This window comes from Rhinatrema bivittatum, chromosome 13 (genome assembly GCF_901001135.1).
Source record: "Rhinatrema bivittatum chromosome 13, aRhiBiv1.1, whole genome shotgun sequence".
Lineage (NCBI taxonomy): Eukaryota > Metazoa > Chordata > Amphibia > Gymnophiona > Rhinatrematidae > Rhinatrema > Rhinatrema bivittatum.
The window spans coordinates 17,799,362-18,087,719 of NC_042627.1; the positions used below are offsets into that span (position 1 = coordinate 17,799,362).

Sequence of the window (288,358 nt, forward strand, 5' to 3'; positions counted from 1 at the left end):
CCGCAAAGTGTGCCTGCGGCCATTCGGCAAACTGCATCAACCTACCGAATAAGATCTGTGTTGGGAGGCACCTCGCTGCTCCACTTGCTTATCTCAGACCCCTGGATGAACTGACAGAGTGAACATCTAAGTTTACAGCTTTTCATGTCTTAAGAAGCATGTCTTGCCAGAAGTATTAAAAATTGTTCTTTAGAATCAATTTTATTCCGGGAATGTATCCCGTGATAGCTCTCAATTTCATTTTTGTGTCTTGAGATTATCTATATACATTTATATACACACACTATACATCTATATCTATCTATACTATGATCCTTCTTACCACCTTCAAGAAAATTAAATAGGTTCACTGTGAATCCTATTTTCCTAGTAATCCTCATTGACATATAGAAAGATTAAAGCAAACACACATGAGCAACAGCAATGCCAGGAATTATAACACAGGAGCAGGGCGCCACCTCTCTGCAGAACAACTTTCAATTTGGTAAAAATATCTGCTCTTCAATTCACATTAAGTCACATGCTCCGTAAAACGAAACTATTTTACTTCCTCCTTTTAGGAGACACAGTATTTGTGGTAGGGGTTCCCTAACTGTGATTTTGAACTCAAAAGCAAGCCTCAGAAAACGGTCAGGCGATTCTTAAGCTGAAGATCCACCATAACTAGGAAATTCACAAGTAAGTGTAGAAAATATTTTTTTACATAAACAGCACCAATACATATAAAAGCTGCAGAAACCATAGCCCCTACACATTTGGATTTCATAGTTTTTTTTTTTTGTGGATTCTATAGCTCAAAAGTAGCTTGAGAAGGCAGCTATTTGGACACTATGGATTTTAAATCTCTCAAACATGATCCTCACATTTTTTGCAATCTAATCCCTCCTGAAACACGACTGTTACCAATCCTGGGACAGATAGCCACAAACACTTAACAAAAGGGGAGAAGGAAATAAATCGCACAGAACAGTGATCACAAATTATTTTCCACATTGGATTACTTTCAAACGATGACATGAAGCAGAGGCTGGCCATGATCTTGGGTAGGAGAGTGTAGGCTCAGGGGGTGCCTGCTGTTGCACTGTTCTTGGGGTGGGAGTTGGTATGGGCATCTGTGGCTGGCCTTTTGGACATGCACTTCCCTCACATTCTTCATCCTGTGGTACTCAGTCCTGCTCCAAACAAGGAGGGAAAGGAATCTGCTGTCACTGATGCTGCAGACATCGGTCGCACTTTCATCCCCATCCAAGAGCCCTGCAAAAGACCCAATGCGCAGATTTCTCCTCTCCATGTAGCCTTAGTGTGTGTACCTCTCGCTCCTGGTCACAAAGCCCCTTTCCTGTGCAGGGATGGGAAGAGGAGGCTGAGGCAGTCCGGGGTGGAAAGAGATAGTGATGGTGGTGGCCTGAACAGGAGGGGTGTATATGTGGCAGAGGCTGATCAGGACTTGGGGTGGAGGGCAGGAAATGGCAACAATTTAATCTGAAGTAAGATTTTTAATGGTGCAATATCTGATTAGTGTAGGCCCAGCATGCAAACAGCTGGGTACAGTGATATAGAATGTTCATTCAAATGAAAGTACAGGGACTTGCCCAATGCTCAGAGTAAGAAGAAAAGGCACACAACCCCCAAGAGGATTTGAGACTACCTATATAGTCTAACATCTAGTCCACAACTTATTCCTAAAGCAGTAAGAAACCAAATTCCATTTCATTGCTTTACTGCAAACTCTGCTTTAGAAATAGTTGGCAATTTGGAGATCTTTACTGCCAAAAAAAAAAATGGCTGTGAAGTGAAGCCAAATACATTATTATAAATAAGATGCATAGTTTACAATGCAAGCATAAGAGACCAAATTTGAAAGTACCCCAATCAACAGCAGCTCAGTGGTGCCATGACAACTTGGGTTTAGCTCCCAATAGGTCTTCATTTTTTTTTTTTAAGTTTATTGAAAATGTTTAACAAGTTCACCTCACAACAGAACCTCAACGAGGCTAGCAAATGAAATATTCCATGTACAAATGTAAAACCCCTACACCCCCCCCAAAAAAAATGTTATAAAGGTATAAAGACACAAAATCAAACAAAAATAGAAATATAAATGCCCATCATCAATGGAAATCTAAGGTAAGTAATGAGAATAAATAGTTCACGTTGAGCCAGCCCTCATAGGGTTGCCATGTCTTATGGAACCTTTCTAAAATTTCTTGCTGAAGAGCAGTAAGAAACTTCATATAGTATATTCTATACAGACGTTTATGTATAATCTCCAAAGGAGGACTCTCAAGTTGTTTCCAATAGGCCAAGGAAATTCATGCTGCAATAAAAACTTGCGAGACCTGAATCTGAAGTGGCCCCGATAACACTGGAATAGGAATGCTCAACAAAAACAAATACTGAGGATCTTTAGAACTCATAGTCAACAATCTCCATAATCTATTGAATGAGCATACCCCAAACCTTCTGGATTCAGGGCACTCCCACCAGATATGAAAGAAAGTACCTATGGCCCCACATAATCTCAAACTATCTGGCTGAAGTCTTGGATAAATTCTGTGAAGATACGCAGGTGTCAAATACCATCTATACATATAGAATAACTTGTAACCATTCTGTACCAATAAAGATGATTATAGAGTATTTTCCAACTGCTAAAAAACAGAGATTCTATGATGTTTCCTCTAGAGGATATTCCAAATCCATCTCCCAAGATACCAAAATGCCTTGGTTTATTAGGCAGGTCCCCAAGCAGTCCAGCAGTTTTATGATTTTTTTTTTTAGCCATCCTCGCCCAATACTCTTTAAATATGGATTTACCCTTATTCAATCCAAAGAAACCTTATTAGATTTATTGTAATGATGTAATTGCAGGTAAGGGTATTTATCTCTATCAGATAGACCATATGTCCTTTGGAAGTCATCAAAACTCATGGTTTTATTATTCCCCCAAACCTGACTAAGACACCATATTCCCATAGCCTCCCAACTCTGGAAGCCTAAGTCAACAGCAAGGGGGGAAACCTTTATTGTGTCTCAATGGTGAGCTAAAAAAAGAAATCCCTCTTTCCCATCAAAGATCCCATCCAACGATCCCAAAATCTGAGGGTCAAATGGGTAAATGGAGAAAACATTCCAGAAAATATCCGTAGATGTCTGGGAAGCCAAAACGGATATCTAGCAGGTATTTCTCCTATAAAAGTCTACTCTGAGTACCAACTGTTTCTGATCAGTCTTCAAGTGCCAATCCACCAAAGCTGTGAATTGGGCCGATATAAACATTTTTTAAAATCAGGAACCCCCCAAGCCACCTGCATGTTTTGATGTTTATCAGTAAGCGGTACCCTTGAGACCACTTCACCATAACTAAAAATACATTTTTGCAATTTCTTCGATAGGCAACTGGGATAGCAATGGGGAGCGTTTGGCAAAGATAATGCAAACAAGGTAGGATATACATCTTTATGGTAGCTATCTGACCTAGCCATGATATTCCATACTGGCCCCAAATATCAAGATCATTAAAAAGATTAGAAACTTAATAGAGGGTAATTCAATTGAAAACGTTCACTAATATCCGCACTCAATATGACTCCCAAGTATCATAATTTATCCTTGAAGCAAGTCATCAGGAACATGGATATCTAGTAACTGATATATCCATGTTGATTTTGAAGCCAGAAGCAGTACAGTGGAGCAAGAACTGATCTCCAAATAATAGCCAAGTCACCAAGGAGATACAGGAATGTAAAGTCAGTCCCAAAATTCAAAGTTTTTTCAAATATACAATTATTTAATTCATCAAAGCGGCAACTCCATTGCTCTAAAGACACAAGAATTTTTCAACACCGGGTCCCCCGACACGGAGCGTTTCGGGCAAGGCTCTCCTTGCCCGAAACGCTGTCAAGATGTAAAAATTTAAAGTTTTGAATGCCACAAAGAAACTACTGTTCCCCCTCGACGCAGCCGCGTTTGGCGAAACACGGGTCCGTGTCAGGGGACAATTATACAATTATTTAATTAAAATGAATTAAATAATTGTATATTTGAAAAAACTTTGAATTTTGGGACTGACTTTATATTCCTGTATCTCCTTGGTGACTTGATTTTGAAGCCAGAGACATGACAAAACCAGTCAAATTCTCCAATTAGGACCTCAGACGACTATCATCGGCAAATAAAGAAAAACTACACTGCTTTCCTCCTATGGGTATATTCATGATCTTCATACTCTTCCTGACTCTCTCTACAAAGTGTTCCATTGCCAGGGTAAACAACAGAGTGGATAGAGGACACACCCGTCTCAATTCCCTTCCTACTGTAAAATTATGGGAGCATCCCCCGTTAATCTTGATGCAGGCCTCCAGGGAATCGTAACTTTCAAATCCAGGAAAGGAAGTTCTCAGTCCCATCTTCTCCCTACCCCCTGCCCATACTCCCCTCCCTCTTCCCCTCTCCTTGCCATCCCCTAAATCCTTTATCCTACTTTTCCCTTTTTTATGTTGCTTATTGCTCTGTTAGAGCCAAAGCAACTTCTGTACGCTGGCTGACTGCTAGCACATGCTTCTCTGGCACAGTGGCAAATGGCCGCTGTACCGGCCACTTCAAGCCCCACCCCTCCCCTCCCCTTTCTATGGGCCCGGCCCTTCTGCACATAAAAGGGGTTACGTGTATGGCCAGGTCTCTATAAAAATGTGTGCGGCGCACGCGTGGCCAATTAAAAATTTACCTGATAAGCTTCATAACTTGGAAATCAGTTTCTGGGGAAAAAAATAGAGAAGTGGTAACTTTCAAAGTGACGCACGTGTGCGCGTTTGCTGGTGCGTGCACATAGATGCACCGATTTTATAATATGCATGCCTTTTATGTGCGCATGTTATAAAATTGGCTACCAGTGCGTAAATGCATGCACGATTTCATATTGATGCACACGTGTGTGTAAATACTGTCTCAAGCGCAAGCAGGGGGCATTTTAATAGATGCGCGTGGCAACGCATTAGGCCTATTTCCCAGTTCACCCCAGTAAGAGAGAGGACTTCCTAAACCCCCTACCTAACTAGCCTCCCTTTTACCTTACTAACCCCGATCCTTAAAACCCCACTAACTACCCTTTTTAAAAAATCTACTTACATGCAGTCCAAAGCAGAAGCAAGATACGCAGTTGTGGGATTCCAGCATGCACTAGTGCGCGTAATTGACTGCATGGTGCAGTCCCAGTCCGCCCATGTCCCGGCCACACCATGCCCATTTTTCGGCAAACTTTATCCATGTACCAGGAGATACATGCATGACTGCAGGCCTTTTAAAATCCATGTGGTGCGTACCCATGCAAGTCACATGCATGAGTACGCATATCCTCCTGGTTTTGCTGTACGCAACCCATTTAAAATCTAATTCTTAGTCTCCAACTTTGTTGTTCAGGTTTCAGACAGCTTGGAAGAATTAAATCCTCCTATGTCCATTATTAACCCGTGGCCAATTAGGGTGATTATTGCGGTTGGGAATGGAATCAGGTGTGTCTGAAAACTAAAATGAAATTCCTGCAGATTTAAGAATTGGGAGTGCCTTGGAAGCCATCTTGATTTTTTAAGTCCTCCCATTAATAGTGAATGCTAATCTGAAAGGGAAAAGCCATATCTGCTATTTTCCTTTCTTAGGGTTATAGTCACATCTTTTAGATTATTATTTTTTTTTGTATAGTAGGGGGATAGATCGCCATAAACAAACAACCACATTATGACCCTTCCAGCTCATTTTTCCAGCCTTCCTAGTGGCACTGAATACTTTTGTCCTTCACACTGAACTGATGAAAACATGCAATATCTCTAGGAATATTTCTCAGCGGGACCTATAGTTTTGTGTTTGCAGTTTGGCACATCATTACCATCAGAAGCACCTGCTGACTGTAGAGTCTTACAAATCTGTTGAACCACAGCATCAGGATTATCCTTTAATTCTGGAATGCCTCAGAAACAGAGGCTGCACCTCCTCGATTTTCTAGATCCTCCAACTTTTTGAAACCTCTCAAGGTTGCTGCTTCCAAATCTGCAATCTTGCTTTACAGCTGGGAAACCAACATTCCCTGATCCTCCACATGGTTTTCAACCTCCTCTGTTTGCCAGACGAACTCAGTAAGATTGCTGTGTAGCTCAACTGTTTGTACGATGTCAGCTTTCATTGATGTATTATTTATATCATGAAACCATTTATCAAAATCTTTGCATGAAAGGCCATCGAAATGTAGTTCATTTGATAGAGATATAGCAGATCGTTGTACCTCTGTAGTCTCAGCCTGTGCAGTGGAAGCCGCTATCTTATCTTGTTCCTCAGTAAGGATGCTGTAACTCCCGTAGGAATATTGTCTCAAGTCAATTGATTCCTTTCTTGACAACAAATATAAAAATGATCAGAAGGCAAAGAAAAGGATCTGAAGTTTGAGCTAGTTCTGATAGTGTAAAAGCATAGATTAGGTTGGATGCTGGGAAGAGTAGATCCCTCACACCACCATCTAGGTCGTGACATCACCTCCTCCCCCAATAGGTCTCCATTTTTCAACTGGAAAGTCTGCAATGACAGTGACCACAGCACCTCAAGGAAAGGTGTCCCTACAATAGGCAAATCTCAAACTGATCTATGGCCTTTTTTGTTGAAATCATCATTTAGGCCTAGCATTTATTACAGTGAAATTAACTAGACCTTTTCATTTTCATCTTTCACTCCAATGCCTTTCCCTCTGGCTCTCAAAAATACCATGCTGACCTCTAACATTCTCGCACAATGATTTCCTGTGGTTTAGCACATGACTTTATAAATACTTCCAATGATGTCCAGCCAGACACCAAGGGGTCAATATTCAAGCTATTCGGCTAAACGTTGACTTTTAAATATCCCTGGCAATTATCTTTCTAAATTTTATCTGGATAAGTGATTATCCAGCTAAAATTAGACTGAAGAAGTAGGGGTATTTTGGGGCAAAGCTGAGATAGCAGATTATTGGATATTATTCAGCTATGTCTAAATGTGAGCAGGTGGTTTAAAAGTATCTGGGAACATGTCCACAAGATTGAACCCCTAATCACCTTTAAAGATTTAGGAGGCACTGGTGGGGCAGAAGGACAAGAGTGGACTTATTAGGTGTAGGAGGGGACGGAGGAGGGTATCTGATTGCTGTGGCCCTTGCATTATTTATTTATTTTTTACTTGAGGGGACTGGGAAGAGGGGGAGTAAGCTGTTTTGGATCTAGAGACCCACAACTTTAATAATCATTTTGGGGATCTCTGAATGGGGTGGAGAGGAGGTGGAAATCGGGTCATGAGGCCTACTTAAGTCCCCTCCCCCATAATCATTGCTAAACCAGCTATATTCTTTGATTATTGCTGGTTAAGTTAAAGTTATACCCAGATAACTTTGCAACCAAACTGGTGATATTAAAATCTAGCCGGGTAGGTTCACCAAGATAACTTTATTTGGTGATATTCAGCAGGACATTTATCCTACTGAATATCATGGATAACTTATCTGGCTAATTTTAGCCAAGTTAGCTAGCCGTTGGAGGCTTATTTGAATATTGGCCTACAAGACTTTTTGCCCCCCACCTTTCTTTAGAAAAAAGAAATCTCTTAGCCATAACCCTCATCCCAAGAACAGACCTTTCCCCAAAATAGACTTACTAGCAGAGAGATCATTAAGGAATATTAAGATACAAAAGGACAGTCCCCATTAAAAACAGACAATCAGACAGTATCATATGGAGAGGTAGAAATTTATTAGAATATAAACATTCAGAATATGTGAAACATGGGGGAGAAAACCCAACATATACAGATACTTACTGTAAGAATATGCCTGAGGTATTTTATCGACAGTCTTGGTTACCCAAGTGATACATGGGTTATATTTTACAGAATTAAAAAGTCCAGCCACAGCCCTGACTATTCTTTGGTTAAAATGTGCAGGAATGTGTTTGATGCAGAGGAGTAAAAGGCATCCTACACACTAAGATGGGGCTCTTTCAGCACACATTTCAACAGTTTGCATGAAATGTGTTCAAATGATGGTTTTTTTTCCCCCCACTTCAGTGTTGTAGTATGGTCAATGTCAAGCGTCAGTCGAGTAAGTTAGACTTTTTTGGTATTAGTTAATAAAAAAAAATCAATCTATAATTTTGACCTTTGTTAATACAGAGTTCTGCTACACGCTAGGAAATACAGAGTTCTGTATCATTATGAATACAGTCCACAGATTCCAAGAGCCATGAAGGTTGGCTCATCATTAAACAAATGTACAGTATCAAACGCATGGCCAGCTTCTATTAAATTCATTTACCTACTCTTGGACTTAATGTGTTAATTTGTTTGTGACTGGTTTTTATGCATTTGCACATTCTTGATTACAGCATATATAAATTAATATACTCCCCCCCCCCTCTAAAGAATCATACCAGTTCCCTGACAGCACAAAAAGAATGCACAGCTTAAAAATCCACACAGGGCTGTCTCTTCAAATGTCCTTCCAAGCCATTTATGTCAATGGCGAATTGCCTGACTATCTGCAACCTACAGTGAATAACTGTAGAATACTACGTTTTAAAGACCCAGCACTATATGTTGCCTATGTTAAGAAAAAAAAAAATAAGTGCATCCCATCTATATCATCAAGTTGCACTCAACTTAGTTCTCCACACTTCATATGTTAAAGGAAAACAGCACTTCAGGGGATGCCTTTAAAAAACGTCTTGGGGTATTTTAATTTTTTTATAGGTAAAAAAAAAAAAAAGAAAAAACTGTTTATTCCCCCCCCTTTTGTTTTCTTTCATTTAATGTGCACTATTTTTCAATTTAGTGGGCACTATTTGTACTGTAATAGTGTGCACTAACAACAGAATGCACTAAATAAAAAATGGTGCGCACTAAATGAACAATTAAAAAAAAAACAATTTCATGAATTTATTTTATTTTTGTTTAGAAACAATATATGTTAAAAATGAAAGCACATCCCTAGTATTTAGTACTTCTCCCCCCAAGAAAAACTAATTTTGACCTATTTTATGAAGGCAATAAAGCCCTCCAAGAAAGCTGGTTGCACTTAAAACATACAGGTTGCTTGAAGTGTGAAGGCACTTGAGTTTTGCCCCAAGGTGTGTGTATGGACGATGTAACCAGAAAACTTGTTGGGGGTTATTGCTTTCATGCAAATAGGACCTAATGAGGCTGCACTGCCAAATATAATAGTTTTTACAAGGTAGACAGTCTGCACAACATTACAGTGGTCACCCCTGAGAACAGTGATGAAAAAGGCTGTTACTAACGAGTACAAAACCTTATGCTTTCAGATAAGGGCATGTGAGAGCCAATTTAAATATCCTTTAAAAAACATAGTACTTGTTCTACTTATACAAACTCACTTAAAACTGAAATTAGTAAATTAACATAAACACTGAATTCAGATGCTATACTTCATGTAAATTACCTGAGTGCTTGAAACTCTTTTTGTGAGATCATCAATATGGATCAGGTTAGCATGGTGATCATAGTAATTGCAAGTTTTAAAGAAAAAATGAGAACGTTATCCTTCTACAGCATTACAAAAAAGCCAGGGTAGCATATGGGAAGCCTGGGTTGGAGACGCAAACTGCCTCCTCCCATCTCTAGCCAGCTTAAATATGGAGATCATTCTATCAAACCCCAAAAAGGTAGGCATTTCTGGTATCATTGCTTAGCAAGACTATTGGCCCGCGCTAACATACTTGTTCTCACAATTCCTGAGAGCATGCAGCACTTGATTCTGGGTTTCTGAAAGAGCCTTGGTTCAATGCCTCTGGCACACAGCCATCACCTTGTTGCAAATCACTTAGACCAGGAAGAGAGGAGGTAATGGGGAAGAAAGGTAGAGCTACAAAACATGGTCCTATGATGCATCTGCACAGAACCCTTTTCTCAAATATAACAGCAGTGGTGACAGGTGGTCTCAACTGGACCCAGAAAGATAAGATGAGGATAAAATGAAGCAAGTCAACAAAGCAAGCTGTGGAGGCTTTTGATCAAAACTGAAAAGTGTCTCTTCACTTTTCAAAATGGTAATGTCTCATAGCACATTCAAAGTGTTTTATGCAACAAATATGCTCACAATTTACTCACAAATACAACAGTATCTAAGAAATTCAACGCATACTTCCATGACAAACTCTAGTCTTTGGCCACTGTGTGAAATCGAGTGCACACTTAGATATGCCAATGACTTGACCTTGATGCATCCTGCTAATCATTCCCACAGGCCTTTAAAATTGCCTTCAGTGCTCTCATCACATGTATGTCAAATATAAAAATATCTCCAATAGTTTCAACAATACCCAAACTGACAGCTGTATAAATATATATATATATTTATATCTTGAATTACTTGAAAACTAGAGGCCTCACTAAGTCTGTCATAAGTGAGTTACTGGTCAACTCCAAATGTCTGCTTGTGGATTTGCAACCAGTAAAATGTCTGCTTGTGCTGGTCATGGAAATTGAGCAGTGGTTACAGCTACTTAACTCTCCCTGGACCTATATGCTCTCTAAACCACTAGGGGCAGCCATCCTCTGAAAAATCCCAGAATGCTACACTTCAGACAGAACAGAGGCCGTTCAGAAAAAATGAAAACCCCCTGAGTACCACACATTTTGTATACCTGAACCTTTTCCATGAAAATAACCTAATAAAGTGGGAAACATTTCCAAAAAGTGTAACCAGCTGGAAATAGTAATCAAACTATTAGTTCGTTTTTGAGAGACAGTAGATAGTTCTACCTGCTGGTGAAGCTATCAAACATGTATACGATTGGCCCACACAATATACTATTAGTGATGATCCTAGCATCATTACCATTGTATGTCCATCATACCAACTTGATGTTCCTAGCAAGGTGGGCAAATGGGAACCAGTTGAGATGATGCCATTTGCAGTTTTTTGGTAACAGAACATTTCCCAAGATAGCTGCTTAAAAAATTAGCATGGATATAGCACCTTTCACCCAAACTGTTACTTAACCCAGTCACATAAAGACAGTTACATCCGGAGTGGATATTCTGGTAACTAATTTAGCACTTGTGGCATACTATGTGAAAGTTTAACAAAAAGGACAGAGGTACAGGAATAATGCTTCTAAAACTAAGACATTACAACTGGGTAAACTAAGGAATAGTAAGATACAGTCACTTGTCCAAAGGTCCCATGGTCAGTAGCAGAATGGAGATTGAACTCCCTTTGTGCCTAATTTTGTACTTTACTACTACATTGAGCTTTCTAGGGTAGCAAATTGTAACATTCTCCTCCAGTGATGCAAAAACCAGGGTGCGCATCTGCTAGGATTACTCTACTCATCAATAAGATGACTTTCTGTCCAGTTGGTGAATTAGCTGAGAGTTCCAGCAAGCTCCAAAAAAAGAGAAACTTACTGGGACATCACGGCAGCTTAAGATAGAAAAAGCAAAGCTTCAAAATACTGTTTGGAAGACAGTATAAACATGAATGAAGCATCTCTATGCAGTCCTCAGAAAGGCACTGATTTTCAGAGAAACATTATGCCACCAGTTCTGATCAGTATGTGGCCTCGTTTTCTGCCATTCTGCTTCTGTGAATGCGATGGATAAGCACAAACTCATCATGATTTCCTTCAACGATGCATGCACAAAGCTGACGCTCCATCTCTGCTGGAGAGATTTCTCACTTCTTCCGTATGCACGGTTTTGGACAAAACAAACATTTTGGATCCTCTTCAGAGAATTAAAAAGGGGGACAACAGATTTTTGGGACAGTCCAGTTTTTTCAATTTATTTTTTTTTTCATGTTTAGTTCTCTTTGATAATTTAATGATCTAGGTCAGGCATTTCCTCAATGCTACAGTGGGATGAAGCCAACATCAACAAGAACTGCCTTTTCCCCATCACGGTGAAAGTCTTTACTGGTTGACTTTTTGAAAATATTGTCTAATGCACATTAAATGGCGTTTTATTAGCCCGCATTAGAACTGGGTTCATACAATATAACAAGGTGTAAATAACATACTACCTCAGCTCTGCGATATGAAACAAATACTCATGTGCTGGAGTTAGGGCCATTCCAGATTCTGCTACAACTTAGCTCTACCTTAGACAGGTCAGAAATCCACTGTTGCCTGATTTGCTTGACCCTACTTGTGCTTCCACTAAAAGCTTGAACAGCTTCCACCAGAGGCATCAAACATATGGCCTATGAAGTCTTTTACAGGCCCCATGGAACACCTTCTTTTCTCCACCCATCCTGTGGATTATTTTTCAGAACGTAGGCCAGTCCTGGTCCCGACTGTGGCAGAAGACTGAAGGAATACGGATCAAGGTTGAAGCTAACGCAAGATCCTAGGCTCGGGGTGCGGAGTCGCATGCGTTAGGATAGCTCCTCTGGCCCGAGCTCCTTCACAACCTGCTGTCGCTCTCAGGTCTGGGAGGAAGAATTTCTTAAGCAGCGACAGACAAATTCTCATCTTTGCAGCGGGTGATTTGGCTTCTAGACATGTCAACAGCTGCAAAGATGAAAATTAGTCTGTCACTGCTTAAACTCCCCCTCACCTTCCTGCAGCTCCATCCCAAACCTTCTGCTTTACCTTAGTGCTGCTGAACTCACACCAAGAAGTAGGGAAGATGGATGGAGGAACTTTATACTGTTAATTCTCTAAGCCATTGTTCTTAATTACAGATGTGGGCTTCTGTAGAAGGCAAAGCTGAAGAACTCAAACAAGAGCAAATAAAAATATGACAATCCATGATGGTTGCCCATTACATAATGGTCTTATTTTTAAATAATCGAGCTGGGAAAACTGTATCTACAACTTGGAAAGGGGGGGAACCACATTCATTGTAATGGAAACTTCTTACACAAGTGAGCAGGAAAAATAAACCCCAAGTATCATAGATGAGTGATATTTTTGTTTACAAATATATAAAACTAACTTGTGCTGGTGCTGTCGAATGTGATTTGGTTTGACTACTGCAGTGCAGGGATAAAGGAACAGAGTCTATAACATCAATCGCATCCGTGATGGTTCACTGCATCACTGTATTCCAATCGCAGAGAAGTGCTTTAAGTTCTGGGAATACATTTATGTAATACTTCCTTGAATCGACTGATCAAATAAAATGTCTGCCTTTGATGGCTACTGAGCCCTCACATCTGGTGTCTACATAAGAAAGCCACTGAAGACAGATGAAAATACTAAGTTGCAAACCACATTTTCTGCAGGCTTCACGACAAGCGAGTCCCAGTGATTTACTCCTGCTTACTAGAGGATGACCATTATATAAAGATTTGAGAAGCTATTCTGCATCCAAACTGACGACATGAGGATAAGCTTGCTATGTCCATGATAAAACAGTGCAGACACTTGTTTACTTATATTTTTTGTATAAAAACCAGAAAAACAAATGATTTAAGCTCTATATCCTTTGAGCTTTCAGCATGAGGAAATGGATTTCCACCCCAGTGAGTATTTCAGCCACTGCATCCCACAGTATTTTCTGTGCAAAGACTGCTGACTCTTAAATTGGCAGTGCTATTTTCTTCAACAAGTCAACTTGTTGGCTTCTCTCCTCCTGCAAATCCAATTCCTTTTCTTATTAGTGTGATAGTTCCCAGAATATATGGTCTCTTCTTAACTCTGTCATTTTCATCTGTATATGCATCAGGTGTTGCTGATATCCATTGCTTAAGACACCACGATAGCACCCAACTTTCATCAAACCTATTGTGATAGGTCTGGCTTAGCCAGCAGGCACTTTGAAAACCACACTTAAGGCTACATTTCCAATAGGGCACCTAACTGCAAAGCTATGCGCATACTATTAAGCCCACACAAAACAAGATCATCTTCAAACAAATGGTACCACCTAAACTGAATCTGAAAATTGGGTTATGTTGTTAAACGTATGCACGTAGGAGAAACCCAAAATGGGGGTGTATAGTTAGGCACATCAGTGGCATGGTATCTATGCACGTACCTTTTGAAAACATACAGTACACTTGGCACATCTAAACGCCCACCTCAAATGCCTCTAATTTTATGTAGCCAAGTCTATGCGTGTTACAAAAATACCCATGTATTTTCAGACGGCAACTCTAGTTTTACTCCTGGAAAAGGCAATGGAATTTTTTTTTTTTTTTTTTTTACTCTATAGACACAGAATGGGAGAAAAGCCTTTGAAAACGTAGTTGTTTAACACTTACGTCAGCACAGGAAGGAAACAGAAACCAGAAATAAAAAAGCATTTATGCGGAGGCTCTTGTCCTGGGCTGGGGATAAAATGAAGCAGTGTCTGAGAGTAGGAGCAGCGGAGTTTGAGCCTTTGGGAAAAGCAGCAACACCACCAATCATCATCAAGAAACGAAGACTTTAGAAACGATGATTATTCCACAGTATTAGATTTTCTTTGGTGCTACAAAGAAAAAAAGGTCAGCAAAACACCCACCCTCCACACACATACATTTATATATATATATAATTTTTTTCCCCCTCCTAAAGGTTTAAAATTATGCAAATATGTCCAAGAAGAAGTAAACATGAAGCATAAAATCTGAGGTATTTTCTGTGGTATCACACAGCCTCATGCAGCTATGGATACTGGTGGAGGGCTCACCACCGAGGAAGAGTCCTGAGGTCAGTGGGAGTCGCAATGCTTCTTGGCATTTCTAGCAAGCGCCGATGACATTGGAGAACAGTGGACATGAAGAGTGCTCGGATCGGTCTCTCTCAGGCTGTTTTTAGGAGCCTTGAAGCCTTGTGCTCTCCTCATGAAAACAGTGTTATGAAAAGAAACACCCCCTCCCCCCCCCAAAAAACCAAAACACATTCCCCCATGGTAGTTTTCTTCAAATATTGATAGCTTCAAAAAGTTTCTTTTAGCTTAAAATAAACAGAGGGATGGAAGGAGAATATAAAGAGATGGGGGATGCTGCTAACCTAACTGCATGTCACTAAGTGGTTATCAATTCTACCTTTGGTTTCTGACTTCCCATCTAATGCCTTCTGGTGCACCAAGGCTACACTGTACAGAGCTGCAAGTTAAGGAACGTGGTAACAGGCTGCCTTGTTAGGATACCATTGAGTTAAGAGTGGCAACACCAGAATAATACCCATTACTCTATATAAGCCTTGAATTTAACTATCACACCAATATCCCAGTAGGAGTTTCCTGGCTACATCAGTAAAATGATACCAAGTACTGGTCTTAAAATCATCTACTGAACCACAAGCCCTACAAGAGAGGGAAACAGAAGTTGGCATGTAGCAGACACGGACAGTCCTGAGCAAGAAGTCTCTTCCTGGGGGCTTCTCACTGACTTGCTGATTCCACTTCTCAGGATGAAGCCAATCAAAACTCAGTGCCTGTAGGGGGATGCAGATCTGATGCAGAGATGCATTACCCCCTTTTCCATCCATGGGAGAAGGGTTTCTGCATCAGTAATGCACAGTTACTGAGCGTACAGCAGAAACAGAAATGATTATTCTTGTCACTTGTGATGCAAAACCATCTATACACTTCATGGACATCACTTGAATACAAGCAAAAAAAATACAAAAAAACCCTTTAATGCAGCAGTACTTCCCTAGAATGTTCAAAATAGCAGCTTGTCTGTTTCTTGGATGAATCAATTCCTCTTGTTTTACGTTCAAACAGTTTATTATTTGTGAGGGCGATTTTTAAAGGCATTTATAGGGTTAAACCAGTGCTTTACCTACATAACCGATGCCTTTGAAAACTGCTTCACCTGTATGCGCATACATTTACATGCATACAGCGAGAGGTGGGTCAGGAGCAGAGCTGGGGTGGGTTGAGGAGTTACATGCATGCTTTTAAATTTCCAAAAGAATGTGCTTAAATTCTGCCAGAAGAGTACCCACACAAATAGCAGGTGCAAGTCTGCGCAGGTAGTTTTCAGATTCAGTTTGCAAAGGAAACAGTTTCCTTTTGAAAAATGATGTAACGTCTGCGGCTAAAAGTACCCGCAGACTTTACTCTTCCCTGCACAGTCTTTAAATTGTCCCCTACAAGCTACCGTATTTTTTTTTTTTTATGGCCCTGTTTCAAAAAAATATCTCCCCCCACCGTTTCCACTTTTCAAGTTCTCCATTCATACTCTTCATGCGTGAGAGGAGCTTTCAAACATTAAACCATATAGCTTTTTGAAGAATTAAATCAAAAGCTGAACGAAAATCAGTCTTAATTTTACCCAAAGAATAAAAAACGTGTTTGTTAGTACTACTGCTTTAAAGGATGCACTCGTTTGCCAAGGATTACATTTTGAGCTCTTTTGCAAATTGGGCTCTTCCAGTTGTGGCTTCCATTTTCTCTTCAGTATAGCAGCACTAGGACAGGCTCATGGGAATACTGAACAAGACTGATCACCAAATGAAGCGTCCTTCTGAATTCTGAAGACAGAATTGCTTGTGAAACTAATGAAGGTGATTTAACTAAGAACATCTTCCCTCCACCTGCAAGGGACATAGTCTCAAATCAGCCCTGGTGACTAGAAGGTCAAGATTTTAATGCCCCCGAGTCAAAACCTCTCCTGCCCACTCTGGAGGGCAGAGAAAGCACAATGTGTATTTGCCCGTTCAAACCACTGCAGCCAATCATAAGCATTGTCACCACAATAAAATGTAAAGCGAATCTTAGTACAGACAAGCCTGTGAAAGGGCCCCTGATTCTACAATATCTGGCATCAAACAACTTAAAAAAACATAATAGTTTCAATAAAACACAATAAAATCTCTGAAATGCCCTGAGGCGACTGGATTGTCAATACTCTACTAATAGGTGAGGTAAGACACCCACTGGGCTACTGTTCACAGTCCCTAGCCCTCCCCCCGCCTCCCCCCCCCCCCCCAACCCCCAAAAACAATCACAATGCATCAGTCATGTTTTCCAGGCATCCAGGCCTTAGAGAGTATACTATCCCTGATTGAGTACAGCTGCCATCTGTACCAGGAACATAGCAGTGGCAGCTGTCAAACCAGTCAAACAGACCTTTCCCAAAAGCAGCTCACAGTTCCATAGGGCTCAGCTGCCCACACTGGCTGGCGATCCCTGATCACAATTCCACCCCTGTCCATCCTGGGAAGTCCAGGATTCCCGCGGCCCCCCCCCCCCCCCCCCCCCCCCCCCCAAAATCAAAGTTTACCTCCTGCCAATAAAGCAAACAGCCTAAACTGTAGCAGACAGGAATGCTTTTCAGGGTCCCTAAGCATCAAGCAAACCCAGGAGAGGCTTCAGGTAAATGAGAAGCCCTCGGCGTACATGTAGGAGGGTATTTGACAACCCTGAACCTCTACAATGTCAACATCGCGCCTGTGTTATTAAATGTAAAGGGTTGCTTTTTTTTTTTTTTCTCTCTCTCTCACACGAATACTGTCAGAGGACCAGTCAATGCAAAATGCCTCTGTGGATTTAGTTAGGGCCCAGATGTTAAATTTCACTGGAGGCTCTTCACACCCCCCCCCCCACCCCACCCCCAAAAAAAAAATAACAGCCCAAGGAAAAGGTCTTGGGCAATTGTCTGAGCGAGTTCCTGGAGATGAGGTAATGTGTGTACCGCCTTGCTTGGCTCTCCCTCTCTATGTCCCAGAGGAAGTGGCTTCCTGATGTCCGTTAGAGAGACCAGCTGGTAGAGGGCTCAGCACCGACTGCACCCTTTGAAGAGGTAGAGCTCTGAGAGCAATGGGAGCCGCCGCTGCTGCTACTGCTGCTGCTGCTACTTTGGCTGCTGGATGCTCCGATTAGTTGGACCACAGGTTTCTGAGCAAAGAGCACTCCTGCAAGGCAAGCAAAAAAAACCAAAAAAGGACTGTACTACAATAAAAATGGAAAAAGCATTTTTTTTGTTTTGTTTTGTTTCTAAGCATTTTAATGAACATAAAGCTTGTTAAAGCTTACGGTGCCAGATGGGACAGCAATAGAAATGCAAGTCCTAGGCCGACCCGGAGGTAAGTTCAGCGGGGGTACCAAAAGTGCAGGCATCTCGCAAAATGTCCTATCAGCAAAGTTACACACAGCACCCCATCTATCGCACAAGTGCTGTCGTGTGATACTGGGTCAGTGCTAAAAAGACAGAGCTGTCTGAAAAGGACTAAAAGCCTTTACTGAGCTTGCCCGAGTGTTCTTAAGTTGCTCCAGCCCTGCTGCTCCCCTCAGATCTGAAGGCAGAGCTGTGTCTAGAGGAGAACAATTCCAGAAACGGGACCTGGTGACGTGCTGCCTTCAAAGAACACCTGTTACAGGTAAGCAACGTTGCTTTCTCGGAAGACAAGCAGTTCACCAGTCCCCCAAGTGGCATTCCCTAGCTAAGGGAGTGTTATTTATTTTTAATTTAGACATTTTATATACTGTAATTCCATGTAGAGTTCACAACGGGTCATTCATAGTAATAACTCGGCAAACAAACTATGGTTGGTTACATAAGGCAAGCGTACGGAAAACTATAACGAAATGCCTTTTTTGTTTTCCCCAGTGAGCGTGGCGCTTGTGATCAACACTATTTAGAAACTTTGATATTATTTGTATGTATTTTATGTTTAATCTGTTATGTATTGTGTTTTATTAATACAGCTTGTTTCTAAATTGTAAACCATTTTGGGTTACCTTTTTTTCTTTATAGGGAAGGCAGACAGTATCTAAGCCTAAACAGAAATAGGAAAAAAAAACAAAGGGGGGGGGGGGGGGGGGGGGGGGGGGGGGGGAGAAGGAGGAGGAAACGAACTCTACCAAGATTACCAAAGCATAAGAAACCCAGGTGTTTCTTGCTCTTTTTAAATATATTTTATGTTTGACTTTTATAAAAGGGAAGACAACCTGAATCAGTATAAGTGGCCCTAGGGGGAAAGAGTTGGGCTCTATCCCCGAGCGGCCATGGAGAACGGATAATTCATACCTGCTAGTAACGTGTGGATTGAACTCCACATTGTAGCCTTGCAAATCTCCTAATCAGGCCAACTCGTGCTGCTAGGGCCCCAACACGTCCCTCTAATGTCAAGCCTGCCTAGCCATAACAAGAGGAGAGGTAATCTCTTATCCATGGTCTATTTTGTCCCCGACATCCCAGGCTCATTTGTGTCAAACCAAACAAGCTGAGTGGGTGTTTATGTTTTAGTCTATAGAAGGTAGAAAGTGACAACTTTCTTGCAGCCCAAAGACTGAAGGGCCTGGGTCTACTTTGAAGAAATGCGGCCCTTGAAAAATAGTTGGAAGGAACAATTGACTTGAACTTTTTTTTATTTTTCAGGGATTTATTTAAGGCTCTTATGTCTAGGACAGAATCCTCAAGCTTTTTATGGGGACCAGGAAGAATGTGGAGTAAACAGAACAAAGTGGAACAGATGCTCTGCATGAAAGAAAGGATTTTCAACCTGGGCAGGTTTGGGTGTCGAATGAGCACTAATGTTCTTCTGGAAAGCCAAGTTGGAGGGATGTAATCTGTAACCATCCTTTGCTATCCAGAGGACCCAGATCAATGGTTTACCAAATATCTCAGCCTCCCTTCTAGAAAGAGAGACTCCAGAACGGAGTCTGGAATACCAGCTATCTGCTTTGGCTCCAGTCATAAACCCGATCCTGGTTTTGACTGGATGGTTGTATGGGGCTTAGAGTATCTCTAATCACAATGGGAAGGCCTTGAAGCCCATTGTCTGGGACAAGCAGTCAGCAAAGCTCTGGTTCCGAGGCAATCCAATGTGAAACATCAGGAATGTGGAAGGTGGTTCAGAAATGGCAGGGATTAGGGTTTGAAGTGTGCTGCCTCCTTGACTGTATCTCTGAAGAAATTATCCCCCCACTGCATGCCATGTCTATGAGCCTTTTCTGTATGACTTTCCTGATGTCTGCAGGCATCAATCAGTGTTCATAGCAGATGCTTTTGTTGCAGTCTCAAAAGCACAATTGTTCATATGGACCAAATACTTTTGGCATGCCTCAATAGTCTCCAATAGCTTGAGGAACTGGGTGAATTTGAGCCGCTTCCAAGATGCTGCGCATCATGTTGATTTAGCAGGATTGGAGTACAGCATTCTGTAATGCTTCATCCTAAAAATGTGCAGATCCTAGAATCCCATCCTGGGGAAACAGAGGTATGAGTTCTTGCTTTCCAGGCCCTTTTTATTGTGGATTTAACAACGGTGCTCTTGTGTGGTAGCTAGGGCTTATCAAATCTTTGGTCTGCCTGGACACAGTACTTGCTGTTCACCTTCTTACTAACAGGAAATATAATGTGCACAGCATATACCATCCTCTTTTGTACATCCTGAAAGGCACTCACTCTTTGGGGGAATTCAGTTATTTGAGGATAAGAGTTAGAACCCTGGGCTCAGTCTTTACGTCCAACTCAAAAGGAATAGCTTTAACCATCTAGCTTTTATGTGAGAATTTTGCTTTGATAGTTTAAAAAGTTTAGTTTTAATATTATTTTTATGATTTTATATGATATTTTATAGATTTTAAGTATAGGTATGATACAAGACATGGGTTTTGTTTTTTAAATTTTTACACTGTATTAGATGTTTTAGAACGGCACTGTTAATTTTTATATTGTAATCATTGGGTGCCTTATTTTAAACCATGTAATGGTCCGTACTTATACGACTGTCTCTAAAAGCTTAAAAATAAATAAAATAAATCTTCTAAATGAGAGAGAAAGGACCTTATCTTTAGGAGATCTATTCTCTGCCTATAGCAGAGACGGGCTCTGAATGAAGGTCAGAAGCGTATTTCTCTTCGGAACAAAACTTTTGACATGTAAGCTGTAGGATTGTTTAGACTCTGATTCAGAAAGTCTGAGAGAGAGCCAACACTGGAGCCAAAGAAGCATGAAACCTAAACATTGTTTCCTGGGGCATCGAGGCTAACCAAGGCTTTCCACTCTGAACCCCTCATGGCTTTGACTCTGTTCAGATTTCTCAAAAACAGGCTTTGAGCACTAAACCTACACTGATACCAGCATGCTGGGTACTAAGGGGTAGGCTGTGTGACACATCAAGGAGCATCAAACTCCTCGTTTAAATTTTGACACACTTGATGCACCGAGCAAGTGCCTCCTCCGATCCTTCTGTCCATCTGTCTCAAAGATTGCATATGATAGTATAGGGCCTGGCCTCACAGGGAAACTTGTCCTCCACAGTTCTTCGGAGATCAGTGCCAAAGACTTCTGAATAGACCTCTAGATACTGATACATTGACAACTTAGCATGGGAGGCTAAGCTCACCTCATGGCTACTATGGATGGTGTGAAAGCCCCTTCACCTATATGCTCACAAAACCATGCATTGAAGAAGTGCCCCGTTTGCCTTCTCAGTTCCATGCACAAGTGTACAAAGCCCTTGTCTCAGCTGGAGCTAGACTTGTCTCAGGCTACTGGGCCTATCCTCTGGCTGAGGAACCAGAAGTTAAGGTGCCCTTTGAGATGGCTTCAGCACCAGCATTCATGCATTTCTTTCTTCTGTGTGTCAAACTTTTGCCATCAAGCGCTTCATGAAATGGGACTTTTCTTTTGGCAAACTAGGTGAGCAGCCTAATCTTCTAGCCCCAAACTGCTGAGGCGTTGTGTCCTTGCTGCAAACATTTATGGCACACTTTGTTATAGGCAGTCATGTTTATACTTGGGGCACATCTTGAAGACTGCTTCTCTGACATGGTGAAAAAAAAATGTCATGTTTTGTGAAAGTTATATTTTATGATTTGATGATATTCACCTGACTCAGAAAAATAAAAGACAATTGGTTCTTACCTGCTAATTTTCATTCCAGTAGTACTAAGGATCAGTCCAGAGAAGTGGGTTGTGTATCCCTACCAGCAGATAGGATCTGGACTGATCCTGTACGTACTGGGAAGGTTTGTTTTTTTTTAGGAATGGAGAAAAACGTGAAGAAGCAGGACCTCTAAAGCGGACACCATTGACGCCTTCAATAGACAAAAATGAACTGAGGGGATCAGAGGGGCCGCAGCACAGCAGGAAATCCCATACATGCATGTTAAATACACCGAGTGCAATCATGCAACTTCACTTGTGTGACTACAGTGAGCTGCTGGTCTTCAGGAAAAAAAACCCAATAAAAACATTTGGGATTAAAGTAAGGCCCAGTCTTACCATTTTACTGTCGACTGGGATGCAGACCACAAAGGAAAGGACTGAGCTCATCAATATAATGATAGTCAGAAAGTACCAAATTTCAGGCACTATTGAACTGGGTTAGTTTGCACTAGAGACATGACAGTGAAACTGTACAACATTTTTGTAATGCAATAATTTTTTGTAAATTTATTTTATTACCTATTTTCTTTTTTACTTTGTGCAACTGACCAAACCATAACAACGAGGAACGCTCACTAGTCAGGAAGTATCCATTGAGACTTATACTTAGTGATGCCTCTCTGGCCAGCAGGCATCATTGCTGTACTACCAGCTATTTTTCTTCCCTTCTCAGATTTAAATGTCACCTCCGCTAGCATTCTGATTTTGTAAATTATTTACCTTTGATTAGTACAAGGTTACATTTGTTTCCCTCTCTCATCTTCTCATACCTACATTTATGCATACTGTGGTCTTTGTCACAATGTCACACACACATATATGAATGTTAAGCATAATAAGCAATAGATCTGAGAGGTATATATGAGATTTGTACAATTATTCATGTGCTTCCATGCACACAAACGCATGCCTCAAGGGAACACACCCACTATAATCCTGCTAGCTTCTGCAAGCATGAGTGACTTCATGTGTTTGCTGTTATGAGAAATCCTTACCAGGATGGATTACTGTAATGTACACAATATCAGGATTGTATGGTTCACCAGGTGAGGAGGTTGCAGCTAATTCAAAATACAGCAGCCAAATTTTTGTTAGTGCAAAAAAATCTCCTTTGGTCTCTCTCTTATTTATAGAGCTACACTGACTCCTTATCAACTATAGAATTAGATTTAAAATACTCTATTTTTTTCATAAAGCTGTGGCCTCTGGGGAACCACAGTTCCTGCTCAGTCATGTGTGTGCTTATCAGCCTACTCCTTTATTGAGGATATATGGAACAGTATGCAATAGTGATCAGAAAGGAATAGAATTATCTAAATTTCACAAGCATTTAAAAACCTGGTTCTTTTCACAGGTTTACGAGTTGTAACCAATTTAGGTTAACTAGGTTAACTTGGTTTTTAATATTTTTTCTGTTGTAGTAGTTTGAAAACTGTATTGTAATTGTTTGATTTAAATATAATGTATTTTAGTTGTGTCACTTTGTCTATATAGTATATTGGATTGTATCATAAACCACTCTGATGAAATTATTGAAGGGTGGTCAATCAAACTGAATAAATAATAAAGCAAATTGGTTTACCTGTAAACAGAGTTCTCCATAGACAGCAAGATAAATTAGCCAAAGCATGGGTAACACCATTCGACGCTGCTAATATTGACCAAGCTCTCAGAGCTCAGTAAAAGTCTTACTGAGTATATGCGGGAGTTCCTTGTGTGTTGCCTCATTAGCCACTCAATCTTTTCACAAGGCAAGATAGTCAAGGATATGAACAGGATGAAATCGGTCTAGAGAGTGGCTACTAAAGTGGTCAGTGGTCTTTGTAATAAAGCATATGAGTACTGACAAAGATCGAAATATGTATACCCTAGAGGAAAGGCAAGATAGGGGAGATATGACAGAGACATTCAAATATCTCAAAGGTTTCCAGTGGAAAGGAGGCTCTAGAACAAGGGGTCATGAGAGGAGGGTGAAAGGGGGTAGATTCAGGAGTCATCTTAGGGAATATTTCTTTACAGAGTTGGTGATGGATGCATGGAATAGCCTCCCAATGGAAGTGGTGGAGACAAAAACAGTATCAGAATTCAAGAAAGAATGGGATAAAGACATGGGATATCTAAATGCTAAATAAGATGGATAGGTAGACTGGATGTACCATACAGTCTTTTTCTGCCATCATGTTTATTTTTCTGTCAACTCTCCAGGGAGGTGGCAGGTATTTCTATTTATTTAGTTATTTTAAATACTTATACCCTGCTCAATCCAAGGTCCTTGGTAGCTTACAATAAAACTTGTAATATACATAAACATAAATTTAAAATAAAATAAATTAAGGATAAAAACCACTAAAACATAAAAAGTAAAATAAAATAAAACAAGATAAAATATAATAAAGAATAAGAACAGACAAAATATGTTGCTTTGCTATGTTATATAAAATTACGTAAGTATCCTGAAAGCCTCTGAGAAAAAGGAAAGTTTTAAGCTGTTTCCTAAATGATTTTAAACAAGTTTCTTTCCTTAAAGGCTCAGGCAGGCTATCCCACAGTGTCAGAGCCATTGTTAAAAAATATTCTTTTGATTTCGTTAATCTGGTTAGCCGAGTATTTGGAATATCAAGTATTTTATCTGCTGACTGCAGTGCTCTCACAGGATAAGTTTTCAGTAATGAGCTAATACTTAATGCAGAATCATTATTTAGTGCTTTAAACACTATCAGAATTTTAAAATGGATTTTCCAAGCAATTGGAAGCCACTGCAATGGAGTAGAGAAATACTTTGAGTCTTAGTGAGGATACGGGCTGCAAAGTTCTGAACCATCTGCAGAGACTTTATCGTATAATGAGGTAGACCAAGAAAGAGTGAATTATAGTACTCTAAACCATTAAGCACCAGGGCCTGTAAAATCAAATCTCCAAATACTGTTTAATTTTTCTCAAAATACATATTTTTTTACATCATCTTTAATGTATAGTTTTAAAGAGATTGGCATCCAGCAATATACCCAAAGTTTTTACTTTTTTGACAAAAGGGATGTTAAATCCTTCAAAATGAAAAGTTAATGGAAACGTTAAAGATGGGCGTTGACTCAATCTAATCTCAGTTTTGTTGATATTAAGAGACAACTTATTGTGGTGAAGCCACCTCTTTACACATTCAAATATATAGATTAAAAAGCCCCAAAGTTGTGCTCACATCAGGATGCACTTGAAAAAACAGTGATTATCATCAGCATAAAAAGAATAATCTAACTTTAGATCAGATAGTTTTCAAATTGGTTTCAAACAGATGTTAAATAAAGATAGAAATGAAACCAAGATAAAACTGAACCAGCAATACCTATTTCCGGTAACCATTGAGTAAGGATATTGTGGTCAATATTATAGAAGGCTGATGACAAGTCCAATAGGACAAAAATAAATTCTTTACCTTGGTCAAGGCCTCTGATCAAGCTGTCTAGATTAGATCTGAGAAGGTTTTCTGTTGAGTGTTTAGGCCTAAAGCTCAACCAAAATTTTTGAAGTTGTTTATAGGCCATGGCCTCAAATCACTTTGGCTATGAAAGTGTTGATAGAAATAGGTCTATAATTAATATAATATCTCTCCTCAGCTTCTCGTGGTGCCAAGAATCCTATGACGCCTTGCTCTTGCACTGCCTGACTGTGCAGAGAGGCTCTGGGGTCTTAACCCACAGTACCCGAAAATAATCCACTTAGACGTGCTGAAAAGCAGAATATAAATCAAATTCAATTAATTAATTGCATGGTGTCTTCCGCAGTGCTTCCATCTTCCTGGCAGGGTACTGCCGCACTCTTGGGGACATCCAACCAGAACTGTAACAGTTGGAAGCATCATGATTCCAGTTCAGATAGAAATATCAGATAGAATGTGTGTCTCTGTGGCTGACATATGATACTCACAAAGCACAGGCCATAAGCTTTTTGGCCTTGGATTTCTCCATTTCCTTTTAAAAAGACTGAAAAGTTCTGATGAGGGGCTTCTGAGACAGCAGTAAGAGAAAATATGTTTGCAATGAGGCAGTAAACAAGGCCAAAATAAAAAATATTGAGAGAAACTGGGAACATGCCCGTGCTTGGACGAAGGAAAACAGAGGGACTCACAAGGCAGCACACACATATGGAAATCTTTATTGCACCCCGAGAGCTGGGTCCACGTCTGCATGGTCAGATGATGCCACCCACACATTATAGCTGATTCATGCAATACCAAGGGTGTGGATTTGAACAACATGTACAAGTCTATGGCAGTTTCCTGCTTTTATAGGAATAATTATATCTTAATGTTGTCTGTTTCATACCTGTGTACATTGTGCCGTTGATCTCAATAGACATATTAATGCTCCCAATGCTTCCAGGTGATGCACTAACTGCTGCTTCCGATCTATCTTCTGCTGGAAAAAAGAAAGTTAAGAATTCAATTTTGGAAAAAATAGGCAAGCACAAAATGGCATAGAGGCAAGCTAGGAAGCTCTTAATTACAGTATCACTGACACTTACATGATACAGTTCTGTGATTTAAATAAACTCACCAACTTTTAAATGCATGTCTTGTCAGCTGGACTGCTGTATTATGTGACACAGGCATGTATGCAGTGCTGCCACTTTTGTAAGAGAGGTTATGATTATATTCCAGTCCCTCTCAGTAGCACAAGCTATAACTGAGCCCATTCATCACAGGCAGAAACAGAAACCTAAAGCCAGCATACCAAGTCCATCCTGCCTCCGGGATCTGAGTTAGCACAGCAGCAAGGCCACTATGTAGCTAATGGCACATTCTCTTAAATATTCCCTTTCCTCGCCCAGAAAGCAATGACACAGAAAAAAACATCTTATATCTTCTCCAGGGTGCACTGATTTGGTCATGAACCTGTGTGTGGAAACAGTCATGTGGTCAGATCACCATTTGAGCTCTCATCTTTACAACCAGGGCTTCTGAAAAGCCAGTCAATATAGATGAGAATACCAGCTGTGGCATTATGGATCTATTTAAGTTCAACAAAGCATGGCACGGCCTTGGATGCTTTGTTTTCTCGAGCTTTTTGAGTACGACCCTGGCAAAAGGTAGCTCCCACGAAATCTGGAACAGAGTGACAGAAGCACCAGCAAGTGCTGTGGTTTAACCAAGAAAGTTTGGAAAAAGTGGGAAATGCAGCAATTCGAATGGCTGGCGCAAAACCCACACTCCTCTCAGTACAGGGCTGAGTTCGGAAAGAGACATGAATTTATGATCTAGAGAAAAGAATTTTTTTTTTTTCAATCTCGTATTCAGGCCTCTAAACCGCCCACTGGAGGTTTTCACTGTAATGCAACATCTTTTAAGTACTTCAGACTTGGTTGCTGGTGGGGACTGGATTATCAAGGCTCCTCTGATTTTGGTGAGACCAAGGTGCAAAGCCCGGGTGGAAAGCTGTTTATTCAAGGCTCTGAGGATCTAATGTGTCATATGCAAATATCACCCCCAATATGGTCGGAATTTCAACATGTTTCTAAAGCTGAAACGTGTATCATGATTAAGATGAAATCTTTTGGTTTTATGTTGGATGACTGTTCTTACTGGGTTCTTTACAGTTTTAGGCAAACGTTGGCAGCAGGGCTGAGTGATTTGTTAATCTTTTTCTCACGGAAGGAATGGTTCTTGAGAAGCTGAAGCAAGCTGCAGTTTGACCTCTACCCAAGAAGTGCACATCCGATCCTGTTTCTCTAATTATAGTCCGGGATCTATATGCTCTATTGCAAAGGTTTTAGAAAAACTGCTCTGGTTCAGTTGGGCAAATTCATAACTGAATATATCAGTGTAGGTTCAGGACTGGTCACAGTATGGAAAGGCTGTTGCTGATTCTTAATGATTTTTTATTAAGAGAAATGGAGCTGGGTGGATTGATTAATCTGGATGTCCTCAATATTTCATCCGCCTTCAGTAGAGTAGCCATATTTATCAGATATTTTGTTTTAATATTCCACTTTTTGGCACTTCAAAGTGGATTACATTCAATTACTGCAAGGTAGGTTGTCCAGTTTAGGTATAGGAGGGACTTGCTCCATTGGTTTCAGTCTTTTCTTTCTGGCTGATAGCAGCAAGTTTGTACTGGGAAAAATAGTTCTTCCTGGCAGTTGATTCAGGCTGGGGCTCCACAGGGTTCTGCCTTATCCATATCCTCAGTTCTGTTTAACATTTATCTTCAACCCCTGTCAGGTATTAGATAACTTTGGCCTGCAATATAAGGTCTATGCAGATGACTCAGCTCTATTTTCCTGTAAGTGGTAACCCCTTGGTGACTTTTGGCTTTATCTCATAATCTCTTTAGGATATAAGTCCATGTGAGTCGTTTCCTTCCACCGGACAGTTGTATGGTATAAAACTAGAGAGAAGAACCATTATGTAGCTGTCGCAGACATTTAGAAGTTCTAACTGATGCCAAGCTGTCTTTAAACCCCAGATATGGGCCATGTTAAAGATATGCTTTCTTTAAGTTGAGAATGTTATGTCCGCTTAGATTTATTTTAGCAATGGAAGACTTTTGTACAGTAGTACAGACTTTTGTAGTCTCTCCTCTGGACTACTGTAATTCTCTCTGTTGGTCTTCCTCAGTGCTGCATGAGGGTTTTACAGCTACTTCAAAATTCAGCGGCTCGCGTGGTTCTGGATAGGCTAGAGAGCATTCGACAAATATTGCAACAGTTGCACTGGCTGCCCACTGGTCAAAAAATCAAGTTTAAGATCTTGTGTCAGGTTTATAGAGAGGGACCTGCATTTCTAACTAGGTTGTTAATGCCATACTCCCCTCTTAGGACACTGCGGTCCTCCCATGGGTGTCTACTAGCTTGTTCCATCTATTAAGCAGTCCATTTAAAGGATACACAGAGTCATGCCTTTCTCTGAGGCTGGGCCGCTAATGTTGAATTCTTTGCCAGCAGATTTGCAGGCCACAATTATAGTATCTTTAGGAAAAAGTTCAAGGCTTTGCTATTTCGGGCAGCTTTTCTAAATGGTTGATTGTTAGATGGGCTTATAAGCTCAAGTAGGATATTACGTGCATGTGTTATTTCATTGTCTGTTAGTTCTTGTTCATTTTAAGTTCCATCACTCTACTTTCACATTTGTTTTAGAAAGATTTGATTCACTAAAATCTATTCTATACATTTTGGTGAGGGGTAGCAACTTAGTGGTCAGAGTAGCAGACAGAGCCAGGGAAGACCGGATTCAAATTCTACTTCTTCCACTGATGCTCCTCATAATCTTGGGCAAGTCACTTAACCCTCCATTGCTTCAGATACAAACTTAGGGGATCATTTATACAGTTACATAGGAATGACAGCAGATAAAGACCAAATGATCTGCCTAGTTTGCCCAGCAATTTGCTTATGGCAGTAACTGCAATTCTGTGCACATTATCCCCATGCAGAAATATTACACCATCCTTCAAGCCTTCAGGGATGCACAGGTTTTCTCCCGTTCTGTGTCTATGAGAAAAATGCATTGTAAATAAGGTGCTCAGATTGTAAGCACTCTCATCGAACAACCAACAAATAGGTGTGAGCTAAATCCAAATAATAATAATAATATTGTGATGAGATGATAAATAAAGCAAAGTTGCTTACCAGTAACAGATGTCTGAAGACAGCAGATAAGTGGATCTCTCTGCTGAGCAGACATTTGTTTAGAGCTTTTAAGGCCTAAAGGCCTTTTTTGTACATGCATTGGAGCTTCCAAAATGCTGTGGCTCCACTGTGCTCCTCAGCTCCGACAACAGAGCTTTTACTAGAGAAGAACTGCTCCAAAAGAGGAGGAAAGGTCTATGTGATTGGTGCACTGCTATCTTCAAAGAACACCTGTTACAAGTAAGCAACTTTGCATTCTCTGAACACAAACGGGTCACCAAATTCACACAAGTGGGATTCCCTAGTTAAGGGTTATCTTCAACAAAAAGGGCAAAATGCTAAAACAATACTGTGTAGACCTGCTGAGTTATCTGTGGATAACTTTCACTTGACCTTGGAACTGGATCTGAGGTTGTGGAAGTGAATCTGTAGACCTTGATCTTGGGACTGGACTTGCTGTGAGTACTGAGCCCGATTCTGCTTGCTCATATTTGAACTTAGGCTTGTCCATGCTCCATGCCCTGAAGAATCATATTTATTTACAAGAATTTAACCACACTCATACAAAAAATGTTCAAGTGCAGTACAATAAAATACATGCACAAATTAAAAATTACAAGAGTAGAGACCTGACAAAAAACACACAACAAAACAGGCAAAACCTGGTCTGCACTGCTCATAAGAAAGTGCTGTCTTAAGAGGTTTCATTATTAAACGCCTGTGCGAATAAATAGGTTTTCAAGAACTTTTTGAAGGACTTCAGAGAGGGTATGGACCACAGCTGTTCTGGAAAAGACTTACAGAGTAGCAGCTCAGCCATGGAAAAGGCTTTCTTGCGACATCCAGATGGGCTAGCTCTGGAGAAGGGACCTCTAAAAAACATTTTTGTGCACCGATCCTAAGGAGCGTGAAGACATATACATGCAGTACAGAATTGATCCAAGGAATTGAGTCATTATGCAGAAGTCTATGAGTTAGTGACGCCAGTTTCAGTTGAATCCACCACTCGACTGGCAACCAATGCAAGGATGACAAAATAGGGGTAATAGTATTTAATCCAGGGCTGCGGAGCTGTGCACAATCTGCAATGCTCAAATAGCACAGGTAGAGAAATCCGCATACAAAGAATTACAGTAATCCAGACCAATCAGAACGATAGCCTGGAGAAGTCAAAGTCCTATGGCTCCAGGAGTGCCCTAAGTCACCTAAGCATACGTAACTTATAAAAGGATGATTTTACAATAGACTTCATTGCAGGCGTTGATTGAAATATTAGAATCAATGATTAGACCTAAATTTTGCATTTGATATACAACTGGAATGCTAAGACTATTGAATTGAAACAATGAACAAATCTCTATCTCTATCTATATATACACACACCCACACAAAAAGCTTGTGTCGGCCAATCACACTATCATATCTGCGGCCGCCAGGTGGCACCATGAACAGTGGAAAGTGCACTGTGCAAAGACAATGTGCTCTGTCTGCCAGACCTGTCTCTTAGGCACACACAAACATGGGCTCTTCTCTGTTAGGCCAATGCAATAATAAAACAGTCTGCTGGTTTTCAGCAGTTTTAATACTCGTTTTAAAATTCTTTTTTGACACTTCTGATGCAGTAAGCTAATGCTATGCAAATGCACTGGGAGTTAAAAAAAAAAAAAAAGCATGTTGAATGTAAAATGTAGTTTCAGCACAAGCTGAATGCACATTTTAACTCGGGAAGGGGACGTCTCAGACAATGCAGTCCCATGAGCTGCTGCTGCCGCCACTTATGCAGGTAAATATAAATTTACCCTTTCTAAGTGGCGGCGGTAAACATAAGTCTAGACATTTTATATTTTTAAAAAATGTTTTTAAAGGTTTTTAAGTGCCAGTGCAGTAGCACTGGAAACTTGACTCAATCTCTGACTAAGGAATTAAGTTTTCAGTGCTAAGAAAGCCTGCATTTGGCCAGCACAGCTCTCTGCCTCAGGGAGTACTGTTTTGCTTCATGCCCTCATATGCATGGGATTTCCATGCGAGGGTGCTAAGCAGTGCTCCCATTTCAGAACGCTCATTTCTTGAGTGTAAAACTCCTTGCTGCATCAGTTGGCCTGGCTCAGCCCGATCACTGAAGAAATAAGAATACAAATTGGTCAGGCAAAATCATTAAAAGCCCCTGGGCCAGATGGCTTCAGTGGCAAATTCTATAAAATCCTGCGGGATGCGCTTCCTAGCATATTTGTTAAGGTTTTTCCAGCCTTGATGGAAAAAGGGTCTTACCCTCTGGGGAAGAACTTGGCACAAATTGCTGTTATTCTTAAAAAAGGTAAAGATGAAAGTTCACCAGCATCCTACCAGCCCATCTCTCTCCAATTTTGAAGAAAAGTTGCTAGCCAAGATTTGGGCTGACTGATTAATTATCTTGGTTAAAAGAACTGCTAAACATGACCAGTTGGGTTTTGTGTGGGGGAGATTTGCCTTGACAAATGTCCGCCTAGTGATGGCGCAATGTCTCAATGCAGACGACAAAGAAACTTTTCTGGTGGTTAGCTTCGACACTGAAAAAGCATTTGATAGGGTTGAGTTGGATTACTTATTTAAAGTTCTGGCCAGATCGGGTCTGGATGGCCAGTTTAGACAGGTGATTAATTTATTCTATTCTAATCCCACAACCTATGTCACAACTAACCAGTCCAGGTTAGAGACTTTCAATATTGAAAGGGGTACTAGGCAGAGTTGTCCCCTGTTTCCATTGTTGTTCTCGATATTTTTGGAACCTTTCCCAGGTACACTTCAGGAGTGTGAGGATGTACAAGGCATGCAACTGGGGACTTACATAGAAACATAGAAACATAGAAATGACGGCAGAAGAAGACCGAATGGCCCATCCAGTCTGCCCAGCAAGCCTCACACATTTTTTCTCTCATTCTTATCTGTTACTCTTAGCTCCTTGTTCTATTCCCCTTCCACCCCCACCATTAATGTAGAGAGCAGTGATGGAGCTGCATGCAAGTGAAATATCTAGCTTGATTAGTTAGGGGTAGTAGGGGCAGTAACCGCCGCGATAAGCAAGCTACACCCATGCTTATTTGTTTTACCTAGACTATGTTGTACAGCTCTTGTTGGTTTTTTTTTTTCTTCTCCCCTGCTGTAGAAGCAGAGAGCCATGCTGGATATGCATTGAAAGTGAAGTATCAGGCACATTTGGTTGGGGTAGTAACCGCCGTAACAAGCCAGCTACTCCTCGCTTTGTGATTGCGAATCCTTTTTTTTTCTTCACCCCTGTCGTTGAAGCTATGCAGGATATGCGTGAAGCATCAGTTTTTTGTTTTTGTTTTTGTTTTTTTTTTCCCCCTGCAGTTGAAGCAGAGAGCTATGCTGGAAATGCGTGATGTATCAGTCTTTCTCCCATGCCGATGCAGCAGAGAACCATGCTGGATATGCATGGAAAGTGAAGTATCAGGCACATTTGGTTTGGGGTAGTAACCGCCGTAACAAGCCAGCTACTCCCCGCGTTTTGAGTGCGAACCCTTTTTCTTCTCCTTTGCCGTTGTAGCAGAGAGCTCTGCTGGATGTGTGAAGTATCAGTTATTCTTCTCCCCTGTCATTGAAGCAGAGAGCTATGCTGTATATGCATTGAAAGTGAAGTATCAGGCATATTTGGTTTGGGGTAGTAACCGCCGTAACAAGCCAGCTACTCCCCTCTTTGTGAGTGCAAATCCTTTTTTCCATTACCTCTTGCTGTTGAAGCTTAGAGCGATGTAGGAGTCACAGTAAGCATGTGTATGTTTATTTAATAAGGGTATTGTGTCAATAGCCATCATTCTGGCGAGTCACCCACTCTTCATTGGCGGCCTCTTGACTTTATGGATCCGCAGTGTTTATCCCACGCCCCTTTGAAGTCTTTCACAGTTCTGGTCTTCACCACTTCCTCCGGAAGGGCATTCCAGGCATCCACCACCCTCTCCGTGAAGAAATACTTCCTGACATTGGTTCTGAATCTTCCTCCCTGGAGCCTCAAATCGTGACCCCTGGTTCTGCTGATTATTTTCCTACGGAAGAGGTTTGTCATTGTTTTTGGATCATTAAAACCTTTCAAGTATCTGAAAGTCTGTATCATATCACCTCTGCTCCTCCTCTCCTCCAGGGTGTACATATTTAGATTCTTCAATCTCTCCTCGTACGTCATCCTATGAAGATCCTCCACCTTCCTGGTCGCCCTTCTCTGTACCGCTTCCATCTTGTCTTTGTCTTTTTGTAGATACGGTCTCCAGAACTGAACACAGTACTCCAGGTGAGGCCTCACCAAGGACCTGTACAAGGGAATAATCACTTCCCTTTTCTTACTCGATATTCCTCTCTCTATGCAGCCCAGCATTCTTCTGGCTTTTGCTATCGCCTTGTCGCATTGTTTCGCTGTCTTCACATCATTAGACACTATCACCCCAAGGTCCCTCTCCTGCTCCGTGCACATCAGCCTTTCCCCCCCCATCGAGTACAGTTCATTCGGATTTCCACTCCCCATATGCATGACTTTGCACTTCTTGGCATTGAATCTCAGCTGCCATATCTTCGACCACTCTTCCAGTTTCCTTAGATCCCGTCTCATTCTCTCCACTCCTTCCGGCGTGTCCACTCTGTTGCATATCTTAGTGTCATCCGCAAAAAGACAAACCTTACCTTCTATCCCGTCTGCAATGTCGCTCACAAAGATATTGAACAGGACCGGTCCCAACACCGATCCTTGCGGCACACCACTTAAAACCGCTCTCTCTTCAGAGAAGGCTCCATTTACCATCACACATTGTTTTCTGTCCGTCAACCAATTTGCAACCCAGGTCACCACATCGGCACTCACTCCCAAGCTTCTCGTTTTATTCACCAGTCTCCTGTGCGGAACCGTATCAAAAGCTTTGCTGAAATCCAAGTAGATGACATCTAGTGCTCTTCCTTGATCCAATTCCTTGGTTACCCAGTCAAAAAAGTCAATCAAATTTGTCTGACAGGATCTTCCCCTGGTGAATCCATGCTGCCTCTGGTCCATCAATTCTCCAGACTGTAGATAGTTGACTATTCTCTCTTTCAGCAGTGACTCCATTACTTTTCCCACCACCGAAGTGAGGCTAACCGGTCTGTAGTTGCCTGCCTCTTCCCTGTTCCCACTCTTGTGAAGCGGGACCACCACCGCTCTTCTCCAATCACTCGGCACCACTCCCGTTTCTAGGGATCTATTGAACAGGTCACACAGCGGACCCGCCAGAACCTCTCTGAGTTCCCTCAATATCCTTGGATGAATCCCATCAGGCCCCATGGCTTTGTCCACTTTCAGGTTCTTTAGTTCTTCCCACACATTTTCTACTGTAAAAGGATTTTCATCTATTCCCCTTCCCTCCAGTTTCTTGTTGTTTAGAGATGGTCCTTCTCCAGGGTCTTCTTTAGTGAACACAGAGCTGAAGTATTCGTTTAATATTTCTGCCATTTCTTCGTCTCTCTCTACACATTGATCATTACCACCTTTCAATTTCACTATACCACTTTGGACCTTTCTCTTTTCGCTGATGTATCTGAAAAATGTTTTGTCACCATTTTTTATCTCCTTGGCAATCCTCTCTTCCGCTTGACTCTTTGCCAACTTGATTAATTTCTTTGTCTCCCTCAGTTGATACAAATATTCTTCTTTGTGCTCCTCCCTTTGGGATCCTTTATATTTCTTGAATGCTGTTCTTTTAGCTTTAATTTTGTCAGCCACCTCCATTGAGAACCAGATAGGTTTCAGTTTTCTTTTGCTTTTCTTTACATTTCTAACATATAGAGCAGTTGCCTTGGTGATTGCTCCTTTAGATTGGTCCACTGCTGATCCACATCTCTCTCGTTCTCCCATCCTTTAAGTTCTTCCTCCAGGTAGTTCCCCATTTCCTCAAAGTCTGTGTTTTTGAACTGTAAAACTCGGGTCTTTGTGGTTCTTTTCCCTATTCTTTTAGTGATATTAAACCATACCGTTTGATGATCACTGCTGTTTTTGCTGATCACTGCAGTTTTTGCTGATGATATCTTGGTGTTCCTCACTAATCCAGTGTCTTCTTTAGCATGCATGTTGGAGCTTTTTTTCCACCTTTGGGTATTTTCAGGCCTAAGATTGAATATGGATAAATCTGAAGCTTTGGCTTTGCAGAACTGTTGGGGTCGGGACTTTCCACTCAAATGGGCAGATGAGGTTTTTACATATTTAGGTTTATTTATATCAACCAGCCAATCTTTATCACCTTAATTTTGATCACCTTATAGCCCATAGTAAAGGGCAGTTTCAATCGTGGCAGGGCTTGCCTATTTCATTGGTGGGACGAACACATCTATATAAAATGCTGATTTTTTCCCCGTTGGCTATATGTACTTCAACAATTACTGCTCAAATTGCTGAAGAGAGATCTAGCACGGCTGGATTCTTTGATCGTGAAATTTATTTGGCAGGAGAAGAAATCCCATATTCCTCTTAAAACCTGACTGGGGTCAGGGTGGTCCTAGCATTACCAGAGTTAGCAGAATATAATTTTGCCAGTCTTTTACGGGTTCTGCGAGATTGGCTCTAAAGTAAATCTGCTTGCATAAATTTAGACAGGGATAGATCAAGAGTACAATTCTTAGATTTAAACTATGTCTTACATGCTTCTCCAACAAAACTTCCTAAAGGGATGGCTAGTTGTGTTCTGAATGCCCCTCTTATATGGGCTTGGAAACGTTTGACTACCTTGTATCAGCAGTTTCATCCACAGTCAATTGTTACCCCTTCAGGGGAATTTGGACTTTGCCCCTGGAAGTCACTTTAAAAATTCTGGGGAATAGACAGAGAGGGGAATTACTCAACTTTATCTGAGGATGGTGTGCTGCTTTCTTTTTCTACCTTGAAGGACACTTATGTGTTGTCCAACACAAGTTACTTCTATTTTCAACTGAATCATTACAGTGCCTCCTTGTTGAGACAAGATCTGACCTATGCTTTTTTAGATGCTATAGAAGATCTTTTTTGTCCAGAATATAGCAAGAGATCTCTATCCAGACTGCAAAAATTGCTGCGGCGACAGGCTCCCAAGGTCAGACTGGTGACCATAGCCAATCGGTCACAAGATGATGGACTTGACATTACAGACCCCAAATTTCGCCACATCAAGGAGCTGTCTGGAAATGTTTCCTTGTGTGAACTTCATCACAAGTTTTTGTGACTTGCAAATCTCTCTCCAATTCGAGCTTATTGGGCTGGCATAGCAAAATCAGACTTGTGTATGCTGCCAATTGGAAGCCGGTACCTTATTTCACGTCTTTTGGTCGTGTCTGAATTCCCAACACTTTTGGGCTCTGCTAACAGGTTATGTATCCAAACTTCTGGGTTATATGCTTCCATTTTGCCCAAAGGTAGTTCTCTTTGAACATTTTCCTCCACGGACCTTTAAAAATAAAGGGGATGCCATTTTCTTTAGAAAGGCCTGACTGCTGGGTAAAAAAAGCTATTTTGTTGGCCTGGAGGGAACCCACAGATCCATCTCTTTGGCAGTGGCTCAATCTATAATATGATATATTACAAACTGACCACAGAGCGTCTTTAATATTATTTAAGAGGCAAAGATCTTTTTTGGCAACATGGAACTCTTATTTTCAATCACTTTCTAAGAGCACAAGAAGTTTAGTGCTAAACTCTGCAACATTATGTCTATTTGGCAACTGGGATGGGGAGATAATGGGAGGGAGGAGTTATGGGGTTCACAGCTGATAGTTTGAGAACCCCATTATTACAGAATGCCACAGCTAGAATCCTTACCGGCCACAAAAAAAAAAAACCGGATCACATCACCCCTGTACTAAAAGAACTGCACTGGCTACCTGTAGAAAAAAAGAATTGAATACAAAGTACTAACCATCTTTCACAACTCAATATACAACAGTGAAAGTGCCAGCCTAAACACATAATACAAAAACACAATACTCAACGCAACACTAGATCAACAAACAAAGCCCAGCTAGACATCCCATCAGTCACAACCGCCAAACTTACCACTGTAAGAAAAAGAGCAATCTCAATAGCCGGACCACGTCTCTGGAATACCCTAGCGGAAAACCTAAGACTACAAAACACAAAAATATTTAGAAAACTACTCAAAACCTGGCTATTCAGACAAGCCTTCAAAGATGGGATAGGGTAAACAATTCAATGTTACCCTGCCCTACCCTATAAAAATAATCACTGTCAAACACTTAAGTACCTTATAACTCTACCTACCCTTTATACTTATTATAACCAGTTCTCATTGTAACCAGTAGTTTTTCACTTGTAAAATATACTCAATATGATGCAGCACTTCGCTGTGAAACCTCTAAAATTAGCTGATATAATTACTAAATCATACCCCCATCGTTATTAATGTAGATGGTAAGACTGTTCACGTAAACTCTTGTTATACCTTCTCCCACAGTTATTAATGTAAACCGTTTGACCGTTCATGTAAACCGTTGTTATACCTGTAAACCGGAGTGAAGACCTGCGCCAAACTTCGGTATATAAAAACATACAAATAAATAAATAAAATAAATAAATTGTATTTCATTGGTTGCGGGGTATGTAAGCATCCAGTGCACTTCGCTTTGTTATTGTTAATTACAAAATAAAAATATATTGAGCATAATTTCTTACTGCCTGCACCCTCCAAAGTTTGGAGGGTGCAGGCAGTACATGTAGCAGATGAGGTACATATATATTGCTGATCTGAGCTATAATTACAAGAACATGTTGAGCGTCATAGAAATGATTTGGAATCTGATCATTTGGTTGGCGGAAATCTGCAGCAGACAAATGTTTATGTGGGCCTAATAATAAAATTCCCTCCCAACTGACTTTGCCCAGTGATCACAGTAACTATTCTGCACCATGGGCCACAAACTTCAGCAATGTGGGCTCTGAGTCTGCCCAACAGATATTGCTATTGCATGATAGTTAGAATCCCTTCCGTAGCATCTCCAGCCCTAACTGGCTCAAGCAGCAGCCTAGAAATCAGACTCAGATTCTCTACATGGCACTGCACAGCACTGCTACTGAATCTCCAGGCTGGTCCCTTTTTTTCAATCTTAAATGACTCACAAGAGGCATAGTCCTGTAGTTCAAAAATAGATTCATATCAATTAAAACTACCTCCCTCCCCCCAAAAAAAAAAATAAATTCCAGGTCTCATGCTTTATAATTTTGTAGTTTGCAAAATATGGCTCCAAGTTTCTGTTTGTGGGATCTCATTACATGGCTTGTTTGCCAAGATGACAGTCTTGGGGACGTTATACGGAAGATAGCACTCCTGATGATGAAGGAAGGTAACAGTCAAGGCAGTAATGTTGCTGAGCAATCAAGGCTCCCAAAACCGTGCTTTTCTTCTGCTTTGCAGCACTCCACGGGAGCTTCCTTGCCTGACAACAGAAGAGAGCAGTTGGGAAGGACCGGGACAAAAAGTACTAAGATCCATCTTCCAATTTGACGCTGCTGGTTTCAATTATACTTCCCAAACAGGAGGGCCCACGGGTAATGACCACTGGGGAGAGTAATAGAATTATTTACTTACAACAGCCCTTCAATCCTTGGCCTCTCGGCTACCTCTGCAGACAGTGCCAACTGTGATGGTGATTTTAGTGACAAAGCTTTGCCCACTGAAAAATATGTACTCGTGGTTTCAATCCAGCTTCCAGTGGATAGATGTCCGCATCGTTATTACCACCATCAAAACTGGCGCAACTTGCTGGCAGCCTCAATGGGAGACTCTTTCAGCAAATACAGCATTTGTAAGCTGGAAGTCACAGAACAGGTCTCATTTTGTCAAACTGACATTTATCTAATACTGATCAAACATCTTTACTGCCTGAAAGTCATGTAATCAAACTGAAACTTGCTCATGGGGTTGCCAAGTCTCACTTGCTTTGTTTACTGTTCAAAAATAATGAAAAGATGGCAGCCCTGTTAGTTTAAGAAAGTCTGCAGTTATCTTGCTGCCTTTTACTAAGTACAGTAGGTCAGCATTGTACTAGATGAACTTTGTTCATGAAAGAAAGGAGAAATGTATTCTTACTTACTTGAAAATATCCTCTCTTTGAATAGTCAGACCAGTCCAGAAAATTGGGTTATGAAGATAGAGACTAAAAGGTTTGCTGATGTCACCTCTTATAAACATTTGTGCTGACTTCAGCCTGCCAGTATTACCTGTAACAAAGGGTAGTGCTGAATACAGCTCCCAAAAACTCTAGGGTCTGAGATTGTTTCAAATTGCTTCTGGAAAAATTCACCACCCAATAGAGATCCTGCAACAATACTATTATCTGGTTGGTGGCTGTGACACTCTCCCATTCTGACTTCACTCTTACAAGCCAATCATCTAGACACGGATGCGTCAAAATCCCATCCTTCCGCAGAGCGGCCGCCACCACAACCATAACTTTTAAGAAGCTCCTGGGAGCCATGGCCAAACCAAAGGGCAGAGCAGCTCATTGGAAATATTCCCCAGCCCTGCAAAACGAAGAAACCTTTGATGGCACTCCCTGATTGGAATGTGTAGGTAGGCTTCTGTCGGATCCAAGGACATCAGAAATTCCCCCTGCCATGACGACAGACTTCAACATCTCCATTTGGAAATGAGACACCCTCAAGGTCTTATTGACCTGCTTCAAATTCCAAAATAGGATAGAAGGAGCATTGCAGACAAGCATCCTACAGCATGGGATGCTTGTCTACCATCTACAGGAGACAGAGAATACTGGCATACTGAGATCAGTACGGATGCTTATAAGGGGTGACATCAGCAAATGTTTTGGTCTCTGTCTCTATCTGCTGATCGGTGAGCATAACCCATTCATCTGGACTGGTCTGACTGGGTAAGGAAAAAGTGTTTAGTGCACACAAGATGGCAGAACTCTCACAGACACCTGTGGCTGCTTGGCTAGCTAATGTTAAAAGCTAGAATCACAGATCTGGCCAAGTTAAAATCCTATAATGCACGAAGAACTGCCCACGTGCCCCATAAAAATACCACATTCCTATCTGCAGCTGGAATAAAAAGAAAGTCAAGCTCTCTCATTAAAGAGATCTGAAGGTCTAGGAATGAGAAGCCAGCTGTTAACAGGACGGCAATCATTCTTAAGATTCCAGCAATAAGTGTTGTTTATAGCTTCAGTTTAATTATAATATGGTCCTGAGGCAGAGCATGCCAGGTCCCCGTGCTTTATAATCAGCATTGGAAACGACTTTCATTTCAATAGTGTGACCTTTAAGGATTCAAGGTTTCACCTAATTGTAACTCCAGCTCCACAGTCTCCAAGGTTAACCAACACCTCCCAAGACTCAAACTGATCCAATTAATAGAAGGTATAGAAAAAGAAGGCTCCTGACAATCACCCATTGCAAACAGATACGGAAAGGAGATCCTTATCATATGATGCTAAACTGTTGTAACTGGGGCTTTTAGATGACAAACCAGTTACTAACAGGACTGCAGAGAGGTTATCCTACAAGTCCAAATCAAGACTATACAGCTTATCTTCCTTCAGCAGACTATTAAAATTATTTTAAATGACAACTTGGTGTTTAAAGTACATAGGACACAGTAGAAAAATACTCAGCTTTTTGCAAAAGCATACAGAGTTAAGCCTGCTTTGTTAAATCTCCCATGCACAAGTTTTAGATAGCTTTGGGAGATTTCTATACATGGAAGTAAGGATCAAAGAAGTTGGAGGTAATGCCATTTTATTGGACTAACAATACATCTGTGACAAGCTTGCATGAGTTATCCTTTCATCTGGTCAATTCTTTGCTCAAAATATAAATCACTCAGGGTGCCTTATAGTTATGATAGCGCCTAAAAGGAAACATTCAGATTGATTATAACAAGGAGATTACTGTCCCTTTGCCCCTAAGGATACAACACAGGATATCGTTCTCTTTAGAGAGCTGTCTGGGACAGTCACCTTTTCCTCTTGCTTGCACCATGTGGTAGGCCTCTCCGAATTTGGTATCACGTTTCCAGGAAGGATCTATGCTCCTAGCACTTTGTAGGCAGAGTAAGAACCTAAGAAATTGCTATGCTGGGTCAGACCAAGGGTCCATCAAGCCCAGCATCCTGTTTCCAACAGAGGCCAAACCAGGCCACAAGAACCTGGCAAGTACCCAAACTCCAAGAAGATCCCATGCTACTGATGCAATTAATAGCAGTGGCTATTCCCTAACAGGCCAATTCAGTAAAGTCCGCGGGAGAGCGGATGAACGCCCGCTCTCCCGGCGGACGAACCGGCCCTTCACCGGTGCACGCGATTCTGTATTTAAATTAGGTGACGAGGTAAAAACGGGGAAAAGGAGGCGCTTGGGACACTAGCGCGTCCCTAGCGCCTCCTTTTTGACAGGAGCGGCGGCTATCAGCGGGATTGACAGCCGACGCTCAATTTTGCCGGCGTCGGTTCTTGAGCCCGCTGACAGCCACGGGCTCGGAACCAGGACGCCGGCAAAATTGAGCATCTGGTGTCGGCCCGACAGCCGCGGGCCGAATTCAAAAATTTTTTTTTTTTTTACTTTTCGGGACCTCCGACTTAATATCACTATGATATTAAGTCGGAGGGTGCACAGAAAAGCAGTTTTTACTGCTTTTCTGTGCATTTTCCCGGCGCCGGAAGAAATTAGCGCCGACCTTTGGGTCGGCGCTAATTTCTAAAAGTAAAATGTGCGGCTAGGCTGCCTGCACATTTTACTTTCTGTATCCCGCAAGCATACCTAATAGGGCCATCAACATGCATTTGCTTGTTGAGGGCGCTATTAGGTGCCGCGGGTTGGACGCGAGTTTTCCTCCCCTTACTGAATAAGGGGTAAGGGAAAACGCGCGTCCAAGAGCAGGCTAACAGTGCACTCCATCGGAGCGCACTGTACTGTGTCGGCCTGTAAGTAAAACTTGATTAATAGCTGTTAATGGACTTCTCCTCCAAGAACTTATCCAAACCTTTTTTGAACCCAGCTACACTAATTGCACTAACCACATCCTCTGGCAACAAATTCCAGAGCTTAATTGTGCGTTGAGTGAAAAGCAGAGCGTGCAGCTTGCATGGAAAACAGCTCACCTTTGCCATTGATTCTGAGCTTCATGGGGATCTGTCTGGCCATGCTGAGCAGGTTATGTTGGAATGCCTGCTGGAGCAGACGTTGCTCTTCCTCGCTCACACGGGATGCTCTCTTTTCAGGTGGTTCGCCAGACTCCAACCTCTCTCTCAGCTGTTCCAGCGTGGCCATCCTCGCTGCCACAGCTGCCTGCTGGCTGGCCAGGGCCACAGGTACACTCATACGGCTTGGTACAGACACCATCAGTGGGGCTCCTTCTCCTTTAAAAAAAAAAAAAGGGAGGATTGGCAGTACAGTCCAACTTTCAAACAGCTGTATGGACAGGGCAGATTTAGTGTTTTTATATTAACATTTCAGGTTAGCTTTTAAAGTTAAATTTCCATATTTATTTTAGTTGGCTTTCCATCAGCATCCATGCAGCACATTCAGTATCATATTGAGATAACTATATAAAAAAATCTCAACAGCTACTACACACACACAGCATATATTTTAACACATCTGCGCAGGCAGTTCATACTTGATAAAACACTATACATGTTCAGAGACAGAACTGAATGTAGAGTAGAATCTTAGCATTAACGATAACAAAACTTTAAAACAAGACGGTACAAAGACTGCAACAGTGAATATTTGCTATTCTATAATAATATGCAACAGGAACTTTCTTCTTGGCTTTATGGAGCAACTTAGAAGGAAACAGAGCTGAAAAAAAAAAAAAAAAAGGGAAGTTGCTATTTTGAAAATGCTACTAGCATTGCTGCTTTCCGTGAACTGACAGGGTGGTCACACTGCAGGCAAATGTAAACAATTCTGCTGGCTGGATGAACACTGCCAGGAGTGTGGTCCCAGAAGCAAAATCAATAAAGGGTGTGGGTTATCTGATTGAAGGACTTTTTGTTTTTTTTTAAATTATTTTAGGTAGGGCTTGAAACAAGTCTTACAAACTCTTCTTTTTTTTTTTACTACCTGCTCCACCACCTACACTCATTTTTCTGTCTTTGGTTTCAGTTAGTATATTCCATTCAGCTGCTGTAAAAAAAATAAATAAATAAATGCAAAACTACGCTACATTTCCATTCAGCTCTATAAGGAGATAACGTCACGGATTTATTCAGGCCAACAAAAAGGCATCTTCCACAGCTTGCATGTTGGCCTTTACTTCTCTGTAACTAACTGGACAAACATGGCTACCAGGTCGTTTTATTCAATTCCCATTAGAAAATGAATGGACTTCTGTTGTTGTCCAACTGCATTACTTGGCCCACATGGCATTTTCCAGATTTGTTTTATAAAGCCCAGCTAACTACGCCTACTCATATCCCTAGCCAATAGGGCAAACTGATAACTCTTACACTAGATATCGACAACACGTGAAATTTGAATTTAGGTAATAAATGAAAATACAACAGTTTCGCCAACTAACAAAAAATATGGGCTTTATTTATTTAAAAAAAAAGTTTTAGAAAGTCAAGCCCTAAGTTCTCTATTTGATACACTAAAGTGAAGGTTGCAGCCTCCCTCTCCTTATTTCTCTCGGCTATGTGAGCCCAAAACACTTTCCTGATATCAAATGCCCCATCTTGCAATTACTTATTTTATGGACAGAAAATTACTGGCAAATAACAGTTTTATAGCACACGGGTCTGTGCAAGAGAACAGCTGCACATCTTTGTGGCATATCAAATTCACTCACAAAAATGATTTGAAACTAGTTTTTAACCCATTAACACAACTCTCTTTGTGCCGTTTACCACAATCTACTCTGTGATCTAAGTTTTGCTGCCTGTCTCCTGACTGATACCCCTACCAGAGAACATATCACCCCGTTCTCCAGTCCTTACATTGGCTGTCCCTTTACTACTGTATACAAGGTAAGAGAGCTGTCATTAGTCACAGTCTCCTACATGACATCTCCTCTCCCTGGGCCGCATTCACACGCCTTCACGCTTCCCTCTGTTCAGCTTGTCTCTCCATGCCTGAAGTGTGTGCCTTCTCTCTTTTCGGCCCTACACTATGGAACTCTCTGCCTCTCAACATTCGTCTTACCTAAGATAGCAACATTTATTTATTTATTAACGCTTTTCTATACCGACTTTCATGATAGCAGATCAAATCAAACCGGTTTACAGGGAACAGAGGCATTAACAAATGATAACTATAACCAGAAGGAGCGAAAGTTACAAAAAATAGTCAAAGTTTGGAAGACCTACCTCTTTAGCAAAGCCTTCCCTGTTTCTGACTGGTGCATTGCCTTGTTCCTTTGCTTTGTCTTAAACATGCTCAGCTCAGTTACCCCTACAACTTGATGATTATTTTGTGTGGTTTTGTCAAATATTAATTATGTATTTCTTTTGTACCCCGCTCTGACCCTTTTTTTGGGGGGGGGGGGGGGGGGGGGAAGGGCAGGTAAGAAAACCCTTTTAAATAAACTACATCAACACCATATTTCCAAACGTCTTATCGAGATCAGGATCACAGGGCACACCTGCCTTTTAATTTTCCTCCATCCTAGAGGATGTAATCAATGGGAAAACACTTTGCTAGCAGTCATCAATATAAACTGGCCTGGGAAGGAGCAGAGTGCTTTTATTGAGCTGTGCCTTATAACTTGGTGAAATCAAAATAAGGGCTCAGCAAGTTTATGGCAACCCCGCAGAGCATGAAGACATGTGAAGGCCAGCACCCAGAGTGACAGAGGTCAGAATATAATCCAGTTTTCCCACCACCTTCCTTACTGCCATTTATTGCTTTCACCAAATGAAACCAGTTAGCTTCTCAAAAACCAAAGCAACTAGTAACTTTGCAGGTCCTCCCCGATTCACTTGAAAATGATGCAAATGCTCCCAACAATGTTGGGGATGGATTGCCGGGAAAGTTTTCATTTTTTTGCAGATGATACTAAAATCTGCAACAGGGCAGACAGCCAGGAAGGCGTGGAAAACATGAGGAGGGATCTAGTGAAATTCAAGGAATGGCCTGGAGTTTGGCAGCCAAGATTTAATGCTAAAAAAATGCAGAGCTATGCATTTGGGCTACAAAAGCCCAAGGGAGAGGTACAGTTTAGGGAGTGAAATTCTTCTAAGCACAAAAGAGTAGGATTTGGGGGTGATCGCTAATTTATGTTTATTAATCACCTCAACCAAGGCATGAGGTGATATACAAAACTAGAGACACAAAACCAACTACCAAAATTAAAGTAAAATGGAAAAATCAAGCAGGGTTAAATTATAAAACAAAATTAAACTGATAAAACCATATTCTTACGACGGCTACAAAACATGCGTCAATCAAAAGCAAACTTCAATAAAGTGGTCTTCGAAAGTTTTCAAACATTTCATGCACTGGAGCAACACAGGTAAGGATTTCCAAATTGTAGGTGGGCCTAATAGGTGTATAAGGCGACAGCAAAAACCAGAGGAATGGGCAGCAGAAAAAAAGGAGGTGATATTGCCCCCCTATAGACCCCTGGTCAGATCTCGTTTGGAATAGTAGGCACATGACCACACCTTCAACGGGATATAAACGAGTATGCGCCGGTCCAGAGGGTGGTTACTATAACGGTCAGTGGTCTTTCTAAAACATAAGGAGATAGACTTAAAAGAGCTAAACATGTATATCCTAGAGAAAAGGTAGGCCAGGGGAGATATGAGAGACACACAAATACCAGCAATGTTTCTATGCACTGGAGGCAGGACTCTCTGAATGGAAAGGAGGCTCTAGAACAAAGGGTCCTGGGATGAAGATAAAAGTGGGTAGATTCAGGAGTTATCTAAGAAAACATCTCTCTACAGAGAGGGTAGTGGATGCACGCAATAGGCTCCCTGAATCGAGATAAGACAGTAACTGAATTCAAGAAAGGCTGGGATAAGCACAAGAGATCCCTAAGAGAGTGGAAGCGATTGTGGAGCTGAGTGGTTGGTGTGGATGGGCAAACCAAATAGCATATAGTCTTTTTTTGCTATCATGTTTCTAAAAAATGTACAAATAGTAAATGTAAATATAACAGGCAATCTACATAACAGAAATTAACAGAAAGTCATGTAACTGTACTCTATGGATTTAACAAGTCTTGGATCAGTTAAAATATAACCAAAATAACCCATGACAGATTGTGCTGCCATTGTAAGGGCGCATGAATCATGGAAAACTGATTTTAGGAAGTATCTAAACTAGTAACTACCTAGAACTGAAGTAATTGGTTGCATTCAATTATTCCCAAATGTAATTACAAGTAACTAGTTGTGCAAAATGTCCCGTCCCCCCCCCAAACTGTAGCTCCCTCTCCTGAAGGACACAGACACCATCTGGTAACACAGGAAAAAGTGCAAACCTTTCTTGGGTGTGGCTCCTTGGGAAGGCCGAGGGGTGCCAGTGCCACCGGGGTGGACAGCAATGAGCGGGAGATGATGTTTGGGAGGGGAGAGCAGGGATGGTGGCCGCACCGCCGTGTTTGAAGAGTAGCTGAACAAGGCCGAGCTGTAGCTGGGTCTCCTCCCTTCCCGCCGGTTCCCATCAATGGCAGCCTGCAGCTCAGCCGGAGAACTTAGCGCCTTCTTCTCACACTCATAGTGATACAGGTACTTCATATACCTGAGGGAGAGAGAAAGAGAAGTACCTCAGACATCAAACGTCCAAGCCTGCCTTGGGACAAGCGGAGAGGATAATTACTTCTGATGTCTAAAACTTTCAATTGGCATAATTTATCCTTTGCATTCGTTTTCGGTTCCTTTTCCCTTACTTTAAAATATGCAAAAGGCTCATTAATGAAATAGAAAGCACTAAAATGTTATCTTTTCACATTAAATAATGAATATAATGACATTAGGTGTATTGGGGGTGGTTCATGCATGGAGGAACGTCATTCATACCAGGCCCTTGTGCCTCCATTACCAAGGTGTCTGACTCAGATCAGGGTTTTTCTGGCAGTACATTTGGCTCGACACAAAATCCAGCCAGTTGTATAAATTTTTAAAAGACTTTTCGGAGGGACAGTCATACATGGGGAAAAAAAAAAAAAAAACAACTCTGATACATTATCAGAGAAAAACACATTGAAACAATCGTGTTTTGTGGCTCTGCAAGATTAAAATGACGTTTTAATATAATTTTTGCTTTTGTTTTTTTACCTCACTTGTGCTTTATTTTATTTTTATTTCCATAAATTTACGTTATTTTAATTTTTCTTTTGAATATATTGTAAACCGCTTCGGTCATCTCTTGTACTTGGTGAAACGGTATATAAATGTATTAAAATAAATAAATAAAATAAAATAAAAAGACCTGGAATTAAATGGTGCCAACATGTAAACCGTTGCGATGGTACTTAACTTAGCGACGGTATAGAAAAGATTTTAAATAAACAAATAAATAAATGATTACACACCCGAGGCAGAGCCATGAAACACGATCATATCTAAGGGTTTTCTCTGATAAAGTATCAGAATTTTTTCCCATGTATGACTGTCCCTCAAATAAAAATCTTACTGGCTACTTTGTGTGTGGATCTGATCGTTTCTTACTAGCTGTTCGGATTTGTGTTGGTAACAGTTTTGCGTATATTTGGCTCTCTATCAGGAGGGCAACCAGACTGAGTCCATAGCTCCGACCCTAACTTCTTCAGGATGGGTGTAGCTTTGGTGTCTCTCTCATCATGTTTTGGCACTCACTGTGTGCGAAGTGTAAATGCTGCGCTGGTTATGGAAGTTGGCAAATTAAGGCCTTTGGTGACTTCTCTCCACATCTTCTTATTAATGACCTCTACCAGCCCACCTTTCTCAGTCACCAGCTTGTAAAGCATGTAGAGATCCAACAGCTGCTTTGCCATGATGGGGATCCGACTGATAGGTGTTCCTGCAGTTACAAAAGCAGTACAAGAGAAGAAAAGGCAATGAGGCAGAGCCAAAAAAGAGAAATATCAAGAGAAAACCAGCAAGAAGAAAAAAAAGAGACAGAATAGCAGAGACAAAGGAAGCCGAAGCAAAGAAAGGAGTCATAAAGCAGAAAGAGGAAAAATAATTGTGTAGCCAAAAGCAAGAACACAAATAAAACAAAGATCAAATAGTCACTAAAGTTTTGTATTTATTTCTGCTCACGTTACAGATAACACAAAATCAATCACCAATAGCTGATCCAACTCACATGCCTATGACAGGGTAGGGACATCATACCTAATTTCAGAAGATGACTGACCTGGTCACCCCCGAAAAACAAACCTGCCAATCATATATAATGCTATGTACAGGTGGCGATTACATATAGTAAATTACCTGGTAGAAAGCTGAAATATGCAAGAGGCAGTCTTAGAAGCCAAGTGGTTATCAACAGTAGCAGGGCATTTATTCTGAGATCCTGGGAGCAAGGACGGTAGCAGAGATCAGTATTCAAGGAAATGATTGCTGGTGGAAGTGTTAAGCTGATCATGAACTAAGCCTTAGCACTCAGAACAGAGCCATCAAAGGCTGTGGGATATCCTTTAATATCTTCTGTGTTTAAATGCTGAAAAAAAGGGGAATCCTTACTCCCACGCTGATTTTATCTAATTTACACATTAATCAGATTGCTGAAAGGTACTATCATTACTATACATGAAGGCATTTGATAAAGGTGAAATTCCTCCAAAAAAGCTAAATAGTCATGGGATAGGTGGTGCTTTCTTACTGTTTAAAAGACAGGAAACAAAAAGTAAGACTAAACTGTTTTCCCAGTGGAGAGAGGTGAATAGTGAAGGGCCCCGGGACCTGTCCTTGGACTGGTGGTGTTTAACTTGTTCATTAATGATTTAGAAAAAGGGAATGGCAAAGTGAAGTGATCAAATTTACAGAAGGAAAAAAAAAATATTCTGAATAGATAATGCAGGTCAAACTATGAGGAACTGAAGGAGGACTCAGACTGCGATTCTGGTCATCCAAATGGCAGGTGAAATTTAATGTGAACAAGTGCAAAGTCATGCACGTAGGAAAAAAATGGATCCTAACTTTGGATACACAAGGCTGGCTTCCGTATTTGGAGTAACCACCTAAAAAAGAATTTCGGAGTCACTGTCAACAGCTCGCCGAAATCCTCAGCTAATATGTGCAGCGGCGGTCAAAAATGCAAAGAGAACGCTATGAATTATTCAGAAAGGAAAGAACAAAACAAAGAATATCATTAAAAAAATCCACTCGGCCACACCTGAAACTGACCCATGGTGACAACGTTAACCCAGAGTCTATATATACTAGACTCCCAACTCACTGCCAAATCCAAGCAGTGACAAAAGTAGCCTTTTTCCACTTCTGCCATGTCCTGGAAGACACTGCTGTCAACTCCTATCCAAGCCTCTTTACTCTCCCATCTGGGCTACTGCAACTCACTCTACATCGGAACCCCCAAGAGCTTAAAACTACCACCTCCAGCTCAAACAGAATGCAGCAGCCCACACGCTAACAAAATAAATAAATACAGGCCCGAAATCCCTACACTGGCTCCTAACACTGTACTGCACTAAACTCTAAATCCTGGGTCTAGCCTTCAAAACCCTCGAAGGTTTAGCTCTAACTTACCTTAACAGATGTCTCGCCCCTTATGCGCTCCCAGATCCAGATCTCCCTTCTTTCAGAAAACTAGTAAAGACCTGGGATCTTCAAATTGGCCTTTGGCTCCAGTTAGAATTATTAGCTCAATGAATACCTGATAAACACTGAATTTATCCCCTATATCCCTTTTCTCTATTAATACCCACAATTATGCACTATTTTTATTTAAATATACCCACATTACATACCCTGTTCTATTTATATATTGTTATTTGGAAACTTCTATACTCATTTTAACAAGCTTTTAAGTTCTCCTGTTGGAAAAATATGCCATAAATAAGTGATTTGACTCTGTAGAGATCTATGGTGCGACTGATCCTTGACTATTTTGTGCAATTCTGGTCTTCCCATCTCAAAAAAAGATATAGTGGAATTAGAAAAGGTACAGAGAAGGGCAACAAAAATGATAAAGGGGATGAACCAGCTCACTTATGCAGAAGAGCTGGGGCTCTTCAGCTTGAAGAAGGGGCTGACAGAGGTTTATAAAATCATGAGTTGGGTGGAACAGGTACATAGGGAATGACTGTTTACCCTTTCAAAGAATACCAATAAGTGGCAGATGTCAAACAAATTGGAGAAAAGTATTTTTTCACTTTATGTATGATCAAGCTATGAAATTTTGTGTCGGAGGATGTGGTCACTGCACCAAGCATAGCAAGGCTTAAAAAATAGTTTGGACAAGTTCCTGGAGGAAAAGCCCATAAGCAGTTATTAAGCAGGTGACTCCAAGAAACTCACCTCTTATCTCAAGGCGTGAGAAACAAGAAATTGAATCTACTTATTGGGAATGACCACTGCTGGAGACAGGATGCTGGGCTTGACAAACCGTTGGCTTTTCTGAAATTTGCTTAGGGTGTCTGAGTCACTGGGCTTTGCTTTTCAATTTTCTCTCAACAATTAATTTTCGTATAAAACTGATATACCACATAGCCTGTCAAAGCAGTTTACAATAGTTTACATACATAATAAAAATTAAAAGAAAATACATAAAAATAAAAATAATAAAATACAAAACACACAGCAACAAGCCTGTTATAGACAGCTCCACACCCACCCATCCACCTCACAATCTGACTTACCAGACCTTATTGATGTTACTGCACAATTTTAGGGACTAGATATGACAACCAATTTTTTGAATCATAAATACATTCAGTCCTAATTACCACAGGTATATCATTCCGGAGTTGGAGCAATAGCAGTAAGAGCCCGCTTTACTCATTCTAAACTTACATCCAGGCGACAGCTCTAACTGAGCAGACTGTGATGACCAAATAGCCACTTACAATTATGCCAAGCCAATCTGGAAGATAAATACTGTGGACCCTTCAAACCTAAGGGGTCGATTTTCAAACCCCGGCACGCGTAAAACCCCCGGGACACATGTAAATCCTGGGGCTTGAAAAAGGGGTGGGGTGGGGCGGGGCTAGAGGCGCCCGGCACAGCGGCCACTTGCCGAGGCAGGAGCAAAAGGTGAGATTATAAAAGAAATCGGGCTAGTTAGGATAGGGACAGGGGAAGGGGAGGTTAGACTAGGGGGTTGGGAAGTTCCCTCCCAGTCTGCACTAGCTTTACCCCTTATTCAGTAAGGGTAATAGCGCATCCAAAACGCACGTCCAACCCCCCCGAACCTAATTGCGCCCACAACATGCAAAATGCATGTTGATGGCCTATTAGGTATTCCCGTGCGATTCAGAAAGCAAAATGTGCAGCCAAGCCGCACATTTTACTTTCAGAAATTAGCGCCTATCCAAAAGGTAGGCGTTAATTTCTTCAGGCACCAGGAAAGTGCACAGAAAATCAGTAAAACCTGCTTTTCTGTGCACCCTCCAACTTAATATCATGGCGAAATTAAGTATGAGGTCCCGAAAGTTTAAAAAAGAAAAAAAAATAAATTTAAAATGGGCCTGCGGCTGGTGGGTCGAAAACCGGACGCTCAATTTTGCTGGCGTCTGGTTTCCGAACCCGTGGTTGTCAACAGGCTCGAGAACTGACACTGGCAAAGTTTAGCACCCGCTGTCAAACCCGCTGACAGCCGCCGCTTCCGTCAAAAAAGAGGCGCTAGGGACGTGCTAGTGTCCCAAATGCCTCTTTTTACCGCCGGGCCTAATTTAAATAAATTAAAATACTGTATCGCGCGCACAGGAGAGTGGCCTGTACGCGATTTTACTGTATCGGCCCAATAGCCATTTATTTTATTTCTCACCAAGTCACATGCTAAAATGTTAATATTTCTAAGATATTATGTAAGTTAACCTGTCTAATTTATTCTATAAGTTAAAACGTAAAAATAAGCAGCCAATGTCTTATGTTCAGTTATATGTGAACTGATGTGATATCTCGATCCAATGTCTGTATACAAAAAAACCAAACAAATAAATAATTTAACATGCCTCAAGGTGGCCAACAGTTTATATAAACATATCAAATTTAACATTTATACAAAACTCCATTTTTCAGCTAGAACCAGATTAAACACACATCGAAAACCAAACGGCACCAGAACGTTATCGTGATGTGAGAGCTATTGTTCCAGTTATTTAATACAACCTTCAATGCCAAAGCCAACAGCAAATCAAGTAATCCTGAGAGGTTGAAATATCCCGTTGAAACCCAGCCGAATGCCAGGCTACTAAATTTTAAGGGAACAGGCCAAGTCAACCCAAGACGCATACAAACTTTTCCTCTGCATATAGAATCCCCCCCCCTACAGCTGCCATTAACATGTACAGCGTTAACTGTTTCCCCCTGAGAATACCAAGACCTGGTGCCACTTCGCTGAGGTGGAGCACAGCACCATTGGTATTTCTACCAAAAGTCAGAGAAGAACAGCAAACTAAGGGGGGGGGGGGAGGGGGGAGTCAGATTGAAAAAAAAAAATGCGATTGCCGGCGCGAAGGAAATGCCGTTCAAGTCAGTCCCTAAAGAGAAGGGCTGGTGGGGGTTGACGGGGGCCTGCGTCCCACCCTTCACAGCTTTGAAAGGAAGCAAACATGTGAACGTGATTCAAGTTTCTACTATTAAAAAAAAAAACAACAAGGCATTGAACAGGAAAGGCTGAAAACGAGCAGCGTGGGACAGGATGCCAGTGCCGGATCAAATCCTTTTAGCAGCCGGTTTCAGGTCCTGTCACCTCCGTGATGGATTACTGTCAATGGGCACTTGGTGATTAATGATAGAGAGGTCAAAGGGCAGAATTCCAGAGGGAAAGGTCACCATTTTAGGGCAGAACTTGCTTTTTTCTTTTTTTTTTTTTAACGGCAACCTAATTTTACTGTATGCTCTAGCCAAAGTCATTCCCTAAGGGCGGAGTCCCAGAAATTCTTTATTCTGTGTTGGATCTGAGATTTTTTTTTTTTTTTAATCTGATAAGGACTTTTCCTGCTCTCCACATGCTCTTTGTGTCAATGAATGAATGAATATTTTTCACCACAGGTTGCCCCAAGAAATCAAACCCAGCTTCAAGCCCCAGGCAGTCTCTCCTGAAAAGTAATCAAACTTGAATGATGGCCTTACAGTCTACTGAGAGAGATTACAAGGGGCTGTGTCTTTATAGGAAAAAAACAAACCCTTGCTATAACAAACTAAGAGAAAATAAATCTTGTGCAATAGCAGCTTAATTCAGATATAACAACCTTTCCTTTATTACAAACCAATAGTTGACTCCACATTCATTATAAAGACGGAGGACTATTTTTTAATTTAACTTGTGCGATTTAGTGTACTAAAAAAAAAAGCAACCAACATTGCCAAATAACTCCAAGTTTGAAGCTTGTCATTGCCCATTCATTCATCTATAGAAGACGGTTGAGGCCTTGATGCTGTGTTGCAGCTCCCAACCTTCACACTTGGGCTCTCTAAGGTATATATGTTTTTGTTCATTACCGAATCAGATGCTGTGCAGATTCCAGGGCTCACAGATGTGAGAAAAATCTTCATGTGTGCTGTGCAAGCTTCCCCCACACATCTCTGCCAGTGTATCTCAAACGTCCAACATGCAGCACCCTTGTTATTCCAGGAGAGAGACCCCACTGTGGTGCAAGTACTCTTCAGTCCGAAAGCATAACACGTACGAGTTCTTGGTCTTGCCGAGCAGAGACTATGGTGGTTTGTATACAAGCATGCACATACGTTTAAAGCCCACCAAGCTTGTTTCACTTGGGACCCAAGCCAAATTAAGATCAAGATTTCTAGAGCTAAACAAACAGGCATCTAATTCCCAAATAAGAAAATGAATGCCTGAAAACCTTAAAGGCAAAGCTGAATAAGGGCCAGTGAGGAAGTGAACTAGTAAGGAGAAGGGGATCTTCTATTATCTGTCTTGACTGGAAGATTTGCTCCCTTAATTGAGGGGTAAAATTATTGCACAAAAAAAAAAAGTGGCACTACTGAAGTTCCTCTCTTACAGGCCGATTCAGTAAAGTCTGCGGGAGAGCGTGCGATTCTCTATTTAAATGAGGCCCGGCGGTAGAAACGGGCAAAAGGAGGCGCTAGGGACACTAGCGCGTTTCTAGTGCCTTCTTTTAGCCCGGAGTGGTGGCTGTCAGCGGGTATGACAGCAAACGCTCAATTTTGCCGGCGTTGGTTCTCGAGCCCGCTGACAGCCACAGGCTCGTAAACTGGACGCCAGCAAAATTGAGCGTCCAGTTTTCGACTGGACAGCCGCCGGCCCATTTTAGGATTAAATAGACAATTTTCTCTGTGGAAGGGAGTGCCTCAGGGATCTGTATTGGGACCCGTACTTTTCAATATACTTATAAATGATCTGGAAAGAAATACGACAAGTGAGGTAATCAAATTTGCAGATGATACAAAATTGTTCAGAGTAGTTAAATCACAAGCAGATTGTGATAAATTGCAGGAAGACCTTCTGAGACTGGAAAATTGGGCATCCAAATGGCAGATGAAATTTAATGTGGATAAGTGCAAGGTGATGCATATAGGGAAAAATAACCCATGCTATAATTACACAATGTCAGGTTCCATATTAGGAGCTACCACCCAAGAAAGATCTAGGCGTCATAGCGGATAACACATTGAAATCATCGGTTCAGTGTGCTGCAGCAGTAAAAAAAGCAAACAGAATGTTGGGAATTATTAGAAAGGGAATGGTGAATAAAATGGAAAATGTCATAATGCCTCTGTATCGCTCCATGGTGAGACCGCACCTTGAATACTGTGACCGATTCTGGTCGCCGCATCTCAAAAAAAGATATAGTTGTGATGGAGAAGGTAAAGAGAAGGGCGACCAAAATGATAAAGGGAATGGAATAGCACCCCTATGAGGAAAGACTAAAGAGGTTAGGACTTTTCAGCTTGGAGAAGAGACGGCTGAGAGGGGATATGATAGAGGTGTTTAAAATCATGAGAGGTCTAAAACGGGTTAATGTGAATCAGTTATTTACTCTTTCGGATAATAGAAAGACTAGGGGGCACACTCCATGAAGTGAGCATGTGGCACATTTAAAACTAATTGGAGAAAGTTCTTTTTCACTCAACGCACAATTTAAACTCTGGAATTTCTTGCCAGGGGATGTGGTTAGTGCAGTTAGTGTAGCTGGGTTTAAAAAAGGATTGAATAAGTTCTTGGAGAAGTCCATTACCTGCTATTAAGTTGACTTAGAAAATGGACACTGCTATTACTAGCAGCAGTAGAATGGGATAGACTTAGTTTTTGGGAACTTGCCAGGTTCTTATGGCCTGGATTGGCCACTGTTGGATACAGGATGCTGGGTTTGATGGACCCTTGGTCTGACCCAGTATGGCATGTTCTTATGTTCTTAACTGCAACTACTATTATTTTTGTATTCATACCTGGAAGGGTTGGGGGGGGGTGACCATATTTTTTCCACATTGACTGGGGGGGTAGAGATTCAGGTCACCAGGGCCTGCTGGCCACTTTTTTTTTTGTAAACAGGCCCTTGCTAAACTGGCAATATTCTTCTAAATATAGTTAGTTGAGGATAAAGCTATCCGGGAACATGTTCCCAGATAACTTTAGACCTTCTTTCAAGCCATGTCTAGAGTTAGCCAGATGTGTTATTTGGCTAACCCAATCCCACCCCAGAACATCCCTTATATACAGGCCAGTACAGTGCGCTCCAATGGAGCGCACTGTTAACCCGCGATTGGACGCGCATTTGACACGCTAGCTTTACCCCTTTTCTGTGCACTTTCCCGGTGCCGAGAGAAATTAACGCCTACCTTTGGGTAGGCGCTAATTTCTGAAAGTAGAATGTGCGGCTTGGCTGCACATTTTACTTTCTGAATCGCGTGGGAATAACTAATAGGGCCATCAACATGCATTTGCATGTTACGGGCGCTATTAGTTTGGGGGAGGGGGCGGGGGTTGGACGCGCGTTTTCGAAGCGTTATTACCCCTTACTGAATAAGGGGTAAAAAGCTAGCGCGACAAGTAATTCCCGCACGATATTAAATCGGAGGTCCAAAAGGTTAAAAATAATCAAAAATAAAAAAAATTTAAAAATCGGCCCGCGAGTTGAAAACAGGACGCTCAATTTTGCCGGCGTCCGGTTTCCAAACCCGTGGCCGTCAGCGGGTTTGAGAACTGACGCCAGCAAAATTGAGTGTCTGCTGTCAAACTCGCTGACAGCTGCCGCTCCTGTCAAAAAAAAAAAAAAAAAAAAAGGCGCTAGGGACGCGCTAGTGTCCCTAGCGCCTCCTTTTACCACGGGCCCTAATTTGAATTTACTGTATTGCGCGCACAGGACACTGTATGGGCCTGTTATTTTGTTAAATTTTAGCTGAATGACAACTTATCCAGCTAAAATTTAGCCAGATAAGTTCCGGAAATATTTAAAATTCAGCATTTAGCCGGATAGCTTACACATTAACTGGCTAAATGCCTTTGACTATAGGCCTTCTGAATGGGTAGAGAGCCTTTAGTATCCAACATGTTTAATCCTTATTCAGCAAAAACACCCCTGATTTTTACTCATGGCAGAAGACATCTAGAGCTCTGACCTGCATGACCCATTACCATCAGAATTGCTCTTTGTGGCTTCTGGTTCCAGGTCACTGAATGTCTTGTCCTATAGGCGCTTTGCACTGAGCATAGTGCAGCTGTATATACGTCAGATCAGACAACAGAATGTGGGTCAGGGGATGCTGAAGGAAAAGGAATGAACTTAACGACAAGCTTATCCGGTACTAGCACAGGCTACGATTCATCCTTTTCTAAAGGGGAGCCGCTGCCTCTATTTTTCTTTCCCTTGTTCAGCATTAGTGTTTGAAATTCTCTCTGTACTGCCTTACACAGAAGAACACACAGGTAACCATTCCTACAAAAGCACACACAATTAAGCAGTCAGACAACAGGCCTGTGTGTTTATAGATTTATATGAGATTATAATGGAAGTGAATCCCCACAGACAGCCCAAAGGAAAAGATTAGCAGATGGAATGTATGGTTAATACCCCATCATTTCAAAGTAGCCATTAACCTTATTTATCAACCGGCTAGGAGAAATCCCTACTCACCCAACAGTGACATATGTCAAAGTGCAACTGGTTGAGTAGACTTTTTTTTTTTTTAACAATTTTATTTCATAATCCTAAAGGTTTGTAGCATATGTTGTCATTAAACAATTCAACAAGAACAGGGTGGATGGATACGTGGGTGATTTAAGTAGAAAAAAATGATAGTGTTCACGGTCCATGTTTCTATGCATATTTTTAAGAACGTTCTACCACTACAGAAAGACATTCCCCTTAACCACTCCCTTATTCCAAACAAAACCTTTACATTTAAAAGATCTAAGCTGACTACTTTATTTTATAGATACGGAGCTTGAAATCTCTTTAAGCAGCGGCATCTCTTTATGTCGCTGCAATGTTGGCATGCTTATTTATGCTTTGCACTTTTGTTTCTGAATTTATACTTACATTCTACGTCCACTTTATTTCTCTCTTTTAAGCAAGCAAAGCAATGCTGCTCAACTGTAACAGGTGTTCTCCATAGACCTGTGTTCCCAAAATGTTTGAAGCCCAAGGTATACCAAACTCCATGGAAAGGACTCATATAGCCAAAAGAGCAGATAGGGAAATACCGAGACCCACCAGTCTCTTGTCCAAATTTTAAAATAAATGGGAGAAGGGTTTACACGAGGCTCTGTGCCCTATCACAACAGAACACCTCCTTCTCCATACAAGTGCGGGATAAGCGAGAAGTCTGTGTGGTGTAGGCAGACAGCCCAGCCAGTTATCTCGGTTGCCGCATGTGGCTGCCAGAGCTCCTTCACCGTTGCTGTTCCCATGCTCAGTACATGCTCTCCCCATCTCACTCAACCTTGGTATAGGACAAAAGCAGGAAGGACTCAAAATAGGATGCTCAGGAGGAGGAAGATGAGGAGATACTGTGCGAAGTTTGTGTGCTGTACAAAGTGGGGCACAGCTGTTATGCTGTAGCTTTGAAGAGGCGGCATGAATGATTACACATGGCCTCTGAAAGGAGCTCCTATGCATTTAAGAGCCACCACTGGTGTCTTTTGTTGCTGCAAGGTATTCACAGCAAAGCCCAGGAGCTGGCCTGGATTTGACTTTTCCATGGAATACCTAATCAGGTCTGAAGGCACAGTGATTGGGAAATACTGAGACAGCAGGACAAAAATCAGCCACACAAGCGGATGGCATCTTCAGACAGCACTGAAATGGAAAGCTCGCTCAGAGCTTAGAAAGACAGAGAAGGTTTTTCTGAGCATTTGCAGACCTTCCCATGCAGCCATAGCTGCATGAGTCTTCTCAGTTTCTAGCAAGGGTGATATATCACTTTGTAAACCATTGTGATCTACACTTGGGACGATATATAAAATGTTTAAATAATTAAGTAAGTTCTGCGGCTGATTTAACTGCTGGGCCAAAACTGCTGTGTTTATATGAAGTATTTGCTAGGCGGTAATGAGCAGAAAAGGTATGGAAGGAAGTCCACATGGCTGCTCTGCATACATCCTCTATCAACAGAGAGCAAAGATGAGCTAAGGAAGTTGACATAACTCAGACTTGATGGGCTTTGATTAGAGCTGTAACAGATGCAATCAGATATCCCAAGTTGAAAGAGTTCTCTCTGTAACTGGGTTGTAGGCGACAAATAGTTGAGAAGACTTCCTGCAAGATTTTGTTCTAAAACAGAACAATACTGTTCTGCAGTCCAATGTATGAAGATACTGTTCGCCTTTAGCAGTGTGGGGTCTTGAAAAAAAAAAGTGTTGGCAAGACAATGGATTGATTCAAATGAAGCAGATACCACTTTTGGTAGAAAATTAGGACAAGTTTTTAAAGCTTCTCTGTCATAGAAAATCCAAGAATAGGGAAAGCATGATTCTAAGGCTAACTCATTTACTCTCTAGGTGAATTAACTGCTCTTAAAACTTTTCAAGAAAGAAACTTCAGTTCTGCTTTTGCCAAAGGTTCAATTGACAGTTTGATGTGTTAAAGCCTGAGCAATATATAGATCTTTAAGTCAGAGATTTAAGAGATTTAGGTCTTTCATGAATCTGGCAACCATAGATTGAAAAGAAACAGAAAGATCCTTGAAATTTTCATGGTATGTAACTATAGATGAATTCTGGCAGAGCTGGTATTCAATCCTGATTCAGAAAGGCTTAACAGATATAAAACAACATGGGAAAAGGGGAAAATTGGTCCTGTTAAAAAAAAAAAAAAAAATAGAGTTCCAGATAGTGAATCTTTTCCATTTGAAGTTGTAAGATCTCAATGAGTATTACCTAGATGCTAGGAGAACCCCTCTGCCCACTTCAGAAGGTAATTGTAGAGAAGATAATAGCTTTCTTTTAACATCCATGTAGTCAAAAGCCAACAATTGACAATTGGAATGTAGGAGATTCCCATGCTCTACCACATCTGGAATTGTAATATGTGCAGTTTTATTGGATATTAACAGCTAGGTGTTGAAGCTAGGGACAGCAAACTTGGCAACATCAAAACAGGGCTATCAAAATCATTTGATCCTTTTCACTTCTTAACCTCTGAAACCACTTTGGTTATAAGCAGAACTAGGGGAAACACACAGCAGTCGACTCCATGGGATTCAGAAAGCATTTATGGCCATACTGTTCTCCACGGACATCCTGAAGCAGCATGCGGGAACCTTGTTATTTATTGGTGATGCAAAGAGATCTAGAATCGGAGTGCCCTAGAGTTGGAAAAGGTGTTAGGCTACGGACTGCCTAATGACCACTTGTGTGGTTGCAACTCAGTCTGTGCCACCTGATTTTGGCTCCTAGGAGACAAACAGCTTGAAGAAAAATCTTTTGAGAAATTGTTCATCTCCAAATTCTGCAGGTTTCCTGATAAAAGCTGAATGAGCTCATCCCCGTTTGTTGATACAGAAAATGGCTGCTTGGCTGTCTGTCTCTAGCTTGTTTGGCAACCAGGGACTGAACACTTTGAGATGAAAATGGATCTCAGCTCTAAATGGTTCATGTGAAACATTTTTTCATGGTCAAACAGGTTCCTTAAGAACAGAAGTTTTTCCAACCTTGACTGGAAATATCTGTAAAAAGTGACCACTGGGTAGGCTGGAAGGATTTAACCTCCATGCTAGAGAATGGATGAGAGAGGTTGATATTTGCACAAAAAAAACATAAGAAATGCAGTACTGGATCAGACCAAGAGTCCATCAAGCCCAGTATCCCATTTCCATCAGTAGCTAATCCAGGTCACAAGGACCTAGCAAGATCCCAAATAGTAGATAGACTACATGCTGCTAACACCCAGGGATAAGTAGTGGCTTTCACCAAGTCTACCTGGTTCATAATGGTTTATGGACTTTTCCTCTAAGAAACTGTCCAAACTTTTTTAAACCGAGATACACTAACTGCCTTTTCCATGAGAATTCCAAAGCTTAACTGTACGTTAAGTGAAAAAATATCTTCTCCAATTTGTTTTAAATGTGCTATTTACTAACTTCATGGAGTGTCCCCAAGTCTTTGCTTTTTTTTTTTTTTTTTGAAAGAGTAAATAACTGATTTGCATTTACAACTTCTATTCCACTCATGATTTTATAGACCTCTATCATATTCTCCCCCTCAGCCGTCTCTTCTCCAAGCTGAACAGTGCCAACCTCTTTAGCCTTTCCTCATAGGGGATCTGTTCCATCCCCTTTATCATTTTGGTAGCCTTTCTCTGCACCTTTTCCAGTTCAGTTATATCTTTTTTGAGATGCAGTGACCAGAACTGTACTCCAGGAGTGGACTCGCCTTGGAGCAATACAGAGGTATTATGACATTCTTTCCTAATAATTGCTATCACTCTGCTTTGCATACCAAGCTGAGGATTTCAAAGTATTGTCCATGACGACTTCTAGATCCTTTTCTTGGATGGGAACTCCTAACAAGGAACTTAACATCGTGTAACTAAAGTTCGGATTCCTTTCTGTAGTACTAAAGTTAGGGCTTTTTAGATGAAGAAAGTTGCTTCATAGATGCAGAAAATATATTCAAAATTTAGACAAAGAGCCAATTCTTTATATTGCAGGGGCAGCAGTCAAATGAAGAGCCCACATTTATATGCATTGTAAAATGTGCTGTGTGGTCAGAAAAAAAAAAAAAAAAAGATTTAAACATACAGCTAAGCTGGATGAGCTGCCTGGAATAGCCTGCATGGAAGAATTAGAATTTCCCACTTTCTCATACCTATCAGTAGCACAACCCACCCTCAACCATTTTATGCACATGCCCCTAAAAACTAAAAGTGATCTCCCATTTTGTGTCTATGGGAAAAATGCTTAATAAATAGGGCGCTTAGATTATAAATCCTTTGGAGGCAGGAAAATACCTACTGTACTTGATTGTAACTCACCTTGAGCTACCATCAAAAAAGTGCGAGCTAAATAAAATAGAATAAATGCATTTCCCTGCCCATATCTCAATGGCAGTACTCTCAAACAGCTACTTTACATCACCAGCTCTGTTTCTTTTTGGGAATATAAAATAAATTGACATTGTTTAGAAGGTTTGAAAAATCAAAAAAAGTTATAGAAAAGTTCCGTGCAAGTTTAAACCCTATTCCGATATGTGGAACCAGCAGCTTCCGGACTGGCTGGAAACAGGAGCTGAAAAACCTACTTTTGAAAACTTAAATCTCTTTTTTTCTGACTGAATTCAAGATTGCAAAACTTTTACAGACTTGAATCCAACCAGAAAACCTCTTTTCTATTTTAAGAGGCATTTTTTGAAGCATGTTCTTTATCCGCCTATAATTTTACTCAGAAAGAGAAATACAGCTGCTGCCTGGTTAAGAAGGTGCAGTGAACTCTTACACAAGGATTTTTTTTTTTGTGATAAGCGAATTCTGTGAGTGCATTAATTGGTGCCATATCGTGAGTCAATCAGATGGAAGCATTTCATAAGACAAATAAGAGGTACAGCTGACTGCTGTCATTTCTTTATGAATATCCCCCTCCCCTCAGTGATTACATATAGAAAACAGAAATATACACACACACACATACCCACACACAGAGTTGAAGTAATTAGTTAAATAGGCTTTTAAAAAATGCTGGGCCAAAACTGCTATGTTGATGTAGAAGTACTGCACCCAAACTGTCATACCCACAAGTGATCAACTTTGAGTCATTTTATATTAGACTATGCATGCATTTCATTTATATTTTGCCTTTCAGGTACTTTAAAGCAGATTACAGTCAGGTACATCCCTGTCCCCAGAGGCAATGGAGGGTGAAGTGGCTTGCACCAGAACAGGCAGCAGGATTTGAATCCTGGCTTTCCCGTTTTGCAGCCTGCTGCTACTCCTCCACTAGGCAGTTGTTACATTTCACTGGTTCATCCTAAAAGAGCTCCAGATGGATGTTACTGCACATCTGCAGCTCTGAAAAAGGCAACATTTTATACGTAAAGCAGCACTTTCTTCATATAATTAACATTCTTGATATGTTACCAAGGGCAGCAATCAACACTGAGAAGTTAATGGGTGTGTGAAGACTGGGAGTATAAGAAGGGAAAGCTTGTGACTAAGCAGAGGAGTCTCAAGCAGAAGAAAACAATTAAAGGAGAGAAAGCAAGGTGTCTGATGTGCGTGTATATTTAGGTACGTGTGTCAACAGGCAGTAAGGGAAAAGTTCAATGTCAAGAGTCAGAAGAACAAAGAATGACAAGGTTAAGAAATAAAGGACACAATGTTACATTATGCAATCAATTTTAGAAGACTTGGGTAAAACCAGAGGCAATGCGCACAAGTCAAGTACGTATAGGGGATGCACGTAAACTTTTCTGCATTAAAAAAAAAAGGCAGTCTGAGGAGGTATTAGATGAGCACGCATACCACACATTTTCAAAAGGATTTGCCCGACATTAAACCCCCCTTTTCCCTAAATGTACACAATTTTCAAACTTAATGCACACAGGTAGCTTGTGTTTGAAAACTGCCTTCTGTGTGGGGTTTTTGGTGTTTTGTTTTTTTTTTTTTTTTGAGTACGCACATACTTTTTCTGTTATTCTGCTCTACTGAAAAATTAGCCCAAAGTCCACAGCGCTTTCTAAGATTAGCTGTCCAGTTGTGCCTTAGATTAGGGAGAATACAGATGTTATAGTAATGTGTCATGAATGCAGCGTTAAACTGTGACGTGGTAAGAAGAAAGCTCGTTACACAACTGCCAAATGTTTCACCCCAGGCCCCAGTTTAACAGTACAGTTTACGGTCAGACATTACCTCTATGAACATTTTTAGAAAGGATCCAGGCAAAAGATTTAACATTGTTGTCCCAGGTGAATATACCGGCCAGGAATCCAGCGCCAAATAAACTGAAAATATACCAATCAGGAAAGGTGTGGTCTTACTTGCTGTCTTAATACTAGAACTAAAGATGTGAACCTATGTAAAATGTCAAACATATGGATTTTAATCACCTATAAATACACTGCATAATTCAAACCCTAAAAGCAGAGTTGCTTACCTGTAACAGGTGTTCTCCAAGGACAGCAGGATATTAGTCTTCACACATGGGTGACATCAGATGGAGCCCGGCACAGAAAACTAACCAACCACACATCCACACAGGGTCCATCTTCAGTCTTATAACAGAGGTCGTGAAAAATAAAAACAAACCGAGGGAAACCCAACTCTGCGGGGGTGGCAGGCAGATTTCGTGAGGACCAACATCCTGCTGTCCTTGGAGAACACCTGTACAGGTAAGCAACTCTGCTTTCTCCAAGGACAAGCAGGATGGTAGTCTTCACACATGGGTAAGTAGCTCCAAGCCGCTCCCAACATGTGCAGCAGAGAACAGATGCCTACGTGCACAAGGACTAGAGGAGCAGGCCTGCACCCAAGGAAGGGCCCACGGAGGGAGAGCTGGGTTTTCATGGCTGAAAGATTACGGAGGGCAGACTGTCCGAAACGGCTGTCCCACCAGCCATCCTTATCTAGGCAATAACGTGAGGTGGATGTGTGGAGGGAACGCCAGGTCGCCACTCTGCAAATCTCGTGAATGGGGACTGCACGCAAGTGAGCCACCAAGACTGACCAGGCTCGTACGTGACTATCAAGCTGAAGGCCTGCCTGAGCATAGTAGAAGGAAATACAGTCTGCAAGCCAATGGGATAAGGTCTGTTTGGATACCACAGGCCCCCCACCAATTTGTTTTTTGTCAAAAGAGATAAAAGGTTGAGTGGCTAAGCGGTGAGATGCCATCCGTTCCAAGTAAAAGGCCAGAGCCCTTTTACAAACCAGGGTGTGCAGAGCCCGCTCACCCTGGAGAGCGTGCGGCTTCGGAAAAAAGGAAGGCAACACAATGAATTGATTAAAATGGAACTCCGAGACCACTTTAGGAAGGAATTTCAGGTGCGTACACAAAAGAAACCACCTTATGACAAATTTTTGTATAAGAGGGGTAACACCACCAGAGTTTGCAGTTCACTCTCCCTGCATGCGGAAGTCACTGCAACCAAGATGGCGACCTTCCAGGATAGGTACTTTTGGTCGCAGGACTGCAATGGCTTGGAACAGAGCTTTTATGACCTGAGACAAGAATATTGCGGTCCCAGTTGTCAGCTGGTGGCAGAGTGGGGTGCTTAAGCTGAAACAAGACTCTCATGAACCTCCTCACAAAGCAGATGGGTGGAAATGGAGGAACCATCCTTACCCTGATGGTATGCCCCAATGGCACATATGTGAACCCTCACTGATGTGGTCTGCAGACCAGACTTGAGAGGGACAACAGGTAGTCCAAAAGCTTCGATGGGGAACAGAAGGGATCAAGACGGTGCCTCACACACCAAGCTGAAAACCACTTCCACTTGAGATTGTAGGATTGCCTCATGGAGGGTTTTCTGGACTCCAACAAGACTCGGGATAAGCCCTCCAAAAGGCCCAGGGCCTGTACAGTCACACGGTCAACATCCAAGCCATGAGAGACAGGGCTCGGAAGTCAGGGTGGTGGAGTCTGCCCAGGTCCTGAGAAAGTAGGTCTGGAGCAGTCCCCAGCTGGATTGGGGGGGGGGGGGGGGGGCGCGTGGCAAGGTCCCATAGAAGCAGGCTTGTCAAAGCCAAAAAGGGGCGATCAGGATCACGGTACCCCCGTCCTGCTGGAGCCTTTGGCGCGTTTTTGAGATGAGTAGCAGGGGAGGGTAAGCGTACAGCAGACCGGTGCCCCAGTGAATCGAAAAAGCATCCGCCACCGATCTCCTGCTCATCCGGTCTAGGGAGCAGAAGCGATCCACCTTCCTGTTTTCCGAGGAAGCAAAGAGGTCTATGTCCAGGGTCCCCCATGAGCGAAAGAGGCGGTTCGCTATCTCCTGATTGAGGGGCAACTCATGAGGCCGGAAGGCACGGCTCAAGGAGTCCACAGGGTTGTCGTCTACTCCGGGGAGGTTCACGGCTTTGAGGAGAACGCCACTCTTGATGGCCTACGACTAGATCTGGACTGCCTCCTAGCAGAGGACGTAGGACCCTGTTCCTTCTTGCTTGTTCAGATACCATATAGCTACTTGACTGATGGTCTTACAGGGACTACCTTGTTGAGAAGTTGCTCTCTGAATACCTGTAGGGCATATCGGATTGCCTGCAACTCCAGAATGTTGATCTGGGATTGCTTTTCCTGCTAGGACTAAAGCCCCTGGGTATGGAGGCCTGCTTCATGGGCTCCCCAACCCACCTGGGATGCAACCGTGGTGTGGACAATCTGGGATTGCAGGCTCCAGAAGGGCATCCCCCGCTCCAGATTTGAGGAGTTTGACTACCACCACCTGAGGGACTACCGAAGGAGCATGGTGATTAGTACACAAGCTCGTAAGTCCTAGGTAGCTTGACACCACTGGGACCATAACGTCCATTGAGCCCTGAGCATGTGAAGCTGGGCGAATGGCGTGACATGCACAGTCGCTGCCAAATGACCCAGTAACCGGAGACATTTTTATGCCGAGACCTGGGAGCAACCGGAGACTACCCAAGGGAGAGTCGCAAGAGTCTCTGCCCTGCCTCGGGGTAGAAAGGCCTTTGCCTGGATGGTGTCCAGCATGGCCCCAATAAAGTAGAGTTGCAGGGATGACTGGAGATGGGATCTGGGATAATTATCAGAAAACCCAGGGTCTCCAAGACGTGGACTGCGGTGGGTAGGTGGAACAGCAGGCTCGAGGCCCTGTAAGGCCCAACTGACTGCCACCCGCATGCGCCTTCAACTGCTCCTCAAAAGCAGCTGAGAACAAAACGGCTTGAGAAGGAAGTGGTGGCAGAAGTGGAACATCCCCCGGAGGACTGGGAAAAAGAGCCCTCCACCAGTTTTGGTGGAGGCTGCTGAAAGGCTTCGGAAGGATCTGTGGGAACTGATTCTTCTGTCCAAGATCGCTTTGGGGGAGGCACTGAGTGGGCCGATGCCTGCCCACATTCCAGTTTGGAGGATAATGACCAAAGACGATGCTTCCTTGACTTTTCGATGTTCACCTCGGTCCTTTCCCAGAACCAACGGCAATGGAGAAGAACCCAACCAGGAATGAGATGATACAGAATGCACATGGCCCCCCGCTCCCACCTCTGGACCAAGGAGTGGAAGCAGGGGTGACCTCGAAGGGTTCAATGCCTGGACCTCCCTTCCGAGTGGGGTGGAGGTCCCCTTTGCCGATGACAGATCCGAACTCTTAGGGCTGAATAACTTCTCCATCTTCTCCAAACGTGCCCAATGGTCCTTGTGGGTCATCTAGGCACAGAGATCACAACTGCGGACATCGTGGGCTGCCCCCAGGCAAAGGACACAGACCTCGTGGGGGTCTGAGAGGGATACAGTCCGGGGGCACCGGTGAAAGCCTGATGCCATTGCGAAAAGAACGCAGCATGCAATCGATAATCGGCGGGAGATACTGTCGGCGACCGACTGCAAAGAACCGAATGACTTACCAGACTGCAGAGGAAGAGAACCCGAAAAAAACCACGAGACACCCTACATGACGTCTGAGATATCAAAACTGCAGAAAAAGACTAAAAAACCATGAACTCCATGATCACGAGGCAAAAGCTTCACAGAAAGGAAGAGACTGAAAATGGTCCCCGTGTAGATGACAAAAGATTTCTGTGCCGGGCTCCACCTGATGAGGTCATTCATGTGTGAGGACTACCATCCTGCTTGTCCTTGGAGAATGAGCAGTCATCAGAGAACATTTGGTGGCGATGACAAAACTTGCATAGTGGTAAAAAAAAATAAATTGATTAAAAATTCTCTCAGGTGTATTGTGGGGTGAATGCAGCATTATTAATTATACATTCATCTCATATCGCAAATGCATTTTATAAAGGTATCAAAATTGGCCTTTTTACAACCAACTTTATTAATCATTTACAACAAAAAATTGCAACAATGCATACAGACGTGAGGAAAGATCATCATGAATCAAATCTAGTATTCTCTGAGACAGAATCAGAAAACTCACTAGGCTCCCATATAACTGAAATTAACCCTGGATTACCAACTAATCTTTAAAAATAGGTAATTTAGCCACATCATTGCACCAATTGTAAAAAGTTTGGAGGCTGCAGAAAATCTTTTGAAAACTGAATTGCCTTACCCTATGCGAAAAAGGTCAGAACAATGAGGATATGTATACGGAAGAATACTGAATGTTTATTCTTAGGCCGCCATCACTGCCAATCAAGGATCTAGCCTTTTAGGCAAAAGTCAAGTGTAAGCTCAAAGTCATGAGTCAAGGTAGGTTCATGCCTGGTCTTTCTGCTGAGAACCTGTAAGATATAGGGGGAGGACAGGAGGTGTAGGTTAACTCCCTGTCACCTGACCACATCGGGGAGATCAAGTTGTTTGGATCCTGGCCAGACTGGGAGGATAAAACCTTTTGTGGTAAAGATCATACACAAAATGTTCTTCTATTCATGAATACAATTTAACTATTTGCAATGGTTTAATCATTATTGTAATTCTTTATATCTGGACCATGCAGCTAGTTCTCAATTCAGCCACAAGAATATTAAGAGAAACAGATAAGTATGAGAGAAAAAATGTGTGGGGCTTGCTGGGCAGACTGGATGGGCCGTTTGGTCTTCTTCTGCCGTCATTTCATTTCTATAAAAATGAGGGATCATATAACCCCTATTTGTCAACACTACATTGGTTACCGGTGCAACGGAAAATAAGAGCACAAGGTTTATATCACTTATTTACAAGTTGTTGAATAATGAGTCTTGCGGCGGGATTATTAGGATATTATGTCTCCACAAGGCTTCCTGTCAGCTATGCTCAGCAAATGTCTGCTTGAAATTCCTTCGCCAAAGCTGGCGCATTTGGAAATCACAAGGAATAAGGTTTTCTTGGTTGCAGGCCCTCGGCTGTGGAACTCTGTAGAGTCCGCACTGATTCCGACAAAATGTGAAGACATTAAAAAAGGCAATGGAAGCATGCTTATTCTCACAAATGTTTGAGTGTCTCTGGTTTCTGGCATTTAAATAGGTGCATTTGGACTCTGGATTAATGTTTACAAAGATGTTTCATAGTGCGAATGCTATGGTTTCTCTGTCATTGCCTGTTTTTGCTTGTCCTTTTTGAATTGTGCATTTTTTTTATACACATACCATGAATGAGTGCGGAATACAACTCTAATAGAAAAATAAGAGACCTCTCAGCTGCATGCCTCTCAGATCTAAGAAAAACAAGAGCAAAATTTTTTTTTCTAAAATGAAAAAGAAAATGCTGATGACATTGTATGCTACTTCCTTCAGACTGTCCTTATGAGTGCAAGAGAATTCAATGGGAGCATTTCATGTTTGTGACATTGCTTTTCCCCACTCCCTCCTGCCGCTGACTGCAAGTTCTTCCCTGTGACACCCTCTGCCTCAGGGAAGAAGTAAAGATAATGCCTTTTTATAGCTATTAACCTTGAATTCAATTTGTAATTAGTTTATAGAACACAGTGAAACAAAATTCATGGATCAGCCATAATTAAACAAAAAACTGTTTCCCAACTACCATGGACTACTGATTTAAAATGAAGTGTGCCAATTCACCTTCCCTGATCTCCCCATTCTTCTAGAATCTACCACTGCATCTCCTCCTGCTCACTCTTCTAATCTACTCTCCCGCCACTTAACATCATGTTCACCATTTGATGTTCAATTTTCACCAGCTGATCTCTTGGTCAAAACCCATCAGTGATTCACATTTCCATGGAAAGAAATATGACCCAGGAGGGGAGAGAGAGAGAGAATGAAGGGGAAATGCAGGTAGTATAATCAATCATGATCTATGTGACAGGTGCCCCTAATCTCACTGACACCCCAATAAAAGCCCACAGGTCTCACAATGCCTGCTGAATAAACCAGTGACAGCTCTGTCCGGACAGCCCCTTTTATCAGATCCCAGCCGCTGATCCAGTGACGGCCTACAAAGGTTCAGCTCTAGCATGACAAGGGATCCTATTCTAATGATCAGGAAGCCTACACCTTTATTAAGCTTGGTCTCTCTCCTGTTACAGGAAGCAGTGTTACCCATCCCACATCCACAAGTCCTAACTGGCATTTCCATCCTTACTCCCGAACCCCACTGTTCTACCTTCTGATGATCAAGTTCCTTTCTCAAAATCCATAGAAATAAGGCTCAAACAAGCTGTAGGCGATACTTTTATATTGGATTAACTCAATGCACCTGCGATTAGCTTTCGGGAGATCTGCTCCTTTTATCAGGTCAATGACAAAACGGAGGTTTTCACTGACCTGATGAAAACAGAGCTCTGGAAAGTAGTATTGAGTTAATCCAGGAAAAAGGCATCAGCTACAACTTGTTGATCCTTAATTCTACATAGTCAAGGGGACTACCACGGCAAACAAAATATTTTAGTCTCTAAATGTGAAATAAGTGTGGCTGTCAAGGGTAATGCCATGCAGCACAAGTACTCCCAGTTGCCTCTAGGCAACAATGGGCAGTTAATGTTGGGAGATGGCTTATCATGCCAGTCAAATTGTTAACCAGTTATGGTCAAACAGTAGGTGCTAAGGAAAAAAAAAAAAAAAAAAAAAAAAAAAAAGGTAAATTTTTTTTGACTCTCTAATAAAAAAACCAAAAAACAAACAAACCTCCACAAAACTGATATTTCAGGTATTTTTTTTTAAATTAATTTATACAAATTTCCACAAACCAAATTTCACTTTGTCATTATGGGGTATTGTGTGTAGACTGAGGAGAGAAAAAAAAATGCATATTATCCATTTTAGAATAAGACAGTAATGTAACAAAATGTGTAGAAAGGGAAGGGGTCTGAATACTTTCTAAATGCACTGTAAGCACTTCTTGGTCCCACTTTTGTTTTTCAAATGATAAAAAGAAGCATAAAATACCAGTGTGCATTCTTATAAATCTTTTCAATGTCTTAACAACTGGTAAAAACAAAGCTCCATTCACAATGCTTGGCAGAACAATTTATTATTCATTATCTCAAAATGTAATCAAACTATTTTCAAATTGCTATCACAATCCAAAGCACTCGATTCTAAACATCTGGGAGGATTTCAAGATGGCTACATGGGAACATGTAACAAGATGAGTACCTGCTACTTGCTATCCTGCTTCTTGCATTACTTTTAGTTACTACCTTTTAAATTTGCCTTGATGGTAAGGAAGAGGAAAGGAAGGCCAGAAACACATCCTGCGGCACCATCGTTGCTCCGTATGGCTATTCCTATAGACTCCTTTGTTGCTGCTGTCTCGACTCCAGCCGATGACGGGCTTTTAAGGAGACTGGGGGGGCAAGTTATGCCCATCTCCTTTGAACTTGAAAGTTTTGCTGAGCCCAGCACCAAGAACTCCTGCAGCGGGCCCAGCTACCAGAACAGGCCTAACAAGATGATGCAGAGGCCGGCGCTCTCCCCATGACAGTGACAGAGAGCACCTCAGCACAGGGAGGACGGCTGGAGAACAGGAAGCTGCAGCGCGGAGCGGCGGTCATTCCAGATCCAATGGAAGTAGCAATGGGAGAGAGGATGCTGGATCTCAGAAACTGATCCCTACAGCACAGCGGTCTCCAACAATCAGGGATACTAGAGATTAACACAGGGTCTTCAGATTGGCCAGACCTTCTGTTTTCACAGAAGGGGGGGGGGGTGTGATAGGACTCTTACAGCACAGGCGTCTTTGATAGTTGCTTTCCATGGCTCTAGAAAACTTCAAAGTTGATGTTTGAAGTGCATTTCTCCAATTGTATAAATAGTGTGACTTGTCAAACAGAGGTTAAACAAGAAGCTATTAAGGACAATATTTTAACATCTAAGCTGGAAAATACTGAATCGTATGAGGCGGCATAATGTTTGCTTTATCAATTTTCCCAATTATCTGGTCTCTGCGTTAGAAATGCTTAGGAGATACCTTAAAATTCTCAAGATTCCAGAAAAGTCTATTCCACTGACTGCGGGTTTACTATCTTCCTCCATTTAGGAAAAAAGAATCTGAGCCCCTCCAATGGAGCGCTCTATTTGATGTCTGATGATAGCTTGAATATTTGTAAGGTTTTAAAATGATCAGATCTAGCTTTGGCATCAAAATGAATGGGTTTTTCCAATGCAAAACCAGGGTCTTCCTCAATGTGGCTTAAGCTACTTAGAAGCAGCTCATGCAATTTTTACTGATGAGACCTACAGTCTTGCATTTGGATGCTCAGTTTTTCTCTGAAATTTTCCTGCAACTGTTATGTTAAACATAAGGAAGTTTTCTATATATTGTTTTGTCATTTCAACTAACCCGTTTTCTGAATAACAAAATTATGCAAAGCCAATTTGTATCCTTAGAACCTATCCAAGTAGTAACCTCTTGAGCTGTACAATATTCTCATATATAATCTGAAACGTGCTGCCTAGATTTGATTACTTTACACACACAGAAATATATAGATACACATAGATATCTAAATTTCTTTTTGGGTTATGATATATCACCCTTTTTTTGTGGACTAGAATATAGTTGACAGAGGATCATATGATTTGCTGTGCTGTATTTCTTTGAATTATCCTTATAATGTATCTGTTACTTTTCAAGTTTATCCTTAAGTTTGAATCTGAAAATCGATAACTTAAAAAAAAGAGTTGTAAACATCCTTTGCAAACAAGAGTTTGTCCCAGATATCCTTGTACTTAAGATCTTGGCATGGTTAGTGGTGACCTGCTGTGCTTGAAGGCTGGCGAGACCAAGCAATTGACCTGCTTTCACCTGGTTTTGTCACTTCCCATGAAAGGCAGAGTTGCAAAAGGCAGCATGAAAAGGGCTGCTGCCCTTCCACCTCAATTTCATTCCCTCCTGTGAAATCTGCAGTTTATTTTTCACACAATCCCTCCTAAGCACAATCCTTTACAGACTAACCCACTGGTCACTGGTTTGCCTGCATTCCATGAAGCTTCACCCAACCTGACTATAAACAACCAAAAGCCATTAGCACTCAGCCTATCCATTACACCAGAAATGCAGAGAAAAGTTTACTGTAATCCTCAAATATGAAGATTTAAAGCAGGATGTTCTAGCACTTTTTTTTTTTTTTGCTGGTATGTCAGTTCATAGTTAAATCAAATTAAATCATTAAGATTCCTTTCTGATTTTTATTTCATTTTTAGGCAATAAACGTTGAGCTTTTCCCTCCTCCGTAACCACCTCCAAAACTAGGAATCTAAGTAAATCCATGTGTTTGATCCTTATCAGAGCCAGATGCAGCACGGCTGCAGCACAGTTGGAAAATGAACTCGGGGCAGGAAATTTCAAAAGTTAAAGACAAAAAAAAAAAGGGGGTTATATTCATTATGCAAGATGCATAACTTTTATTCCATAAGAAATATGCACAAGGATAGGGAAAAAAACGCCCTCAGAATATCCCCAAAAGAGAAAGCAGAGCGTTCTAAGGGCCTTCTCTGCAAAACAAGAAAATCTTGTTCAATTGCAATTCTCCAGTACAACTACTATTCAAATTATTTGATAGCATCATTCAACCAATTCTCACACATGGGAGTGGTGGTCTATCACTAAACCAAAGCTGTACAGAATGGAAGAGAAGCCCAACAGAAACCCTGCATCTCCAATTCTGCAAACACTCAGCATCTGCAGAAACTCCCGCAATGAGCCGCACAGAGCAAAACTAACATATTTCCCACATTCACCATACAAAAACATATTCCAATTCTGAATACCAGGCATAAAACCATGCAAAAAAATGTAGTCAACACCTAGACCAAAAACACATCGTAACGTAACAGCACTAACTGCCAAGACTGGCAACAATCCTACCTGTGAAAAGGCTGTACAGGTAACAGAACACCAATACACCTCCTACGTGCTTGAAAAACACAAGCTGGACCACTACTGATTCCTATACAGAAACAATATGCTCGCAGAATACCTCACCTTAATAAATGACTACAAATTAGAAACAGGAACATGTAGCCAAAAAAAACTGAAGTGGAAGCTCCAATCTGGATTTCTGTAGTGCAGGGGTTATCAGATTTGCTTCACAAGTGATAGGTCCCAGGTTTGAAACTAGGCTGAAACAGCTCTCTCTTTATAGGTTAGGGATAGCACAATACATGGGTCACTGTCTTACAATCCTGAGACAAAAGGCGGGAAAAAGGCAGTACTAGTAAAGAATTCTGCTTCTACAAAAATAAAAACTTACTACACTGAACACGCAGTCACTGGAGAAAGAGAGGGATGTGGGTAACAAGACGGAAGCATTCAAATATTTGACAAGCTCCAATTAAGTAAGAGAAGGTAAGACTTTCCAATAAAAGGATATTTAAGGACAAGGGGGTCATAATATTAAGCTGCAAGAAGGAAGGTGGAAAGGAAACAAGAATACAAAGGGTGGTAGATGCCTGGCACAGCCTAACAATAAACAAAAAATTCTGCTACTTATAGCTCTTATACTGCTGTATTATATTTAGAGAAGGAGTGGATGACCATCATAAGTATCTAGTCACTGGCTCTTAATGATGCCTTAAATGACACTGAGACCTGGTATATATAGTGCAGTAGGCTGAAGGCACAATATCCAGTTTAATCCTGAAGCTCCCTGAAGGAGGAGTGTCATACTCCGAAACCCTGCAGCATTGGAGGATCACCTTCAGGACCTAGATAAGTGCACTCCAAATTAATGTTTAGTGCACTCTCTCATGTTCATCATAGTTATGTGATCTTGAGCTTATAAAAGACTGTGGTGAGGAAAGACCCATGATTAAACTGGATATTGTGCCTTCAGCCTACTGCACTATATATACCAGGTCTCAGTGTCATTTAAGGCATCATTAAGAGCCAGTGACTAGACACTTGTGATGGTCATCCACACCTTCTCTATATATAATACAGCAGTATAAGAGCTATAAGTAGCAGAATGTTTTGTTTATTGCTCTACACACTCTTGTTTGGCACAGCCTATCAGCAGAAGTAGTAACAACTGAAAACAGTGACAGAATTTGAATATGCTCGACATAGACAGCGCAGTGGCAAGGATAACAGGTAGAAAAAGAGGAGGGGGAATTGAGTGTTTGCTTAGTCATGTGAATTTTAGAGGGACAATGAGGGGAATATACAATCAAAAAGGCAGAGTGGTGGACAACCGCATCAGGTTTCCAAAAAGGCTGAGGTAAGCAGCTCAGAATGGCCATGGTTTCCATCTTAGCAGCAGCAGCCTGACTGCATTAATCTTCCAAGGAGGCTAGGACAACTGGCATGGTATCAGCAGCAGGTTGGCTATATTTGGCTTCCAAGACGGCTGGGGTAAGCAGCACAGAGCAGCCATGATTATAACTATCATCAATAAGCTTGCTCGAGACAGAGAGAGTGTGAGTAATGCTGCCATCTGCTACCTGAAGAAAGTCACTGTGAAAAGTCTCCGGATTGGGTAAAACATAGCTAGAATCACAATACTAAGCAGAGGCAACATTTTAAGATCTAGTCACCCTATGACTGGTAGATTGGTGGGGAGAGAGGGGAGGTGACGCCTAAACACACACATACATACATATATACACACACACACACACACACAAGCTGTTGCTCATGTGCTGGCTCAGCGTGTATCCCCTCCTCCTCCCCCCATCAGGCTGGCTAATGATCTTGGGCTTTGCCATCAGCCCTTCTCCAGCCTGCAGCAGTCACATCCTGCCTGAACGCTCACCAACTCTGCTTTCTCTGTCCTTGTGCGGGCCCTGTGGCCTCACACAGAGTCAACACCAGGACGCATGCAGCTGTCAGTTTGTCATACTATTAGTTGGATAATAAAGCTGCAGGCCCTGGTTTTATTTTGGCTGTGATTTATTCTCTCTCATTCCAGCAAAACTTGGCTGTAGTGTCACTGCATTCTCCAGGAGAAAGAATGAACCGACGGGACCTGCTGGACAGGGGAGGGGGGGTTAGGAGCAGCCAGCTTGGCACTCGAATCAGAGGAGAGCTCACCGCTTCGCACTTCCTACTTCCAAATATACTCCGTTAAGTAGAGAACCCGAGGGAAATTTTAGAACTGTGACAATCACTAGATTTCTAGCTAAATTGTTCAAAACTTAGACCTAGATTCATCACAATGCTATAAATATAGCACAAATAGCACCTGCGATAAAAAGGGGCCATGGTTAGGTTAATTTCCCTGTTCCTGCATCGCACAGGTAATTTCTGCAATACGTGATACATTTATCGCACCCATGCAACACTAAGAGGGGGCACTTTTAACTCGGGGTGAGGTTGGGGGGGTAGTTTTACGTACACAGTCAAAGGTATGAACAGCAAAGTTGACAGTGAAGATTTTCTGTCATTTGGAGAGATGAAAGGTAAAAGAAGAGTTGATTTGTACAATGTACTCTCTACCTAGCTTGACTGCAGCTAGCTCACCCCAAGTTAAAAGTGCCCTCTCTTAGTGGTATAAACAGTAAACTTACATACTGGTCTCTACAGAGGCGCTCTCTCTCTCTCACGTGTTATGGCGAGATTGCATGCGTTGGGTCTTAATGCTAACTGCCCTAACCACATCCTCCAGCAACGAATTCTAGAGCTTAATTGTGTATAGAGCAAAAAAGTATTTTTTCCAAGTTTTAAATGTGCTACTTGCTAACTTCATGGAGTGCCCCCTAGTCTATTATCTGAAAAAGTAAATAACCAATTCACATTTACCTGTTCTAGTCCTCTCATGATTTTATGCACCTCGCTCATAACCCCCCTCAGCCATCTCTTCTCCAAGCTGAAAAGTCCTAACCTCTTTAGCCTTTCCTCATAGGGGAGCTGTTCCATTCCCCTTATCATTTTGGTTGCCCTTCTCTGTACCTTCTCCAGTACAACTATATCTTTTTTGAGATGTGGAGACCAGAACTGCACACAGTATTCAAGGTGCCACTTCACCGTGGAGCGATACAACAGAGGCATTATGACTTTTTTTATTTTATTTGCCATTTCCTTCCTAATTCCTAATAGTGTTTGCTTGTTTTGATCGCCATAGCACACTGAGCCGACGATTTCAATGTATTGTTCACTATGATGCCTAGATCTTTTTCCTGGTTGGTAACTCCTAATATGGAATCTAACACTGTGTAACCACAGCATGGATTATTTTTCCCTATATGCAACACCTTGCACTTGTCCACATTAAATTTCATCTCCCATTTGGTCTCCCAACCTTCTGGTCTCGTAATGTCTTCCTGCAGTTTATCACAATCCACATGTGCTTTAACTGAATAATTGTGTCATCTGTAAATTTGTTCACCTCACTCATCGTACCCCTTACCAGATCATTTATAAATATATTAAAAAGCACCAGTCCAAGTACAGATCCCTTAGGCACTCCACTATTTACCATTCCACTGAGAAAACTGATCATTTAACCCTGCTCTGTTTCCTGTCTTTTAATAGTTTGCAATCTACAAAAGGACATTGTCTCTTATCCTATGACATTCTAGTTTTCTTAGAAACCTCTCATGAAGGACTTTGTCAAACTTCTGAAAAACCAAATACACCACATCTACTGGAGGAGGAGATTATTTACAAAGCAGTGGTATCTTGATGCTAAGTGACATCAAACCGTTGTATATGTTGGCCCCTCATAACAGACTCCTTTATAGCAATCCTTGGTTTTGAGTTAAAAACTGAAGTCATGTATATCACAATAAGCACTGAACCCTGTTACAGCAGATAATCATTTGTCCCAAACTTATTTGTTATATAGAAGCACTCCTGTTTAACTAAAAAACACTTACAGTTACAACCAAATAATTCCTGTCTGAAAGATAACTACCAAATAGGCCGATGCAAAAAAACGTGCAGGAGAGCCGGTGCTCCAAGTTGAGCACCCGCTCTCCTGACGTGCCCTGGCACCTCTCCTGGGCGTGCGATTCTGTATTCAAATTAGGCCGCGCACTAAAGAGGCGCTAGGGACACTAGCGCAATCCTAGCACCTCCTCATTAGCGGAAGCGGCGGCTGTCAGTGGGTTCGACAACCGACGCTTAATTTTACCTGCATTGGTTTTCGAACCCGCTGACAGCCAGGGGCTCGTAAAACAGATGCCGGCAAAATTGAGCATCTGTTTTCGAACCCGCCGACCAGCGGGCAGATTTGGTTTTTTTTGTATTTTTGGTGCCTCCGACTTAATATCGCTATGATATTAAGTCCGAGGGTGTACAGAAAAGCAGTTTTTCCTGCTTTTCTGTACATTTTTCCCGGTGCTTTCAAGTTAACACCTGCCCTTGGCCAGTATAAGCAGTAATAACAGCACGTCTAAAACACGCGGCCAAACGGGGGCTAAACAGTACGCTCGGCCGAGTGCACCGTTCTGTAGCAGCCTGAAAATTAGAAACCAAGGCAATGTTTGTAGTTTATTTTTTTGCACCAGAAGTTTCCTAATCTATTATGCGATGTTGCATGATTCATGCCGCCGGGCTACATGGACCTTTGATTTGATCCAACATGGTGGTTTTTATGTTCATAGTTACAGTGTTAATTTTCTTAAAAAAAAAAAAGGTACAAGGTCTACTCCAGCTGCATCGAGGAAATGGAAGCAAGAGCAACAAGTTTCCGAGTCACTGACCTGGCGTTACCTGGAAGAAAAACACCTCTACATATTTATATAGATTCCGAAACGTTTCTTTATCTAAAAATCATCATCTATGTGAATGAAATTATACCAAGAGATTTTCCTATGGACTCAAGAGACACACAGTACATTAAAATGTACTTACAGGACTGAGAAACACAGCAGCAAACAAAACTTGGGGGTTTCTGCTCTTGAAATAAGGAGAGGGGAAAGGGAACGAGCAGGGCACAAGACAAAACCGAATCCAGTAAAACCTCTGCTGATCGGGTTTTACTGGTCTTGGATACAGTACTACACGTTGTCTACTTATGCCACCGATCCTCTGAAGGGTGCATCCTGCGGATATCTAGGACACGGGGACGTCTGCCCATGCAGGCTGCCACCTCAGGAGCTGCTGCAGGATCCCAAACCTCCGGCGGCGGGCCATGTATACACGGGAGCTTGTGCTGCCTGCACGAAAGCCCCAAACTCACTGGGCGGGCAAAGCAAATGAGGACAAAAGCAGACACAGTCAGAAGTCGCCTTTCAAAAGGCCAGTGCTCTCCACTCAAGAAGAATATGGATTTTGGTTTTCTATTTAGGAAAAAGTTTCAATATTTCTCATACAGGATTTTTTTTTAACCCACTAAAAATTAAATCTGAAGTCCTTTATCCTACATACAAATTTCATATTCACAATTGCACAAACCCTAATTAATAATCTGAGTAAGTATGCAATAAGCCATTAATGTGTTTTGGGTTTTTGTTTTGTGCAAGGGGGGGGAGTCCAGCAGGTTCCTCTGCTCCTTTGGGCTTCCTGTTCCATCAGAACCGGCCCCTCTTGGGCTATGGCATCACGAGCCTTCACTCATAACTACCCAGGGATTTACATACCTGACCCAACTTAGTAAAGGAGTTGCTATGATAACTAAGCTAAGAGCCATAATCAGCAAGCTGCTCCAATACCTGCTAGCATGGCCCCCAGTCTGGCCACTAAGCATTGCCTGCTCAGAAATCAAACACAACTACTCGGCAAGGCAGCATAGCCCACCAATGTGAATTTGAGTGTTTTATATACCGTCATTCCATGTGAGAGTCACTAGATTAGAACGGTGTACAGGTTTAACATTCACAGAGTTACAAAGGCGGACGTACAAACAGGTAAACATTCCAAATCTAAGGGTGTACTTCACATAGGATGCATTTATAATCATTATGAGGGAGGGGGATGAGAGATTGGGGTAATGTGCAGGACATACTTGGTTATCAGAGTGAGGGGGAATTGGTTTTATTTCCTTATATTGACCTTGGTCCTCTAGTTACTGATTTTGTTTCTCAGTCTCCTATTTTTATTTTAAATGATTCTTATGTATATATTTTGTGGAATAAAAAACTGCGCACCTTTCATCACTGCGTTTCCCCTTTCTAAAGCGCACAGCCTGTGAGGGCGCTAATAACTGGTTTAACCTAGATAAGATTTTAGAGCATGCTGGAGAGGAGCGGACTATTGTGGTACATATGGGTACCAATGACATAGGAAGGTGCACAGGGGGGAGGGGTTCTGGAGGTTAAGTTTAGATTCGTAGGTAGGAAACAAATTCAGAACCTCCAGGGTTGCGTTCTCAAACATGCTCCCCGTTCCACATGCAGGAGCTCAGAGGCAGGCAGAGCTCCAGAGACTCAATGCTTGGATGAGAGGATGGTGGAGCCTATTCCGACAGGGTGGAGTCCACCTTAACCAGAGTGGAATCAGGCAGCTGGCGCAAACGTTTAAAAAGCAGATAAAGCAGCTTTTAAACTAGAACATGGGAGAAAGCAGTCAGGTCAGTAGCACATGGTTTGGAATGATATATCTTTGAAGGATACTAACAAAACAGGGAAGTTGGGACATCCCAACAGGGAGGATGCAATAAAAACTAATGTAGCCCAAGTGCCTTTAAGTAAAGAGCAGACTGAACAGAAAGATTCTAAAATACCTCTGTCAACTGATAAGCAGGTTGTTAATACAAACAAAAAACAATTTGAAATACCTGTATACAAATGCTAGAAACCTAAAAAATTAAATGGGAGACTGAGAATGTATTAGTACTGAATGAACGGGTAGACATAATTGGCATATCAGAGACCTGCTGGAAGGAAGATAACAATGGGACACTGTGATATATGTCAGTGGCAGAATGGATCAAACTGGTTGTGGGATGATGCTATATGTGAAAGAGGGAGTAGAATCAAACAGGATAAACGTTCTGCAGGAAACAAAATGAACTACAGAATCTTTCTAGATAGAAATCCCAATTGAGAAGGGGAAGAGAATAGCAGTGGGGGTGTACTACCATCCATCTGGCCAGAATGAACAGACAATGAAATGCTAACAGAAATTAGGAAAGCTAACAAAATTAGCAACACAATAATAATGGGTGATTTTAATTATCTCAGTATTGACTGGGTGAATGCCACATCAGAACATGCTAAGGAGGTACGTTTCTAGATGAAATAAGCGACTACTTCATGGAACAGCTGGTATAAGTATGACAAGAGTGGGAGCTATTTTAGTGGAACACGTGATTTGGTGCAAGAAGCTTACATCAGACATGGACGCTGTTTAAAAATATCATCTTGAAAGCCCAGACTATATATATTCCATGCATTAAGAAATGTGGAAGGAATGCCAAATAACTTATGATTAAAAGGTGAGGTGAGAGGCTATTCCAGCCAAAAGAACTTTCAAAAAAGGGATCAAAATGAAGAAAACAGGAATCATCATAAACAATGGCAAGTTAGATGCAAAGGCATAATTTGAAAAGAGGTTTACTCTGGAAGCAAAAACTCATAATAACGACTTTGGCAGCTACATTCGAAGCAAAAAAGCCTGCGAGGGCATCAGCTGGACCTTTAGATGATGGAGGGGTAAAAGGAGCACAACGGGAAGACAAGGCCATAGAAAGATTAAATACATTCTTTGCTTTGGTTTTTACTGAGGAAGGTTTAAGGCAGATACCCATGCCAGAAGTGATATTTAAAGGTGATGATTCACAGGAACTAAAACAAAACTCAGTGAACCTGGAAGATATAACAGGGCAAATTGACAAACTAAAGAGTAACAAATCACTTGGACCAGATGGTATACTGATTTGAATGGTGGGAAATCAGTTGTCAACAAACTTGATGGCTGAAACAATGTGGTTTGGGATCAGACAATAGGACTGGTACCTGACTTAGCTAAATAAGTGGACTGCAATGCACAACACTCATGTGCAGCACCAAGCTGGTATACATCCAAATTATCTCCTTTAGATGAATAAAGACAACACTCACCTTTCTTCTGCATGAAGATAAAGAGATCATCCAGAAACTCCTTCCTTTTTGGATCACTGTCTAGTTCATAAAGCTGGAAGAATATCAAGAGAAACAAATGACTAGACCAATGCTGTGACATACAGAGGAAGGTATGATGCCTGTTCTGAATTCTACAGTCAGGATGCTATGTGCCAGGTCTCCCAACCCACTGCCACCAACAGAATAAAATATGCACATTTTCAGGGTAACAAGTACTTCAGAAACTTGCCTTTGCCGCCAATCTTATATTAGTTTATCTTGCCTACTATTATGTGAGGCTGAGCCTATGTATTCCTTATTAAATAGATAAGAGCTTTTAAAATGAACATGTAATATCTGTAATTTTGTCCAAAATAGGGGGGGAAAGAAAGCATTCATGTCCGACCTTGGCAAAGTCACGAGACGCTTCCCTTCCTCGCCCTCCATCAGCATCCTCGCTCCAGGGCAGACTTCCATTCTGAAATGTGAAGAAAAGAAAAGAGTGGTTAAGGAACTGGTGAATGAGTACACATTTACAGAACACAGAGAAAACCCATCTGGTGGTAGAAATGTGAAGTATATAATATTTTTACCCAAAACTGGACTAACTTTATGCAAATCAGCAACAAGCCAACGATGATGTGCTTCTGTTTGCACAAAATGCAGACACCTAGACTTATTCATGTTGTCAAAAAGTTCAGCAATTTTTTGGGGGTTAGTATAAAAGCTTTGATAAATCAAAAATCCTTTCTATAGTGGGGGAATTCTACTTTAAAATATTTGGCATGTTACTTCTCAATGAAACTGAATAGATTACACATTAATTTGCCAAAAGCTTGGTCTAAAAATCAAAGAAAGGAAAAGGTAGCCAAGCTTTTAGACTTTGTATTTGGTAGAGTAGCTGTGATTAAAACAATTGTCCTGCCAACACTGCTAAGCCCTTTACATACATCTTTGGCAGATATAGCAGAGCTGAACATAATTCGGAGTCTATTTCTAAGGAAATGGAAAGGATTAGGTTGAATCTGAAAATATTCATTCCAATAGAAAAAGGTGGTGCTGGGCTGCTGGATTTCTATTCGTTTGGTTTGGCATGCCAGCCAAGGCACGTGATGGATAGGCTTTCAGGCAGACAGATATACCACACTATATCTGGGAAAAATCTCAGATACATCCTTGGGCTCCAGCTTCTATATGTCCGAGAAAGAGTGGAGAATTAGGCCTTGATTTAAATCATATATTGATTGTACCAGGGAAGCCTAATTATCTAGTTAATCTCCTGTTTCCTTATAGACCAGCAAGAGTACCAAGATCACCTCAAAAAGAACTGTTAATTCCTTCACTGCGAGAAATCAGATTAGAAGACACAAGGCAGGGTACTTTTCACTATCAGGCCCCCCCTTGTGTGGAACTCTCTACCTTTCGACCTGTATAGAAGCTAATTTTTATGAAGTTTCAGAAGCAGGTAAAATCTTGGCTATATTTGCGGGTTTTTGATTAGGTTATTTAAGGTCTGCTGATAATAATTTCATTTAAATTGATATTTTGCCATGTTTTATTTGTTTTTATAATGTATTTATTGTATTATATTGATGCTGTATTTTTTTTTTTTTTATTATATACTGCACTGAAATTTTTTTATTTTTTTATTTAATAAAAATCAGTATATTAAAATAAACATTACCATTACCAATGGTTAATTGGGTAGACTGGATGAGTCAATTAGGAACCTTCATTTTCAGTTTGCATTTTTTTTTTTTTTTTTTTTACACATTTTCCCCAGGAATTTATCAGGGTTTGTTTTCACAAGAATAAAAACAGGAGAAAATCAGTGGGAAAAACCACCTCATTTTTCTGGGTGAATATCAGAGCTTAGTTTGGTGGATGGAAGTGAAGAAGATAGAGGAAAAAAACAAGAAGCAGGGCTGGGGATAGGGACAAGAGGTAGGATGCTAGACAGTCAGAGGAGGCGTCTGGGGCCAGGCAAAGCAATGAAGGCTCTGAGGCTCCAACAATTTACAGTACAATGTTGAGCCTACTGAGCCTTTGTTGTTTTTCTTATGGAGGATAGGTGAATGGTTACAGATTGGAGTGGTGGCAGGAGGGGAAAAGAGAGGAGGTAAAAAAAAAAAGAGTCCTTCCCCCCCCCCCCTCCCAACAAAAGTGATAATCAGGCCTCTCTTTCTCAGCTCCCTCCTCTTTCTTCCTGACCCTAGCCCCCCTCCAGTATCCCACCTTCCTCCTACACCCTCTCTTCTCCTTCAGCCCACACCCACTTGCTCGTCCCCTGCCCAACCATCCTCTCACCAACCTTGCTCGCTCTCTTTGCCTCCACCTCCCTGCCCCCAATATCCTCACTCACCCTCATTCACACTCCCTCATATCCCTCATTCTTTCACTATGACCCCCCCCCCAACCCACCCACCTTCACAATGCCTTCGGCTCCCTCCCCCTATCCTTCTTTCCCAATCCTCTCGCCCCGGCACTGCCACAATATCATGGCCCATCACCACCCAGCCATCAGTTCACTTCCCACCTGAGACCTCCTAAAGAATCTCAGCCCTGCAAGGCTTTGCCCCCTTTTTCTGCTCCGCAGCTGTCTGTGCTTGACTTCGTCATTCAGGCACTGTCAGCCACGGAGCAGAAAGAGGGACAGAGGTGGTGCAAGGCCCGCACTGGGCGACTGAGGTAGCAGCAGCAAGGCAGTGCCATTTCCCACCTGAGCCCTCCTGAAGAATCACGGCTTTGCAAGGCCTCACTCCCTCTACCTGCTCCGTGACATCACTCAGCACCGGAAGCTGCACAGCAGGAAGAGGGACAGAGGGGCTGCAAGGCCCACACTGGGTGAACGACCGGGTAGCGGCATTGGCCGTGGGACATGATGTACGCCAGGCCAAAGGCTTTACTGACGGCAACAGGCACAGCAGTTACATATGGCCCCGCCGCTTCTGACACCTATAAAATTTGGGAGAAAATCAGCTTAAACTGATTTTTACCTTTGCAAAAATCCGAGGATTTATGGGTGAAAATCTGTTTAAACCAAAAATGAAGGTCCCTACTTATGTTTAAGGTTTGGAAGGAGACAAGACGACTGAGCACTGAGGAAGCGTTTCCACTTTTCACACTTTGTAAGAAATACTGAAATTTATCTCTCGAACTAATAACTTTTGCTGCTATTAGATGAAAAGGGATGGGAATAACTCAGGTTAGATATCTGATGGAAGATCTACTCTACACTAAAGATCTACTCTACACGTATTTAAAAAAGAATCAGAACGCATGCTAAGCAAATCGGGAATTTACAAAACAGCTATTCAATACTTCTCAATAATATATTAAATACTCCAAATTAAATTGTTTCTTGCAGTTTCAGAAAACAATCTGTATCAGGAAAGCTTTGTATAGAAAATTCCCATGCAAGTGCAAAATATTGTCCTCTTCTCTATCGAGGTGCCAAATACAACATTTCAATCATCATTAGCGTCATTTTGAAAATTCTCATGTCTAATGAAGACAGTTTCATTCACATTCTTAGAATATGCCTTTTTACTAATATAAGGAATGTTTATATAGATATTCTTTATATTTTCAAGAGGCAATCCCAGTAAAATAGATTCTCTTCACTCAAAAACTATCACCTCTTACCACCATAAAGTATAACACCACTTGCGAGAATATAAAGTATACACAATCCCAAAAGCAGTACATCTTCCTTCTCTTTTATATTTCTTACATAGATTAGTTTTAAAAAATCCTATTTAAACCCTTTGTCAGGTATAATATTCTATTGGAGAAATTTACTTACCTGATAGTTTTGTTTTCCTTAGTGTAGACAGATGGATTCGGCATCCTGAACTGTACCTCTGAGCATTATGGATTTACCCACTTTAAAAAATATATATCTGTAAACAATTGTATATCTTCTTTTGCAATATCAACATCTACTAAGACTGTTCCCTTATTTGCCAAAGCAAATTGTTTCATATCCATCTTTATCTCCGTAAGAAATTTATACCATCCTGGAAGTGTGCATTCAGTTTATTATTCTGCTCTTATGAATCTGCTCAATACATTAGTTGTGAACTCTTTTGGACAGTCTTGATATTAACTTCCAAACATCATAACTATTTAAGGTGTTGCTTCTTGTTTTCAAAGTGATTAATGGACTTGCTCCTCCTCATTTAGTAGACTTGTCAGTTTATTCACTTTTTTTTTTTTGGTAATTTAATGTTTATTGAATGAAGCACAGAGAAAACAATAAAATGTCATCAATTCTATAACAACCATTGTGTGGAAAACACAATTGCATGAACATGCAGTCTAACAATAAACTGCCTACGCATGACAACTGTATGGTATGTTTAATTATTTTCACCCCTCCCTTAATCTCTATCCCCACCCCCCTCCCTCTACTACAGCTCACTATTTGACTGTAGATACTTCTGCAACAATTGTTCTCTTTGAATTGTATAACTTTACTCGGCCTTCACTGAGTGTTTATTCAACTTTTGACTGTGCAGTTACTGAAACAAAGTCGCCTGGTAAAAGCTTGAGCTTTCTCTATTACCAGTCAAATATTATGGAATTCTCTTCCAGGCATATTACAACATATGACCGATAAGTTATTTCAGAAACAGTTAAAAAATCTGCTTATTTCAGGAAGCTTTTAATATGCCTCAACATTGTATTTATTGATAGACTTGTTTTATAATATTTTTATTGGATGATAAATGTATGTTATACTGCTGTTTGTTAATCTTTTTAGTTATTTAAAATGTTTTAAGATTTATGTATCCTTGTAAACTGCCTAGTTCAAAAATGTTGCTTTAGGCAGTAAATAAAAATGTTTAAATAAAATAAAAATGTATTTACAATAATTTCAATTCCGCTTAATTGCCAGGCTCTATTCTAGGCGGGTTAAAAACATCATGCAAAAACAAAATGTAATATAAAACACACATATCCATATATAAAAATAAACTTCAGCTATCAAATGCTTTTCAAAATAAATGTGCTTTCAGAAATTTTCTAAAAATTTTATAATCACTCTCCTTTCAAAATAACAGAAAAAATTCTTGTGTAACAGGTTATAGTTAATCTTCAGCAGTTCCAAAACAAAATTAATAGAGCACGGGTGCTCAAACTGGTCCTGGCTCCCGCCCACTCACCGGGTTTTCAAGATATCCCTAATGAGTATGCATGAGAAATATTTGCACATATAGGAGGTAGTGCATGCAAATACATCTCATGCATATTCATTTGGCATATCCTGGAAACCTGTGGCTGGGGGACCCCCCCCAAGGACCGGACTTAGCACCCTTGAATTAGAGAATCAATTACAGTTAAGATTTATGCCCTTGCACCTTAATGTAGTGTTCACTATGTAATTAGAAAAAGGACATAATGCATACAGTCGATTCTACTATTGGTTTTCTTTACATTTAAGCAATACATAAATTTAAAAATTTGCACTTTATTTACATTTAAGAAAAATGACAATTTATATAAGGAAAAGAACATGGGAGTAGCTTAGTGGTTAGAGCAGTGGATTACAAACCAAGGAAGCCAAGGTTCAAATCCCACTGCCACGCCTTGTGTCCTTGGGCAAATCATTTTACCCTCCATTGCCGCAGACACAAATTTAGGGCTTATTTACTAACAGCCCGATTTTAAAACCCACACGAACAAAATCTGGGGGCTGTGGGCGTGGCCAGGATTTGCACGCACCGCGTGCATTTTAGAATGGGCCTGGCCACGTGCGTAACCCCCGGTACGTGCAGAAGTGCCGGGCCTTTCAAAAGGGCCACCTGGGACAACGGCCATTAGGCCCAGTCCCAGAGAAGTATGTGCAGGCAGCCGGCTGGAAGATTCAATGCTCATCTGGAGCAAAAGTAACAAAAAAAATTCTGGGGTAGATAGGGGTCGGCTTGGAGAAGGGAAAGGGGAGGAAGGTTAGGTAGGGAAGTTCCCTCCCACTCTGCTCAACTGGAGCGGACACAGAGGGAACTGGGAAAAAGACCGATCGCGTCGCCTCGTGTAATTTACAAAATCCCCCCCCCCTTTCAGCAGAAGAGCCCACCCGCCCGCACACGTGGATATCATTTTATAACAGCATACGCAAATGCGCACGTTATAAAGTGATCGTGCCCCTGTGCGCGTGCCAGGAACCGTGCACTCATGGACGCATGCGCGGATCTTTTAAAATCAACCCTCAAGTCTCTCTCCCATTCTGTGTCTATGGGAAAAATATTTAGTAAAGGATTCCTAGACTGTGAGCCCTCAGGGGATAGGGAAATACCTACAGTACCTGAATTTAATTTGCTGTGAAGTGCCAAAAATTGGAATATAAATCAAATAAATATTGGAAAAGGCCAATGAATTTCTGCATTGCTCACGTTGTACAGATTCGTTGGACAGAACGACAAGGCACTGATAGCCCCTACAGCTTTCTCTCATTCCCGTAATCCCTAGAGAGTTTATATCTTGGCTTCAGACTCTTTACAGCAGCCCATCATCCAGAGCAGTGGTTCTCAATCTTTTTCCCCATCGTGACACATCTGACAAACCAGGCTCACATGTGTGACACTGCTCATTACAATTCACAGTGGAAATAAAAAAATAAATGTCCAGGTTTTTTTTGTTAAGAATGACACAAGGGAAAGACAAGTACTCTGTCTGAACAGAAATTGCATAAATAGTAAACATCCCATACCAAAACACCAATTTCCAGCACTCAAACAATAACACCTTACCTAAGAAAAGGCAACACTGAAAATATTACACCAGGCCTTAAGACACCAATACATCTCCTATTAGGAAAACGGACCAAGTCAGGCTGCTATAGAGCCCTACACAGAAACTACACACCAGCAGAAAACCTCACCTGAATCACATGTGCTGACCCTCACCTAACAAAGAATAAAGAGACCAAAACGCATAACTAGAAGCATGCAGACAAAAACTGAATTGGAAACTGCAACAAGCCAGAGAGACTGTATGCAGTGTAACAAAGGAAAAAAAGAAACATCACCCATCCTTATAAAACAAATCAAGACATATAAAATCAGTAGTAGTAAAGCCATACTAACAAAAAGAACAGATGATTTCAAAACAGCGGATGAATGGAATATCCAATCATTAAAAATTCATATAAAAAATTTCTAGATACCAATAAAATATTTCAAAATAGCAGACACAAAGACCCAATAACGAAAAATAAAGATAAAATAATGCTTTGCTCTAGGTGCCCTGAGATTGTTTTGAATTTGCAGGAGGAGGAATGGTTTGCTTGTAAACTTTCTCCTCTCTCTCTCACACTGGTTCTCAATCACACACATGTACACATGCTTGTTCTCTCTCTTATATAGGCTCTTAATCACACATTTGCACACATGCTATCTTTTCACATTTACACACACACAGGCTTTTAATCACACACTTACAACTCATGCTTTCTCTTTCTCTCTCACCTATACTGACTCCCAATCACACACAGACACACATGCGCTCTCTTACTTATACACACAGGCTCTCAATCATGCATACACATGATCTCACACACACATATACTCTTTCATACAAACAGGTTTTCAATCACACACACACACGCTTGCTCACTCACTCTCTCCCTCCACCGAACTAACAAAGGCAGCAGCCTCTTCCACTTCCAGCCCTTGCGGCCTCGAGAAAGGACTCCGATCCGCTGCAGGGGCCGACGCTGCTCCTCTTTTGCTCTGCGTCGCTCTTCTCCAGGCCGCAGCTCTCTTCTTCGGGGCGATGCTGCATGCACTAGCACGATCTCTTCTTCCCATGCATGCGGCCAGTGCATTCCACTTTCTCTTCCGGGCCGCGGGGGGTGGGAAGAAGAGACCATGCTGGTGCCGCTGACTCCAGCTCTCCTGCCGCGGTCCGCCCGGGTGGAGGGAGAGTTCCTATTTTGCTGGGGAAGGGGGAGCAGCTGGGTCAGCGGGGGGACCGGGAAGCGTGGCGACACACTGGTTGAGAACCGCTGATCTAGACTATGAGCCAATGACACAGAATCAGAAAAGTTTAAAAGCAAGAAGGGCACAACAAGGCAACTGTGTCCCCTTTCACCCTTGATGTTTGCAACATATTGAACCCTTTTACACGTGCTGTCAGAGAAACACAGGTCCAATGATGACACTGTTGTGGGGAGGCTGGAAAACAATCTCTTTCTTTCAAGATGATGTCCTCTTATATGAATCAAAACAAAACAGTTCCTTCTTAGAACTGGAAAGTGAGTTTTTGATATTGGCACTTCAGCTTCAAAAGAAATGATTTGCTGTTTGACCTCTCAAAAAACATTTTAAATACTTACTATCAAAAATAGCAGGGACCTGTATAAGAACAATTACACATCGTCTACCCTTTATTACACAACTAGGATGACAGATGGACTATCCACACAGTTAGAATTAGGCCAGTTTGATTATTTGAGTAGTGAGTGAGATGATGAAATCTGCAGATGACACAAAATTATTCCAATTAAGAGATGAGCAGGTTATGAGGAACTGCAGAAGAGAATTTATGAGACTGGGGAATTGGGTATCTACATTTTTGTACATGAAATTCAACATGGACAAGTGCAAAGTGCTGCACATAGGGAAAAATAATCCCAACTTGTACACAATGCTGGGTTCCATATTAGGAACGGACCTTGGACTTATTGTGGTCAGTATGCTGAAATCCTCAGGTGAGCTTGCAGCAAAAGGCAGCAAAGCAAACAGAAATGTGATTAGTAACAGTTGTAAGAACTTAGTCCCGTAAAAAGGAACCAGAGGGTGGTGGCAGGGCAGGTGGGGAAGGAAGAGAATTGATTTTGAACAAAAAGGAAAGTTTCACTTATCAGGCATATTCAGTATGGTGCGCTCAATCCGAGCACACAGTTAGCCTCCGTTTGGACACGCGTTTGACCCGCTATTATTACCCCTTATACAGTAAGGGGTAATAGCGCATGGAAAACGCGCGGCCAACCCCCATAGCGCGCTCAACATGCAAATGCATGTTGATGGGCCTATTAGTTAGTCACGCTCAATACAGAAAGTAAAATGTGCAGCCAAGCCGCACATTTTACTCTCAGAAATTAACTCCTGCCTTATTTCGGCCAGCATCAGGCAAGTGTACACCCTTCGACTTAATATCATAGAGATATTAAGTCAGAGGCCCCAAAAAATTAAAAAAAAATTAAAAATCTTAAAAAAAAAAAACCTCTGCCTGCGGCCCACGGGTTGAAAAACGGACGTTCAATTTTGCCGGCATCTGTGTTCTTACAGTACCTGAATTTAATTTGCTGTGAAATGCCAAAAATTGGAATATAAATCAAATAAATATTGGAAAAGGGCAATGAATTTCCAGGAGAGTGGCCTGGGCGCACGTTGGGAGAGCGGGCGCTCGCCTCGGAGCGCCGGCTCTCTCGCGCAGTTCACTGAATCTGCCTGTATAGGCGGTTATTACCAATGAGCCTTAATATGCATCGGGAGGGACGAATCAAATTAAGAGCTCTTAATCCTGCTGCCTCTACTGTTAGGTTTCCGAATGTGAATTTGATTCATCCCTCCCGACGCAGCCTTTGGGTGACACATGGGACCCAAATGCCCTATGAACCTTACTATTTTGAACGTTAGGACATTCAAACACACTCCATCTTATTAACTTCATCTCCGGGGCTCTTTCGGCTGCTCCTAACTTGGAATGTGTTGACCGTTGCTTCAAACTGCTTTCATACAACAGAAACAGCTCAACTACTGTGATGGAACTCAAGTGGGCTCCATTTACAATATCGTACGTCTTAAGGCAATTTTTCCCAATCAGCACTAATTTGGGTTTGCTTTGGCAAAGGGTGTGAACATTTATGCAACCAAGACTTTTGGGGTTTTTCTTCTTTATTACTTTTGGAATGTTTCTGTAATGGTTCTTTCATTATAAAAGTGCCAAGTATGCTACAAGCTCAGTTTAAGAGATTACTACTGTAATGCATGTTGATTTTTTTAGACAGCAGAATGTTAAAAATATACAAGGATGTGACGACGTTTACAGAGCCCTGTAGGTTTGGTTTTAAAAAAACCCAAAACAAAACACTGAAAGCTACCCCATGCCTCAGGCAAGCATGGAAGAGGAAAAGAGCTTAAGAGAGTCCCTCCTTTATTGACCAGTCATGAAATCATCTCGGTGTGTGAGGAAGAGAATGCTAGGGAAATACAGAATAGGACCCAGAAAGGAAAATAAAGCAAAGCAGATGGAAAGTGGAGGTAACCAATTTGTAGAGTTGGATCTGCAAAGAAATATTAAAAAAAAAAAAAAGATTTCTGTGGCACTCAAAATTTTGTGAAGAGAGGTTAGGAAGCTAAAAGAGTTCAGGATGGAAGAGCGTCGTCACTTGGATACTGGCCCACATGCTGGGGGGGGGGGGGCGGGTAGGGAAAGCACCGGGAAGAGAGAGCAATTGCAAGAATCACATCACCTTCTAAACATTGAACTGTGCTAGGTCTTGCTCTATAGCATCCCATCTTCAGGTTGGGAGCCCTGAAAATATCTTTAAAAAAAAAAAAAAGGTTTGTTTTGCACATACTGTGGCAGGAACTAACCTCGCTCTTAAACCAGAGTGTGCTGGGTAAACCTCACATTTACTGCACGTCTTGTGACATAAAATGTAATACATACAAGTAACAGATCAAGGGGTGCTTGAAAGTCCTTTTTAATCAGGTCGCCAGCACCCAAGTGAATCTTTCTGCCACATTTTTGTGGTCCCCAATTGCATCTTTTCTCATTTTATGATCTTCTGTCTCATCAAATGTGGTACAAAATTAGTCACTTGGTAATCAGGGTTTGAAAAATTCCTGCACGACTTGGGACAAAATACACTCCCCATGCAATGCCGAAGGGGCAGAGGGTGTGAACGTACATGGTGAGTATCTATCTCATACCCATCACCTTGCAGCCCTCTCTCAACATACCCCTCCGCTCCCCCATGTCCTGAGACACTTCCTGACGCTCCTGTCTTGGGGAGTCGGGGAGGATAAGAAGGGCTCCTGCAGCACCTCCTGTTTCTCTTCAGCAAAAGGGGCCTTGTGCTGCAGCCAAGTTCTCTGGCATTGCCTCCTGCTGCTCCTCCAATAGGAGGGCGCTCTCTGCAACCTGGCTCTACTACCCTGCTTCCTGTTAGTAGCAATGGGGGGAGCTCCCCTGTGGCTATGACCTGCCAGGTGGCTGCTTCCTGTGAATGGGGACGCTCCCCATGGCACCGTTCCCTATCATTTGGAGATGCTCTTTGCGAGGGGGCTGCAGGTATTTCCCAGTTCCCACCAGTAGTGAAAATCAACTTGCCTGAGGCAGGTAAAAAAGTATGTTTTTCAGTCCCTGTTCATACCAATATATATGCAATGCTGTTCTTGTCTTTGCTCTTTATCACCAGCTCTGCTATCAGCCAATATCAGTGTTGCTGATTATAAAAATAAATAAATAAATAAAAATCGCCACAACATTTTAAACCACTCCAAATGGTTGTACTGTTTTGTTTTTTTCCTTTAAACCCTGTGGTTGTATTTAAAAAAAAAAAAAACCAAACAAAAAACAAAAAAACACAAAACAAGTTGGACTCATGTGGCATTGCAGACTACCTCCATCTACATGCATGGTTACAATACATCAGTCTGACAGTACTTTCACTCTGATAAACAAAGCTACAGTGATACTACCATAAAGCAACAGGAGACTGACCTTGTAATAGGTTAGTAAAATGTAACTGGAGGGTGCCAACTGCAAGTTTCTAGTTTCTGATTGCCAGAGAATTTTCACTCGTAAATTGTACTGTTCACAAGTGGCACATCTAGCATTTATAGCATTTTTCTTGCAAATAAAAGGAGGGATCAGATCGGGCTGTTTGACAGCTCTTTGTTCAAGGCTACCTGTTAGGTGCTTTTCCCCAGCCTATAACAGATTAAGTAAAAGCAAAATAAGCATATATTAATAAGTAACACACTTAGGCTAATAACCCTCAACTCGTCTGCTAGCGAGCATACTGAATCTCAAAGAGCTTACTGTTGACATAAGGCATGGCAATATCACAGCCCCCTTTTATGGCAAGTCAACAGACTGCCCCTAATGCTCCCTGATTTAATTTGAACCAATAATTCCTGCTGAAAAGTCAATTTTATGGTGAGTATTGTCAGCTAAGAGAGGTGCTTCACAATGTGGATTACAGCCAGTTCTGTTATATCAGCTGTTTTCTGCATAAGGTCAAATGGCCACTATCTATACAAAAGGATGTGAAGACATGGTCTGTATGCTGGAGGTTTCAGCTGTGTGTTCATCAAGCACAGAGATTAAACCACAGGTTTTTGCTAATTACAGTAACATCCAGCTGCTCCCACCAGCTTTCTGCTAGTCAGCTACTTAACTCGCCAGGGAAGACAAATCCCAGGTGCAGAGAGTCAATTGCAAGCAATTCATATTGGACTTACAAAGGCATTTTTTTTTTAGCTTTCCTTTTTTTACACCTTGTAAATCGCTTGGTCTGCCTGATCAGGACATGCTCTAGCCCAGAGCTCCATACCACTTGGGTTTGTGACACAGACAGGCACCACAGATGAGGTACTCAATAGGCATTTTACAGAAAAAGTATAACAAAATATTGTATTACTCTGTTCCAGTAAAGGCTGGGAGTCCACATAGGGCTTTTGCAGGAGCATTTGTCCCACTGATCACCTGGTTACAATAACCCTTTCACCATGAAAACTCCTGATGCTTGCTACCTACAGTTCACACGCCACTAGCACAGCCTATTCCAATGTGGAGAGAATATACTGCATTGCGGGGTGGGTGGAGGGGAGAAAGAGGTGCCACATTGCTCTGTCTCTTGGGATGGGACCACAGTCTCTCTAACACTGGAAGGAGCGACGAGTGTATGATTAACATGCAAGTGTAGTTCAAATGCCATCTAATTTTACACAGTGCCTTGCAAAGGTTTTCACAAGTCTAAAAAATATAAATCATGGAGCATTTAAATCATCTCAGTTACTGTGACTGGATACAGGTGGGCTACATTTCTCTTGGCATTAGGGGGTTAGCAGCCCAAAAACATTTTGTATCATTTTTTTCCCCCCCGTTTTGGCTGCTGTTTTTCCCACTTTCATTTTTTCATTTTGTTTTTAGTGCGCACTAATTCAAGATGAGTGCATACTAAAAAAAAAGAAAGAAAAGCTGCTACACATCCCTACTTAGCATGGGCCTTGGTTAAACAAGTTTTTGAATTGGAACTCATTTTGATTTGCTATGACAAAGGGTATGAAGACTTATGCGAGCAAGCCTTTTTGGTTCTTTTTAATCTTCAGTACTTTTGGAATAGTTCTGTAATTGTTCTTTCATGCTGTATAGGATCAGTGAAATTAACAAGCCATTTCTGCTGAACAAAATTAACTTGAAGCAAAGGTCAAAACAAGTCAAACAATGAGCTGCAGAAAGAACTCTGGGATAACATTCAAAGGTACAGATTTGGCAAGGCCCTAAGAAGGTTTCAGGGTGTTTTATTATCCTTTGGGGCACTGACAGGTCTATTATTGTAAAGGGGAAAAGGTTTGGCACCACCAAGGCACAGCTGCGATCACGGCTGTCCCGCCAAAGTCAGTAGCCGGGGGTTAAGGAAGCTGCTGTGGAAGGTCACTTGCAAGCAGTGGATTCAAGTGTCGTCTCCTTCCAACCCCAACTGAAAAACGGAGAAATCTGTTCTTCCCTCGCCTTCAATAAATTAATTTCTCTGGAAGGTCAGTAAAATGTGACTGTTAGTAAGACTTAACACCCTCAAAGAGCAGACAACCAACTTATCCGAAAGGTCCTGGGGAAACTAGATATTCTAATCCCAGAGAAGCCTGGCTAGTTAAATATCTTTAAGAACGCCTGGCCTCTGGGGTAGCCCATGCAACAGAATCCACAGGAATCCTCCCCCGTCTCATGTGTCCCATAGTCCCTGAAGGCTATAAACATTTCACCTGGAATCACATAGCAAAAGCTAAACTCTTCAGTTTCTGCTTTTTCTCTCATGGCCCAAAATGAACTTTCATATATTCATTTGCTGCCAAAAATCTGCAGGACTGAAGCAACAGTACGTGTTTCTGAAATCATTTCTTCCCAGAGTCCATCCCTTCTTTTGTAAATCACACCCAGAAATCTATTCTTTCCTTACCCCGAGAAGCAGCTTGTGCTTTCCCACTGATTATTATACTTAAATGTACATCATTCAGGTCTGCCTTGGGGGAGTCAATGCTGCTTTAATCTAAGGTCAGACAAGTTTTGTATACGAACAATGCCCTTAGATTTCAGAAATAAATGGCGTGTAACCATTTGGCCAAACACACGTTGGAAAAACAGCCCCTCTCTAATGATCACTCTTCAGCTATTTCAGCACAGTTTACACATCCGAGATAAAGTGAACTTCTTACGGGTGCACTGATATCTAGAAAAGCCAGGCTGCAACACAATTCCCTTGTACTTTGGATGGATGGTGATGGCATTCCCTACCCTGAAGTATGAGAAAGATCAATGTTTACCGAAAAGTCTCTTTCTTCAATGAAAAAGCACCAGCTGCTAATAGATTAGCTTTGCTCTCCCTTTTGTGTGTGTGTAAAGTTAATTGCCAGCTGTTTGGAAGACTGCGGCCTTTGGGGAGAAGGAGCAGTTTGGTGTTAAATGTGTGTGGTTGGGAGGAGGGGGGAGATGATGGGGGCCGCTCTCTTTACCAACCCTTCTTCCAGGAGCAGAGATCAAAAAGATATCTGGAAAACTGTTCACACATCTGACAAAAGCACTAAAAGGGCAGCTCCTTCCTGTTTCAGTCTGCTGAATCCACCAACAAAAAACTGATTCAGTGAGTGACAGGATTTAAGCAGAGGAACTGGTGCTTTGATTTCCTATCAGCAGGAATATCCTATAAGCACAAACAGCTTCAGAATGACAGACATCTATTTGTAGCGCAGAAATGTCCCATACAGGCAACTATTTGCATCTTTTGTTCAAACAAACAGTTCCCAGATGTGCTTGGTAACCATTTTATTCCAGAAAGGAGCAAGAAACTATCTTGAAATGACTGTCACCACAGCTTTCTCATCCCACAAACACTGCAGGACAGCATCTAGGAAGGAGGAGGGCAGATGTTCACAACTAAGGGGTTTTTCCCCTTTTTGTGTCTTCGGTGGTAGGGACAGAATGCTGCATGTTCATCTGTAACCTAAAACATGTCTTAGCCCCTTGGCTAACCACAGTAATTAATGCCATTCTCACCCAAGGCTCCCTATCCTGTATACTAAAAAGGCAGTTATCAAGAAACCAGGCTCTGATCCAAAAATAATCAACTATCGTATAGTCTACAGCCTCGCCTTCTTATCCAAACTGGGGGAAAAAGTGGTTTACCTTCAACTCCTCGACAAGGGCAAAAGTCTGCCCCTATCTGGCTTCAGGAAAGGCCATGAAACAGATTCTGTCCTACTGATCACCACCAGACCAAGATGATGACTCCTTCCTAATCCTCCTAGATCTTTCTGCTGCCTTTGACACCGATCACCAACTCCATTTGATATCTTAGGCACTTCCCTCAAATGGTTTGAATCATTTCTCTCTAACAAAACAATCTGTCACACGGACCAAATAACCATCCAATCTCAAATTTCACCTTGGAGTGCCCCACAGCTCAGGCCTCTGTGATCCTTTCAACCAATGTAAATTTTATTCAATTGTGACTGTAAATGACCTTTGATCAATGTACTGCAACTGCTGAGGTGTACTGTTGTGTAAGTCCACCGTGAGACTACTCATGGAAAGGCAGAATATCAAATGTCCATAAATAAATAAATGGCTCAATGCTTTGCTATTATTGACCCCTAGAAATCGAGACTCTGCTGTGAGAGGACCAAACCAGATTACATGACCAAATTATTTGGCATTATAGCCTTAGTAACAGGCAAAAAGATGATACACATAGGGGTTGATAGCAGACTAGCTTGTTTTGACTTTTAATCTGCATCTCCCATCGGATGTGTATTAGTGTTGTACTAAAACCTCCTATTGAGAGGTGTGATCAAGTAATCTATCTTAGCTATATTTGTGTTTGCGTTATTCTGGGATGTAATACCATTAAAGTCCAACCGTGAAATATTTTGACTAAAAACCTGTTCAAAGTTAACCTGATGGCTCTGGTTTCTAGCCTGCTTATCATCCATGGACCACAGCCCCTTTGCTATTTGCCCCTTGCAGTGGGCTCCCCAACCCTTCAGGCTCACATCTGTTGTGACTCAAACCCAATTTATGGGTTCTAAACTCATGCCCCTTTGCCACCATTTCAGGATCTTCTTTACCTATCCCGGTAGTGGAATTTTTCATTTGAAATCTTGGGTCTGGGGAGACCCAATAGAGTTCTGTTTAGGGGGTGCATATGGACTAGCTCCCAAGGGATCTACTGCAGCCACCATTGACCCTAGTAACTGTAGCTATGCCCATACTCTGGGTTTCTTGCAGGGCACTAATTCTGTCACTTCTCTTTGCAACTTGGCGATCCTTTCATGAAGCCCCTTCCCTTGCTTCACATTGAAATGGGTTCCCAAGTAGATCAGCGACTGCGAGGACTGGAGATGACTTGTGTATCTGTTTAGTAGCCACCCTAGTTTTTCCACTACCTATATCACTCAAGAATGTCTTGCTGGCTCTCTTGCCACAACTTGGCGCTGATGAGTCCTCACTGTGAAAAAAGGCTGACACTACAAATCATTACCTTGGTAAAAAGTTAGTGGGGGCCATAGCTAGATCAAAAGGTATGGCCTTGAACTAGTAATATTTTCCTACCACCACAAATCTTAAACTTGGTACATGGAGAAATGCCTCTGTTAATCCTAGCAAGGCTAGGAATTCTCCTCTTTATTGCTAGGATGACTGACCTTAATGTTTCCATCTAGAAGAGGGGGATCTTTAAGGCCTTGTTTATGTGTTTTAAGTCTAGCACTGGGCAAAATATTCCTTTTTTTGCAATTATGAATTAAATGGAGTAGCCTTCCCTTTTTTTTTTTATTTTAAAATTTTTTTTACATTGTTTTTCAAGATATACTCTTGAATTGAATACAGAAGAGCAGGATACATTTATCTTCAAAAATATACAAATAAAAGAAGAAAGAAAAATATATTTTAACTATTTAAGTTAAACAAATATATTAAGATTCTCAGAAAATGTCAAGTTCCTCTCTTCAACTTATGTCCCCAATAAGGGGATCCAGTTAACAACCACAGGAAAATCTTAGTAGGAAACACTAGGCTATCATTGCAACGGATATCAGGGCTGAGCTATCTATTCTCTTCTAAGGCAATTGGAGAGGAAGAGACCCTATTGATATCAGATGGAAACTTATCAACAAGAAAAGCAGCTAATTGTTTAGGCAGGAAAAAAAATAGGATACATTACGATATTTAAGAATGCACTTACATGAATATTTTAAAAGAAAAAAAAAGCACCTATTTCTAAAGCTCTAGGCCTTAATAAAAGAAATTGCTTCCATTTCTTTTGAGTGAGATTTTCTAAATCAGGAAATATGCTAACTTTAAGGTCCAAAAAAAGCGCTCCACGATGGCGAAAGAAAGATCTCAGGACCCAGTCACGGTCTGATTCAAGCAGGAAGGATACTATTAAGGTTGCTGGTGATATTAAGTCTTTTTGAGAAGACACTAGTAAGTTCGAAATATCCAATTGTGGAATATCCATTGGTGTTATTACTTGGAAACCCTCTTGGTCCGAAGAAGTCTTCTTAAAGGGTGGTATATAATATACTCTCTAAGCCAAGGGTAATGTCTGCTCTGGAAGTTTTAACACTTCTAGTAGATATCTTTTCCACATGTCCTTGGGTGACACTGTTGGATCTTTAGGAAAGTTTATAATACGTAAGTTTTTTCCCCTGATCTTATTTTCCATTTGTTCCATTCTGTTAAGTATCATCTGATTTTCTTTAATCATTAATTGATGAGTAGCTGACATACTTCTAACTTCAGTATTTACTTTCTCCAAAGAACTTTTAAAGACATATCCTTCTCAATTGTTTTCAGACGTTTTTCAAAGCCTTGCACAGCTGAAAAAAAAAGGACTCCGTTGTTTAAATATATTATTATTCAGTGTCTGCATCGCCTACCAAATAATTTCAAGTGTAATAGAATTAGGCCTTACCAGCTCAGGCAATGTAAATTGTTTGGGTTCTTCTTCCAACTGCCTCTGAACGGGTAAGCCAGCTCTGTCCTCAGCGTCCCGCGGCACTCCTCCAAGCTCCAAAATCGAAGCAGGGTCAGCCACCACTGCCCGAGTGTAGCTACCTCCCTCCTCTTCCACCAAAGGAGCTGCTTCCTCAGACTTCCACGTAGTTCTGTTTTCCATGGGGTTGGCTGGGGTTGACCGTTGCTCCGGGGAGAATATCATCATCAGTTTAGGGAGGGAGTCGGGTTCTTCTTCCTCCCGGCTTTCCTCCCAGCGAGCCTACTCCCGGATTTCGTGGTCCCCGTAACACATGAGAGTCCATCAGGCCCAATATGTTAGGCAGAGAAGAAGGTAAGGTTGCATGCTCCCTGGCTCGGAATTTCCTGCCAGAATGCGACATAATTGATCCAGCACCCAAACTAGACTCTCAGCCGCATTAGTAGCCGGTCATCTTGGTTCCCTGCCACTACCAGTAGCCTTCCTTTGTGCCTGGCATACCATGACTAAAGCAGTTGGAGTACAAGCTTTTGTTTTATTTAATTTTATAAGATACTGGATTTTAGTATATATTGTAATCCGCCTAGCACAACAGTATTGCTATAGGTGGATAATATTCTAATAAATAAGTAAATAGATGTAGTGGTTTGTTGTTTCTTGAACTGCTTCCATCTTTAAAGATGAGGTGCAAGGAGATATGTGTCTAGAATTGGGGTTTTTAATTCTAATGCGCAACTTTGCTGGATGATCTCAAAGAGCCTGGGTCCAAGCCTTGAAGAACTGGCTTAACTTTCTACCTACTGGCGGAGGGGAGAAACTCCACACATGTCACTGGTTACTTCTGGATCCTGTGGGGGCATGAGCCCCCTTCTGACCCTCTTTTCCACTACCATGAAAAAGCTGTATTTTATTTCGCTACCTCATCTGCTGTACACTGTACAGTCTCCTGGGCTTATACTACTTGGCATGTCTATACCTGCCTCATGAGATAAAGCCTCTAGATGCTCCTCAATCTGTTTTTTGGGAATCTCTGGGGCTTCGATTCTCCTAACTTTAACCAACTTTTCCAGTACTTCCCTTAAGTGCAGGAGCCTGCTTAGTTTGGCCATGGAGACAGACACTGCTGACCAGTTTCTGAGTCATAACAATTGCCTAGCTGTTACACCCATAACCAGATGCTTGGCTTCTGCTCTAATCAGATCATATAAGGTATCTGCTAGGAAGGCCACCCCGACTCCATGCGGGCTATTATCGCCAGTAAGAGTTTGTGAACCCTCATCTCCGTTTCTGGCTGGGCCTACTGAATCCAACGAATCACAGCCTATCCTACATATCCACTGCAGATCGTTGTGTGGAAAAAGAAGGCTATCAATTCAAAAGATATCTTTAGCAATATTCTCCATTTCTTCACTTTAATGCTGAATCACTCCGCCACAGGGGCATCTATCGTAGGCATTTGTAGTGGTCTGTGCCTCTCATCTTGAATGGAATAAAGCACATTCATGGACCTTCTAGCCCTGAAAGTTGCATCTGGCACCTCCCATTCTGCAACATCTTGGATGTTCGTGTGCAAGGGAAATGCTTTGGTGGGCTTCTTAATCCTGGCCAAAATCAGGTCTCTACTGGTCTCTGATTCCCTGTACTGGGTGTCGATCAGCCTTAGGGAATGGGTCACCCTATCCATAAGGGCTGCTAGCTCATCCTTTATGAACAATCTTTTTGCTGCATCCTCTCCCCAGGAGGTAATGAGTTCCCCTCCTCCAGTTCTTCTGAATCTTCCTAGTTTTCTTCCTCTAACCGGTCACTGGCCACTGAAGAACACCAGAAACCCTAACTGGTGAGAGCTCTCTCTCCCATGATAAAATGGTGTCTCTTTTCCCTACTTTCTTGGGCTGTCAGTTAGTGATTCTTCCCTCATTTTGATTGCATTGTCTAGGGTGTTCCCTTCTGAGAGCCCCTTCATTTCACAATAAGCCTTATGCATTAATCTTATGAAACCAGAAGATAATTCTTGTGCTCTATTTGTGGCCTAAGCCACTTACAAATGGCTTTTCTTGGGTCCCCACAGCTCTCTGGCAAGTACTGGGCCCAATACATGTCTGATGCCATGGCTTGGTATCCCTCCTGAACCACCTACACATAGCTAACATTCCTGCCTCTTTCTTATAGGCAGCATCTACCTTACATCTATGAGGGGATGATTGGTTGCTACTTCCCCTCTCAAGCTGTTCTGACAGCAAACTTTTGCAGTCAAGTTAAGCAAAAGGAGCCTGCCACACTATACTGTCGGTGGACTCTACAGCGTCCACATTTTCTTCCCCTCTCAGCCTTAAAGGCTCTGGGGGAAGGAGCGAGGGCAGGCATTTAAAAGACTGGGACACTGCTGCAGCGCAGGCCAGTCTGGCTTAACTGACTGCCCTTTTTTTTTGGCTTGTCTTAGGGGTGGGGTAAGATCATTCAACCTGATCATTGTTGTCCTTCCTATGCATGATTCCTTGGGGAAATTAACCTAGGTAGATTGTTGCCCTGTTTCATTGCTTGTTTTTTAACCCCCACTGCATCCAACATCTGCTGGAGGCAGAGAACTATTGGTGTTCTCCCTGAAAGCACCAGATTTTTATAGGGGATGTTATCGGTTTTGATTTGTTAGCCCTCTGTCTCCATCTGCTGATGGAAGGAACAATTTCCAAGTGTATGGACTGGTCTGGCCAAAGATGACAAGGAAAGTTTTATTTGAGGGGTTGCCAAGGCAATGGTTAGAAAAATAGAAGTAGTAACAAGGCAGCATAAGAGCACTAAGTTCAAAAAAATAAAAACATTTTAGGAGAGACTGGGGCATGTCCATGTGGTAGTTCAAACGAAGACCAAGGGGGTTCACAAGGCAGCATGCACATATGAGAATTCTCATGCATGCTCTATGAAGTCTTTACTGGGTTTGCATTGGTGCTGTTGGATGACATCAACTACATGTTATAGCTAATTCATACCAGCTTGTTGAAGAAGAACCAGTTGAAGTTTATCCTTTCACTATTATAGTAATAATTTGGAATTTTAGCCCACCTTTCAAAATAATACTCAATGCGGCTTATAACGTTATTAGTATTCAGATATACTAAGTCCTTTTCCAATAGAGCAGCGGTTCTCAACCTGTGGGTCGCGACCCCTTTGGGGGTCGAATGACAATTTGCTAGGGGTCGCCTAAGAGACCATCAGAAATATGGGTTTTTTGTCGCTCCTCGGGTCCCTCCCTCCCCTCACCGGATGCAGTAAAAAAGTTCATTCTGCGCTCCCTCACTCGGCCGGTGCTGAGCAAAAGGGGCTTGCCAAAGCAAGCCCCTTTTGCCCAGCACCGACCAATCGGGCAGTGCGCCTTCGCTCAAGTCACTCCCTCCTGCTGTAAATGTTGGAATGCGTTGGAAGAGGGGTAGTCTTATACGGTGAGTATATCCCAAACTCTATATTTTAACTGTAAAAGTTGGGGGTCGTCTTATACGCCGGAAAATACAGTATATAGAGTACAATTACTTAGGCCTATGAACGAAAATAATTTTATGGTTGGGGTCGCCACATAGTGGGGAATTGTATTAAAAGGGTCGCAGAACTATAAAGGTTGAGAACCACTGCAAGAGCTTCCAATCAAAGTACCTGAGGTAACAGGAGACAAACTAACTGGCCCAAGGTCGCGAGCAGTGTCAATGGAAGAATTGGGATTTGAACCCTGGTTTTTCTGGTTCTCAGTTGACTGCTCTGTGTTTACAACTATATTACCACTATATTTTGCTACTTATATAATAAATTGATTAAAAACTATTAAATCATTTTATACACGTATCTGGTTAGTTATATTCATTGTTACTTTTCCACTACTTCCCTTTGCAGCTTCTCTACCACTTGTGCTGATCCAAACCTCTTTGCGCACATATAAATCTCTAAAGCAGTGGTTCTCAATTTTTTTCTGTCAGGACACAAATGACAAATAATGCTCACATGCATGACATTGAACACGACCATCATGGGGCTAAATGAAAAAATATTCTGCATCCGCAGGAACTTTCAGACACCACAACAATGGATATCTCCCTGTACAACTCAGCATGCAAAAAAAGATATTCTGATTCTGTTGGGATCTCAGTAATGGCAGTGTAAACTCCCTCTACAAAAGCAGGAAAATAAAAAAAACCAAAAACCACACTCAGCACATGTATAGCAAACCTGACGTACTAAACTCAGAGGACTTAAACAGCAATAAGCCTCTATGAAAAGGCAACAGTGCAGCACCAATACATGTCCTACTCAGAAAACACAAGTAAGACTGATACAAATGCCTACATGCTAGTGAAATAGCTCACTTCGGTTACACATGCAGAACCGTCCTTCACCAAATATAGAATAAAAGACCACAAATTGCAAATGTGGAAACAAAGACCGGAATGGAAACACCAGAAAGTCACTCTGCATGCAGTACAGAACTGGAGAACTAGAAACAGAAGTACAATTAATCCTACACTAAGCAAAGTGCAAAGATAGAAGAAATGCACATTCCCAAAACTGACATATTATGGTTCTTGCACACTGTCACTCCCTCTTCCTGCCTCATCTTCCCTCTCTTATCCCAATTACTCCCTTTCAATCCATCCCCTCACATTTACATCCTTGCCCAGCATTCCTGACACCCCCCCTCCATCCTCTTCCCTTTGCTCAACTCTCCCTGCTCCATTCCTCCCCTATGAAGGAAGGCTAAAGAGGAGAGAGGGCTGAGGGGAGATATGATAGAGGTCAATAAAATAAGTGGAATAGAACGAGTAAACGTTAATCACTTGTTTATGCTTTCAAAAAGTACAAAGATCAGGGAACACACAATGAAGCTACTAGGTAATACATTTAAAACTAATGAGAGAAAATACTTTTTTTTCCTGAACACATAATTAAGCTCTGGAATTCACTGCCAGAGGATGTGGTGAAAGGTAATACTGTAGCTGCATTTAAAAAGGTTTGGACAAATTCCTGGAGGAAAAGGCCATTAACCATTATTAAGGTAGAGTATCCACTTCATATCCCTGGGATAAGCAGCTTGGAATCTATCTATCCCTTGGGGTTCTGCCAGATACTTATCATCTGAATTGGCCACTATTGCAAACAGGATACTGGGCTTGATGAACCTTTGGTCTGACCCAGTATGGCAAGTTTTATGTTCCTCTCCCCAGCGCTCTCTTTCCTAACCCTTACTGCTTGGCAGCCCCTATACTCCTCCTCTTCTCCTGCTTCCCCAACCTCCTTTCTCCCTCCTCCCCCCCCTAAAATCACTTCCAGGCCTAGAGGGGGAATATAAAGTTAGTGTCCCATCAGGCTCAGAAGAACAGAAATTGGCAATGTCCACTCTGATCTAGGTGAAGGAGGAAATAGTCTCTTACACAGGGCCAGAAAGAGGAGGTGGTGGCAAGAATAGCCTCCTGTCAGGCCTGATAAAGAAGTCAACAGATTCCCACCCGGACTGTTGAGGAAAGAGCAGCTTTCTGCTTGTCCCACAACACACCAGTGTCCCCTCAGACGTGTTGAGAACCATTGAACTAACGGACAGCACTGAATGCCCAGATCTGATCATCTTCTTTGCAGCATCAAATAAAAAAATGTTACAAGCCAAAGAGCTGCAGATATTCTGCATTTCATGCAACTCGGAAAGTTTACAGAATTGAGGCTTAGGAGCACAAGTTCTTTAGAACTTAGAATTTTACCATTTGTCTTGAACAGAGTAGGATACATCACAACTTAAAAGAAAAACACAATTGCAGTGACTCAAAAGTAAAAAAACAACTACTTCATAGCCCACAGCCATCGCATTTAGATGTTAACATAATCCTGATGCATTTTTAACTCCGCAGATTTATCTGGGGATAAATCCATTGCTTAATATTTCAGAGAGATCACTCTTTTCATGATCTCTCACTGTCTGTCACTCTCAAACTCTTCATAGTACTCCCAAGTCATCTATGAGAAATTGTTCTACAAACTGCTAGTCCCCAGGGATAGTAAGCAAGTCTTTAAAAGCAATTAGAAGAGGGCTATTTTAGGATTACTCTCCAGCCACCTGGAATATCTTATTAAGTGAAGCTCAGATGTCCAGAGAATCTCAATATCCCCATCCCCCATGCCATTCAACTAACATTAACCCTTTCCTTCGGCATACCAAGGGAGAGACATTAGTCACAAGGGAGCAAGATCTTCCTGGTTTCACAGGCCCCATCAGGCCTTCTGCCCAAACTATTTCCTGTCCGTATGAACAGGACTCAAGTTATTCCTGTAGGCACAGAAGAAAACTTTCAGCTGCAGATTACCATCGCCCAGAGGCTGTTAGTAGAGGAGCCTGGAATCCTGTACATCTATGTAAACCTATACTGTGAAGACAGTGCAATCAATTATACAGTCAATTTGAGGGCATTTTCACGAAGAATTTTTTCATTTTGTGTACATGGGAAAACAGTCAATTAAACCAGGATTCTCTGATGTTTACAGGCTACTGACAGAATTGGAATTTCAGGGAGGGAGAAACTCCTTTGTGATCTTTGACCATACAGCAAAGTCAAGAAATCTCAATTTTTTGGTATTGAACTAATTCTAACTTCAAATCAACAAACTTGCAAATTGATAATATAGAATACAGATATCATGGGACATCTAACCTCACAATCTATCGCTCTCTCTCCCCTTTCCCGATCACCAAGGTCTCTCTCCACTTGCTAATTTAACTGGGCAGAGGCTTAAAGGACAAGCAGACAGTTGATCTGCAGCAGCAGCAGCAGCAGGAAGGGCTGGGGGTCCACCTCGCCCTCATCAAGCATTCCTAACTTGGGTGGAGCCTGGCTTCAAGAAAGCAAGAGAGATTCCTGTTGAGAAAGAAAAAGGCTGCTTACAGCCCTAAAAGGCACCCCTGATAAAATCTGGGTAACTGCCCTGAGCTGCAATCTCTTAGGCAGCAAGGGAACCGGTTTGCAAGTTACTACAGAAGCCTCCTGGCTGCAAAATTCAAGTGAAAAGACCTGGGAGCAGGGGGGGGGATTCTTCCTTTTACCAGGAATACCAACTAACAGATAGGTTTAAATTAAAGGAAAATGTGAAGGTTCTCAGAGGACAGCAGGATGCAAGTCCTCACCAGTGAGTGATATCAACTGGCGGAGCCCAGTGCAGATTTACTCCAAAGCTTCTAGCAGACTCAACTGGACGTGCAACATGACCCACAACACCTTGTCATGTAAGGCTACCTCAGCTCTTCCACAGTTAATTATACATAAAGGCAAAAAATCAACCCCCAAAGAGAGGTGGGTGGGTTTTGTGAAAACTTCCATCCCACTGTCCTTGGAGAATACGTAGTACAGGTAAGCATCCTTCACTTTCTCTAAGGACAAGCAGGATATTAAGACTTCACTAGTGGGGAATCCCTAGCTGCAGACTGCCCCAAACAAAGAGGAAAATACAACTAGAAAAAGGATATCAACGGGCAAAACTATTTTGGTGACAACCAGCTATTTTCCTTACTTTACAGAGGCAGCCCAGAAAGAAACAGGCTTTGGGACAGATGGAGCAGGGTTATAAACCTCAAATGGACTCTGCAGGACAGACTAACCAAACTTACCCTTTATATCAACCAGTCCCTACCAAAACACAGGCCGATACAGTACAGTGTTGTCCCGCGCTAGCTTTACCCCTTATTCGGTAAGGGGTAATAGCACGTCGAAAACGCACGTCCAACCCCCCCGAACCTAATAGCGCCCGCAACATGCAAATGCATGTTGTGGGCGCTATTAGGTATTCCCGCGCGATACAGAAAGTAAAATGTGCAGTCAAGCCGTACATTTTACTTTAAGAAATTAGCGCCTACCCAAAAGGTAGGTGTTAATTTCTGCCTGCGCCGGGGAAGTGCACAGAAAAGCAGTAAAAACTGCTTTTCTGTGCACCCTCCGACTTAATATCATGGCGATATTAAGTCGGAGGCCCCAAAAGTTAAAAAAAAAAAAAAAAAAAATTTAAAATGGGCCCGTGGCTTGAAAACCGGATACTCAATTTTGCCGGCGTCCGGTTTCCGAACCCGTGGCTGTCAGCGGGCTCGAGAACAGACGCCGGCAAAATTGCACGTCGGCTGTCAAACTCGCTGACAGCCGCCGCTCCTGTCCAAAAAGAGGCGCTAGGGACGCGCTAGTGTCCCTAGCGCCTCTTTTTGCCGTGGGCCCTAATTTAAATAAATTTTACTGTATCGCCCGCTCTCCCGCAATCTTTACTGTATCGGCCCGACAGTGAGATGTGAATGTTTGGAGAGAACTACACATCACTGTCTTGCAAATCTCTTCCATGGAGGCCGATCTCAGATGGGTCACCAACAGTGAGTTTTGACAGAAAATACCAGATTCAGGCCTGTCTGGACATTACAGAGGATGCAATCTGATATCCAATTAGAAAGGGTTTCTGGCAACAGCAGTTCCAGGTTTGCTGGGGTTAAGTGAAAGAAAAAGATGGGTGCACTTTCTAGGGGCTTCAGTTAGACAGAAAGCCAATGCTCTCTTGCAATCCAAACTGCAATCTTTTTCATCTCTATGGAAATGCAGCCTTGGAAGGACGATTAGCTTAGTTAAGGTGGAAGTCTAACACTACCTTTGGCAGAGTACAAGGTAGATAAGTCTCTAGGGCATGGAGCTCACTAACTCTGTGTGCCAAAATGACCACCACCAAAAATATGACCTCCTAGGGCAGGTACTTTAGATCGTAGTGGTTCTTCAAAAGAGAGCTTTCGTTAGCTAGCTAAGTATTACACTGAGGTTCCATGACACAGTAAGAGATTTGATGGGAGGCTTCAACCAAAGCAAGCCCCGCATAAATCGAACTAAAAGGTTACACAGAGATAGGTTTACCTTTTATATGGTGGTGATAAGCGTCAACTGCATGGAGATTAACCCTGAGTTAGCCTTCAGACCAGACTCAGAAATGTAGAAGGTAATCAAGCAGTTTGTGTGTGGAACAGGAGAAAAAGTCTAGTGCCTTTCCCTCACAGCAGAAGGCAAACTCTTCTATTTTAAACCATAAGGCTCCCTAGTGAAATCTTCCTAAAAACTCGAAGAATGAGACACATTCTAGGAAATTAACAGAATGCAGTGCTACCCTCTCAACATCCAGGCTGTGAGAGCTAGGGACCTGAAGTTGGGATGATATAGCATTCCTTTATTTCGAGTGATGAGAGATGGGGAATTCCCCAATCTGATTGGATTCCTAATATCTCTCATAGGAGGGGAAACCAAAATTTGTCTCAGCTAGTATGAAACTATGAGAATCATGGTCACTGTCGCTTCTGAGTTTTAGCCAACAGAGGAATTGGAGGATAAGCATATAGAAGACCCTTTCCCCTAGTTTAGGGAGCAGGCAACTGAAGCTAGTTTGTCTTGCATCCCTCTTCTACAGCAGAAGTTCAGGACCTCTCTGTTCAGAGCAGACGCAAATAGATTTACCCCAGATTCATTCATGAAATATCTGGTTGCTATTCCCCTGTCCAGGGACCATTTGTGAGGTTCCAGGATCTGACATTCTCCTTGCTTGCCAAGGACGTGGCCCCAGGACCATTCCAGGTGAAATGACCCAGTCTTATATCGGGTCTGGTTTTAGACACAGAAGGTATGAAACTTTTCCTCGCTGCTTGTTCATGTAGAAAGCAGAGTTGCTTGCCTGAAACAGGTGTTCTCCTAGGACAGCAAGATGTTATTCCTCCCATATGGGTAATAGATGGAGGCTGGCACGAAAAACGTATGTCAAAGTTTCTAGAAACTTTGACTGGCACACTGAGCATGCCCAGAATGCCATTATCCAAGTGTCCATGTGGGGTCCCACTCCAGACTTGTAACACAGAATCACAAAACAATAGCAAACAGGAGAAACCCAAATCCGCAGGATGGCAGATAGATTTTGTGAGGACCAACATCCTGCTGTCCTAAGAGAACACCTTTTGCAGGTAAGCAACTCTGCTTTCTCCTAGGACAAGCAGGATGGTAGTTTTCACCCATGGGTGAATCCCTAGCTACAGGTTGTTCCCGAACAACAAGAAAGACCAACACGCACCCGACTAGATGCCAATGGGCACAATACTGGTGATGTTGGTAAGAGAGGGAGAAAGCCTGAACCCGAACAATTGGCCGTAGGCAGGAAGAGTTGGGTTTTACAGCTGAAAGATTCCAGAGGACAGACTGGCTAAAACTATCATTGTATCGGCCATCCCTGTCCAAACAGTAATGGGTGGCAAAAGTGTGGAGAGAACTCCACGTCACAGCCTTGCAGATCTCAGCCACAGGGACTGCTCTCAAGTAGACCAACGAATCCGCCATAGTTCTGACAGGTGAGCCTTGACATGGCCCACAAGCTGCAGTCTCACTTGTGCATAGCAGAAGGAAATGTAATCCACAAGCCAGTTACAGGGTCTGCTTGGCAACCGCAACTCAATCTATTCTTGTCAAAAGATGAAGAGTTGTGTAGACTACCTGTGGCCTGCTGTCCGCTCCAGGAAGAAGGCCAAGGCTCTCTTGCAATCCAAACTGTGCACAGCCCGCTTGCCCTGATGCAAGTGAAGCTTGGGAAAAAAGGTGGGTAGGTCAATGAACTGGTTAAGATGAAAATCTGTCACCACCTTAGGCAGGATTTTTGGGTGCATACGCAGAACCACCCTATCATGAAAGAACTTCGTGTATGGTGGGTACGGCACCAAAGCCTGAAGACTTCTGATCCTGCACACCGAAGTGACTGACCAAAAGCATGACCTTCTGGGTCAAGTACTTCCAGTCACAGGTGCTCAGTGGCTCAAAAGATCCATCATGAGTCAAGCCAACACTACATTGAGGTCCTAGGATACAGCAGGAGGCTGCAGAGGAGGCTTCAACTGAGGCAGACCTTGCATAAAAACACCCCACTATGGGTTGCCCAGAGAAGGGCGAGCTATCTACGCCCTGGTGGTAGGCACCGATGGCCCTCGGGTGTACTCAGAAGGAGTTTATCTTCAAGCCAGCATCCGAAAGGTTTAGTAGGTAATTAAGCAGTTTCGGTGTGGAGCAGGACAATGGATCTAAGCACACAGAAAACCTCCTCAACTTCAAGCCATAAGACTTCCTGCTGGAAGCCTTCCTGGAAGACACCAGGACCCAAGACACATTGTCCAACAGGTCAAAGGGCTGCAGATTTAGCCTCTCAACATTCAGGCAGTCAGAGAATGCCTTGAGGTTGAGATGGCGCAGCCTGCCCCGATCCTGTGAGACGAGATCAGGGGAAATCCCCAGACTGATCGGTTCTCAGACAGAGATCCCACAGGAGTGGGAACCAGATCTGTCTCAGCCAATGAGGTGATACGAGGATCATGGTCCCCCTTGTCCTGCTGGAGCTTCAGGAGAGTCTTCATCACTAGAGGAAGTGGAGGATACGCATACAGAAGACTCCTGCCCCAATGATGGGCAAAGGGGTCCGAGGCTGGTTTGCTGAACCCCCTGACAGGGAGAATTGTTTCCCCTTGCTGTTGCAGGGAGAGGCAAAGAGATCCATGTCCAGGGATTCCCCAGAGGTGGAAGATCTGATCTGCTTCTTCCTCATTCAGGGACCATTTGTGGGGCCAGAAGGCTCAACTCAGGTGGTCCGCCACCACATTCTCCATCCCAGCAAGATATATAGCTCATAGCAGTATGCCCTGGGACAGAGCCCATGACCAAATATGAACTAACTTGTACCTCCCAGCTTTTAACGTACACATCGCCACTTGGTTGTCGGTCTGAATCAGGACCGCTTTGTTGGATAGGCGATCCCTGAATGCCCAAAGCGTGTAACAGATAGCTCAAAGCTCTAAGAAGCTGATCTGGCACTGAGCTTCCTAAGCAGACCACAGAGCTTGCGTGCGGCACCCCAACCCAGGGTGGACGCAGCCGTGGTAAGCACAACTTGGGTAGGGGGAGACAAACGGAACTCCCTGTTCCAAATTGGGCAGGCTTTTCCACCAAGACAAGGAGATCCGGAGTAACACAAATGTGTACGTGGAGGTCCTGGGTGATCTGCTGCCATTGGGACTGCAATGTCCATTGAGCTCTGTGCATATGTAAGCGAGCCAAGGGAGTAACATGGACGGATGCAGTCATGTGACCCAGAAGTCAGAGCATTTGGCGGGCAGAGACCTGCCAGCTCTGGTGAACCACTCCCACAAGGGAAGCCAATGCGAGTGCCCGATTGTGAGGGAGATAGGTTCTGCCCTGAGCAGTGTCCAGTCGAGAGTCGATAAAGCAAGAGAGAGGACTTTGGGTAGTTGATGACAAACACTAGGGACTCCAAAACCTGCACCCCCAGACGGTGGAGGTGTGCACCAACTACCGCCAGACATTTGGTGAAGAAACATGGGGGCCGAGGCAGGGCCAAACGGCAACACCCTGTACTGGAAATGCCTCTCGTCCACGACGAACTGATGATACTTCCTGTGATCAGGGAAAACCTCGATGTGGGCATATACATCTTTCAGATCGAGGGAACAAAGCCAGTCCCCTCTTTGCAAGAGGGGAATCAGAGTGCCCAGAGAAACCATTCTGAACTTTTCTCTTAAGAACTTGCTCAAGGCTCTCAGGTCCAAAATCAGATGGAGTCCCCCTGTTTTCTTTGGAATTGGGAAATAGTGCGAGTAGAACCCCTGCCCTTGCTGCCGCAGCGGAACGGGTTTGACTGCTCTGGCCGTTGCAAGGGCGGAGAGCTCCGTCAAAAGTATTTCCTGATGAGAGGATGGACCCCAAGAGGGGCATGGGGAAGAGTCCTTGATGAACGATGGAAAGGACCCACCAGTCCGAGGTGACACTGGGCCAGCGGTCCACAAAGAACCTTAGCCGGCCTATGACCGGAAGGCTCCGCGACAAGGGTACAGCTGATTGGCTAATGCTACCCCGCAACAAGTCAAAACCCTGCAGCAGGGCTTGGCTTGGGTACCAGCTGAGGCCTGGAGCAGCCCCTAGAGCCCACACACTGAGAATGAGCATGAGAGGCAGGAGGATAATACTTCCTCTGGCGAATAAAGGACCTCCTTGGTCCCAGCCGTGAGGATTTCCTGGCAGAAGATGGCAGATCCAATGTACTAGCAGAGAGATGCTGAAGGGTCTCATGGTGATCCTTCAAATGAGCCACAGCATCCCTCACCTTATCACCAGAGGTTCTCACCAGCACACGGCAGATCCACGAGCTTCTACTGGACCTGTGGCCGGAGATCAGAGTCTTGGAGCCAAGCCATCCTGTGGGCACCACTGCCCACTGCTGCCACCTTATCTGCCATTTCAAACACACTGTAGGTGGAACGCACCTCATGTTTGCCACATTTCAGGCCCTGCTGGACGACTGCCAAAGCAGCGTCCTGCTGCTGTTGGGGCAGGTTCTCAGAGGACTTCTGGACCTGTTTCCAGAGATTCCTAGATTATTGCATCATGCACAGCTGGTAGGAGGCAATACAGGCAATGAACATGGAACCCAGAAATGCGTTCCTACCCATCAAATCCAGCACCCTGTGCTCCCGACCTGCCGTGTAGTGGTGAGAACCTCTTTGGCGATACGGTGAGGGATGCTTGTGGCTCAGTTGAAGGATCACCATGAGACCCTTCAGCATCTCTCTGCCAGTACATTGGATCTGCCGTCCTTCGCCAGGAAATCCTCGCGGAAGGGCAGATGCATGGGTATGGGAACACTTGGCCTTTTTGAGGGCAGACTCCATTATGACTGACTGATGAGGGAGTTGAAGCCTCTCAAACCCCAAAGCATGCTGCACTAAATAATCAGCATCAGCCTTTCGATTCACCAGAGGCATGGAGATGGGATGTTCCCAAATCCTAAGGAGTAACTCCCTGAAGATCTCATGAACAGGAACAGCCACCACTTCCTTCGGGGCATCGACAAACTGGAGAATCTCCAGTATCTTATGCCTGGCATCCTCTTCCGTCAGAAGCTGAAACGGAGTGGCTTCTACCATGGCTAGGACAAACCCCCACAAAGGTCAGATCCTTGGGTGAAGACAGATGCAGCTCCTCTGGGGGAGACTGGTCCGAGGGAAGATCCCCTGAGTCTTCAGATGGAGGTATCATCCCCCCACTGGTCATATGGGGAGTCTTCCTCACCAAGATCACCTGGAGACACTAGTGAAGGGCCCCTACCCAGGCTCCTCGGCTTGGGCACAGAGGGCATCGAGGCCCCTGATGGACCCAGGACCAGGCTGGGTAATGTCGGCAAGGGAACCAAGGGCCTCGATGGTGCTGTGGACTGCAGATCAGGGACAGAGGAGGCAACGGTGGCAGCTGGGATATCGATGGACCCCCAGGCACTGGCTGCATAAAGAGAACGCAAAGGACATCGAGGTGCTCCAGCAGCGGTGCCAACATCAAGGGCGCAGGCTCCAGCCCCAGTGAAAGTACCGGTGGGGTTGGCGGCTCAATGCCTTGGAGGGCTCAGACAACTGCCAGTTGCACCTGCGTTGCAACTCCTCCTGGAAATCCGCTTAAGACAGGATGGATGGAGGATTGGGAAGCATTACCAGATCTCCCCTCAGAGCCCTGAGGGGGATTGATGCCTGGCACTGGTATTGGTGGGGTTCGCCTGGGACTCCCAGAGTCAATGGAGAGTGATGCCTCCTCTCCGTGGGATCCTTTCGGAGGCATTACAGCAAGCACCAGTGCCGACCAGACCTGGAACCGTGCATAGACTGAGATCGGCGGCGATGTTTTCTGGACTTCCCATGGTGCTTGGCCCAGTCTTTCCCCAGCACGGAGGAGGAAGATGACAATCCCGACATCCTGCAGCGTGAGACACTTATGACAGTCGATCCCTGGCACTTCTCTCCATCAAGGGCCGCAGTGGAGGGGTGGACAGAGAAAGCTTGGTGTCCATCAGTTCCCCTCGGCCTCGTCTTCGATGCCCCCAATACCAGAGTCGAGGGTTCAGACTTCTTCGAACCTAAGAGCTTCTCCATTTTATCTAAAGGGGGCGGGCCGGGACAGTGCCATTAGCCACTGTCCTGGGGAAGTGCACGGAAGTTACTTCCAACTCAGACGTTGAAGTAGTAAAACAAAAAAAACCTAATAGGTAAGGGTAGGAGTCGGGGAGAAGAGGGGAAATGTAGGAAGGTTAGACAGGGGTATAAGGGAACTGGGGAAGCCCTACTCGCATTGCCGCATGCTATTTTGTAAAATGCTCCCCCCCCCCACGTGTGCAAGTCGCCTGCACATGTGGCCATCGTATTTTATAACATACGCGCACATTATAAAATCGGCACGTCCATGTGCGCGCACAGTGAACTGCACACATGCGGGTCTTACAAACGACCCCTTAATGTTTGGGTACTTGGGATTTGGTTGGCCACTGTTGGACATAGGATACTGGGCTTGATGGTCTGACCTAGCATGGCATATCTTATGTTCTTATTGGATGTGGCATTTTCCTACTACAAACCTGAGATATTTCTGTGAAACAGGAATATTTCTATGTGAGTGTAAGCATCCTTTAGATCTAGGGAGCATAGCTAGTCCCCTTTTTCTAGAAAAGGGATTAAGGTGGCAAGGAAATCATCTTAAAGCTTTTCCTTTACCCAGAAATTTATCTAGAATGGGATGGAGCCAGGAATAAAGTACTAGGAAGAAAAAAAAAGCAAAATTGCTTACCTTGTAATAGGTGTTATCCCAGGACAGCAGGATGTAGTCCTCACATATGGGTGACGTCATCCACGGAGCCCTTAAGCGGGAAAAACTTCTGGCAAGTTTCTAGAAGTTTTAACTGGCTGCCTGAGGCTACTGAGCATGCCCGGCATGCCATGATATTCCCTGCCACAGGGGTCTCACTCCAGTCTTGTATGTAGCAATAAGCGTAAGCAAAAATATAATAATAAAGTCTGAGGCCCAACTCCGCGGGGTGGCGGGTGGGTTCCGTGAGGACTACATCCTGCTGTCCTGGGATAACACCTATTACAAGGTAAGCAATTTTGCTTTATCCCAGGACAAGCAGGATGCTAGTCCTCACATATGGGTGATTAGCAAGCTAGAGGCTGAGTCATTGTCCGTGCATGTAGCAGTGATGCGTTGTTGTGGAAATGATGCAGCCGAAGTACACAGCAGGCTGGATGTAGAAGGAGTTGGGATTAAACTGGAAACAAGTTCTTTAAGACAGATTGTCCATAGGCGGAATCCTGTCGTCCTTCCTTGTCTAAACAGTAGTGAGCTGCAAAAGTGTGGAGAGAAGTCCATGTTGCTGCTTTACAAATGTCAACGATTGGCACTGAACGAAAATGCGCTACTGAAGTTGACATTGCTCTTACGGAATGTGCCTTTACTCGCCCTTGGAGAGGAAGGCCTGCTTTTGTATAGCAAAATTGTATGCAGTCGGCTAACCAATTGGATAGAGTATGCTTTCCCACTGCTTTACCTGGCTTATTTGGGTCATATGAGACGAAAAGCTGATTGGATTTTCTGAGGGACGTCGTGCGATTCAAGTAAAAGGACAAAGCACGTTTACAGTCCAAAGTGTGTAAAGCTCTTTCGCCTTGATGAGAGTGAGGCTTTGGAAAGAATGTGGGTAGAACTATAGTTTGATTTAAGTGGAATTCCGTAACTACCTTGGGAAGGAATTTTGGATGTGTTCGGAGAACCACTCTGTCATGGAGGAACTTTGTGTAAGGTTCGTATGTGACAAGTGCTTGTAATTCACTAACCCTCCTAGCTGATGTAATGGCTATGAGGAAAATAGTTTTCCATGTGAGAAATTTAAGGTCACAGGTATCTATGGGTTCAAAGGGAGAACGCATTAGACCTGTTAAGACCAGATTCAGGTCCCATTGCGTAGCTGGGGGCCGAATTGGTGGTTTAAGTTGAGTTAGACCTCTCATGAATCTACTGACGAGAGGTTGTGTGGAGATAGGTGCATCTCCTATCTTGTCATGATAAGCTGAGATTGCACTCAAATGTACTCTGATTGACGATGTCTGAAGTCCAGAGTCTGAAAGATAGCACAGATAATCTAGCAGAGTAGTTGTGGGGCAAGTGAAAGGATCTGTATTGTTTTGCTTGCACCAGGAAGTGAATCGTTTCCACTTGAAAGAATAATTCTTTCTTGTGGAAGGTTTGCGGGAAGCTATAAGCACTTGAGATACATTAGTTGAGAGGTTAAGTGATTGTAAGATCAAGCTTTCAACATCCATGCTGTCAAGGATAGGGATTGAAGGTTGGGATGGCGCAACCGGCCCTGATCCTGAGTGATGAGATTGGGAGCTACTCCCAGGCGAATTGGATCCTTGACTGACAGGTCTAGCAGTGTGGGAAACCATACTTGTCGAGGCCAATATGGGGCTATGAGAATCATGGACCCCTTGTCCTGTTGTAGCTTCACCAGTGTCTTGGTGATAAGCGGTATTGGAGGATATGCATATAGGAGGCCTGAGTTCCAAGGGCGAGCAAAGGCGTCCTTGGCTGGTTGGTGCTTCTGTTGGTGCAGGGAACAGAAGTTGGTCACCTTGTGGTTGAGGTGCGACGCAAAGAGGTCTGTTGTTGGCTGTCCCCAACATTGGAATATTTTGGTCGCTATCGAGGGATTCAGAGACCACTCGTGTGGTTGGAATTGCCGACTGAGTCGGTCTGCTAGTACATTTTGAATTCCTGCTAGATAAGTGGCCTGTAGTAACATTGAGTGATTCAAGGCCCAGTCCCAAATTTGCGCAGCTTCTTGACAAAGGAGATACGAGCCCGTACCTCCCTGTTTGTTGATGTACCACATGGCCACCGTATTGTCCGTTTGGATTAACACAGTCTTGTGTGAAAGGCAGTCCCTGAACGCATGCAGCGCATAGCGTATAGCTCGAAGTTCCAGAAAATTGATTTGATATGTGGCTTCGAGTTTTGTCCAAGTTCCTTGAGTTTGAAGAGAGTGTACATGAGCTCCCCATCCCAAGGTGGATGCATCTGTAGTTAACGTTATTTGAGGGATCGGCTTTTGGAAAGGCAGGCCCTTGCGTAAATTGTCTTTGATTGTCCACCAGTTTAGCGATGAGCGAAGTTGGTGGGTTACTTGGATGGGAGAATGAAGCGGTTGAATGGCTTGGATCCATTGCGACCGGAGAGTCCATTGCGTAAGTCGCATGGCAAGTCGTGCCATCGGAGTGACATGAACCGTTGATGCCATGTGGCCCAGTAAGATTAGGAACTGATGAGCTGTCACTTGCAGTTGTGTGGACATGGCGTACGCTAACTGGGACAGTGTATGTGCACGGTCTTCTGGAAGAAAAGCTTGTGCGAGGTTTGTGTCTAATTCTGCTCCTATGTATTGGAGTAGATGAGATGGTTGTAGGTGGGATTTTTGATAATTGATGAGAAATCCCAGTGTGTGCAGTACCTTTATTGTGTAATGTAGAGAAGTAAGCGCCCCTTGTTGAGATTGACTTTTTATAAGCCAATCGTCTAGATAAGGGAAGACATGAACACCTTGTTTGTGCAAATGTCCTGCTATTACTGCTAGGCATTTTGTGAATACTCTGGGAGCTGAGGCTAGGCCGAATGGTAGGACTCTGTATTGGAAATGCTGGCGTCCCACCTTGAATCTTAGGTACTTGCGATGAGGTGGGAAAATAGGTATGTGAGTATAAGCGTCTTGGAGATCCAGAGAACAAAGCCAATCCCCCTTTTGTATGAGAGGAAGAATGGTGCCCAAGGATACCATTCTGAATTTTTCTTTTCTTAGAAATTTGTTGAGATTTCTGAGATCTAGAATTGGACGCAGTCCTCCGGTTTTCTTTGGAATGAGGAAATACCGGGAATAGAATCCTCTTCCCTTCTGTGAGCGTGGTACGTGTTCCACCGCTCTTGCTTTCAGAAGAGTAGATAATTCCATTTGTAATTGAGGTATGTGATCGAGATAGGAGTTTTGTGGTGGACACTCCGGCGGGGGAGCTGTGAAGTCTAGGTGGTAACCCTGATGAACTATGGATAAGACCCATTGATCTGTGGTGATATTTTCCCAATCGTTGTAAAAGTGGGAAATCCTTCCCCCCACTGGCAAATTCGGAAAGGGGTTGGGTTGGCTCTGTTCTCCGGGACTGCTTTCAAAAGCCAGAGGTGGAAGCAGTTTGGGGCGGAGGCTGTGGCCTTGCAGCTCTCTGCTGTCTCTGCTGAGGGCGCTGTGGAGGCCTTGTAGAGCGTGGCCTTGAGGTTTGGGGGTAATACCTTCTTGGTCTAAAGAAAGGCCGTCTGGTGTCTCGCCGTGGCGGTCTGCGGGCAGGGTGAGTAGGAGCATCGTGGGACAACGTAGAGAGCTGTTTTAATGTTTCAGAGTGCTCTCTAAGCTGCGTTACGGCATCTTGTACTTTTGTTCCGAACAAGTTGTCGCCCAGGCAAGGCAAGTCCACTAGTTTATCCTGGACCTCTGGACGTAGGTCAGACGCCTTCAACCAGGCCCATCTTCGAGCACTGATGCCTGAAGCTGCCGTTCTGGAAGAAGTCTCAAATGCGTCGTACGCCGCTCGCACCTCATGCTTGCCCGCATCTAGACCTTTCTGCACAATGTGTTGTGCTGCCTCCTGCTGCTGTTGAGGGAGAGAGGGAAGAAATTCCTCAATCTGCTTCCACAGGTTTCTTTGATGCTGTGTTATATACAGTTGGTACGCAGCAATTTTCGCATTTAGCATCGCTCCCTGGTAAATCTTACGCCCCATAAGGTCTAGGAATCTGTTATCTTTCCCAGGAGGGATAGAAGCGTGAGTTCTTGACCTTCTTGATTTCTTTTGCGCAGATTCCACAACTAATGAACTGTGTGGTAGTTGTGGCTTCTCAAAGCCTGGGGCCGCTTGGACTAAATATGTAGAATCAATTCTACGATTAACTCCCGGTGTTGTACATGGGTGCTCCCAAATCCGTTGCTGAAGTTGGAGTAGTACTTCATGAACTGGAATTGCTAGGTTATGTTTTGGAGGATCTACAAATTGTAGAATCTCCAGTGTTTGCTGTCTGTCATCTTTCTCTGCCTGAAGTTGAAAAGGGATGGATTCCGACATCTCTTGAACGAAAGAAGCAAAGGATAAATCCTCAGGAGGGGATTGCTTCTTGGTTTGTGGCGGAGTACCTTCTGATAAAAATTCTTCTGAAGAATACTCCGATTGTGTGTCAGACCATGTATCCTCTGGTTGAGGATATGAAGGATGGCTTGGAATTGTAGATGGAGGAACCCCCGAGGGTCCTGGTAAAGGATCCTGGATGTCCGGTGCCCCATCACTGGTATCACTGTTTTCCGCCGGGTATGAAGGCAAGGAAGATAAAAGATCATGATATCTTTTGGTGAGGATAGCATGTAATCTTTTCTCAGAGGGAATCTCTGGATGTTTGGACTTTCCTGTTGCCTTTTTTCCCCGGCTTGAAGCTGCAGAAGGAGCTACAGTGTAATGTGGAGGTGGTTGTGCCGCCGTAGAAAGTGATGTAGTGAGAAAGGAAAACATGGAGATGGGAATCAATGAGGAGATTGGTCTGGAAGCACTTGTGGACATTGTAGAATGTACACTCGTCGATTCCATCGAAGGATGTGCAATTTGCATCGAAGATGAGGCTGTTGACATCGATGGAGCAGCAGGCATCGTTGGAGCGCAGATAGGCACGTCCATCGGAATAGATAGAGCTGCAGCAGTCATCGGCACCGAGATTGGCATCGGTATGAACGATGACGTTGGCATCGGCACTGGCATCGATGTGGACGATGGTACCGGCATCGACTCGGTAGTCGGCATCGATGGAGACATCGGCATCGGCCCGATGGCCGGCATCGATGGAGTTATCGGCATCGGCCCGATGGCCGGCATCGACTGGGGAGTCGGCATCGGTCCTACCAGGGCCGGTATTGGAGATGCAGCCGGGATGGCTTCTTTCATGGCATCGGCGACAAGCTTCTTAATCAAGGTTGTTAAGTCCGCCACGGACGTCGACGGTGTCGATTCCTCTGAAGGGATTACCGAGGTCGATGACAACTTCCGCTGTTTAGCCTTTGGTTCTTCCGGCGATGGCAACGGAGGAATCGCATGATGTCTCCGGTGTTTATGTTTGGGACGGATCTCAGAAACGGATCTGGACGATGACGGGGTTGGCGAGGAAGCATCTCCCGAACCTTGTTGGACTTTCTTTAGAAGTATCTTCTTCGATACGCCTATCGGGGAAGATCTAGTCGAGGTCGACGGCGATGTCGGTGCTCTGATTTGAAAAATCTGAGCCATTCTTTCATGGCGAAGCTTCCTACCTTTCGCCGTCATTTCTTGACATTGGGCACAAGAAGCGATGTCGTGGTCTCCTCCCAAACAACGGACGCACTCCACGTGCGGGTCGGTGATGGACATAGTCCGGTTGCAGGCCGGACATTTTTTGAATCCGGAGGTTTTCTCCGTCGACATCCGTCGATGAATTCGGATTCTTTTTTGTCAAAAAAGAGTATGAAGTTTGTCACCAGCCGGTGACAAACCGAGCGAGACCCGTAAAGGGTAAAAAGTTGAGAATTAAAGTTAGTCGTTGTGAGGTAACTCACGGGGCTCCTGGAAACCGCGATGCAGCTAGCAGCGCGGAAAAAAGAAGACTGGAGTGAGACCCCTGTGGCAGGGAATATCATGGCATGCCGGGCATGCTCAGTAGCCTCAGGCAGCCAGTTAAAACTTCTAGAAACTTGCCAGAAGTTTTTCCCGCTTAAGGGCTCCGTGGATGACGTCACCCATATGTGAGGACTAGCATCCTGCTTGTCCTGGGATAAAAAAGTTTTACTGCTTCATTAACCAACACATCCTTCCCCCCCAAATCTCAAATCCACTGTGCTCAGGGAACAAACTTTCTCCTACAGACGGCAGAAGAAATAATTTTGGTTGAAAATACAAGTATACAACACCTTGGAACATGAAATTCATAGGTGACTAATATGTTAATATGCTCTGGGGAAGTATCACTTATTGTACAACCGTGCTTCTGACAGAACAGTCTGAAATCTGAGTGTGGGCATGTTATGTTTTACTCATGTTTATTATGTAGTTTTGTGATCCACATTGAACAGTTGTTATTGGAATTTGCAGAACATGAAACTTAGTAAATAAATGAAAACCCTGCCCTCTTTCCCCTGGTGAAACAGGTTTGATATAACCTTTAAGAGGGGGGAGAAGAACTCTTAGTAACAGTTCCTGATGCTGAGAAGCAGACCAAGAGCGTCTTGGTAGATTACTTGGTTATTTTTACAGTGGATATATAATCTGTATCCATTCTTTACTATGCTGGAAGCCCACATGTCTGAGGTGACTCTAGACCAACAGTTTATGTACAACTTCAGCCTTCCCCTGATAGATTTTGGCTGGAATGCTAGCTGGGGCTTTGGAGCCCTCTGTTGTGTGGAATCACAGCGAGATCTCTGCTGTTGATGGGGAAGAGGAGGTTGTGGATAACATTTTCCCAGTGGATAGAAATGTATCATTGGTGCTCCACTCAAAGATCTCCTGGATGAGGGCAGCAGGTCTGGAATGGCAGTGGAGAGGCTATGGAAGTGTAGCACTGTGGACCTTTCATTTGAGCAACCGTTTTCTTGACCTTATCTCCAAAGAGGTTTTTCCCACTGCAAGACGCGTCGGCCAGCTTGTCCTGGACATCTCATCTTAGGTCTGTGGGTGCCTATACCCACTGCATAGACACTTGATGCCATATTGAAAACATCAAACCTCAACTGGACCATGCGTTTTCCTCTCTCCATCCCTTGGACTATTAGTAACCTCAGGGTGTCACACTGCTCCTGAGAGATGTTCCGACAAACCCTTTTTGTCTTACAGAATGTTTTGCATGTACTGCCTCAAAGTATTGTAAGAAGCTATGTGGGCATTCAGTATAGTCCCTTGGTAAACCTCTCTCCCAATAAGGTCAAGGGCATGAGAATCCTTTCCTGGAGCACAGAGGATTTATTCTAGAGTTTTTTGTCTTTTTGGAGAGCAGATTTGACCACAACTGATTGAGGAGGCAGCTGCTATTTCTCAAATCCGGAAGCTTTTTGGACATGATATATTGCACCTACTTATTAGAGGAGATGCAGAGGGTATTTCACTCACATTCTCATCTACTGAAGGATTTCGCAGATTAGCACCGTCATATCATCCTTGGAGGGATCCACAATATGGAGGATGTCAAGCATTTTAACCTTGAACGTTTCCTCTTTCTGCAAATCAAATGGCATGGCCTACCCATTTTTGTTTACAAAGTCAGCAAAGGAGAGGCCCCCCAGATCCAAAACTGTACCTCAGGAATACTCAGACATATTGGTAGGTTGGCAATGTGGACTGAGTTTGCCTCTGGCTAATAGACAAGGTCTCAGTAAGGACAGCACTTGTCTGATGAGGTTTAGATCCCAATCAACTTCTGTGCCTCTAAGAAGTTTCCTCCCCTAATGCACTAAAAATCATCATCAGTGCAGGGACATCAGGTATCAATGCCCCTCTGGAAACTAGCATTGGGGCCCTTCTGCTGGATGCTCGGTCTCCAGCAGGGCTTGGACCTCAATCTATAAGGCTACCATGAGGTGATGCCAATGCCCTGATGCCTGCCATCTTTCAGTCCAATATATCCTGGATTCTTTTGTCCAGTACCTCCTCAAAAACTGACAAATGCCAATATCACATGGGAAGAGCAAGGAGAGGCCACACCCTTCTGGGTCACTTGAGAAAGATCAGTGGCTGGCATCTGGACACTTGGAGGCTGTTTACAATTTCTGAGAACAATGCAAGGATGAGGTCTCCTCTACAGAACATTTTGGGGATTGAAAGCAGCAGCCAAAATTTCCCTGTGCCCGGTACTGCACACCAGTAGAGACTGATATCAAGGCTTCTTGTTCTTCACTCATGCACATTGGAGCTCCTCAATACCAGAACTGAAGCAGAACCCCTTCACTTTCTTCCAGTGGGAAGAGCTGGGTGATGGCACTTCAAACAATCTTTTTTTAGTTTATTTATTTTTAACTGCAAGCTTAGCATATTGATTCTCAAACTATACATGAAAGAGGTAACTGCCTTCACTTAAAAGACCACTGTGCATCCATTTCTGCAAAGAAGTGAGAAAGAAGAAGTCGGTACCACTATTCATTTTAGAAAGCATGTCAGCATGGTCTTTAAATAAACTCTCAAAATATTTACTGCTCTATAGCATGCTTATATCGAATATGTATCTTAAAATACAATTACGTTTTTATTTTTTCTTTGGCCTGGAAGTTCCTCCTTTTTCTTTCAGCTCAGCCGGAACCATGGCTGGCATCTTCATTTTCAACTATCTGGGGATTTTTTCCCCATTTTAATAGACTCGTCTCACTGGTTTTTATTCTGATCTTTGCAGCAACAATCCTGAACCCAGAAGACATGCAGCAGGGCTCCTTCAGACTCAGAAAACCAAGTGTTGCCCAAGTGCTGCGATTCCCCTCCCCCACCGTCACGGAGCTGTGACTACCGACTGCAGCGTTCTGAGCTCCAGACAACTCGGAGTAGAGACGTCTCATCTGGAAAACCCAACCAAGGCCCTTCCTTCATAGCAGGGTACAGCACCCCCAGTGAGCCATCTGTCTGGCCGGTTTTAGCTTTAAAACTGCTGCTTCAGTGTTTCATGAAGAACCATGTAACAGAGCAAGCTTCAAATCCCTGGGCTTTGTACTTCAAGTAGAAAAGACCAAGGTTCGATTAACTTAGGCAACCTAGAAATAAGAGTGCCACAAACAGTGCTCACAATCTCTGGAGGAAAACACCGCTGTTAAAGAAACATCTAGAACATTAGAAGTTCAGTAGTAGCCATTAGATGATGTAATGCTTGACCTAAACATGACAGACGACGAATGAAGAAAATACACTAAAAGCTCAGTATGGTGAGTTTCTGGAGAAAGCCAGATGACATATCTGACAGCACAAACTCATAAGATGGCAGTCACTAAGTGATGTAATTGACCCATTACTCGCAAAATCTCAGAAATAAGATGCAAAAGTAACCAGACATTTTTTGTAAGGATAGCATTTCACAAGTAGAAGCATGGGACAATCCATGGAAAGTTTGAGAAAGAAAGGAAACTGGAGTTTTACAGCAATATGTCAGTAGCGAATACAAACTTTTTTTTTTTTTTTTAAACAGCTCAACATCTGCTGAAATGAATTCCATTCTCACTCAAGGCAATGAAAAAAAAAAGTTTGGGCAAAACACAACTGGATCATACCAAGCAAAGCTCACTGGGCTAGATACAGTTGTGCTCACACCCCTGGCAGAATTTAAGATGTGTAACATTTTAAGAAAACATGAGTGATCAGACAAAACATGTGTTCATTTTAATGTGTTTCAGATTAAACTATTATGCATCACAGAATAGCAAACGACGGCAATAAGAGAAATAATAAAATGGTCTGGTCCAAAAGTTTGCATTCCTTTAGTTCTTTTGCATCAATGATGCTTATAGTCTTGTGTGATAGTTGTGAATGAGGCCCGTTACTTTCACGTGGTAAGGTTGCCCATTCCTCTTGGCGAAAAGCCTCCAGATCCTATAAATTCTTGGGTAGTCTAGCATGAACTGCATGTTTGAGTTCTCCCCAAAGTGGCTCAATGATGTTGAGGTCAGGAGACTGATGGCCACTCCAGAACCTTCACTTTCTTCTGCTGCAGCCACCAAAAGGTTGACTTGGCCTTATGTTTCAGATCATTGTCATATTAGAAAATCCAAGTGCACCTCAATATTTTCTGACAAAATGCTGCATTCATCCTGCCATTAAGTTTGACTAAATTCCTTTTGCCTCTGTAGTTCACCCCTGCCCCTCCCTCCCCCAAAGCAGCAGAGATCCACCTCCATGCTTCACAGTAGGGATGGTCGTTTCTCTTCATGGGCCTTGTTGACTCCTTTCCAAGCATAGCGTTTATGGTTGTGACCATAAAGTTCAATTTTGGTCTTATCACTCCAAATTATTTTGTTCCAGAAATGTTAAAGCTTCTCTAAGTGTTGCTTGATGTATTGTAAGCAAGCTGCTTTGTGGCATTGGTGCAACAATGGCTTTTTTCTGGCAACTCTACCATGCAGCTCATTTTTGTTCAAGTATCTCCTTATTAAGCATGCTGAAAACACCCACAACACTGTTTCAGAGAAGCCTGTATTTCGGTAGAAGTTGCCTGAGGGTTTTTCTTTGCATCCTGACAAATTTTCCTGGCAGTTGTGTCTGAAATCTTTCTTGGTCTACTTGACTGTGGCTTGGTATTAACAGAAGCCATAATTTTCTACTTCTTGATCAGGATTTGAACAGTACTGATTGGCATTTTCAAATCTTTGGATTTTTTTTTATATCCTTTTCCTGATTTATAAAATGTAATTACTTTTGCCTACAGATCCTTTGACAGTTCTTTTGTTTTCCCCATGCTTCAGTAACCAAAGTCAATGGAATCCTGGATAAAATGCATAAGGGTTTCTCCAGAGCCAAGAAACTCATTGACTATTTATACACAGATACTAATTACAATCAAACAAAGCACAAGTGTGGATACGTACTCTTCACTGCCATCTCAACCCGAGTGTATATTATCAGCCCGAACATTCAAGGGTATGCAAACTTTTAAAAACACGACTATTTTATTTCCTTTATTGCTATGGTTTAATGATTGTGCTATTCTGTGATGCATAATATTTTAATTTGAAACACAAATAATAGATATGTTTTGTCTGATCACGCATGTGGTCTTAAAATGCCACACATCTTACAAATTCTGCCAGGGTTATGTAAACTCATGATCACAAATGTATTTCTAATTCTCCATAAAGAATAGTGAAACACCCCTGATATGCCTGTCACAAATACAAAGGGAACAGGGTGCATTGTACTTCATTTGTAATTCTCCTTCCATCATTCTACCCCCTACCCTGGTTATACCAATGACTGCTAAGGAATGCTCATAACCAGACATATGCTGATGCCACAAAGAGAGACATACATACTGTTCCCAAAGTAAGCACACTTTTTTTTTTTTTTTCCTTAATATCTAATTTTGCAGTACCCGGCAAGTTATTGCACTGGCTTTTGACCCCTAGAGACCTTGGCTCAAATCCAGTCTATATAACTTGTATACTCTCTCACATGGCCACACAGGTCAGTTGAATATCAACACTCACGGAAATTAATGTAACAGAATATTTAAAGTTATAGGAAAAGGAAAAACAGAAAAGAGGCAGTCAGCTTTTACGGGAGGCTAACAAAGTCCACATAATTTCACAACACATGGGGGGGGGGGGGGGGGGGAGGAAAAACTCTTGAAATCAGACTACAGGTCTCTATAAATTCATGCTGCATTTCTCACCAACGGACGTCTCTGGCAAAAACCACCTTCAGGGTTTGCTTCTAAAGAAGAGAGGTTTTTTTCCTGAAAAAGTTCTGAAGTGGAGAGATTTCCCCATTCAACTGTTTTCTCATTTGCATAAAAATTAGCATAAAAATTCTCAGGAAATGCTACTATGCAAATTCTGTGATCTGATCTGGCATGTTTAGTAAAAAATCCCCATCATCTTTCAAACAGCCAAGAACTGAAATATTTGATTAGAGAGGGGCAATTTTCAAAACTCGGCAGGCAGGTGCAAAGTCTGCAGATTCTTTTCGCCATGTACTTTGCACCAGTTCTCAAAGAGAAAGCCTTTCCCTTTGAAATGTCCCAGAAAGCAGTACACACAAAGATTTGCACCTGCTTTTTCTGTGGGTGCTTTTTCCATGAAAAATAGCACACAGAATTTTCCTTCCCCAACTCCACCTTCTCCTCCTCTACTGCATCTGTGGTGCTCCACTGCCTAATGCCCTATGGCACAGGCACTGCTCATGGTGCCTGATATCAGTGGCTCCCACGGCACTCAGTGGTATCTATTTCACCTTATGTCGCCCATGAAGCTTGACGACCTTCGATAGAGTATAAAGGTGACTGCGGCACTCGTCAGCACTCGCTGTGCTCAACTTGTCGATGGCACCCACTGCACTCAATGGCACCCCCAGCATACAGCAGTGTCCTCGGCACCTTATGGTATCTATGGCACCCTAGGTGCTTGATGGCTTCGACATTGAGCACTCCTAGCACTCCAGGGCTACATGTCCAGGATCTGACTACCAGTGCTCTGGCACACGGGTACGCATAAGCAACTGATGTCGGGCATGGCACCAATGGTGCAGCAGCAGAGCTGACTGCCCAGGCTCATGCTTACCCTTTCTTCCAAGGAGACTGCTCTGCCTGAACAAGCTGACAAACAGGAGGGGAGGCTAGTTATCCAGGGCACCAGAGGGGAAGATTAACTTGGGCCCATGGAGATTAGCTCCCAGGGATGTAGTGCAAATGAGCTCCCCTACCCACGGGAACGTTCAAGTCCTGGATTGCTTCGCAGTCTGAACCTCTGTCATTGCCCAGCAGTCAGACGAAACTTCATGGAACTCCTGCCTGATTGAATAAAGGGAAAAATCATCTGGAGTGATTTCATCTTGAACCTCTCCTGAACTAGCAGTCTGTTCGGCTCTCACAAGTCCAGAATAGGTCTCAATCCCCTTGATTTCTTGGGGATTAGAAGATACAGTGAGTAGAATCTCTGGCCATGCTCCTGAGAAGGAACAAGCTCTCAATATTTAAAAGTCTCCCAGCTGATGGTGTTGTATATTGTGTACAGGGAAGAGTGCACTTTTTCACTTGATTATAGGTTCCAAATTGCCTAGCTATGTTCTGGTTACTAGAAGTGTGTCACAGAACTCGGTATTTGGATTGGTTCTTTTCAATATTTTTGTGAGCAACACTGCAGAAGCATTAAATCAGCAAAATGTTGTCTTTTTGCAGACAATACCAAGATCTGCAATAGGGCAGCCAGCCAGGAAGGTGTGGAAATATGAGGGGGGATCTAGAGAAGTTTGAGGAATGGTCTAGGGACTGGCAGGTAAGATTTAATGCTAAAAAATGGCAAAGATATGCATTTAAGCTGCAAAAAAAACAAGGAGAGCTACAGTATTTGGAAGTGAAACTTCTAAGCACAAAACAAGAACAGGATCTGGTGGTGATTGTATTGGATGATCTTAAATTGGACCTACAAGTGCATAAGGTAATGGCAAAAACCAGAACAATGCTTGGCTACATAGGGAGAGGAATTTTCAGCAGAAAAAAGGAGATGATATTGCTCCTCTACAAGTCCCTGGTGAGACCTCATTTGGAATACTATATACAGTTCTGGAGAAGACATCTTCAAAAGGATATAAATCAGTTTGATTCAGTCCAGAGGCTGGCTATTAAAATAGTCTGCGACCTTTGTTCTAAAGCATGTAGAGACAAGACAAAGATCTAAACAAGTATACCATAGAGAAAAAGCATGATAGTAGACATGTGATAGACACATTTAAATACCTCCAAGGGATCATGGGATGAGGATGAAAGGGGGTAGAGATTCAGGAGTAATTTAAGGAAATATTTTATTTCAGAGAGGGTAGTGGATGCACTGTACAGCCTTCCAGTGTAGGTAGTGGAGACAAGGGCAGTCTTTGATCTAAAGAAAGCAGATATAAAAACAAAGATCTCTGAGGGAGTGGTAAGGATTGTAGAGCTGAATAGTTGGTGTGGATGGGTGAACTAGATAGAAACACGGCAGCAGAAAAAGGCCATTACAGCCTATGTCTGGATCCTCCCATTGGTGAAGGCAGGCCTTAAGGATATTGAACAGTGGTTCTAGGCTTAGGCTGCAACTGGGGCCGGGCTTTTGACTGATATTTTTCCTCTGCCAGTCTCTAGAGGGCAGGTACTGCTGTTGAATGAAGATGGCAACTGTGTTGGTTAGTTACTTCCCACCTTGAGGTTAAGGCCAGCTCCGCTCTGGCAGAAGAGAACTACACCATAGAAACATGACTGCAGAAAGACCATATGGCCCACCTAGCCTGCCCATCCATCCAATTAATTTAGTATTATACTTCCCATCACTCCTTAGAGATCTCTTGTATTTATCCCATGCCTGCTTGAATTCAGATACTGTTTTTGCCTCCACCACCTCCATTGGGAAGATTCCAGGCATACACCACCCTCTCTGTAAAGAAATATATTTCCTAAGATTATTCCTGAGTCTATCTACCCCCCCTTTCAATCTCATCTCATGACTCTCTTGTTCTAGACTCTTCTCCGTTGAAAAAGGCTCACCACCTGTGCATGACAACCTCTGAGATATTTTAATGTCTCTATCATATCCCCCCCATCTCGCCTTTCCTTTAGAGTGTACATGTTTAGATCTTTAGGTCTATCCCCATATGCTATAGAATGAAAACAACTGACCATTTTAGCAGCCACCCTCTGGACCGACTTCATCCTGTTTATATCCTTTTGAAAGGAAAGTCTGTAGAACTATACACAGATTACCATGTGAAGTCTCACCAGGGACCTGTACAGGGGCAATATCACCTCTTTTTTGCTGACCATTCCTCTCCCTATGCAGTCAAACATCTTTCTGGCTTTTTGGCCACCTTAAGAATAGACACAATTACTCCCAGATCTCACTCTTCCTTTGTGCTTAGAAGAATTTCACCTCCAATATTGTTCCTTGGGTTTTTGCAACCTAAATGCATATTTTAGAATTAAATCTTAGCTGTCAGCCTCTAGACCATTCCTCAAGCTTCACTAGATCCCTCCCTCATGTTTTCCACACCTTCTTGGCTGTCCATCCTGTTAAAGATTTTGGAATCATAGGCAAAAATATAAACCTGTCCCCAACAATCCTTTCGTTATGTCACTCACAAAAAAGTTGAAAAGAACCACTCCAAGGACAGACTCCTGAGGCACACCGCTAGTAACTTCCCAATGCTTAGAGAAAACTATTTACCACTGCCCTTTTTCTGCCTCCCACTTAGCCAGGTTTCTAACTCAGTCAGCCATTCTAGGTTCAATACAAAGGGCACTCAATTTATTTATAAAGTCTTCTATGCGGAACCTTGTCAAAGGCCTTGCTGAAATCCAAGTATACTATGTCTAGCATGCTCCATTGTTCCCAAATCAAAGAAATTTATCAGATTCATCTGACAAGATGTACTTCTGGTAAAACCATGCTACCTCGGATCTTGCTATTCATTGGATTCCAAAATTTACAAACCTCTCTGTTTTAGAAGCGATTCTATTAGTTTGCCCACCCCAGAGGTCAGAATAACTGCTGTAGTTCCTAGCCTCTTCCTTACTTCCACTTTTATGAATAGGAATCACATCCACCCTTTTCCAGTCCTTCGGGACTTCTCCATTCTAAACAAGTATTGAAAAGGTCAGCCATCGGACCTGCCAGGACATCTCTGTTCCCTTAATACCCTCGGATGTATCCCATCCAGCCCTATCACCTTATCTACTTTAAGTTTAGTTAGCTCCTCACGAACCCACTGTTCCAAAAATCGATTGAGGTTCATCTCACTTCCAATGTTCGTTTTATGTGGTCCTGGATCTAGCCCCTTCCACAGCGAAACCTTAAATGTTTAAGTAAATTTGCTTTTTTTCTCATTAGCCTACATCTTCCTCCCCCTTCACCTTTGAGTCTCACAATGCCAAACTGTGTTTGTCCCTTTGGTCCACTTTTAATTTTTTTAATTTATTAGTATGCTTAAATCTTCATTTTTTTCGATTTTTGTAATTTCTTTAAAAATAAGTCCCATCACCATGAAGGTCCCATATCGGGCTGTTACCACAAAACCTTAAATTTCAAACGACGTTAAGAGAGCAAAAAAACCTTCATAACTTATCTCAAGTGTCCAGATTGATCACAACCCCGACATGGCCATGTTTCGATCACCACCCTGCTTCAGGGGGTTCTCCATAAGCTTTCAACACGTACTTCGGACTATGCCAGCCACCTTCTCCTCAGATTGTAGAATCTACAGACAAAATCTTTTGGAGCCAGAGTATAAAGACCAGAAAGAAGGAGCAAGCTCTGGCAACTGACTGAAGTAACGGCCTCAGTATAAATACAAGTTTATCCAGGAAACAAGATGGCAGCCGGGGGGGGGGGGGGCAGAAATGAGGGGCACTAAGTTGAGAAGACTGAATAGATAGTCCAAGCAATTCACAGCACCACCTGCAGGCTGGAGAATTCAGCAACTGATCCTTACAGTAGCCCCACTTCAGGTACAGTTTCTGGAAAGTCCCTTGTGTGGCTTTGCAAGTCATTTCTTCAAAAGACGAGGTGCATGGAGGACAGACGCATCAACCCAAGATCTTTCTTCAGGACCATAGCCCTTCCAACATACCAAGTACCGTACTCTATTGTGGGACACTCTAGAATGCAGAATTCAGACTGGCCATCAGCCAGAACTGGAGCCATTCCTTGCCTATTGAAAGGATCTGGCATAGCCAGTTTCAAGAAGGAGACATAAAATGAAGATGGTATCTTAAGTGTGTTGGGGAGCTGAAGCCACGTGGTACTGGAGTTGAATTTCTGAACAGCACGTGGCCCTATTTGGGATCTAACTTAGCACAAAGGAACTTCAGATGTAGATTCTTTATAGACAGACCGACCTTAATCGTGACTGGAACTATGGTTTCTTCTGCTGGGACACAGTTTTCTCCAAATTATTGCATGCCTGTACCTAAGTTTTCTGTTAAGTGTCACACTAAGCCATTGACTGTAGGAATTTCAGTGGCCGGAGTAGCAGGAGGTAAGCAAACAGGGTTTTGGCAATAAATTGTGAAGAATAGATAAACCTCCAGCCATATCTTCACTAACATGATTATTGTGAGCAGACAGCCCAAGGGTGCAATCTGGCCCAATCATTCTGATGAGCAGAGACGAAACATCTAAGGAACAGCTCGAGATCTGGTTGGTCTTCTCTGTAAGGCCATTTGTCAGGGAATAGTACCCTGATGAAAATCTGCAAATTGATACCCAAATCTTTTTAAAAGGCCCTCCAGAATCTGTAAATGAATCGGAGACTTTGATCTGATATGAAGGGCCAAAGGCAGCTTAGAGATGGGAATGAAGTGCGCCATTTGGGAAAAATGGTCCACTACCACCAAGATGGCAATATAGTCAGTGGAAATTGGAAGGACTGGATGGAAGTATGCAGAGAGGCGAGTCCACGGTACAGAATCAGAAACGGGTGCAATTCCCTTGAAGGTTTAGCATGAGGGATCTTGGTTCTAACAAACGCATACTGGACAGGCCGAGACATAAGTCTTCCAACCCTTGTGCAGCAAGACCATCAAAAAAATCCTGGAAATCACTTCAAAATTTGGTATAATGGGGTCTTTATCACAAAGTACATGGGTCTCCTCAGAGAAAACTGTTGTAACCACACATCAGCCTAAACATTCTTTGAACTAGGATAATAGGAGATAATGAACTGGAAATAGGCGAAGAACATAGCCCACCAGGCTAGCCAGGGGTTCAAACGTTTTGCCGCCTCAATATAAAGCAAATTTTTCTGATCCGTAAGGATTATAATTGAAAAGGTGGTTCCTTCCAACAGATGTCTCCTCTCTTTCAAGGCCCACAAAAGCAAGGCTTTCTGTTTCCCACATTATAGCTGCGTTCCGCAGGAGAGAACGTCTAGGAAAAGTAATCACATGGGTGGAGAAGAGAATCTGATATGGTCTTTGACACCTACACCAACCTCAGAAGAATCTACTTCTAAAGTAAAAGGCTTGGCTGGATCAGCATGAAGCAGCATCGAAGCAGATGCAAAGAGTTGCTTCAGACCCGCTGAGCTTGGAGATTACCAGAATTCTTTGGCATGCCCTTACATGTAAGGGCAGTAAGTGGAGCCACTACCTTATAGAAGTTTTGAATGACACACACATATAAGTTAGCAAAACCCATATAACATTGGAGCACCTTGAGACCAAAACATATCAACCCATTAAGTACTGCAGTTACATTATCCGAGTTCATCTCAAACCCTTGAGCCAAGATTACGTAGTCTAAGAAGTGAACCCAATTCTGTTCAAACTTGGCATAAAGCTGGTGCTGGCAAAGATGAGAAAGGATCTCTACTATATGTTGCCTATGGGTGACCAGATGTGGGGAGAAAATCAAGATGCCACCTGCAGACTGGAGAAAAATTCAGCAACTGAGTCTTACAAGGGGCTGCCAAGACAACGGTCTGAAAAAAGAAAAATAAGGCAGAAAGAGTATAAAAGAAGCCAGAAAGCAAAAGAAGAGACTAGGAATACATCTGCGTGAAAGCTCAGATGAAGCGTGACTGAAGGGTTCATGAGGCATCATGGACAGAGACTCCCACGCATGCTCAGTAAAGTTTTTACAGAGTTCAGAGAGCTAGGCCCATGTTGGCGCCAAGGAATGACATCACTCATACACAATGGCTAACTTATGCCTGCTTGACAACGAAGAAAATGTAAATAAAATACAGAATAGAAAATCTCTTATACTGTTTTAATTTAAGGGGGGAAAGAGTCCCCTGAAGGCACTGAAAACTGCCAATTGTCATTTTAGTGCATTCAAATGATGTGCCACATTTGTCCATCCATGTACTTCAGGGTTTAACTTTCTTCCAGATGTCACTGAAGCACCTCCATTTTTACCATCACTCTCCACTATTCAGATCCATTTCAGAGCAAGACTGAGGCAAATCTTAACTACTTCAACCACATTTTCCTTCGCTGTATGATGTTTTTCACTATTGAGTCTATGGGAAAAGGCAAATTATCACATGGCATCTTCTTCACCAATTGTGCTTCTGATGCTATAGAAGAAAGAAATTCTGAGAAGTAGAAACTTAGCAGTACTTCTATTGATCTTTTCTGTCTTGATGGAGCCAAAAGTCATCCAATCCCATTCACAAGAAGCTGTTTTTGAGGGAATGTTGGACAACAGCTGGGCATTAAGATGCCCAGCTGTTGTCCAGCATGTGAAGAGTTATTCTCTACTGCATGCCAAATGATGTTTTTGCTCCAAGGTTTTTATTTTGTTGGTATTCAGTAATGTTAATCAATGCTGGAGACGGACATTCTTAGCCAATCCCATACTGTATCGAGAGCAGTAGACAGTTCATCTTCTGATAATGCTGTCAATCCAAAAAGTTTACTGCCAGATAAACGATGAGAGCAAAACTCAAATCTTCTAATCAAGATCTGTTTCACTTCTTTTTCTTCCTTTTTGAATAGAGATGAATGTGGTAAAAACTCAAATTAGATATTCTTCAGTTGTCTAAATGCCTCTGGTATATATTTCTTTAAAGTTTCTGACAGCCACTGAAATTAGTGGCAAACAAACAATCATTCTTGAACCCACAGCACATCATTGTCAAGGATCTGCTTCTGAATATTCATGGGAATAATCTGTAATATTTCATTATCTATTGAAGCACTCTGCAAACACTTCTTTGTGCGCACCAACCTAGGTGAACATTTTGTAGCTGAGCCCAATCTAGTTTCTTCTGGCAACAGAAATGCACTTTTTTTCTTCCCCTGCTTCTCTCTATAATTTCCTCCAAGTCTGATCAGCAACATGGTGACTGCCGAATTCTAAACCTACAATAATCAATGAGGCAGGGAGGCAAAATCAAAATGCAAAGATATCCAAGCACCTCACCCATAACACTCACCACCACTCCGTGAAAGAAGGAAAAAAAAAATGACTTCAGACATCAGTGACTCGTTCTATTTGTTTTAAGGCTTATATCAATCATTAGTCATAAAAAAACCTCCTTAAAAATGAAGTGCTATCACGCACAGTGAATGTCTCAAATATTTAATGCTAATAATATACTGGGTTTTGCATCTTTTCAATAAACATTTTCAATTTTGAAGAAACTGTACTTCTTGATTGTTATTTAACAAAATTGTCCCTCATTTATTCTGACATTACCAACATTTTGCAGATGAAAGGCTGCAACAAGGAACCATAATATTGGTTACATTCAATTTGAGAAGGCTTTTCACCACATTACAAATTAGAATTTTTGAATCTCATTCAGTTTAGAAAGTTATAGTTTCCTGATGCAGTCTTTTGCCGGTGAAACACTGGCAACACTGCAACGACGGAGGATCAATTTTGCTAAACAATCAGGAACCACAGTTTCTTCAAAATCAAAATTTTAAAATATTTAACAATATATTAATAGCATTAAATACGTAAACACATTTGCTGTGCACGATACCACTTCATTTTTAAGGAGGCAGAATGATTGATGTAGACTTTAAAACGAGTGGAACTCTTCACTGGCATCTGAAGTCTATTTCCCCTCTTTCACTGGATGGTTTTGGGTGTCACTGGTGAAGTGCTGCTGACTGTTGAATACCTTCACAATTGCTTTGCAGTTCACCAATAATCGTTTTCAGTGCACGTTTAAAATGTGTCTTTCGCCAGAAGTTTCACCCCATGTGGAAGACAACCGCATTCTAATAAATGAAGATACTCTGGCCTTTAATATTTGCCATGCAGCTTTCATGTTACTTGCATTATCAGTTACAACTGATCGCATCCTGGAAGGACGTGCGCACTTTTAATCTCTTCATTCTAATTTGGCTCTGTTTTCCCACGTGACAAGAACGTTCTGTAGCAATTGCTTTCAGGAACAATAAACAATGTTTAATATTTTTTTTTCTACAGTCTGTGATTCTGCCTGACCTATCCTTTGAATAACAATTGTTTGAATTCTGTCATACTCTAAGGGAGAATGTGATGACAACATATATGATGGGCAAATCAATTTGTTAATGTTCCTTCTAGTATTGATTTTCAGTTATGGAAAGAAGTGTAACATCTAAGTATGGCTTCAGCCAATATTTTATCTGTTTTTTCTTAATCTTTTTTACATTTTGCCACAAAGCTTTTTAAAAGCCTTGACCGTCTTGAGTGTGATTCTGACAGCAAGGGAACGAAAAAAACATTCAGTTTGCAACCTGCCACAGGTAAATAAGGATTAAACAGTAAAAGTTAGCTAAACACTTTTCAATACTTAACAGCGTGTAGGGAGCTTCAGAAAACATAAGAACATAAGAAATTGCCATGCTGGGTCAGACCAAGGGTCCATCAAGCCCAGCATCCTGTTTCCAACAGAGGCCAAAACCAGGCCACAAGAACCTGGCAATTACCCAAACACTAAGAACCCATGCTACTGATGCAATTAATAGTAGTGGCTATTCCCTAAGTATAATTAATAGCCATTAATGGACATGCTGTCCACTGGCGTTGTAGCAGGGTCTCAGCACAGATATCTGCTCTCTTTGTACTTCCAGCCAAGGCTAGAGAATTCTAGCAACTTCAGGACTAGTTCTCTGTCTAAAGGGCCAATCAGTACTAGCATTAGATCTCTGCCCACTGGCCTTCAGACGAGTAATAATTTTATAGCCAATAGCACTCAGGATGTTTCAGTCTTACAACTTCCCCAAGGATACTGAGATATGTAAGCTGTCCCAAGTCTCATTCTGAATTCAGCATACCATGCCTATTTGAACTACAGGGTAAAGGGTCAACCACCACCTGAAGGCCAACTCAAAGGCAAGGATCTGTCTCTGGAGAAAACACAAGGACTACGGCAAAACCAGAAATAACAGTGCACATAAAATCCCTGTTTCGTCTCAAGTGATTCCTATAACGTGTATTCAGGCTAAAGGTGGATCACGGGTCTGAAAATGTGATAACCGCAGTTTTAAAACAAGATAGCTGCTTCAGTGTTTAACATACTAACTTGTTTACTTACATAGGCCTCCTAAAGTAGAGCTCTCTCAAATGCTAGTGTTCCACCACTTTTTTGTATTAGCCTTTCTATATGACTTGCACTTTTTCAGGTTAGTTTCTACATTTTATGAAAATGTTTCTTCATTCTTGTTACATTGTGAGCATACTCTAGCCCAAAATATTTACATCTACTGTCTTCCTTTCTTCCGTGATGTGAAATTCACTGTAATGATGCCACATTCATTTTTTTCTGATTAGATATCTGCTCAAGTGTATAACCTTAAGGCAGAAGATAGCTTTAACTTAAAACTGACAACCATCAATAATTGCAGCGAATGGGTAGAAGTGAGTTTGCTTCTGGAATTACTGACTGCATGCATCAATAAGCCCTTTATATTTTAACCAACTATTATTAGATGCTGTTTTTTCCGAATTGGCGATGACGTTTTCCTAATTCGTGGTGATTCTTAGCTTTCCAGGGATATCAAGGACTGGAGTCAGATCCTAAGGAGTTATCAGCATATCAAGTTTTAAGTAGGTCGTCTATAATAAAAGTAAGACATATAAATAAGAGCATGCTTTATACTTTTAAAAGGCACTTCAACCTAGTCAGTTAAGTTGAAATGGCCCATACCAAAGGAAGCTTTGCTCCCTTTTCAATGGCATTACAGGGGGTCTATTGGAGAGACCACACTCCTACAGCTGTTTCCTGATGGGCTCAGCAGGGAGTTAGAGAATAGCCAGATGTGTGGTACAAGACCACAGCTTCAACATTTTAGAGGAAAACAACAATGTAAAACCTATTTTACTCTTCTGTAAGAAAATAATCCTATACAGCCCAGCCACATTTTAACCCTTCCAACTTCCTGTACTGGTGAGCATGACATACCTCTTTATCGTATTTTAAAAACAATGAACATTACATTTCTTTATTTTCTTTAAGTAAACTACAAGATAATACCTATGCAGTGTAAAATATTAAATAGAGTACAAACTTACTGCCCATTTTATCATTGGTTGTATTATGAGTTTTACTATGCCTAATTTATGGTTATGGCGACATTATATTTAGTGAGGTTTTATTGTTGTTACTACTCCTTGAATGTATTGTTTATCAACTTTCAGTCACTGTTGTGCTTTTTAGAAAAATGGGAACCAAATATGTATAAACATATGCTGCTGTTCTTAAAAATGTCTCCTTTCTATCAACTTATGATAATCTCCTCCCATCCCCCACCCAAACGGACTGTCTCTTTCTACAGTAGTTTACAGAACTGCAAAATATAGTGAAAATTTAACTGCCAGCTAAAATGTTTAGAAGCCAAGGGAAAAACTGTTTTCCTCCTTTTGGCATATTTAATATTTTTTACTCTATCTTTTTCATGCATTTATTAAAAAAGAAAATCATATACACCGCACAAATACATTAAACTATGCTGTTTACAAAGTAACAAATCATCTTACATAAAAGCTACTTTTCTCGCTTTTCTCTCTTTCATTTTGCTTTTTTTTCTCTTCCTGTCTCTCCTCAATGCAGCGTGGCAAGAGGCGGCCGCCCTGGGCTACAACCCCCCCCCCCCCCCAGTTACCAGTGGCAGCAGGCTCTAAATTTTAGTTACCCCGGCAACCACTATTTTTCCAGCCCTGACAAAATACCAACCAGTTCTCAATAAACTGCTCTCCCCAAAAACTGTAATAACCATTTGTGACCTCTTTTTTTCGGCGCTGGCAGCCCATAGAATTCGTCCTGCAAGCCTTGCATGAACGTGGGTCTGTCAGTGCTGTGATGGATCTGGCGAGGGCTGGCAGAGCGGAGCAAGAAAGGGAATGAAAGCTTTGGGCCCCGCAGCCCAAAAAGACAAGCAGTCAACCTTGTCCGATCCTCCTGCTGAAAGCATTCAGCCCCTCCCCTGTGTCAGGGGTTGAGCCAGCTCTTTTGTCCAAGTGCGTGTTCTACAATTGTTTACTCAGCCAAGGGGGGACGGGGGACTGGGATGTAAGGAAGTGAGATTATACGTGGAATGAAGACATCACGGCATCAGTTCCAATTTCATCCAGGCCACACTGCCACAAGAAATATGGAAAGTAAAAAAAAAAAAAAAAAAGAGTTGAAGTCCATTTACCTCCACTTTGGGTGGCAGGGTCTGCTACATGATGCAGATTTGGAGTAGCTGTTATTAAGAATGGTGTGTAGCACTCCAGTTGCTTCAGGATTGCTATCTGCCAGAGATTAAAAACCTTCAAATACTGTAAATTGTTCTTGCCTCCGTTCTCAGCTGCACTCCCGTTTCTGTAGGTTGGAACGGGTGGGGTCTGTTCATACGAGGCAGCATCAACAACTCAAAACTCAACCTTTCCATTTTTCTGGAAACAACTCCGCTTATTTTAGTGAAGTAGACCCACATCAATCGTGTGCCATTAAATGCTAAACAGTTTCGCCCTAGCATAAGGCAACTTGAAGACCCTTTGCTTACGAATTTTGATTAAGATAAAGCCTTTCGCTGTTCGCGTCTTGCTGGTCTGGCCATGTAGGGTGCAGTTCCAACGCTAGCCTTCTTGGGCAAACTTCCCCTAATGCCTCCGCCCAGAATTTCAACAATGTACGTAATAAGAAACAGCAAGAGAAAAGAACGCTGAAGACAAATGAGAACGTTTCCTGGGGGGACACGACTTTACCAGAGCAGTTTGGCTAAGACGGGCAAGAAACTAACAGAACGAATTAGGAAGTAACAGAAAAGGAATTTCTCTTACGTCTCTATCAGTCTACCATGCAGGGATTTATTTTAGCAATGCCCAACTTGGGTAAATTAAATATAGCTTGCGGAACTCTCTTCTGAATGTCCACTTGCTAATATGATAGCGTTTAGTAAAGGTATGTACTGCCTTCAAAATGGCAGCCTTGCAAATCTCTACCAGAGACACGTCCATTTTATTTCCTTTTGAATTTGCTACAGCTCTTGTTGACTGAGCTCTCATAATATTTGGGACTAAAAAGCCTCTCCTCCCACATTTGTAAGCCTCGAAGAACCATGTTTTTATTTTTATTCCTCTGGTAATAGTCATTTTAGAAGCTGGACTGCCTTTCTTGTTTGTCCCAAACCACCTACTCTATTTTCTGAAAGGATTTTGCCTATACAGCCTCCATATACCACTTCTTAACTTACAGCATAAACTCTTCTCTTAACAGAGACCTGGCCTCTAATCTAATGTGAAACTTCCTAACACCTTTCTGATCCATCACAGGACCACCCAATGCAGATTACAGCAAAACAAAAATACTTAATCAAATACAGCAAGTTTGCTCACCAAAAATGGTGTCTGCTATAGCTAGCAGGATGAATTAGCCATGACATGCAGGTGACACTATCCAGCGGAACCAGACCTCTCTCTTTTAGGGAGTGGCGTTTGCTCTTCTGAGCATGTGTGAGAGTTCCTGTGCTGGGCGTTGCCTTGTGAGCCCCCCCAAGTTGACTTTAGAGCGAATTCTAGTTAGGTCGTTGACTCTACAGGAAGGTGGGCAGGTATTTAGGATAGCTAAATCATTTTAAGGAGAACACAGTTTTACGATAAGCAAACTTGCCTTCTCCATTGACAAGCAAGGCTGAATTAGTCATGACATATTGGGGGGGGGGGGGGGGGGGGTCCCAGGCTGAGGGTTGCAGCAGAGCTTTTACTGAAATAGCAACCCAGAACCCAGCAGAGTAACAGAGTAACGATGGCAGATAAAGACCAAATGGTCCATACAGTTTGCCCACCAATTTGCTTAAGGTAGTAACTGCCAGTCCATGCAGGATACCCTCATGCATTCTGCTAAGGATAGTAACTGCCGTTCCGTGCAAAGGAGACTAGTGGGTGAACAGGCTATGCAAAACTGCTCGTCCAAATTTACTGGTCTCGCCTTGATAGTTTTGCAGACAGTAATGGGGTGCAAAGGTGTTACTGATGACCAAGTTGCCATGGTTAAGGAGATACATAAATAGTCCATACTGAAAAATATGGGCAGACAAGGCTGTGAAACAGCAAGGAGCTAGTGGGAATTGTGCTTCCGATATATGCAAGCGAAAAGTCCTCCTGGGCGCGCGATTCAGGAAACCCAGGTATGCAAATTAGGGCCCGCGGTAAAAAGGAGGCGCTAGGGACACTAGCGCATCCCTAGCGCCTCCTTTTCGACAGAAGCGGCAGCTGTCAGCGGGTTTGACGGCCGACGCTTAATTTTACCGGCGTCGATTGTCAAACCCGCTGACAACCCAGCCTAATGGCACCACTTTTTCTTCAATGCATTCCTCAACTTTTTGAGTTTGCTCGACCCTGATGATTCAGCTAAGGGGGGAAATAATTTTAGAAGCTTCTTCTCAAGCCAGTACCCAGGAGGGCAAATAAAGCTGCATTCTGGGAAGAGGACAGATTGCAGCACCTGAGAGAGACTTAAGCAGTTTCTCCATTTTCTAGGCCCTTGACTTTTGGGAACGAAGGGACATCCAGCCAGAATGGTAACAATTAGCCTGGTAGCTATTTGGTCTGAGGCAGTGGGAACAAAGATCACGTGTCTGTCCATAATGGCTCACAGTAAGCTTTTCTCGACAGACATCTTAAGAAAAATTTGTTTTGGGGGGTTTTTTTATAGCACTGAAAAGTGCTGTTTGGGGGCTGCTGAGGCAAAGAGGCAACTTTGAAGAAAAGAAATATAAAAATTTTTAGAGAAAACTGAAGAAAAAAATTACAGAGAGGTACACGGATGAAAGACTGAGGGGGCTCAGATCCCAACACCTGCGCAGAATACTCACATACGCACATTAGAGCAAAAGCTATATAAGCTTATAGGCCAATTCAATACTGTACGCTCAGGTCATGCGTTTTGGACGCATGTCCATAACCTTTTATACAATAAATTGTGCGTCCAAACCAGCGTGCAGCTAATAGTACTCATCACATGTAAATGCCATGTCAATGAGGCTATTAGCGTAATGCTTTTGTAAAAATTGAATGTGCATCCGATACGCATATTTTTACCTTCAAAAATTAACGCCGGCCCCAGAGCTGACGTTAAATCTTGAGAAGCCCCAAATGTTTACAGAAAAGGAGGAAATACTGCTCTTCTGTGGTTTCTCCAACTTAATATCATGGCGATATTAAGTCGGAGGAACCACAGAAAGCAGCAACGTAAAAAAAAAAAAAAAGTGTCTTGCCAGCAGTCAGATCAGGAAAACGAATGCGTGCACAGGTTTGTGTTGGGCGCCCAGCACTTTCCTGCGTCAGGAGGTAATAGCTAATGTCCTCATCTACATGGAAATTGCAGGCATTGGGCCTCTCAGGTTCACGTTAGGGCATGCGTTTTGGACGTGCCAACCTAGTTACTGCATCAGGTGCTAGTCTTGCGCGCCCAACCGTACGTGCGCTAGGCTGGGTGCACTTTATCGCATCAGCCCCTAAGATTGTAACCTACTGCAGTGCAAGCTTGGTGTGTTAAAGGGTTTCAGGAGTTTTTTTCCTCCCCCCATTAATAGGCAGATCCAAGCTACAGGGTAACATGACCAAACTCCGATATAGCTAGCTTGTCGTTGTGATTATCTCATGTGTGTTGTGTAATATCCCAGTCAAACGCCTCTCTTCTAATAACTAATGAAGGTCTTGATCCAAAGTCAAAATTATTAATTTAATTCCTCCCCTTTGAATCAAAAGATGTTAAAGTAAGTTGCATATTGAAACATAGATGTCGTCATACAAAACCAAACATCAAAAGGCCACCCCCCACAGGGAAATCCTGGTCTGAGAGTGCTTACAACTGAAAGAGCAGAAGTTCTAAAAAGTGACATAAAAAAAAAAAAAGCCAACATTCTTTCTTCTTTCTTTCTGAAGTGGACATAGCCCAGCTCATCTCTTGCAGAATAACATTCCACAGGGTAAGGACAGAAGAGCTAAAAGTTCACCGTCTAGTAGAAGGCAGGTGTACTAAAGACAATGCAGGAAGCTTCAGGAGATTCTGTTGAGTGGATCGAAGCAGCCCGAAAGGCTTACAGGAAGAGGGGTTTTTTTGAGTTAGAATATTTTTCTTTAAAGAAATAAAACACAATATATAGGGAGACATTTTTGAAAAGCACGCAGACTGATGCAAAATCTGCGGAGTGCTTTTTCTCAACAGATTTTGCACCCGTTCGCAAAGGGAATGTATGTGTGTACCTTAGATTTGTAACTGCTTTTTCCGACCTAAACTACATGCACTCCCCTCACCCCAACCTAATCTTGCCCTAGGAACGACTCCCCTACAATATGGGTAACAATACGCATGTGGCAGAACAAGGTCTGTACTTGTATCTGCATGCAGGGTGAGTCATTTTCAAACGGCTCTTTTACTCATATGTAAGCAACCACTGACATGGGTAAATGACTTTTGAAAATTGCCCTCAGTGTGCCAGCACACCTACAAGTGCATGAGAATATAAGCGTTACTTATTGAGGATCCAATGGGAAAAAAACCCCAGACTCTGATGATGTTCTCCACTGCTTGTGTCTTAGCATGGCTGCCTCATTCCTGAAAAACACAGTCATTCTTTCGAGGAACCTGCACTTAAGGGCAGAGTGGCAAAGAGCCAAAACCAGGCTGGAGATCTGCATATACAACACAGCACTTTCCTGAAAGCAGAGAATGACAAATCCTACCTACATAAAAGTCAAGCATGTGCAATTCTAAGAAGAAAAACCAAAACATGCATCCTTGCTGTACAATTATCATGCTTACTGATAGGACAAGTTCATTTCAAGCTGCTAGAAAACCAATGTCATCTGATGCTTCTTTAGTGAGCAGTGGGAAATGGGTTGATGGTTCAACTCCAGTTGCAAATAGACAGCTGTCTATATAAAAACCATAGTTTACCAAGCCTTAACTGTTGGTCAGCAATCTCAGCCAAGGGTTAAATTATCATGGTAAACACAACATGGGGCAGGTTTTTAATCTTATGTGCACGTGGTACATATGTGCGCGCTACCCGATGTGCACAAATGTACACCCGATTTTATAACATGCGCGCGCTGCCGCGCACATGTTATAAAATCTGGGGTCGGCGCGATAGCTTTCCCCATTCCCAGGGCTTGCGCGCGCCGCTGAGCCTATGCAAAATAGGCTCGGCGCGCAGGGGTAAGTTTTAAAGGGTTATGCACGTAACCCTTTGAAAATCTACCCCTATGCTTTCACACCTTGGAGGTGATCTCTCTGCAACAGAGCTGAGAAGCACTGGCAAGGACATACGGCTGATGCTGGCACCGATGCCAGGAAACGCTGTACCTGATCTGCGCTGCCAACAGGTGGCCAAACCAAGCATGCTATTTCTCTTATCTTACGATAAAAAAAAAAAGTGTTAAGATTCCGACTGCATAGCCATGAGTCACTTCAGTTTTTACAGTAGCCTGAATTAGTCACAGCTCCACATCTAAAAAGCCCTTGGGATATACATGTCAAGTAAGAAACTCAGGTGCTCATAATGAAGTTCAAAGTAATGGCTCAAAATATTACACAATGGGAGAGTTAAAAGTATTCTCTGCTTAGCACTGTAATGTCCTTTTAAGTCTTAAAGTGTGCACCTAAATTGTACCCTATAACAAGAAAGCACATCCCCTGAATGGCACTTTCTGTTACTTGCACACATGCTTAGGAGTGGCCTTTTATGGCGATGCCGACGATAAACTCTCCCATCCCGACTGGCGCTCGAGTTGAGTTTTCTCCCAAGCAAGAGGTGCAACACTAGTTCTCTGGCGTTATCAGTTAAAAGAAATAATTTATAGAAAAAGACTATACGGCCTGCAGAGTCTGCCCACTAATCCAACGATCATGTAAGTGCAGCAGTAGTACTGAGGATGGACAATTGCGGGAGGTCCGTACAAGTATAAACGAGATGCAAAGAAACACAATTTATCAATTTTACTTATTCAATGACCATGTGCTAGATAATAAAATTTTGAAGCCAAAACAAAATTTCTTCAAAAGCCATGTTAACACATGCAGTCATCCTCCATTTCCTCAGGTGGGGGGAAAAAAATTAGGTTTTCTTCACATTCCTAATACTTCTAACCTTAACTTTACTGCAGCAATTAATCACGAAAAGAGAGAGCACCTTTGGCACAGTCAGAGTGGGACTGCTTACAATACTGCTAATATCCTGATATTATAAACGATTGTACCCTGGAAATAAATTGCACTGACATGCTAAGCAATACAAATTACTGTCTACATACAGTTATGTAGCAAGCACTATCCTGAGGGAGGATGCCACAGTTTCCTTAAACTGACAAATATCCCTTCTAACAACGGTTATCACCTCTCCTCCAATATTTAGGTTAGAAGTAAAACGAGTACAGCATTTCACAGGAATGCATTTAAAGTTAAACAGTTCTGTTCTACCAGTACACAAGAAATGTCAAATCTCAGTGAATTGCCAGTGTCCATTACACCTATGCTTGAACTCTTGGGACAGCCTCTAGCACAGGGCTTCCCAAACTTTTAACCAATGTGATCCTGTTTTAGCAGGTGAAACATTACACGACTCCAGAGGACATGCGATCCCCCTTCAACAACCCCAAACCCACCACCTGATCCCCTCTCTCAACATCCATCCCCTCCAAAAAGGACCCCTTTCTCAACCTCTGTCCCTCCAGTCAATCCCCACTTCCATCCCTCAGCTGCTCTCATCTCCCCAACCCACCCAACTTTTTCACCCCTTCAGTCCTTTTTTGCATCATCCCACCTCAAAGCTCGGGGTTCCCAATGATCCTCTATCATCCCCCTCCCTCTCACCTCATCCCCATCCCCTCTCTCTCACCTCCTCCACTCCACCCCTTCTCTTATTTCACCAGTTGATTCCCCCTCTCACCCCAGCTCTTCTCTTACACCCCCCACCCCAGTTGATATTTGTCTTCATTTCCCTCGCTCTCTCCACCTGACCTAACCCCATAAACCTCTCCTGTATCTGAACCTTCCCTTAAAACAGCCCCTTCACCAAATATCCTCCAGGCCAAGATCAGCAGCAACATCTTCCTTTGGGCCTCAGGCCAAAGCTGGATGACAGCTGTTGAGAACAGAGGACAGGATGAGAGATCCGACGACAGGGGCAACATTTTATTTTCTTAAGTAGATTCCAATGCAAGCTCATAAGCCCTGCAGCAGCCCCCAAATCGCTCCTCACACAGAACTTCCTGTAGCCACAGAAAAATCAGGCAAGGGCAGTGCCACTGCTGGCTCAGAGACCCACGCAGACTTCCACTACTAATGCTGCTGCTTCTTGTGCCTAAAGAACGCTGCCATCTGAGACACTTGGGACCTCAACTGAAAGTTTTCTGACCCCCATTTGGGGGCTCTGATCCACAGTTTGGGAAGCACTGCTTTAGCAAATGAATTCTAGTTGCTCAACTTTTACTGGTAGCTAAATTCACCAAGCCACCTACTGTAATGTAAACCCAGATCTGAACCACGGGCGAGCCCACGAGAAGATTATAGATATCAAGAAGCTGAGATATGGGAGAAGACTCCAAATAGAGCCACATTTGTGGCTGTTTTAGAAAGCACTATGGTTTATGCTCCTCTTATGTTTACGATTGCTGATTCTGTTTGGTTGGTTTAGTTCGCATGGAAGGTGATTCACTCACCTTTATGTCTGTATGACAGCATTAATGGATGCATTATGGCTGGACCTTTTTTTATGCCAAAATATGGAATAAAAAGAGTTAAACAAAAACAGAAAAGAAAAGAAATGCATTTGAAGTCCTGCACTCCTAGTTAAATGGCTCTTCTATTTATTTTGGGTATCAATTCTGAATGTGAAATAAGTCCACAAGCAGAGCAAATCATTACTTTGGTTACGTAATGATCTATTTCTCCATAGGCATGTTCCAGAATTGTATATGAAGTCCTTGTGATAGCAATACCCCTCTCTATTCAGAATTTGCTATTCTTGCACATTTATCAACCTAAATATCCCTTGCTGTCCACTCTACTCCAAACACAAAAGAACAATTTTCTATAATCCTCATAATATAAATTTCCAGCAGGATCCCTCTTTATGTTGGTTGCTACTAACCTGCTTGAACTGCTCATCAAAGCCCCGGTTTTGATGCCTAGATGGGGACCCTGCAGAGAAGTCCATTGTAGTGTCTTGGCTTTCCTCCTTTATTCCTTGTGGTCGTTGCACTTGAGTCCCTGGCACCAGGATGTGCCTGGAGGTAGAGGCTGTTCTTTGGTCATGCTGAATCGTATTAGGAGCCTGGAAGTACCTCAAGGAGAGAGAATCCTTCTCAGCGACATCCTCCTCCTCCTCCTCATCATCATCCAGATAATCTTGCTCAGTTTCATCTACTAACAAGCTGCCCTCCTCATCCTCATCTTCCGAGGGCTCAGGGGTCATACTCCTCTCAGCGAAAGTCTGGGCGACCCCTGCAGCTGGTCCAGTAGTAGACAACTGAGACAATACTGGACCACAGGCTCCCTTGGCAGATGTAGCTGCTAGGACAGCCTGCTGTGTAGCCAGCTGCTGGGTATAAAGCCGCTGAGCTTCTCGAATCTGTCTCTCCCTATTTTCCATCCCTCGGGCCACCTGCTGCTGTTGCTTCTGCAGTTGCTCCATAACAGCTTCCAGCTTCATCCCCTGCTTGGCATGTTGGTGAAAGTGAGCACCACCCGATAAAACCGGCTTCAGGCCTTCAGAAATTAATGACGGCTGAAAAGCAAAGCAAAGATGGAAGAGTCTTTAAGCACACCGGAAACTCATTCTTAAACATGAGCCAAACAACTAGATTGTTTAATAATAAATGCACTCTATTTACAGTAATAGTAATTCTCAGCTAAACAAGGCTTAAATGCCCCCATCTTTTGAAGGAGATGTTAATGTCTACAGATAGAATCTTAACAGTCTTTCGACCACTGCTAAAACTGAGATTCTGTCATGACCCGTGGCTAAACCCCAGCAGGTGCTACAGATATGACAGATTTTATAGCGTGTGTGTCACATGGCAACTAGCAGAGAGAATTACACAAACTCTCCTGTTTGTCGAATGACATTGGGTCCAAAAAGAACAAAACTGGAGCCTCCGATTCGGCTCTCTGCTGTAGGAGTGGGTCAAAAAGTGATTTTTAACAATGAGTTCTACAGATGTGGGATGGTGGTCATCACAAAACACTTACATAAAGACCATCCAAAGACCTCAGTTTTGCACAGTAACATTTTGTCCCCAGAAAGACCCTTTGATATTAATCAGCTTCGATGTGAAACACAAGCATTCAAGTGTCTTAAAACATAGGGTAGTTCACTTAATTAAATCAGTCACAAGTCTAGTCCATAAGGCATTCCACAGTCACTGTTACAGGTCTGCAATTATGTTTACAGTTTGTCCAAACTGTGCAGTCATCAGATTAATAATTAAAAAACTCATCTGCAGCATGCAACTAGAAAATACCCACAGTACCTGAAGGTAATCCGCTCTGAAGTGTCGAAAAGTGGAATATAAATAATAATAATGTAGTTATACTCAGTAAGTTTTAAATGGCTCCTTCACAGCTTTACAGAGATCGATTGCTTACTGTGACTCATTTACAAACCTGCATTCATTGTATGCACCTCAAAAGGCTGAAGAGCTGAGCTAATCCAACTGGGTTGCAAGCCCGTGAGCCCATTACTTGGCCTCTTTTCTGGTTTTGCATTATTCCAGGAAACAAATGTTGATTTATTCAATTTAAAAGCTTTTGTATACCAGTTACAGAAAAAAAATGGAGATCGAGGTGGTTTACAGGTTAAAATCATACATAATATAACAGATTAAAAAGGACAGTATAATAAAACAAAATGTACATTAAATGGAGGAGGTATTATTCTGAACTATGCACGTCGAAGGCAGAAGAACACAGATAGGCTTTTCATTTCTTCTTAAACCCTTTGGAGTCTGTTGACTCTGAGCGTAGTTGGGATGGAGCTCCGGAGGGAGGGGCCTGCTACCCAGAAGGTGCGTTTTCTGGTTATTTCTAGGCAAGCGATTTTAATCGTTGGGACCTGGAGAAGATTTTTTTTTTGTCAACAGATCGTAAATGACGCTGAGGTTGATGCAGGTGTACAGAAGTTGCACAGTCAAAACATCGGAGGGATTGTGAACTGAAAATTAGTAAGAGAATTTTATAATGAACGCATCAGTTCATTGGAGGCCATGGAGGCTCAGGAGAATTGGGGTAATGTGTTAGTTAGAACGTGAGCTGTGGTGTTTTGGACAAGTTGGAATGGAAGGATCGTCGATTCTGGAGGCCAACATACAAAGAATTGCAGTAGTCTTATCCTGAAAAGAGGAGGGCTTGCAGGACTGTTCTGAAATCTGCAGGGAATAGGAGAGGTTTTAGTCTTTTAAGAAGATTTAATTTGTAGAAGGATGTTTTTACTAAATTTAGATATATTGACTGTCATCAACAGTTTGGAGTCAACAATGAGGCACACACAAAAAAAAATGTCTATTTCTTTAATTTTCTTTTTCAGTGTCCAACAACTGAAAATAATGCCAACCAGCCAGCTATGGAGTACTCTCACTTTCAGAAGCACAGCTTCCTACCACGATCAAAAAGCCACAGACAAGAGCACCATCTATCAGGGCCCTATGCCCTGTTCAAACCTATTCAGATGTGTTTAGAACTCTGCACCTCCATAAACTGAATCAATTAGGGACTTCCTGTCAAAAACCAGGTTTTTTTTCCCCCTAAAGTGGTGCAAGATTTGACTTGACTTCTAAAATCCAGAATGCAAGGGATCCTGGTCATTTTGAAAGTCTTACATAAAAGCAACTGCTTCAAGAAAGAAAATGGGGGTTTAGTTCAGTTTCCCCCCCCCCAAACCTCTCCTGGAGGGTTTCAGGATTACCACAATGAATATGCATGAGATATTTGCATGCACCAGTTGTCCAAAGTATGTAAATCATCTGAAGCATATCCATTATGGATAACCTGAAATCCAGAGTGCTTAGGTGTGCCTTCAGGAGACAGTTGCAAATCACTGGTTTTGTTGAATTGTGTGACAATTATATTTGGAGTGGTTTATTTTGTTATTAGAGCAGATTTATTAGGTTGGATTTGGGGATGAAGTTTGTACATCGTGGGGCTAATTTGTGGGTTTGTGTCCTTTACACAGCCTGAGTTAATATCCTGCCTAAACCATATCCTGCCTAAACCAAAAATCAATAAGTAGGATCAGTATAAAAAAAACCTCCCAAAACCCTACCCTTCCTTTCCATGAATTTCCTAAAGATTTAGATAGAAAACGAATCCTTTGCTTTTCGGTCTTCTCTGGAGATGTTCACCAACCTTAGTACGAACAAACACATCTATATGCTCAAATAAGAACATAAGACGTTGCCATACTGGGTCAGACCAAGGGTCCATCAAGCCCAGCATCCTGTTTCCAACAGTGGCCAATCCAGGCCATAAGAACCTGGCAAGTACCCAAAAACTAAGAAGATCCCATGCTACTGATGCCAGAAATGGCAGTGACTATTCCCGAAGTCAACTTAATAGCAGTTAATGGACTTTTTCTCCAAGAACTTATCCAATCCTTTTTTAAACCCAGCTACACTAACTGCACTAACCACATGCTCTGGCAACAAATTCCAGAGCTTATTTGTGCTGAGTGCGCAAAATGTTCGGCTTCCCAGAAATTTATTTCAACACGTTGAAACCAGATCAGCAGTCAGAGACACAAAAGAAATGAACTTGGGAATAGCTACTACACCACTTGAAAAAACAAAACCTAACTCAAGAAATGTCTGTGCATGCCTTTTATTTTTGTTGGTATGCCTTCTCCAGTCCCTCTCCCAGGATGGCTAAGAGCTGGAGAGGAAAACTGCCTCAAAACTGAACCACTCTGGGGCCAGCAGGGATCATTACTGCAGCGTCATTCTCCCCTCCCTCCAAGAGCCTAAGTGTCTCACCCAAACTCTAACCAGTACCAACAGACAGGGGCCTGAAACACAGATCCGATATGCTGCAGCAAAGTCTCAAGGCCAGCCGTGACTATATACCAATCAAAAGCATGCAATGTCCCAACATGCTGATGTAGGATTATTCAAATTTAGGTTCCTTTGAATATTTTTATTTTAAACAGGCATTCATCTAAAACAGCTTCATTATGTTTCTACAAATATCTGGGAAGACAGATGTATTTTTCACAGCTGCCTATTCAACAAGGATTCAAATGCAAGCTCTACTGTATAAAAACCAATCGCTCATGACATATTTCTACGACAATCAGAGGCAACAAAACATTGTGGACTTCATTTTGCATCAGAGGCATTTGCTTCATGATCAGGAAAGTTCGCAGGCAGTTTTCCCATTCACCTGCAAAGTTGTAACAGAAGATGACTGGCCAATGTGTTTCACATTCTTAGAGCGCAGTTTACACACCCTAAAATGATCTCAAAGCTGCACCTTCAGAAATAAAAGGAATAGGTAACTCCCTAATGAATCTGAGGAATGCGTTCAATGCATTGTCCTGTACAAAGGTGTCTTCAGTATGCTGGTCCCAGAAAAACTGGATCGGTCTGTAATTGTAATAACCCCCAACAGAGTGCTGGTAGTCTGAAGAGCTTAAAGATTCGAGACTCAAACCAGAGCTTTTAACCCAGAAAAGGCAGTACACCCAGGGCAGATAATTGAAATTATATGCTAAAATGTGCTGTTTTAGGGATTTTCCCTGGTTGTTTTTTTTGTTGTGTTTTTTAATTTAGAAGCAAATGACAAAAAAATTCCAAACAGAAAAAATGCTGAAAAGGAGCATCCTAACTGGCAAAGTCAGGTGGCATCACACAAACAACTTCACCTTAGCATATCTCTTTCCACCACTACCTTGAATCGGAAGTGGACTGGCCAAAGCAGCTGTTAATAAAAACGACCAGAGCTTCGTCACAGAACTTTCAGCAGCCATCTGGGAAAATCACTTGCCTAAAACAAAAGAACCGCTCTCTTCCTTTTCATTTTTCCACATTGGTTTTGGGCATAGTCAAACTTGGGGCATCTGAAGGGCTATTGTAGTCTTAAGGTAAGCTTCTAGTTGAGATTGCATTGAGATATTTTAAGAACCAGTTGTTACAACAAATCATTTCTCTTGAAAGAGGATGTTTGATAAAGGAGCCCAGAGAAATTGTCCTGGAGAAGATCAGAAATTTGAGGTACTGACTATTGGGGCTTTTTGTCATGTGAACTGGAAAATGAAGCTCAAAAGAGGAAGCAGTGCATTTAAACATGCAAATTTCTAAACCATTTTAACCTCACCAATTAATAACAAAAAATAAGGCATCTAGACCCAGGAGGTGAGGTTGAATGAACCAGGTTTATTTAACCTAAGGAAGAGAAGAGAGCAGCATTCAAACACATTGAGGGGTTATACTGAAAATGCTGTTTGGTTCATCGCCACTACAGCAGGAAAGATTTAGGTCAGACATTAGGAAGAACTTTCTAACTGCAACAGTAATTAAGAATGGAGGAAGTTACTCAGGATGGTGATGGAATCTCCATCACTGGAGGCTTTTATTGTGATTAGATAAACATCTGTCTGGGACAATTTAAGCAAAATGGATCCTGCCTCGAGGCAGGGGGAGGACTAGCAAGATGAACTCTTCAGGTTACTTCCAGCCCTGTTTCTATGAACAGTCCCAAAAACAAAACTAAAAACAATAGCAGCATCCTAGTGAATGGTTAATGAAATTAATGTTTAAAGCCTTTTCTTCTTTTCCCCTTTTATCCCTTCATCTTTGACCCTCCCTTCCCCCAGATGGTATAGCTGGGTGGCTCTGGAAACCCTTACGGATTCAAGGGTTGGAAGGGTGCTTCCTTCATGACACCTCCTCAGTGCTGCTCACCGCCTGGCAGAAGCTGCAACTGCCCTTCCGTCCCAACATGAGCACATAACTTCAACAGCGTATCCAAACCCAAATGAATCTGGTATGTGGCAAGGAAAATATTGCACATCCGGGAGAGTAATCAGCATGAAGGAAATGCTCAGATGTGGTTGTGGTTAATAGCTGTCTTACTCCACACCAAGTTGGGGCTTATTCCCGTGCTCTTATCAGACTGCTTATACTCTAACTGAACATTCCATTTTATTTATTTATTTTTTACTGAGCCACCAGAAAGTTTGCCTTCTTCTTAGCTGACAAACATTGCATGATCCACAACAGTTGCAGTTTTTATTTTATATGCAAGATTATGTTAACAGTTGGTAAACTCCCAAGCATATGATTCATCTCTTCAGATGCACCCAGGGTTCTCAGCTCGAGTCCTTCAGGGCCTCATACAGGGGAACCAAATTTCACAAATGAAACTGATTCTTGGACTAAATATATTCCATGATTTGTAATTAAAATTTACTGTAGATATCCTGAAAACCAAACCCATTTCCAGTATTTAACGTTTGGACCTGAATATCCCAGAAACCTGTCTCATATTTAGAGTTCATCTGAACTGGCATGTAATCATTTCTACTGATTTTTTTGAGCATTTTTGTTTTATTTTGTGGAGGCTACATTACAGCAGTTGAGAGTAAAATGTTCAACTAAAGTGTAATTGTACCTGGGTCTGCAGATGTTAGCACGTTTTCCCAAACTCAATCACTGCCAGAAAACTCACCTTAACAATGGAAACTGCTAAATCTGTACAGCAGAAAGTTATAATTCAAGCAAAAAAAAACAAAACTGATGGATGAAATGTCTTCACATGCTTTTTTTCTCCTGTTCTCAAAATAATTTCATATTTTTAATGCATTCTCTGTAAATCTGGGTGATAATATAACTTCAAACTATCACCATATTGAGACCCAATATAGTAATGGATATTGGGTCATACATTATCTTAAAAGTGGATAAGCACCAAAGTAGCCAATTCGAGGCACTGCATGCATGCATAAGGCACTTTCCATTGACCATTATTAATTGCTAGATGAGTCCCTATAAAATTATAACTCCCTGCAAAGTTGCAATGGCATAAACAAGAACTTGGGAGACCTCATGCTAGCATACAATGGATATTAAATCCAATTATTGGTGATATCAATATTTGATATGGAAAAGCTCATAAATTTAAGGATTCATACCTTTTTTTTTTTTATACCTTCATCGTTGGTATATCAGGAAATCGTAGCCTCCAAGTGATACCAACATCCTGATGTTCTCTCATGGCTCTAACACCCTGTCATCAGCATGGCCTGTTGTGGGGGCCTCCGTCTCACGGCCATTTAACTCTGCTAGCCTTAACATGTCCTACTTTTCTAGTCCTTGTGCAAGATGACAGCCCTGGAATCCAAAGTCCTCCGTTTATTAGAAGAACGAGTCGAGTACCGAGCAGCGGCGTGCAAGCTTCCCCACAATGCCCTGCCGAGGTGCCTGGACTCAACAGTTCAAACCTGCAATATCTGATCCTGATACTAAGCCTAACAAAATGGTACCTACTGAATGCCAGTGTGTGATAAGGGCATGGGGGCCCCTGTCTACGAGGAACTGCACATTACCCGCCTAACAGCTATTTTACTGGTAACGATTTAGAGGGGAAAGGCTCCGAAATCCCGTGCCAAACCCCTCAGCCATTCAAAGGAGGTGCCTCTCTGGGACATATTACACCCCGCAAGCGTGAGACTTTACACCCTGCCAGCCATAATACGTCCTACCTCAGACACCTTACAACCTCTCCGAAGATAAACTCCTCCTCTCCCCCATTATCTTGCCCGTCCCTGCAGCTCCGCCGCTGATTCTCTCTCTCTCTCCCTCCCTCGCCCTCTTTTTACTCACCATCAAGTCTTTGCCGGCGCCAGAATGTTCCACCATCCTGCCGCGCCTTCAGCGGTCGAGCCTCGACCGACCGGAGCCCGAGGCCGCCCGCATTCACTGCACAGAGCGGCCGGATCCGTGCCGTGGCTCCCAGCGCGGCCAGGCCCCTCACGCCGCGCGCGCGCGCTACCCTCCGCCGCGGACGGAAGTGACGCGGCGGCGGCCGCTGCGCACCCAGGACTCTTCTCACGCGGTGCCCGAGAAATCCTCGACCACGCTCTCTCCTCCGTCACTGCCGGAAGTGATTGTTTTCGCGCCCCTGGCTGGGGAAATTCATACAGTTATGCGCTGCCTATTTGGCGATTTTTTTTTTTTAAGCCAGCGGAGATTTTAGAACTCTAAACGCGAGAGGTAACTAGGTTAGCTTTTTTTTTTTTTTAATTTAGCGACAAACCTGCCGACTTTCTCACATCTCTAAAATCTCCAGCGGGCACCCTATTGGCTGAGCAAACCTAAAACCAGAAAATGTTGGTATGTTTTTACCAGCGCTCCGCCCCCAGGCCTTCCTCTTGATGATGTAGCCATGGCCACCGACCAATCCTAGGTGGGAAGGGTTTGGGGGTCCGCGAGACTCTATGGGATGCAGCCAATGGGAAAGCTTTGGAGGGAGGGAGGGAGGTGGTGAACTTGAAGGTAAACTTAGGCGAGGGAAGGATGATCGTGGTGCCCTTCCTGGATTTAGAAGTTGGTGCTCGGTTACACTCCTACTCTTGCACGCTGCTGGACACCTCGTATTTATAACACGCTAGAGGAAAGAGAAGCAACAGCAGCAAAATATGTTGTATTATGCCACCAGGCTAGAAATTAAATCTGATCAGGGACAATACGGGCCAGCATAAAACCTGAGACGTATCCCCGATGATGTATTTTCTGTAACCTGAACGTTTATTTTTTTATTTTTCTCTTTCTTTTCTTATCCTTTTATTTTAATCATTCTTTATATTACTTTGACAACACATGGAAAATTGTCATGCCAATAAAGTTATCTGAATCAATATTCTTGATCTGCAGTGCCACTTTGTATCCCAGGGAAGGAAGGAAGAGCCAGCAGCAGTGCCTCCTTCCTTATAGTCCCCAAGATCAGTTCAAAGGCATGGGTTTTTCTCCCCTGCCAGCAGATAGAGAGACAGAAAAGAAAAGCTTTTACTGTACTAATACATTAGACAGTGTACCAACTGCAGTCTCTCAGTATTCTCTGTCTCCAGCAGATGGTAGGGGTGCAAAACCTGCAACTGGACTTTGGAGACTAAATTGCTTCCAGGGGTCCTGCATTGGGACCATCCCCCTGGTAGAGTGGGGATGAGCAGGGAGTTGGTGGTCTTTGGTGAGCTTGAGTCCTGGTAGTGAGGGGAGTCTGAAAGCTACTGGATCTGGCTCCCTTGTTCCTACTCCTCTCTACGCTCTCCTTTGGCTTATTCCTTCAGGAATCGGAGGTGCTTCATTCAGGAAAGTATACCTTCTTTTTTTTTTTCTTGGCTGGCAGCTGGGTGGCCCTAAGAAGAGAGTTTTCAGCAATGATACGACTTTCTAGTCAGCGGTATGTGTTCCCATAGTGTGGACCATTCTGCCTGAGCTAGCTTTCGCCTGCTGAGAGGAGAGTGGGTGAGCACCACATGATTATTGTTTTTGTGTGAGAGTGGTGCCAACAGCACAGCTGTGATGCAGGAGCACGTGAAAACAAAACCAATGAGATTGGTACCTCCATGGTTGAATTTGAGTCTCCAGTTTGTGCTGATCTTGCAACAAAGTCCCTCTGGGTATGGCGTTGGGGATTTAAAAAACATGCAGTAGCCAGTAAACAGGGTCTTGCCCGCAGATCCTGCTGCAATAGCAGGAGATCTGAGCATCAGGTTTTTGGTCCTGGGAGGGGTGGACAGAAAGAACAACAGACCAGTAGGGTCTATGTTAAATTGACATTGGTTATATTGTTCCAACTGTTCTATGGTTCCATGTAAAGCCCCTTTCTCTTTTGGGCAGTTCATCGTTTTATGTTAACTGGAGTGATTTGTAGTTCTTACAAGAACTTCGGTATAGAAAAATTAAAAATAAATAAATAAACAAATAAATCTGTCATGAGAGAAGGTTGCACCTTAGAATTTTCATGCTCAGTGCGTGAGGATTATTGTTTTCCCCATATTCCTCTGATGTCCAGCAGGCTGTAGTTTGGACTACTCTAAGCAGTTGGTCCCATACCTGTGGGTGATTGGGGCAAGGCAAATAATTCCGTCTATTTTTGTGGACCCCAAGTAGAAAGGCATGTCTCATTTTTCAAAGGGAGACATTGCGCACGGTTAGCACAGCAGTCAAAAGAGAATTCATGGCATTTCTAGATCTCATGGAGGCTTATTCACATTCGGGAGGCACACCAATAGTTCCTCAGGGTGGCAGTACTGGGCATCTGTTATCAGTTTCAGGTTCTTCCCTTTGGTCTCACTTGGCACTGTTCTTGTCCTCACCATGTCATCTTTCCATGTTACCCCGAGGAGCATTTCCCCTCAATGGATTTATATGTACACTATTTATCACTATTTATCACTATGTTTAATATGTTTAATTGTCATCCAGTTATTGTTCCATCGGTGCTACTGTTCTATGTAAAGCCCCTCTCTCTGTTGGGCAGTTTTTCGTTTTCGTTTTATGTAAACCGGAGTGATTTGTAGTCCCTACAAGAATTTCGGTATATAAAAATTAAAAATAAATAAATAAATAATACACGTGTTGTGCCATGCTAAGAGAAGGGAATCTTTATGCAGCCAGTTTACACACTTGCATTGCTATTTTTTAGGTAAATGGCATTGAAAATTATCCCCTCTGCAGCACAGGTATTGGGTAAAGCATCCTGAGAATTCTTGTACTTTCGTTTCTTATATTCCACTTTTCTTCAGCACTTCAAAGTAGTTTATATGCAGGATATTTCCTTATCCCTAGAGGGCTTACAATCTAAACTTGTACCTGAGGCAATAGAGGGTAAAAGTGATTTGCCTGAGTGGGTCTTGAAGCCTGGTCTCGAGCCCACAGCTCTAACCACTAGGCTACCCTCGTAACACTTGTATCACACATTGTTTTAAACATAGATCAGTAGATCATTTAAAATCCAAACCAATGTATTCTTATAATTATTTGCTTTTTTATATTACGCATAACATTCTTTTTAAAACCATCTGTAGTAGAGAAACTCATTGAAACTTATCTTTGCAGAGACCCCAGTTTTATCCTGTATCGACCTCGAACTTAGAATCCCCTTACATGTGGACCCAACACAGGCCGTGTTTTGATATAACCAAAACATCTGCGTCACGGGGTAACTTCACTTTTCCAGAGGAGTATAGGATAAAACTGAGGTCTCTGCAAAGATAGTTTCAATGAATTTCTCTAATACGGATGTGCGTTTGGTCATATAATACAGTCTGGTTTAAAAAACATTTTTTTTCTGTGCAATATAAAAAAGCTTAAAGTTAAAAGAATACATTGTTTTAGATTCTAGATTGATTTTGGACTGACCTATGATACAAGTGGTATCATGCAGTTATGAAGTCTTTATGACTTCAGTATGCCGTGGTCATTTGATTGAGTCTAGGTGCGCTAAGAATCTGGTGTGGAACTGATAATTTGCTTTTGTCCATTCATTTTCAGAGGATCTTTATATAATTGCTTTATTACTGAGGTACATTTCCTGTAACATTGGCACACTTGTTGTTTACTTTTTCAGCAAATTTAATACCTTGTGTTTCTTAATTTCAGAATTTATCCCTCCCACATTCCAAGACACAGTTTGTACCTCTTTATTAGCCATTATGTAACACTATCATAAATCACCATTTCTCAATATTATCTTCACAGCAAGGGGGACTCCCCCAGACTTGATCCTTCCTCAATATTATCCCCAATTTCCGCAAAGCGTATTCTTTCTTGCTTCTCCCATTGGCTCCCAGTTCTCTTTCCAATACACGTCCTTGTCTGCTGGAGATTTTAAAGTGATACTGACAGTCCTGCGTGCCAGCGCTGAAGTGATGTCACTTTGGTGCCTGTCACAGATGCAGCTGGCACCAGCACGTCAGCACCTATCTCGTGTGCAGCCAGTGCTATTATATTGGACAGCACTGGCCACGCCTGTTACTTCAGCACCAGCATCAGGACCGCCAGTGCCATCTTTATATCCCCCGCAGATGTGTGAAGGGGCGAGCAGGCATCACTCCTGCCCTTTTCATCTTCCAGATGTGGACCCTAGAGAAGAAGTTCTGGGGGGGGAGGTACCTGGCCCCAGCAAATATTTCTGGGGGGTGATGGTGGGAGGGGCCTGGGGAGGCCAAGCTCAGTCCAGCTGGGTAGGCCCAGGCCCTTTGATTTTTCTAAAAAGGAGTGGGGCTGGAGGAGTCTGGGGAGGCCCCGGCTTAGCTCAACCAAGCCCGATTGGTCTGGGCCCCTTGGCTGTCTTGGTAGTGGAAGAGGTGTTGGACGGCTTCAATGAGACCCATTTTGGTTTGTTTTTTTGTTTCGGGATTTTTTATTGTTTATTAAGGGGGATTTTTTTTGGTTTGGGAAAAAAAAAAATTAAACGAACTGAAAACCAAAATCCTCCTAAATGGAAAAATGAGCCAAAATGAAAAATGTCGTCATGTGCATCCCTACTGTTCGGCAGGATAAACTTTCTGCTGAATATCTTCAAACAAAAGATCTCTGGTTGAATCTACCCAGGTAATTTTGAAACCTGACTGGCTATGTTTGATTGTCGGTTAAGTTTCGAAGTTATTCAGGTTTGTCTACCCATATAACTTTAAACTTAACCGGCTATATTCAAAAGAATAAGTGGCAATCTATCTTTAAAAAATACAACCTAGTGGGCCTGGCAGACCAATTCCCCGACCCTTAGCCCATGACCACAAAAATGGGACCCCTCAACCCTCCAAGCCCCTCCAAACACTGATGTATATGTTAAGGGGTATGGGGCCAATCATTGCCCCATTCTCTAGCCCTCCCCCTGCAGTTAATCAAGACATGGATTACCTCTAGTCCTTCCCCCTCCCCCTCCCTCTCCCACCCCACCTGGAATCCTCCCAAACCTCTTACTGCCGCTGGGATTGCGGCCCGCTCGTACTGCTCTCGGCTGCTTCCAGTATTGCTCTGGCAGCGTTTTATTCAGGTAAATGCCCGTTTCCAAAGGGAATCTCAAACACAGATGAACTGTGGGGGAGGTAAAAAGAAATCATTGCCGGAGGCATCATTTTGAATACCCGAGAAACAAAGCAGCAAAACTAATAATGAGATGAACTATGGGACATTTTTTTTCCATTATGATTATGTGCTGCAGTTTGCTTGCAGTGATATTTTTCAGCCAGGAATGGAAGTGGAGCAGATATTTACATATTTGAATTCTGTAACAAGAAATGAAAAATAGTTTATGGATTTGATGAATAGATTATTCATTATAGATTTGATTCAGTCCTGCTTGGCACTTAGAAAAATGTATGACCAAAGCATATTTGTTGTCTCCGATTAAACCATTTAATCATATTCTGTTTGAAAATTGGTGCGGAAAGGCCCCATGCAGTTGGGAACTCCTGAATAAACCCCCCTGTATTCAGGATTTTAGACCGGTGCCCACTGTCTGGCTTGCAGTACATTGTCAGCTTTATTACAATAGGCTCACTTCTTGATGATTCACAGAAACATTTAGAGCATGGAGAAAGGACTTTTCCTCTGCATTTGATGTGGTAGATCGTAATCTTTTGCAGAATCAACTTAAAATGATCAGCATAGGAGGTTCAGTTTTTCAATGGTTCTTATCCTACCTGTGCAACAGTTTTGATGGGTGATTTGTGCTCCCAGTCCTGGGTTCTCTTTCGTGGGGGTCCCTTGAGGATCAATTCTTGCCCCTTTTTTATTCAATATTTTCATGAAGCCATTATGTCAATTATTAACTCCCAAGGCTTTAAGGAGCGTGGGGATCGTTTTCAGTTTCAGTCACACAAGATATTTTGGGGTGGGGGAGATCCCAGGATTCGCGTTGCTTAAAGTTTATCTAAAATGTGTTAACTGTTAGGGTGTTTAATACCACTGAATGAGCACCAGATGGCATTTGGAGCAGGAAAGGTTTATGTGATGCCTTAAGGATGGGAATAGGGGGTGGTGTGTTGGTAACTATGAGGGGCCGATGCAATATAAAGGCGCCCAGCCTAGCACACAGATTAATTGTGGTTGGCTGCGCATTTTAGACACGCTAGACTAGCACCTGATGCAATAAGGAGATTAGCACATCCAAAACATGCGCCCAAACACATGCGTAGCCGATAGTGCTCATCACATGTAAATTCCACGTGGATGAGGCTATTACCCCCCCGATGCAGAAAATTGCCGGGTGCCCAACGCACATTTTTTAACACAACAAATTTAATGCCAGCCCCGGAGCTGGCGTTGAGTCAATCCACGAATCAAGGGCTCCTGAGAAATTAAAAAATACTGTCCTCTGTGGTTCCTCCTACTTTAGTATTGTTGTAAAACTTAAATCTACTGCTTGGGGTTTAAAAATAAAGCTCTAATGTAATGTTTAATGTAAAAAAAAAAAAATGAGTTCTGAACGCGCACTTTTACACGCACGCTTTACACGCAAAAATATTCACGCAGAAGAGCAAGGGGCGAAATCGGCCTGAAGCGGGAAAAAACGGCCGAGCGCCCGTTGCAAGTCTGGGCGTCCAATGCATTCGAGAGCTAGGGACTCACAAGTGTTCCCTAGCACGTCCCTTTTAACGCAGCCCCTCATTTTAATACTGCATTGGGCACGTAGGGGGTGTGGCTGTGCGCACATGCCTGCATGTATGTGTGTGAGCATGCACGTGAGTGCCTGCATGTGTGAGTGTGCACGAGAGTGTGTGCGTGTGTGAGTGCCTGCGCGTGTATGTGAGTGCCTGGGCATATGTGTGTGTATGTGAGTATCTGCACGTGTGTGTGTGTGTGTGTGAGAGAGTGCGTGCATGTGTGTGAGACTGTGTGAGAGAAAGAGGTTAACATTTGTTCATTCTCCTCCAATCTATAACAATCTCAGTGTAACTAGAACTCTAAAATTCACAAGTTTGCAGAATGGGGGATTTTTTAAATTTTTATTAATTTTAGTTTTTGGATATGATGTGTCTGATATTTTTTAATATGTTATTGGTGTTTGGTAATTAAGTAACCATTTTTGTATGCGTTTTAATTATTAGATGTTGTGTTCTTCATCTAATTTGACATTCTTTTTATTGGTATGGTTGATTTTTTATATTTCTTGATTGTTTTTTATGTTTGTACTGCATACAGAGTCTGGCTTCTTGCAATTTCCAGTTTAGTTTTTGTCTGTACATTTCTATTTCTATGTTATGGTCTCTTTATTCTGTATTTGGTGAGAGTCTGTCTGTGTTTTGCATGTCTGACTGAGGTCAGGTATTCTGCTAGCAAGTAGTTTCTGTGTAGGGATTTACAACAGTCTGGCTTGTTCTGTTTTCCTAATAGGAGGTGTATTGGTGTTTTAGTGGCTGGTCCTATATTTGTATTGTTGCTTTTTCATAAGTAGAGTTGTTACTGTTTGAGTGCTGGCAGTTACGGTATGGAAGGTTTACTATATTGTAATTGTAGTTCAGTTTATTCATGGCTTTTTGTGGGCTAAATCCACTTCTAGTGCACTTTATGATAGGCCTAATACCAGTATAATATTCATATTGCAGTGATAGTTTTACTTCAGAAGATTGTACTGTGTCACTTTTCCATATAAAATCTTCCATTTTAGGTTGAGGAAGCAGTTAATAAGAAATTTTAAAATGGAAAAAAATACATCATTTTTAATTCATTAATTTATTTAGGTGTTTTATATACCGTTGTTCCAAAAGAAGATCACAACGGTTTTCAAAATCAACATTCATATTCTGTGACAACATTTATTTACTATGTCAACGCAATAGCGAATACATATTGTAAGTTAACAGATCAACGGCAGGTCCAAGTTAACTAGGGGTTTGTAATCCATAATTTCCATTTCATTATCCTTCCTGTGTAAATCATAAGTTGTCATGTTACACTTTACATTGTTCAAAACGTATTGCTCATTCTTCTGACATTATCTATGGTATTATTTAATTCAAAAAGAGGATAGCATACATCTTTTAATCATTTATTGATACAAAACTTTATTAACAAAAATGTGTCCAATTTAAAACAACACACATCCATACATACACACTCACACCTTAAAAATGTACATTTCAAGGAAGGTACACGTAAAAGCCCACTTATTACCCGTATTTACTTAATTCAAAAATTATTATTCCCTGTGGGAAAATCCCACTTACAATCTATCTTCACACTTTATATTTTTATACAATATTCATCTACGACGGGCTAACTTCTCCCATGTGTCCTCCCTTCTTGACGCTTGTTCTTAAATTTATGTCTGGCTTGTCTCGATGTAATCAAGGGATTGATTACAATCGATGTAATCAAGGGATTGATTACATCGAGACAAGCCAGACATAAATTTAAGAACAAGCGTCAAGAAGGGAGGACACATGGGAGAAGTTAGCCCGTCGTAGATGAATATTGTATAAAAATATAAAGTGTGAAGATAGATTGTAAGTGGGATTTTCCCACAGGGAATAATAATTTTTGAATTAAGTAAATACGGGTAATAAGTGGGCTTTTACGTGTACCTTCCTTGAAATGTACATTTTTAAGGTGTGAGTGTGTATGTATGGATGTGTGTTGTTTTAAATTGGACACATTTTTGTTAATAAAGTTTTGTATCAATAAATGATTAAAAGATGTATGCTATCCTCTTTTTGAATTAAATGATATTGTATCTATAGAGGAATTAGTTCTATTCACCCAGTGTTTATACCTTGTACGATTATCTATGGTATTGACAGTAAAGTTATTAGCATATTGGTGTTTTACAGTAAATCATATGCTTTTCTAAAGAGCCATGTTTTCAGTTCACTTTTAAACTCTTTCTTTCTGTTATCATGCGTATGGACTCAGGAAGAGAGTTCCACAGCTTGGGGCCTGTTATGGAAAACATTTGGTCTCTTATTTGTGTTAGGTGTGTGATCCGTGTTGTAGGTACATTTAGAAGTCCTTTGTTTCGCGATCTTAGGGCTCTTTGCAGTGTGTATGGTTGAAGTGTTCCCATCCTCTAGCCTTTATGGATCCACAGTGTTTATCCCATGCTCCCTTGAAATCCTTCACAGTTTTAGTCTTCACCACTTCCTCCGGAAGGGTATTCCAGGCATCCACCACCCTCTCTGTGAAGAAATACTTCCTGACATTGGTTCTGAGTCTTCCTCCCTGAAACTTCAAATTGTGGCCCCTAGTTCTGCTGATTTTTTTCCAACGTAAAAGGTTTATTGTTGACCATGGATCATTAAAACCTTTCAAGTATCTGAAAGTCTGCATCATATCACCCCTGCTCCTCCTCTCCTCCAGGGTGTACATATTTAGATTGTTCAATCTCTCCTCATAAGGCATTTTATGTAGAGAATACACCTTTTTGGTCACCCTTCTCTGGACAGCCTCCATCCTGTCTCTGTCCCTTTGGAGATGCGGTCTCCAGAACTGAACACAGTACTCCAGGTGAGTAGTCAATGTTTGAAAATATTAGTGTTTGTAAAACAGTGCGGAAGTCCTGTATTGTAAGTAATGGTTTTAGCCAATGTAATATTCTCAGCTTAGAGTAAGAACATTAGAACATAAGAACATGCCATACTGGGTCAGACCAAGGGTCCATCAAGCACAGCATCCTGTTTCCAACAGTGGCCAATCCAGGCCATAAGAACCTGGCAAGTACCCAAAAACTAAGTCTATTCCATGTTACCATTGCTAGTAATAGCAGTGGCTATTTTCTAAGTCAACTCAATTAATAGCAGGTAATGGACTTCTCCTCCAAGAACTTATCCAATCCTTTTCTAAACACAGCTATACTAACTGCACTAACCACATCCTCTGGCAACAAATTCCAGAGTTTAATTGTGCGTTGAGTGAAAAAGAATTTTCTCCGATTAGTTTTAAATGTGCCACACGCTAATTTTATGGAGTGCCCCTAGTCTTTCTATTATCCGAAAGAGTAAATAACCGTTTCACATCTACCTGTTCTAGACCTCTCATGATTTTAAACACCTCTATCATATCCCCCCTCAGCCGTCTCTTCTCCAAGCTGAAAAGTCCTAACCTCTTTAGTCTTTCCTCATAGGGGAGCTGTTCCATTCCCCTTATCATTTTGGTAGCCCTTCTCTGTACGTTCTCCATCACAATTATATCTTTTTTGAGATTCGGCAACCAGAATTGTACACAGTATTCAAGGTGCGGCCTCACCATGGAGCGAAACAGATGCATTATGACATTTTCCGTTTTATTCACCATTCCCTTTCTAATAATTCCCAACATTCTGTTTGCTTTTTTGACTGCCGCAGCACACTGAACCGATGATTTCAATGTGTTATCCACTATGACACCTAGATCTCTTTCTTGGGTTGTAGCACCTAATATGGAACCTAACATTGTGTAACTATAGCATAGGTTATTTTTCCCTATATGCATCACCTTGCTCTTATCCACATTAAATTTCATCTGCCATTTGGATGCCCAATTTTCCAGTCTCACAAGGTCTTCCTGCAATTTATCACAATCTGCTTGTGATTTAAGTACTCTGAACAATTTTGTATCATCTGCAAATCTGATTATCTCACTCGTTTTATTTCTTTCCAGATCATTTATAAATATATTGAAAAGTACGGGTCCCAATACAGATCCCTGAGGCACTCCACTGCCCTATCCCTTCCACTGAGAAAATTGTCCATTTAATCCTACTCTCTGTTTCCTGTCTTTTAGCCAGTTTGTAATCCACAAAAGGACACTTTTGATTAATTTGCTTATATGCTTTTTCATTGTGAAGTTTTTATTGATCTGTATTCCTAGGTCCCGCACTTGATCTGAGGGTGTAATGTGAAAAATTCCCAGGTCTAGGGTTGGTTGTTTGATTATTGAGGAATTTCTCCTTAATCACATAATTTCAGTTTCTTTGTGTGTTTAGTGTTAGTTTCAGTTGAGAAAGTTTTTATTGTATTGCCTTCATGGAAGTTGACAGTGTTGATGCAGTTTTTTCAATTGATTTTTCGAATGGAATGTAGAATTGTATGTCATCAGCATATGGAAAGAAGTTGATTCCTAGTTCCGATAGTAGTATACACAGAGGCAGCATGTAAATGTTGAATAGTGTAGCCGAGAGTGCTGAACCCAGGGGGACACCTGTATCGATTGGGAAGGTGTCAGATATGTGATTGCCTAGTTTGACTTGAAATGACTTATCTGCTAGGAAGGAAGTGAACCATTTGATAACATTTCCGTCTATTCCAATTTTTTTCAACTGATGGCATAATAGGGTATGGTCTACGCTGTCAAAGTCTGCTGTTAGATCAATTAGTACCAGGATATAGGATTCATCATTGTCAAACCCCTGTAACACAGGGTTGGTTAAGGAAATGAGTGGAGTTTCTGTTGAGCGATCTTTATCCAAATTGGTTTGGGTATAGGATATTCTTGTCTTCTAGGTAGTTTTCTAATTGGGATAGCACTGCTTTTTCATGAACTTTAGCAATGAAAGGTAGGTTGGATATTGGTCGGTAATTGTCCCAATCATCAATTCTGCCAATTTAATTTTTCAGAATTGGTTTAATCACAGCTTGTTTTGCCCCATCAGGGAGCAGTCCTTCTGATTATAGTTGTGATTGTTGGAGTGATTATGCTATGTACTGTTTTCAGAGAACTTGCAGGGATTGGGTCCAGTGGGTGAATGGCTGGTTTAATTTTTGTAATGATTTGGTTAATTTCAAGTTTAGGTACTGTGTCGAATATATTCCATTTAGCTTGACCATGTGTTTCTTCAGGTTCTTTTATTGGTAGGCATGTGGAGAATTGAATTTTTAATCTATTGATTTTATCTGACAAAGAAGTGGCATATTCATTGCAGGAATTCTTTGAAAAGTTGTAGTTATTTAAGTTTGCGGAAGATGGATCTTTGATTAAATTTTTAACGGTTTCGAATAGTAATTTGAAATTAAATATTGCACCATGAATCTGTTTAGTATAATAGTCTTTTTTTGCTTTATTGATTTGTTCACTGTGTTATGTTAATAGGGATTTGTATTTATTTAGGGATTCTGTTGATTGGCATTTCCGCCATTGTTTTTCAGATTTTCTCAGAGTCAGTTTAGTGTGTCTTAGCTCTTCGCTATACCAGGGTTTCTTTTGTTTAGAGGTATTGCGTTCTTTTTGGAATGTTTTTGTTTGGATTGGGCATAGGTTGTTGGCTATTTCATTGATGATTTTATCCCAGGAATCAAAAGCTGAGGAAGTATTATCATGCTTAAATTCAGTTATCTTATTTTTAATAGTTTCATCAAGTAATTCCAGTACAATCTTTCTTCTGTATGTGAAAGACTGATTATTATATGAGTTTGTTTGCTGTGTGTTGAGGAGGGTTATTTCTGCTTTTATTAGTTGGTGGTCGGACCAGGGCAGTATGCGGATAGCCAAGACGTGGAAGAGCTCCCGAGGAGCGGGTACTCAGAGCGACCGAATGCCAGGTGTAGTCTGGAAAAGAATATCCAAGTTAGAGCGTAATTTAACAAGCGAGTGAACTCCTTGCTAACTCGTCTTAGTAATGGGCCATTCAGTATAAATACACTAACGGTGCTGACATCATCGAGAAGGGACGCCCCTGAGGTTCCCGCCATGATGTATTCATAAGGAGGCCTTGCGCGTGCCTATGTGATGCCAGAAGTAAGATGGCAATCGGCAGTGCCCACGCTGTCCCGGGGATGCCGGGGAAGTCGGCGTTGGTTGGCGGAGGCCACCATTCTCCCAATGATGGATGGTGCAGAGAAAAAAAAAGTGAGCATGAGAGGTTGCAGCCGTCTGCGACCGGGTGCAACACTGTCATTCAGTGTTCCTTCATAATGACTTACAGTAATAATTAAGAATACAGAAAATAGCCAGTTAAATGTAAGTTTAAAGTAAAATACAATTAAAAATAAATCCTGTTTAAGATCATAGTAACTTTCAAATATTAAATAAATCATATGTTTATATGAAAAGTGTTATATAAATCATTATTATTACATTATTTTTGTTAATGATTGCTTGACCATATGAGTTCCACTTGCTTTTACTTATGACCAATCTATATTCTGAATCAGCCTACGGGGTCATTGAATTATCTTGCTCCATTAGGGAATTTGCTAGAATTACTGAATCAGCTTATTTTAAATCAAAGCTAATTGAAAGAGCTGTGGCTTGCCCTTAATGAACATCTTGATTCAGTTGGTTTTCCAGATCAGCAGCAGGCTGGGTTTAGACACATGCACAGTGCTGAGACTGTTGTGATTTCTTTGATGATTGATATTCTGAAAATATTGGATAACGAAGCCTCAGCACTGGTAATTCTACTTGATTTCAGGCTGCCTTTGATACTATCGATCACTGCATCTTGGGAATCTGACTGAACAAGTTATGTCTGGGAGGTATGGTACTTAAATAGTGTAAATCTTTTTTTTTTTTTTTTTTGGGGGGGGGGTGGAATTGGACACAAAGAACAGTATTGGGAAATGTTTGTTCAATGCTCCGTAAATTGGTAGATGGTGTTCCTCAGGAATCCACCCTTTCTCCTTTGTTATTTAATTTATGTTTGAAGTCTGATACGGTTTTCAGTTTTATATTTATGTGGATGATATTCAGCTGTTTCTTCCGCTAGGTTCTGATCTGGCAGCAGAGGAGGCTTGGATAAATAGGGGATGGGGGCAATTCATTCCTGGATCGTTCAGAATAAGTTTCCTTTGAATCCAACAAAAATGTTGGGAAAACATTTGGAGCTGTCTCTTCAGCTTGATGAAGTAGCTCTAGCCTGCAAATGTGAAGTAAATAGTTTGGGAGTATTGCTTGATGCAAATTGTTTAATGACCTCTCATGTTGCCATAAGAGCTCTTAAGAGAAAATTTCACTGTTGCCCAGGTCAGCCGTATTGATTATTGCAATAGTGTATATGTCTCCTCTCAAATTACGTTATGAAATTCATTTGTCTGAAAAAAAACCCAGCTGCACAGGTGATTGAAGGGTCTGGAAGGTCCGCTCATTTTTGGCTGGTGTTGAAAGGTCTTCATTGTTTACCAGTTTTATTTAAGATTAAGTTTAACATCCTTGTGTTGGTAGTTAGATGATTGAATAAATAAGCTTCACATTATCTTAGTTCACAAGTTGTAAGATATGTTCCCTCTCACTCTTTAAGAGTGAGCTCAGAGGGACTGTTGGAGATGCCCATCAGTTAAGATGGCATGGCTGACCAGGACAAGCCAATGAGCCCTTTACATGCCATGCTCCAGCCCTTTCGAATATGCTCCATAGGAAACTCTGTTTTAGCCCAAATCTGCTGGTTCTTAAGCAACATCTTAAAACCTGTTATTTTCGTCAGCTTTCCCAGAATAAATTTTATTAATGCTGTTAATGCTATTTCTATGTTTTTATGTGCTTGGGATTTTTTTTTTAACTCTTTATGTAAATCAGGCACACTTAACAATAATCACAAGTCATAACAAGAAACATGATTCACAGGTGGCATGATACATATATCCAAAAACTCATCATTTCAAATTAACTCTCTACCCTCCCCCACCCGCAACGACCAGTATACGGACCAGATAGCACTGTAGGTGTCCTCTTGATCTCAGAGAAAAGAAGTGAATTGCTCCATAAAGGCAATTTCAGCCGTTTTATACATAGATAGATACATAGAAATGACAGCAGAAAAAGACCAAATGGCCCATCCAGTCTGCCCAGCAAGCTCTCACACTTATTTTCCCATACCTATCTGTTTCACAAACCACCAAGTTCAGGGCCCTTGTTGGTAATTGTTTGATTCGAATTTCCTGCCACCCCCTGCCGTTGATGCAGAGAGTAATGTTGGAGTTGCATCAAAAGTGAGCTATAAGGCTTAATGGTTAAGGGTAGTAGCTGCCGCATCAAGCAAGTTACCCCGATGCTTGTTTACCCAGACTGCACAGATCAATGACTTGTTGGATGTTGTCTAAATGTAAATCCTCTTTTCCACATTTCCCCCTGCCGTTGAAGCAGAGAGCAACGCTGTATATGCATTCAAAGTGATGTATCAGGCTTGATTGGTTTAGGGTAGTAACCACCACAATAAGCAAGCTACCCCCACACTTATTTACTCTCCCAGCAACCCAAACTGGGAGTGTGTTTCCACATATGTGCAACAGTGAGGTGTGCTGCGTGAAGTAAGTGGCGAAATTCCGGAAGCCTTTCATGCATGTTCTATCTTGCCAAAAACCCAGGAAGCAGATGCAGGAATCCCAAGGCAAGGTTGACCACAGGTCTGAAGGATGAAGTCCAAAAACCACTGACCAGGGGGCACTCCCACCACATATGAAAATAATTGCCCTCCCAGCCACATTTTCGCCAACACAAAGGGCTACTGAACCTGGAGAAGAACAAGGGGTGTACGATATATACAATGAAGTAGGTTAAACAACAGCTTTCTACTTTTGTTGCAGATCAGAATAGAAGAAGATGCTTGACAAATCTGATCCCAGCCCTTCCAGTCCAGGTCAGCCTGCAGGTCTCTATTCCAAGAGGCTATCAGGCCGGCAAAGTCAAGTGCTTGTAATTTGAGATGCTAATTTGTCTAAATTGAGGGTTGGAGAATTTTGTAATGTTTATATCAATGTTTGTTGTGATTTTAATGTTTTGTTAATTTTGTAACTTGTGAGTTCTTTGGGCTGTTGCATGAAAAGGTGACAGATAAGCAGAGTAAATACAATGAGGATGATGAAGCATTTTATTTACTGGTCAAATATTGCCGCAAACCATAGGTACCAATTGTGCAGAACATGGAGGGTGGAGAGTTTTTTGATGGAAGGAGAACTCAGTCCTCCTCCCCCAAGACACAAAGTGCTTGGAGACCTCCAGTCAGGGATGAAGACAGTCTGTGGAGAGAGAGGCTTGAGACAGGAGACGTGGGCCAGCCGGGACTGCCATTAGACTGGAACTTACTCCTGCTCCATGGAGCGGGGAAGTTCAGCGACAAAAAAAAAAAATTAGGGTAGGTAGGTGGGCTTTAGAGGTCAGGGAGGAGAGGAGAAGAAGGAGGAAGGATAGGGTTAGGGGTAGGGAACTGGGTTAGGCCTACTCACGTCACCATGCAGTTTTTACAAAAATTCCCCCCCCCCCCTGCATGCGAGAGTGGAGCACCTGCTCGCACATGCGTGCGCCGATATAAAATCTGGCGTGCTTATGCGTGCGGGCATCGGATTTTATAACATGTGCGCAGCAATGCACACGTGTTATAAAATCGGCACATGTCCATATGCGCGCGGGTTTTAAAATTTACCCGATAGCGCATTTACTACTACTATAACATTTCTATAGTGCTACACAACATACACAGTGCTGTACAAGCATACAAAAAAGACAGCCCCTGCTCAGTAGAGCTTACAGTCTAACAAGACAAACGTATAGGACAAGATACTTGAGGCATTTCATAAAGCAAGACAGTGCTTAAAAAAGTAAAGAAAGTTAGTTAATGAGGCTAAAAGCAGACAACCAGGCCTAAGATTTAAAAGCAGCTTCAAAAGGTAAGTCTTTAGATGAGATTTAAACATAGCACCAGTTCAGGAAGACTATTCCAAGTACACGGCCCAACCATGTGGAAAGCATGTAGTTGAGAATTGGCGGTAGAGAAGGGCATAGATAGGAATGACTTGTCCGATGAGCAGAGTGCACAGAAATCCTTTTGAAAATGACCCCCATAGAATGGAGGCATTCCTGTGGGTGGAGTTAGGGTGGATCCAGCACTTATTTATTTTATTTTTATTTTATTTAACATTTTTCTATACCGACCTTCATGAAAATTTCAATGCACAAGTTATGGCCTTGCTTGGAGCTAGAGTGAGGAAATTCATGTGTGCCAGTTCCCCAAGGATTTTCAAAGCAACTTTATGCATGCATGTATGTTTGCTTTGAAACTCCTCTATAAAGTCTGCATGCACAATATAAGTCCAGCCTTTACCGCATTGTGGGCTATTCAAAAAATACTCTTTGAGTATTTAATACAATTTGAAGAAACAGGATTTCTGGCAAATGGAAGGTTCCGAGGTCATACGTCTCATGATAGATTTATTTTATTATGAAAAATATTGCAACCAAGGACTGAATATAATATAAAAGGTAAAATGTATAATAAGAGCATTATAATATATGTGAGACTTTTCCAGGTGGAAAATAATGTCTTTTTTTTTTTCTGCAGTTTTGCTTTGATTTTTTTTTTTTTTGCTTCTGCTCCTGTGGGCTTCCAGCTCAATCAGAACCAGCCTCTTCTGGGCTGCAGTACAGTGAGCCTTCATTGACAATAACCTGTAGATTTTTCTCCTATTTATATCCCTCTCTCCCAGCTCACTTAGCCCAGCCAGTGCAGCAATTCTCAGCTGAGGGCTACAACAATAGTCGCCATCTAGTATCTTGCAATTGTGGGCCCTAGGTCCAGCCATCAGGTGTTGTTGCTGAGGGATGACTGAGACTCCCTCCCTCCCCTCCAGGGGCTGTGGATGCTGCCTTCCCAACATCTTCAGCCCTGGCCAACTTGAGCAGAAGCCTTGCCCAGGAATCAAAACCGGGTCCCCTGAATGGTACTGCACATTCAACACTGAGCTGCTGAAATGGCCCTTGCAATCTCCCTTCTAATATTTTGCATTGTGACCTCTGGTGAGCAAGCACACATGGAAAATTGCTAAATGTACTGTAATTTCAATAACAAGTTCAAAGCAAAAATAAGCCCAATGCATTCTTTAATTGATATTTAGCATTACAAAGCTTGTTCCAACAATGACACTCTTCATAACTCCAAGCATTCAAAGACAAATGATTATCAATGACTGAACAATGAAAATGCAAACAGGGAAATTAATAGTTGAACAAAACAAATTTCACTTCAAGTTGCTTTCCATGGTACTGAAATAACCTTGAGTTTTACAGTGTGATTGTTTATGGGGGCCAATTTGCATCTGATGACTGATTTGCTGAGTCAATTACATTCTGTGCCCCAACAAGTTCATTTCTTTCTTTTTTTCCGCATTCATTGGCAATCAGGGCAATTCAGTTTCAAGCAAATTTTCTCTTAATTAGACCCCTCACTGCTTAAAGTTTCACAATATAATATTTTCAGAAATCATATTTTAGTGTCATTTTAGGTTCCTTTTAAAAAGGTCAAAGCTATTCAAGAATTTTCAGAAAACAAATACATAAGAACATAAGAACATGCCATACTGGGTCAGACCAAGGATCCATCAAGCCCAGCATCCTGTTTCCAACAGTGGCCAATCCAGGCCATAAGAACCTGGCAAGTACCCAAAAACTAAGTCTATTCCATGTTACCATTGGCTAGTAATAGCAGTGGCTATTTTCTAAGTCAATTTAATAGCAGGTAATGGACTTCTCCTCCAAGAACTTATCCAATCCTTTTTTAAACACAGCTATACTAACTGCACTAACCACATCCTCTGGCAACAAATTCCAGAGTTTAATTGTGCGTTGAGTAAAAAAGAACGTTCTCCGATTAGTTTTAAATGTGCCCCATGCTAACTTCATGGAGTGCCCCCTAGCAAGGACCTTAATATTTTGCAAGGCATGGGCTTGTCTTTTTATATATTTTTAACCTTTAGGCATAGCAGTTTACACTGCTTCTTTGGGCTTCCAACTGAATCAGAACCAGGGCTGGTATCTGGCACCATAAGCCTTGTGTAACAACTCCCCAGTCATGTTTCCCTCTATTTTATATTCTCCGTCAAGGCACTTTAATCCACTTATTACAGCAACATTTCTTGACTGGGGTGGGAGTGCCACCAACCAGGGCTTCCTGTGAACATTCCTTAGCAGGGGGGTGGGGGAGGAGGGACCCTCCACTAGGGCTTATTCTGAAATCCTGCAATCCTGGGCCCTGAATCTGGCCATGAGTGTCACCACTGAATGACAACTATGACCGACTTCCTCCTTCCCAGATGCCTTCACAGCATCTGAACCCCAGCAAATCCTGGGAGCCGGGCTGTGAATCAAAAACAGGTCCTTCCATATCACAGTGCACTGGGCTGCCACTGGGTCTCCAGGCCTGCCCTAAGCAGGTGCTTTTTATGTATTTCACTTTCCCTGGAGGAGTTCCTGGAGGAAAAGTCCATAAACCATTATCAAGGTGGAGCTGCAGAAATCTACCCCCCCCCCCCTCCCGGAATCCTGCCAGATGCATGATACCTGGATTGGCCACAGTGGGAAACAGGATACTGGGCTTGATGGACCTTTGGTCTGACCCAATATGGCAACTTCTTATGTCCCTGGCTGCTGATTATTGAATTTTTTTTGTGACTGTTGAACTAAGCATATTTCCCATAGACACAAAATGGGGGGGAAAAAAGCCTTTAGTACATCAGCCGCTATATGGTTAAGAGGAGATTGCAGAATATAAAAAGCTGTGCATAGAATAAGCAGGTATTCATAATGCTTAGAAGGAATGAAGTATATTCCAAGGAAAGAGTTTTTAATGCTGAGATTGTCCAAGTTCTTAACCATGCTGCTGGGTGCACAGTTCTAATCACTTTTAGAATGAAACTGGATGAGTTGTGAGAGGCTGATGGTATCACTGGGTGTTCAGTATTGATCAGATTCTAATTGATGAGTGCTTTTATAGAGTTTGCTCCAATCACTTTTATGGGGACAGGAAGGAATTTTTACCCAAATGAACTAACAGATGTTCTGCAGGGCAAAACAAAACATATATTGCTACCCTGTATATAATTTGCTGTCAGTTAACTTCCCCTCTTCTCTCTTCCAGCTCCCAGTTATTTACTTCCCTGTTTTATTGTAACTGTCACTCTCCTAACCATGCTCTTGTTACAGTTGTTTTGCGTTTCTCTTTTACCTTGCACACATTGTTAAATGTAAACCGGTTTGATGTGATTCCTGTCATGAAAGCCGGTATAGCAAAAATAATAAATAAATAAATAAAACTATATTTCTAGACTTGTCTCAGTGCAGACAAAATTATTTAAAGGCCCAAATAATTCAATAAATAATATTTGTCATACAGTGGAACTACTAGAATGTAAGTCCCATATCAGCCAATTTGATTATCCAGTGAAAGAGTTACACACAAGTGCAATATCCCATATGGGACAGATTTGCTTGCTTAATTGGGCCCTAATTGAACATTGTTTTAAGTACAGTAATTAGATGATGTGGAATTGATATAACAGAGATTCCTTGGCTCATTAAAGCATACCTCTGGTAGATTGGGAGGCATGAGACCAAAGACAAAGGGACCTAAACATCCCAAAATGCAACATTGTGTGTCCTGATACTGTAATGATTTTGCCTGCTATGCAGTCTCCCCACCAGCAGAGTTCCTCATGGAGCTACTTCTGCTCTTGCTCTAGCCATCTTCTCACAAGACCTATGACTCAGCAAGGCCAGACCTATTTAGCCCTGCCTCTTTCTCAACCCGATAACTTGTCATCAAGTCACTTTGCCTCCTTGCTTGGCTCAGCTCTGACTGTTCCTATATGGACTACCTTGGCCTCCTGCCTTGCCTTATGGCCTTCTCAGGCCTTCTGCCTAATCTTGTGGCCTTCTCAAGCCCTTTGCCCAACCTTGTGGCCTTCCCAGGTCTTCTGTCTAGTCTTATGGTCTTCTCAGACCTTCTGTCTAGTCTTATGGCCTTTTCAGGCCTTCTGCTTAGCCTTGTGGCCTTCTGCCCAGCCTTGTGGCCTTCTCAAGCCCTCTGCCCAACCTTGTAGCCTTCCCAGGTCTTCTGTCTAGTCTTATGGCCTTCTCAAGCCTTCTGCTCAGCTTTGTGGCCTTCTCCAGCCTTCTGCTTAGCCTTGTGGCCTTCTCAGGCCCTCTGCTCAACCTTGTGGCCTTCCCAGGCCTTCTGTCTAGTCTTATGGCCTTCTCCAACTTTCTGCTTAGCCTTGTGGCCTTCTCAGGCCTTCTGCCCAGTCTTGTGGCCTTCTCAGACCTTTTGCCTAGTCTTATGGCAATCTCAGGCCTTCTGCTCAGCCTTGTGGCCTTCTCAGACCTTCTGCCTAGCCTTGTTGCCTTCTACCCAGCCTTGTGGCCTTCTCAGACCTTCTGCCCAGCCTTGTTGCCTTCTGCCCAGCCTTGTGGCCTTCTCAGACCTTCTGCCCAGCCTTGTTGCCTTCTGCCCAGCCTTGTGGCCTTCTCAGGCCTTCTGCCTACCTTCCCCCATTCCCTACCCCCCTACCTTTTCTTTTTTCTGTCTTTTATTACAAAACTTACTTCAGCCCTGGGGCTGAAGTAAGTTGCACGAGCCGGCCGACTGCCGGCGCGCGATCCCCGGCACAGCAGCAAATGGCCGCTGTGCCAGGAGCCTCTGGCCCCGCCTCTTTAGTAAAGCCCCGGGACTTACACGTGTCCTGGGGCTTTATGCGTGTCACCGGGCCTTTTAAAAATAGGCCCGGCACGCGTAACCCTTTGAAAATCCAGCCCTTAGTGTTCAAATTTTAGATGATCAAGAGCATGTTATTTTGCTGTTTCTACTTTGTGACCCATTTTTAGTAATGTGGAAAAGGCAGGCAAAATTCAGAAAAAAAAAATCAATTGATTAAAAAATGCCTTGTCATTAGTTAGGACTCTTCCGTTAAAATTTATGATGCATGATCACATAATACTATCTGACAAATTACATACGATTTTTAAAAATTATTTTTATATAAGAAATTAATTCACAGAATAGGACAACAAATAACATTTTTGTTTTGGTAACTAATTGTCTGATTTACTGAGAATAGAATAGAAAAAATCGATGTTGAATCAGGCCCTAAGTGTGGAACTAATTACATTGTATGGGAGAATGCATTATTATTATTATTTATTTCCTGTATTTTGCTTTAATCCAAAGTGCAGAACAGTTTTAATAAGAGATTTTAATTGTCTTTTATAGAAGAACATACTTCCTTCTCTCTGCTCTTCATTAAATGCTAAAATGTGCTTATGCCTACATATATATGCGTGCATGTGCACGTGTAAAGGAGACTATTTTATCTCAAGCACTTATAGATAGACTGAAAGACTGTTTGACTCTGTTGTCATTCCTGCTCACTTTATCTCTTTCAGGAAGAAGGAAGTCAGTCATGAAGAGATCTGAGCCTGTAAGTCACAGGTTTCGCAGATGTTAAGATGAGATGTCAGAATGTGAGTTTTGTCTATTAATAATAGCAAGGAACCATAGATAAACACGACGTACTGCATGCGATCTGGAGAGGGGATATGAAAGGTGGACTTGTTCTTTCTACGTAATTTGAAATAGCTTAAAATTGCTCTGATCTATCAGAAGCTCGTCTGTCCAAACACAATGCTCAGATATTAAAAGCATCGCAGAGCATAGAAACAGAAGTAATGATTACATACACGAACACGTATGCAGAAACGGCGTGCAACGGACCTTGCAGCACCTGTAAAAAAGCAGAGGAAAGCTTCGGTCAGCATGAGATTTTCATGTAATGAGTATCAGCAGATCCATACATGAATAAACTACCACCTGTAAAAGAATTTAAACATGCGACTGCCTGATCTACTTAGAAATGAATCACCGGGCAGGCAATTTTTAAAAGGGCTATTTGAAAATTGCCCCCCTCCCCGTTGACTTTTTCTCTCATTCAGTGCAGGTATTCCCGGGGCGGGGGGGTCACCGCAGAGATTGCTACAATGTGTACAGGGTCGTGTTTCCAAAACTGCGCATGTTTGCTGTAGCCGCAGGAAAAGCGGGCACAAGCCTCTGCGGATATTTTTCCCTGGGGCAGTTTTCAAAGTGAAAGCATTTGGGCAGTTTGCAGCAATGCCAGGAGTTGGAAAGCTGCCCTCTAAAAAGGTTTTCTGCCCTTTTTCTTGGAAACGATACACTTTTCCTCCCTCTCAGTTCAGCTCAGATACGCTCTCTTCCCACCCATCAAGAGTTACCTGAGCTCTCCTGCATCCAGTAGATGGGGTTATTGCTGCAGAGGACGTTGATGGTGGTTCCCAGCACGGAGCGATCGGCCACCGGCTCCTTCTGAACACTGAAATAGGCGCTCTGCTGATTTTGTGCTCCGCTGATGCTATTAGGGGACGAAGCCTGAGTAACAGAGAAGGGAGCGACGGCAGAGAGAAGCGAGAGAACAACAGTTCAGTCCGAGATTTCTTCTGAGCAACAGGGTTTGCTTAACTTGCATTTCTAACATAGAAAACCCTCTCCCATTGTTGATTGGCGAGAATGAAAAAGTTTTTGCTCTCCCTGGTCATGTAGGATTGAAGTGAATGGTAAGAATAAAATCTTTGTTAGAAAATTATCACGTATACTATTGTTTATGCCTAATGTTTTCTATTCTGTGAATTTTGGAGGTGTGCAAAAAATAATGCATATCAATACATTTCCTCAGAAATTTCATATTTTCACAGAAGTTTTTATATTTTTATATGATGTTATTAGGAGCCACACATACTGTATACAGTGTATAGGAAGCTCTGGAGGTATAGAGCTGTTCTTCCTACCCAAGAGAGTGCAAGGAGCTCTGTGGAAAGAGAGCTCAGCAGGACGTAAGGTGAAGGAAGGGCTGGATGGGGTTATAAACAGTGCTTGGGCAGCAGGCACAAACTGTGGGGCCCATGCAATATTAAACGCAGAAAGCGGGCACTGACTTTTCAGTGCCTGTTGTCTTAATGTGCGCATGGCGCCCGCAAGGGGGCGCCATACTATAAACAAATTAGGGTGGGTCGCGCTAGCAAGGAGGCGCTAGGTTCGCTTGCGCGACCTTAGCGCCTCCTTGCTAACGCGACCCCGTGGTTACCAGCGGTCTGCCGGTTATGAACACCGACGCTGAGACGCACATTTAATTTTTTGCATGCGGAGTGAATGAGTAATAGCATTTGCATGTGATGAGCGCTCTCTCATTCACTCCGAGTCGGATGCGCATTAAATAGGTGCTAATCCCCCTATTGCATTAGGGGGTGGATTAGCGCCTATTTAACCCGCGTCCGACTGCGGGTTGTATAGTGCACTCGGCTGAGCACACTATTGCATCGGCCCCTGAGTGTAGGAGTGGAGTTTGAAGGTAGAGGATGTAGAGGAGAGTCAGGGGATTCCTAACTCAGGATTCCACCTAAGGCAGTTAAGTGAAAAGTCAGATTAACAAGTTAGATTCTAGCTGTTTGCAGCCTCCCAGGTGTGGATTGGTGGTGTGGTTACAGATACTTTTGTCCCGATCACTGAAAGCCATCCAGAGGTCTCAAAGCATAGAGGAATAAGGCGTTTTGATTCTTGCTGGACAAGCCCAAAGTGAGGAGAGAAGACTCGCTGCTGTTTGGAGTTAATCTGAAAACCTTGGGGTCAAGGAGTGGTGGACTTTACCCCATTCCATGGCTGCAAAACTGTACTCACCGCCACCGCAGCCACCAAAGATGTCCCCAGCAAAAGAGGGGTTACATACATATTTGTGTGTGAGTGAGTGAGTGAGAGTGAGAGAGAGTGTGGTCCACAGAGTTCAATGATGCCATGAACAGAAGGCACATTACAGACCAAGCTAAATCCTTGGCATCTATCTCACCTGCAGTGATTGGTATTTTTGGCTGATGGAATCCAAACTGGGCACCTTGCTTTTATCCATTCTAGTAACATAACAGGCAGAAGGGTCACCCTTGATACCAATGACAGTCTGGTAATAAAGAAACAAAAATGGCATTAAACACAACTGTTTAATTATTTCTCTTGAGCTTTTTGGAGAGCTTCAGAATTTGCTACAGGGAAGAGTCTGTGAGCACAAACCAGGGAGGTGTCATCCCGGGATGTACTGATATCACATTATAGGTCGTCACTACTGTAAGATGGGAGAGGTATTCTCAATGTAAGAGGGAGATCTTCATGATCCATCCTTCATATATTTATTTATTGAAATTCTGTAACACCACCTAATCACAAGATGCCTGGCTGTGAATCACTAGTAGGAGAAATCTTTTCATTTGAAGAGCAGGATTCTGTATAGTGAAGTATATGTAGCGTGCTGTAATTTGTTGTATATATTTCTTTCAGTTTTGATGTCAAGCATTAGAGTTGTCAACTATCCCACAGTTAATGAGAAGATCCCACAATCCACATAATGAAGAACAAGATGTCCTACATAAATTGCTTTAGTAGACCCAACGGTGCCACATATGTTTAGAACTCATACATGGAACTGATTTAGCTATTTTCTACAGCATATGTTACATGAGTCTTATCCAAAACCCCTCCCTTCTGCAAAATATATTAACCATTTTCTACAAATTGCTAAACAAAACTTTTCCCTAAGACTAATGGCCATCAGTTCTGTTGTGTGCTTTGAACCCCCTGATTCATCATAAAATCAAATTCTGCCCCATTTCAAAGTTATACTCTATATAACCTGAACCAAACTAATCCGGCAGTCGTGAGCCACAGACCTCCTGACTAGGGATCCCTGAATTGTTTGGGTTTTGCAATCCTACCTTGTGATTAATAAATCAGTTTGCAGTTCATAGGTGTTGAGATGTAATCCATGAATCATTTTATTGAGTTTAAATGTGAGCAGCAGGCCTTTTGGATGTATTGAAAGTAGGTATGTGGCAATCACAAGTGTCATGCATTTCTGGAATCCAGGCTTGGAGTCCCTTGACGTCTGTCTTAAAGATCTTGGGACTGCATTGTAGAATTAGGATAAGATGGCTGTTAAAATTTGTTAAAGGCCAGACAACTGACTGCGGGTTATATTTTATATAGTGCACTTGGCTGAGCGCACTGAATTAAATATATATTTCTTTAGAGGCTAAAGTTTTGCTTTATATAGAAGTAAGTAACTGATTAAGTTGTCCATTAAAACACATAAATAAAACGTAAGTTTTTGCATAGCTTATTAGTTAGAAGAATTCTAGGACTTTAATAAATATTGAGATATTTGGTCACTGAGTGGCTGAAAGCTCGTTATCAATCTTACTGGATCATATTTAAAGTGTTCATTTCATCTGCGACACTCGGAGCTCTCTGGGTTTGGTCAGTGACTGAAACCTGTTCATTACTTTGCGTGCAAATGGGTACAGTCAGTAAAAGAGGAACCTTAACTGTCCTCAGCCGATTGCATGGTATTACAGATGTTTCTTTTAGGTTTTTATATGGAATTCAGCTGAGGTATAGATCCCCCGAGGGGCCTTCTCTTGGGATTTTCCACACAAGGCAGAGGAAGAGGGGGGCGAGATATCCCTCATTTTGATTTTGGTTTTTTGGGCCAGTCAGGAAATATGAAGCAAAAGTTCTGATCTGGAACCTCCCAGCTGTAGACTTTCGGGTCATCTTATTACATTTTTACATCCCATCCAGTGATTCACAGATTGTGGCTTATTGGAGGCATGGGGGGGGGGGGGGGGGGGTTATGCTTCTCATTAACACAGAGTGATTTGACCCAGTTCCTCTCACAGCTGAAATAGTTCCTATCATGTCCTGCATTCATTGTAGATCTGAACCCAGGAAATACAGGTAAGTTGTGCATATCTCCTGGATAGATACCACTCGTAATAATTCTGGCCTTGGCATGAGAACAAGGTATGCCGGAAGTTACTTGTTAACAGCCAAAAACAAGGTACTTACAGGAAAGTACAGATCCCACTGCATGTGGTGCTATTGCTTTTAGAAAATGGAATTTAAAATAATATTTTAAAACAATGTCAAATAGTTTAAACATTTTTAAACTGCCACCAGTCCAAGCAGTTTTCCCCCATTAGATAATAGCCATCAGGGCTTGGCATTGTTTGATAGCTATACAAACATATTATATATGTACAACTAGAGAGTGAGTTTGTCATTTTTCTGACTTGTATTGAGGCACCACAAAAAAATCTGTGAATAGAAAACGGTTAGCTGGTGTTACTCCTGGGGGAATTCTGCGCAAATAAAATTAAAATACTGCGCACAAAAATTGAAAATTCTGCAAAATTCTGCAAACTTTATATTGGTCAAAGTAACACAATTTACATGACAGTCTTTAAGTAATTATATTTTAAATTATTACAGAAAAAAGTTATTACTTAAAGTTGCAGAATTTTTAAATATTTTGAGCAGAATCTCCCTAGAAATTCACTGTAAGAGTGTCCCTTCCACATACACACCCCCTCATACAGGCTCCCTCACTCTCTCTCACACACACACACACACACACACATCCCCTCATACAGGCTCCCTCACTCTCTTGCACACACACATCCCCTCATACAGGGTCCTCTCTCTTGCATACACACCCACACAAGCTCCCTTTCTCTTTCACATATACATCCTCATACAGGCTCCCTCTGTCCCTCCCTCTCTCTAATACACATACACACACCCTCATTCAGGCTCCCTCACTCTCTCGCACACACACACATCCCCTCAGACAGGATCCTCTCTCTTGCATACACACCCACACCAGCTCCCTTTCTCTTTCACACATACATCCTCACACAGGTTACCTATGTCTATCTCTCACGCAGCCCTTCACACAGGCTCTGTCTCACACATATACAATCCCTTCACACAGGCTCGCACCCTCACATACACACAATCCCTTTTTTATACACACGAGCTCCCAATCTCTCACACACATACACACTCCTTCACAATCTCCTCATATAGGCTCCCTCTCTTTGAAACCCACACTCAAGCATCCCCCCAGCCCCCTCTCTTACCTCCCATACTCTCTCACAACCTCCTGCTCTCTCACCCTCCCCTCATATAGGCTTCCTCTCTGAAACCCACACTCAAGCATCCCCCCACTCCCCCTCTTACCAACCAAGCTGTCTCTCACCCTCCCCCACACCCCCTCTCCTCTCTCACACACACACACATTCTCTCTCACCGGCATCCCCCTCCCCTCATATAGGCTCCCTCTCTCTGAAACCCACACTTAAGCATCCCCCCACCCACCCTCTCTTACCTCTCATGCTCTCTCTCACACCATCCCCACCCCCCCTCTTACCAACCATGCTCTCTGTCACCCTCCCCTCTCTCACACACATATTCTCTCTCACTGGCATCCCCGCCCCCATGCTCTCTCTCATACCTTCCTGCTCTCTCTCACCCTCCCCTCCCTGATACATTCTCTCTCACCGGCATGCCGCGGGACATGCTCCGTTTGCGGTGAAGATGAAGGCCCGGTGAAAAGGGAAGGCCCCCATGTGCCGCGAACGGCGCGCCAGGCCTTCATCTTCGCCACGAACACAGCGTGTGCCACGGGACACGCTCCGTTCGTGGCATGCCTGGGTCTCCTCTGCTATTTTCTGTGCAGAATTTGGCAATTCTGCGCAGGGTGGGGGGGGGAATTCTGCATTCCGCAGTAGCGCAGAATTCCCCCAGGAGTTGCTGGTGTCCCCAGCATCACTGACTGCAGAATACCCACTACCAGTTGGCAGCAAGCCGTGACTCACATTTGTGTAGTCGTACACCACCGTAGCAGAGGTGTTACCTCCAGTCACATAGAATGTCGCCACTCCTTCCTTCTTGTTCACAGTTGCCGTCTCTTGAGTTTCTTTGCCATCCTCGTTGTGTGTGATTTGGAAAATCTAAAATGTAAATGCATGTAAATAATATAAACATATAGTCCTGGGTAGACAAAAAAATTGGCAATTAAAAAAAAAAAACAAAATAGTGTTTAACTAAAAACATCAAAGTAAATGTAGATGTAAAAGCTAAAGTGAGGTGAAATTAATTAAAAGAGGAGAGATCGATAATTGTAGCACAGGACAGTAGACTACGTGCAATCAAGCATAAATAAAAATAACTTGAGAAAAAATCCCAGAGAAATGCAGATTGTGTAGCACAGATTTGAAGATGGTTTCCCATCTCATGACCGTGAAACATACTGACATCAGAAGGCCTGCATATATAACGGAATTAGGGTTGCCAGCTGGCTCCAGATTTTCAGGACAGGTTGATCCAGGCCTGGTTTTACCCATTACATTCTGGGAATTATTCTGCTTTCCCTATTGCATTCCCTAAGAAAAGCAAAACTATAAGTGCCTATGTGCAAGGGAGTAAAACCAGGACTGGATCACCCTCTCCTGAAAATTTGGAGTCGGTTGGCAACCCTAAACTGAATGCTCACTCCATATCCATGCTTGGCATTCTGCTACATTGGGCCCAGATATTCTATCTGGCATTTGCGTGGTTCTCATTACTGATTGAGCCTTCTTTGCCCCTACATGTTAATACATGAAGGGGCCAAGATTGTCCACGCAGTAAACAGTCTTTTGTCCTAAATATATATTGCTTCTTTAATCAAGTGTAGCCTCATAAACAAAATCAACTTCTTTCAACCAGACATTTTTTTAGTAAGATAATAAAGGCGATTTAGGGGCATCTTCAATGTGGGACCTCAGTGCAGTGCATTCTCCACACATGCCATAGGACCACCACAGTTTGCATAAGTAAATGTATAAAATTCGGCTGTAACCTGTGCATATGAAACCAGCAATGCTCCTCACCTTCTCGGTGTGAGCCTGAGTCATTTTAACTCCAATCAGTATCGCGGCCACAGCAATCAGGGACAGGACGACCACGACGATGGAAATAGTCCCCACCTTCTTCTTCCTGTCGGACCAGTTCTTTGGGCTGAAAGAATAAACCTGGGGGGAGACGAGAAGGATATTCTGTGATGCCACCTGTATGTGCATACGACTGAGGGTTCACTGCATGCCAGCACAAATACAGACCCCGGGGTGTGGGGAGCAATATTCTGGTATTATCCCTAAAATCTAATAAGGTTGTTTTTCCTGCTCCCAAAGTGCTTTGAGCCTCTGATGCAGCTCTTTATGATGCTCCAGGATATGTATATGTATGGCTTCTAATTCTAGGGGTTTATAAGCTGTAAATGTAGGTGTTTTATTTTATGGCTAATTAGGTACTCTTAGAGAGTCCTGAAATCAGCGTTTTCAGGGCACAATACTAGGTGCATTGTTTGATTCATTCAATTTAATAAAACTTTTTTTCCTTAAAGCTTATAAAATGTTTTATTTAAACCTTTGTAAAAATGTGTTTCACGCTTGTCTTTGCCCTGTATGGGAAGGATGAGATGCAGGTGAGAGGGGGAAGTGTCTGTGTTTCTGTGTTTCTGTGTTACGGTTGCCATTGAGGTTCCTTAGACAATGAGAACTACAGTTCCATGCATGCAATGGGGTAAAACCAAGACTTGGTTGGTTGATCTGGGCTGAACTGGCAACTCTAATGTGTGTGGTGGTGGTGGTGGGGGGGGGGGAGAGTGTTTGGTGTGACTGGGGTATTTCCTCTGCCCATCCCATATTTAATTTCTTCCCCCTCCCCCACCCCTGTCTTGTTTATTTATTTAGATTTTTATATTCCGCTTTTTGCACCTTCAGCGCTTCAAAGTGGATTACATTCAGGTGCTGTAGGTATTTCCCTATCCCCAGAGGGTTTACAATCTAAGGGCTGGATTTTCAAAGCCTATTTTATAATGGCCCGGCGTCGTACATAAAGCCCCGGGACACGTCTAAGCCATTTGCGGCTGTGCTGGGGGATCGCGTGCCGGCAGGTTGCCGGCGTGCGCAACCTGCACCTGCCCAGAGACAGGCGCAGAAGGTAAAACATAGGTCGGGGGGGAGGGGGGGAAGGTTAGATTAGGGGGTTAGGAAGTTCCCTTCGAGGCCGCTCCGAATTCGGGAATGGGTGAAGGCCGCAGGCACCTGCACACGCATGTTATAAAATTGGCCGTCCATGTGCTCGCGCCGCGTAGCGCGCGCACATGCACGCCTACGCGCTTCTTTTAAAATCTACCCCTAAGTTTGTGTCTGAGGCAACGGAGGGTAAAGTGACTTGCCATTTCCTGATTCCTCTTCTCCCAAACATGGGTCCCCACTCTGCACCCCCCAATAGCTCTTTTCTTTTGTTAACTTTATTTTTCTTGTCCTTATTTCCACTTTTTGCTTTCCTTTCCCCCTTCACCATCCGGACCCTGCTAGCAGCAGTCCTGTGCTCCCAGATTCTTACTTCCAGACGCTCTTCCTTTTTACTCCCAGCAACCCAGTGGTGGCAGCTGGGTGCTGTGTGGGGGCAGCGGACTGATGACATCATTGCACCCGCAAGGAAGATCAATTTCTGGAAGTTTTGGGCTATAATAGGAAAAAAAACCCCAGATTCTCATTTTGGGGTGTTTTATTGGTTATAACTGAAACCCAGAAGTTCTAGTTATAATTTTACGTTTTATAGGACAGATTTTCTCTAGCATATTAGCAGCTGGCCTTCTGATCTATACCACACTTTGCAATTCTTAGACCCCCCCACATTTTCACAACAGGTATCTTGGACAAACCACTGTTTTCTATAGCTTTCACATTTTAAATGTGTTTTATTGCAGATCTGAGTGTTGTGCTATCAACAGCACCTACTGTCCAAACACTTAGATGTAAACTTTGTTTGTAAGTGTTGCTGATGTCAGCACTCTGACCAGGAGCCCCATGTGACAGGGTATCCGTGCCATTGGCCGGCCCCTGTCACATGGTAGGAGCACTGGATGGCCGGCGCCATCTTTAAAGATGGCGCCGGCCATCCAGTGCTCCTACCATGTGACAGGGGCCGGCCAATGGCACGGATACCCTGTCACATGGTAAGGGCAAAGGGGCATCGGCGCCATTTTTTTTAGAACAGCTGATGCCTGGGAACGGGAAATCTCTCCCCGAGGCCCCCCTGGACCACCAGGTAATTTTAAAAGGTTTTTGGGGGGGGGGGGTCGGGAGGGGGGGGTCGATTTAAAGGGTCGGGTGGGTTGTTTTTTTTAGCGGCGCGGGCCTCCCTAAAAAAAAAAATTAGCGATGTGAATTGGAATCGGAAACGATTCCAATTCACATATCTTAACAATCAGATTCCCCCCCCCCCCCCAGCCGAATCTGATCGTTAAGACGATCTGGCACACGATTCACATCTCTACCATCTAATAGGTCGAGGTGAGGTGTTGGTGGTGGTTTAGGGTTTAGGGGCCAGTTTCTCATGTAGAGTGAGACATATGAACAGCACAGTACAACTTGGTGAAGATTTTACATCATTTGGAGTGAGGAAAGTCTCACAAAGATGAAATTTTGTACTATGTTATCTCACCCTAGCTTGATCAAGATTTGAAAAATAGGGATTATTGCAGGGTGAAGTACTCATGTTGATAAATAACCCACATACTTTTACCTGCAGACAGGGTGGGCAATAATAAAAGACTGTTCAATACAGAAACATCCACAAATTGTTATTAAACATCAAAGCACCCAAACAAACGGCTGCAAACCATCAAATAAAGGTCATAACCAAATTCTCTTCACTCATTTGTGCCCCTAAGGCACAGCCAGGCAAAAGTGCTAGCTTATAATCATTGGTCCACTGTAGTGTTTTTCTTTCTTTTTTTAAAACTTGAAATACAATTTAAAAAATATAATCCTAATAAATCACTACAAATAAGTGCAATCTTCAAAAAAATCACAGTTTCCAAGAAAACAATAATCCGTTCAAATTACATTTGGATCACTTTGGCGTTAAATCATTTTCAGACTTCAAACGCATTATCGTCAAAGAACTTTCAATAACATTGGGTGGATTCATCTTGATCTATTGTGATCCAGTTTTTGAAATGTATATCTGAAGATTGAAAGTGCCTTGATGCTAATGCATTTGAATTTTGTAAAGGACCCAAAGCTATTGAAAGTTCTTTGACGTTAATGTGTTTGAAATCTGAAAATGATTTAATGCCAAAGTGATCCAAATGTAATTTGAACCATTATTGTTTTCTTGGAAACTGTGATTTTTGAAGATTTGCACTTATTTGTAGTGATTTATAATAATAATAATTTTTTAAAAATTGTTTCAAATAAAAAATAAAAAGGAAAACACTATGGTGGACCAATGATTATAAGCTAGCACTTTAGCCTGGATATGCCCTATGGGCACATGTGAGTAAAGTGCATTTGATTATGAAGGTTCACATATCTGATTATTTGATGGTTTGCAGCCAATTGTTTGGATGCTTTGATGTTTAATAACAATTTGTGGATGTTTCTGTGTAGCACATTTTTACTGTGGCATCCCTTTAGTAGACTTTTGGAAGATAATAATAAAAGAACCCATTTCCACGGGGAAAATACTTGTCTTACCCAAGGAAATGCCTTTGATTGTTGCCCTCTGAACCAAAGCCTTGAACTTGAAACTCCTCCAACATGAAATTGATTGACATGACTAGATCCATTTTTATCATCCCTTGTTTCTACTGCTCATCCTTCACATGGTCCAAAAGCAGCCCATGGAACATAGAATCATTGATTAGTCCTCAGGGTTGCCAACTTTGAAATGCAATTCTGAGGGCCATTTTAGATGGGTGATTTTTGATCCAGTGAACTGAATGTTTATGAAATGTTGACAGCACTAAAAAGCAAAGTCCTCCTCTGGGGAGAGTCCTTAAAAGTGCTGGAGCACAACACATGAAATTCCCATGTTTGTATTTATTTTTTCACATTATTTTTTTTTTTCTGAAACTAGTATATGATGCTACTTAGTGATGCTCTATGTCTGCTGTAGAAACAGGAAAAAAAAAATGTAACTTACAGGAGGAGACTCCACCAGGTCAGTTTTGCTGCCTGTTTCCATCTCGTCCGCTTTCTTCAAGGAGTCTTCACTCTGACAGCCAGAAATCTTCAGAAACGTCCTTGCCTCTGCAATACAAACCTCTCAGTAGTGACTGAATTTATAGGGAGATCATCAGGAAATTGAGCTTTGCAGGGAAATCCCAATACCATTTATTATCAAAACTTCTTTATTGAGCAATTTGCTGTTTATTTAAACTTAAGATTGATTAAAAGAAGGGCTAATAAAAACTTGGATATAAAAAAGAACAAAGATTGTTGACATTATATACACTTTGCATAAATTCATTTCCTCAATTCAAGCCAGCTTTTTGTATGTTCTACACTGTGCCAAGTTTATTGGAAGTTTGTTTAACCTTGTCACCTTCTTGTTATAGGACAGAGCTTGAGAAAGCTAGAAGTTTGGAAGTCGTAATATTGGTGATACATTTGGCAGTCTATGGGACAGGCTTGCACACTGCCGCACTTATCTCCAGTCCTAAGCCCATAGTAACGCGCTCTGATGACGGGGAAGGCCCTGGAATAACGTGTGGCAGGCTGCTGTATTTAACCTCTTCTCCGACAAAGGTCCCTGTGTGCAGTGCCATCCCAAGGCATGCGCGCGCATCTCAGTGCTAGATTTAAAGGGACTGCGGTGGGAAAGCCTTTGTGGCCCCTGATGATGACTTCATCAATACTGCCCTATATAAGGGCAATTCTCCTGCACCTAGATGCCTTAGCAATAGGTTGACTACTGTACAGTAGAGTAGGTTGCCTCAGGGTTCCTGGTCTTCATTCCTGTGTTCCTGGTCTTTGTTTCTGAGTTCCTGATCTTTATCTTCGTTTGTGTTCAGTCTTCAGTTCTTCATCAGGTGGACTGCACCTCTAGGATTGTATTTTTAAATAATTTCCATGCCTGTTGAACACTTTTAACCTTTGCAGCTGCACCTTTCAGTTTTTTTCTATTTTCCTCATTTTATCAAAGTTTCCCTTTTGAAAGTTTAGTGTTAGAGCTGCAGATTTACTTATTGTCCCCCTTCCAGTTATTAGTTTAAATTTGATCATGTTATGATCACTGTTGCCAAGTGGCTCCACCACTGTTACCTCTCTTACCAAATCCTGCATTCCACTAAGAATTAAATCTAAAATAGCTCCCTCTCTTGTTGGTTCCTGAACCAATTTCTCCATGAAGCAGTCATTTATTACATCCAGGGACTTTATGTCTCTAGCAAGCCTGATGTTACATTTACCCCAGTCAATATTGGGGTAATTGAAATCTCCCATTATTATTGCACTGCCAAATTGGTTTGCTTCCCTGATTTCTCTTAGCATTTCATCATCTGTCTGACCATGTTGTCCAGGTGGACGGTAGTATACTCCTATCACTATACTCTTACCCAACACACATGGAATTTCTACCCATATAGATTCTACTGAGCATTTAGGATCACATATCTATATTGGGATCCCTTGTTCCTCTTCTTGTTCCTCTTCTTCTTCTTGGACATCTCTGTTTGTCCACGTCTTCTCCCTTTCTGTTCAACAAGGTGACAATGCATATTTGCTACCATGAATCATGATGCCTTACCTCATGCTTACAATATCTGCTCATATCAGTGACAAGAAAAACTTGGCCCTTTTAATAAGGACATTTCATTGTCTCCACCAAATTGTTGTCCTTTAATGAAGGTCAAAGATATATGTAATCCCCCAAACAAGAGAGCCAATTAGTATTTCCCCTCTCACAGTGGCCTTACAGGTTTCAATGTTATTTTTGTCAATTATTTCTCTTGGATGGATTTACAGTGAGGAGCAGAGTTCCTGACCAAACTGTCTCACAAATCTACTTCCTGAATGTGCAATTACAATGGTAGCTCACGCAGCACAGGTAGGGAGTAGAAACAAGGGCAGAATGATGTACAAGGATAGATACAGATAGATTCTACCTTTGGCCTATATTCTTATTTCTAAAAGAAAATCAGATATGTAAATGATAATTATTAAATTACATTACACTTTCAATTTTTAGGTTGCCCTGCTCCAAAAAAGGGAGCCAGGGTGGTTTACAACAATAAAATACACTATATAGCACATACATCAAAAACAGTAGCATAAATATCAAATGCAATAGAATTAGCATCAAAAGATGACATTTCATTGTTGCAGGAAGCAAAATGTTACCTTGGAAAAGTTACCTAGGTAGCAATAGCCAAGATATTCAGCAAGTGTTACCTGGTAAGTCTGCTGCCGAATAAACTCACCTGAAATTAGCTGCATAAGATTTCCTGATAGCTTTGCTGGAGATATTCAGAGATACTTATCTGGGTAATAAGTCTGCCACCAAATATACACACCAAAGATTAATCGGGTAAAGTTACTTGAGTAATTTCCAGACAGTGTTGTATCTGGGTAAGTTTAATCAGGTTGTGTGCAATTTCAGCGCTGTTATCCCTGGAACGTCTCCCTGCCAGCCCTCTTTTTTTTTTTTTTTAATATTAATTTTCAACAATACAAGCAAGGTAATCCTTACTTATAGAAAACAAAAATAAAATATCCAGAAGAACAAAAAAAAGACAAAAGAAATAACATTTACAAATAAGAATATTAATCCTTTGATATAACATTTTTCCAAGAGGAAATACGGAAGAATACGGGGCAGACATTAGGGAGTTAATAAGAAAAACCTTAAATAAAAAAACAGGCTTAACGTGGACATGGCAACAAAACTTTCTCCTGCTTGCTGCCTGCCCCGAGGTCGGGGCAGGCAGCAAGCAGGAGCGTCTGGAACAAGCCGGAGTCGAGAACCAGGGATCAAGAGCGAGACTGGAGTACAAGCAGCAACTCAAGGCACAGAGGAACTGTGTGAACCTCGTTGCAAGGCAAAGTGAGGAAGTCTGGCGTCTGCTTATATACTCTAGCTGATGAGTGACCTCACCTCGGGGGCGGAACAGCACTTCCGGGTACCGGGGCTGAAGTACCCAGCCCTCGCGCGTGCGGAGTCTGGAGAGGCTTCGGCGGCGTTTTCATGAGGCAAGGCCGGAGCCATGTGGCTGGACCCGGGCAGGCCATGGCGTCCTTCTCCGTGGACAGGAAGAAGGCAAGAGAGCCCAGGCTTGAGTGGAGCGAGGCCAGAGCCGCGCGGGGAGTCCTCACGGGGAAGCACAGGAGCCATGCGGCCCAGAAGTCTGGAAGCAGGGTGTCCCCCTCCGCGGTCCCCGGGAAGGTAAGAGGCGCCGAGCCCGACGGGGGTGGAGGCGGTCGGGACCGCAACACTGAATGCTCAAAAGGGGGGAGGGGACAGTTCCACCCCAATGTCACCCGTTTGTAAAGAGTGCATGAACCCTGTCCCAAACCCCAAATTTCCGGAACGCCTCCATTGATGGCCATTTTTGTCTATATAAATTTTGTACATACTGAAAGTTGTGCACCACCAAATTTATGCACTTGGTGGGTGGAAATATTTGAAACTCTTTTTTTGTCTGCATAAATCCAAAGCTTCATGAACAAAAGCTTTTGAATATTAATCTATATGTGTGGGGGTTTTTTTTTGTTTTTTTTGCTGAGGACTTCTACATAACCTTAAGGAACTCACACAGCTGTGTAAGGACTCTTTAACTGAGAACTGGTTACAGAAAAATTAAATAGAGGGACCTTTACAGGAAATAAATATATGAAACTTCTTTGAGAGAATAAAAAACCCATTTGTTTTATTTCCTGGAAGCATTTCAAATAATCATACACAAGTCATTGTTAGACAGCTCAAATAACAGAATACTTCCTCATTCCATTCTCTTCCATCCGCTGTGGTGAAGTCCCTAACAGAACTGTTTAACCCAGAACCTTAAGGTGAGTTTTGCTAGCACAGAATTATGAGCTACCGAAAGACATGAAAAGGAAGCATGCATGACTCTAGGCACAGAGCAAGGGTGGCCAACTCTGGTCCTTGAGAGCCACAAACAGGCCTGGTTTTCAAGATATCCACAATAATTCGGCATGAGATAGATTTGCATACAATTAAATTGACTGCAATAAACTGCCTGTCACCTATTTGAGTTCCTTGAATGTGCTGCTACAAAATATAATTTTGCTAAGATGATGTTTTCACTTGTTCAATCATTAATGTTGCTTTATTTCAAGGTTGATATGTGGTTATTTTAAGTATAAAAAAGAAAAAAACAGAAAAGGCAAGTTGACCAGCAGATGATTGATGAATTGGTGAGTTTTCTGACACTGTCTGCAGCTCATTCCGAGGAAGAGACCTTTTGTCTGATGCTGTGTCTAAAAACGTTTTTAAAAATTTGCTGAAATAATTGACAAATGTTTTTTGATTTGAGGTTTTTTTAAAGTGAAGAGTAGTGATTTGAATAAGGTATGTTTTTTGCCTCTTCCAATTTTTTCTTTTTTATTTAATAATAATAATAGAACGTCCTACTTAATTTAAGTATAGTCATTATTATTGATTTCATTCATAGAAACATAGAAATGACGGTAGAAAAGGACCAAATGGTCCATCCAGTCTGCCCAGTAAGCTTATGTAGTATCTGCTGTGTCGTGTACCCCATGCTTATCTGTTTCCCAGACCATAAAAGTCAGGGCCCTCATTGATTGCTGTTGAATCCAATTCCCTGTTCTGCCTTGCTGTTGAAGCGGAGAACAATGTTTGAGTTGCATCAAAGTATCAGTCATTGGTTAAGGGTGGTAACCGCTGCATCAGCAAGTTACCCTCATACTTGTTTCCCCAGACCGTAAAAGTCGGGGCCCTCAGTTTTCCCTTTCCCCCCTGCCGTTGAAGCAGAGAGCAATGACAGAGTTGCATGAACAGTATCAAGGCTTATTGGTTAAGGGTAATAACCGCCGCACCATCAAGTTACTCCATGCACTCTTTTCTTTATTTCCATCCTTTAGCCTTTAGGGATCCACAGTATTTATCCCATGCCCTTTTGAATTCTTTCACTGTTTTGGTTTTCACTACATCCTCTGGAAGGGCATTCTAGGCATCCACTACCCTCTCCAAGAAAAAATATTTTCTGACATTGGTTCTGAGGCTTCCTTCTTGGAGTTTCATTTTGTGACCCCTAGTTCTACTGATTTCTTTTCAACAGAAAAGGTTTAATGTTTGCACATCATTAAAACCTTTTAGGTATCTGAAGGTCTGTATCATATCACCCCTGTGGCTCCTCTTCCAGAGTATACATATTAATATCCTTCAGACTCTCCTCATAGGTTTTCTGATACTGACCCCCACACCATTTTGGTAGCCTTCTCTGGACCGCCTCCATCCTGTCTCTATCTCTTTTGAGATAAGGGCTCCGGATCTCAACACAATACTCCAGGTGAGGCCTCACCAAGGACCTGTATAAGGGTTTCACCATCTCCATTTTCTTACTGGTTATTCCTCTCTCTGTGCAGTCCAGCATTCTTCTGACTTTCACCTAGCTAACTGGCTTTCACCAGCTATCACCTTGTCACATTGCATCGCCATCTTCAGAATCGTCAGAAACTATCACCGCAAGATCCTGCTCTTGGTCCGTGCATATCAGCCTCCCCTCCCCCCCCCCCCCCCCCCCCCCCCCCCCCCCCCCCCCCCCCCCCCCATCTTATACTGCTCTTTTGGATTACTGCATCCCAGATGCATGACTCTGCACTTCTTGGCATTGAATCCCAGCTGCCAAATCTTCGACAACTCTTCAAGCCTTTGTAAATCACTTTTCATTCTCTCTACTCCTTCAAGTGTGTCCACTCTGTTGCAGATCTTGGTATCATCCACAAATAGACAAACTTTACATTCTATCCATTCTGCATGGCGCTCACAAAGATATTGAACAGAACTGGTCCCAACACCAATCCCTGTGGCACTCCACTTAACATGGTTCTCTCTTCAGAGTAGGTTCCATTTACCATTACACTCTGTCTCCTAAAAGTCAACCAGTTTGTAATCCACTCCACCACCTTGGCGCTCACTCCGAAGCTTCTCATTTTGTTCACAAGCTTCCTTTGTGGAATGGTATCAAAAGCTTTGCTGAAATCCAAATAGATGATACTGAGTGATTTCCTCGATGCAATTCTCTAGTCACCCAATCAAAAAAATCCATTTGTCTGACAGAACCTTCCTCTGGTGAATCCATGCTGCCTTGGGTCCAGCAACTTACCGGATTGTAGATTGTTCAGTATCCTTTCTTTCAGCAGTGTCTCCATTAATTTTCCCACTACCGAAGTGAGGCTAACTGGCCTGTAGTTTCCAATCTCCTCTCTGCTACTACGCTTATGAAGCGGGACTACAACTGCTCTTATCCAATTTCACAGCACCACTCTCTTTTCCAGGGATCTATTGAACAGGTCATTTAGTGGACCTGCCAGGACATCCCTGAGTTCTGGTAGTATCCTGGGATGTACCTCATCTGGCCCCATGGACTTGTCCACATTAAATTTTCCTAGCTTTTCCCATACATACTCTTCTGTAAAAGGAGTTGTGTCTAGCCCATTCCCTTCTATGGTCTTGTCAACCAGCAACGGTCCTTCTGCCATTTCCTTGTCTGTCTTGGCACATTGCTTCTCGTCACCTTTCAATTTCACTGTACCACTTCGGGCTTTCCTTCTTTCTCTTATATTTCTGAAAAATATTTTGTTACCTCTCTTTATCTCTTCGGCAATCTTTTCTTCTGCTTGACCTTTTGCTTTTCTGATTTCTTTCTTTGTCTCCCTCATTTTCACCAGGTATTATTCTCTATGTTCCTCTTGTTGGGATCCTTTAAACTTCCTGAACGCTGATCTTTTTGCCTTTAGTTTTGCAGCCACCTCTTTTGAGAACCAAATTGGTTTCTTTTTCCTTGAACTTTTGTTTACTTTTCTAACTATAGATTTGTTGTGTTTGTGATAGCTCCTTTTAATTTAGCCCACTGTTGTTCCACCTCGCCCATTTTATCCCAGTCTTCTAGTTCTTCCTCCAGGTACATCCCCATTTTGTCAAAGTCCATATATTTGAAATTTAAAACGGGTCTTTGTATGACTTCTTTGTATCTTATTCCAATATGAAACCATACCGTCGGCATCTAATGATCACTTGTACTCAGGTGGGCACCTGTCCAGACATTATAGACATTATCTCCATTTGTGAGCACTAGGTCCAGGATTACACTGTCCCTTGTGGGATCTATTACCATTTGTTTGAGCATAGCTCCTTGGAGGGCATTCATTATCTCTCTACTTCTCGTAGATTCCGCAGAAGGGATATTCCAGTCTACATTCGGCAGATTAAAATTTCCAACGAGCAACATTTCTCCCTTCTTTTCCATTTTTTCGATCAGATCTCTGTCCAGCTCTTCTGTCTGAATTGGAGGCCTATAGACCACTCTGATGTAAATAGAAGCATCATCATCTTTTTCTAGGCTAGCCCATAATGCTTCTTCCCTACCCCACATCTCTTGCATTTCAATTGTTTGGATATGGTTTCTGACATAAAGTTTAGCCCTTACTGTGCCCCTCCTTCAGACCAATATTTTTAAACTGCTACTGTGACTGTGTTCCCACACAAAGACCAAACTTACTCTCCAAAAGCTAAGAGTTGCTTTATTTGCTTAATTTAATATTTTTCTTAATCTCTGTTTGCTTTTGCAGTATCATTTCTTAATCTGTGTGTATGCTTGTTTAAATATTGGTGCTATCAGGTTCTCTTGACCTCTGCCTGATTTTGAACTAGCATTTTCTAATGTTTGCTTGTGGAAACATTGCTAAAATTTTTGGGTGCTTTCTCTTTTAATCTGTTTTTTGAGTACTTTAGAAAAACTTTTAGAGTTTGTGTCATTAGTCTTGGGGGAGATCCAAGATGGCCGACTGATAGGTTGTGGCATGGGGACTCAGCGCGTGTGGTGGCCTTGTATTTCTTCCTTTGGATTTATTTTTTCTTTCGATAGGCCGGAAGCGAAAACCAAGGATGGCGTCTTTCCCCATGGCCCTTCCAAAGTCCTCTTCAGGGGGCCCAATGGATGCCCACATCATGCGCAGCAGCCCAATGCCGGAGATCCAGCTGCTGGAGAGAGGAGGAGGGGAATTTGAGCTCCCCTCTCTCACTGGCTCTCTTTCACCATTGAGCCCGGCCGAGGGAACACCGCCCAGCAATCCTGCAACTGCAAGAATTTCCCAGGAGCCAATTGGGACGCCGTTGGATCGTGCTGTGACCACGGCGAGCTCAGTGGAGAATGGCAGAGTAATTTCGGCAGCTGCCAATCTGACGGACCCTCTCGGACAGCTGGGTAAGGGTGATTTACGAGACTGAGTATGGGACAGAACTGAGAGAGATGATGGGGAAGTTTTCAGTGAGTTGTTATTTCCTTCAGCATTGTCTCCTGTTCAGAGACCAGCTGAGGTTTCCCTCGAGGCCATTTGGGACACCATAGTAGAGCTTCGAAGTTCTATTTTTCAACAACTCTCCCCTATTGTATAGAAGTATAAGGATTTAGATCAGAAAGTTTCTGTTCTGAGTAATAATACTACTGATTTGGGACAACAACTAACCACAGACTGGCTGATGAGACTTTTCTTTCAACAAAGATTAAAACATTTTATGCAGCTTAAAGTAAAAGTTTTTCCAGATGTCTCTAGACAGACCCCCAAAAAAGCGTAAACAATTTTTGTTAATGTGATCTCAGGTTCAGCAAATAGGGGGTATCTTTTTCCTTAAATTTCCCTGCAAGTGCATGGTCAAATATCAGAATAATTCATTTATATTTTTTGACCCCCCTCAGCTGACTCAATTTTTGATTGGTAAAATACCTTCTGTTAACTTTTCTGATAATCCCCAGCCATAATAACTTGTAAATTGTTCCCAATAAGTATAATATGGCTGTTGTTTAACTAATCGATCATTGCTTTTCAGTAATATATTTCTTTGGGTTGTGAATTGGATCTCTTCCATATTTGAAGACTTAAAAGGATATTGAGTATGAGACAGTTGTGCTATCAATGGTGGTGATTTATTTTCTTTCATATATCAATATCAGATTTTCTGTGAAGATTTGTGTTTTGTTTATATTGTATTTGCATAAATAAAAAATGTAAAAAAAAAAAAGAAAAACTTTAAAATTTAAATAAGTGCATCAGGAAAGCTAGGGCTTTTTTCCATATACAGTAGAATCTGCTGTAGGAGTTAACTGAGGTGTATGTTCTTAATTGGTGTAAATGGGTTTTGGGGAGCACATTTTATTTACTTACATGGTTTATAAACTGCTTATACTTAGGCCCTAGGCAGTGATCATAACAACATACATAGTAAAATAGACAAACCATACAAATTTTGGCAACTGTGTTCGAGTAGCTTTTAAGAAAGTTAGTTTTGGGTTTAAAATATCCTGACACTTAAAAGCCCTCACAGCCTCTCACCCTACCCCATATCCCACTCACCCTGACCTTGTTTGTCTTAAAAAAGTCTTAGGGCATATGTATAAGAGTAATTAAAACTGAATAGTAAACAAGGTGAGGTCAATATTCAAAACCCATTTAGATGGATAACTTCTGACTAAATGGAAAAATCAGCATATTAAAAGACTTGTGCACCTAAATTCTAGCTGGATAACCAGCTATGTGGCTAATATTTAGGATCATAAATCGGGGGCATTCCGGGGATGGACAGAAGGCGTTTTTCAGGAGGAGCAGATTTAAAACATAAGAACATGCCATACTAGGTCAGACCAAGGCTCCATCAAGCCCAGTATCCTGTTTCCAGCAGTGGCCAATCCAAGTTACAAATACCTGGCACATACCCAAACATTAAATAGATTCCAAGCTACTAATGCTGGTAACAAGCAGTGGCTATTCCTTAATGATGATTAATAGCAGTTTATGGACTACTCCTCCAGGAACTTATCCAAACCTTTTTTTAAACCCATCTACACTAACTTCCTTAACCACATCCTCTGGCAATGAATTCCAGAGCTTAAATGTACATTGAGTAAAAAATAATTTTCCCCAATTTGTTTTAAATGTGTTACTTGCTAACTTCATGGAGTGCCCCCTAATCTTTCTATTATCTGAAAGAGTAAATAACCGATTTACATTTACCCATTCAAATCCTTTCATGATTTTGTAGACCTCTATCATATCCCCTCAACCATCTCTTCTCCAAGCTGAACAGCTTTAACCTCTTTAGCATTTCCTCATATGGAGGCCGTTCCATACCCTTATCATTTTGGCCGCCCTTCTCCATACTTTCATCTGTGCAACTATATCTTTTCTTGAGATGTGGCATCCAGAATTGCACACAGTATTCAAGGTGTGGTCTCACCATGGAGCGATACAGAGGCATAATGACATCCACCATATTATTTGCCATTCCCTTCCTAATAATTCCTAGCATTCTGTTTTCTTTTTCGATCGTCATAGTACACTGAGCCGACAATGTCAATGTATTATCCACTATGACGCCTAGGGCTCTTTCCTAGGTGGTAGCTCCTAATATGGAACCTTACATCATGTAAATGCAGCAAGGGTTATTTATCCCTATATGCATTAACTTGCACATGTCCACATTAAATTTCATCTGCCATTTGGATGCCCAATCTTCCAGTCTCACAAGGTCCTCCTGCAATTTAATTGCTTGCCATTTCTCCCTTCATCTTTGCATATTTACCTTATGACGTTTGGAGCCTGGATCTGCCAAAATGAAAGTTCCTCCATGCTGAATGCTCCAAAAAGTGGATGGGGCAAAGGGGTAGGGGCAGAAGCAGGTCAGGGAAAATGAATTATATACATAGCTCTGATTTTCAGTACTGAGCACCTAATTTACATTGTAGGCAAATAAATAGCTGAGGCGCTTCGGTTTTCAGTGCTAAAGCTCAGCTGGATAAATGGAAGCTCATGAGTTTCTGCCCTAAAGTTAACCGATTATTCCCAGACTTCTGTGGCCCAAATGATCATCTCCCTACAGCAGCAAGAACAGAGAAAGAAATCTCCCACTTATCCCTGCAGTCTTCTTCCCGCCCTCCTGGCACCCAGATCCATCAATGAAATTCCCCTCAATCTGTGATCTCCCTTGCTGGCGTCCAATCCATCCCATGATCTTCCTCCCTTCCTTGCCGTCACCCAACTGACACCACCAATGAAACCTTCCCTAGAGGCAGTCTGCTTACCTCCTAGGTCTGAAGTCTGCTGGTACGTGGCGCTCTATGCATGGCTTCCTGTGCTATTGGTGGCTTCTGGACCTCAGCGCTGAAACAAGGAGAAGGTCGGTATATCTATTCCTGCCTCCAGGGTGGAGAATGGTAGCAGGTGCCAGATGGGGAGCAAGAGAAATCACAGGCTGGGGGAAGGGTGTTTTTTTGATGTTTCAGGGCTGCTAGAGGAGAGAGGATCAGGAACTGGGAGTTTCATGTGTAGCACTGGTGCAATATAACCATGTTCTCCTATGCAATCTGGAATCTTGCCTTGTAAACAGACCTTGATGCCTTTAAACCCTTACTGGTCATCTTGAGAGACTCCTGATTTGTATGTGGCGAGACCTTTAGAGGTTGTAAAACCTTGATACTGGCTCAGTCCACAGGAGGGTACTAAAGAGTCAGGACCTGTTATGCTGTGCTCCTGTTTTCAGCATGGAAAGTTCCACGTCAACTCCCTTACTTGCATCTGTAACCATAGGGCTTCGATGGGAGAAGGGGAACATGTGTTTGGCTGTGATGATAGAATTAATAACAGCCTGATCATTCTGGCAGCCAGGCAGCAAGTACAGTAATAGCTAGAAGTCCCAGTGCAAATGCAGGCTACACGCTCCCCATATTAATCAGTCAGATACAGTGAGATAGTGGTGGCAGGTTACCATTCGAAAAGACCATAGGGCCCTTTTAGTCCAGATAGATTTTGTGCGCACTAAAAGTTGGGCACACAAAATTTATGTGCCTGATGGGGTAAATAAATATTGAAAGTTTGATTCTTGTTCTCTTTGAGGACAATTTTCAATACTTTTTATGTGAATAAACTTGTGTTCGGCAGTCCACGGTCTGCTCCCACGAACCACCACTCTTACCTCCCCAGTCAGGCCCTTTTTGCTGCCTCTAGACAAGGCCAGCACTCCACATGGCAGGGCGCCGCTTTCCCAAGTGATGACACACTGCCGGCTCGGCACGTGGCGAGAGGTCGCCGACTTCCACCAGCCGTGTTCCTCCTTAGGCGCGTGCTTGCGTGCCTGATGCCAAGGGATTTAAAAGGCCCGCGGTGGGAGAAGCCCCACGGCGCCTCCTGATGATTCATATACTCAGGCCTGTAAAAGGCCCTCTCTGTCTCTCCCTCATTGCTTCAGCAACAGGTCCAGCTACTTCCTAGTAGTGGGTGTTGCTTCCCTGCGTTCCAGTCTTCAGTCTTTGTCCAACTTATCTTCAGTCCTCGTCCAGCTGTCTTCATTCCAGCCTGTGCTATCCTTGCTGCCCACTTGTTCTTGCCCTTGCCTTCTTGCCCTACCTATCCATCTCTCTTCTCCTCCCTTGGATGGATACCTGGTTTCGACCTCAGCTTGGATCCCCAAAACGCCTGACCGCCATCTGCCTCTGACCATTGCCTGGACCTAGATACACCTGACCACTGCTTGCTTCTGACCACTGCCCGGATACTCCTGACTACTGCCTGCCTATGACCATTGCCTGGACCTCAGATATGCCTGACTGCCACCTGCTGACGACCCCAGCTACTACAGATCCTCCCTCTGCCATCAGTAAAGATTGTACCTAAGTCCTGCCAGCCCTGGCACCCAAAGGCTCAACCTGAGGTGAACGTGGGCTGGTATGGGCGAGGTCTTGACTGGTCTCTGCTTTGCCTGGGTCTACCTGCCGACGGTGGGAATCTGCAGGCCTCCTCTCTGCAAGTAGACTAAATCTCCCTTGGCCCAAGGGTCCACAGACACAACATAAACATGTTTACCAGAATAAAAAAAGCTTTCTAAAAATTGCACCCTTCCCCAAATGGGTGAAAGTATATGCGCTGTTTCACAAGATGCATACTTTTGTACCCGCAGTGTGTACACCAGCTCATTTTCAAAAGGAACCTCTGTGGGGAATTTACTTTTGAAATTGAGCATGCAGAGAGATCTGCAGGCTGCACTTAAGGAAGTGAAAATGACTGCTGTTTTACCTTGTCGGTAAATATGTTGGCTAACATGAAACCTACTGTTTCCTTGATCCATATCCAGCTTTCCTTATGAAAGGGCCGCTCTGAGAGGGGATGAGAGATGGTAATGCTTATTGTTTTCTGTTCTTTTCAGGAGGGTCTGGTCCCAGCTTCTGTAAAGCAGCTCTAAAGAAACCTAATCCAGACCCCTTCCTCTACTTTAGTGATTGACCAATTGCCAGTACACTGTCTTTGGCAAAAAAAACAATTGAGAGATAGCAGTCCAGATCCAGTTGGCTGCATGTCTTGAGGAACATAATATTTTTCAATGCCTGCCAGGTTGGGTATTGGATGCAGCACCAAAACCGTTAAGTTGGCCATCCATGAAGAACGTTTGCACTCCTTGGACTGGGATGATCATACTCTTTTGGTTCTTAGACATGATAGCTGCTTTCCCACTGCCCTCCTGAGTGAGAGGTGGGAGTTTGGGTTAGGGTGGGCAGGTTATGGATTGGTGAGCTTCATTTCTTTCATAACAAATGTATCAATTCTAGTGAGCAGCTTGGTCTGTGGCTCCATGGCTGTGAAGTACAGCGAGTCCCCAGGTTCCTCATTGTCACTGCAAGTATTTAACACATTTATGCAGCTTTGGGCAAAGGTATTAGGTGGGTTTATCTATGCAGATGATATTCAACTAGTTTACCCTGTGAGTTTGAATGTCTCTGATTCATTGTCCCAGTTTAAGCTGGCTTAATTCAGATTGGTTGCTGGCTAATAAACTGGTTCTGAATAAATTGAAGATTAGGGATGTGTAGGGTCTAAAACCTGAGATGCTGCTTTCCTGCTGAGCACCATGTACAGAGAAGTGTGTTTGATTTTATCTCTTGAAACACCGGCTGATGTTGGGACTTTTCTTTCATTTAATTTAGTATATTATAGACTCACCTTTTTATCTATAGTATAAAAGACAAAAAATAATTTGTGGTAGATGATAGAAAGGACTGATGATGGTCTGTAGACCCTGGGTCAGATTGTAAAACTTATGCTCGTGCGAAGATTTGTTCACACAACCCAGCACGAACAAATCTACGCCCAATTTTATAACATGTGACGTCAGCTTGCTCTGTCTCCATCTGCTGGCAGGGGAGCATAAACCCCACTGGTCCTGAGTCCATCTGTCTACATTCTAGGAATAAAGATGTATTGTATCACTTCCATATTATATCACCTTGGATACAAATTTAAAAAATAAAAATACTTAGAATCTTAGGTATAATAAGAGAACAACCCTCCTGCCCCCAAGAGAAACAGAGCTATTCTAAGTACAGACTTTTCTGAATTTTAAAATAGTCTTTAAAAAGTTAAATTGCCACAGTTTAAAAATCTATCCAAATGGATCCAGGAAACTCCTGTGCACTTATGTGATAAAGTAAACCTTAAATTACAGATTTAGACAGAAAAATTGTGAATACATTGCTTTGGTACTCTAGAGGAATTTACTCCGAGAGCCATCAATTAATTAGTTACATTTATGTGAAGCACAGGAGCAAATGTTTGTGGTTGCGAGGCTGATCCGATCTGAGGGGTGTATAAAGAATGTTTCAGAAGAAAGGTTAAAGGCTTCCAATGGTGACTGAGCTATTCTTAGTTACCAGCATAGATATGATTCAACAAAAAGCTTTTATATGTAACGTGCAGTTTTAATGTTTAGTTTTAGTGTTTTGTGATATTTAGTTATGTTTGTGCTTTGATTTATGTTATTTAATTATGTGTGTGCTCTTGTTCCTCACCTAGAAACTGTTGATAGGCAGGGTATAAATAAATAAATACAATTATTAACTGGAGGAAATTGGCTAGTCCAGTACTGCCCTTTCCTGAAGGATCTCTTCTTACTTTTCACAGAAACAAAACCTTTTATGTTCTGAGGTTTCCAGTAGAAGAGGAGGAGAATGGGACTCCTATATCCAGCAAAGGTCACAGGAAGGTTATTTCATATCAAAATGCAGAGCTTTTTCTCTCTCTCTCTCTCTTTGGGACCTATATACGAAAGGGCTTTTCCCATTTTGTCTCTGTGGGAGAAAAGCTTCGTACAATAACATCTTTATGAATTCTTTCAATTGTTAAGAGCCTTTCACTGGGAGAAATTGTTTGGGATGGGAAAATGGGGGATGGCAGAAATTGCTGGGGCAGAGCACTTGGGGGGGGGGGGGGGGGGGGAGGATCATTGCCAGGGGTGGAGTGCATGTGAGTGAGGGGTTCTGTGCCAGGTGAGAAGGGGGAGTGGAAAAGGGGGATCTTCCCATTCTCCCACCCCATCCTGAATCCTTCCGCCTCCCTCTTTTCATCTCTATTCCTTTCTCCAGCTCCTCTCCTGCCCTTCTACCCCTTCCTTCCCCTACATCACTCCCTGCTCTCCTCCCTAATTATTCACCATTGGCTCTCAATGCTATTCTAACTGTAAAATTGATTCAAATGTTATTGCTTGATTTAAATTTGTTGTAATCTACCTTCAGGCCATTCTTGGAAAAGGCTGGAATAGCACGTCTATGAATAAATGACCCTTTATTCTATAGCTTCCTTTCCACTAAAAAATGCATGCCTCTTGTGCATTATTGATAGCCCTCAGGATCCCCCCTGCCTCCAGTTTCCGGAATTAGTCCAAGAGGGGATTCTGCATCCAGAGTTAGAAGTTTCCGAAATTCTTGGTATATTTGCATATTAAAAGTACATTTTCTTTAACATTATAAAATTAGTCTTTTTACAACCTTTCTTAGTTGTCTGAATAATTTATTTTCTTATTTTCTGGTATTTTTGGGTGGGAAATGGGATCTTTAGTGATCGATAAAGGGATTAAGAGGAGTCAGCATGGGGATGGGATCTTGAGAATGGAGGAGGAATGGGAGGGGCGATTATTTATTATAGAATATTCAAAGGATTAGATTGAGGAATAACATAAGAAATATTTCTTCACAGGAATGATGGTGGATGCATGGAACAGCCACCTGTGGGACGTGGAGGAGTATCACACCTCAGGAAAGTATAAAATAAACACAGAATCCATAGTAATAAGGAGGAGTGGTTGAATGAGGGAGGGAGAAAGAGACGCCTGGTATGCTGCTTCTGACAAGAAAGATCCAAACCACAGAAAGATTGTTTGTTGTCCTTTCTCTCCTGTATACTGCTAGTGCCACATACCTGTCTGGGGTAACAGTAATTCAGGCATTAGAAAGATGGAAGAAGCTAATATGTCAATGCATTAGAGAAGTCAGATTTAATGAATATATTTTCCAAGTGGAAAACAATTTCCTTTTTATTGCTTAGTGACAAGATACATAATGTAATCACGAAGAGGCCAATATTCAAAGGTATTTAGCTGGATATCTCACGTTATCTAGCTAAACTCAGAGTTTTCAGTATCTCTGGTAAAGCAACAGTGAACGCCGCTGGGATTGTGATAAGAACATAACCGTGATTCCGGCACAAGGAAGTGGTTTCTGAAGGTACTGGATGAGTGGAAGGGTTAGGATTGAGGTGGGTGGAGGGAGGGAGAGAACAGGGCACATTGATTGCTTGCCAAACCAGAGTGAGAGAAGAGGGAGAGACTGCCCAGGGGACCTTTACCATATTTCTTTTTAAATTGCACTGGGGGAGAGAGGATTTGGGGGTGCTTGGCCCAGCAAGGCTCATAGTTAACATATTAGGTGGGGGATATGTAATTCAGGCCGCAAGCCCACATTTTTTTCCCTATTACCTAACTGGCTATATTCTTTTGAATATAGCTGGCTAAGTCTAAAGTTGTCCAGCTACCTTTAGCTGGATTACTTTAAACCTAACCTGATAGCCAGTTAGGTGTAATGTTATCTGGCTAAGGTAGTCAGGGATAACTTTATTGGTGATATTCAGCAGGATGTTTACCCCACTGAATATCCAGGATAACTTACCTGTCCAACTTTGGCCTCATTAAGAATGGATGCTATATATATTCCCAAAATATTTTGGCATTCATCACTACAAAGCAAGCCTCAAACACTGAAACATTTTACAGCCCAACATTCATTGACAGACAATCATCAGTGACCAAACAGTGAAAATGCAAACAACAAAAACAGCTATAGAAGAGGATTGACTTCAAAATGCTTGCTGTGCTTCTGAAATAACTTCTGTGTGATTGTGCTGAATCACCAAGTGTCGCTGTAGGCCTTGTGCTTAAAATTGGGCAAATCTTTAAATTCCCTTTAATAGGGGCTGATGGCATTAAAAATAACATTCAGTAAGATGACTGCCCTGAGGAACTACACTTCCCAGAAGCCTTAGCAGTCAACTTCTAGGAGGATCGAAGAAGGGAGCAGTGGGGGAGAGGGGAGCAGGGTGGAGTCACCCAAGCTTGCAGGTGAAATAGCCTAAGCAGCCTTTTTTGCAGTAAGGAAGAGAGGTGACGCAGAAGGAAGGGGCTAGAACAGCCCTTAGTTAAGGATAATTGAAGAGGCCTCAGAAGAAGAGCTGGGAGCCATTACTCAGGGATACCACAGATCTAGAGCTAAGCTGTTTGTTACTTTGTTTCACTAATGAAAATGGAGTTTATTTTGTCTTAATTAAGCTTTAGCAAATTTGTATCTGTGAGTAAGGAGAGGCTGAATAGAGTGCTTGGGAAATAGGGCCAGGAAGGTTGAAAAACCGTTGGACTTTAAGTTACTGCATTAATATAAACCATTTAAGCAATGCTTGCCTGCCCCTTAAGAGGTGACGTTCTCCTAGACTAAAGTGAAAGGTTTTGTCTCTGATCTGCAAAGAACTGAAAAGTGCCCCTAATGATTCTGATGGTAGTTTGAAGGACTGATTGGTTGTAGCTGTTGTAAGGTTAGGATTTTGAAGAGGAAGGACAGAGATGCCTTAATGGGAACTGAAGCCAAATATACCAGGGAGTTGAAAAGAAAAAGGGAAGCTGCCAGAAATGAAAGGGCAGTTGTGTTCTGTGATTTTTAAAGGACTAAATGCTTATGGACTATGAGAGTTTGTCTAAAAGCAAAAATCCTACATAATGAAAAAACAAGGTAGACCTGGATTGTTTGCGTGCATACTAAAGAATAGAATATGTTAAGTCTTGCTTACGAGCTGAGTTCCTGTCGCTATGAACAGCTAAATGATACAATACAAAAAAGCGCTTTTCCTTTTGTTGCTTTGAAAATTGCTTTATTAACCGAAGACAAGTATGATTTACCCAAAAATGGGACTGCACCTATACAGAGAAGATATGGGGATTTGTGAAATCAGAGTAAGAGTACATGAACTCTGACACTGAATAATAATAAAAAAAGGTTTATGTAAAGTATAGCCTGGCTAAATCTCATGCTTTGTCCAAGATCGGATGGGTTTCTAATCCCAGCCATGAGTATGTTCACAGATGGTGGATGAACTGTGCCCAAAGCCTCAAGGCTCATACATAGGTCCCAGAGTCTTCATGAGAGAGAAGACTACAGCATCAATAGGGTCCCCCCACTGATGATTGAGAGACCCAGTGATCAGTGCAGTAGGCGGCTATAGGCACCAGAGACTGGATGACCAGGGAGGTGCCTTGTCCTTGAGTAGTCGCAGTCTTTGAGGTATTCTGCCAGGGGCCTGTTTATGTGAAGAGGTCATAGGATCAGTTTTACTCTAAATTGAGAAAGGCAACATTTCACAGACACACACACACAGACACATCCAAAAATTGTGCCTTTGTCCGGCATACTCTCTGTAGGTGGTACCTCCTCTTTCTCCTCAAATGTTGTGCCATGAGTGTCCTGTCCATACATTTATAGTATTCATGTTGAACTTTAACTCTCCAACACCTATTCCACCCAGACCATAATGTACTTCACCCTGACCCCACCACGTTACCCAGACCTCTCACCCAAAAACTGCAGCCAAAAGACAAGTGCAATTTCCTTCCATGATTTAATTAGTAGTTGTAAAAGCATCTGGACAAACTCAGAAATGTATGAGCATATGCCACTTACAAAATAACAACCTGTGCATGTACTTCTGGAAACTACCCCTTTTTTTCCTGTTAATGTTTATGTGCAAAACTGCAAGCATGTGTATACTTGCAATGTTTCCAAAATATCATATACATTTGTATACATTACTTACACGCATATATACAGCCAAAATGCTTCCAAAATTAATGTAGTCAAACTGTACTAAAGCTGAGTCACTGAGAATGAAAAGGATGTTTTAAAGTGTTGATTTGCTTTAGTTTTCAAGATATGCTACTGGGTCAGTATATTTATATTAGAGATGTGCATTTGTTTTAAATGAATTAGACAATTGGTCATAGTTCGGGAGCGCTCTAGTGCACACTAACATGAGATTCGGGAACCATGAAAAAAAAAATCCTGAACCGTGGAAAAAAGGAAATTACCTGTGGGGGACCTGAACTGAACCAGAAACCGAAAAAAACAAAACGATACACATCTTGGGAATTGCGGAAGTGGGTTAAGAAGGGAAAGGATCTCAAATTAAACCAGAAATTACTAATATACTTCTTTGACTGAATCTATGAATAAATCTATGCTTGGGCTTGGACAGTATTTGTGTTTTGCCATCAATTCTAGTTGGTCATGCAGTCCATATGAAGGAAACTTATGACAACATGAAACAATTTTTGAGGTGCATAAACTATGACCAACATCAGTGACAACTTTGTGGCAACTTGAAGGTTGTTGCTCTCTTGCTTGGTCTGCAGACTGGATACACAAAGTACTGCTGTTTTAGTGCACATTATATGTTCTTTAATTGTGCACCATCTTGAGATATTTGCAGCCACAGCTAAGATAGCCACAGCTAAGATAGCCACAACGAGGACAGTAACAAAAAATAACAAAAAATGACCAATGATTAAGCTGGATATTGTGCTTTAAGGCTTTATCTGCATCATAAATACCAGGTCCCTGTGCTTTAAAAGGCTTTACCAAATAGCCATTTGCACTGGAGACATTATATGATGTTCATTTATAACTTCATTAAGTGATGTAACAAGAGCCATTATAGCAGAATATTTTTTCTATTGTTGAATTCCAGATTTCTGCTTTCTTTTGGGTTTCAATATTGCTTGCAAAGAGTATGCATGCTGTTTGTAAATAGTCTGCAGAATTGTCTGAAATGAATGAATCAGAAACTTTTTGGGATTTTTGGGGAGATTGTTCTACTCCAAAATGAATGCACAAACTGAAATGAAAATGATTGCTTGTTTTTAGATTACTATTTTGTTTTAAAACAAATGCACATATCTGGTAATTTATGTTCAAAACTGCTCACATTTGATGCATAATCTGTGAGCGTTTGTCAAAGGAAAAAACATAAGCAAACTTTTTCCTTTGAAAATTTCCTTGGGAGAAAATACCTGCAGAAAATGCTCGTGCAAATATTTCCAAGGAAAACTTCCATAATTTTGAAAATGCTAAACTATGCACATGGTTGCCTCCCTCAGCCTGCCTCTGCACAATGTGGATAAAACTTTGCACATTATTATAGAACAAAACATATTGTTTTATCTGCAGTGAGAATAGGTAATTTTCAAGCAGCCAATTTTACATTAACCCAAGTAAAGAGCTTTAGAAAATTACCCTCATAAGGAACAGTAGAATCTATTTTATTTATTTATTTAGCATTTTTCTATACCGACTTTCCAATAACAAAATTATTGATCAATTCGGTTTACATTTTAAACAATAACAACAATGACAAGTAAATGTCTTACAATGAACAGGTCTACCAATAAGAGGTTAGAGTATCCAGTACAGTATTTTTGTATTATGCTGCCACCCAGTGATTATAGTGGAAAACTGCATTAGCATTTGCTTTTTTTTTTTTAATGTCTGAACATCCAATGTAACCTTTGTTATGACTGGTTAAATTTAGACCTGAAAGCTGTGCAATTTGAGAGTTCTGTCTTTAATGTGTAAGAACCATCCATTTTCAGTCAGTAATTTTTCAGCTAGATCTGCAGCTCCTTGTAATCGGCATCTATCTTTTAATCTATAGAAAGCATTGTTTTTCATCTAATTCAGAATCTGAACTGTGTCACAGCTTCAGTCCAGCTGTGACACAGTTCAGATACTTTGCTCCAGTTTTTCTTGTCCCTGTTTCATCCTCTAGTAAGATCTGTCTATCCAGTTTGTAATTTAGGTAAATGTTTTATGGCATTTAATAGATAGCCTGTGAAGCTGAATGAGTGTTTTAACTATCTTTCTGGTCAAATAGCATGATGTGCAGTGAGGAGAGAATACTGATACTGCCCTTCCCTGCAGGGTCTCTACCTACTTTACTCAAAAATAAAACTTTCATTTTCAGAGGCTTCCAGAAAAAGAGAAGAATGAGGCACACGTAGCCAGCAGAGGTCACTTTAGAACAGTGATGGCGAACTCCAGTCTGCAAGGGCCACAAACAGGCCAGGTTTTCAGGGTATTTACAATGAATATGCTTGAATATGTGGTTTTCTGGACTGTAAGCAGATTGGGTGTTGCTCGCGGCCCACCAAATCTCCACTCCTCTTTGCTGCTGCTTGTGGCCCCCATATGGCTTGCGCCCAGTGGCACACGAAGGGTCTCCGGTGCCCAGGGGCTAATGCATTTGTGTACCTTTCCAGCGCCCCCCCTACCAATCCTTCTTCTACTAATGTTTACAGTTGCAGAAAATCAGTGGCATCTCTAGACAGAAGAATTTGGGGGGGGGGGGGGGGGGGAGCATGGATCCTGCTTTAAAATTGACTATAAAAAAAGTCTTAATAAGAAAGACCAAAGGGTCTTCTGTGTAATTTTAAAAAGCTGGCTAGTTTCAGACTTCTAGTAAAACTACTATAAAAATTATTTGATAGCCTCATTCAGCTAATTCTACATGGCTATGAGAGAGAAGTCTGGAATATATAGGAAGGGACAGAATGTCAATACAAATCCTGCACCTCCAGTTCTGTAACTCACTGCACATCCATAGAAATTCACCCAACAATGGAGCTTGGATGTTTCCCTTACAGCTCATCATACAAAAAGATATTTTGAAATTCTGGTGTCACCTCACAGTAATAGCAGCACAAACACCTTCCACTGCCAGAGACATTGTGAACTAACACAAAACTCCGCAAAAAAGACACTCAAAATCTATACTGCAATCCTATCGTAACATAACAGTAATAACACCAAGGACTCAAACAACAATAACCCTACCTGTGAAAAACAGCACTGTAAATATTACACTGGGTCCTAGAATCCCAATACACCACCTACTGGAGAAACAAACAAACCTGATTGCTATAGATCCCTACACACATACTACACACTAGCAGAATCTCTCACCTTGGTGTCACACACAGAGCAGAGACCTATCCTCACCAAATACAGAATAAAGGATCACAAATTAGAACCAGCAATATGCAGACAAAAACTGAAATGGAAACCGCAAGCAGGCAGATTCTGCGTTTAACAATGGAAAAACAGAACCACCATTCCTCATAAAACAAATAAAATCAAGAAACACAAAGCATCAATTACAATAGTAATACCATACTAATAAAAGACTATTTTAAAACTACTGATAAATAGAATAATTTCTATTAATTATTATCATATACATTTTTAAAAAATTTCCCAAGCTCCAATAAAATATTTCAAAACAGCACATATACCAAATAACACCCAATAGGATTAGGAGGTTAGGGGAGCGCACAAACTTCATCCTCTCTCTCACACATTAAAGTGCCTTTCATATGAAGTCCGAGAGGGCCATGGTGTGGCAGCACCATTCTGACTAAGCTCCCAAGCTGGCAATTCTTTCCATCTCACAGGTGCGATTTCTAGGCAGATAGAGAAAGCAGGGACTTGCCCTTCAGAATATTTTATGATTTGATGATCAAAGCTCCCGCCCCCCCCCCCCCCCCTCCAACCATAGATTCCTTGCTAGGAAATTACATCAGTTCTCTCCAGAACTGGAGATGAGTTTTTTGCCCAATGTGAGCTCGCAGTTTGCCAACGTCAGCTCTGTGGCATCCATGCTAGATTTGGAGCAGTCGGATGCCAGCAGTGGACAGTGAGCTGCGGCAACGTTCCCAGCAACGGTCCCAAAGAAAGTTAACAACACTCAGCAGATTAGAGGAAGATTTTCTTGAGATATCATAACTAGCTAAGATCCATGGTTCTAGCTATAGATACTTGTGTTGTTCAGATGCAGGCTGTTATGGATAAAGAGAGTGAAGGAATGAAATTGGGCATTGCAGTTGGGAGTGGAAAGATCTGAAGTGTAATCCCAGCCTATTGAGTTAGTACAAATTGAATAGGAGGAAAGACCTGAAACTATTAAGTTTAGTGGCATTTTTGAATGTAGTGGAGATTATGGAATATTCTATATTGAAGTTAATTAGCCCGTATTCAGAAAAATATTGCCTGTCATGGCAATGCTACTAAGGACCATGCTAAAGACTGGGAGAACTGAGTTTCTGAACTCCAAGGCTATGATTCAAGAGAACAAGTTCCTTTAGGATTAAAACAGAAAATTTGGAAAATCACAATAAATGTTTAAACTGATTTCTATAATGAATTACCTACTGAAGGTTAAATGAAGAAGTATGAAGGTTCAGGATCCTCTTAGAGGTTCTGCTTTCATTTGGCAAGTTGAATTTATCTCGGATTTTGGAGTTTTCTAATGAGGCAGAGTTTTCCTCTTCCACTTTATTGGAAGTGTTTTTTGCTACAACCCAGCTGTGAGTGGATATTACCATACAGAAGAGTTATTCATGGTTCAGAAGACACATGCTTCCAGACATTTCAAGACTTATGAAACTAAACCCAAGCTATTTCTTTAATGCCTCCCAAGAGCCTTAACTCTTGGAGCTCAGTTCTAATTTAAGTCTCCATGTTAATGTTTCTTGAAACATCAAGATATGAGAGAATCTATTTTTCTTGACCCTATGCAATTGGATTTGTTTTTGAAAAGTAAAGAAATAGTTAATCGAAGCATTGTTGTTTCAGTGCAATAATTTATTGGGATGGTGATATAGCCACATTTACTTGTAATTGGTCTTGTCACTCTTGCTTCATATGAAGATGACATTCAAAGATTGCTGAATGTCTCAATTTAGGTACATAAGTTAAGTGTCTATATTCTGCTGATGCCTAAATTGCAGGTTGAAAATAAGACCCTAAATTGAAATGTAGGATCCTAAAACTGAGGCCCCTATTGCTTCTCCTAAGTAGGCGTAGATTCTGGAACAGCCCATGAGGAGGTGCCAGGAGGAATCTGGAGTGGCTTCCTGGAACAGGGGAGTGTGAGAGGCACTTTGTTCTGCTGGCATTTATCTTTGCCAGTGGTTTGTGAAGTTGAAATAAGGACATAAGAAACCAGAGAATTTCTTCTACCAGAAGAAGAATAGAACAGGAACTTCTCCAGTTATGGTTTATAGCTAGAGGAAAGAAACAGGAGAGCCTAATCAAAGAGAGTGAAGGATTAATAATCTTGTCCAGAATGTCCTACTCTTTTGTTATGATCGTCGGCCGTGATGACCCAACTCACGTCATGTCATGCCCTGCTCTCCACTCTGGGTGAACTCGCGGCTGTGGCTAGTTGCTACCACCGCATACCTCCTGGCTCCCGAGACTCCACGTGGCAGCTGAGACGCCGCCGACCTACACGCCGACTCTGGGCCTTCCTAGGTGCGCGTGCCACCGGGCCTCCCTTTAAAGGCCCAGTGGCGGGAACTTCAGGGGCATCCCTGGCTGATGACATCACAAGCCTGAGTTATTTAAGCACCTCCTTTGGCCTACGCTAACCGACTTGGCAACGAGTTCCCTAAGCTCCGCTGGTGCTTGTTCCTGTTCTCCGGACCTGCCGTTCCTGCCTCGTATCCCTACTCTACATCTTGGACTCCGGCTCTGGGTACCCGCTCCTCGGGGGCCTGCTCTGCGCTTCCATTTCAGGACTTTGTCTCATGTTGCCCCGCTCTTCAGAGTAGCCTCAGCATTGCTACATCAGAGATCCTGTCTCTATGCTTATCCACTTCTCGGGGTAGCCTCAGCATATTACATCAGAGATCATGTCTACGCTTCCCCGCTCCTCGGGGTAGCTTCAGCATATTACACCAGAGACCCTGTCTCCACGCTTCCCCGCTCCTCGGGTCTGCTCTGTGCGTCTCTGTCTTGGAGATCCTTTCTCTGGTTTGTTTTATCTCATGACCTACCCTGCACTGCAGTATCTTGGAACAGATTCTCTCAGACCCACTCCTCAGGGCACCCTGCAATGTTGCCACAGTGCAGGTATCTGCGGTCATTTGGCTGTGATGCAGACAGCTCAGCTACGCCTCCTTTCTCCTGGGCCACAGTTGCCTGTGTTTCCATTCCACCTCACCTCCCGACAGTGGGCCCTGTGGGGTTCAACCCCTCAGGGAGAGTCAACTCCCACCTCTGGCCAAGGGTCCATGAAACCTACAAAACCTAACATCTTTTTTCATTCTTATCAACTCATGAGAGGGCGAGAGTCACAGTTGGTGACCAGGAGATTCAGGTAGCAAAAGGAATCCAAAAGAGTCAAAGATAGATCCCTGGAGTAGCCTGAAAGGATATTTATTTATTTACTTTATATTCCACTTTTTCAGATGCTTCAAAGTGGATTACGTTCAAGTACTGTAAATTCAAGAGAGGCCTTTGCATGTCTTTGAACTGTGTAAGTGACTTTAGTAATCTATTTTATAGATGTCACCAGAAGAATGTATTGTTTGGTCAACTAATCACTATACAGTAAGTTATACATCAGTAAGCTCTATTTATTTTGGAATAACACAATCTGGTGTCTTGTCATTATTTCAAGACTGTAGGAGTATATCCATAGCCCTGTGAGCTCAGAATGCAGGCTTCTCCCTTGCTGAGGAACAACGGGGAGCCTCAGGAGTTGCATGATGGCTCAGCATCTCCCAGATGTACCCCCATATTCAGTGAAAGGGGTGAGGGGGTTACACTAAGTTCAGATTACAAATTACTATGCGATTGTTGGGCTTGTGGCAACAAAGAGGTATTGTGCTCAGGCTCAACTAAGGAAAGATAATGGTTGTTCCAACTGGCTTAACAAGAGTAAGGGGACACCTGAAAGGTGCCCTATTAGCACAGATTCCAGCAAGAGGTACCTGGTCGGGATGTGCTTTCTTTTAGAATGAATGCATGGAATGCAACAAATGACTCTTTTGGTTTGTTACAACCAAACCAAAAATCAAGTCATTCCAAAATATCTACAATTTTTTTGATATTTTCATTTTAGTAAACAGTGCATGCAAATAGTGTGCACTATTTGCCAAAAAAACCCCAAAAACCTAATGTTCCCTTGCATCCCCTCTTGAATCCTCCTACTCTCTTCCATGGGGCTGTCCATACCAAAAGGGACTGCCCAAAAAATGGCAGTGACTTGCTGTGAGACTGGTGCCATTTTGTGATACAGCCATATCTTTTATTTACTTATCTGATTTATATCCTGCCTTTTCAGGCACTTTACAACAGATTACGTTCAGGCGCTGTATGCCCTTCCCAGTCCTCAGAGGCTACAATCTAAGGACCTCTCTTACTAATAGACCCAGAATGGGAGAAAAGCCTTAGGGGCAGATTTTTAAAAAGTACGCCGGATTTTATAAGATACGCGCGTATCTTATAAAATCCGGGGTCGGCGCGCGCAAGGGGGTGCACATTTGTGCAACCTGCGTGCGCCGAGCCCAGCGCGAGCTGCATGTTCCCTCTGAGGCCGCTCCAATTTTGGAGCGGCCTCAGAGGGAAATTTTCTTTGCCCTCCCCCCACCTTCCCCTCCCTTCCCCTACCTAACCCACCCCCCCGGCCCTATCTAAACCCCCCCTTACCTTTGCGCGCGTCGCTGGCAGCCCCGCTCTGTCCTCCGGTCCCGGGGGCTGGTCCGGAGGCCTCGACCACGCCCCCGGGCCGGCGCCACACCCCGGGCCCGCCCCCGAAATGCCGCCAGACACGCCCCCTCCCTCCCCTTTTCGAAAGCCCCGGGACAAGGGCCCTGCGCGTGTAAATCCGGAAGGATTTACGTGCGCAGGGCCTTTTAAAATCCGCCCCTTAGTGATTCAGACCCTAAGATTGCACGTGAGGCACCGGAGAGTAAAGTGACTCGCCCAAGGTCACAAGGAGCAGCAGTGGGATCTGAATCCTGGTTTGCAGCCCACTCCTCTAACCCCTAGGCTACTCCTCCATTCCACTCCGTATTGTCACTGCTTTCAGAGCCATGTTTTAACTGGGAGCTGTGGGGCAGGAGCAATTGGCTACCACTCCTGCCCCTTTTTTTGCTATGGAGACCTCGGAGAAAGAGGTAAGCAGGGTCATGGAGGAGGAACAAGGACCATAGGGTGGGGGGAGTCCTTTCTCTTTTTTTAAGTGTAATGTTTGTTTTGGTTTGTCAAACAAACCAAACGAAAATAAACATAAAACAAAATGAAAATCTGAATACTCCTCCCCCCCCCGAACAAACAAAAAAAATTAAACAAAATTTGTCCTGTGCCCATCCCTTGGCCTCTGACGGAAGAGTAGAGGCAGCTGGCAATAAGATAATCACCAAAATAATTTCTATAATAATTTCAGCACCTACAGTAATCAAGTAAGAAAAGTAGTCCAATGAATTTTTATTTTACATTCAGTATTACAGTTTTCCTCAAGTATGCAAAAATTTATTACCCCCCCCCCAAGTATTTGAGGAAAGATGCAAATCAATAATCAACACTGACAGAAAAATGAAATGTAATAGTGATACAAAAGATGATCTTCTATGTCACTGAAATAATCTCAAAGCGGGATGGGATTGCAGCTGCAGTAGGAAATTTCTGTGTGAAACTGCACGCGGCGGCCGCCGCAGGGCTCTGACCCTTTCCACGATAACAGACGCTTTCATTTACCATCTGTCAGGAGCAGCATCAGAACCAACTTAGCTTTGATGTCCTCACAACCAAACGACAACATAACACCACTCTTATAAGTAAATACTATCGATATATGATTGAAGAATAAATGAAAATTCAGAGACCTAGATCTATTGTGTGCTCATTAATCTTCTGTCAGAAGCTCTCCCTTCCCTCTTCCACCATGCTGCTCTGAGATATTAATACAAGCAGACAAGATAGCACCACCACAAGATACAAATTTTCACGTAGTGGCAGACGTATGCACGGGTGTTTGAAGCATCTATAAGAAAGCAGATTGAAAGCATCGTTAGAATATCTGCAGAGAGCGTTTCATGTAATGCTTGTCCATCAAATAAATCCACAATCTACCCTGCATTTACTGTTATAGAAATCAAATATGTAAGTGTGATTCACTTAGATTGTGACTTGCAATATGCCATTATGGATCCAATACAAGAAAGGTGAACATTTATGTTAAAACCCTTTTGCAAGCATTAAAAAATAGCATGCTCTGCAGGAAGATCTAACCTGCAACCAGGGAGGGTAATTTTAAAAAGCATTTATGTGGGTAAAATGATTTACTGGCAGCAATTGGCTTTTCTTAAGTTGCCCACCCTATATGCAGGTAAATGTACGCACCTAAGTTTACCCAGACTGAACGGAAGCATTCCTGGGGGGGAGTTGGGAAAGGGTTTGAGCTTACGTAGATATTTTCCAGGTTAAAAAAATTATTCACATCAATTTTCACAGAAAATATGTGCTGACATTTTAATAGGCGAGGGAAGATTCAGTGGAGTCCACTCTGACAGTCGGTGCAACTTATATTCGTATTTGCCAGCTGACTTCTGTGCAATGTTCCAAAATTATCCTTTAAGATGGATCCCCCTCACATTGACTTGTAAGTGCAAAAATATAGCACGTACTCATATGCAAATGAGGGAGCACTGTATGCAAATGAGGCTTTATCAGGAAAAAGCAGGGCGGGCACTCATCTCCCGCTATTTCCCAGGGGCCCGGTAAAGGCAAAGTTTAGTGGATGCCCTTCATATTGCCCACATAGCTGCAAAGTGCCTGGGTGCATTTCACCCGTGGACTTTGCACTAATTTACATCCACGCATTTACCATGAAAGTTGGCCTAAAAAGTGCTCACATCAACTCACACCTATTTTTTGTGCAGGTCCTCTTTTGAAAATGACTCAGTCTGCAATGATGTTTCACGTCAGCACCCCTCCCCTGCATGCTTCCTCTGCCTGTGGGTAGAAGCATGCGTGCAGTGCAGCTCTGCAGACACTTTGATGCACCTACAGGGAGGGCAATCTGCAAAGAGCCCGTTTCTGCTGGAAATAGCTTTGAAAATTGCCCTCCCCACACCTTCTCCTTCAGACTAGGTGCTACATTTTTTTTTCCCCACGCACAGTGTGGCCTGGAATCCCCTGTGCTAACTGGCCCAGAGTGAAAGGGACAGCAAAGGGGATTCCCTCTCCTAGAAGCCCATCACAAATAAAGTGTCCACCTCTGCAATCTCAGCAAGCTCTATTTCCTCCCCCCCCCCCCCAAAAAAAAATGTTCCCCTCCCTTGCACACTCACCTGAACGGCATCCCTCGCCTCCTAGAGGCATCTCTTCCTCCCCCTGCTCCTCAAGGCACTCCGCTTTCCCTGGTGCATTGAGACGTCCTTCCCTTACCCCACAAGAGCCATTTCTCTGATCCCAAAATGGCATCTTGCCACCCACTCCTAGTGCATAACGTAAATGCCCCTGCATTGGATGCTTTAAGCCAGAAGAATCTCCCCTCCAAAGATCCCCCTCCCCCACATAACAGGACCACCCAGACATCAGAAAATAGGTCTCTGTCAGTCCAGAGGGGCAGGATCTTCATGGGCAGGAGAAACACAGCTGCTAGGAGATTCCCTTGAGACATAGACTCTTCCCACCCATCAAGAGTTACCTGAGCTCTCCTGCATCCAGTAGATGGGGTTATTGCTGCAGAGGACGTTGATGGTGGTTCCCAGCAAGGAGCGATCTGCCACCGGCTCCTTCTGAACCTTGAAATAGGCGCTCTGCTGACTGTGTGTAGCACTGCTGTTACTGGAGGATTGCTGAATACAGAGAAGGCAGTGATAGCAGAGAGAATCAGGAGCAAAATAAATTCAGTCCAACCTTTATGGGGAGGGAGGGAATTGTTTAAATAACTTCTACTTGCCATGTGCGTTCCACCATTCCCCCCCCCCCCCCCACACACACACACACACAGACATTTCACTAATCACCAGTAGAAGCAATTGTGAACAGACTGATATACTAATTGAATGATGGGGTATAAAAATGTATAAATAAATAAAATATATTCATCCAGCTAAACCCCACAGATGTCTATAGCAACTGCAAGTCTTATAAAGTTACTTACCTACACTGTATATGGGAATGTCCTAACTTTTCAGATTTTGGGAACCATAAGATAGCTTCTGGTAACAGAATGATTCATTTCTCACTTAAGTCTATCCTTTTGTGTATCTTTGGGCAATCTTACAAGCTTGGCTTTTTAAAATAAATCATTGCTTGTTAGTTTGTAAAAGCATGATTATAGCCAAAAAATGTACCATGATCAAATGGGCAGAAGACAGCTCACAGGATGGAGAATTGTGGAAATAACAATTACGTAACCTGCTAGTAATGGAATGGATTTCAGCCAAGGAAGGCAACTCTAGAACGTGATCCAAGAAAACAAACCGATAGCCGATCCAAGATGGCTGTCAGCAATAAACACGTAGATGGATCAGAGTTAGGCATCTACTCTAGGGGCAGAATCACCCAATGCAAAACAAGTACTCCCAGTTACCAAATGATAAAGTCATGTTATATCCTCTAGTTCAGAGAAGTCCAAGATCAAGCTGGGATTAGGATGAGAGGAAAATGAATGTTTAGGGTGGGAGTGGGGGGTGGAAGCAGGATTGGGATTTATTAAATGAATTATTCATAAGATCACCTGGTATCCAAAATGTTGTTATATTTTCAAGTTTGCATGCTATCACCCTTATGAAAATCTGTTCACTTACTTTTTCTTTATGTATTGTAATGAACATGTCAATAAACAGACAAATATATAAAGTACTTAATGATCATAAGTGAGAGAAGTGAACAGAAAGAACGCAAGATGTCTGATGGATAAGCATTATGTGTAATGTTTCTGCTCTATGCTATAAAAATGTAGAAGCACGCACAAAATTTGCACAGGAACGTTTGAAGAAGCGAGCTGAAACCTCTGTTTCACACAGCCCTGGATTTGTCAACAGGCACCCATTATACTTGTGCTTAGGAAAACATTTAGGGGACAGCAGGGTGGCTAAGATTTGCTGCCTTCCAGCTCTGCTGAATCTAATTCAACAGAGAACAACCCTTTGCTACCTTGTAATAGATCCTTACAGGTGGTGGGGCGGCTGAAAGCACCCAAAGTGCCTAGGGGGGGCAGCAAAATCCTAAATCCATTCCTGGGTTCACATGAAAAAAAAAATGCGGCTGGTTGAATATCTCAAAATATTTAACCATAGACAAAGCTTTGGATATATATGTGTGTGTCATCTAGAAAATGTCCATTTAAAAAAAAAAAAAAAAAAAGACATATTACAGATCATAAGAACATAAGAACATGCCATACTGGGTCAGACCAAGGGTCCATCAAGCCCAGCATCCTGTTTCCAACAGTGGCCAATCCAGGCCATAAGAACCTGGCAAGTACCCAAAAACTAAGTCTATTCCATGTAACCATTGCTAATGGCAGTGGCTATTTTGGAGACGACACAAAGTTATGCAGAGTAGTTAAATCTCAAGCGGATTGTGATACATTACAGGAGGACCTTGTGACTGGAAGACTGGGCATCCAAATGGCAGATGAAATTTAATGTGGATAAAGCTAAGGTGATACATATAGGGAAAAATAACCCTTGCTGTAGTTACACGATGTTAGGTTCCATATTAGGAGTTACCACCCAGGACCGAGATCTAGGCATCAGAGTGGATGATCCATTGAAATCGTCGGCTCAGTGCGCTGTGGTGATCAAAAAAGCAAACAGAATGTTAAGAATTATTAGGAAGGGAATGGAAAATAAAACAGAAAATGTCATAATGCCTCTGTATCACTCATGCTGAGACTGCACCTTAAATAACTGAGTGCAGTTCTGGTCGCTGCATCTCAAAAAAGATATAGTTGCACTGGAGAAAGTGCAAAGAAAGGCGACCAAAATAAGGGGCATGGAATGGCTCCCCTATGAGGAAAGGCTAAAAAGCTTAGGGCTGTTCAGTTTGGAGAAGAGATGGCTGAGAGGGGATATAATAGAAATCTACAAAATCATGACAAGACTTGAACAGGTTAATGTAAATCGGTTATTTACTCTCTGACAATAAAAGGACTAAGGGGCACTCCATGAAGTTAGCAAGTAGGTCATTTAAAGCAAATTGGAGAAAATTCCTTTTCACTCAACACTTAGTTAAGCTCTGGAATTCATTGCCAGAGGATGTGGTTATGGCAGTTAGTGTAACTGGGTTTAAAAAAGATTTGGATAAGTTCCTAGAGGAGGTCCATAATCAAGAAGGAATAGTAGCTTGGGATCTATTTAATGTTTTTGGGTACTTGCCAGGTACTTGTGACCTGGATTGGCCACTGTTGGACTCAGGATGCTGGGCTTGATGGACCCTTGGTCTGACCCAGTATGGCATATCTTATGTTCTTAAGCTAAATCCTTTGCAACATCACATCCTGGGAAGGTGGATATCTCACCTGCAGTGACTGGTATTTTTCACTGATAGAATCCAGACTGGGCACCTTCTTCACATCCATTTTAGTAACATAGCAGGAAGAAGAGTCACCCTTGACACCGATGACACTCTGTGAGAAAAGAAATAACCACATTATTTCTCCACCTGACCTAGTATTGGCATTTGCTGCAGTCGAGAGTCTGCAAGCTCCTCCTAGGATGCTCAGCATTGAAAGGTGAATTTTTAAACCGGCGCGCAGGCATCCAAGTGTGCGCGGTCCCCGGCGTGCACACACGGACATGCCAATTTTATAACATGCGCGCGCCAATAAAGGAGTGGACTGGGAGGGAACTTCCTTAACCCCCTACCTACCCTGTCTCTCTTTCCCCTCTCCGCCCTGACCCCTATATCTTAGGGGGGGTTTTTTGTCTCTAAACTTACCTGCCCTCCGCAACATAGTAAGTGGCCGGCGCGTGTCTCACCAGGACAGTGCCTAACGGCGTGATCCCGGCTGGCCCCCACCCCACCCGGGCCCTTCCTTGCCCCTTTATTTCTGCCAGCTCCTCGGCACGTACTGGGAGATACGTGCGTGGCCACGGGCCTTTAAAAATCCCCGCGGCCATCTTTAGAAAATGTACCCGTAAGGGTTTGTCATGGAATAAGAGAGCAGTGAGAGTGGGATGTGCTATAATTTGTTTTACTTTTGGTATTAAGCAATAGAGTTGCCAACTGTTCCGCAATTAATGAGAACTCGTGTTCAGAGCACTTGTCCCACATGGTTAAAACTGCCCTATATTTGGACGGTTTGATAGAAAGGACAGTATTTTATATGTTTGTATAGGAGTCCTATAAATTCAGTAGTTATTCTCTATAGTGTGTCTGCGTTGAATGATTAATTTGGAACGTCCCCCTTCTGTAAAAAAAAAAAAAAAAAATTATTTTTGGCCTAGAATTTTCCTCCCACTCCTTAGGGCCTCCTGCTCAACTGGTATCAACCACTTCCGGGTCTATGGTGCCATGCGTCTTGAATAACAGCTACTCGGGCTTTTGCTCCATTTCTAACTCCCCCCCAACCCCGTCTAGTCCATCCATCGCAGTGATAGTCTTTGGCCAGGGGCCACCAACCCAGCTCTCTCTTGAATACTGTGGTGATTGAGCCAGTGGTGAGTCTCTGCGCTGTAAAGCTTTAGGGTGTTTTTCCTTCAGGTGGGAAGGTTCCTATATTTCAGGCCATTCTAGTACATTCCGGGGGAGTGGCATCAGCCTTCTCTCCCAAGAAAGATTCAAGAGACAACTGTGGCCCTGCATCCCGCAGGGACACACTAATTGGCCTGAACAGAAGTCACGTTTGTCGTGACATAGCTGTCCAGAGGTGTTCCCAGGCTTCGAGCTTAGAATAGGAGAGGAGGGGAGGGGGGGTGTCCACTGCCAGATATGCTCCCAGAGGCTTCAAGAGGACTCTTGCTGGGAGGAGGGGAAGGAGGCCGTGACCCTGGCAGGGAGGCTTCGGGTTGCTTCCGTCTGCCCAAGCGGGATCCCCGACGCTCGTGGCTAAGGGCAGGAATGCCTCACTGCTCCCGTACACGCGCTCCGTGGAGGGCGTGCAGGTGTGAAGGTTCCTTTGCAGGAAGTAAAGGGAAACTACATTTCCCAGATGCCCTGGTAGTCAACCCCTGGAAGTGTGGGGGCAGGGAAACAAAGAGGCGATGTCTTCCTAGGGAGGAGAAGACTGACTCATATACAGAGGGGCCCGCCAGAAAGCAGGGAGGAGCAGCAGGCAATCCAGGAGAGCTCAATGGAAGGCTAGGAGGACGGAGAGGCTGAGGCAGAAGGAGAGCGGTGCCCAGGCGCACCTTTATTCTAAAGCTAAGTCAGCCTTAAGATTATCTCTTTCCCTTTTCACTTCTGGGCAGCAGTTTGTGGGATAAGAGTCTCTAGCATTGTTATGGGTTAATTAGAGTTGCTAGGTCCATTACTGAAAAAGCAAAGGTAGAAGCTTTTATTTAAATGCTGGGAGTGCCTATTTTTGTTGGCAACCGAGTAGGAATTAATATGAAGAAAAGGAAATGTTTTGGGGGTTAACAGTAACTATGAGCTAGTAGCTGTGTAAAAAGGGTTCTTGTATTAAACTATGGCAGCTGTTGAGAATTGTAATGAAGGCTACGTAGCTGGCCTAGGGAGCCCTTCTGTTAATGGGGGTTTTCCAGGACTACTTTATATCTGGGAGAATTAGGAGTCACTGTTGTATTAAACCTACGTGGCCTATATGCATGTTGAAGGAACGCATAGTAGAGAAGCATAGAGAAAGAAGCTTGTTTTATTTTAACAAATCACTGGTTTAAAAGGATATGAAACCTAAGCTCACATTGAGTAGGTGGAAATGTGTTTTGGGCAACACTTTAATGTTGTGTGTGACTTCTCTTCTGTGAAGTTGGCTTCAATAAACTCTAGAGCACCATATTAAGCTACTGCCCGGGTGTGCAACGTGTCCCATAACTGGAAGGTGACTCTTACTTTTGGCGTGGGAGAGGGAATGCGTACAGACCTGTCTCAATGAGGGCCTCCCAGTCTACGTAACTTTAACCAATAGCCTCCTTGCCTAAAGGTTTCAGTGTCAGCATCGCTTCCAGGAGAAGCTTCAGTGCTGTCCCTGCTAGAGCAGTCCTTGAGAATAAGCTTCCAAGCAAGAAGTCACCCCCAAAGGACCTGCCACTAGGGGGTGCCATGCCACAATACACTTGTATTGGCCACTAGGTAACACTATTGTGTGATGGTGGGAACTACCTTTGCAACCCCCTGAACCCTTTTCTTTTCTGCCACCCCTCCCCTCCAGGGCTTTAAATATTGGCACTGCAGCATCCCCAGTCCGTCTGAGGAAGAGAAACCAGGCTCGAGAATCCAACTCTGGCCTCCCACAAGAAAGATGTGTCCTACAAAAATGCCTTCAAATTGATGTTGATCAATTTTATTGTGTACAAAAATGACAAGTAGACTCTTTCCCGAAAGCTCATGCCTCAGTACATTGGTTAGTCTGTCAGGTGCCACCTGCCTGTTATTTTTACTGACCCAGGCTATCATGGTTATTCCTCTGAAGAATCATTCTGTACCGTGGAGCCTCTGCTTTGGCACGTGATCAAACTGTTGGATTTCAAACCTAGAAAATCTACAGGTCTAAAGCAAATGTGATCATGATCCACAAACTTCCCAACATTGATTTGTTTGGTCGTTTGTGATCCTACCCTGTAACTGTGATTCACAGATGTGGGTTAGTGATCCATGAATCATTTACTGGAGTTTTGTGTGATTAATTTGCAGAGTATCAGGCTTTTTGGACTTATATAGCTTAGATACTATATGTGGAGAGCATAAGATAGGGGGCTTGAGATACCTTTTGCTCTGTCTCTGGTATTTTGGCCATTCAGGAAATATGAAGCAAAACTTGCGACCTGTGAATCTGCCAGTTAGGGACTTGCAGCTCATGTTTTGTACTTTTGCTGACATCTAGTGACTCATGAATTGTAGTTTGTAGGGGGGGGGGGTCTTATTAGATACGTGCAAATAATTGGAAGACGAACTGGAATTGGATGAATTTCAGCCTGGTTCTGCGTTGGACATATTTTTTGTATCTTTCCCAGATTTACTGGGAGGATTTTGTTGAAATGTTCATGGGAAGACCCTCACCTAGATCCAGTCCCGTCAGTCAGGGAGACTTCCTGACCCTCCTTCCAGGTTACTGCTCCAAAATTCCCCTATTCTCTCAAACTCCTTGCCTCCCACCGTGTAGCAGGAAACACATTCACCCCCTGGTCTGATCCGTCTGCTGTGAAGCAGCTGTAATCCCACCCTTTTGTGCCTATCCTGCTCAGTGGGGCCATAAAATCTGTTTCTCTTTGGGGCTGGAACCACTCACTGGCTCGCTCTTTCACAATCCCTCTTACTCCCAGGGCCGGATCCTTTGGAGGTGGTGGGGAAGATTCACTTTCAGGGGTGACCTTCTTACTCATTCCCTTCTCCTTTGTGTTCCCTTGGGAGAGGGGACTTGTCCTTATAGTGGGTGCAGTGAGTGTGAAAATAAATACTCGGGAGTCACTGAGTTAGTGTCCAAAATTAGATTTACTGTTCAAACAATGGTGATGAAGGGCGCAATATCTCAAACTGCAGCCCCACAGAACGCTCTTGATTTGTTTTCTTACAGTCTCTGTCTATGCAGGACTCACATACCAGGTTCAGGGAAAACATCCACCCTCCAGGGCTTGGTTAAGTGGGCAGGCTCTCTTTAGCTTGGCTTAAAACCCCTTCCAATCCGGTAAAAATGGTACAGAGTCTACGGCATTTGCTCTCTCCCCAGGGTGGTGAAAACACTGGATGGGGGTTCCCAGTGATTTATGCTTTCTGCAGATCTTCTGGATCCCTTTGGTTCTTACACAGTCTATTTCTTCTTTCTGGATCCATGATGGGAGGGATGCCTTTTGATCAAGCCACTCTCCTTTCTTCAAACAGGAAGGAAGGGCAGCCAAAACGTCTTCCTGGATCTTGAAATCAAAGTTTTTTTCTCTTCAACTGAATTTAACAGTGGAGTTCCTCCTTGCAGCAGGTCACTGAGGGTATGGAGGGCAAGTCCTCCCTAACCTGCACAGCCATGGTCACAGAGTCCTTCCCCATGCCCTGAGTCCAAGAAAGGCCCAGGTATCCAGCGAGGCTCTTATCACTTAAAATCTTAAAACCTAAAAAATAGACCCATATGGAAAATCCTAACCAGCCAGTGAGTTTTTTGAGACTAAGTGGAAACCCCTCCCGACCCTGGTCAGTAACATAATAATGATGTCATAAAAAGACCAAAATGGTCTATCCAGTCTGCCCAGCAAGTTACCCACACCAAATTTACAGGACATGTCATGGGAAACGTGAAGATTTGAACAGGGGTGGCAGGTTACATGGGGGTAACCTGCCGCTCCGTGCAGGTTACCCCCATGTTTCTCTTAAGGGTAGTAACTGCTGCTCTGTACCGGTTTAGCTTTTTTATTTATCCCCATCCTCTAGCCTTTTAGGGATCCACAGTGTTTATCCCATGCCCCTTTGAAATCCTTCACAGTTTGTCTTCACCACTTCCTTCGGAAGTGGCTTGCCTAGCAATTCTGGCTAGGCCTCAAAAAAACAACTCAGGCAAAACTCCCCTCTGCTTCCTAACTCTTAGCAACGCTAAAGGGACTGGCTCCCGAGCTCTCTGTAGAGCACTGCTATATAGACGCTCAGGGATGCCCTCATAGAGAAGGGCTGCATTTCAATAATACCTCCCCCATATACTAACCTGCCCTCTTAACCGACTAAAGTTTCACCCAGTTCTTAATGGTGATATAACTGTAGGGTCCGTCACAAAGCCAAGAGGGACAATATTTAAATTAATGCACTTAAATGGACTTAAATTAATGCACCTCGCCATCAACATATCCAACACAGCAGCTGTACCTCTTATCCTTGTATATAATTTAGTCTCTGCTAATCTATCTTTATTTCCTCTGATCCCAGTTCAATAGTTCTTGTTAATTGTAACTGCTTTCTTCGACACATTATTTCTGTTTTTGATGTATTTATTGCACCCCTGTTTATTTGTAAACCAGCATGATGTGATCGCTTCATGAATGCCGGTATATAAAAACCTTAAATAAATAAATAAAATAAATATATATCCCCTGAACCAGCCCATCCCCAAAGAAGGACGACTCCAACATGTAAAAACTCCACACATGCTAGGAACGGGCTAAGAATCATAGCAGGTGCTACATTCCTCTTGATCTATGTTTTTTACTACTATTATTATTATTATTATTATTTATTACTAAATGTTATTTTTTGATTTTGTTCCTATCCACTTGTTAATTGTGAACCGACATGATGCGATATTTATCGCGAATGCCGGTATAGAAAAACTTAAAATAAATAAATAAATAAATAATTCCCCCCCCCCAAAAAAAAAAAAAATTCTGGCAGGTTCATCAAATTAGTTTGCAAACAATTTTGGGAAAGTTTGCACATTTCTCATTCTGATTTAAGGCAGAGCGATTCCTCCCATTGCCTTTCAGGTTTGAAACTTTTTTTCCTCTCATGCTCAATAAATCTGAGGCCAAGAAGCACAGACTTGTCTGTGCTTATCTCCAGGACACAGACTGCTCTTTCAGCAATTGTAGTCCTGGCCCTACCAGAAGTTACATGCCAAGAACCAAAGGCAAAGCAGGTAAGGGTTACCACTTTTCTGATACAGCTTGCTGTAGAAAATGTAGAAAATGGAACTTTTTAAAACATATATTTAAAAGCATCACTTTGAATAGGAATATACAATGATAGCTTAAGTTTGTCAGTTTTTCTGCTTGTGAAGTGGACACAATGATTAAGATGAGACACTACCGGAAAATGGATGTCAGCAGGCTGTTACTCACATTTGTGTAATCGTACACCACAATGGCGGAGGTATTGACTCCAGTCACGTAGAATGTCGCCACACCTTTATCCTTGTTCACCGTGGCTGTCTCTAGGGTTTCTTTGCCATTCTCGTTGTGTGTGATTTGGAAAATCTAGAAATTAAATGCAGGCATATATTCAAGGGTCAAACACATGTAATTCTAGATAGAAAAAAATTAAGCAATTAAAAAAAAACCATGTATAGCATTTGGTGCTTAAATCCATAGACATCAGAGCAACTGTACAGGTAAGAGCTAGTAATGAGTAAGACTGGTACCATTATTAACACAGTACAGCCAGTTTTTCTCTGGATGTGCAGTTGAAATGGGTGTTCGGACCTTAATACGTAGAGTATGAGAGCAGTCACCCACAGAAAGGGAACAAAAGCCTTGCGCGGGACAATAATGAATTCTAGTATTGCAATGGTATCACAAGCTGTTGAAAATGAGAAGTTCCACCCAGAACTAAAGGGGCCCACTTTCTGGGCCTATGCAGGGATACATGTGTGGATCTAAAATAAAAACCACCCCTGTTCAAATCTTCACGTTTCCCATGACATGTCCTGTAAATTTGGTGTGGATAGGATGCCAAATGCAAGTCATTACCGACAGACACACACAGAGTGAGCTTATAAGCCTTCTGGTCTCTCAGAACATAGGCTAAAAACATATTAGAATAGTAATTTGTGAATTTGTCAAAGCACTGCAGAATTTCCAAGCAACTTTCAGCATAAATACCCACAGTGCCTGCATGTAATCTGCCTTGAAGTGTCTAATAAGTGGAATATAAATCAAATAAGCAAATGACTCCACGGGTACCCATGCTGCTCTCAGATGGGCGGAGGTGATGCAATTCAATCAGTACAAAAAGTTAAAATGTAAAAGATGTTTGCCTAATGTGCATCTTTTCCTATTCATCTATTCTTATCTATATAGTACAAGAATATGCTCCCCCAGCTCCATGGAAGCATATAACCTATACCTACAAGAAATGTTTCTACGTAGCATTCAGACTTCAGCCTTGCACTGAGCAGTAGACCAGGCTGTATTGAGGATAAAACTCACCCTGTTTTATGTCTTTGTCTTCTTTATGGACTTCTTCATCCAAATTTGGATTTTAGAAAAGAAAAATTGACCCAGCAGTATCTTCCTGCTCCTTTGGTGTCCAGCTCATTTAGAATTGGCTTTTATTGGCCTATAGTGCTATGAGCCATAATTCACAATTACCCTGAGTTTCTCCCCCACCCCCCCCCCCCCCTTAATGGTGTATCCCCTATCCCAATTCAGTCCACAGCAACAGTCCATGGATAGGGACTACAAACCAGGGCTTCCTGGGGAACTCAGCCAATGTGGACCCTGTGACTGGCCACTAGGTGTCACCACTGAGCCATGACTAAGATTCCCCTCATGGGCCCAGCAGTCAGACCCAAATCTTTGGTAAGGCAGAATACAGCAGTGATTTTCAAACTTGGGGTCGTGGCCCAGTACTGGGTCATAGCACACTAGTGACTGGGTTGCAGTCCCATTCCAACACTCCTGCTTTGCGTGAGCTCTTGGGCTTCTTGGCCGTCTTCATGAGAACAATGCTAACAGTACGGGTACCGTATGGTTCAAACTTCCTGAAAGCCGCATGATGGCCGTACTCTCAGCTGTGCTTTCCTGATGAGAGCCAAGAAGCCTGAGATTCAACATGAGTGAACAGCACGGAGCAGGAGAATCAGTGACAGTGAGTGGTGGGAGAAGGGGTGAGTGAAGGTGGGGAGGAAGGGTGTGATAAGTGAACAGTAAATTCTGCGGGGGTAAAAATTAGCTGTGTGGGTAAATGTGAGCAAAGGGTATGGGGGAGGTGGTGGTGGACGTGAGTTTGCTGCAGAATGCTTGCTTGTGTGCACTTAGGAGTGGGGAGTTTTTCTTTCATTGGGTTACAAGAAGAATTTTTTTTTTCTACTGGTTCCCATGGAAAATGTTTTGAAAACCGCTGGTGTACTGCACTTGCTACTGCGTAGAATCTAGATCTTAGAAACATTGTTAGCAGACAAATAATCATTAAGTTTGCTGAATAAAAATAACTTCCTATGTTAAAATATACGTGGCTCAGTGGCCCTGTGTGTCTCAGAAAAATAAAGAAACTCCACCCAGAACTAAAATAGTTTAATGTAAAGGTGCCTATGATCCCTTTGCTAGATCTATGCTCTGCCCAGTAGAGGACATATTGAGGATGTCAGAGTGTTGTATCTTGGACTAAACCATTTGCTATGGTGCCCTCCTCTAGGAGTGGCCACAATGGTGCAGTCCTGGGTTGGGTTAGAGCAGCCTGAAAACTTTTCTAGTCAGAAGGGTAGGATGAAAGGGAGAGAAGTTTAGTCTCAGGATCACATATCTGGGAAGGGAAATAACCTGCCTGTATTCTAGTTGCTCTGTGGTCTTTGGGTAGGAAAAGAAGATCATATGGAACTTCTGATACCTTTCGAAGAGCAATCGTTCCTGTTGTGTTCACCAGTTTGGTGGAAAGTATCCCTGCTCCGAGAGAGTAAACCTGGTCCTGCTTTCTGGGGGGGGGGGGGGGGGGGGGGGGGGGAGAAGGAGACCCTGATCCAAGTTCATGGAGAACAAGGATCTCTATAGGAGCCAGTGAGAAGGAGGAAAGTGCCGGCTGCCTGTCCAGAAGTGACCGGACACGTGAGAGGAGAGAGCTGTATCTATATGGTGCTCTATAGGAGCCAGTGAGAAGGAGGAAAGTGCCGGCTGCCTGTCCAGAAGTGACCGGACATGTGAGAGGAGGGAGCTGTATCTATATGGTGCTCTATTTCCAAAGGTTCAGGAGGAGAAGTGGGGACAGACTAGATTCAAGCATTGGAACTATAAGGGACTTGGGAGCCAGAAAGTCCATCAGTTGCCACGCGAGTTCTTAAACATCAAATAAAGGAGTGAGGAAAACTCAGCAAGGATCAGTAAATCCCTGTAATTTCTGTAACTGAGATTTTTTTTTTTTTTAATCAGGGAAGAGGTTAACAAATGATTTTAAATAAAAACATGTCAAATGTCTGTACAAACAGCTGCTTTTTTTTCATTTTCATAGTTTTCAGTAAACACTTATTTTTGCAAGGGCATATCTTGATCTAGTACCTCCCTTGGTAATTCACCAGCAATATGCTTTGGGTATTGGAGGCAAATCTTCCCTGACTTTTGTAGAATCCATGCCAAGGTTTGCAGAAATGAGTCCGGACTCAGTGTACTCCTCAGCTAACCAGTGCATGTGTATGTGCATTCATCTGTGGTCTGTGCATATACATTGAAAATTTGTACAAGGCAGCCACAGACTTTGCACCTGTCCTCATTTTGAAAGTCATCCCTTTGCATCATACTGAATGAGCATTAGAAGTTCACACGTTTAGACACATGGAGCAGAATGACATCTGTGTCTCCTGCCTCCCTCTGTTAGAAACAGCTAGGAAAGCACTCTTAAAACAGGCTTTTCCACGTCAAGTCTGGGACTAAAAATTCTCTTGCTTGATGTCTTAACACAGGAGAGTCCTTAGACTAACCCTCCTCTCTGGAGGAGGGTTAGTCTAAGGACTAGCCCTGTCCTGATGACCGCTTACACTAGCCCTGTCCTGATGACCGCTTACACTAATCGTTGGAGGAGGATAAATTGCACTAGGAGACAACTGGGGTGCACAACGTTTAACACTGAGGAAAAGAGGCTGAAGATGTACTTTATTCTATTAATAGACTTTCTATGGGACTTATTAACCTGCATTAAAATATCAGTATGCGAGTACTCTGTGGTCAGGAATGCAGGGATGGTTTCCATGGCAGTAACATCTGCATGTTCCCAGCCTCCTTGTGCTGCAGTACTTAACGGGGTAGGTAGCTCCAGGTTCAGTCGTTCTCCCCCGACACCAAATTTCCTTATGCTACGCCCAAGCAGCTCTCTTCCCCTAACAGAAATAAAAAATAACCCTGCCCTCCCACCCAACTTACAAAAAAAAGCCATGCTCCCCACGATCCCCCACCCCTTACCCAAGGGCTGCCTCAGCTCTATGGGGTAGGAATCATGCTTAATTTCTCCTACCCCTTTGGTGCTCAAAAATTCAAAATAGGGCCAATTGACCTGGGATCCTTCCCCCCCCCCCCCCACACACACACACGAAGGGGCAAAGGGAAGTGTCTGATCAGCCAGCACCAATTTGAATTTTAGCACCAGTGGGGAAGGAACAATTGGGTGTCACTCCTGCCCCATGTATCTGAGACATCCCTTGAGTAAAGGTGGTCCAAGGGCCCTGGAGAGCTTCTTTGTGCAAGTCAAGTGAAGATCATGGTTTGTGCTAGGGGCTGGGCTACCCGTCATCTCCACTGAGAAGTATTACTGTGCTCATGAACATTTTACTAACATTTTGCACAGTGCTTTTCATACCCCAAAAGAACACCTGCATCATATAAAGAAATGTTTAATCCTATGACCACCCGATATGAAATCAGCAAAGGTCCTCACCTTCTCGGTGTGATCCTGAGTCATTTTAACACCAATCAGTATCGCAGCCACAGCAATCAGGGACAGGACAACCACAGCAATGGAGATAATGCACATCAACCTCTTCCTGTCAGGCCAGGTTTTTGGCTTTGGGCTGAATGAATAAACCTAGGGGATAGCAAGTAAAGAATATTGTTACTCCTCCATTGCCATTTTCATATAACTGAGGGCTCATTTAAATGCCATCATAAATGCAGACTTGATCATTAGTTCCTGAGCATGGTAGCCATGTTTCGATAATGTCTGAAGCCTGCTGCTATTGCTTTTTTTTTTCCCAGTTCCCAAAGCATTAACAAATTATACATTTGAAAAAGTGTATATACAGATCTCCTTTGTAGGCAGGATAAAAATGTAATTGAAGACATTCACAAAATCACTCTGAAGTATCTGATGGACATTGATTGGACATCCCGGCTGGTGTCATCTAGAACCATGGAGATCCTGGGTTCTCTGCAGGAAGGACTGTTCCAGGAACTGGTAATGGAACCCACACATGATGAGATGCTACGGGACTTGGGCGCTAACGCATCAGGAACAGTAGGGGGATCGCCTGGGATCCAGCGATCACTAGATGGAGAGGCTCAGGATTAGAACACAGGGGGTTCATTCAAAGGTGAGGGCCCTAAAGTTTGGGAAAAAATATCTGTGTTAGGATAGGGGAGTACCTCAAGGAGTCAACTGTGCGGGAAATGTTAGGGAGAATTGGAAGAGCAGCTGACAAATCTAAAAGAAAGTAGTGTAAGGGCAACAAACCATTTTGTTAAATTTTCAAAACTATGTGTGCACAAAAGCATGCCTATACTGGTACTACACATGTACGTTTATTTGCACATAGGACAGTCTGTTTTCAAAGATCCCATTTCTGCATGTAAAGTACTGTTTACATGCAGAAATGGCTTTGAAAACTTCTCTCTTAACAGATATTTCTGTTCAGCTTACTGAATGGTCCTTTAACTTCACTGAAGGTCCATTTTCTGTGATCCTTCTGTGGAAGGACCACAGAAAATGGACACAAATTGGAATGGAAGGGAGGGAGGTAGGCCTACATCAGTTTTCAGAAGCTTGTGTTAACGAGGAGCAAGCAAAACTACAAATAAATAAAGCAATAGGGCCTGATGGGATACACCAAAGGTATTAAGGGAACTTAGGGACGTTCTAGAAGCTCCATTGTTTCACCAGATCAATGCTGCTTTAGAGTCAGAAGTGCCTCCAAAAGATGGGAGACAGGAAGAGATGTATTGTCTTCACAAAAGTGAAAATAAGGGAAGCTGGACACTAGATGCTGTTTAATTTGACCTTGGTGGTGAGTAAATTAGTAGAATCACTGCTAAAACAGAAGCTATTGCATTTTTTTTTAATGTGGTAGCTCGAGCAGTAGGCAGCTTGATAACAGCCAGAGGAAACAGGAGGCAGACTCTGGCTGTTCCTTGTGCACTTCCTTTACAGTGAAACCAACTCAAAATAATTATTGAGTTGGTTTCACTGTAAAGTGAATATTTTCACATCGGGAGTGAAAATAATTAATATAGCCCACCTTACTTCAGGTAGAATACAGTCCTTAAACTTAGCAGATCCTTACAAATGGTAGCTCCCTCTCTGCTCCCCGGGGCCACCTCCCTCCAAACCTCTGGGCCCTGGTCTCTTATCCCTCGTCTGCAGTGATCCATCCTGGCCCAGAATCCCTTGCTGGGTTAGAACTTAAGGAGGACCGATACAGATAGCTGTGGCTGGTCCTTTTAAGGTGTTCTGAGGGAGTTTCTTATATCCTCCCTCACACTGGAATGCAATGAATTAATTACAGGATCTGAGGAAGCATGGTAAAATCAAGAAGTAGGTCTTTTCAGATGAATCTAATAAATTTCTTTTACTGGGTGACCAGAGAGTTAGAACAGTAAGAGCACTAGATGTAGTGGATTTCAGCAAGGCCTTTTAAACAGGCCTGCATAGGCAACTTATAAACAAATTGAATGCCATGGATTATAAGCCCTAAAATGACTGACTGGGTTTGAGTGGGAGGCAATAAAGGGCAGTGGAAAATGGAGTTAACTCTGAAGAAAGGGGAGGTTACCAGTATTCTTATTAAGCAAATCTTTCAATAAAGATTTATTTTGGCACACTATCATGGAGTTCTGACTAAGTGGCCATAGGAAATAAGAGCAGACTTAAAGCCTTAGGAGTGAATCAGGAACTCAGCCCTAGTATGGTGAGCCAAGGATGAGGGTTTCACTTGGGATGTTCCAGAAGACTCCGAGGGACCTTTCATCTCCCCCTCCCCCCCCCCCCCCATCCTTTCTCCCACCTGCTTGATCCTGGTCCTCCCAGCAGCAGATGTAGGTTGCTTAGAGAGCTGTTGCTGCTGTATCTGCATCCCAGCAATGGCTCCTCCCTATCTTCTTCCTCTTCCTTTGAAGCATCCTGTCTGCAATGTGAAGCTGTGGGGAGAGAGTGTGGGGCTATGTGGACTCATCCTGTTGCTTGTATGGGCAGCTCCAGCTTTTGCTTGGGTCTTCCCACTCCTCCCTCACATTTAAGAAATCACCAGCCTCCTTGATCCCAAGGGGTCATCCATAAATTATGTCATGCTCCGATGAGGGGGGGGTTTACCACGTTTGGGATGAAGGGGGTTCTGATTTGAAAGGGGGTTTGGAGATTTGTGGTGATTTGGGGGGGAGGCCCTTGATTTCATGCCAAAATAGTGTGATGTCATTTATGGACGGCCCCCAAGCTGAGATGGGCATAAGAGAAGCCATTGAAAGGGGAAGAAGGGACTATACATACTGAGAACTCCTCTTCTGGCTCACTCCTGTAACATATACCCTAGTTGCCATATACTAGAGATAATCTACAGGGAGAGTAACAGCAAAAGGAAAAAAAAAAAGTGAGACCGTGAGGAAATGGAGTGCTGAAGAGGGTAAGAGACAGGGGAGATACAAACAGCTGACAGGAAGAAATAGGTGGGGGCAAGAAACGGGGACACAGAAGGGTAGGAAGGAGGGGAAGGATACAGAGAAGGAATAAGAAATGAGGGCTAGAGAATGCTGAAAGGAGTGGGTGTAGATATGAGAGGTAAAAACTGAGTGAGAAGCAGAGGGTGAGATGGAAAGTGAAGCAGAAGAGAGAAGAAAATAATGTGGGGGGGGGGGAGAGGTAGATGGAGAATAGCGAAGAATCAGAAAGTAAAGTAAAATTGAAATAAACAGTGAAAGGAGTCAGGAGGTGACTAAATGAAAGCAAAATAAGGGGGAAAAAAAAACCCAGACCAATGTAAAAACAACATAAAATGTATTTTGCTTATGTAACTTTGGCAAATTGTAAATTGATTTTATGCTCACTGACTGCCCCTCCAAAACCAAACCTAACATAACCCAAGATGGGCAGATGACACTTAATAGCAGTCCAGACAAAACTGAATATAGATAAACCCGCTTAAAAGAGAGCCCCTCGTTTGCATAAACTTCAATGCTAGATCAATAGTAAACAAAACCCTACCGACTGAAAAATCTCCAGGTCTGATCCTCCAACTGAGAACCAAGGTTCTGCTTTAATATAGTTTAACCCTCCAGGATATAAAATCTGCCATCAATTCAGGCTCAGCGAAAAAGGGTAGAGACGGAGTAGCAATCATCCATAGAGACAAGTATTAAAAATAGAAACCCTGCGGACTGAATATGTGAAGCTGGTACAAGACCACATTTAGTTCAGATGCAGTCCATAAAAGGAGAATCTGATTATTAGGGATATGTAGGGACAATTTTTCAGTTTGGTTTATTTTATTCATTTTCAATCTTTTTTATTCATTGACTTTTTTTTCAGTTGTTGTTGTTGTTATTGTTTTTATTTATTTTAGAAAATAGTATGCACTATTAACAAAGAGTGCACCCTATTTTCTGAAATGAACAAACTCAGAAATTTTGGGAATTATGAAGGGGATTGTACATTTAGCTTGGACAAAAGAAACAAGGCAAAAATGTCCAATTCAGTTTAGATTACCATTCTTGTTAGCAGGAAAGGGAATTATTTTGGAAATAATGTGGTGGGAATGTTTATTACTGTGTACTGCTAACATCAAGAATATATTGAATAGAATAGTTTGTTCTGTATTTTTATAATCCTCGTTTGATGTACATTTGCTACCTTATCACAATAAAACAAATTTTGAAAAAAAAACAACAAAAAAAGACAAATGCACATCCCTACTGATTAGTCCTCACAGTGGCCAACTTTCAAATGCAGGACACTTTGATGTATGTATAACAAAGAGAGATATAGAATACTTTTTTGTAAATGTACATGCTTCTAGAGAATTTATTGCTTGAGCGCACTGGACACCAAAGTCCTCTGGAGAGGGTCTATAACTCTGGAGCACTGCAGGTAAAATTCCTATAAGTTTAGATTTATTATTTTATACTATTTCTTCACTGAAATTGATGAGTGATACTTCCCAGCGATGCTATAAATCTGATACAGAGCAATTAGGATAGCTGGCTTTTTTTTTTTTTTCCCCAAGTATGCCGAACTGAACCCTAAAAAGAGAGAAAATAAAATATAACTTACGGGAGGAGTCTCAGCCAAGTCAGTTTTGCTGGATGCGTCCATCTTCCTGGTTTCTTTAAGGGGTCTTCACTCTGATCACAGCAAATTTTCAGAAGCTTCCTTACTGCTGCGATGAAAACCTCTCGGAGGAGGCTGTTTTTATAGAGCTCAGCAGGAAATGAAGGAATGAAAAAGTCCTGGTATTTCTGTACCAAAATATCCTTTTTCCCTGTTGTGCTTTTTAAATGATACTGCTATTTGCAGAAGGACTAGCAGATGCTGAGACAGGTTAATGGAGCAATTCTTCTTGTAATTTAATGTGCTTTGCAATTCTGGACTTCATGCCAGTTCCCGATGGTTTACCTCCCTTGTAATGCAAGCAGCAAACTACTGAATAACAATGGTTGCAGAGTGTTGGAGCACAGGGTGCAACAACTTGAGTTCCAAACTGGCTACTCAATTTGTGTTCAAAAAACGTGTCCATTATTTAGTGGAAAGAGTTCTTATTTAGATAGGAGTAGATTTTAAAACCTATGCACGGGCATCCATGTGTGCGCACTACCTGGCACATGCACATGGACGCTCGATTTTATAACATGCGTGCGCAGGTTATAAAATCGGGGTCGGTACGCGCAAGGGTGGTGCACACTAGTGCATCCTGTGCATGCCGATGCCCACAGCCTTAACCTGTTCCCTCCCAATTTAGGAGCGGCCTATGAGGGAACTTCCCTTCTCCCTACTTTATCCTTCCTAACCTACCCCCCCCCCCCCATTCCTTTAATTTACAGTTTGTGCCTGCCTTGGGGCAGGCGCAGGTCGCGTGCACCGGCACACGATCCCTCTGCACAGCGGCAAATGGCCACTATGCCGGGGACCTCTAGCTCCGCCCCCAGACCATCCCACCCTTCTCTCAAATTCCCGGGGCTTTACGCGCATTGCCAGGCCTTTTTAAAATAGGCCTGGCTCGCGTAACTCCACCTACACGCGTAAATCCTCCAGATTTACGTGCGTAGGGCTTTGAAAATCTGGGCCTTATTGAATACATTGGTCATGACACCTGTGGCAAAGAAATCCTGGTGCAGTGTTGCTATAACTGTTGTTGAGAGGTTTTGGGGTAGGTTTTCAAAGGGGTACACGGGTAAGATACGCGCGTACCCCCCGAAAACCTACCCCAAAACCCCCTGCGCGTGCCGAGCCTATTTTGCATAGGCTCGGCAGCGCACGCAAGCCCCGGGACATGCGTAAGTCCCGGGGCTTGCAAAAAGGGGTGGTCGGGGCGTGGCCAGGGGGCGCGGTTAGGGATCAGGGCGTGTCCGGGGGCGTGTGGGCGGTCCGGGGGCGTGGCCGAGTGCTCCGACACAGCAGACTGTGTCGGGGCCTGCTGCGCCGGCACGCGTAAGTTACTACTGCGCCCACGTATGTTTTTAAAATCTACCTCCAAATGTGTGATATGGTTAATATAGTATATTTGGACTTTCAGAAAGCGTTTGACAAAGTCTCCCATGAGAGATTCCTCAGGAAATTACAAAATCATGGGATAGGAGGCAGTGTCCTATTGTGGATCGGTAACTGGTTAAAAAAAAGAAGGGGAAAGTGGGTAGGATGAATTGGTCAGTCTTCCAAATGGAGAAAGGTCATTAGTGGAGTGCCACAGGGATCGGTCCTGGGATCTGCGCTGTTTAACACGCACATGGAAAAGGCAGCAATGAGAGAGTTGATCAGATGTGCAGAAGAGACAAAATTATTGAAAGCTGTTAAAACAGCAAATGATTGCGAGGAACTGCAGAAGTACTTTGTGAGACTAGGAGAGTCAGCATCTGAATGGCAGATGAAGTTTAATGTGGAAAAGTGCAAAGTGATGCGCACAGGGAAAAATAATCCCAACTACAGTTATAGAATGATGACTTCTGTATTAGGAGTTACCACCCAGGAGCAAGGACCTTGCCGTCCTTATGGACAATGCATTGAAAACCTCAGCTCAGTGTGTAGGAGCACTCAAAAAATGCAAAAAGAATGCTAGGAATGATCTGAAAAGGAATGGAAAATATCATATTGGTTCTGTATAGATTCCATGGTGTTGACCACACCTTCAGCATTGTGATCATCCCATCTCAAAAAAGATGCAGAGAGGGGCAACAAAATTGATAAAGGGGATGGAACTGCTCTCCTAAAATGAGAGCCTACACAAGTTAGGGCTCTTCAGCTTGGAGAAGAGACGGCTGAGAAGGAACATGATAGAAGATTATAAAATCATGAGTGGGGTGGAAGTGATAAATAAAGTTAGGCTATTCACCCTTTCAAATAATATTATAACAAGGGGACGCTCCATGAAACTAACACCCAGCAGATTCAAAACAGATTGTAGAACGTACTTTTTTCGTTCGGGCGCACTATCAAGCTGTGGAATCTGCTATGCTAGATTAGATCCTTTAAACGGGATTCTTTAAACGGAAGCAAGGGCGGACATTGGGACATTTCAAAGCTAAGTAAAATTCAGTCATCTGACGCTTTAACAAATAAGTAAGAAGTGTGGTATCACACGAAGATATGACATGGACATAAATTAAAATAAAAGGCAAAATATAACAAAAATACAGGTAATCTGTTGCCCATCTCTTGAAATTTTTAAAATATACATTTTCAATAAAAGAAAGGGAGGACGGAGGGTGAGTTAATGATTAAAAAAATAGGAAGGCACCGAGAGGAGTATGAAACCATCCTCTTCCCTCTCAAAAAAAAACTTTTTGGTGCATTAATTGGCACATTAATTTTGAGTGAGGCAACAGAGTGTACCTAAAAAATTATATACACCAGGTGCGGTTTTTGGGAGTGTTATTCGGCATACACTTGGGGAGATCTCTTTTGGATTAGCAGATTAGATCCTCTGGCAACAGAGTTTAAGAGAGATATAGATAAGTTCCTGGAGGAAAGTCCATAAAACATTATTAGCTAGGTCAACTAGAGAAAGCAATTGCTATCCATGGGAGTCAGTAAAAAGAAATAGAACTACTTTATTAGATGAATTGCAACTATTACACTAGGCCCTAAAATATCAATACATCTCCTATTAGGAAAACAGAAGAAAGGGATCTATAGTGATCTACACAGACTTTACATGCTAGATGAATACCTCATGTCAGACATATGTGCAGAACACAGACCCTCACCAAATACAGAATAAAGAGACTATAAAGTATAAATAGAAATGTACAGACCAAAACTGAACCAGAAACCTCAACAAGCCATACTCTGTATGCAGTGCTACAGTAGAAAAACAGAATAGCCACCATTTCTCATACATCAAACATAAAATCAACAAACTGTAAATCAATCATAATAGTACAATCAAATTAATAAAAATAATATATATTTCAATACAACTGGATAAAATATCCAATAATTAAAAACAAACATTTAAAAAAAAAATTTCAAACCAGAATAAAGTATTTCAAAACAGTAGACACATCAACCACCCAATAATTAAAACCAATAAGGATAAAAAAATCCCCTGCTCTCTCCTAGGAACTTTTGATTCCAAACACCTTGAGATTGTTGGGGGTATTTTGTTTTCATATACATGTATTCTTTAACCCACACACTCACATGCTCCCTGACACACAGTCACACTTGCTGACACACATAGGATCACATACAAACATAGTCACACATGCTGACACACAGACAATAAATCACAAAGATTCTCACATGCTGACACACACACGATCACACACATACTCTCAGATGCTGACACATATAATCAGTCACACATACACTCTCACATGCTGATACAGACACACATACATACTGACACGCATAAGTCACTGATACACTTCCACACCCGCAGTCACTCATACACTCACATGATCACACATATATTCTCAGATGCTGACACGCATGATCAGTCACACAACACTGTCACATGCTCATTGACACACACACACTTACACAGTCTCTGACTGCTGACACAAATGCCCAGTCATTCACTCTCTCTTCTCCCTCCTCCAGAGTTTAAAAGCTGGAGAGAGGATCCAAGAGAGCCGCAAGAGGATAGGGAACTACGCCTCATGTCTCCTCTGCTGACTCAACCTCCGGTGCGGGCCATGGCAAAAGAAAAAAACCTCCACTAAACTAGAGTAGTGAGGCTTGCAGCCTGCATTTCCACAGCAAGAAGCACAATTTCCTATAGCAACAGGCAGCCCACAGAGACACCATCATCCCAGGGCATTGTCTGGACCCCATAACCACCAATAAGCGAGTGTAAAGTTTGTTTTTTGATTATCCACAGCAGCAGCTTTTAAACGCGGGAGAAGAGAGAGTGCGTGAATGACTGGGCATTTGTGTCAGCAGTCAGAGTCTGTGTATGTGTGTGACTGATCATTTATGTGTGTGTCAGTGAGCAAGTGAGAGTGTTATGTGTGCCTGATCCTGTGTTATCAGCATCTGAGAGTATATGTGTGATCACATTTTCCACTATTAAGGCCACCTCAGGGGACGGGAGGGGGGGGGGGGGGGGCTGTGTGGCGGTGGAGGAGCACAGGAGGATCTCATCAGACTCAGGTTTTTCTACACTGGGGGTAGGGAGCGCTGTGAGGGCCAATTTGCCCCTTGTTAAAGTTGGCAGGCCCAATCTGTGGGGCCATCATTGCGTGATCTCCTCTGGGGTCAGGTAAGCCATAGTATCTGGGGGAAAATATCAAAGCTTATTAAGTGACCCCTTTAGTGAGGAATTGGATCATTTGCTTTCCTCAAATAAAAAGAACAATGGTGGATTGAGATGTGGCATATTAGCAAGCAATCATAAATCATTCAAAGATGAAGTTCTAAATTCACTATGGAAACAGCAGATTTGGAAGATTGTTCAAGATGCTCTGACTTGTGCATTGTGGGCGTCCTGGAGGAGAAGGCCCTGAGGACAGTTCTGTCGTGCACAGGCCACTGATCAGATCCCAGCCTTGAACCTCAAGCAGGCCAGTCATTTGCCTGCAGTTCTACTCAAGCGAGCAAAGGCCGCATCTGTTTGTTATCAATATGAGACAAGCTTGAGCTCCTTGTCTGGCGTGCAGTGACTTGAGAGCCTAGAAGTGATAATTGGTAATGCCTTGGAGTTCTATACTGGTGGCTTGGACCCTTAGTAATTGATTTCACGGTACCCAGAGTAATGCTTATCTTTGCTGCCTTCTTTGTCTTCCATTCTGTCCCCATTCATCACCCCTTCCTCATCTGCTGCTGTCTTTGTGGGCACTGATAGGGGAGGGAGAAGAGGGAGCTCACAGGGTCCAGTCCAACTTGAGCAATATTTTTTTTTTCAACACTCTAGGAAAAAGAGAATAAGGCCATGGAGGGCCACAGGCTGAATCAGTTCTCCCAACATCATCCTATCCCTGTAGGTGTCATATGGTGTTGGGCATGGCTGGGGATAAGGGGGTCCAGGGCGTATATGAGATAACACGGAGAAGGGTAGGGGAGAGGACTGACATCTTTTTGTCACATCCGGTAGGCAGATGGAAGACGTGTGCACAGATTAGTCCCAAAAAGATAAGGATGTGTGTATTCAGCCTTGAGTTTTGACAACCAGGTCTTCTGAAGAGAATGAAATAGAAGAGCGAAATCTCTGGGAGAGGAGGACACCTACTAAGCTGCTGAAAGGCTGGGAGGAATCTCTGACTGAGCAAAGCACAGCTGCCAGAATCGGGGCAAGCCTATCAGGGCCAGCCTTTGCAGAATCTGGACCTGCTCCACCTATGCAGCAGTTTTTTTTTAATGCCCACATAATTACAATTCCTATACAGACCCGGTCACCCACAAACATTTGAATTTCCTAGTTGTAATTCATAGAGCTGCAGCCGTGTTGTTCCACTTGCCGTCTTTGGTCTGTCGTCGGGTCCTTTAACATACACCTCTGGGAATAGCATTGGTATGAGTAGCTGGAGGTAGTGGGTGACTGGGAGGGTGACTTGGCACCCACATGCACCTGTTGCTGTTAGGCTATCTATACCAATATGCCTGCACAGTGCAAAGCTGTATTGGTCTTTTGTCTGTGCTAGGCTAACTATGTGATAAGGGAAGTAGATGTTCACTTATGATTACTTTTAATACTTTCTTTTGAAATAGTCACTGTGCATTCCCCATGGGTTCTTTATGTGTTTTTTAATAGCTTTGCTGGGGGTTGTCTATTCAGTGGACTGGCACCTGTATCTTTCAAGAGAAGGGAATGCTGAACTAAGCGTTGAGATTAATGCCTGCTTTCATTGCAATCTTTGTTCTGTGTTTGGGCAAAGGGTTGGTTTTTTTTCTTCCCATTAAATGTTAGTTTTTTGCTCCCATTAGACTGTTGCATGCTGTGATAACTTTCTAAACTACTCAATGATGGTAGTTGCTATTAAGTAAGTCCTGAAATTTAAACACTGCTTATCTAGAGTAGAGTTTTCCATGCAGCCTGCTTTCTGTTGGTTAGGATCAAAGTGGGGAAGTATATATGTCTGTGCATGTTTGCCTTCTATTCCTGTAAACTAACTGTACAACTTAAAAGTTTATGTCCTTAAATGACCATGGGATCAGTGTACCAATTAAGAGGGGTATTTCCTTAAAGAGGATGGGGTTTATAGTGTCTATAAGCAAGAGACATATTCTGAAAGGTAACAAGTACAACTTCTAGCAAGGCTAGTCAGGAGAAGCTTACTGGCATTGTATACTTCCAAGGGATGGGATGTAGCTATATTAATGAAAAGGAGATCTTTATTGAAAAGGTTGGTTTGCATCCAGACAAAAATGGCAGATATTTAATTTTGATACTACAGGTAGAAGAACACTAGCCAATATTATACACATCTAATAATTACATGAGTATATAAGATTGGCCATACTGGGTCAGACCAAAGATCCATCAAGTCCAGTATCCTGTTTCCAACAATGGGATCCCAAGGGGTTGATAGATTCAAGCTGCTTATCCCAGGGCCAAGAACTGAATTTCTGCAATTCCACCGTAATAATAGTTTATGGACTTTTCCTCCAGGATCTTGTCCAAACCTTTTTTAAACACATCTACGCTAACAGCTTTCACCATGACCTCTAGCAATGAATTCCAGAGCTTAATTATGCATTGAGTAAAAAAATTATTTTCTCTTAATCAGTTTTAAAATTATCACCAAGTAACTTAGGGATGTGCAATCATTTTTCCCGAATTAGGCAATGTCAGTGAAATTGCCTAATTCGGAATGGTTCAGGAGAACCGAAAAATGATTGATTTTTTTCCCAAAATTTCAGGGCCCCCGAAAAAAAACCTCAGGAAAAATGAAATTCCTGTAGTGGGGGGGGGGGCCCCCCGAAACGTAACCAGACATGAAATTTTACTCAAAGCACATTTCTATTGTATATCCATTGTCTTTGTACTCTTTGAAAGAGTAAACAACTGATTTGCATTTACTGGTTCCACTCCACTCATTATTTTATAAACCTCTATCATATCTTCCCCCAGCTGTCTCTTCTCCAAGCTGAAGAGTCCTAATCTAAACATAGAAACATAAATATAGAAACATGATGGTAGAAGAAGGCCTTATGGTTCATCAAATCTGTCCATCCATCCAATTAATTTAGCATGAGAATTCTCATTGCTTCCTTAGAGATCCCCTGTATTTATCCCATGCTTTCTTGAATTCAGATACTGTTTTTGCCTCCACCACTTTCATCCGCCAACCTCTCTGTAAAGAAATATTTCCTAAGATTACTCCTGAGTCTACCCCCTTTCAACCTCATCTTATGACCCCCTCGTTCTAGAGCCTCCTTTCCACTGGAAAAGGCTCACCTCTTGTGCATGGAAACCTTTGAGATATTTGAATGTCTCTATCATATCTCCCCTATCTCACCTTTCCTCTAGGATGTACACGTTTAGATCTTTAAGTCTATCCCATGTGCTTTAGAATGAAAACCACTGACCATTTTAGTACCTCCCTCTGGACCGACTTCATCCTGTTTTAAATCCTTTTGAAGGTGCGGTCTCCAGAACTGTACACAGTATTCTAATTGAGGTCTCACCAGGCTCCTATACTGGGGCAATATCACCTCCCTTTTCTGCTGACCATTCCGCTCCCTATGCAGCCAAGCATCTTTCTGGTTTTTATTGTCACTTTAACCTCCCTTATTGACCACCTTAAGATCATCAGATATAATTACCCCCAGATCCCACTCTAATCCTTTGTGCTTAGAAGAATTTCACCTCCAATACTGTACCTTTCCCTTGGGTTTTTGCATCCTAAATACATTACTCTGCATTTTTTTAGCATTGAATCTTAGTTGCCAGACCCTAGACCATTCCTTGAGCTTCACTAGATCCCTCCTCATGTTTTCCACTCCTTCCTGGTTGTGAACCCTGTTACAGATTTTGGTATCATCAGCAAAAAGACAAACCTTTCCCAACAAGCCTTCTGTTATGACACTCACAAAAATGTTGAAAGGAACCGATCAAAGGACTGAGCCTTGAGACACACCACTAGTAACAACCCCCTCCTGAGAGAAACTTCCATTTACCACTACCCTTTGTTGCCCTTCACTCAGCCAGTTGCTAACCCAGTCAGTTACTCTAGGATCCATAACAAGGTAGCACAATATATTTATAAGTCTTCTGTGCAGAACCGTGTCGAAGGCCTTGCTGAAATCCAAGTATTGTACATCTAGCATTCTTCTTTGATACAACTCTTTAGTCATCCAATCAAAGAAATTGATCAGATGATTTTGCAACCTCTCGAATGTGTGGTGTCTCTCCTCTCTGGACTTCCCTGTACTTCACTTGCATTCTCTGTCTCCTCCACCTCTCCCTTGTTCTCTACATCTCCCACAACACCTCCTGCTCTAACAGCCTCACATCTTCCATCAGTAATCCCTTATCCATCCTGTTAGCTGGACCCTTTAAAGAGCATGCTTGTTAAAAAGTTAAAAGCTGGTATAAGGCACATGTAAAAGTAGGCATTAGCAGTGGAGGAAAGTTTATCATGATATTTACCATGCACCCACTACACCCTAATTTGAATGCTACTTATTTTAATTGACCTGTGTATACATGCTAATTTTAGCATATATCTGCTAAAGTCTTCTTACCCTGATTTAGCATGCATGCTAGGATCTTAAGGGTGCAATTTAAATGGCCCAGGAATTCCTAAGATCACCAGGTAAAACTTAATTGGCAATCTTGAACATGTTTTTAGTTGCACAAAGTTGTGCCTGAAAATTTTCCCCAAGTCCAGGTGACAAAACTTTTGCCAGCTAGATTTAGACCTCTAATTTAATCTGGTGCTGGCCCCCTAAACTTAATCAGCTAGTGCTCAATATCAGAACTTAGGTGTGCATTCATTCTCATTTGTTTTGGTAGGTTATGCATATAAATTGTTTTATGTAACTTGTTAATACTGTGAACTGCTTTGATGATTTGTTGTGACCTCTGTGGAAATGTGGACCCTTGGCCTGTGCTAGGATTGATGCTACCTGGGAGGAAGAACCTGCCACAGGTTCCCAGTGACAGGAGGCGAGGCTGACTGAAGGCAGGGGCCGGCTGGAGCTTTACCAATACCAATCCCGTTCCCCGTGGGTTGAGCCTTTGGGTGCCGGGACCAGCTGGGCTTAGGAGGGCCCCTGCAGAGATGCGGGAAGCAGAGGATACAAGATCCTATCCAGTGGTCGGTGGCAGGTGGCAATCAGGCAACATGAGGTTTGGTCCAATAGTCAGTGGAAGGCGGCAATCAAGCAACATGAGGTCCAGTCCAAGGGTCAAGCCAGAGAAATCCGTCCAGAGGAAGCTGGGGTCTGGAACAGGCGAATGAAGGTAAAGGCAGGAACAGGCGAGCAAAGACAAAAGCAGGATCCAACACTGGAGCAGCAGGAGGCACCAAGAGACCTGTTGCCAAGTTGTCTGGCACAGGTATTGCTGGGAATTAAATAGGCCAGCTTCCGACGTGACGGGGAGGGGTCCGCAGCGTCTCCCAGCTGCGGGCCCTTTAAATCTGTGTGGGCCGTGCGTGCGGACGTCTAGGGGGCAGGGCCGATGAGGTCGACGTCGGCGGTGTCCCTGCCTGCAGCAGGAGCGGAGTGGGCCCCGGCAGTGTGGAGAGAGCGTGGGCCCTGCCAGGAGCTGCCCATGCTGCCACCGAAGAGGCCAGCGCGGAGTAAGGAGATGTCCGGGGGCCAGTAAGCCTAACATGACTTTGATGACTTAGCCAGATAACTTATCATGGATAAACCTCCCACTGTATATACTCAATGTTATCTGGCTATATTTATTTATTTATTTATTTATTTATTTATTTAACAGCTTTTATATACCGGTGTTCGTGCGGGCACATCACGCCGGTTTACAGTAAAACTTGCGAAAGGAGGAAAGTTACAAAAAACAGGGTGCGGGTGTGGGAGCAGGCTAGAAAATACGGGGTGGGTGTGGGGGGAAAGGAAAGGGGAGGAAAGTAAAGAAGCTGTGAAAAGTAAAGGAACGTAGCCATAGGTATGGTGGAGAAGTTTACAGCAGGGGCTGCGGGGGTGTGATAACTAAGGGGGGGTTATACATATTAATTTACTTACATTCTGAATTCTATACATAGACACTTATTTACTTCTAAATTCTATACATAGTAACTTATTTACAACAGATTGCGTGAGGAGCAGTCTAATAGGCAGCATGGGAACGATAATTCCAGGTGGGCATGCAATGGGAAGCGGTGGGGGGGGGGGGGGTGGAATGTGGTGGGAGGGGGGAGGATACTTCAAGGGGAAAGTTATATGTAGCCGGATAACTGTAAAACCTAACCAGCTATGGCCTAGATTTACTTTTTAACACATGTTAAACAGCTGTTTATCACGTGCTATAGGAATATAATGGCAATATACTGCAATATTCTGGCCTGAAACCTATCCTTATTACAATGAGCTGCAAATAAAATAACGTGGCTGACTTCCGACTTAGAAAAACAATCTTTGAGAACGTGTAGTTAAAATATTGCGGGAGCATTGGGATGCTAACATACATTCTGAGGGCCCTGAGATGTTTCTTAAAGGGCTAGTGGCCCAAAACTAAACCTACACAAGTATCAACAACTCCCCAGGGGTCTTGTGAGACCCCTGTCTATCCCCTCCTTCCGCTTCCTATTGAGGTGGCGCCAAGTTGAAAAGTAAAAAATAAATATTTAAAATCTTGCGGCAATGTCCCGCCCCCATTTCCCTAATCCCTCCACTTTGTACCAAACCATCCCACCCTAACCAAAGATACCCCCCTCCGTAGGGTAACCCTCCCTCTGGGTATCCACCCCTTTATAACTTTGCCTCCCATCTCTTCCCATAGAAACCATAATTCCTGGGGTCTAGGGTCCCCCTCATCCCCTCCCACCCCCTTACATAAAAATAGACCCTGATGGTCAAGGGGGTCTCCTGACCTCCACTGCCAAACCCCAGACCCCCTGTACCTAAAAGAAGCATCGGTGGGATAGTGGAGGCTTGGAGCACCTTCTAGCTCCAGGCCCAGTCAATGCCAAGTTTCAAGCTCAGCAATGGAACCCGGCATCAGGCCTAGGTCTTTACCATGGGATCCAGCCTCGGGCCGGAAGTTGGATGCCATGCCTAGGTCCCCCAAAAGTAAAAAGAAAAAAAAACAAAACAAAAGTCAAACCCGGAAGGTGACGGCCCGCTCCTTTTTCCTTCCCCCAGCCCCTCCCCTTAATTGAAAAAAAGTGCCCCCCACAGCTTCTCAAGCCCTCCTCCTCCTCCCCTCCAAGCACTCTCCCTGGTCCAAACAGCTAAAGTTCCCTGGTACCAGTGGCCCCACCAAGCTGCACCCTCACCCAAGCCCCAACCCTCTTCCTCATCCCCAAACCCTCCTGTACCTCTGTTGAAAGCACCGGGGTCCACTGGGGGCACAGAGCACCTTCTGGCTCCAGGGCCAGTCTACGCCATTTTTTCTTTTGATGGGGCAAAGTCTGGGGACTGGATAAGTGACCAAATATTCAACAACTTGCCGTTTAGCGGGATAATTATTATCTAGCTAAATGGCTTTGAATATTGGTCTCAGCAATGATTCTCTCTGTGAGCTTATTCTAAGTAGGAAGAAACTGAACTGCATTCTGGTGTACAGAACTGCCTTACTTTTGAACTTTGAGTGCAAATATTTTTATTGTTAGGAAATACAGATTTGGCCGAGGATGAATTACATACAATCAAATTTCTTATTGCTCCAATGTATTTATTCAGCAGGCAATAAATTTAGATAGCTTATTGTTTCATACTATTGACTATGAAGACAAATAGTTACAGTGTGTTTTAACTCATTTACAGCAAAGCTATTCTGAGCATCATTTGTAACCAAGAGCATTGGGGCAGGTGACCACACTAAAAATATTTTCAAGATTTTTCCAGTTGATATGCACAGATCCATTAACTATGATGGGATTGACACACTTAATGCCTCCCTAAACAACCATTGCACACACATACATGCAAAAAGTGAAAACGAGTTACCAACCACCTAATGTGCTAAAAAATGATTCCCCGGGACCCATAACCAATGAAACAAATTGCACTGCACTGTGAAAAGTGGATCTCAGAAATTTATTACATAACAAACCTAGCCTTCTGAAACCAACTATAGTATTTAGTTTCTTCAAAATCTTAAGTTACAATTAGAAATGTTTGAGCTTCTTCAGAATAGCTGTGTTGAATAATTTTGATGAACCTGAAACATTTTCAGAGGTTGTTAGCAGATTGATTTCAGATTATTTTGAACATCCAAAGCATGTTTTTTCAAACCTACTTTTAATTTTTCAAGCTTTACAAAGTAGTGCCAGAAGCTGTTTGGATGTTTGAGTGTCTCACATAACTCCCACGCTGGGTCTGACCAAAGACCCACGGAATCTAACAAACTGTCCCTGACATCAAGGAAGAAGCATGGAGCCTTGACGGATTAGTCCATCCTGTGTTATACTCTTCCAGTATCCAGCACTCGTGTTTTAGGGAAGTATTGAACCCAGGGATTGTTATGATTAACTTTATCTTCCATAAAATATCATGGTCTCTTTTTTTTTTTTTTAACCCGGTTGAGCTGCCTGCTTCCACGACATACTGTGGCAATGAATTCCACGGGAGAAGCATTCTTCCTTTTTGCTAGCTTTAAAACTCCTACCTAATAATTTAGGCCTAGATTTATTAAAATGCAGTAAATATCACATGCAATAGGAAAAGGGGTGTGTTTTATGGTAATAGCCTGTTTATCGCAAAGTGCGGTAACTTTTTTGCAAAGATGAGATTTGTACAATGTTCTCTCAGCTTAGCTTGATGGACTCTCTACCTGGGAAACATCAAGCTAGGTTGAGAGAACACTGTACAAATCTTATCTTTGTGTGAGTTTCCTCACTGCGAAGGTCATCAAATCTTCACAAGAGACCACTGTTCTGTTCGTATGTCTCACTCTGCATGTCAAAGGGGCCCCTAACCCCTACACTACTACTTCAACCTCACCTCAAGTTACTAGGTAGGCCTCATATAGAGGTATTAATACCTAAGTACTAGAAGGACCTTATAACTAGTCTCTTTCTCTCTTTCTCTCTCTCTCCTCAAACAGCTTAAAATACTGAAAAAAATAGCAATAAAGCCATATCACTCAGCTTAATGCAATTGAAAAAGGTATACTTAAAACGGTGTGATATGGCTTTGCCAGAAATCCCACCCCAAACTCCTCCCCTTTTCCAAATTAGCATTGCACCATGCATTATGGTGCTTTTCGCATGCGAAAACGCCATAAAGCAATTTGATAAATGACCCCCTTAGATGGGTGCCTTCTCCATTGATTGCTCTTCCCTAAAATGATCTATCTATCTATCCTCTTTCAAAAACCATTTTATATTTTTCCCATTTATTAGCCTGCGGTTGATTGTAATCTTTTTATCAGACACCATAGAAATGGAGATACAATATGTGTAGTTGCACATTGAAGGAGTGCAAGGGAGAGAGGGCATTTTAAAGTCAAAGAATGAGAATAGAATCTTGCAGAGGAATTTGCCAATGGTTGGTGGGAAGGAAGAGCTCCTTTGGAATGCTGGGAACCTGATTGTCTATAGCCATGAAGGATAAGCCTGGCAAGGAGAATGGGAAACTGGGTCCCTGCTTCTGTAATTCTGAGCCTGGTAGGACTTTTTTTTTCCACAGTATTTTTCCAGAAAGTGCTTGTTTGGTAATACTGATTTGGAAGGAACCTGACTCACCAATATTTTAACTGGTAGCACCCAAGTTATTACAAGGTACACACATAGGGGTAGATTTTCAAAGGGTTAAACGCGTAACCCCGAAAACCTGCCCCTGTGCGTGCCCCGGGACGCGCGTATGTCCTGGGGCTTTGAAAAGGGGGTGGGGTCATGGGCATGGTGCTGGTCCAGGGGCGGGACCGAGGCCTCTGGCACAGTGGCTGTGCCGGAGGTTAGCGCGCCGGCAGCCGGTCGCGCGCGCAAGATACGCCTGAGGAGGCAGGTGTTAAAAATAAAATAAGGTGGGGGGGATTTAGGTAGGGCTGGGGGGTGGGTTAGATAGGAGAAAGGAGGGGAAGGTGGGGGGGAGGGGACGGGGAAAGCCATTGGGGCTCCCCTAGGGCTCAGCGCGCGCCAGATGCACAAGCGTGCATCCCTTTGCATGCGCCGACCCTGGATTTTATAACATGTGCGCGGCAGCGCGCGCACATGTTATAAAATCGGGTGTACATTTGTGTGCGCCGGGAAACACGCACAAATGTACCCCGCGCACGTAGGATTAAAAATCTGCCCCATATTGCATATTTATTCTTTGAGTTGTATCTAGTCCACATTTTCATACATTTTAGATATTTTGTGTCAAAAAATCAGTACTGACTTGAGTCTTTCAGGTTCAGAGTCTAACATTGGGGTCAAGACTTTTCAGGTTCTCCTGCCTCTATTACATATGGAACTGTATCAAAATGTTACAGCAAAAGCAGATTGTACTGTTTGTCTTGTCCCTCTATGGCGGAATTTATATAGCATGTAAACATTTCTACAGAAGCAAGTCACAGCAAGTATTCCAAATAAAAGTGTTCTCTCGTGTTTAACTAGCTGGAAAGGCTGCACCAAAATGTGTTGTGTTAAGATGTTGCACGTTACACCCTCAAATGGAGGAAATAACTTGAAAGTTAATTCTCTCTTTCATTATGTAGAAGTTGTGCAAACCAAGAGCCCAGACAAGAGCAGAAATTTGAGAACCATCTAGCCAAAACAGGCAGCAGTATATGTATGGATGCAAGTGGGATTGTGCATGCTGATAAGATGGTACGGTATGGCTATTGTGCTCTTCACATGCTTTTGATACCAACTAAGTTTTCTCTTGATACCAATTGTTAATTATTGTGCTATTTATGCCACATATATGTAATATTAGGTGTAGCCCCTGCCCTGCCAGCTGATGGGGGCTGCATTAAAATGGCACCCAATATGGGGCTTGAAGGCTTTTTGGAAGGGTATGTGCCAATCTGTTCAGTACCAAAACATTTCAGAGTCTTTTGCTTTATAACTACAGTACTTGGGAAATCCAAGATTGCAGCCACCTTCCCGCAGCAAAGAAGAAAGTTCACAAAACCTCCCCACTAGAGAGGCACTTCATTGAAGTGATCAGCAGGAGCCAATGTGATCACTCAGCAGCCACTGAGGAAGTCACTGACTTCGCGACTGAGTGTGAAAAGCTTGCTACACCTGGCTGAGAGCTTGTTGGAAGCCTGCTGGAGAGAGAGAAGTTGTCAGCGCCGAGCAGTTTTTTTGGCTCCACAACTCCAGCATTTCATGCCAAAGGTGAAAGGAAAGAGGATGCAATCCACCAGTCCTCAGACATCCCTACTGCTTAAAGTTCCTGTAACGTACTCAGTATTGGTGGGTCAACCAATACTGTAACTGCTGTTCCGTGCAGGTCACTCCCATGCATTCTATTAAGGGTAGTAAGGGTCTATAGCTTGGAAAAATAAAGGAAGATATCAAACCATGCAATACAGAACAATTAATATTAGCAAGAAAGCAATCTATATTATAGCTAACTTTAAATAAAAATTCAACTTATCTGGCCACAATGACAGGTAACAATATTCCTGCAATGTTGGTTTTATATTGGTACTCAAGACCAGCATTTATACACTGTTACTCACATGCAGTACATGTAGATTTCTATCAGACTTGTTCTACTTCTCTTTGGACCGTATGAAGATCAAGTGACCCCATTTCTGGAGGGAGAGTTTTAGCCATTTATGGCTTTTGAACTTAACATCCTAGTGTAGCAGTTCCCAACCTCTCCTGGGGGACTCCCAGCCAGTCAGGTTTTCAGGATATCCACAGTGAAGATGCATGAGATAAATTTGCCGGCACGGCCTCTACAGCATGCAAATTTTATGTCATGCATCTTCACTGTGGATATCTTGAAAACCTGACTGGCTGAGGGTCCCCCAGGCCAGACTTGGGACCCTCTGTCCTAGTGCAGTGAGAAGGTGATAGAATAACAAAGACCCACCAAAAGCCTCCTTGCAGAACTTGGTCTCCTGGGGCAGCTATGCATGGGTGCTCTGGGGAGACCTTCGGCTCCTCAGCTTTTCTTTTGCTGGTAGTAATGCGGCACCGCTCACAGGCACAGGGGTGGTAACGTATGTTTCTGCAGGGCCCGCAGAGCCAACTGCCAAGCTGGGCTTGAAATCCAAGAGGCCACCTGACCGCCATCCTCAGGGGTGGATTTACTACAAGGCACGTGGCTGTGGGCCCTGCCTGCGTGACTCGTTTCTTTTATATCAGTTGTGGTGCCGTGTCTTTACAGCCGTTGCTTTTCCTTAGAACATAAGAACATGCCACACTGGGTCAGACCAAGGGTCCATCAAGCCCAGCATCCTGTGTCCAACAATGGCCAATCCAGGTCACAAGCACCTGGCAAGTACCCAAACATTAAATAGATCTCATAAGAGACAAAAGTTGTGGGGTGGCACTGGCTGTCCACCATCCTAAAGGTAGCCAGGGGTATAAATGCGCCAGTGAACACCTGCTCTGCTCCTCCTGAACAACGCGGCACGGACGCTTGCATTGCTAATACATGGAAAACAGCAAGTAGTGCAGTAGGCTTTATCGCATGCAAGAAAACGCTTGCGAGATGTGATTGTTTGATTGTGTTGTACCCTGCTTTGAGCTTTTTAGGAATGACAGGTTAGAAAAATAAATTTGATTAATTGCACGGCTGCTATGTGTTTGGTCCTGGACACGTAATTTTTTCATACGAGCATCTCTGTCAGTCTGTTAGGTTCATTACAGGGCTTGAGTTCCCCATAATATTAATGTAACCCTTTTAGCGCACACACACACACATGCTATTCCTCTTAGCCATTTTCTTTTCTGGCGTCTGCTGAGAAATGTTAAATCTCCAGAGTAATGTGGAAAAGATTTGAATAGTTGCCTTTCTTTTCCTGATACTTTCTCCTTCTTATAGCTGTCTCATTTCTCACTCTCAGTCATGTCACAGTCCAGGCGCCTGAAGGCGGGACCAAGAAGAGGCCATCATTAAAGATGAAAGATTAAGAAGTACTTAGGGATCTTAAGCTGTCAATGGTATTAGCACGTGTAAAAATAGCCTTTCTCCTTTATATTCAAAGCCTGAGGAAAAGTCTGTCGGATGAACTGTATCAGCCTCCCGAGTCTTTCAGCACTAGTCAGCTCTGATGGTCCAGACAAAGAATGTTCAAAAGTCCCGAAAAGAATCAGAATGGCTTATGGATGTCCCACAGAGGCAGGACCTGGCTTGCAAACAGGTCAATACAGTAAAGTGCGGCCGCGGTTACCCTGCTTCTAACCCGCTTTCTACTCACAATTTGGCTGCGTTAGTCCAACCTGCGATTCACTAACCCTTATAACCCATCCTTACCGCCTCTTTAAATCAACGGGAAACCCCTTCCGCCCGCGGCATGTATATGAGATGTAAACGATCGGATTAGCTATTCCCTCCCATACAGTAACGCGCCCCCCGATTATCGCTTTTTAAACCTGCAGTTTTGCCGCGCGTTTAACCTGCTAATTTACCGCCTACCCTTACCCCTGCGTTAGAGGCAGGGGTAAGGGTAGGCGGCAAACTTTCCCCCAGCCCTCGCTCACCTGCCCTGGCCGGTGAGCGAAAAAGGGGCAGCCCAGTCCTCTCTACCCTCCTCCCCTCTTCCCAAAGCAACGAAAGTGAAAAAGGAGAAAAGCGACATGTGAAGTGTAACTTACTTTTCTTGCAGCCCTCCTCCGGAGACGCACCGTGGCTCCCCTGCCTTCTGGAACAAAAGACAGCCGGCGGCGAAAGACAGCACGGGCCCTCTGACATGATCGCTCCAGCTGCGGCCACTTCTCCTGCGTGCATTCAGCCTGTGCGTGCAATTTGGCCGCTCAAGGCGTGACATCCCTACGTTTGGCGTCACGGCGTGTGAGGTGCTAGGGACACTAGTGCGTCCCTAGCGCCTCTTTTTGGACAGGAGTGGTGGCTGTCAACGAGATTGACAGCCGACGCTCAATTTTGCCGGTGTCGGTTCTCGAACCCGCTGACAGCCATGGGTTCAGAAACCGGACGCCGGCAAAATTGAGCAACCGGTTTTCAACCTGTGAGCAGTGGGCCCATTTTAATTTTTTTTTTTTAATTTTAACTATTTGTAACTTTTGGGACCTCCGACTTAATATCGCCATGATATTAAGTTGGAGGGTGTACAGAAAAGCAGTTTTCCGGTGCCGAGAGAAATTAATGCCTACCTTTGTGTAGGCGCTAATTTCTGAAAGTAAAATGTGCGGCTTGGCTGCACATTTTACTTTCTGAATCATGCGGGAATGACTAATAGGGCCATCAACTTGTATTTGCATGTTGCGGGCGCTATTAGTTTTGGGGGAGGGGTTGGACGTGCATTTTTGGCGTGCTATTACCCCTTACTGAATAAGGGGTAAAGTTAGTGCGTCGAAAACGCGTGTCCAAACTGCTTTTCTGTACACCCTCCGACTTAATATCATGGTGATAGTCGGAGGTCCCAAAAGTTACAAATAGTTAAAAATTAACTTACTGAATAAGGGGTAAATCTAGCGCGTTGAAAACCCGCGTCCAAATGCGGCAGAGCGCACTGTACTGTATCAGCCCATTAGCTAGTTAAATTCCAGTGGAGTAAGTAGTCTAGTGGTCAGAGCAATGGATCCTGAACAATGGAAGCCAGGATTCAATTCCCACTCAGGGGTTGCTCAAAGCAAATTATCTCTTGCAATAGAACAAATAAATGCAGAAATAACCTTTTGTCCTTCAGATACCTGAAAGGTTTGAATGATGCACATTCAACAAACCTTTTACATTGGAAAGAAATCAGTAGACCTAGGGGTCACGAAATGAAACTCCAGGGAGGATGGCTCAGAACCAATGTCAGGAAATATTTCTTCACGGAGAGGATGGTGGAGGCCTGGAATGCCCTTCCCGAGGAGGTGGTGAAGACGACAACAGGGAAGGAATTAAAAGGAGCATGGGATTTAAACACTGTGGATCTCTAAAGGCTAAAGATGGAAATGAAGTAAGGAATGCATGGGGGTAACTTGCTGGTGTGGCAGTTACTACCTTTAACCAATAAGCCTTCGTACTGTTGATGCAGCTCCATCATGCCTCTCTGCTTCAATGGCAGGGGATAAGGGGAATTGGATTTGAAAAGCAACCAAAGAGGGTCCCGACTTTTATGGTCTTAGGAAACAAACAAGCATGGGGGTAACTTGCTGATGCAGCGGTTACTACCCTTAACCAATAAGCCTGATACTTTGATGAAACTCCAACATTGCTTTCTGCTTCAGCGGCAAGAGGTAATGGGGAATTGGATTCAAACAGCAACCGAGAGCCCTGATGTTTACGCTCTGGGAAACTGATAAGTATGGGGATAACCTGCATGGCGCAGCAGATACTACCATAAGCTTGCTGGGCAAACTGGATGGATCATTTGGTCCTTTTCTGCCGTCATTTATATGTTTCTATGTTTGTTATCCAGCTAAGTAGTACCTTTGCTGCTACTTAGGCGGACAAATTTGAACTTATCTAGATATAGTGCTTTTTTTTTTTTTTTTTTTTTACTTCTCCAGCGATCTTACATACCTGAATAAGTCTGAAAAGTGCCAATTAGATGGACAAGTAGTGCTTTTCAGACCTATCCAGAAGGTGCCTCTACTTAGCCACATCAATCATAACTTATCCGGATAAGTGCCATCACTTATTCAGATAAGTCTGAGCTTGTGCAGCTCATGGTTTTTACATACGTGAGCATCCGTGTACACATAAGTAATGGTATTTTATAACCTGCGAATATGATTTGCGTGTAGGTTATAAAATACAGTTGTAAATTACCGAGCTCATGCAAGCAGTTTTGAAAGTTATCCTCTCTGATTGTAAGCCCTTTCTGGGGCAAGGACTTATCTACTGCACCTGAATAATAACTTGACTTGAGCATGGGTTTATCAAGGCAAGTAATTAAATACAAGTGGGCAGGCTGATATTTATTATAAGCAGTACTACATTTACAGATGGGTTACCTGAAACATAGGGAGTTAAAGGGGCTTGTCCAAATTTATACACAGACCCAACAGTAAGGATGGGCTTGAAATATTTGCCCTGTGCTTCACCTCCTTCAGTGTGCACTAATATTCAGACTTTCTAGCTTTGCAAGAAACAAGACTTTTTCTGTTGTCGCAGTGATGTGCATGATAGTAAACACTAGGTGGCAATAAAAGTTCACAATATGATCACTCCATATTTTATTTTTGTTTCAAAGGAGATCAACGAACAAGTTGAAGGTGATACCAGTTTACTGGAGTAAATACATTTGTGACTGGCTTTTGGGAGATCTGCTCCCTTCATTGGGTCAATGCAGAAAACTAGTCACAAATGTATTTAGTTCAATAAAAAGGCATTATCTAGTATCTATCTACATCCTTTGAGCCCAACTTTCAATCCTATCCATGGTACAGTATTTGTGGGCATAAGTGGTTAATGCTAGTATTTTATAAACTGTGGGCAGGAGCTACTACTACTACTACTACTTACCCTTTCAATGGAGCTGCACAGTTTATAAAATAAAATACTGTGTATTTCTGCTGCAAAAGTATGTGCATATGTTTCAGTGTGTGCGTATATTTCGAATTCAAGAAAGCATAGGGGTAGATTTTTTAAAGGTATGTGCGCGTACTTCCTGGCGCGCACACATGGACGCGCCGATTTTATAACATGTGCGAGCCGGCGCACGCATATTATAAAATCCGGGGCCCGCACACACGTGCGTGCCGGGGCTGGTGTTAAATTTTCCATTTTAAATTTTCCATTTTAAATTTTAAATTTCCATTTTAAATTTTCCATTTTAAATTTTCCATTTTTTAAATTATCCACCGCGGGCCCATCACTTTGGAACTCACTACCTCCAGACCTCCGCATTGAACCCTGCCACACCACATTCAAAAAGAAACTCAAGACTTGGTTATTCAAACAAGCATTCCCTGAGAGCTAAGGACAGGAATAAAGTTATCATTCAGTTTTCACTCACCCCCTCGCCCATAGCATAAAACCTCCGTAGAATTCAATTCTGAATCTGTATTTACCCACACAATTATATCATGCATTTACTCACATATTACAACTATTATTTTTAACTGTTTATTTATTTATCTATTTTACAACTACTATTTTTAATTATTTATTTATCTATTTTAACTGTTCCTTGTTCCGTTAACTTGTTTTAGTAATCGTTTTCTACATTATAAATTTGTTATAACATGTTGCAATGTAAACCTTGTTCAATGTAAACCGCTAAATGAAGCGATAGTTTGAGTTCCTTGTAAACCGGGGTGATATGTATTCTATACAGGAACCTCCGGTCTAGAAATACTATAAATAAATAAATAAATAAATTTTAAAAAGTGTGTGAGTGCACAGCAATTCTTTGTGTTGGGGATAATAGCTAATAGCCTCATCTACATGGCATTTTCATGAGATGAGCGCTATTAGCTACGGGTTAGTTTGGACATGTATTTTGGATGCGCTAATCCCCTTATCGCATCAGATGTTCGCCTAGGGCGTCCAATATGTATATCCAATCACTGGTTAAGCTGTGCTCTAGCCTGAGAGCATGATATTGCATCGGCCCCTACATGTGGAGGGCCAAACAATCTCCTCCAGCCTTCATGGATACAAATGTGCTCAAGTCTTCAGGATATCCCCAATGAATATGCATGAAATAGATCCGCATGCACATCGGTTCAATTGTATGCAAATCTATCTCATGTATATTCATTTGATTTATCCTGAAAACCCAAGCAGTTTGGGAGATTGCCTACCCCTGTGTATGCATAGAGATGTAGTCCTGCATTCCCTAAGGAAATTGAAACTACAAGTCCATGCATGCAATGGCGAGAACCAACACAGGGTCTGTGCTGTTTCTTTTAACATGGAGCAGGACAGTCACTGTACCCTGGATGCCCTTTGACTGGCAAACCTATTCTTGTACAGTGGTAGAAACTGTTGCCCGAAGTTATAGCAAAATTGAATGAGTATTGAAGATTAGAATGAATCAGGTCTGCTGTTTATTATTTGATGAATAAACCAGTTGCTTGATCCTTTTTCACACATAGCCAGTGACTAGCAAACTGGTTCCCTTTTATTCATGGATATATGTTACTAAACAGACACAATATTTCATTAGGGACGGTTATTCTCTAATCAGTTGTCATGTGCAAAAAAAAAAAATCTGGTAGCTGGTTTATTCATGAAATAATCAGTAAACCAGCTTCTGAGCTTCAGAGTCTCATTTCAAACTGCTTTAACTTCTACAGACACAGGTTCTGGCTTTCTTTTTTCTGTCTTTCTTCCACATTTCTTCATAGCAAAGAAAACTGTGAGCCACATCTGTCTGCTAAATCACAAGAAGTCTGTAGAGAGGTTATGTTTCATGGTGGCTGAGTGAATATCTGTGAATATTTACTGACTGCAAGGTTGTATCTAATATCTTATACCTTAACAAAACAACAGTGCAGGCACAGATTCATCCTTAACTGGAGAAGCAGGAGGAATCTCTTGATAACAACTGGATTGATTTTTGGTGCTGACCGTAGAATTTGATGTATTCCCTATGTTTATCCACCATGACTATTGGTTTCTCAAGATAAAAGACAAATGAAAGTCTATGTTCACGTACCTCAAGCTAAGTCAGAGTAGATGGGGGAAAGTGATAAGAAAGATCAACACAAGAACTTTTTGAAATTCACTAATGTAAGTGAATCTGGGTACAATAAGACTTCTGAAAGTAATTATTCTGTTACATTCCCTAGAACTCTTGGGTACCATAGCTGAGGGAACACAAGTGAGACCAATGGCTAACCCAGAAGTTTCACCAGAGCACTTCCTGTCTTTGAGGACCTGTCAGGCAGTTCTTGCCTCTGTTTAGTTCTCCCAGCATTATGGCCTGCTGCCTAGACACTCTAGTTGGTCCTCCTAGCTCTATGGTCTGTACTTCCTGCTGGTGGCTATGCTATGTTCCAGCCTCATTCACAGAGCTTTGGTCTAGTTTATGCTTTTGTGGGTCCTCCTCTTGGGCTCACATATTCTGAGTTCCTGTTGTCCTTGTTCCTGTGCTTCCTGTCCGGTCTTGTTTTGTGTTCATGTCTGATCCTTGTCTTGTTTCAGTGGGTGCCTTCCTGATTCCTGTTCTTGCAGTAGCTGCCTGTTCCTTTGGGTGCTTTCATGCACCCTGGCATGAGTGTTCCTGTTCCTGTTGTCTAAGTACTGCTGGACACCAGCAATTAAGGGCTCTGCCTGAAGGGAAGGTGGCCAGTACGGGCAGAAAATACCCTGTTCCTGTTCAAGCCCACCTTGTCTGTGTCCAGCACGCTTCTGCTTTTTAGGGTCAACTCTGTCCTGCTTCTGATCCTTCCTGCAGTGGCCTGTCCTGTTCAGTCTTCTGCTAGTCTTAAGTAGGTAAGGACTGCAGACGCAACATTTTCTTTAAATCTGCTGCTTTGACTCTCAGTTCCTATCCACAAAAACAATTGGTGTCTTAGCGGCCTAAGCAGCCATTGGAAACTTGGCAGCAGTGCTGCTTTGAATGCCAGTAAGACCACTGGTACTCTCAGCAGTGGAAGCAGGGTATTCTGCATGCAACGTTCTTGTGGCCTGTGTCTTGCCAGATGTCATCTTGAAGTCATTTGTACGAGTTACAAAACTGTAAATAAAGCTCTAACGGCTTTCAGTGTCAGCATTTTCTTCATGTGTGGATCTATATTTGGAGTTTAGATGTTGTCTCAGACATGCTATTTCCTTAACATTAAGCAATAGATATAAAGGGAACATATTTAAATATATAGATGTTTTGGGGTTTTTCCTTGAACCAGATTCTGCCATGTGCAGGGCAGGGCATCTGGTGAGGCCTCCCCATACCCTGGGGCTGGTTCAATGCATAACTCTCTTGATCATGTCTGGGAGATCACGGTGTACTCCAGGCCATGGGATCACCTACTTAAAGCACTGGACTGTCAGAGGGTTTCCCACACCCAGCAGTCCTATGGGACTTTTCCTGCAGCTGAGCCTGACCTGTGGCCCCTCACGGGACCTTCCGCCATGGGCGTGGTCAGCTGCCACAGTGTCCAAGGGTCCACCCAAACCTCACTATTTATAACAAGTTTTGGTCACACATCTCAAAAAAGATATAGCAGAATTAGAAAAGATATAGAGAAGGCTAACCAAAATGATAAAGGGGATGGAACAATTCCTTTATGAAGAAAGGCTAAACAGGTTAGGATTCTTCAGCTTGGAGATGAGATGGCTGAGTTGAGATATGATAGGGGTCTATAAAATGAGTGGAATGACGAATAAAAGTTAATGAGTTTACTCTTTTGAAAAGTATAAAGACCAGGGGACTCACAATAAAGTTATTAGATAGTACATTTAAAAATAATAAGAGAAAATATTTGTTTTACTCAATGCATAATTAAGCTCTGAAATTCATTGCCAGAGGATGTGGTGAAAGCTATTAGTGTGGTTGTGTTCAAAAAAGGTTTGGACACGTTCCCTAAGGAAAAGTCGTTTAACCATTATTAAGGTAGAGTTGCAGAAATCCACCGCTTATTCCTGAGTTAATCCGCTTGGGATCCTGCCAGGTACTTGTGGCCTGTCTTGGCACTGTTGGAAACAGGATACTGGGCTTGGTGGACCTTTGGACCTTTGGTCTGACCCAGTATGGCAAATCTGATATTCTTATGTTCTTAAGACCCCAGTTACCACAGTAGGCCAACTAGATGAAGCCAATCCTAGCCTGGTCTGCTGTTTATGATCTGACAAGTATGTTTGAAAATATTTCCAGACAGAACCGGCTGTTCCACATTCACGTAGTCTGTACAGTATTATCTGATGGTCTATAGTATCAAATGTGGTTGACATGTCCAAGACTTATCAATATTATCTTTTCCCTGCATCCAAGCCACATCTGAGATCATTGATTAATGATACTAGCAGAATTTCAGTGCTGTGGCCAGTCCTGAAACCAAATTGGAAAAAGTCTAATATCTGCTGATCATTTTCAAAATTAGTACATTGCTTTAAAACAATAGACTCCAAGACCTTAGCTGCAAATAGGAAGGATGATATAGGTCTATAGTTTAATAGATCTGTCTGATTAAGACTTGGTTTCTTTAATAAAAGCCTTACAGAAGATCATTTCAATGAATCTAGAATCAAGCCCTCATGTATTGAAAGGTTAATTATCATTTTAAGTGATGGAACAATTGAATCTTTTATTTCTTTTAAGATATCAACACTACATGAGTTCAGTGGACAGCTGGCTGAATTAATTGCTGAGATAGTATGTGCTACTTCGAGAGCTGAGATACTTTTGAAGACTGACTAACTCTTCTCAACACCATCATGTTGTGATAAGGGTCGCATAGGGACTTGAGAAAATTAAGATGAAAACCTTGATATCTTCTCTAACATAGTTGTCATACATTTCTCACAGTCTGGCGGTTCTGTATCATGATGTTTCAGTCTGGTCAGATTGTGAGCTAAGGCAAAAAAAAACTTGAGGATTGTTTCCTGAAGCCTGAATTCTTTTTACTGCACTGGATAAAACAGTTACCCAGAGCCATACTGGTAATGAGTCCGGGAGGCCATTACATACACACATGTATGCTCTCTCTCACCAACACTCCCTCTCTTTTACTCTTACATAAGCTCACTCAAACTGTGCTTTGCTTTCATTTTTCTTTGACTGAGAATGAGTGGGGGTCTGTTAGTAGGATGGAAGCTGCCTCTCACACACGCATTCCTTCTCCCACACACCTATTACCTCTCTCTCAGACTTCACTCATGTTGGGCCTAGTTTTTCTTTTATTCTGCTGCTGGTGGGATGGAGTCTACCGATGGCCCAGCTAGGCCTCACTTTCTATTTTTTTGGCTGAGGTGAGCTGGGATCCTCCGGCAGCTCCATCAGATGTCACTTCTTTTTTTTCTTTGGCTGCTAGTGGGATGAGGTCCACTGCCAGCCTTGTTGGGCCTTGCTTCCTTTTTTATTCAGCCTCTGGTTGGATGGGTCCACCAGCTGCTCTGTTTGGCCTCGCTTCATTATTTGTTTGGCCACTGGTGGGATGGAGTCCACCAGAAGTCCTACCAGGCCTTGCTTTCTCTTTCCTTGTGGTGGCCAGAGAAAACCACAGGTGATTTTTGCTGCCCTTCAAAAGATAGCACTTTAGGCAACTGCCTAGTTTGCCTAATAGAAAAAAAAACAGGGCCAGTGCTTCTATTTAACCAGCTACTAATTTACAGTAGACCATTGCCTTCTCTCTCATGACTTTTTAATTTCCTCAGGAGTTTCTCATGAGGGATTTTATCATTTGCTTTCTGACAATCCAGATGCACCATATCAACCAGCCCACACATATTCGTGTGCTTATTTAAACTTTCAAATAATTCTTATGAATTAGGAAGGCATTGTTTCCTTTGCTGAATTTATGCTGCCTCTTCCCCGTTAAGCCATGGTCTTAACTGTTATATCCACCATTTTACAAGACACTGATATCGGGCTCACTGGTCTGCAGTTTCCAGGATCATCCCTGGAGCCCTTTTTAAAAAAAAACCCCCGTGTGACATTGGCTACCCTGCAGTCTTCAGGCACTTCATAGTAGAAAAAAGGGATTCAGCTGATACAGAATTCAAGAAACAAGTTATCTGAGCTACTGTGATACTGTCTATGCAATGGCCTACAGGATTCGACTGCTGGAGAGTGTAATAGAAGAGGAGGTTTTCTTACTATCATTTCCTTTTATATTATGTATTTACAGGAGGTTGTGCAAGCGGTAACAATAAGAATTTGGACTTCCATAGTATCTTTCATCTGAAATTCACTTGCAAATTTTAACACGTCAGAAAAATATTTGCAGTCACTTTTCTATTGCGTGGTCGAGCAGTGTGTTTCTGGCCACCAGACTGCTTATTATTTTCTCGTCACACTCCTTTGACGGCTAACTGACATTATTGTTATTTTATACACTGATCAATTAAACTGTTCATAGTCACCCAGGAAGTCAGTGACAGAGGGTTGTCTTAAAGTCAGATTTTTCCTGATTCATAGCTCAGTGCTATCACTAACACCTCCTCTCTGTATATACCGTGTATAAAATTACCCCCGGGAGTAAAAACTGGTCCTTCCTTTGTCTGTAATATCACTGAAATACTTAAACACCAGCACTGATGGGCTCCACCTACCAATAAGAAGTTCCTAAAATAACATTTCTCTCCATTGTACCCTGAAAGCGTGTGTGATGCACCTGTTCTCCCACTGAAGGCATCAATATGATGGCAATAACAGTGGCAAACATGCTTTAAACACTAAAAATGGCAGTGAATGTTCAAGAGACTAAACATCATATTAAATTACACACATGGGAAATCTGAATATTCTCCTGAATTCCCTTTCCCATGTTCATGGTGCTGATTACCATGAGCCAGAGAAAGTAGCGATGGGATGAAATGATGTGCCAATAAGTGCAGCTCGTTTGATGGAGAAGATTGGAAATCCATTAAACCTGAATGAGTATGCGGCACTGTTTAGTGCTGAATTGGGAAAGGAAATTGACTGAGATCTGTGGTGCAGAACAACGGTCCGCAACATCCCGTGCTTCTTAAGAAGGCATATGGAGCAGAAGTGGTAAACCTGACCTTCAACAGTCAGTCAATTCCTTTTTCAAAGATTCAAATGTTCTTTTAGGCAAACCATTTTCACAATCATCACAGGGAATTTGGTCATTTCAGAGCGTGCACAAAATGCTCATATAACAGGTACTCCTACAGACAGAATCCAGTCCTTGCATTACAGTACTATTGCATGGACACGTGTTAAGGGACCCATTAATGCAATGTCATATTGTATTTAATGATGTGCTATGAACTAGCCTGCTCCTAATTTTCCCAGTAGGAAAAACTAGACTAAGTAGAATCTTTTGGTCTAAGCCAGCGGTTGTCAACCCAGTTCTCGGGCCACACCTAGCCAGTCAGGTTTTCAGGACATCTACAAGGATTTGTATACACTATCCGCATTGCGTGCAGATCTATCCTATGCATGTTCGTTGTGGATATGCTGAAGTCCTGACTGGCTCGGTGTGCCTCAGGGGCTTGGTTGAGAGCCCCTGCTCTAAGCTACTGCTGAACCAGCCTACATATGGGAAATCAATCTCCATTTTTATATCCATCAACACTAACAATCATTAGTAAACAATCTAGAATCTGAAATACCTCTTTTTGATATGTAAAGAGAATACAATATATCATTTTTTTTTCTCTTTTATGTTGCCCCTTCTATCAAATGTATATAGCTTAATTTTCAATCTCTGTATAGAAGATAAGGGCGTGGGATGTCTGCTCAATCGATCAATCAGATTGGATGGAAGAAAGTAAATACTTTATGATAGGGTTTTGTAAAAGCACATTAGGCTCAGGAAAGATACATTGTGTAGCTTTTAGCTGCCAGTGGACTTCTGACCAAACTGAAACTGCAATCCTGGCAGATTCTTCTTTACAAAGATTTGTGCCATCTGAACACACAAACTAACAACTCAAAGAACAGGGAATATAAATAATGTACTTGGCAAGCAGCTTAGCACTGAGCTTTATTATAATAAAGCATCAATAACGTAGAGTGAAATCTATTCCTTTCCATCCATCCCCAGATTTCCAGGCAAGACAATCTTTAAGAAGGCAATTCTCATTCAGATACATCTTGTTAACACTCAGCTGAATGCGACTCTGGGTGTCATAACTGCAGGTCTGACTCCCTGACAGCAGCGAGACGTGTGCTTCTAGCATTCCTGTCAGACGCAATGCAGGAGGCAGCCAGGAGCGTGGTTGGACTCTGTCCCGGCTCCCAGCTGGTCTGGGTGGGTTGGGAGGGTGGTGCTGGGGATTGCCAGTGTGTAAGGACCACACTGGTGACCAGGAGTGGGGCCCAGAGCGAGGATTTTAATTTTATTATCTTGAGGAAAGGAGGCCTCAGTCTTGCAGGGCCCAGTGTTTTGTTTTTGTTTTTTTTTAATTTTATTGTTTTTGGAGGGGAGGTGGTGGTTGGGGGTACGAGACTGGGCTCTATGCTCACACATATTTACAGTTATTTTGGGGTTACGGGGGATGGGGATCTGGCTGTTGCAGCCCTGAGGTTTTGTTTAGCATATAGACAGGTAACTTTAAAATTAGCAGGGTAAACCTACCTGGATAACTTTTAGCTGAATGTATTTAGCAGGACGTACAATATAGGGGAACTTGTAGAGGGAGGGAATGGTCAAATTTCTCCCTGAATCACCCCTTCCATTCTCCCTGCTCTTAGCAGCCAGGTCCTCTCATTCTTTTCCAAAATACTTACTGAAACAGAAGACAGTCTGCAGTCTTTCCCCCACGAGGATAAGGTCAGCACGGGGGGGTGCGACAAGGGCGGGGATGGACAAGGTGGGGTAGATATTCAGAGCTGGCCGTGTAAGTAACTTAGCTGGTTAGAACGCTTCCGGCTAAGTTTTAAATGTATACTCAGCGGCACAGTGAAGCCACTGAACATACGCGAATATATACGCACTTAGCCGGATAAGTCCACCAGGCTACGTTTAGACCTGCTCTATGGTACGTCTAAACTTCCATGTCTACTTATGTGGCTAATGCCGAATATCAGTAGTTAGCCATAAAAGTTATATGGCTAACTGGCCCCTCCCCCAATCCGCCCAGTACATGTCTACGTTCTCTGCGTGTAACTATTAACCGTATAAGGGACTTATAGGGCTAGGTAGTGGCCGCTGAACTTATTTGCATATTCAGCAGCCGCTACTTATCTGCATAGGCCTAACCTCACCTCAAGTTACTAGGTTGGCCTCCTATAGTAGCATAAATAGCTGACTACTACAAGGGCCTTGTAGATTTTCTCTCTCTCTCTCTCCACATGTGATATTTACAGTAGGGATGTGAATCGTTTTTTGACTATTTAAAACAATCATCAGATATATTTTAAATCGTCAATTTATTTATTTTATTTATTTATTTAGTGATTTTTTTATATACCGCGGCATGTAAAAAACATCACCTCAGTTTACAATAAACAATAAGTTAGCAACAAGCTTTACAGATATTATGCAATTAAGGTGGACATAATAAGAATCATTTAAGAACAATTTAAGAACAAAAACATAATATAAATCAATAGCGAAACCAGTTAAGAACACAAAGCAATTGAACTGTTGCAAGTCAGATTCCTTAGTTAATGGCAAGTCAAAAATCATAAACGGGGGGTGGGCGGGTGAAAAGGAAAAAATAGCAGAGAGCAAAATAAATAGGGGAGAGGATTAGGTTAGAGGGACAGGGAGAATGTAAACGGCATTTCAGAATAAGAGGGGTTCATAGCGTATAAGCTTGCTCAAATAGCCAGGTTTTGAGGTTTTGTTTGAATTTCTTATGGCAGGGTTCGAGACGCAGGTCCGTGGGCATTTTGTTCCAGATGTTGGTTCCGGCTATGGTGAAAGAGTGGTCACTTGTGGCAACGTGTTTGATGTGTTTAAGAGAAGAAGGGGCAAGTTTAGCTTGGTGGAAAAAAAATCGTTAGAGCCGCAATACAATAGCAATTCCCCCGATTTATCGTAAAAAAAATCGTAAATTGGGGGAGGGGGGAGGGCGGGAAAACCGGCACACCAAAACAACCCTAAAACCCACCCCGACCCTTTAAAACAAATCCCCCACCCTCCCGACCCCCCCCAAAATGTTTTAAATTACCTGGGGTCCAGTGGGGGGGTCCCGGCGCAATCTCCCGCTCTCTGGCCACGGCTGCGTTAATAGAAATGGCGCCGGTGGCTTTTTGCCCTTATCATATGACAGGGCAAAGGTAGCGCCGGTGCCATTTTGGTTCCTGGCTCCTGACATCACGAGTGCAGGAGATCGCTCCTGGACCCCCGCTGGACCCCCAGGGACTTTTGGCCAGCTTGGGGGGACCTCCTGACCCCCACAAGACTTGCCAAAAGTCCAGCGGGGATCTGGGAGCGACCTCCTGCACGCGGACCGTATTCAAAATGGCACCGGCGCTACCTTTGCCCTCACTATGTCATACGGGCGACGTTGGCCCGTATGACATTTCCATTCTAGTTTCAAGAATATTGTTTGCTTTTCTAACCAGATTATGTCCATAGTTTCTACTTTCCAGCATCTACAAACTTATCAGATTTTAAAAGGATGCTCAAGTATTTTTTCGTATATATCTTCATGCAGCCTAGTTTGCAAAATGTAGGCAACTGTTTTTAACATTGAGGGAAAGCATCCAAATATGGCTTTCTAACCTTTTCTAGTACAGATGTGCATTTGTTTGAAACGAAAATATAAAATGTTATGAATAAGCACATTTTAGTTTAATTTCAAACTAACCAAAACATTCGTAAAAAGTTTGTCACATTTTTTTATTTTTTGGAAATAGTGTGCACTATTAGCAAATAGGGCTCACTATTAGCGAAATAGTTTGCATTATTTGCAAATAGTGCACCCTAGTTCTACCCCCCCCCCCCAAAAAAAAATATGAATAAATAAAAAGCCCAGGATAAAAACAAACAATCTCTGAAAAAACAAAAAATTGAAAGAAAAAGATGAAAAAATAAGTATGCATATCCCTAGCATTTTCTAGGTTTGTAACTAGAAAACAGATGTGGCTGTTCAGAAACTATTTGAATGGCAGATTGCCTGTAGTAAAATACTTTTCCAAGGTTTAACCTAAAATGTTTTTAATAGCATTGGGAGCAAAGACTTATTGATGTGAATATGCATAACACTGGCTCTCCTACTATGAGCCACAGCACTGAAGGATTCCACGTTTTCTTGGAATCAGATTCTCCACCAGAAATGTAATTACAATTTTTAAAATAGCAAATAAAATATGACTGAGCAGCTTCTAAAATAAGGAGGTTAGAAAGAAAGAAAGGACAAATAATTACTGGAGAAGCTAATTTAAATGTTTGGCCTGCACGCTGGATCCCTTTCCAGCCCTTCTAGATTCACCTGACTGTAACTGTGGATGAAGGCATATTGCAAACGAATAGTTACAGTAATCTCAATGGAGCAATCATAAACTCCCAAGCTATCTGTGGCTGAGCCAGGTATTTCCAGAATCATCCACAGCTCACGAGTGGAAGTCACCATATGCACTTGTAGCTCCATTTGCAATGCAGCCAAAGAACATTGGATGGACACAAATTCAAACTGCACTATAAATACTGTAGTTACCTTAACAATCTTGAAAATATTGCTAGCACAAGTTTGGGGTGAAATTGCAAAATTAATATAGTACCTCAACAAGTTAACAGTAGGTGCCTTGTCCAACTGAAAATGATTATGAAAATCCCATTGATTTACTTTTTTTTTTTTTTTAAATCAATGAGCTTTCAAAAATGACTTAAACATAGCTAACTTCCAAGGTCATGTGAAACATGAACTGTTTGAGTAGCATGAAAAGAAATTAAGGAGGACTTCATTTTTTTCCAGCCAGGACTGAATCATAGTTGATTAGATTTACATAAGTGTAAATCTGGTGCTAAAATATACAGCAGGAAAGGCAAATGCCTTGTGTGAGATGAGCAAATCTAAAAAAAAATAAAATGAGTGATGTGGAGCCAATAGCTGATTTACATGAAAGGCCTTTTAATATACTCATTTGTATTCATGAATTGAAATCTTGTAAAGTGTCCTCATCAAAGAGAGGAGACTCCAGCAGCAAAAAGTTACCGAGAAACTAAATGAGATGGATGGCTCCCTCTGCTCTGACCTATAGTGCGCGCACACCATTAATTCCGTGATAGCAACAATCCATCAATGAACTTAAAGAGTTCTGAAAGATCCTACCCAACGATGTGCCCTCTGTAACGATTAAGTATTAATACACAACAGTGAGCATTTTAGTTGGCCATTATCAACATATGCTTGGTAGGTTGTGGTTCACAAGGCTGAAGGCTTGTGCGATTCAGCCACCCAAGGAATACTGTAATGATTGCATTGATATTGTTCCATTAGGGAAGCAGCAGTATTTGTGCCCCCCCCCCCCCCCCCAACGAACTGATAGGGTAAATAAGCACTTTGCAGGCAATCGTCCAAAGCAAAGATCTTGATGGGTAATGTAAGAACTGAGTTCTGCAATAAATAAGAGGGAAGTGACATGATATGCGTCTTTGTGTATCTGCAAAGCAGAAGACAGGCAAATTTGTTTTAAACTGCACCATAAAATTGTCCTATAAAGCTGTAGGCTCTCGCTGGTCCTTACATTGTGCATTCACTGCCAGACTGCAAAAAACATCATTAAAATCCAGTCCCAGGAATGGAAAGCAGAAGCAAACCTTTTCAGAGGGTTATTGGCCCTGCTCTCCTTTACCTTTTAAGGGGTAATAGAAACCATGATTGGATAGAGATCTGCTTAAACATTTATAAAAGGAGCAGTTCTACTGTATACTCACTTACCCACTCTTGGAATTAGAGTTGTCCAGAACTCAGGTGAACTGTGAATGAAATGGGTATATATGAACTGAATTGTTATCTTTCAAGTGTGAAAGCTATTTGCAGTTTATTGCTTCCAATCAGTTTTGGTTAAATTTGTTGCTCACGCCAGTGAATTAGCACCTAGAAAGCACTGCAGCTTTTTAAATGTATTATATGAATAACTGAGGTACCCCAAGCACATCATAAGATTTTTCTAGATTAAATGTAATTTATCAATTTATAAACTGCCTTTCTAGGAGACTGCCCAAGGTGGCCAAAAAAAAACCCCCATAAAAGCCTCCTCAAAAGGCATACAATATTCAACAAATATTAAAATCATCTTAGCATAAATCCAAACTTAAACAGAACGTAGAAAGAAATAATGATAAAATACACGAGTCTAATCAGCTTAATTTAGGAATTAAAATGCTGTGAAAATAATCAAATATTGATATATCATCTGAAGGCCAAGTAATCTAATTCCCATCAAAAATCCCCAGGGAGAACGTTCTGGAGTCGAGGCATGACCAGAAAAATATTTTCCTCATTCTGACTAGTTGCATTTCCTTCAACGAAGGGAAGGTCATCCAGGTCAGTTTTAATGCTTGACCCAAACAGTACCAGAATAGGAGTTTTTAAAAAATATTTATTGAGAGCCAATCCCCCTCAACAACGTGAAGGTTAAGAATAAGGAGGGCAATTTTGTAACATTGCTGGTAACTTGTGCAGCAGCTATCCACATAAGTTGCACCAATTTTCAAGGCAAATGTATGTGCATAAATTCACTTTGATAATTATGCGATACAACGTGCACAAACTCATTCACACAAAGTTATACCTGTTCTTTGCAGGGCATAAATTGTGGGTGTGAATTCAGGTGCATACTTTTGAAAATAAAAAAAGTGTGCAAATCCAACTCAAACTTGACCTCAATGCCACTCCACTGGAATGCCTTTTTTTGTGCACATAAAAGTACAGCAAAATCAGATTACATGCATACTTTTTGCACACAACACTGGGCAGTTTTATAACAAGCCATATGCATGCATGAACCCATTTATTTATTTATTTATTTATTTATTTATTTAAGCAAGTTTATATACCGTTTTACCAGTAAAGCTAACTGACCAAAGTGGTTTACAATATCAAGGTAGTCTAAACAAATCAGAAATAATTAAAAAGAATAATTAATTACTAGACTAAAATAAAACATAAATTAGTATGAATAAAAATACAATATGTTAAACCATCGATAAAAATAATAGTGGCAGAATAGAAAAATTGGCCATTTACATTTAAAAACTAAAAAAGCAGGAATGAGTAAGAGCAAAACTATATAGTTCAAATATATTTAGCCTTATTTGCTTAACCCATGTTTAATGCATATAAATTTCTTAGAAAATTACTCTCCGATTCTCTAATCTGTATCTGGAAGACATTGGTGAACAATTTAATTCCTTATGAAGTAGAATATGCCTCTCTCTGCTCCTGTTTCCTAGCGTCACCCAAGCTGCTGCATTCTGCATTGCTTGCAGTCGCAAATAGATCAAGTTGTAAACCCTTATGTAGTGTATTCCAATTATCAAGATGAAAAAGAGCCAGCATGTGCACCTCCGTTTTAAAACTGGGCATCTCCAAATAAGGTACATTTATTGGTGGACTAGTCACCATTTGGCAAATGAAGTAGCTAAAACGTGGGAATTCCATTTTTAAAGATGAACCTAAAATAACTCTTAGGCTACTAACTTGCCCTTTCAGAAGAAAGGAAGCCTCTTCATTCATCAGTAGGACCCTCAATTCTTGTTTGTTTTGGTTTCTTGCTGATAAAATTTCAGTCTTATTAATATTTAACTTTACAGGGGTTTTTTTTTTCTCAATCATCCAGTCTGAGACAGCCTTCAAACATTGGCTTAAAGTTCCCATGGAGTCTACTGGATTGTTTGCTACAGGGAAATAGAGCTACATATCATCTGCACACGGATGGAATTTCAGACCAAAATCCATAGTATGATACCCCAGCGGTGTAGGCGGTTTCAAGCTGTCTTGTTTTCCCATCTTTGTAGATGTTATGACCATTTCACGTTGCCCATTTTATTAGTGGTTTTATTCTTCCGTATTAAATCATACTAAATGTTGTCTGGTCCTATTTTATTTTTGTAAGTTACTGTAAACTGTTGTGAGCATTTTTTAAATTAAATTTATGGTATAAAATCAAACTGCATAAAACAAAAAGAACTGGTGGCAAGGTCAAGCCCTGGGAACATCATAGTCAAGGAGTTGAAAGGTGTGGCATATGTAAAGTCACTAGCCAATGGTGTCTTCTGCCAGTCCAACGAAATAAGCCAACACAGCCACAGAAACTTGTGGACAATATACCAGTACATGAAAAATAGCTAAGAATCTACCTGAACATTTAGACAAGTAACCAGAGTAACTTGCCAATGCTTTTTCCCTCTCACAAATACACCACCTGTATAATACTGCATTAGCATGAGGTTATAAAGTAATTACGCCTTCCACTCAAGCTCAGAATATTTGCACTGAACCGAATTCTATAAATGCCAAAAATCCACACGTCATGCTCCCCTCCTTTCCAACTAGCATCATTTAATTTTGAATGGCTCATTTTATTTACATTTATTTTGGCAGCCAGTGCTAATCAGGACATGAAAATCAGAAAAATAAATGGGAAAGCTGCTGAAAGACCACTGGGATTTAATCTCATATTTGTGCCGAAATGGTCCTTCACTCAATTTCTCTTTTTATAACCTTTCAATTTTAGAATTTTGAGTCTCTAATTACTCCTTAACCTTTCTGCCAAGACAAGTCAAAGCAATCACATTCTTACAATGTGCGTATTAACTGCTTAAACGAGAGGCCTTTCAAACGCATTTCCCTTTGTCTCTTTTCCAGCTCTGACAGCGCATACTGCAGTTCACTTGCTGCAGAATTAGCCTCTCCTTTGGCTTGTTACTGCAAAGAGAACATCTCTGATTCTAGATTAGCTCCTTGGCACATTTGTTTCCGTGATGCCACTCTATTTTCGCAATCTGCTGCTGAATGACGGTATGACTTCTTGACGGCATAATTACAGCTCCCTGCTTTTTGAAGCTGAATAGGTTGGGAAAGTAATTAATTCATTTTCTCCTAATACAATTACTAGGCTTTTCACAAAAAAAAAAAAAAAAAAATAGATAGATAGACATCAAGCATATACTGCACCTACATTCACTGAAGGGGGTTCTTAACCGAATTGAAAGGATTAGTTTAAAGGGTTTCTTTCTTCATTGACAAATGACATTTGAAAATCAGAGTTAGATTTTCAATTAGTGATGCAATGGAAATAGAAATAGGGTTGTAGGGACTTATCATTTGGTCAAATTTGAAAATAAAAATTTAATTAATAGACCTGGAGGCTGATATTCGAAACCTACGTGCACATAACTTTTCAAGTTGCGTGCACAAAAAAATGAGCCTTGAATATTTTCCCTTCTGAATGCATACATTTTGTGCATGCAAACTTTACTTACATGACAAGTGGTCTCAGTGAAGGCGTTTTGGGGACAGGGCTTAACTTTACCTGGTGAGCGCACATATTCAGCTCTGTCAGTGTAAAGTTATGTGCACAAGTCTGGTCAGATATATCACAATCCTAGATTTTTCCAGATAAAGTTAACACACATAACTTTATCCCCAGACAATTCAGCAGAAAACCCATGTGCATAAATAATCCTGCTGATTACCTGGGAAAAAAATTGTGTGTATCGTTCTCCGGATACATTTGATGCTTGACTCGTCACTGAATATTAACCTCCTTAGAAATAGAAAGTATCTTCTCCAGCCCCTCTATTTCTAGCACATTTTACAAAGTGTAATTCATAGATGTTACATGTGACCAGGTTTTGCCTTCATCCAGGGGGGTTTGCATTTTAGGGGTCCTCTCCATCCTACTATATATCCCCCAGCTTTTTTGTGGGAAGTGGCTCAGGATATAAATTTCCCCCCTGTGAATCAGGGTCATTGCCTCTCTCCAAGAAGAGCAATCGAGAGGGTGAGAAGGCTGTGGTGGTGTTGGCCTTTCCTAGCCAAGGATTGATCAAGGAGAGTTGGAGAGACAAGTGGAATATTGGAGATTGATGTTTTGAGGATTTAAACCAGTTTCCTGATTGAAGGGAAAACCCTTGGTATTTTTAAAGGCTGGGCTCTTCTAAGGGATTTCCACCTAAAAATAACAGATACATGCATAAGAGGCATGTACTCGCGGATATGCTATTTTATTAACATCGCGTACATGTGTATTTTGCACATACATTTTACCGCAGGAAAAAAGGATCAGGCTAGGTGTGTGTTGGGATGGGGTTCAGAAGTAAGCCCAGTAGTTGCTATTTTGTAAGAGATGAGCATATTCACTACTGAACTTATTTGTACTGTTTTATACCTGCTAATTGTCTCATGCAAATGAAATTGGACTTGTCAGCTGTCTGCAGTTTTTGGGTGGGAGGACTGGGTGAACTGGGAGGGGGGGGGGGGATTCAGGGTGACGTCCTTGAGAGTCTAGGTGAATTGGAGAACGAGTAGCGGAGGTATCAGAAAACTGGTGATTCCAAGTACGTGCGCAAGTATTTTCAAAATGGTATTTATTTGCGCATACTTTATAAAATATCTGCCTTCACATATAAATTGGGGGGTTATACGTACATGTTATATGTTTTACACACCTAAAATATAAGCTCCTATGTTTATAAAATAGGTAGCAAAAGTATAGATTTTCTTTAATTGGAAACATTTACCCGTACTGAAATGTGTGTACTTTTGGCGCAAAAATCATAGGGGAAGATTTTGAAAGCCCTGCACGCGTAAATCCGGCTGGATTTCCGCGCGCAGGGGGGTTACGCGCGCCGAGCCTATCTTGCATAGGCTCGGCAACGCGCACAAGCCCCGGGAAGCGTGTATGTCCTGGGGGCTTGAAAAAAGGGGCGGGGAATGGGCGTGGCCAGAGGCCTCCGAAGGCTCGCTAGGCTGGGGGATCGTGTGCCAGCACTCGGTTGGCGTGCGCAACCTACGCCTTCTCGGAGGCAGGCACAACTTAAATAATAAAGGTTAGGGGTGGGTTAGGTAGGGCTGAGGGACGGGTTAGGAAGGGGAAGGGAGGGGAAGGTGGGGGGGGGGGCGACAGGAAAGTTCCTCCGAGGCCGCTCCGATTTCGGGAAAGCCATCGGGGCTCCCCTAGGGCTCGGTGCGCGCAAGGTGCACAAGTGTGCAACCCCTTGCATGCACCGACCCCAGATTTTATAATATGCACGCTGTTGCGCGCGCATGTTATAAAATCGAGCATAGATTTGTGCGCGCTGGGTTGCGTGCACAAATCTAGGCCCGCGCGTAGGTCTTAAAATCTGGCCCTTAGTATTTACTGCATGTCTCAAAAATAGAAACAATAGAAACAACAGCAACCAAAGCCTTATTTAAATTATTAAACACAATTCCTCAAATAATTACACCTCAGCAGCCGGAACCGCTGTGGGGAAACACTATCATCATAGGAACTGTCTGTTCAAGTCCAATGTTTTTTTTGCATTTTTCAATTGCAAATAAAAAATTCAATTAATCTCTCATTATATTCATAGCTACTTAGCTTTTTTATAGGTGAGAAACTCAACCGACAACCCAACGCTGGCAGTGTTTTGAGAGCATGCTCAACTGCTCTCTGCTTCAGGGGAACTCACCATCTTCACCGAACAAGGATTTTAGAAGTTACAGCTTGTCTTTTGTATGGTATGGCAGTAGTTCAAAAATAGCAAGACATGCTATTTAATATGAAGACAGCTACAACTCAGGATTTATAACTAATTTCCCGCAGGAGTGTCAGGATGCTAACGCATGTCCTCCTGCTCCCGGGGCTCTATCTTAAAGGTGCCAACAGAGCGGAGCAAGCTCCACCTCCACCAAAATGACATAAAATCCTGGGGTGTTTATTTTTCAAAATGGCATCAATGGGCTGGGCCCAGCCTGTGCCCCTATCATAATTGTTCCAATATTTCTACATTATATTCATGTTGAGACAAAACCATTTCTGTCTCTGGCTGAATACCATATCTGACGTTCCCCTTAAGGATGGGGGTCTCATGCTTCACTTTAATGTTAGTGTAACATTTTGCATAGGCTTTTGCCCTTAAAACCAGGCCTTTTAAAACCAGATACTGAGAAATGTCACTCTATTTAAAATTTCTACAAGTCAATGATGTTAATTATGTATTCTTAGAGTACCACCAAGAAATCTAACACCAATAATCGTTACCAAAACTCCAAGTAGAAGTCAAGGGACTCCCTCCATCCAGAATTTCTCCAAGGGAAATCACTAGTGATATGGGACCTAGTGAAGGGGCCTATAGGAGTATCTAAGTGTGGATACCTTATAGATTACTAGATTTAACCAATAACCTTATGATACAAATTCATTAGCTTTAGGGAGCAGTTAGACACTTTTGTGAGGTAGTAAGTTCATTTTTATTATAGCAGCATAAGGTAAACAAGGTTTAATATAGTACAAATATTTCTTTTATTTCTTTGTTTTGGTTTAGTTTGTTATAATTTATAGTGCAACTCACTATCTTGGAAGATAAACAGAACTTATAAGCGTTATCTCTGTCCAACTTTGCACTTAGTATTTATGCAATGCCAAACTAATTATCCCAGCTGAAAAGTAATTAAGCCAGTGTTTTCACACTTATCTGAGACAGGTCATACTCCTGCAAAGCCAGGAAACTGTCTCAATTCCACACCATGAGGTAATCCAGCAAAGCCCCTTATGGTGGATGACAAAACCAAAAAAGCCTCACAGACATCTCCGTGAGATATGATGGCAGAAACAGGGTAAAAATTTCTTAGCTTTCCAAAGTCTTTCAAGGGGTATTTGGCAAAACTTCTGCTACTCAGAGCAGATATCAAGCCCCTTATCGCGTGCGATACCAGGATGGGGGAGGAGTTGGGGCGGAGTCGGCCCTGAAAGAGGAGGAGTCGGGGCGTCACCGGGGCGACGGTGCAATCGCTGCCAGCTAGCACAGGCCCGCCCACCGTTTCAGCCCTCCGCCCCTCATCTTCTAAAGTATCGCAGGCCTGCGATACTTTAGAAATGAGGTCCATTGTGAGTTGCTGACAAATGTCTGATCTGAAGAACAATGATAGCTTTTTCTCTACCGCATGAATCACAGTCTCATATGAAGTTGCTAAAATCATCACATGGCCATAGATTCCATGTTTGTATTGCTTAGACCTGTACTTTTGGTTCAGTCTATATGCTTAGCAGCAGGCTTCAAGTTCAATGATGCACATCCTTGTTTAAGGTCACTGCCATTTCTCTTACAGGCCCATTACATGGGAGTCATTTTCAAAGGGACTTCTGTGTATAAAACAGTATTTTAAACACTAAAGTAGCCTTTTATAAAATTGCCCACCAGATATGCAAGTAAACTTGTATGCGCATGTCATGTTCACACGTAAGTTTATCTGGACTGAGCAGAGGTTCAAACTTATGGGCATATTTGTAAATTTCAGCATAATGTGTACGTTTTTTCAGAAATGATTTGTGTGTACCAAATAGCAGGAGTAATCTGTGCAGGATAGTTTTGGTGAGATCATTTTCAAAGCAGGCTTATGTGCGAAAGCCAGCTTTAAAAATTGGTATAACGTAGGTGCGTCTTTGAAGACTTTTCTAAGCAGGCTGTTTGACAATAAACCCTAAGGGCTTGAGTGCATAAAATCATGCAAATTTAAAGGCTGCTGTCACATTTCTTTTATTATTGTCCTTACCTAAAAATGCAAATGCTGATAGTTTATTCTTCATTTATGGAGCATTCCTCACAAGATCAATATGATCTCCTACATTATAGACTTTTGCTTGATCTTTTTTGAATAACAAGAAGTTATACTGATAGAATTTGAGCAGCTTCACTGGAATCAATACCTGAAATAACTAACCTTGTGTAATTAAGAGATGTATCAATGCAACAGCTGTTTAAAGGATGACAACCAGTCAAATTATCTCACATTATAGCCAAAAATTGACTAATTATCAGAATTGATATGATCATATTGTATAGATAAGATTTATATATTCACAAGCTGTTCAAGGTCTCAGCATAAGGAAGTACAGAGCCAAGGGTTATATCTGAAAGATACACTTTATGTGAAATCCCTTTGCAACTTATATAAGCATAGACATTTATTTAGCTATCTACTTTATTTACTTTATGTTAAAGAAAACATCAGATCAGGAATATGTTGGACAGATGTAAATTGTGGATGATGTTGAATCATTTGACACTAGGGATATATGGAGGAAAAAGTTTTGTTTTGGTTGGATGGAAGATGAGTTCGGATACAGACAATCAGGCCCTTAGCACTGATTTTCAACACCAGACACACAATTTAGTTCTCTAAATCTAAGCAACTTAATTGTAGGTCTAAATTCAGGCGCCTAGATTTAGGTGAATTTTCCATGAAAACTTTAGGATTCCAGGTTTGGCTGAAAATCTCCCTAAATTTAGGCACCTGAGAATGATATCAGTGGGGGAAGGGCTCCCTGGATGAAAATTGGATTCCCCACTGGCTCTTCAGCGATGCCGGTGGTGACCGGGACGCCAGCCGGCACACCCTACCCAAAGGCTGGCACTAAGGGCGGGAATGAAAGGAAGGCTTGGCAGGAGTGGGAGCGGATTGAGGGGAAGAGAGGCGTGCCATCCAACCTCTCCCCCTGATCCAGCTCCTTGTTCCCGCTGTCCTGCAGGGACCAGGCAGTTCCGTGGCAGGGACCAGATTTTGCAGCCACCGGTGAAGGTTCTCCAGAGGGGCTTAGAAGGGAAAAGATTTCTTTAAAATGCAGTAGCAAAGGGCATAAGTTTTTATGCAGGCTCTGTCTGTCATGTCTCGCAAGACTGCAGCTCTGCTGAGATAGATATGGATTGAGATTAGAGAGGGAGGGGGTGGGCTGGGGATATCTTTGGTAGATGTTCTAGGCTGAATTTGGTCATTCGGGGAAACTGAGGGAAAATATATATACATTAACTTGTTTAATGGGTACCTTTTGTTGTTTATGCTGGATTGTTAATAAACAAATTTAAACATAAAATACAATAGCAAAAATATGTTCATTTTCAAATAAACGTCCGGGCGTAAAACATCCTTTTACATGAGGAAATAGGGTTTTATATTGCTTGCTCAATGTGCAGGGACCTTCATTTTTATTTTTAAAATTTTTCCTAAAATTTATTTGGCATTATTATGACAAGAACAAAAATACGAGAAAGTCAGTGGAAAAATGGGACTCATTATTTTTCTGTGTAAATATTGGAATTTATTTTGGTGGACAAGAAAACAATATTGAGCAGATTCTCCCACTCAGCAGCATCCCTATCTCTACCTCCCCGTCCGCTGCCTAGCACGTCCCTATCTCTCCCCATACCCCCGAGAATCTCCTTCTTCCCACTCCTCATTGTAACATTACTAGTGGTGGCTCCAGGCTTCCCCTCTCTCCTTCAGCAGCACTTACTGAGGCTCCCGCGCTCTGCAGCGCTGCACTTCTGCTTTTGTGTGAGGCCAGGGAGCCTCCTGGGAAGGGCTTCTGGTGAGCGTGGCCCACATCAAATGCTGCAGCGGGCACCTTGGCTACCTGGGGGGGGAGGGGAGGCAGGATTTGAAACACCATATCAGCGGCACTGGTGGGCGAGCACTGTCACTGGTGGGGGAGCAGGTCTTGAAACACTGCAGGTGTTTCCCCCCCACACTGGTTTTCAGCAGTTGCTGGAGGCCTTGAGGCACTGTATTTGAAGTTCTGGAACAGCTCTTTAATCATCCTAAAATTAGGGTGAAAAACAGTTTAAACCCATTATCACTTTTGGAAAAATCTGGGAATTTATGGGAGAAAATCGATTTAAACTGAAAACAAGGACCCTACCAAGTCCGTATGTCACGTGTATGTGTGAGTTCACCCAGGCTGGGCAGAAGTGTTTCCAGGGGATAGAGTTTGAAGATTTTACTCATGAACATCCTTATTGATTTTTTGCATGGCAAACTTATGCACTTCAGATAGCAGGTGTAACTTATTTGTGCTTTTGGTGAGATGTTTTCTGAAATGAACATGCACACATACATTCCCTTTGACGTATTTGCCATATAAGCTACCTGCTTATGTTACAAAATTAGTCTCCCTGTGAGTGAAGGCAAAAATATTCCGTTTTAGAGCAAGATACTCAGATGTATAATCTGCACATTTGAAATCTGACATGCGAGTGAGCACGGCCCCTAGAGCCTATCAGGTTACATAGTAAAGACTAAGCCAATGGCCTTGCAAGTGATGACATAATCCCAATGAAAGCCTATAACCACCAAGGTGACATGTGAGTCTGTTTCCTATGTAATTACCGGCTGCCTTAGTAACGGAAAAATTGCTTATGCAGCTATCATGAGAAATACTCAAACATTTCCTGCATTTATTTGCAAGGCCTTTAAATTACAGCTTAAAGAAAACACCTGCTGAAAAATCATTTTCTTTTTTATTAATCATATTATGCTCAACTTTGCTCCGTTGCTCTCTCTCTCTCAGCAACCCCTCCCCTCCCCATCATCTCTCTCTCTCTCTGTTCTAGTTCTCCAATTACAACCTACACGTGATCTACAATTGTGCTTTCATCACAACAAAAGTAGACAAAATCTTAAGTGCATTTTGGCAGTTAAAGCTGATTGTTTTTTTTTAATCTCCTTTCCAAAGCCTCTGATAAAATATTGATCTTTACAATTTGTACTTAAGAAAATAAGAACTACCTACTGAGTCAGATCAAGGGTCCATCAAGTCCAGTATCCTGTTTTCAACAGTGGCCAATCTAGGTCACAAGTACTTGGCAGCCATGCTGCTTATCCAAGTGATATGCCGTGGCTTTCCCCAAGTCTACCTGGTTAATAATAGTTTATGGACTTTTCATCAGGAACTTGGCCAAATCTTTTTTTTTTAAAGTTATGCTAATTGCCTTTAACACATACTCAGGCAATGACAGCTTAATTGTACATTGAATGAAAATGTTTTTCTCTAATTTGTTTTAATTGTGCTACATAGTAACTTCATGGAGTTTCCCCTAGTCTTTTTGTGTTTTGAAAGCGTAATCAACTGATTTTCATTTAACCATTCCACTTTGCTCATAATTTTATAGACCTCTATCATATCTCCCTTCAGCTGTCTCGTCTCCAAGCTGAAGAACCCTAGTCTGGTTAACCTTTCCTCCTAGGAGATCCATTCCATCCTCTATATCATTTTGGCTGCCTTTCCCTTACCTTTCTAGTTATGCTTTATCTCTTTTGAGATGAAGTGACCAAAATTGTACACAATATTCTAGATACAGTCGCACCATGGAGTGATCTAGAGGTATTATGATATTCTCCATTCCTTTCCTAACAATTCCTAACATTGTTTTTTTGTTTTGTTTTTTTTACCACTGCTGCACACTGAGCCAAGGATTTCAATGCTTTGTCCATGACGCTGCCTAGATTCTTTTCCTGTTTGCTGACTCCTAATATGGAACTTATCATCATGTAGCTACTATTTGGATTATTTTTCCCTAGGTTCATCATGATACATTTGTCCAAATTAAATTTCATCTGCCATTTGGATGCCCCAGTCTCCCACTCTCACAAGGTTCTCCTGCAATTTCTCACAATCCATTTGTGATTTAATATCTGCAGATCTGATCACTTCACTTCACTCGTTCCCTTTTCCATTACATTTCTAAATATGTTAAAAAGCACCGACCCCAGCACAGACGCCTGGGGCAACTCCTCCATTGAGAAAAGTGACCATTCAGTGCTACTCTGCTTCCTGCATTTTAACAAGTTCACACTCTACAGTAGGACGCTGCCTCCCATAACTATTTAATTTGCTCTCTTGAAGGACTTTTTCAAACACCTTCTGAAAATCCAGATACACCGAATCTCCCGGCTCACCGTTATCCACGTGTTTATTAACCCCTTCATAAAAGGGTAGCAGATTGGTGAGGCGATTAGTTGGGAAAGGAAGGAGGCGGGGTCTGCAAGGATTACTAAAGGGCAGACCTGAAATATGGTTTAAAATACGCCTGCCGCACATAAGCATGCTCCTAATTTTAAGAGGCTCCTCGAGCAAATCTACTTCACGTATCTTCCACAGGACATTGTAAACTTTAACGTTTTTGTAGCTAAGCGGATTTTAAAACGTGCTCGGGCGAGGGACATTCCCAGTTTTTCCAGTTAGTCCACCAGTTTGCCCAGGCGATCTCGAGATCATCCAGACTCCTCTGGTTCTTCATCATGCACACCCAAAACCGCATGATCTGCAGATTTGCTCCTCCTGAGGAGCAGCAGTGAAGTTATGCATCTAGCAAGCTGCCGGACGCCTCGGCCTCTGATTTTAAAATGGAGAGTTGCACGTGTAACATTTGGCCCCACTCCGGAATGCCAGTATCCCAGCCATGCTCTGGCCCTTTTCTGTCCCCTTAGTTTTTCCTAATGTACTCACATTTACACGCATAAATCACGGCTTTTAAAATCTGCGTTGCTCATGTGTAGCCCACATACACGTGCATGTGGGCATTTTAGCGCGAGTAACACTTTTAAAATTGACCCCCCTTCCCCCCTTTGAGTTTAAAGAACAGAGTGTGCTGTGGGACGCATCATCAACAGTAACTCCATGTCACTGAAACAAAAAAATATATCCAAAATATAATGAGCCGCAGCAATGGTCACCAAAGTGTCTCCTCTGGCCATCTCAATATTGAGTGGATCATGGACCTTATTCAATAAAAGTCTTCCCTATAGACAGAATAGAAAATAGCTCTTTTAGAATAAGGCCCTGAGGTTGATATGCAAATAATTTGTCTGGCTAGCTTTTGGAGTTAGCCAGACGAAACCAGACATTTAAATATTCCTCCAAGCTCCCTGCTTAAATCTTGTCCAGGCAACTCATGGAGCTAAATCGAAATAAATACATAAATAAACTGCCATACCAGGCAAATAGCTGGTATGACTTTCTCCTAATAGTATATGGAGAATAGAGATTTGTGAAAATATTTTGGGGTGAATTTATGTAAAAGTTAGCATATATGCATGGAAGTAGATGGTAGATCATGGTACTCTTGTACATGCTATCTTAGAAACATCTAACATACATGCATATTTTTGCTTTCACATACACATCTACACATGTAAAAAAAAAAAACAGGCTTTCTGGCGCGGGGTCAAGAGTTATGCCTGTGAGTTCCTATTTTATAAGAGACTTGCCAGAGTGCACGTGATACCTTATTTGTGCAATTTTGCTCCTGCTAATTATCTTGTGCAATTGATACCAGACAGGCATATTATCAATTATTGGTTGGGTGGGAGGTCTGGGTGAACTGAGGAGTTGAGGCTGAAGAACTAGGAGGGTCTTGATGACCTAGAGAAGAACTGGGTAAACTGGTGACGGAATTGGAAACTAGTCATTTCAATGGTGCACGCAATTTTTAAGATATACCAACTTATATGTGTAAATGAAGGTTTTAGGTGAGCAAGTTGTATTTTTTTGCACATAAAATATTCGCACGTATGAGTCTATAATAGGTAGGAAAAGTATGTGTGTTCGGTGCACTGCAGGTATTCGCGCAAAAGTATACATATGTACAAATGTTGTGGGTAGACACATGCATATTTTATAATTTGTGCATACCTAATACATGCCCAGATTACTATAGTAGATCTCTGCTTTGAAAGTTATCCTCTGTCCTTTTGTACTACATGAAGATAAATGTGTACAGGTCTGAGAGATCTTGAACAGCTAAAAAAAACTGATGCCACTTTACAGAGTATCACAGGTTGCTGCCTGAGCGCTGCACAACCCGTTGACAGTTTCTGGAACACACTGCTCAGAGCTGGCCATTTGCAGTAAAAACAAGTTTATTCCAGACATCAGTATTCAGTTCACACTTGAAAATTTTCAATTCCTTCTCTGAGACAGCAGTAACACCTCAGCAAGATAAACTGTTGGTATAGGCCAGCCCTCCTTCCCAGGACCATGTACTAACTACTCTCCCAATTGTACCTTTTCTATTTATTTATTTATTTTTAAAAGATTTATAATCTGCACGTTTCTAATTGTTCACAATAAAAGGAAAAACAAATACAAAAACAGTACATGTCAGTGTGAGGATAGTTTGCTGCACCCAGTCCAATGTATTGGATTTAAAAGCTTAGAGATGTTACCTCCAAAAGATTCTTAGTCATGGAGCGTAGCTGTCTAGGGGGATTATATAGTCAAACTATTGTACTTAACCATAATGATGGAGTATTTTTAAGAAGGTTATAAATCACAGTGAACACCTTATATTGCGTGCGATATGCAATAGGAAGCCAGTGGAGAGTAGATAGGACAGGGGTGATATGTTCCCGAAGTGCTGTTGCCATCAGGATTCTAGCTGCCGAGTTTTTGCACTATTTGCAAAGGATGGATAGTTTTTGCAGGAAGGCAAGATACAAAGAGTTGCAGTAATCATAGGAATTCAATACCAAACGTTGTAGAACAGATCGAAAATATTTGGGCTCAAGCAGAGGTTTTAGCCTTCTGAACAGGCAAAGTTTGTAAAAAGAGCATCTGACTACAGAAAAATGTAGAGGTTGACATTCAAAAGCCATTTAGATGGTTAACTGAAAAGTTATCGGTTTAAATGGCTACTCAGCTACATTCAAAGCTGTATGTGGCTAAATTCTAGCCGCATAATGAATTTAGAATTTAGCCACATAACACAGGGGTGTTCCAGGGGCAGGCGGGAGGCGTTTCCGGGTGGAGCAAAGTTAGCAGCTAACTCCGATATTTGGTTGTGCCACTGAATATTCCTGCTAAGTTAGCCAGATAGCTATATCCGGCTAACTTAAGTAACCGCTCTGTGGCTGAACATCGGCCCTTTGATTTTTCATAAAAAGATTGGAATCGAGGTAAATTCCCTAGGTTCCTAGCCATTTGTCCAGTGGGTAAGCAGTGTCCTTGTAATGTAAGAGCAGTCTGAATTGAATGAGTTGGAGATTAAACTGCTGAACGTATGATTTCAGTTTTCAAAATGTTTAATTGCAACCTACGATGGGTCAACCAACCATCGCTTTATGGAATTTAAGCAAAGGGAAACGAAGTCAAGAGTATTGGTCCAGGAAATAGAAAACAGCATAAAAAAATTGTATGTCGTCTGCATATAATTCATACCAAGGCAAGCAAGGACTCTGCAAATGGGGGGGATAGATATATATTAAATAGAGTGGCAGATAGTGCTGAGCCTTGGGGAACATCTGAGGGTACTGAGAACTCATCAGAACAAGCAGGGCCAATTCTGATTTGCTGAGTTCGGTCTGTTAGGAAGGACGACAATCAAACTAGAACTCTACCAGAAATTCCAACTGATTGTAGTCTTGCAAATTTAAACCCCCTATTTCTGTATCTGGGTGACTCCTTTCTCCCTATCTAACCATTGGTCTTAAGAGACGCACCGATTTTCTGCACAGCTGTAAATTTAGCATCAGTTTGTGCCTCCCATTTATCAGCTGCTACCCTCATTCCAATTGATTCTCTGCCAAATATCTACAAACTACATTTCCCAGCAGCCCTGCCCTTTGTGTTCCTTCTAACTTTCCAGTCCCCTAGCCAACTCTGGTTTACGTTTTCATTCCTCCTTGAAGCAGTGTGTCCCCCTCTGCCTGCTTGGGTCTCTAACCTTTCTGCCTCTCCAGTGTGTGTGTGTTTGACGCTCCAGGGCTCATAAGAAAAGGATTGTCTTTTTTTTTTTTTTTTTAACTTACACGAATTTCGCTAGGCCCTGGCTGCAGTGTAACAGATACGGTGTATCCTGTCAGTGTGTGCCCAAGTTTTCGTGGTAAGCAGCTGCAAGACATTTTTAAAACACCTTTCTTTGCTCGCTGCGTTCCTAAGCAGTATTCCATGCGGTGCCCGAATACAGTGAAATATTCCAGGAGGGGTAAAAATGCCTGTGTTCTCCTTTATTCCATGCTGGGCGAAACAGTGAGAAAGAGGAGAGAGAGTTTAACTCCAGGAGGCATGTATCAGCCATATATTTTCGTTCTTCAGGCACAAATCACAGAAAAACTGCTCCTAATATTTATTTATTTATTTATTTTTAGATTTTTATATACCGGTGTTCCTATATGAAATAAAGATCACATCGGTTTACATTGAAACAGAACATGAAAATTGCCAAAAGGCATTACATAGAACAAGGTTATGAAACTTGGAACAGAGTACATAAGTTCAAAATTTAACAATAACGTTGTAACATTGATGACCAAAAGATAAAGGAAAGAAAAGAAAAAGACTTAAACAATTAAGTTGACAGGTCTTATTGAGCATAAAAATTATAACGTATAAGTGAGAAAGTCTCAAGTGTCCTGCAGCAAGAGATTAGATACCGAAGTAGGTAGTGGTATGGAAAATGGGGGTTTGTGAAGAAGATATGCTCTTGCTGGTTGGAGGGGAAAAAATGATGATCATAGTCCTGGAAAAGCTTGTATATAATAATACAGTAATTCTTATAAGTAAGACCCACTCTTTCATTCTGAGCAATCTGTTTTTCCTATTAATCATAAGCCTGAAAGTGATGGAGGATTTATTGCAGAACAGTAAGGACTGTAGAACACTGTCTTTTCTCTCTCTCTCCAACCAACC

The 288,358-nt window shown here is 42.4% G+C and overlaps 3 protein-coding genes across 4 annotated transcripts; all 3 read right to left on the reverse strand.

The window, feature by feature from the left end:
* Window positions 1-17,348: 17,348 nt before the first annotated feature.
* Window positions 17,349-156,030, reverse strand: ARID3B (AT-rich interaction domain 3B). Of its 2 annotated transcripts, none has more exons than XM_029574810.1 (9): window positions 155,600-156,030; window positions 147,880-148,515; window positions 82,334-82,405; window positions 81,928-82,000; window positions 48,200-48,383; window positions 46,864-47,123; window positions 42,533-42,790; window positions 26,125-26,214; window positions 17,349-17,822 (listed from the first exon to the last, which is right to left on the reverse strand). In XM_029574810.1, exons 1-9 carry the CDS (start codon window positions 155,633-155,635, stop codon window positions 17,659-17,661), a joined length of 1,773 nt encoding a protein of 590 aa, XP_029430670.1. In that variant the 5' UTR covers window positions 155,636-156,030; the 3' UTR covers window positions 17,349-17,658. The 2 variants fall into 2 exon arrangements, with proteins under 2 accessions (XP_029430670.1, XP_029430669.1); XM_029574809.1 differs by having other exon boundaries at window positions 26,125-26,217; window positions 155,600-156,029.
* Window positions 156,031-177,142: 21,112 nt separating this feature from the next.
* Window positions 177,143-189,432, reverse strand: LOC115075475 (pulmonary surfactant-associated protein C-like). Its single transcript, XM_029575857.1, has 6 exons — window positions 189,327-189,432; window positions 185,219-185,359; window positions 184,163-184,297; window positions 180,304-180,411; window positions 178,682-178,835; window positions 177,143-178,176 (listed from the first exon to the last, which is right to left on the reverse strand). The coding sequence occupies exons 1-6, from the start codon at window positions 189,366-189,368 to the stop codon at window positions 178,088-178,090; spliced, it is 669 nt and encodes a 222-aa protein (XP_029431717.1). The 5' UTR covers window positions 189,369-189,432; the 3' UTR covers window positions 177,143-178,087.
* Window positions 189,433-217,048: 27,616 nt separating this feature from the next.
* On the reverse strand, window positions 217,049-249,547 carry LOC115075476 (pulmonary surfactant-associated protein C-like). The gene is made up of 6 exons (XM_029575858.1): window positions 249,471-249,547; window positions 233,044-233,190; window positions 228,528-228,662; window positions 222,116-222,223; window positions 219,290-219,440; window positions 217,049-217,621 (listed from the first exon to the last, which is right to left on the reverse strand). The coding sequence occupies exons 2-6, from the start codon at window positions 233,137-233,139 to the stop codon at window positions 217,539-217,541; spliced, it is 573 nt and encodes a 190-aa protein (XP_029431718.1). The 5' UTR covers window positions 233,140-233,190; window positions 249,471-249,547; the 3' UTR covers window positions 217,049-217,538.
* Window positions 249,548-288,358: the final 38,811 nt, after the last annotated feature.

Coding starts and splice junctions, on each gene's coding strand:
- LOC115075476 (XM_029575858.1), bottom strand. CDS start 233,139: ATGTGCATTATCTCCATTGCTGTGGTTGTCCTGTCCCTGATTGCTGTG. Junction 219,441..222,115: donor AAAAATACCAGTCACTGCAG/GTGAGATATCCA, acceptor CTCTGTATTCAG/CAATCCTCCAGTAACAGCAG. Junction 217,622..219,289: donor CTGGATGCAGGAGAGCTCAG/GTAACTCTTGAT, acceptor GCTTTCTTATAG/ATGCTTCAAACACCCGTGCA.
- ARID3B (XM_029574809.1), bottom strand. CDS start 155,635: ATGGTGGAACATTCTGGCGCCGGCAAAGACTTGATG. Junction 42,791..46,863: donor AGGAGCCACACCCAAGAAAG/GTTTGCACTTTT, acceptor TTTTTTTTAAAG/GAGAAGGAGCCCCACTGATG. Junction 17,823..26,124: donor CAACGGCACAATGTACACAG/GTATGAAACAGA, acceptor CTTGCCTTGCAG/GAGTGCTCTTTGCTCAGAAA.
- LOC115075475 (XM_029575857.1), bottom strand. CDS start 189,368: ATGGAAACAGGCAGCAAAACTGACCTGGTGGAGTCTCCTCCT. Junction 185,360..189,326: donor ACCTGGTGGAGTCTCCTCCT/GTAAGTTACATT, acceptor GTCTCCCCCCAG/GTTTATTCTTTCAGCCCAAA. Junction 180,412..184,162: donor TGGTGTACGACTACACAAAT/GTGAGTCACGGC, acceptor CTTTATTACCAG/ACTGTCATTGGTATCAAGGG.